Consider the following 288,358-nt stretch of genomic DNA (forward strand, 5'->3'; position numbering starts at 1 on the left):
TCATACTTTGCCTGGGTTGTGTTTAGGCATTCTATAGAATGACTAGTCATTCTATAGAATGCCTAGGCAAAGTATAGAATAAAACCGGTATTTCATACTTTGCCTGAAACGACCAGGCATTCTATACAATGCCTAGGCATTCTATAGAATGCCTGGATTTCATACTTTGCCGGTAACATATATATATATATATATCAAATAATTACCAATTATGTATATATATATATATATATATATACATAATTGGTAATTATTTGAAGAAAAAAGAATACAAGATAGAGTTTATGCAAGAGTGAAATAGAACCTATGCAGTGGGTTGTCATCAGGGGGAACCACATGCATGGTTCGAAAAGAGTAGGTGTTTCTGAAGGGTGGCTTTGCCTGATTGCATTAAAAATGCCAACCCTTGTTCCCCGACGCTTGCCTTCTCAAAAACAAATTGTACGAAAGAAATGGAATGAAAAGTGAGTAAAAAATATATTCACAAGAAATACAGTATTTGAAAAATACGCAGAGCTTCAGGTTATAAGCAAAATGAAGCATGAGAGAAATATATACAAAATTACAAAAACTACAGAAATTGCAGGGAATTTTTACAAAAATTACAAAATTTAGGGGGGTAGCAGTTTTAGGTAGGAACAAATGTATGTTACAAAATTATAGAATTTTAAAGTTGTGGGGGCGGCAAAATAATGTTTGCCCCGGAAGGCAAAAATCCTAGTTAGGGCCATGTACAGTGGATCCCGCTTATAATGCTTTTCAAAAAACCACCATGAAAAAGCGTTGTAAGCGGGAAAACGCTTTAAACGGGAAATAGTTATGAGAATTACTTAAAGTTGAGACCCCGAAAATACGTCGCACTAAGCGGGGGAACGTTATAACCGGGATCTACTGTATATACATTACAACTTGGTTAATTCGAACTTTTCTGAACTCCCTTTGAGTGTTCTAATTTAATGTTAAAATTTCTTGTGTAATTTGAATTTTTTCGAATTTTTTGGATAATTCGAGAAGTTCAAGGAAGAACATTATGATTTTTATATGAGCATTTCGAAACATTCTACAAATCAGACTTTGCTTTTCTCTCTCGACCAAGTTGTTAAAAAACAAATATTTAAAGGCAAATAAAATTTTCTGTAACATTCTGTTTTTCTCTACTGTTTCTTTAATAATTTAATGCCCACTTTTTTTTAACAGCTGAAGTACATCGAGAATGTGTATCACTTAATTTTGATTACGTTGTTCAACCTATGGACCATTCAAAAATCTGAATCTTTTTATGGTCATTAAGAGTATGGGAAGTATCGGGAAGTAAAACTTGTAAAATACGTTAATCAAAGTATATGTCCTTGATAGTATTAGAACGATGAACAAAATTTGGAAAACAGTTTCGTAACGGATGATCATATGAACTGTTTCCGTAAATCAGGCTTTGAGCATGGTCAAGAAGCTCTGCAGCGATGCTGGTATTAGAACACTGGAATGATGCAGCAGCTAAGATCAATTATTATAATTATAAAATACTAGCTGATACCCGGCGACGTTGCCCGCCCCGTAAAAAATGTATATATGTATAGCTTATTAATATTATTTCGTAATCAAAAAAATTCTGCATCAAGTAAGAAAAAATTACTTGTATTTTTAAATATTTTAATTAAAAACTTCAGTAAGTCGCTTGTTTTTGGATACACGATTTTTTTTTGCTTGTCCATCTGGTGTGTAGATGTACAAATTTTTTGGGATTACCAACACGCGAACAGGCGACGAAAAGCTGTCCGTGAGAAATACAGGGCTCAAGTAGGTTGATACCTGCCACTGCTAACGACTGGTCTTGCGCTTTGTTGATTGCCATGGCAAAAGCTAAATGAATCGGGAACTGTAATCGCTTGAAAGTGAACGGCATTTCTTCAGTGATAATTGGGATACGTGGAATGAAGACGTCTTCTCCTTTGGCACATCCAGTTAGAATCGTTGCTTCGATGATGTAATTGTGCAATTTCTTCACGCAGAATCTGTTGCCATTGCAGAGTCTCGGTGTCTCCAAATTTCTTAAAAGCGTTATAGGTGCTCCGACTTTGAGGGTCAAGTTGTGTGGTGGCACTCCCGGAATATCCAAAGAGCTCAGAAATTCTGCAGGATACAGAACTGTCTGCGCTGAGTCTGTGACAGTGTCAACCGATTTGTAAGATGTGGAGTCTCCTGGAATAATTTGGAGGATTTTATCGTTGATCTTGTTCACACTGTGATTTTTCTGTGCCAGAATCGCGCTCTCTCACAACGCCACGCACGGTTTCGGTGATTTTGTTGAATGTTTGGGAAGACTGTCTCCAAGTTCCTGAGTTTAACAACTTTCTAAATCCATTTGGGAACGTAATCAGTCCACTGTAAAATGACTCATCACTGCTATCATTTTCACATTGAACTCGCATGTTGGGGGATAATGATAATTTTTTTCGTGCCAGAGTGTTGATGATTTGAGGCAAGCATTGAGTTCATCAGCTGTCGTTGAACATTTTTTTTTCTCAGTTTTGTCGTCGTAGTTGTTAGCATTGGCGTACGCAAGGGAGGGGTTTTGGGGTTCTAATCCCCCCCCCCTCCGAGCCAAGATTATAGTGTTATTTTTGCAGGAAAAAACGTAAACCCCCTCCCCCTAGAAGGAAAAAAAAACTGAAACCCCCCCCCCTCGAGAAAATTCTGCGTACGCCTATGGTTGTTAGTGACGTCATATGTCCAGCTTGTGCAGCGAATATTATTCAAACGCCTTTTAAGAATTTTTTAAATTGAAACTATACCTCTCTACGATGGGCGGTTGATGAGATAAAGGCCACATTTGCACTTACAGGACACTGTTTATAGGCAAGCAAAAATACCCGACGCTTCCCGGGTTTTCTTCAATTACTGGGAGGATTGGAAAAGTGACAAACCATTATAAAGGAATAAACTGTTCTAATGGCAGCATTAAATATGTGACAAACCATTGAAAGACATATACACGTCTGAAACGCATTGTTGGGAACCACGGTAACCAAAGTAAACGTTCCGAAAGTGATTGCTGAGGCCCAAAAATCATTGTTGTCCGACAGTTTTTCGCCCATTTCGGGCATTTGCCCTGCTCTGACGAACTTTTAAAGTAGCCTACAGTTCAATCCCGGTCCTGTTTGGTATATATGTAAAATCTGGCGATGATCGGTCTAAAACTGTAGGTTTGTATAAAGAACATACATACATACAGACTTTCACATTTATATATAAGATTAAAATTTGGGAAACAGTTTCGTAACTGATGATAAATTTTTAATAATTGATAATTATTATCCCCTATATGAACGGTTATGATTAAGTTGTAATTTGTAGTCATTTTACAGATCCAGGATACATTAATTGGGTAATTTGAATTTTGGAACTTTTTTCCAGTGACTTTGGATTTCGAGAATTAACCAAGTTCCACACTATATATATATATATATATGTATCCGCTTTTATTTTTCTAATCACGCTCAATGATTTCGGACGCACAGGGCCCAAACATTTTTGGGAACTATTTGAGCTCCGCTTATTTATATTTGGGAAGGGGAAGATCAGAGCCACCCTTGGGTGTGTCCGACAGCTGCGGTCGCACTAGACCCAGCGCACTGAGCCCCCCCCCCCCACCCCACGAGAATAATAGAAATAAAAAATTCCTTTCTGTAATGATAAAACAAGATGGCCGCTCTCTAACAATAAATATGTAATAAAGGCGTACGATACAAAAAGTGATCTCGATAAAGTTAACTTATTGAATTGGGCGGTATTTCATCGAGAAAAAAACAAAATTGAGAGAGTACTAAAAATTGAGAGAGCCTCGTCAATGTTACCAAAAATGTTGCGAATTGATGGTAATTTATTGTTTAAAAAATGTCAACATGTGAAAATAGAGGGCTAGAGCAAGTCGCAATAAATTAAAATGTATTTAAAAAAATAACGTTGTGTGTAAGCCTAATATAATGCTGCCCCCGTCCATTATACTGTATATGAGATGAGTAGCAATATTCGTTATAATTGTATGATAATTACTGCAAATTATGAAAATTACCTTCATCCATGATTTCAATAAGTATTCGAATAATCTTTCTTCGATAAAACGAGACATTTCAATTAAAAACAGACGGGATGGCCAAAAATAAGAGAAAATATTCTCTCGTCATATGGTCGGTCACAGATACTTTTTTTCGCAAGGGGGGTGCGTGAGCTATCAGGAATTCTATCGTTTTTTGGCGCAATGTTTCTAATAGGCATGTCCCACGATAACTTGCTTGGCGACGCTGGGTAAGATAATTAAAGTTTTTAGAAGGAAGAAGAAGTTAGGAAGAAGTTAGGAAGGAAGGAACTTTAGAAAGTTTGGAAGAATTTAGTACGAAGCTGTCCTCTGTTTTGCACGACGTCATACCCTTTGTTCGAAAAAAGCGTGTTTGTACATCACACCCTCTATGGTTCACGGATAGCGTGCGGAACCTTTATCTTGAAAAGAAAAGAGCATTCAGAGAGTATAAAAGTGGACGAGGTGACCTATCATTGTTTACTGATAAAAGAAGACTGTTGAAGAAAGCGATAAGGGATAGTAAAAAGCAAGTTGAATCTAGGTTGGCAGATAACATTGGCTCTGACCCAAAATCATTTTTTCGATACGTCAATAATGGATGCAAGGGGACACTTGGCCCCCTCTCGATAGGAGGCTCAAAAGTAGAGGGCAATGTAGGCATGTGTAGTGCTTTCAATGACTTTTTCGCGTCGGTTTTTAATGGAGATAATGATATTCGATATACGGGTGTTGCATGGGGTAATAAAACCCTCAACGATATTCAAGTGGAAGACGTGGAGGTCCTAAATCTTCTAAGAAATGTATGTGCAAGCAAAGCACCAGGACCAGATGATATCTATCCCAGGGTTCTCAGGGAAGGTGCTAATGAATTGTTGGGGCCAGTCGCACAGATATACAGGAGTAGTGTTGCTGAGGGTATCGTCCCGAGAGATTGGAAACTGGCTAACGTTGTTCCGATATTTAAGAAGGGTAGTAGAGAAGCGGTGTCAAAGTATCGTCCAGTGAGTTTGACGTGCTCCCTCTCGAAAATTTTGGAAATTATCATCAAAAGGCAGTTTGTGAAGTGGATAGACGAGAATAATGTATTGTCGGATAATCAGCATGGGTTCAGGAAGGGGAAGTCATGTGTAACTAACCTCCTTTGCTTCTATGATCACGTGACTAAGGCTTTGGGTAAGAGCAAAAATGTAGACGTTGTTTACCTTGATTTCCAGAAGGCATTCGATCGGGTCCAACATGGCAAACTCTTGAAGCGTTTACACGAGATTGGAATAGGGGGCAACTTGCTGAATTGGATAGAATCGTGGTTAAGAGATAGGTCGCAACGAGTTATGGTGAACGGGGAATTCTCTGGTTGGACAGACGTCACAAGTGGAGTTCCTCAGGGAAGTGTCCTTGGCCCCATACTTTTTTCACTTTTTATCGATAAACTCGATCAGGGTATCGATGGAATTACTAGCAAATTCGCAGATGATGTGAAGCTAATGGGGGTAATCGGAAATGAAAGCGATAGGGAGTTGCTCCAGACCAACTTAAATAAGATTGCAGCATGGGCAAATGAATGGAGCATGACGTTTAGCGTAGATAAGTGCATGGTCGCTCATTTTGGTTCGAACAACCCACGGTTCTCTTACGAGTTGAATGGTGTCACTATCCCGGATGCAACTAGAGTCACCGATTTGGGAATTCTCATTGACGAGCGACTTAAGTTTTCTGAACATTGTTCAGCGGTTGTCAAGAAAGCGAATAGAATGCTTGGTCTCATTTTCAAAAAGGTCTCTTCGCGTTCTCCTAAAGTCATTCTTCCGCTTTTTCGAGGCTTAGTTCGTCCTGGAATGGAGTATGCTGTAAGGTTTTGGAGACCATACCTACAGAGGGACATAGACTTGGTTGAAGGGGTGCAGAGAAGAGCTACGCGTGTCCTTATTGGCACACAGGGCTTGAGTTATGAAGAAAGACTTCATTTTTTGAATATGTTTACATTGGATGAACGCAGGTGTCGAGGAGATATGATCGAAGTGTTCAAAATTTTCAATGGGATGGATAGGATGGACCATGAACTTTTAGTACACCGCCAATCGACTGCTTTTACAAGGGGACGCCAGTATCGATTGGTGAGGGACAATGCAAGGTTATGGTGTCGCAGGGAATTTTTCTCCAATAGGGTTGTTAATAAATGGAATAGCTTACCCCCGGAGGTAGTAAATTGTAACACAATTGACACGTTTAAAAAGAAATACGATAAACATGTTGGGGTAAATCGAGAAGCTATCCATTCTTAGAATAAGACAACCATAAGTATTCCTATGGGCATTGTATAATATTTTATCATGAATATATATTGTTTATAATTTTTGTGAATTGCATTTTTAATTGGGTTGCTGTATTTTTGAAACATATGACAACCATATTTTTATGGGCATCTTTTTATCAGCCACCTCGTTGGGCATTTTGCCTGTTGTGGCGTTGTATTTGTATTTGTATAAAGATAATAAAAGCCTTTGTCAGGATCCGAGGTTGCCTCGGGGAAGCAATAATTTTTATGGCTTTCAATACAAAGGCCAGGGAACGAGCGTCTTCCTTTGAAATGACCGAACAAGTACGGATTACTTCACGCCGGCTGTGGTTTTTGCGGTTTATGTTCAACAAAGACTTTTATTATCTTTTACTTTAATTATCTCACCCAGCGTTCCCAAGCAAGCTCTCGTGGGACATAGTTTTAAGTTGCGGGTATTGATGTGTTGCCTATTTATGATTTGAAGTGGTTCTTTTGTGAATGCACTATAACTATTATGGGGAGATGCATATAAACCAACCTAAACCGGTTGGGTGACAGATCCACACGGTACATTTCCGTACATGGGGAATTTGGTGACACTTCCGCAAAACATGGGGGACCTTCTTCCCTTTCCCTTTTTGTTTTTCTTCCTACCCTTCCTTCTTTTCTTCTCTAACATAAATGGCCTGAAGTTATGAGAGGGGGCTGTATCCACCTAAAATTGAACCAGTGAAATCGGCTTGCATATTCGTGATTGAAATTATGGTAAAGTGATAAAATATTTATGAAATTTTATTGTTATGATGTTGGGTTTTTTTTTTGTTTTGTTTGTGACTTCCCTGAAAAGAAAGTCGTGCGCTTTGAAACTTAAAATCAGCCCGCAATGTTACCTCAACTTTTTTCTTAGTCAGATTTGCAATATTTCACCAGCACCCTTGGTGAATCCAGAAATGATGTTTAGGTACCTCTGTAATAAGTTCGATAGGCAATTTTTCGATAAGTTCATTCGTTTTTACTCGAATTGGATTTGATATCGATCAGATTTACTCGGTGAATGACAATCCAAGTGTATAAATTATGACCCCGGCATTTCAACTAATTTTTCATAGTTTCAAATAAATATACTTTGACATTGTTATTCTGGAGTCACATTTTCGTCTTCGAGAAAGAAAAAATCCTTTCATAGGCATGGGTGGACATACGGGGGGCGTGGGGGGGCCCCCAGCGTCAAAAATGGAGTCGACTGATCTAATGTATATATGTATATATGAATAGACATCATCATCATCGTGCCGCCCCCCCCCCCAGACTTCCAAATATCTATCTCCGCCTATGTTCATAGGTGATGGATACATCATTATGTATGCCATATTCACTTCATTTCTTATCTTAGTAGAAAAATCCCAGATCGCAACGCTTCTTTCTGAGGCTTGCACAGTAGGTGTCGTAAAATTTGTTACATTTTTTTTCCTAGGCATTCCACTACATGAAATTAATCATTCATTAAAACAATCAATCGCAATGTTGGTAATATTTGAACATAATTATGTGTGTGAAGAAAATCTTTAAACACTTACTTTAATTTAATTTTCATATCAAAATGCCTGTCTCTCGTGAACGGATCGCAAACTAATATAAACTGAATTGATTAAATGAACAGAACAGAGGTGAGAATTTTCTTTTATATAAGTACAGTAAAACCTCGTTAAGTCGCCACCCTAATAAGTCGTCATTCCGGTTAAGTCGTCATTTTTCTTCAGGCTCTTCCAGCTATCATAGACAACAATGCTATTAAACCCTCGTTTACTCGTCACAAATTTCGGTTAACTCATCACTATGAAAAAGTTTGAGAAAGAGGAACAGTTTATTTTTATGGCTCCCATTAAAAAAAGAGCTTGTTAACAGCATTGCCATATATGCTTAAAAGTCACCATAAAATCCTCTATACCCAAACGGAACAGTTTAAGTAGCGAAAGTTACGTTGGGGAAGTTCATCTGCCGACTTAGGTTTTTGAAACGTTAGGGGCTGTTTGAGCTAGATCTCATTTCTGCATGGGCCCTTCTAATTTAGGGTTTCAGATTTAAACAAACTATCCTTGTTGAAAAAAATCAGACATTCTTTCTCAAGTTGAGGTCCTCTGTTTACTTTTCCCTGCCCAGGGCCCCCACCTCAAGTCAAAAGTGTTCGAGATTACCTTGTAGTTTTATCATGAACTACTGATGAAGAATTAAAACACTAAAAATTTTTAAATTTGATGCATATGTAAAACTGATGTGCAATAGAAAGTTCTGTTATGAAGAAAGGCTACCTAGTCGAACAGTTGCTCTGTTAGTCTAAATTAAAAAAAATTACTAGTATAAATCAAAGTGTACCAGTACATTTTACCACAATAAGTTAAGTAATAAGAGATCAGAAAAGGTAAAAAATTGCTATTATTTTTCTTTTGCTATCTATAAATTTTTCAAGTTTGATAAAATTTCTTTTATAAAATTTGACAAAAATCTTTTACAAATTTTATATTCAATTTTTTTTTTATAAAATTTATTTTGTAAAGGAAATGGACCGCATTACACTATAAAAGATTTATATTAAATTGTTTTTGCAAAAGTTTTCGTCAGTGTGTGATTCCGTCAGTCTTCGTTAGTGTTGTGCTGTTGCTGGTAGTTACGGATGAAGAAATGTTTTTTACCATTTGCTATAGGAAATTTATCATTTGCCACCTCTGTAATGGCTTCGGTTTTAAAATCATGAAGCTTCTGTGGATGCAGGGGCGTCGGAAGTGTTTCTAAACTGTGGGTGCTCGTCTTTAGTTTAATATCGGAAATTTTAATTTCTAAATCGATTCTGGGAGTGCTCGGATCCATGCTACAAATTACTGTGGATTCTTGGGCACCCACAGCACCCCCGGCTCCGACGCCACTGTGTGGATGATTGTATTGGATGAAATAATTTGTGGAAGAAGCTAATTATTTGGATGCATTACATCTAAATGGGAAAGCAACTTAATGAATAATGAATATGTCAGTTTATATGAAGTTGAGGAATACAATGCCCAGAGTGAAAGTTTAGGGACTAAATTGTCCATGTTTCGTCATATTACTTATTGCGGCTCGTATGTCACGGTAAAATCCCAGAGACTCGGGTTTTATCAAGGTGAGTCGGTGAAAGTCCAAAAAACGCTTGTAAATGTTTTCATTTCAGGTTTTTACCAAGTCAAAGTCCGTTTTAAGTGAATCAATTAATCACCATGAACTTATTAGTTTCTGATGCTTATTAGTTTATGAATAATAATTTAAAAATTATAAACAAATAATGAATTAACAAACGAAATAACCACCATGATGAGGTTTTGACGCTATTTAAGTAATTGATGCTCATAATTAATTATTCCTATCAGTTAAAGCCCGTTTTAAATGAATTAATTTAACATCATTAACTTAATAGTTCCCCACCCGTCTTGATTAATTAATTGTTCAGTAGTTATAATTACTAGTGTAAATGACACTTATTAATGAATTAATAGTTATAAGTATTTAAGAGAGAGAGTAAAACATTTCGTTATGATGGCTCGCGCTGACGCACGGGGGTGCTGAGTGCTCTTCGCCCACTGATCTGCCTCACCACGCATTGCATCATGACCCCGCACCCCTCTGCAGATGGCGGGACACTAACTAATGGCCTTGAGTATAAGTGAACCTAAACCTGGATACGTGGCAGCATTTAAGAAAACGAATAAGTTCATTATCGTTTTTTTATTCTTCAAAACGGGTTTCTACTGTTGAGAATAAATAAAATAAATAATTAATTAATATTAATTCTCTTAATTAATTTAATTTTAAATTGTTCAATTGCTATATTTTTTAAGTAATTAATAAGCGTCAAGAACTAATAAGTTAATGATGGTTTATTGACTGAATAAAAACGGGCATTGACTTGGTAATGAGTCCCAAATAAAAACGCTTGCATCATTTTTCGGACTTTTACCATCTCACCTTGTTTCCGAGGTTGAACCGTGGCATATACATCGGAGTGGATGCAGCAACTGAACATTACATTGGCCCTCGAATAGAAAGAAGTTGTCCACCCATGACATAATAGATTAATTTAATCTCCACTACCTGAGATGATAATTTAATAAATGTATCATTAATGTGAATCATCAAATCCACTGATGTGATATGATAGGGGTTTTCAAAGTTTGCGCCGTGGCTTCTAGGGGCGTCCCGGTGAGATGAAGATATTGATTTTTGTGCCTCTTTTTGCTTTGAATTGGTACTTTTATAATTGAAAGTACCACTAACTACTCTTAAGAGAATCAAGGGTCCCGGGCTAAAGGATTTTTCTGAGGCCCTACTAGGCAAATTTTCGAAAATCTCAACCAGATCCCATTTTTGCTTCGGCTTTTGTCGTCTTTCGCAACAACGTCATCATACACGAATGGAATGAGAATGAGAACAAACCTATTCAGATTATATCCGACAGTCTTTCTAGTATTCTTGCGCTTAGAAATAATTTTTCTCCCATCCAACTTGTACGACAAATCAGAGCAAATCTAATTGACAAGCCCAAAACTTTCATCTCATGGACCAGGGCCCATGTGATTAATCAAGGGAATGAATTAGCAGACGCACTTGCTAAAACATCTACTTCATCAGAAAATATGAACTCTGATGTTTTTCCTTCCTGGTCTCATGCCAAACACAAGATACTTTGTGTAGCGAAAGAAACTTGGCAGTCCAGATGGATTGATGGTGAACAACGGGGCAGAAAGGTCTTCCAAATCATAAATAAGACCAAAATCTTCAATCAACCATGGATTAGAGAAGGACAATCCTATATAGTGAGCATGGCCCTGTTCCGTATTACCTAAGGAGATTTAAAATATCTAAAAATAAATTATGTGCTTGTGGGGAAATCGGAACATTTCCTCACTATATTTGGTCGTCTCCTAGCACTGCATCCTACCATCAGCCCCCGATTAATCTAAAACATTTCCACGTCTGGAAACGTCAAGTAATAAAAACTAAAAACTGGGCTGACATCATTAAACTTATCAACTTTCTAGAGGAAAATCTGTCGTTACTGCACAGCAAAAATGAAGAAGATCTCTTTGAATCTGATGATTCACCATGGTGACTAGATCGATGACCAGATCAGCATCGACACCCCAAATCTAATGATTACGCTGAAAGTGTAAAAATGTGTTCACATTTTTTTCCTTCTCTCGGACTGTGACGTGCATTGTGCTTACCTCAGTGTAATATTTAATTTTTACTTTGTTTTGTGTTTCCCATAGTGATTTAACACAAATACAAATACAACACCACAACAGGCGAAATGCCCAACGAAGTGGCTGAGAAAAAGATATCCATGACAAATATGGATGTCATATATTTCAAAAATAAAGCAACCCAATTAAAAATGTAATTAGAAACATTATAAACAATATATACACATGATAAAATATTATACAATGCCCATAAAGAATGCTTATGGTTGTCCTATTCTAAGTATGAATAGCTTCTCGATTTATCCCAAAATGTTTATCATACTTCTTTTTAAACGTGTCAATTGTGTTACAATTTACTACCTCCGTGGGTAAGCTATTCCATTTATTGACAACCCTATTAGAGAAAAATCCCCCCCCCCCGCGACACTATAATCTTGCATTGTCCCTTACCAATCGATACTGGTGTCCCCTTGTAAAAACAGTCGATTGGCGGTGTACTAAAAGTTTATGGTCCATTCTATCCATCTCATTGAAAATTTTTAACACTTCGATCATGTCTTCTCGACATCTGCGTTCATCCAATGTAAACATATTCAAAAAATAAAGTCTCTCTTCATAACTCAAGCCCCGTGTTCCAATAAGGACACGCGTAGCTCTTCTCTGCACCCCTTCAACCAAGTCTATGTCCCTCTGTAGGTATGGTCTCCAAAACCTTACAGCATACTCCAGTCCAGGACGAACTAAGCCTCGAAAAAGCGGAAGAATGACTTTAGGAGAACGCAAAGAGACCTTTTTGAAAATGAGACCAAGCATTCTATTTGCTTTTTTGACGATTTAACTGATGTTTATTTGGTTTTTTTTTTATCTTCATACCTATGTACTTGGACGGACTGTGACGTGCATATACGGGGTTATCAGCGAATAAGCCTTTATTTCAAAATTAAATATCTCTACAACAAAGATCAATAGAATTATGCGGTAAACGGTACGTTTATCAGCAAAACCGTAAGAATGTTGTACAGAAATTTCGAAAATTTAGTTGTTTTTTTTAATTTTTTAAAATTAAAAAAAAAAAAAAAACTGGAGATTTTGGGGTTAAGAAAATCCTCATATGTGTGAAGAGAAACCACTGCATTCGCCTAAAGTTACTGCATGGGCTGCGGTATGCGCCATGTGTGCTGACAAATTGTTCCAAAATTGTAACGTAACGTTCAGTAGTAATCGTTTCTCGCACGAAGAAGGGGCCGATAATGCCTCTGGCGCATACCGCAGCCAAGGTGTTGTGCCTGATATTGCAGTGCTGGCATCAATATTTTAAATTGGGAATGAAGCGTAATGAGACTGAATGAATGAATGAATGAACGCCAGAACTTTGCCACTGGACTTATCCCGTTGCCGAGATCTCTTCCAGCGCAGCTTCGTGACAGAGTCTGGAACACTTTATTTAGTGTAAAAAAAAACAACAAAAAAAACATCCAAACTTTTTTACAACATATTTTCCCTGGACAATTGTCGCGATTAACAAATTTTGTGGTGATTACAGACGAGATGGGATTAGGAGTTGGAGAAGTCACGGGGTTTATTTAAGATGAATGTACACATATTAGGATGGAGGTATGTTTTAAAAGCAATTGAGCCCCCCCCCCCACATGCCATCTCATCTGTTATCTTACACTTACCATATTATATTATATACACAGTATACAAAAATCTTATTGTGAAATAAAAAATATATATATACATCGGAACGAGTCATCTCGCTTAACACCTTATTGGTGAGCAAATGGGTTTGATAACTTGCGACTAGAAGCCAGCATCAGTTTTATTGGGTTGAGTTCACTCGCTCCGGTGGATTTAATGAAAATATACAAAATAGAAGTATTGTGTGGGGGAATATATACAATTAGGGATCACCCGTGGCATCTCGCTTAACACCTTATTCAGTGAGCAACATGAATACGACAATATGAGTACGCACGCGTGTTGTGGACATGAAATGCAGGAAGAACTTGAATAGAGGAAAGAGAAATACACATATACACATATATATAACTGCCAGGTCGAGTCGTCTCGCCCTAAACCTATTTTGGTGAGCAATGTGGGCTTGGTTTAAATGGGGGATTGTCTGGAGAGAGCCTTAGCTAAGGATCAGCTTCGGTCTTGGTGTTTTGGTTGACTCGCTCTGGCTGGTTATATTTATATTTAAAAAAAAAATGAATATATATATAATATAAACTACATGTGTGATGGTTATTATGAAACCATTCGTGTCGTCCCGCCTAGCACCCTAGCTAGAATAGCGGCATGAAGGACACTTGTGGTTATCACATTTACATCATTGTAACGGGAATGTCATAAAAATTCTTGTTCGGGTCCCGTTAGTACAAGCTATATCTTGTACATGTAATGGTTATGTATTAGTAGTGGTAGTCATATGTGGATATGATTTTTGTTGTTGTTTTTATCCATTTCTGTTATTTTCCCCACTTATTTTTGTAATATTTAAACATTATTTTATAAATCTGGTGGACAGATTTCTTGTTTTTCGTTGGCGTGTATATATCTGACAAGGCTTGTAATCCTTGCTGTTGTGTTTTTGTTTTTGATTATTTGAGTGAACCATTGTTCTCTATTGTTTTCGGAATATTTGTACATGTGTAGATGTTTTGTAAATTTGCACTCTGTTGCATAGTGAACAGGAGTACCCACCATACCGCAGGCACATTTGTCTGTTCGGCGGCGTTTCCGTTCGTGTAGATATATAGGGAATGGGCCGTGTCCTGTTATGAAGATAGTCACCTCCCTATTCCAGTTTAGTGTGTTGTATGTGACTCGAGGGACAATTTCGTGCACTTTCCTAGCTGTTGTTCCTTGGTCCCAAATTTGCTGCCATTTCTGAAGGGTTGCTTGTTTAAGTTGTCGCTTCAGGAGCGTTAGTGAGAAAGGGTTATCAAGTTTATTGTCACAGTTGATTGCAGCTTTGGCTAGAGAGTCTGCTCTCTCGTTTCGAAGATTACCTACATGGGCCTTGGTCCAACCTAGGAAAATTTTTGGGCTATTTAATAGACGCCGCCTCAAGTTAGCCAATAGTGTTGCATGTACAGTGTTGTCCGTCTATCGAGTCGGCAATTGTGGGGATTTTCCCCGGAAAATCGTTCAAACTCTCATGTTCAAGCCGGAACATCCCAACCAACTTCATTGAGCGTAATGAGACTGAATATTTGAACCGTTGTAGGCCTGTGGCTCTCAGTGGCGACACTTTTAACGTGAGATCAACTCGCATTCACGGCTCGAAGTTGAAAACCAACTTCAGCCGATGACCACTGTGGTGCATGGTTTACAAAGACTGAGGACCTCTGACACAAACCTGTAGTTATGTCGATCCTTCTTCGAGTGGTTCTGGGAATGAATAGAACCAGCGTTATCTACAGCTGGAGATAGCCATCTAGCTATAACGTTGACAGAACACACCTGAAGCCGATTATATTAAGAACCCGAATCTCTGAAGTGTGTCTCAGAGATTCGGGCTTTTTTCTTGAAATACAACTTTTGATTTTATGGAACTTAATCCATTGAAAAAAAAATCGATCCACCAGCGTGGCTCCTCAAAGGAAAACTTAGAAACAACCCCCCCCCCCCTAAAATTTGCGGACTCCTAGATTGTCACCATGACCCTGCCCCGTCCTACACCGATCTTGGTATAACCCATGTCTGTAAAACTCAAGAGCATCATGAGGCCCCACTACCTGATTGCAAAAATATCAGAAGTATAAGCAGGACCGTCTTAAGAGCATCATGAGCTCCCGGGCCAAATGATTTTTCTGAGGCCCTACGTCGTGAATTCTCGGAAATTCCAACCACACCTTCTCTCTTGAAGCCCCCGGGCCATGCCCAACTGGACCCATGTGGTAAGACGGCACTGAGTATAAGGCCTTCCAATTTACATATATGATTTCCAATAGTACAGTATTTATCATTTCATATCTACCAACCAAATATATGTGATAATATAATACCAACATTTCATATATACCAGCCCAACATATAACCCAATTTCATATTTTCCTACCTCTATTGCTCACACACAATCATCATTTGAACACCCCCCCCCCGCTCTCCACCTTGTCATTAAAAGTCAGCAAATGCGAACCCCCCTCACGATTGGTGACGTATTACTTGAAGATAACCCCTTATATCCCATAGATATAAATATGCCCATTCGTTATAACGATATTTTCAACATTATTTTATTATTGTATTACAAGACAGAATTAAATTCATTATAACCGATAAGCATCCAAACGTTTGTTTCTGTTTTTTTTCATTCATCTAGAGAAATTCAAATCTCTGATATTCACATTGGGAATTAAGGTCTTTGTAGCTCCCGCTGACTTTAGTATGTGATGGAAGCAAAAATATATTTTTTTCTTTAGTTTATTCAAAATCATCTTTTAATTTTTTTGATACCGTTCAAATCGTTTGAACTAATTCAGTTCATCGAGACGAAAACTTGGATATCCAATTGATACCTACCACTCATTTTTTAATTAATTTATCAACTCGCAAAGTACATAGTATATAAACTTGAGCAATTGAAACTGCAGCATAGAAAGCAACAACATTAATCTCTTTTTCAAATATTGGATGAGGAGGCTGACTTTGGTAAGAGAAACTTTGATAAAGAGAGTTTTTTATCAAAGTTGCCCATTACACTATCAAATTTTTTTGTCAAACTTATTTTATAAATGATCTTTCACAAAGAACTTTTATACTGTAATCCCGGCCTTACTGAAAGCGTCCAATAATTTGTACGCGTCTGCATTTTTTCGGGACCCCGTTGGCCCAAGTAGTTCCAACCCTACGCCTTAATGAGTGTGGAAACATTCGTCACAGTAGTGCTGCCATCTATCAGCACTGAAATTATATGCAACATACGTCCGTGGTGAAAATTGTTACAGACTACTGTATTGTATTCAATTACTTATTTGCATGCATTACTCTTGAGTGACGAGTATATTTCTCTGAAAAGAGACCACATTTGTACCATACTTTTCTTTAAAAAGTACGAAATCCCTCAATCAGCTATGAAGGATCTGCAGAGCTATTAAAAAAACGAAGAGAAGAGAATGTAAATCTAACCACAATTCAAAAATCCATTGGAATCTTTTTTCTCCTAAATTTGATCCTCTTTCAAATTTAATCCCTCCCCCGTATACCGTTTTTGATGGATGCCACAGTAGTGCCATTAGTAATTTTCAACTGAATTGACCGGCAATTTCAAGCTTTAAGATGATATTTAAGATCCTATTTCATCATCGTTTGAAACACGGTTAAATTTGGATATTTTTGATCAGGAAAGCGTTTAATTAATAGCGTTTCCATTAATTTCTATGACCTCGTTTCCATAGTAAAATGAAATTTGAAAGCCTCACGTCTTCAATTACGCGACGACACGAAACGCGTTTAGTTCGTTTGTTATAAATATCGTTTTCATACAAATTATGGTTTTTTTTTATAATAATCATTAAAGTATGATAATGAGTTACTCTCCTTACACCGGTCCGGAGAATATAATTCGTCATCCCCACATCCAGGGGTTAGCGCACCAACCACTCGATGAGTATAAAAAAAAGCTGCCGTTCGGAATCGGCAATAAATTGTAGGTCCCAGTCTAATTGGCCCTCGTGTGCAGAAAATGACCGTGGTGCGGCAAAAATGACCAATGATAAAAAGTTAAGGGTCCCTGTCTCTTCTGATGCCAACAAAAAAAAATTACATGTTCCAAGTACATAAGTGCAATATTCATTGATATTTATTCGAATTCGAAAAACGGAGGAAATTCGGCTAACAACAGCATTAAATGCGGGTAAAACGGTTTTTCCGCATTTAAACATGTTTCCCCCAACTTTCCTCCGTTTTCCGAATTCGAATATCTCAGTGAATACTTAGAAACATGGATTTTCTTCTCTTTTTTGTTTGTTTGTTTGGTCATCAGAAGAGACAGGGCAACAACTTTCTAATTAGGTTTTGGGGTACACGGAACTGTATAAAAAGTTAATTTTCTATTTTAATAACTATACAACCCCTTGAAACATGAATGACATATCTGAGTGCTACACGTCATTGGGAAACTTTTTCTAATTGGACGTATGCCTCTAGGATCAACGGTTCGCCAGTAAAATGGCATACCCCGTTTGCTGTGCCCCCGTATATAAATCTTTAAACACATGTTTTACCACATCCATTATATCTTACACAATTATTTTACATATTCTCATATACTTGACATATACCATTTGCTTAAACAGTTCGCTGACTTAAACATACAGTCCTAAATTATAGTCGAGATTGTTGCTTTTAAAATTACATTACTGGCATTTATTATGTTTTATTACCGCATGTTACACATTATCATTTTACAACAAATATTCACATGGTAACATTTTCAAATCATCTTGTAGATGCCTATACGGATGGTTGGCAAACGCAGTTGTGCAAATTAGTCCACCTTTATATTGCTTTATGAAATTACTTCACCAGTTCCTATTAAAGTCCGATAGTAAAATCAGTGATGGGAGCTATTTGACGAATACGCACACATAGGCCTATATACCATCCATAATCTTGGTTCACCACAGGGCGATTCACCATCTTTTCACCTCTGATGAAATTAGTTATGTTAGTTAGAACATAGTTCCCCAAACTTGTTTCATCGCCACTTCAAAAAAATTTTTTTCTTCTCACCATGTCTCAACTCAAGCCAACCCCTAGGATCCCATGTTATATTCGTAGCTTCCACCACCCCCTGCTCCATTCCATAGTCCCCTGGGGGAGATATTGTTCACTTTGGGAAACACTGCGTTAGAATACTTTAGTAGTTACAGTCTAGATGTGGTTGATTTCGAAACAGTGTGCGATATTTGCGGTAGTACATGTAGTAGCGGTAGTACAATCACAAAATATCAAATAATATTTCATTGTAGAAATTTAATTTTTTACGATTTGTGTTGTTTTTAGCCATTTAAAATCATCATTTCATTATGATGAAAAAAAATGAAAATACTCAAGAATAAAATAAAAATTTCAATATATTACCTCCAGTTATATACTACATTTTGTTTACACCGAAAAATCAATGGACATGCATTTCTGTACAAACCATTCTTATACGGGAAGAATTTATGTTCACTTTGCTAGTCATTAAAACTTTTCTTTCAGTTTTATTGAGCAGCAACACAATATCTATTATCACAATATCTTTCGAGGACTGTTTGAATGTATCGATAAATGGATAAATTATCTGACTACACTTGATTTAACACAGCTCGAGTAAATATGCCAACACTGTGGAGATTTCTTGAAAATTCGAAATGTGTGTTATACAGTACTATGCGCATTTTCCTTCCTTTTTTTTTTTTTTTAGGCGATAGGGTGGAGGCTGGCATTCGCCCCCCGTTCACTAAACAGTATGCACACCCTCGGTGATTCACCTCTCTCCCGTATACATGGTGTTCTGTCAATGGACCGACAAACTCAGAGGGCTGTTGGTAGACATCAAGAACGACACTCGTGTAGCAGTTAGTTGTCTGTTTCAATGAGTATCGTCTTCATAAAAGCATACCTGGTATCTTGGAGCGCGTCCGGGAATCGTTTTTTCGTCGTGTAGACTGTGCAATGACGTCAGCGGCCGCCACTTTCAACAACTCCTGTAGTAATTAATCAAATAAATATTTTTGTAGTTATTATTGTACTGTTTGTCGTTCCAGCGTGACGTCGAAACCTGCATGCGTTTTTCGTGATTTTCACCCTCTCAACGTGGCTTCCGGCACCATGTTCCATTGCAATTTTTGTTCCTCTTGATATCTACCAACAGCCCTCTGAGTTCGTCGGTCCATTGACAGAACACCTTGTAGACGTCTGTATCTGCATCTGTTTTTGGCTCTCTCAATCAATCTATTCATCTTTTTAGCAGAATATTTCAAGGTACACTATACAGGCTGCTTCAAATTGTTTGCATACAGGACTCTTTCTGCAACCGTTGACATTAGAAGTACACTTCCGCTTAGAAAAAAATTTTAATTGACATAAAAAATTCAATAAAATGTTATTTTTTTAGGGTTGCATACATAAAAAGAATAAAGAAATTAGCTTTAAATACCATCCCTCGTGTGCTAAAACTTCCAAGTAGTGAAATGCGGAACCTGCTCCAGAAACCGATTTAGATAAAATTCCATATTTTTCAATGCGATATTTACCGAGATATTAGACCTTTAAGTTTTTAGAATTTATCGCCAATGATTGTGAGTTGGTGTCTAAAAAAGCGAGAACGTAAATTAAATTCAAACTGTAAATTTCTTTGAAAAATGTGATAGTTACTGTAACTCAAAAAATAGAAATAGTTTCATGGTTTAACAAATTTTAATCATATAAAGCATATCTATTTAAGTTTTTTTCACAACGTAACCACGTTTTCTTTTGCATTTCTCATGCGACCAGTGGCTTGAAGTTGGATCCATCAACGTTTTCTGTATTTCCTGCAACTTCTAAAGAGACGTTTTTTCACAACACATTTTTTTTAGTTTTTTATTTTATTTTTTGATTTCACTTCTTTATCTTCAAAAGATTGAACTTTTTTTTTTGTTCAAGAAAAATAAATTTGCCAAAGTTGTGCCTAATTACTAAAACATGGTAATTTTTCATCTTTTATATTTCGATACATATTGTATTTAAAAATGTGGAGTTTTTTGCAAATGATTTTTCAAAGCAAATTCTACATTACGTTAAGCCGAAGTTTTAGCACAAAGGCAACGAAATAAAAAATTAATATCTTAATTTTTGTATGTAGGCCTATATACTACCGTACTACCCCTCAAATTACGACATTTTACGAAGCCGCATATCATTTAAGAACTTTTTGTAATTGGAAGCATACTTCTAATGTTGCAGAAAGAGTCTGCGTATACATAGTGTTCTACTATATAGCGCATCTCGCTTATAACGTTTCTCAAAAAACTGTCACGAAATAGCATAGTAAGTGGGAAAATGCTTTAATGGTAAGTCGTAATGAGTATATGCAAGTCGGGGGTTTTCAAACTTTTTTCACCAGCATCTCCCTTGCTCAATTCATGGGTCATCTGCGGCTCCTCGGAGTAGTTTAGTAGATATTTTCCCTTATAAAAGAACCACTTCGAATCGTAAATTAGGCACACAAATTACGATCTCTAACCCGTCACGATGCCCCTAGGAGCCGCGACGCGCACTTTGAGAAACACTGGTATGAGTAAAAGATGGGACCACGAACATAAGTCGTACTAAGCGAGAAAACGTTCTAAGAGAGGAAGTTATAAGCAGGATCTACCGTATTTTCAAGAAATATGTTTTTCCTAGATTCAGATAATAGTGCCACACAAAATTATAGACTAAACGAATGAGACGTTTCTTGATGGAGAGACAGAATCGTTAATATGAGAGATTTAATTAAATGATTAAATTATATGATACATCAGAGACCCATCGGGAGCGCATTTTCTTGCATGCGTCCGGTCTCACACTTCAACATCGAATGATACTAAAATGATAGTACCGCTACATGGCAGGTGTCTTTCTGCTACGCACCTACATCTAAAGAGCAAGGTGGTATTCGCTAACATTCGGCCACCCTGCTACAAGAACGTCCTCGTTCACATGATACATTATTTTGCACAGCACAATTTTTCTGGAGTATATCAACAAATACACTAATTGCAAAAGTAATTATGGAAACTATAAAATACGATACACAATATAAATGTCAAAATATAACAAAGTACAAAAATTAGTAAACACACATAATATGAATTGAAGTCAGAAAATAATGACAGTTCTCTCATAGTTCATAGTCTTTCAAATACGACGGCAATTTTCTCGCCCTTTTAGTACGGTTCACTGTGTTTGAATCATTGTCAGGATCGCAATATTCCTCTCTCGGTGTACATGCATTTGATACATGATTATCGTTGATTTGTTTCACTTCACCATCATCATCGTCATTGAGCTCTGAGTCAATAACTTGATCTTCATCGTCAACAAGATGGAATAGTTTCATCTGAGATGCATGGGCTGTTGTTGTATAATTTTGTCGTCTTCCTCGCCCTTGACCACTTTGACGAAAATCAGTGATCTTATATGTGTCTGATGGCAGTATTCCAGCAACCACCATTGGACCTCGGTACTTTGCTTGTGTTTTGGTGCTTACTCCGGTCTGCTCTGGTAACCGTCGTACCACTATCACATCACCAATAGAATATTTAAAAGCAACGCTGTGATGAGCATCGTACATCTCTTTCATTTTCTCTTTTGAGTCCAGAATATTTTCTCGAGCTTGATCACGCAATTTGTTTGGTGACTCATATTCGGAAGAAGTTGGCAATAATTCCGGTGGGAAGTAACCAGGTCTTTCGGGTTTGTATCCATGTAGAAGTTCAAAAGGGGACTTGCCTGTGGACTTACTGGGTGCCCAATTTATTGATCTTTGCACTTCAGGCAATACTCGATCCCAATCCCTATGCGACTCAGTTTTAACAGACGAGGTTATCATAGGTATAAGAACTCTGTTTATACGCTCGACTTGACCATTTGCTTGTGGCCTTTGACTACAGATAAGTGTATGTCTGATTCCATGCAATTTACAGTAATCTTCAAATGCTTTTGACGTGAAGCAGGTTCCTCGATCAGTTATAACACGATGGGGAGTTCCATAATCATTGATGAATTCATCAAAGTACTTGAGTACACTTTTCGTGGAGCAATTAGGACACGGTCGTAAACGAACAAATTTCGTGAAGTTATCAATAATGACCAAAAGTTCTTTGTTGCGATGAGAACTGGATATCAATGGTCCTAGGAAATCCATGTGAATAATTTCAAACGGTCTTTTACCTGGGAGTATAGGGTTCAATTTCCCTTGTTTCTTTCCTGACGGTGCTTTTGTAAATGCACAGACCACACACTGTCTCACATGTTGTTTGACGTAGCTCACCATTTTTGGAAACCAAAAATGTTCTCTGATCATCTGTACTACTTTTTCTGCACCATAATGACCTGAAAAATCATGATATTTCACAGCAAGGTATTTTCTCATGGTTCGTGGCATCACAAACAACTTTCGTTGCTTGCAATTAATTTCTTCGATGCGATAAAGTATACCTTCATTCAACTCATAGTTATCAATAGTAGATTTATCATGATGAGTACGTTTAGATACTGGCTTCTTGAGAACGGAAATAATTTTCTGCAATTCTTTGTCCTGAGACTGAATAAGAGAAACTCTATCTCTTTCGTTGGAAATGTAAAATGCCTTGGGATTTACATTAAATTCGCTTGGACCGTTAGAACGAATCCCGTCATACGATGTATTTTCGCATTCTTCCACAGGTGAACGACTGAGAGCATCGACGTGCGTCATATTCTTTCCAGGACAATGTTTCACCTCATAATCAAATTCGCTAAGTTGTTCAGCCCATCTCGCAATTTGAGGCTTAATATTTCGTTGAGTGTTCAAGTATATGATAGCAGAACAGTCGGTAACAAGCGTAAATTTCAAGCCAAGTAGTAACGGTCGAAGTCGCGTCATTGACCATACAACAGCAATGAGTTCAAGACGACTGGAGTGGTACTTTTCTTCATTAGGATGAGTTCTACGACTCACACAGTACACCAGCCTTAGATTGTTGCTATTGTCCCGTTGAAGTAGCATACCTGCTAATCCAACCGCACTTGCATCAGTGTGCAATTCTGTTTTATCACGAGGATCGAATAACTTTAACACCGGTTGTGACACTAGTTTTTCTCGCAAGATCGCAAAAGCAGTTTTTTGTTCATCATTCCATTCAAATAACTGATTGTTCCTAAGTAAACGGTTAAGAGGAAATGCTATGATAGCATAACGTTCTATGAAGCGCCGAAAGAAACCAGTCAAACCCAAAAATCGTCGTAGTTCTTCTTTAGTCTTGGGAACTGGATACTCAGCTATAGCAATTAATTTCCTTGGCCCAGGCTTCAATCCCTCTCTGCTTACCACGAAACCAAGATATTCCACTTCAGGCATACAAAATTCACATTTGGATAGTTTCAATGTCACCCCAGCTGTTTGCAGTTTTTCCAGAACCTTTTTCAATTTTACCATCATGTCATCGAAATCATATGCGCCAAAAAATATATCATCAACAAAACATGTTACAGTGTTCCACAATAGATCACCCAAAGCAACAGACATCGCACGCTGAAAAACTGGAGGCCCATTTGCTAATCCAAAAAATAAACGAGTTGGCTCGAAATGCCCATCAGGTGTTGTAAACGCAGCTTTACGTGATGATTCATCATCCATTGGGATCTGGTTGAATCCTTGACATGCATCGAGAATGCAAAACATGCTAAATCCTGAAAGACGGTCAAGCAAATCATCAAGACATGGAAGGGGAAATTTATCTTTCACGGTTTGAGCATTTAACTGCCTGTAATCAATCACCATTCTGTATTCACCAGTCTTTTTGGGAACAAGTAGTACTGGACTACTGTACTCCGATATACTATCTCGTATAATTCCTTGATCTTTCATTTCAGTTGTAATTTTTCGCAGTATTTGTCTTTCATAATGTGAAGCACGGTATGGAGATCGTGCTACCGGTTTGCTTCCTGGAATTTCATTTATGTGCATCACAGCTGTATTGATGCATCCGATTTCGTCAGGTTCTTTCGCAAAACATGAACGATAATCATTAAGTAATTCGCACAGCCTATTTTTTTCTTGTTCCTTTATGACATCGCCGACTTTAATTTCTTCACAAATAATAGGTTGCCTATTGCTTGTGATTGCTTTTGCAACCATAACATCAGAAACATCAACACTGGAATCAGGCTCGCTATTCTCATCATGCCAGAATCCACGCAAAATACCTCTATTTTTCTCTATTGGTATTTGGCATACCTCCTCGACCTGAATTTTACACAATCTATCAAACTCATCGATATTAAGGAACTGTGACTTTCCTTCTTTCCGTATCAAGATTAATTCCGGTGAATCGATAACATTATTACCAATGAGTACATTTGGTCCCTCAAAAGTATCGTCTTTTACTATATAGAATGTAATACTTCTCATTACTACATTATCTATGGCGACATTCACTTCTGTAATTCCTAGAGGTTTACTAAGACCACCAATACCTCTAATAGGAGAAATAACCTCATTACGAACGTCGGCGTTTACCCTTTGAGCAAAATTTTGTTTCATCATAGATATGTCAGCACCTGTATCTACAACAGCTTCAGTTTCTACCTCATTGATTCGAACAGTTTTGTTGTGAGAAGGAATGTTTACTTTCGGCATGAACATAGCTGTGTTCACCAGAAGATTTTTTGGTTTTGTTGAACAATCTTTAGTACCATGACCCTCTTTTTTACAAGATGTACAGAACTTCACCCTTTTTGGTTTAGGACAATCTCTGGAAAAATGTCCCTTCTGGTAACAGTTATAACACGCATTATGGTCTGCAGGTTTACCAGTATCAATGTCCTTTCGCCAATGATAATCTTCTTTCTGTGGTTTGTTTTTGTTAAATTTTTCTCGGGTCAAGTTTTGAGTTGGCGGTCTAGAGCCTTTTGAATATTCATTATTATACACTTTTTTACAAGTGCTCATGACCACACTTTCATATTCATCAAGCATTTCTGTCAACTTTACCACGGTTGTGATTTTTGACCATTCATCAATGAAATGATTACGAACATCTGTATTCACACTACGTTTTAGTTGATCGGTCACGATAAGTTCTTTTAGCCCCTCGAAATCTTTTATTCCCAATCCGCTTATCCATTCCTCGAAATAATTTCTCAATTCGAAACCAAAGTCCTTCCACGTAATTTCCGAATTTTTCTTGTGGTTATTGAAAAGCTGGCGGAATTGTTCAGGACACAATTTGAATCGTCTCAACAGAAGTTTCTTAACATAGTCATATTCAGCAGCTTCCTGCTCAGGTTCTCTGGCAATGAGAGCAACAATTTCTGATGGTAATACACTAATGAGATGCGTAACCCAATGTTCTTTCGGGATGGACATGATCTTAGCCTGACGCTCAAAAGAGGTCATAAATAAGCTAATATCATTCTTCATATCAAATTTTGGGATCAATTTATGAAGATCTACTTTAAATGAACTATCATTTTCCCTCGCTAGACCCCCACCAATTGAACTTAGAGACAGTTCTAACCGTTTCTTTTCCAATTCCAATTCCATCCTTTTCATTTCCATTTCATCCTGACGCTTTCTCATCTCCATGTCATTTTGACGCTTCCTTTCCTCGCGCTCATCAATCTCTCGTTGTATTCTAGTTTCTATAACGGTATCGACAAGGACCCTAACAAATTCTTCCTCATAATTCTTCGAGTTTATAATTAATAGTTTTAAATCAGCAACTTTAAAATCGGGATCAACTGTTTCCCCAAGTTCCTCGGCGAGAATTTTCAAGTCACCTTTTCTCGCTTTCGCTAAGAATGACATCTTGCAATATTAAAAAAAAATAATAATAAAAGAAAAGAAAATGACCAATGCTATGGTATTATTGCTAAATAATGATACGGAAGATATATATAGCATTAAATTGACTCTGATCATGAAACGAAAATAGTTCAACTCACCACTTATATAGCCACAATAAAAAATAAATCACTTCACTGCATATACGCGAAAAGAAATGAATAAAAAAAATGAATTCACTGAAAATAAATCGAAATTCGCGCAAAATCTTGTACATCGCACTTGCGCGCTAATATAACCCTCGCATCGTCAAACGTGGAACCATATAATAATGTGTGAAATAAATTCACTGTGGATCAATCAAAGTTTGCGCAAAATTTTAAACATCACACTCGCGCACTCTCACCATCACAACACCTCGACACATCGGAAACGTCGCAGAATAATATACATCATACACGCACTAATATCTCGCACTGCATATACTAATATCGCGCACTAAATCATCACAACATCAGTCATCATCATATTTTCACCAGCAAGGATAGGAGAATCACTGGAACATCGGAAATATCGTTGAATCTTTAACCTCAACAGCCATTAGACTACTTCGGGAATCCTCGGGTGACATCGGCAATAGTCGGGAGACATCGATATCTTCGGTAACATCGGAGATCCACGGAATCTTTAACCTCAACAGCGATTAGTATACTTCGGCAATCCTCGGTAGACTTCGGATATCCTCGGTAGACTTCGGATATCCTCGGGTGACATCGGAAACAGCAACCAGCGGACGTCATCGGCAATCATCAGTAGAAAAGAAGATACTTTTTTTTTTTTGTTTCGTCGTCGAGAAGACAAACTTCGCAAGCTGCCGATTGTGGGCTCTAGTTCATAAACATCAACGCACGTGGGATATGCATAGCATCATCGTTATCACTATATATCTATGTCTATGTCATCCCACTTCTGAATTATAGACTAAACGAATGAGACGTTTCTTGATGGAGAGACAGAATCGTTAATATGAGAGATTTAATTAAATGATTAAATTATATGATACATCAGAGACCCATCGGGAGCGCATTTTCTTGCATGCGTCCGGTCTCACACTTCAACATCGAATGATACTAAAATGATAGTACCGCTACATGGCAGGTGTCTTTCTGCTACGCACCTACATCTAAAGAGCAAGGTGGTATTCGCTAACAAAATGTATCGAAAATTTCCGTCAATAAACTTTTTTGTTTAATGAACATAAAAAGATCGCATCCGTTACGATTTTCTACTCCGTCGACAAATTTCGACCACCACACCAACAAATCCATTTACAGTAGTTCCTGTCCACAAGTAGCCTTAGTGTTTTAAAAATGACGTGGTCGTTGATAACGTTGAAATGAACGAGAAACTTGAAAAGGCATCTATCTGATTGTGATAGTTGAGACCGAAGATTCGTTAGTCTTCGCATTTATTCAAATAGCGCTATCAACTTACTTTAAGTTCAAAACACCTTTTTCCGTTCGTGCTCAAAAATGTATAATAAAAAATGATAACTTAAATCAGTAGAGAGAGACAAAATCATTCACCCAGACATAGAAATTTATTCGGCAAAATAATCGTAATTATTAGGGCCCGGATTATATGCGATTGCTTATGTGCATATTCATTTACATATATTGTCCTTTTTTAACCTTAATGCATATAAATACACAAAATCAAAGAATATTCGGAATAAGTGCAATTGTAATTGGGAATCAATATTTTTGAAGATTTATTCAAGCTCAATAACTTTTTTTATAATTTTTCAAATATTGTTCACAATATTTTCATAGCATCGTTTTTTTCCGCAAGTGGGATTTAGTGAATCCATAGAAATATTTGTAATACTGTCAACTATTTTATTGTAACGCTGTATTCCTAGAGATATATCAAAAGTGTTCAATTTTTTTCAGAGATAGTGTCAAAATTCTTTTGTTACTGATATTTTGTTGCTTTGCAGCTACAAGAAACTAGAAATTAAAAAGGAAGTATATACATATGTGGGGATATTGTTTTTGTAAATGAAATATGCACTAATGGAAAATATGTATTTTAAAAACTCATATCTGCTTTCTTTTGCATGGTGATTTTTTAATGCTTTCGGAATTTTTTTTTAACTTTTCAGAGTTTTTTAGTACATGCTTAGGGTTCTTCGACGCGTATTTCGGCATTTTCAAGTGCCTATTTGCATGTTTTAGAGCATATTTTAGCGCATATAATCCGGGGTCTAGCCTGCAAATACATGTCTCAAAGTCTGCTAGGCGATAATCGTGGTGCATTAGCAACTCATTAAAATTATTGTATACTATCGACATTTGTCAGCGGTCATAGATCGAGAGAGACAAAAAGATTCGATTGCACGAAGAGTTTCAAATCTTTTATTCATTTGACTTGGCTGGAATGAAATATCGCCGCCACCCAAAGAGTGCTTCAAGAACGGTCAGGAAATGAAAGCGAAGGAACACATCACAGAACATAACGAAGCTAATTAAAGCTTCCGTTCGGTCAGGTGAATAGATATTACTATAGTAAGCAATCAGACGAACGAGAAAGCAAAAACGCCACAATCTCCCTTGCTTTTATTTTTATTTGATTTGATTTTTTCGTTTAGTCCGGAAGAGAAACCGCTGCCGGGTATTACCCTGTAATGTCAACGACCTCCAGCATGTCCCGAAGATGTTGATAATGATGGCTTTCGAAAAAAAAACAAGAAACCCGAATACAGATAACGAATAGTAGCAGCCGGTTTGTTGGTCGACTTTCATAGGTGTAGGCTGTTCTGTTATTGTTGAAGGCCAGGGCCGTTTGGAGGTCGCAAATTGAAGTAAAACAAAGCGTGGTAACTCCTTTGTGACCTTCGGGTGAGAGGTCATATATTTATAGGTGTTATTGAAATTTTTGCAGGGGATGTTGATTGCGCTATTGTTTAAAATCAAGTTCACGTGTTATGAAACACCTCAACACGAGACGTGCCGAAAGTTCAGCCATTTCCGCAATTGCAACCAAAACATACACACTAATGTTTCATTGTTACAATTCTCTTAAGAAAAAGAGGCTCAAGAAACAAAAAGAGCACAACTTACGGTTTTAGGCCGGGATTATACATTATAAAATTTTGATAAAAGGTCTTTACAAAACTTGAAAAATGCAACCAATAAGATTATCCGTTACATTCGAACGAATAAAACGGATAACGTTATTGGTTGCTTTTGTCACGTTTTATGAAATAACTTTTATCAAACTTTTATAGTGTAATTCGGGCCTTAGATTATTTCGCTTTTTACCAAGGCCGGTATTACACTATAAAAGTTTTATAAATGTTCTTCAACAAAAAATCTTTGTTAAAACGTTTGTTCAGATTTATTTTCAGTTCGTCTTTATCGAAGTTACCTTCGTCTTTTAACAAAGTTGACCATTAGGCCACTATAAAAGTTTGATAAAAGATTTTTTGCAAAACCTGGAAAAAAAATAAACAAAAATAAAACCAATAAACCTATTGGTTACATTTCAGCGAATGTAATCTATACGATTATTGGTTGTTTTTTTTTTCAACTTTTATATAGTGGCCTAATATAATTTCGGCCACTATAATTTCAACTATAATTCAACATTTCAACTATAATTTCGGCCTAACGGTCTTTGTAGGAACTTTACTGTTAAACTAAAACATGTGCGAAGCTGTAGGGATCTACTCATGATTGTTGATAAAACTTACATATTTTATACGGTATTTACATAAACATAACCTGTATGCTTGTGGTTTTTTGACACACTATATATATTCCTTTTTCTTTAAAAAAAAATTAGAAAATGTAGAATAAAATAATTTGGGTTAAAGCAACCACTGATGCTAATCATAGGATGGAACCCTCCCATAATGGACACTTTTTGAAAAATACAATGGGCTTCAATATATTGTACTACCACTACCTATTAACGAACAGATTTTTCGGTCGTATCCCATTATCAAGTGGTTCCATCCACTCTTCAATACAAATACAAGGCCGCAACAGGCAAAATGCCCAACGAGGTGGCTGAGAAGATATATTGTATCTTTGTTACTTTTTGCATGCTTTCGAATGGCTTTACATGCTTACGAAGTTCAAACATAAATATTTTAAAACGAGCAATTGATAGAAGATCCTCAAGTGTATCGTCACAAATCGATCAAAAAACATAGTAGGCCTACGCATTCTTCAAAAAACACACGTTATACCAACTTTACATCTAAATGCTGTATTTTCCAGCTACAACTGAATGTGAACAAGAAATATCTGAAAAGCACAGTTTGAGGTGAATATTTTCAATGAACGCAGATGTCAGCGCCACAAAAAAGTTCATAATTCAAAGGATAAAATCGGTATAACACGTTTTTAGCTTTGTTCTCCATTTTTAAACTTTTCTTTGAGCTAATAAAAGATTACACGAAGGTGTGACCGAAGCTAGATCTCTAATCTTTTTTAACAAGCGGAAGATTAAGACTACTCCTCAAAACTTCCACAGAAAATATTGTAAAAATTCATGCTCTGCTTGGAATTTCTTATTGAACGATAAAATTTCTCCAACCTCATTCTATCACAATTTAAAACTTATGATTGGAAAACGTTTACAATGGTTCGTTCAGTTTGTTTATTTAATTTATTGCTCAAAATTTTATTGGCAAAAAACCACTTAATTCAAAATGTGAATGATGTCACCTATTTAAAATAATTACCTCTCTCTCTGGCTCTCTTTCATCACACAGTACCAATTTACTATGCAAATTGCATAGCATTCAGTAAAATTACCGGAAAGATACATATCGAATATTAATAGCGGATAAATACTTCGAATTCAAAAGAACATTTGTAGAAATGTCCCCAACTGCGTGGTCAAATGGCATCTCAGGAAAAAACAGACTCGGAAAAGAATTACAATTTATTAATCGTACAGTTAATCGACCCACCAAACATAGCACAACGCACGTGAATGATGATTTTATTTTTTGGAATCTCTCTCTATTTATAAAATCCGATTTCAAAGAAAGCAATTTCGCAAAATATCTGAAAAGTTTATTTTGTTACAGTGCACCATGCACTTAGCATGTATTTATCAATTTTTTAATGGAATCCAACACGGATAGAAATCCATAAACAACATTCTTCCACACGATCGATTTTCAACCGATGTGCCGAATAATAATGAAAATGTATCGTATGATGATGTTATAAATCCATAACGAATTAAACAAAATATACTCTTGGCTGTGCCACTAAATTTTTGTTGTTAATTTCGGCGGGATGGAAAAGGATGAAAACCATCTAGATGATCGCGATATCGTTTCTGCCATGAAAAAAATTATTACCACGTACAATTTGAATAATGCGCAATCTTGTATGCAAAGTAAGTAGGCATATTTGTATTACCGGAATAATTAGTGATTATATTAAGGATAAGCTTAGATAACGGAACGGGAAAAGGTAGAGCTCTCTCACCGTTTGAAAAATTTTCCAATTCGTTATTGAACTAATAGAGTGAATATAGCGTTGTTTTCACACAAAAGGGCAAAAGAAAGGTAAAAGAAAAGGCCCTAGGGTGGAGATGCTTCTGGTTCGTCGAGGCGTGAACCTCAGTTCAATAGAAGCCAAAAGAAAAACCGTTTGCTCTCATCATCATCATATGCAACGACATCCACCAACGAGGAACGAGTCTGTTATTTTCCGCCTATGGTAGGTTGTACGAGCCAATGATTCAAACTCGTGCTTCATTATCGTGACCCGCCGGGGCAAACAAAAACTCTCTTCTCTGTGTGGTCTTTTTCAGCCTCAAGTTGATGTTCGTGCTGTAAAAACTATTCTTTGGATTATTTGTAATGAACATATTTGCATCGATGGATCAATTAATTTTTGCTCTCGAGTGATATTTGTATACGTCCCCTGATTCTATTATGAGAAAAACGGCAGATCAAGCACACTCGGGATTATAGCCTCTCCATATATCAGTGTTTATCTGTTATCGAGCCAAAAAAATAAATTAATATGATGTTGTTAAAGTGGTTGATTTTTACGATATGCCCGTTTATTCTATTCGAAAACGCAAACTCTGAGGACATTGGAAGCTTTCTAGCTGGTAAGTGGATATTTTCAATTCTATTTTAAAATGAATTCAATTTCACGGTCAATTAATGAAAGTATTTTTAATATTTCTCACTTTATTGAAAATCAATTAAAAATTTTCAAAACAATAAAATCTGTAAATATATATGAAATTCGTAGCCGTAACTGTATACAGGGTGCATAGGTACGGTGTTTTACTGGCGAACCGTCGATCTTACAGCATCGCCAAAGTTTGCCAGGGCCGTCGTGGTGAGCTGGAGATATTGATTTGTGTGCCTATTTATACTTTTAAGTGGTTCTTTTATATGAGAAAATGTCTACCAAACTCTTTTGGGGAGACGCAGGTGAATCATGAATTTGGCAAGGGATCCACGGGTGACAAAAGTTTGAGAACCACTGTCCTTCAGGCATACTTCCAATTATAAAAGATATCCAAATAACGTGTAGAACTCAGATGCGTTATTCATATTGCAAGGTGTTGAATAGTTATTAAAATGAAAACGACACCCTGTGCCAAAAAGCCAATCAAAAAGTTGGGGAAATGGGGGTCAAACGGCCGTTTTACCCGCATTTAATGCTGTTTTTCCCCGACTTTCTTTCGTTTTTTGAATTCAAATATCTCAGCAAATAGTACTTAGAATATAGTAGAATTTCTTTGTTGGCATCACGAGAGACAGGACAACGACTTTTTGATTGTGTTTTTGGGCACAGGGTATCCGTATAAAAAGTTCCCTTTTTTATTTTAATAGCTGTACAACCCCTTGCAACGTGAATGACGCATCCGAGGTCTAGAAGTTATTTGGATATTTTTCTTAATTGGAATTATGCCTTTTGGATCAGCGGCTCACCAGTAAAATGTCGTGCGAGTTGTTACCTATGCACCCTGTATAATCAAGCTGCAACAAAAAATTCGTGACTCAGTTTTAGAATCAATTTTTTCTCTCACAAATCCTTGAACATTTTTGAACTTTCAATATTTGAGCTACATTAATTTCTACAATTATGTTAATTGATATTTAGTCCTCATTTTCTTTCACTGAAAAATGTTCATTACAAAAGTACATAAAGAATATTTTTGCAATAAAAATAAATAAATAGATTTCTCATACATCGATTTATGGAACTAATTATAATCAACAGGACCCGCGATGTTCATGACATTTGCTTTTTATTTTTGCATTTTTGGAACTTTTTCACTTTGAGGGCACTTTTTTTTTCATTTTTAGGATATTTTTCACTTTTCTAAAACATTTTCAGAGTATAAAAGCTAAAAGAAATTAAATATGTGTGTGCTAATTATATAGAGCAGTAATCATTGAAAATATCATTTATAAAAGGCTTCAATCAAACCACTTGAAACAATTAAACTACGACTTCGATCGTGATGAAGGAATTCAGTTTAAACAAAAAGCAAAGTACACATTACATAAAAATATCTTCGTCCAAATGTGGGAACCAGACAGAGAGTATGTTTATAATTTGGCTGCAGTCCTGAGTGAAAAATACACCAACAGACTGCATTTGCCACATGGACTTCAAATGTCTTTCGCCGAAGATAAGAAGTCAGCCAAGCCGTTCATCGGTAAAATAAAGCGAAGGGGATTAGGGGGTATTAGATTCTATTAACGCATCGAAAGAAAATTAAAAATATAGCCCCACTACTACTTGGAAAGGGCTCTCGCCTCACGATAGGCAGCAGTATCTTAATTTCATAAAGATAAATTAGACGCAAGAGACGGTAACTTTTCTCAAACTTGCATACTGAAGTGTTGTGTGAAAAACAAGGATTGCTGAATTTTGAATAATGCCTGGAAGCAAACCATCTAAATTTTGTCACTTGCAAAAGTTGGTTAAAGGATTTGGGGAGAATGTTTTTGCTACTGAAATGGGATCTTTTTGTTTTGCTAAGTGCGTGAAACTAAAGTTGCAGCTGAAAGGAAATTTATTGTTACACAACACATTGGAGGGAAAAACATAAAAAGGGAATTGAAACAAACCAAGAAAAAGTCTCAATCATCCCAACTCCTCTTTGAATAGTGTAAGCAGTGTACACCATCCTCTTCAAAGAAAATACCATTCTTCAAGGAAATGTAGGACACGTTAATATCAGCTGGCATACCTTTTGAAAAAAACGCTGAACAATTCAAAGTTTAGGGAGTTCTTGGAGAAGTACACCGGACATTTCATAACCGATGAATAAACGCTGCGAAAAAATTACGTAGTGATTGTTTTATTGAAATGATGGACAAGGTAAGATCTTCCATAGCAGGTAAAAACTTTTGCTGCAATAGATGAAACAACCGATGCTGAAGCACGCCCTGTTGCTAATGCCATCATAGGAATTCTCGAGCCAGACCACCCAGGAAAATATTTTCTATTAAATTCTGAGATTCTAGAGAAAGTAAATCATTCCACTATCTGTCAACTTTTTGACAAAAGCATGAATATTTTGTGGCCAAATGGTGTGAAGCACAATAATATTTTACTTTTCTTGACTGATGCTGCTCCATATATGATAAAATCTGGGATCAGGAGCTTCTATCCAAAAACTGTACATGTAACTTGCCTTGCTCATGCGATGCATAGGATTTATGAAGAAATTTTAACATGCTATTCGAACGTTGACCATCTTGTTCCCAATGTGAAAAAGGTTTTTTTTTGAAATCTCCTTATGCTAGAAGCTATTAAACCCAAAGCTCCTGCAGTAGCTCTGCCTCCAAAACCTGTGATTACGCGATGGGGAACATGGTTAAATGCTTGCATATACTACAGTGGAAATTTTCAGATTGTCAAACCGATACCAAATGAATTCAATCCGGAAGATGCTGCACGCATTAAAATTTCACAACCTTTGTTTTGCCAAGGGAATATTGAAGGACAGTTGTTTCCACTATCCAGTCCTAACAGAAAGAAGGCGTGGCGCTTATTGATGCGAAGTTCTTAGGTATGCCAAAAGCGGGGTAGACCGAATGAACGCCAGGGGCTCCGCCACTGGGCTTGTCCCGTTGCCGAGATCTCTTCCAGCCCAGCTTTCGTGGCAGAGTCTGGAACAAATTGAGTGCACCTAACAGTCTGAGTGTGTAGCTGGTGTTGTGTCTGATATTTCAGTGCTGCCATCTATACTTCAAATTGTGAGTGAAGTGTAATGATTGAATATTTGTAATGCTGTAGGCCTGTTGCTCTCTGTGGCGAGACTTTTTAACGGGGAGATCGGACAAAATCGGCGACGACTTTTTGAAGAACCTATAGCTTCAGCGGTTGCTTACTACCATTCAATCTACTCTTTCTGCCTTCAGCGAGGAGTTGACGCAGCGTGCTGGCAGATACGATTCACGTTGACATAGAGCCACGAGCGACGTATTTACGCCCGCATCTTTAGTTTGAAATTCGTGCATAAAAACTATTTTTTCGCCATTTTTGTAATTATTTTTCTCCTTCAACCTTGATTCAGTGCCCATAGGCAGCCCAGAGCCATTCTTCGGTGGTTTAATCTAGAGCCCCATAGAATATGGGTATAAAGATGCCTTCATTCCGATCTTCACAAGTAGTCGATGGGAGAAAATATCTTAAAATATGTTCAAAAGATTTTGAAAAAAAAGAAATCTGTCTTTTCGGAAAAATATGAAAGAAAAATTCCAAAAACATCCAATGTTCGAAAAATCAAATCCAAAAACATCCAAAACATTCGATGTTCCAAAAAAAAAAAAAATTCAGGAGATATCAAAGAATTTGCAAGTAGAAAAAAAGGGGAGGGGTGGAGACTTTCAAAATGTCTGCGCTTAGAAATATTCACATCACAATTCTGTCTTAGGCCGGGATTACATATAAAAGTTTTGTAAAAGCTCTTTGATAAAACGTGAAAAATTAAACCAATAAGATCACTGATAGCATTTGCTTGAATGCAACCGATGCGCCTATTGGTTGAATTTTTCAACTTTCATAAAATATCTTTCATAAAACTTTATACTATAATCCCGGCCTTAAGCCCGGATTACACTATAAAAATTTTATAATAATTCTTTTAAAAATGCAACCAATAAGCTGATCGGTTTCGTTTGCTCGAATGTAACCGATAAATTTATTAGTTGCTTTTTTCATGTTTTATAAAATAACTTCCATAAACCTTTTATAGTGAAATCCCATCCTTAGATTAGTCACTTCTGAAATATAAAATTTCATTTTTTTTTTCAGTTTATAGACTGAATATCGAGTAAAATATACTTTTAGGTATCGGGGAACCACCAAAAATATTCAAGTGCTTTGGGCCTTCAAACGTCTTAGGCCAAGTGAACACCGTACGTGGATAACATTGTTTAATAAAAGTTTGTTTTTTTTTAAATTAAAAAAAAATTAAAAGATTGAAAATATTTAAAATAATTTTAAATATTTAAATTTTTTAAATAATTTCAAATATTTAAAAAAAAAATTAAATTTTTTTAATTAAATTTAAAAGTTATTAAAGTATGTAGTCAATTAAATATTCGTAATGAACAGAACGGCTTATAATTTTGGCCCTGTTAGTGGCCGTTGTTTTATTGTATAAAATTGTAAAATATGGACAAAAGGCAGTTAAAGTTGCAATATCTCAATCTCGGAAGGAAACAAAGGGATAGACGTATGTGAGTACATCATATTTGATGAACAGGGACCCTCATATGGTGTTTTTAAGGGTATTTATGGCAAATAATTAAAAAAATTCAGTGCAAAATAAGCTTTAAAAAGTAGCCAAAGATGCGGACGAATTCGCTCCGCATCCGCATCCGTGATTAAGAATTGGAAGGTGAGCTGTGATTGTCGGAATTTGCCCCGAGTCGGCAGACCAACGAAACTGGTAGATAGAGACCGACGGGTGCTGTCCAGAGAACCGCACTCAACCGATGGCCCTCATCCGCGAGGAGTTTCAACAGGCATCCGGGAGTATTGTTTCAATGAATACCATCCGTAAGGAAGCACATCTGATTGGTTTTCATGGTCGTGCTGCTGCCCATAAGCCTTTGATCACAAAGTCCAACCGCGTTGCTCGGTTAATGTGGTGCAAAGCACATCGAAATTGGACCGTAGATCAGTGGAAACGGGTTCTTTGGAGCGACGAATCAAGGTTCACCCTCTACCGTTCGGATGGCAGGGTCTGGGTCTGGCGTCTGCCTGGAGAACGTCTCCTGCCAGAATGCATTGTGCCAACAGTCAAGTTCGGCGGAGGGGGAAATTATGGTCTGGGGGTGTTTCTCCTGGTATGGACTGGGACCCTTGGTCCCCATTCATGGTAAGCTCAACGCCGATGCCTACTGCACTATTTTGGATGACAATGTGCTTCCTACGTTGTGGCAGTTTTACGGGGTGGACCCCTGTTACTTCCAGGACGACAATGCCAGCTGTCATACTGCGAGGTTAACCAAGGCTTGGTATGGTGCCAATGGGGTTCATCGAATGGACTGGCCTGCCCAGAGCCCAGACCTGAACCCTATCGAGAACCTGTGGGACGAGTTGGATCGCCGAATTAAGGGGTGCCCTACCCGTCCAAAATCGGTGAAGGAACTGACATGTCTTCTCCAAGCCGAGTGGAAGAAAATACCACTAGCCGTCACACAAGGACTTGTGGAAAGTATGCCCCGGAGGGTTCACCCTGTAATTGCCTCTCGTGGAGGCTCTACCAACTATTGATTTTGAATAAAGTTAGTTTATCTTTTCTATCACAGGTGTCCAAATACTTATTGGTAGATAGTGTAGACTGAATATCGAGTAAAATATACTTGTAGGTATCTCTCGGGGGAACCACCAAAAATATTCAAGTGCTTTGGGCCTTCAAACGTCTTAATCCGGCCCTGAGTGAACAATAACTGAGTGATAACATTGTTTGATAAAATTATTTTTTTTTAAGTTTAAAAAAATTAAAAATTTTAAAAAATAATAAATATTTAAAATATTTTTTTTAAATAATTTTTAATATTTAAAAAGAAAAAATTAAATTTTTTAAATTAAATTTAAAAATTATTAAAGTATTTAGTCAATTAAATATTCGTAATGAACAGAACGGCTTATAATTTTGGTCCCGTCAGTAGCCGTTGTTGGCAAGTTTTATTGTATAAAATTGTAATGTATGGACAAAAGGCAGTTAAAGTTGCTATATCTCAATCTCGGAAGGAAACAAAGGGATAGACGTATGTGGGTACATCATATTTGATGAACAGGGACCCTCATATGGTGTTTTTAAGCGTATTTATGGCAAATAATTAAAAAAATCCAGTGCAAAATAAGCTTTAAAAAGTAGCCAAAGATGCGGACGAATTCGCTGCGCATCCGCATCGTGTGAATAGCGCCGAATAAACTTATTGTCAAAACTTCTATGTGCGGATGCGGAGCCCGCACTTAGGTTTTGACACATGCGGACGACGGCCGGACCCGCATGAACATTTCCTAGGTTCGGCTCGTCTGAAAGGCTCAGTATATTCCAATTGTTAAAACTTCTTCTCCGGACCCGCATCCGCTCCGTGTGAAAGGCCTCTTAGACTTTTGAACATAAACGGTTTTTAAGAACTTTGTACTACAAATTGATGAATTTGTCATTTTTAGGGCATTTTTGCGAGTTTTCGATGCATTTTTTTTAAATTTTTAGGGAATTTTTTAGTCATTTTTTAGAATGTTTTAAGTTAACAACATCCAGGTCTTGATAACTAAACATGAAAGTTGAACAGTGTAAGAAAACACTTCGTTGTTTAGGGCCAAAGATATCTTGTTGCGTTTCTCCAAGGTTTCTTTCATCCATTTACATTCTCAGGGCTAAACTTTTAGACCCGGCCTTTCGATCATTAAGAGAGTCGAAGCACTCTCTTTTTGGTAATTTAAGCAAAAAACTAACTTTAATTTTATCGTTTATTTGTGTAATGTAATTTAACTTTAGAAAATACGCAAGTATAAACTTTTTGCAGATTATATAATTTTTACATTCACATTATAAGTACAAGATTACATTGCCACGTGACGAACTTTCTTCTCTGCAAAAGAACGGTTGTTGTAGAAAAACATTATCTATAGGCTACTATTATTTAGAAATTTCTAGAGCCTTTTATTATAAATAGTATGTGTAACATTCATTCATCTCCGAAACAACTATCATAGTATAAGAGCCTCATTGATCGTCATCATGGGAGTCCATCCGGGGGGTTGGGGCCCCTAGATAGAAGTATGGCCCGGTACTTTCTAATATATTGCTGTGCAGTGTCATTTCAAAACCTCTCCTAAAGGCCTCCAAATCCTGAAACCAGCCTCTGCCATAAGACAGAATTTTTGGAAGATCTCCTAGATCAAAATTTTTGGCCGGCCTCTTTCTATTTCATCAATTCTAGAAAATGATTATCATTATTCTAGAAAATTTATGATAAAAGAAGGTCGATCCTCGCTCGCAACCGAACCTGTCTTCCTCTTCATTGTGAGGCCATTGCTTTTCCCTCACCTTGCAACCTTTGACCTCTCAGATTTTTGTCTTAAATGATGAAAAACTGAAGTTGGATTCCAAATAAGTCTGTGTGAGTTCTAAACGTTTTTTTCTCATAAAGTGTTAGGTTTCCCACTATAAATCTATCGTTTGATTCAGATTTTGTTTTCCGTCTATAGCACACACTTTACACATTATTGTATCGAGTTGAATCTACTTTATCGCACTCATCTTTCAACACTTATTTTTCATTTGAGACAATAATATTGTAAAAACAAATCATTTTCCTAACATTTTCCCTAAAATTGCAGTCCGATCGCGACGAACTGTGAGAGACACGTAATCGATAACTCTGTAAAAGAAATATTGATTCATAATTATATATAACGGTAAGTTCCATACTTAAATTATCTCTATTCAGAGCTCTCTGGACAGAAAACGGTTGTAAAAACGGTTGTTACCAAGCTTGGTAAATATGCATTACAGATTCTAGGAAAACCATTTTTGGGGGAAAAAAATTTAAAGTGATCGACAGGAGGCAAATGTGATGCAGTGTATGGAAACTTATTGCGTTCATAGTGAAATTTCAAGAACGTGTTGAAAGTTTGTTACATAAAAAAGCATCAGAAATTGGTTGCTTAAAATACCAACGATAGTAATGGTACTGCCGTTGCCCGACCGTTTTCAACTAAATTTGTTTTACAGGAACGATGAAAACGTGTAATATTTCTAGATTGTTAGTTGCGAAATTCACATTCTATTGTTTATAACTACTATACCGTAGCCACACACACACATATTTTCAATACCTTTACGACCAATAATTTTTGGATAAAACGAGAAACAATATTGAATGCACAGAATCTAAACTAGGTGTGACGTCATAAGTTTTGTGTGTTTCACGTTTTTCTCACAAAAACTATGGGTCATAGACGTTTGGTTCTCTAAACACTATATACTTGCAACGATAGTTCGTTAATCAGAGAATATTAAAAATTCTGATACATTAAAAACCTTCAATTCCTCGACATTGACTTCCTGCTAACGCTTCTATTTTAGAAAAAATCTTTCTATAATTTTTATTTTAACCAAATATATTTTTTATACAACCATAATCGATTCGATAAAATGTAGCGGCAACAAGCATTTAGCGAAGGTTACCTCACCGTATCTGAGTTGCTTAAATCAATCTTGCAGCTAACAATAAGAAATTTTCTATTGGTAGCTGCAAGCCAGTCTGCTCATATTTTATTCACCATATATAAATACTCACCTTTATAAAACGGGTGTCTCTCGCTTTATACGATTAATTTATTCCTTATAATGATCACGTGAAATGATAAATTCAACATGAATTTGACATGGGTAAGATGAGGGTTTTGTTCAGAAAGATAAAAAGTAAAAGATCTGTGCATGTGTAAGTAATTTCCGCAAATGTAATCAATTACCAGACATAAATAAATCTCGTGAAATTACGCTATATAAATACAGTACATATAGGCCTATATTCAAATGATATTTCACTTCAAACTCTTTTCGATCGAATTTTTAATCGACTGGTTCTAGCGCGTGAGCAGATCTTTTTTCTCCTATAGGTCATAAATATTTTTCTCCTAAAGGTGATAACTTTTTCAATAAAACAGTTTTATTTGAAAAGAAGCACACACACATACATTCTCCTTCTCTTTATAAAGAGCAAAGCCACATCATTTTATAATATCCCTCGCTAATACGTCAATTATAGTTCCATTAGGATCGTTTGCTTCGATTAAAGTTTCGATGGCATTGTCAATACGTTAGGCCAGGATTACACTATAAAAGTTTGATAAAAATATTTTACAAAACTTGAAAACAGCCTACAAATATACCAAATGATTACATTTGCTCGAATGTAACCGAAACGCTTATTGATTGCATTTTTCAAGTTTTATAAATGAACTTTTGTAAAACATTTATAGTGGCCTTAGCAAAAAATCTTGTTAGGAGCTTCGGTTTCAAGAGTTTTATTCGCATTATTCTCACCTAAATTTTGAAATCCAACGGATTATCTCTTTGATTTTGATCTTAAAAATAAGCTTGAAAATTAAACTCGAGGCTAAATTTCGCATCCGAAGATGATGTCATTCTTCGCTGTTCATAGAAAGGTTTCAACAACTGGCTGATGCAAAGATGAATTCAGGAAAGAAAATTCAATTGCCTATGCGGGGCTCTCCGAGACCGTCCATTCCTTTGGGAAAGAGCGCAAACCATCCCAAGATGGTCTCTCTGGGCGGTCAGCGATCATGTCTGTCTGTCTGTCTGCCTTTGCGAGGAATCGAACCCATCTCCTCTCACTCTTGTTGGGGGGCATCTTCGGATATTCGCGATCTGTGGCAGTGTCTGGAACTGTGAACTTTAGCCTGAGTTAGATCTCACTATCCATGTACAGTCCCGTTCAGCACGCAGGAGCTCTAAGGAAAGTGGTTCGTTGCCTTTGCAGCGTAGTGGTCTAGTGTGTTCACCCGGAAAGTGGGGGACGTAAGTTTGATTCCCCGCAGAGGCAGTTGAATTTTCTTTCTTGAATTCATATTCACATGAGCAAATTGTTGAAACCTTCGTATAAATTTCGCATGTTTCGACTGCTACTTCTTTCAAACCGAGCACAACCCAGGTCTATCACCATAGGCAATTTACTACCAAGTGAGGTGTGCCGGAAGTGTAAGTAAGTGTGTGTACCTAACAGCCTGAGTGAGTATCTAGCGTTTTGTCTGATTTTTCAGTGCTGCCATCTATATTTCAGCATGTTGTGACTGTTTAAAATTACGTTATAAGGACAACAAGTCTTGTGAAGCGAGGATACCAGTACTCTGTGATTTCTTGAATTTTTTCCCCGGCCCACAAATGTTATCGTCAGTCACTAATAATGTACGTATAAGTGCTACAAAATAAATTCCGTATCCATCTGTTTCTATTATTGAAATGAAGCTACACAACTATTAATGTCGGGCCCGTGGCCGGTAAAATTGACGTGACCGAACTGATTCAAAACAACCCATTTTAAGGACTGGTGACGAGATTTTTTTGAAATTGGTAAAGCAACGAAGCAATATGTGTGGAATATGACAGCAAAATGTTAATTACTGAGTGTTATAGAGCATTGCAAATCTGACTTGTATCGATGCCAAAAAATAAAAACGTCACAGATAAAATGAAAAACAAAATTGGGGAAAATTTTTTAAATTTTTACAAAGAGTCTAGCATTGAAAAAGAATCTGATCGTTTCAGCAACTAATGATCTGCGACTTTTAAAATTCCATTTTACAGAAGAAAAATTCAAAACTAAATATTATTTTAATTTTTGGGAGAAAAAATTTTTGCATTTTTTCCCTTAGCGTTGACATTCAATTTCTTGACTGAAATATTTATATGACAATTATATACAATGTATTGTATAAAAAACTCATGGTATACCATGAGGTTTGACCCTATAAATTTTATATCGATTACATTATTGTCCAAAATAAAACTGTTTAGAAATTCATGAAATTCTGATTGACTAAGTGGATTTCACGTGGACTTTCCGTGTCTCGAACCATCTGCAAGACTGACCCTGGGCAATTTTATGTCATCTTACGATGACTCAACTGTTAATTAACAGTTATTTAATATTCATGACACACAAAAGAGAAAGAGACTGACAGCGCTCTAGTATGGAATTCTGATAGTCAATATATATTTTTTTAATTATTTACAGTTTAAATTTACTAGAAAATTAGTACAGAGTGTGATCACAGAAACTCCTGGCTTAGAGGCTTGCTATAGGGTGTGTGTACAGCAGAGTGTCGAAAGTTCGAGTTTCCCGATAATCTGAAGAGCTGGAATTTTTCAAAATTCCTCCTCAAACCGCTCTCTTCCTGTTTATTGCTAAAAACCACGCTTTATTTCATTGTTTTACTTTTCCGACGAATGCGAATGATTTCATTTTCAGGAGGTCTTGTTCTTTAGGCTTGAGTTTTTGGTGGGACCCCCACACCAGAAGTTTTTATAGGCCCCTTTATAGTAAACTTTGTGGGATAAAGTCCTGGATAGCGTTTTGGCGAATAGAATGGTACACTACATGGAAAAAGAAGAAATATTATGTGACAGACAATACGGATTCAGAAGAGGAAGAGGCACGGTCGACGCACTGTATAACATTACGGAGATAATAAGTGAAAACTGAGAGAGATGTACTGACTTGCATAATTAGCCTAGATATATCTAGTGCTTTCAACAGCCTAAGACTGTCTAGACTCACGAAACGAATATTAGAAAATTGTGGTTTCCTGAATACTTCAAAGACATTCTTATCAACTACCTGGACGAAAGATGGTGTACTGTAAAAATACCACTGAGCTTCATCATTATCATAGAGGTGTGCCCCAGGGCTCAGTACTAGGACCGTTATTGTAGCTGTTGGCTGCAGATGAAATACTGCGAACGGAGACTGAGCCACACGATACATCAGGCGTTTGCTGATGATTTTCTAATCTCGGTCGAGGCCACATCAGCCTCGCACTTCAACGAAAGAAGGAGGGATATATTAGAGAAATATACGCAGCATGGGCGGAGAAATATGGCTTGCAGTTCAGCTTCGGAAAATGCAGATATACAGTATGCAAAAGAGTGAAACACATAACAAAGAGACCACAATCACCAAACCAGAACATGGCTCCCGCTCTGTCCCAAGAGAGGGATATAAGCGGTTAACGAAGCCACGCTGGAGAAAAAGAGAAGGAGGGAAAAAAAATCTTTAAAAAACAAATAATAATAAAAAATGAATAAAAATAAAACATAACAAACAAACAAAAAATAAATAAAAACACATAACAAAGAGACCAACCATTAGACTTGAAAACTGGAACATAAAATACAGTGAAACAATTGAATACCTAAGGGTCACAATAGATAGAAAATTGTTTTGGACGGTCCACTTAAATAATCAAGGAAAATATAAAAAATATCACCTACAAGATCAGTGGATACGCAAAAGCTACTTGGGGACTGAGACCAGAAATCAGGAAAAAAATATACCTCGATGTTATGGAAAAATCAATTTCCGAAGTTTGGTATAGGGACTTGAAGACACAGAGTGACAAAATTACTGAAATACAACGAAAGCCGCTCATCAGTATAACACACGTATATGACACTGCATCTAACATGGCACTGTGGACGCTAGCTGGTACGGAGCCATTGTATATTAAATTTTAAATACAGCCAGAAATATTTTCGACTAATGAAGAAAGGGAAACGACCGATTTCGACGGCGTGACAATTGGACCAGATGAAGTGGTAAATGATAAATACGCACTGATCGAGCCTTGGAAATTGAGTTACCACAACTGGTATTTCCATGTTAGTAAAGAATATGAAAATATTATCTATATTGATGAATCCAAAATGGACGGAAGAACTGGTGCCGCTTTTGTCTACTTCCAGAATGGAATGGAGAGAGAAGCAGAAATATATAGATTGAATAATATATGCACGGTGTATAGAGCTAAAATTGAAATGTACGCAATTAAGGCCATTCAATTTATTAAAAGTAGAAAAATAGTGAATTCATACATCGCAAGTGATTCAAGGTCCTCGCTGGATGCAACAAAAAGAATAAAAAAAAAATACAGAAGTTCAGAATATACAGAATTTACTTAGAGACACAGATATCAAACTTAGATGGGTTCGTGCACATGCCGGAATAGAAGGAAATGAAAAGGCGGACTTCTACCGCCGGACTTCAAAGGAGGCCACGAAAAGGAACGATATAGACTACGACCATCCATTCGGTAGATGGTATATAAAGAAGCTGTGTAAGAGAAAGATTCTGCAGAGATGGCAGGAGGAACGGACATTGTCTTCAAAAGGAAGAAAAACCGACGATAGATGGTAAAAGAGTGGAAGGGAACTTCTTCCTGAACCAAATACTTACGGGACACGGATCACTTGCAGAGCATCAAACAAATATTTCGGGAAAACACTGATATGTGTTTTTTGTGGCTCAACCGAATGTGGCGTACACCATCTGATATATAGGTGCGAATACTGGATGAGTATGAGAAATGAAATAAATTTGAAGAACGAGACAGTAAAACTACCAGCATTACTGAAAAACAACGCCACAAGTCAGTTTATGATTAAAATAATGGAAGAGGCTACACCAAGATATATAGCCTGAAGCGAGGCAGAGGTGGAAATAATACAAGAAATGGAAGCGGCAAGTGACTCCGAATATGAAGCACAATAGATTAACTATCCAAAACCTCTTGCTATCTTAGCGCGACGATAACCCGAATTTTTCCAAATTTCTTGGTTTCGAAATAATGTTGATTTGACTATAGACATTGACGTAACTGTAGAATATGATCGACGAATATATTATTGGCCGTATGTCTTTGCGTATACGTCGAAAATGGGGCATATGCATGTTGTGTATGTTTCGGGATTCACAGCCTTCGAACCATCTCAATTTTATATTCTATATTTTATTTGCCATTTTTCTTTTTGTTCTTTTGACTTTAAATTCCATTCTAAGCCTTACATGTTTTTGTGTTTTAATCTGTCAATTTTTGTTGTTGTTAAAGTTTTGTATGTTTAGAAGGTTTTTATATATTTTAATTTCTAAGTTCTAATGTTTTTGTGTTTTAATTTGTATATTTTTATATATCCTTCATTTTTTACTTTTAATCTTATATGTTAAGCTTTTTATTTATTTCAACAATAATTTTAAGTCTTAATGTTTTTTGTTTCACACAATTATTTTTTTTTGTTTACTTTGAAGTTTTTTATGTTTTTGTTGTTAACTTCTTTTAAGCTCAGTATATTGTCGAGAGAGTTGTTTGCTTTTATCGCTGCGAAATTATGATCGCTGCGTCGAAACGGCACCTCCTACAGATAGAAGGCCCCTGCAGTGTTTGCCATAAACGTCATTCAGACTACCTAGCAAGTTTGCCACATTTTGAAACACAGCATCCTATTTCGTTTCTTCTTATTTTGGCGTAGAATCTTCCTGATTAGCTCACAAATACCGCATAGTGATTAGATGTGTGGCATAGAAATCGCCAATCCCGAGCCCGATCATTTCTTTTCCGCGTAACGGTGATACTGGCACGAGCGGGGATTTTTTTTCTCTTAATATTCTGAGGGAAAACGGACTACTTACTGACATCACAAGCAGACTGCAGAGGCCTTCTATCTCTAGGAGTTGCTGGTCGAACCCACCTTGCCGTATGACTGTAAAGGTGGGACGGCCGAACTTATTGATATATAGTACACTTATAGTGTAAAAAAATAACATATCGGTACTTGAGAGATATGAGAGCCCCTATCACAGCCTCACTTCTAAAGAGGCCATCAGTCTTGAACGCCGTAATTTTAATGAACTAAGCAGTAAAATTAAGTATAATATAGCTAAGAGTAAGTACGAGTACCCAGGTCTAAGGTCATTCCCCTCCAAAAGTGATTTCTATTGTTTTTTGGATAGTCAGTTTTCAGTAATCCGAGGTGGCTTCTGTTCCGTTCACCTTGAATTATTGAGACTCCACTGTACTGATATGAGAAAAAGTTCGGCTTTACACTCATTTTTATTCACCCTTTAAGCGACGCGGCATTAATCGCAAAACAACCTTAAAAATGTCATCTCCTTTCTTTATTGAAGAAGGCTTTCTTCTGATTTTCAGCAGATGCAAATTAAGGAGTATATGGAAAAGAGTGTCATTGAGAAATCGACTTTATAAAACATCTGGGCTTGTCAATGCGTAAAATAAGAGGCTATCGAGGAAGCGAGATATTTCCCTGCAATGCCGCTTAGAGTTAATTACCTACATAGGTTGGCACTGGTAGCTCTCGAGCTGTAAAGACGTGTTTCCGTAACGCTCCTTTGTTTACTTCGCGTTATGCCTATTTCAACAATTCAATATCGAATTACTATAGGATAGTTTACATATATGCAGGCTGGTAACTATCGACTGCCTAATAATACACACCTGATTCCTTGTGAAAAACTAATATGGAAAAGTATTTTCAGTTTTTTGATCTGACCCATAATTAATGAGTTATAACGCTTCAAAAATTAATGACGTCACTTCAAAATCCTACCAAATTCACCAAACGTATAACTTGGCGTTTTTGAAAATGTGAAATGACATAAAAAACCCATTAACCTGCCCACAGGAATTCAGAAAACGAAAGAGATATAAAAACCAGTTTTTTCCCTCAAACTTTTCAAAAAAGAGAAAAAACTGTTTTTACAAGTCAATCACAATATCTTCTTTGCATCTCACAACGCCAGCTTTACAGAGGTTATAGAAAGTTATTGTTATTATTATTATTATTATTATTATTATTATTATTATTAGTTATTTTGTTTTGTTCTCCAGAATATGTACTGCGTCTATTTTTGTGGTTTGTTACAATTTCTAATTTGATGGCATTCAGCGTACAAGAATAGTGTGACACGCGCCTTATATTAGGTGCACGTCACTCACACTTCCGGCACAACTCAGTCGATAGTAAATTGGCCATGGTGATAGATCGAAGTTGTGCTCGGCTTGAAATAAAGAAAAGTCTTTTTATATCAAACTACCCTTAAAAATGTTTAAGAGGAATGTGAAATTATTTTAAATTTTTTTTTTTCGAATACTGGCTCTTATAACTATTTCAATTTTCAATTTCAAATTTATTTTACAATTTGTGTGAATACATGTTGTATGATACTATTGAAAGATAGTGGTTACGAATAAAAATAGTATAATTAACAGAAAATAAATAAAATATGTTAAAGATAAATAATAAAGGATATTCTCATGCAACGGTGGAGGTGCTATAAAAATTACATATGAATAATATCAACATGAATTCTTAATAGACTTAATATTGACCCCAAATACACAAAAGAAAAATAATATGAATAACATGTTAATGATATACATAATAAATATGGAGCATGCACATGAATTTGTGCAGGATTATGGAAGGTGATTTAGAGATATGATTTAATTAAGCATAATGTTAGAGGATGTAATCAGAAATGGAACTCAATGTTAATGAGTTCGAGCAGGTAAAGTTTGAGGCATTTTTTAAAGGAAGTAAATGCAGTATCAGTGATTTCTCTGGGTAGATTTTTATAGAATTTCGGAATCAGAAAGCAAAAGTGCTTTGTAAGAATATTTTTATGAACAGGCAGTGAGTAGATGGCATTTAGATGAGCAGAAGTACGTGATACGTTAAGAGGTAAGGAACATTGGTGTTTTTTTATTATTAATAAGGATTTATAAAAGTATAGGTAACGCACTGGGAGAATTCTTAATCAATGAAATTGATCAAATACAGGGGTAACATAATCATTAGTGATGCATCTGATAGCTTTTTTTGGAGAGAAATAATAGGCTTAATATTAGTTAGATAATCTCCTCCCCAAACTGAGAGACCATACATTAAATATGAATGAAACATTGAATAATAGAATGTTATGAGAAAGTGGTCATTAATGTACGGTTTCAGATGATAGAGCTTATATAAAATGAAACGGAGCCGAGTTTGAAGGTACTTAATATGCGAATTCCATTTCAAATTTTGGTCAATATGAACGCCAAGGTATTTAATGGATGTTACTTGTTCAAGACATTATAGCACGTGCACGAGGTGAAATGCGAACAGACGTGGAAAGTTATATAATGGTTGATTTGAGGAATGGATTGAAGAGAAAAATTTATAAATTTACTTGTTGTTACATTTATTTGTAAATCATTACATTGAAACCATTTTCTAATTTTGATGAGGTCATTGTTAATAATGTCAGCGAGTGTCAAATACTCAGTTCCTGAATAAATTATGACTGTGTCATCAGCAAAGGTGATAATTTTACCTACTATGTCGTAGTAAATATAACTAACTTACTAAACGTTTATGATTAAGTTAGAATATCCGAATTTTAGGTCAGAAAAAACATTTTCATGTTCCCAAAGGAAACTTTAATGTTTTTATAGTACATTATATTGGGGCTGCTGATTTCAAAACTGGTGCTAGTTTTTCCGAATTCGCTCTAGTTTTTGAGATAATGCATAATATCAATATTTCAATATAGTCTGCAGCAACTAATTTTTGTGTGGAAATTTTTCTTTCAACTTTTTATTTACTTTCCTATTTTATTCAACACATCATATTACCAGACATCAGTGATCTTTATGTATTGATGATATTAAGTTTATTAAGGATTTACATTTCGCAGTTTCAATGTGATTTTTATGCTGCTTGTGGCATGAGTGGATCCAGAACTAGTTGTTGGGAAGGGTGATTAATTAAAAAATAATAACAATTATAAATAAATAAAATACCGTTATACACTGTTAATAGGGTGACCATACATCCTTCATTTCGTCCCGTATTTCCTGGAATAATCCCGTTATTTTCTGTTTTTTCTCCGTCTCGAATTTTTTGAAAAAATTTACTAATTTTTCTTACTTTTCAGTCGAAGTTTTCTTGAATTTATTATTTAATAAAAAACATTTATACAGGTAATTTTCAACCGATTGATTGAAAAAAAAGTGCTATTATCATATAGTTCTGAAAATTTCATGAATTATCGCGTCTTGCTTGGAGGGTGCTCGGTCACCCCCCCCCCCCTCCACAGGTCTGCACCAGCTTATGGTATTACCATTAAAATTCAACTTTCACTTCATCCCAAAAACTAGAGCCGATCTGATAAAACCAATGTGAGACTATGCCTCAGTGCTCCAAAAGCACGCAACGAAATCACTGAAATCTTTCATTAGAACAAAATCAGTATTGAGTAATGTAACCAATAGAAAAAATCCGAAACCAAAAACTATTTCAACCAGGTCAATTCATAGAATAATAAGTTTGATTAAAAGTTTCCGATTCAATCTTTGTTATTGTTTTACTATTTCCACCAGTCACACATTCTCAAGCTATAATTTTTATATCCTTCATTGAAGCCTTTTACGTGTATCAGTTTCGGTGAAAGTTCAAAAAAATCTAAAGAAATATTGCCGTTTTATTGATCAACGTGTAATCTGATTAAAACGACAACGCAAAATAACGATCGCAGTAAACACGTACACACTGAATGCACCTTCCCTCAAAAAATTTGACTTGATATTGAAGGTAAACAAATTGCCACATTTTGGAGAAAAGTGTGGTGGTTGATTTGGCTGAAAAAAATTTCAAACAGATCTCATTTGGCTAACACTTTACAAATCTGGTGATAAATTTGCTAACATAGGGGACGAAGCTAATACGTAACTTATACGCAATAACAAGCTTATGGAGAGAACGCCAATCGTGAAGGAAAAAGACAGAACTTGGCTTCTAATGGGATTGAATGTTTCAATTCGTTTTCAATAAGTGACAACCCGCTGCTGGTGGAGAAATTTACTTTCGTTCGGAGTTTGGCACATAACTGACCGTTAGAAAAATGACAAGTCACAAAATTTCAAAAGTTTATAACTCACTTAATATTCGTCCGATCCAAAAACGGAAAACAATTTTCAATATTAGTTTTTCACGACAAGCTGATGTGATATTTTCATTTTTATTTGTGTGTATGCTTTATTTTTGATTTTTAAATGACAATGAAATTGCTTGTATCTCAAAAGTGTGATTTTGGAGTTATCATGTTCTGACCAAACATCACAGAATTATGGGTCAGATAAAAAAAATGAAAACACTTTTCCATATTCGTTTTTCACAAGGAATCAGGTGTGTAATTATTGGGCGGTCGATAGTTACCACGCTGTATAGACTAGCAGTTACCCGCGATGATTCCCCCCTATAAAATTTTAACCCCTCACGACGCACTTGGGGGATGAATTTTATGAAATACTGCCTTAATGAGTGTTCTACATTATAACATATAATACTGAATCTCTCAGCGATTTTAGCTCAGTGATGATTGTCCCATATAACCTCTAAAGCCCCTCCTCCGAATAGGGGGTTGAATTTTGAAAAATTCCTTCTCAGTGAGTCTCTACATTACAAAAATACTGGCCAAATTTCATATTTAAAGCTTCAGCGGTTTCGGTTTGGCGTGAATTCGCCATATAATCCCTACCCCCATTGAACTCCCGTATGTTTTAGTCTAGAGAATCTAGATAAACCCTTTCTTAGTTAGTCTTTACGTCATGAAATAAAACTACTGACCAAATTTCATGAATGTTACTTCTGAAACCCCCTTAGGGGTCGAATTTTGGAAAACCCCTTCTTACATTCTACGTTATGAAATAAAGCCATATTTCATGAATATAGCTTTAGAGGTTTCGGCTCGGCGTTATTTCTACGTTTACCTTTCAATCCTCAACCCCCCCCCCCCATGAGACACCTTTAGGGGTCGAAATAAGACAACCATAAGTATTCTTTATGGGCATTGCATAATATTCTATCACCTGTATATATTGTTTATAATTTTTATTAATTGCATTTTTAATTGGGTTGCTGTATTTTTGAAATATATGACATCCATATTTTTATGGGCATCTTTTTCTCAGCCACCTCGTTGGGCATTTTGCCTGTTGTGACGTTGTATTTGTATTTGAATCCTTGGGGATCAAATTTCCAAAAACCCCTTCTTAGTCTTTACGGCATGGTATTAAACTTCTTACCAAATTACATGATAGCTTCAGCGGTTTCGGCTTGGCGTGATTTTTATGTTACGTTTGAACCCACCCCATTTCTGACCCCCTTATGTATGGAATTTCAAAAAATCCTTTATTTCTGAGTCTTTATTTACATCATAAAATAAAACTTCTGACCAAACTTCATGACTATAGATTCAGTGGTTTGGGCGTTACATGATTTCCATGTTACCTTTAACCCCCTTATTATCTCCTTGAGGTCGAATTTTGGGAAAAAAAAAAACCTTCTAGTTGGTCTTTACGTTATGAAATAAAAGTTCTGACCGAATTTCATGACTATGGCTTCAGCTCAGAGTGATTCTCTATATTGCCTTTAAACCCCTTTATGACTCCCTTAGAGGTCGGATTCCGAGAAACCCCTTCTTAGTTGGTCTTTACGTTGCGAAATAGAAGTTCTGACCACACATTTCATGACTATAGCTTCAGCTGTTTTGGATTTTTGTCTCGGCGTGATTTCTCTATGTTACCTTTGAACCCCATTTTGGGCCTTTTTAGGGGTCGAATTTCGAAAAATCCCTTCTTAGTGAGTCTTTACGTCATGAAACAAAACTTTTGACCAAATTTGATATTTATAGCTTTAGCAGTTTGGCGTCGGCGATGATGAATCAGTCAGGACATGTTATTTTATACATGTAGATTATTGGGGAATGGCGCAAGAGAAAATGTGAATCAAGACATGTTCCTGTGACTGGGGTCTGGTTATATCTTGAATCAAGGGTTTAAATCCCAAACTAAATAGTCTATATATTCAATACAAATAGTCGATTTGGTGTTCAAGAGATTACTATTGATATCACCAATGATCATCACATTTTTACATTTGAATTATTTAAAATAAATGATAATGAAATAAGTGGAATCTGTAAATAGATAAAATGGTCAAGTTTAAAGATGGTTCGAGTAGGGCTATCATTTCAGCAGTATGCATGGATATTGAAGATATGTATTCAATTGAAATTGAGGAATCCATTTATGTATACCAATATATCTCTGAACTATTACATTGGCAACATGAAAATAGTTTAAATCCAGAATTGTCACAAAATTTGTTTTCTTAATCCATACCTCAAACAAGACAATGATAATACAATTGAACGACCGACGTAGTTGAACCCAAAATTGCAAAAGAACCACGGCGTTTCGGAACTATATGAAGTTCCTTCATCAGTAGCAGAAACAAAAAAAAAAGAAAAATTTAATTGTTCAATTGTATTATCTAACCCAACAGGTAATTCATTTCTAAGACAATGATATTTATAGTTTCAATGTTATCGCCCAAAGTAGTTAATAATTGATCAAAATTTTCTCTAACACTACGAATGTTGCTGTGGAATATATTTAATGAAGAGTATGGAATATTATTATTTGGTGGGAGAGAGGAATTTATTTAATTCATCCGGGGTGCTCTCTCAGATCAGTGTAGTTGGAGTTGAAATTAATAGACATCATCCAAATCCTCAATATGAGCGATTCTGAATTTTTTTTTATTTTAATAACTACAGTATACAACCCCTTGCAACATGAATGACGTATCTGAGGTCCAAACATTATTTGGATACTTTTTCTAACTGGAAGTATGTCTGCGGTATTTCACCAAAAATATATACGATACGTGCTGGTAGCTATGGATCCTGTATTATACAGGATGTCCTGTAAGAATTAGCACGACCTTTATGTCATCAACCGTTCGTCATAGAGGTATAGTTTCAATTTAAAAAATGCTGAGAAGGCGTTCAAAAGTTACCCTGTACCAGTTTTGAGAGTGAAAATACAGTGTGCAACAAAATAAAACATCTAAATTTTTATACGGTCTAACTGTATACTCTGTGCTCTAACTTCCCTGTACTAACCCTGTGCTCTAACTTCCAATTAAAAAGTTGTTGCCCAGTCTTTCCTTATGCCAACAAAAAAATTACATGTTTCTAAGTGCAATGGTAAAACGGGTTTTCTGCATTTAACGCTGTTTTTTTCCAAAATTTCTTTCGTTTTTCGAATTCGAATATCTCTGTGAATATCACTTAGAAACATGGAATTCTTTTTGTTGGCATCAGGAGAGATAGGGCAACAAATTTCTAATTGGAAGTTAGAGTACGGGGGTGGACGATATAAAAATTTAGATTTCTTATTTTGTTACGCACTATATTTTCACTCTCAAAACTGGTACAGGGTAATTTTTGAACGCTTGTTGAGCATTTTTTAAACTGAAGTCATACCTCTATGACGGACGGTTGATGAGATAAAAGCCGTGCTTACACTTACAGGTCACCCTGTATGTTGGGATAAATGTGATAAATCTCTTATTATGCGCAACAACCTGCCGTTTTGGTCGGTTATCATGCATAATAACCGAATTTGTCACACACACACACATACCGTAACATATGTATTAGTTACCTACAAAAACTTAATGGTTCCGGATTTTTTTTTTCTTGATTATTCTCGGGAAATATAGTTTACCGTTATCGAAGGTCTAAAAATGTCGGGAATTCGAAACAACGTTAATATGTTGGATGTAACCTATTGCGAAGGCTATTTATATGCCATCAGATTTATTTTCCTCGAATAACGTGTTAAATACTCAAAAAAGAAGTGTATAAAAATATACTGCTCAATCTTCCAAACTAGGATCTCCAGAAATGATGAAAATAAAAGAAACAATGCCACAAAGATTTCGGTTGAAATTATATTTTTTATTCTATTTGTTGTTTTAAACTATTTGCTCAACGGTTCGTAACAAATGACGGCAACAAGTTTTAACTTGTGAAAGAAGAAAAGAAAACGGGTAATTATCTTTGCTCTATTTGAAATTCTTCACGGTGTCAAGCCCATTGTAGTGTCACTGGAGATCACACAACCTTGCGTTTTGTTTAATTTTTTTTTTAAACTGTCACAGTATCAACCAGGATTTTAACCTCCGCTTATTTAACTCTCCATCTTTGTTTTGATGTTTTAGCATACAGCGTGGGCAAAAAGTTCGTAGAAACTTTAAAAATTAATAAAAACCGAAAAAACGGTAAAAAACGGTTTTTTAACCGAATAAAAACAGGTTTGCAGGGTTAGCATCGCTAAGTCACAGGAATTTTTTTAAGACAGGGAGAAATACTCAAAAACAGCCGATAGGTGGAGCTGGTACGAGTGACTTCGGGGGAAATATGCAAATGAGATGGTTATAAGAACTTGCGCTCCTAATCAAACTCTTCAATAAGATTGATCACAATCTTAAATATGGAAGAGTCATGCCAAGTATTTGCAAAAAAGACTATGGCTAGCAATTCATAAATTTTACTATCTCAAACCTTACTTGAATCAGTCGTTTTTACTAACTCTTTATTACTCCTTGTTTCACTCACTCCTACTATATGGTCTAACTGTCTGGGGTTCTGACTACCTTTCAACCCTTTACCCTATAATCAGCCTCCATAAGAGAATAATTAGAATCATCACAAATAATTTTACTACACCATCAATACAACTTCATCAACATCTTGGAATACTTACATTACGTCAATTATATTTCTATAAATCTATTCTCCTCCTATTCAAAGGTCAATTGCCTTTAAATACATCTCGATCTTCAAATACATACATGGAAGTGAAGACTAAATAATATGTATTCACTTCGGTTACCTCATAAAATACACACACACTGTTGAAGAAACATTTTACTTATCTTATCCCAAAATTCCACAATACATTACCACCAGAAATCACTCACAATACTAATTTACCATCCTTTAAAAAATGTGTCAAAAAATACATGTTCTCACTTGATGGTATAGAAAATTTGTTTTAATGATTTTCTGTTGCTCATGTAATTTTTAACTAACGTAGCAGTCTAATGTAATTAAATGCTGCATCTAATTGTTTTTGCTTTGATTCCTGCGACATCGGAAAAATGTATATTTTTAGATGCAGCATGTAGAACTGTTTTTAAATTGCACTCCTCTGTTGCCATGGATTTTATTTTAATTTGAATAATTTGATTTTTTTTAGTTGTGAAAAAATATTCTGTTTCCCATACTAATTTTTACTAGCATCTACCATAATGGGTCATTTTTTGATTGACTCCTTGGTAAATTTTTCTCATATTTTTTTGTACTGTTATATGATAACAATAAATTTGATAATCCACAACCAGTTCACCGTTGTAAACCGTGTATGTGAACCCCGTGTAAAACCTGGTTCAAGACAGCAACATTCAGTGGTTTTTACACAGATACTAAATAAAAACTCCTTGAAGATGCACCTAAAGAAAAAGAATTAAGGCTCAAAATGAAAGAACTACAGGAAAAGATTAAGAACTACAGGAAAAGATTACACATTTTACAATTTGCAGATGATATAAAGCAATTCTCAACGACAAACAACACAATGGGCCTAGAGATTGCCTGCCTTCGTCTATTCCGTTGGAGTATCCAGAACAATCTTCCTATTTCTATCGTCAAGAGTGGCTCTATGCGTCTAGGCAGATCCACCGACCCTGTCTGCTACCAGATGGGCCCTGAAGTTTTGCAATACTTAACCATATGCTCCGATCTGGGTATTTCGTTACCCGGTTCTCCCGACTTCACTGGCCATTATTGTAATATGGTCTGCAGGGCCAATAGAGTCGCATATATGATACGTACGGCGTACAGTAGGTGTCCGATTGTACATATGTCCGACCGATTCTTGAATACTGCTCGCAAGTGTCCACACAAAATCAGACTACTCATTGAGAGCCCTCACAAAGGGCTTTTATTAAACGACTTCCAAGTATTTGTGGAAGATCATACCAACAGAGACTCGAGATACTAGGCGTGAAGGAGGGCTCAAGCTGACCTAATAATGTGCTATAAACTGGTACACAATATGGTATATTTGCCTTCTGATAACTCTTTTTTCGAAATCTTGGACAGACGACCTAACCTCCGCAGACAGTCTTCGATTGAAAATTCCATTGGCCAGAGGCGACAGCTATTTCTATGGCTCTGCCGTTCGGCTAGACCAGTGTTTCCCAAAGTGGGTGATGGAATGGTCCAGGGGGGCGATAGAAGCTACGGATATAGCATAGGATCCTATGGGTTTGCTTGAGTTGGGGGGCGATGAGAGAAAAAGTTTCAGAAGAAGGGGACGATGGAACAAAAAGTTTGGGAAACTATGGGCTAGACTGTGGAACAGCCTCCCACGTGACCTCGTTTCTGCCCCTTATGCTGGATGCGTTTCTTCCTCGGACGATTTTAACTTTACACCTTATATGAAGTGTTTTTCTATTTGATTTATGTTTTCTTATGTTTTTAGTTTTGAATCTTACCAGTGTAAGTGCAATCTTGCCTACTGGGTTGTGTGATAAATAAATAAATAAAATGAAATTACTAAAGAAACAAATGCAGAGAACAAAAACCACGAGAGAATTTCGGAATAAAAGGAAAAAGAAAATTAAGGAAGACTAATTCAAAGGTCAACCAGACCGAACCAGAAGAAAACAAAAACCCAAGAAAAATTGTATCCAAACTTAAACCTACAATACAAAAAAAAAAGTGCAGAAGAAACATATCTTTTGAATCATCATCGGAAAATTAAGATAATATTGATACGAAGGGCCGGTGTATCAAATAAATTTAGACATATCAATTAAAAATAATTATTCTTAACTCCAGGTTCATGTTGCTGTTTCTTGTCACTCTGTCTAGGCGTTTTTTCTTCTTCCTGAAGGTCTCATCCTATGTCGCCAAACACCTTCTAGTGCGCCAAACAGCGTAGTGTTCCCAGTTATCACTTGCAGTTACGGTTGAATTGAGCAGGGAAATTATATCACGAAATAAATTATCTTTATCAATATTGATTAAACATTATGTGATGACGACGTCGATCTAACGACCTTCATGGAACCTGCTGGCACTTCAAGAGAGGGGTCTAACGCAAATTGTCTTTTGTGAGGTGAATTCGGTAAGAACAAAGAACTCTGTTTCAGGTATCGTTTGCGTTATAGGTGGATGCACTCAGAGTGAAGTGACGCAGAGACTGCAGAAAATTTTATTTGGCATTTTTGGTAAGCAGTGTTAGGTTCTAAGCCAGTTTCAACTCTGCTGTTGATGTTATGTATACAATTTTTTAAGAACATTAGATACAAATGTCAATTAAATTTTTAGAAAATGAAAAGTATTCATATCGATTGAAATAATTACTAGCTTTATGTTCGCCTTAGTTGTATATTTTCACAGGAACAGTCAGTTGATTGTCATTTAAGTAATTAAAATAATTAACTTCATAAAAACTACGTAATTCCTTACTTAGTTGACCCCGTTCGGTATCGCCCCAAGGCCGTTCGGTAATGCCCCGACCCTCGGGGCCGAACAGTATAAGTTTTTACAAAAAAAATTATATGAAAATTTCAAGTGTAGTCTAACAAATAATTCAGTAATTAGAGATTTCCGAACTCTCACCCCGCTCTCACCACACACTTTTCAATAAAAAAAAATCGCATAAATGGTACATAAATATTCAGCCTTTGAAGGTAAATACCAACACATCAGGTCTTAATCACAAGTCCCTACTGCGCGCATTATTCTTGTCTTCGATTTATGCGTATCTACAAAAAAACTGACGTTTCATGCAACTTTCAAGCTCGGCAGAATACTATAAATTCACCAAATATTCACTCATAGACATCCCCTTCCCGTTTCCGCGTACGGTATACAGGGTGTTCTGTTAATGGACCGACAAACTCAACTTGTTAGTAGACATCAAGAGGAACAAAAATGGCAATGGTACATGGTGTCGCAAGCGGCGTTGAGAGGGTGCAAATCGCGTAAAACGCATGCAGGCTACGATTCCAGAGGAGACGAAAGGTGGATGTAAATTGATCGCTGAATGCGTTCGTGGGTTCGCTCACCACATCTGGCGTAAGCAGCATCACGAAACGTATACCCTGGGATAGGATCACGATCTGCGAACGACATAGCGCTATTGCGGTAGTAAGCACGTGTAGCAGTTAGTTGGCTGTTTCAATGAGTATCGTGAGGGCTGACTACACGAACGAGGAATACGCAGTGCAGCGAGGCATGTGGTTCATGCGTGTATCAAGAGTGACTGTTTCCAAAAGACTTCATGAGAGAGGGTTGTTTGCAAGAAGACCTGCTGTTTGCGTCCCGCTCACTTCTACGGACAGGAGAATCCGTTTATCATGGTGCAAGAGAACATAGAGTATTATGACTAATTTCTGTTCAGAGAAACCTGAAATGCATTTCGTTTAAAGAATTGGGAGGATTTATAACATTCGAGGGGTTAAAGGATTGTATAAGTTTTAAGTTGAAAATACGGTGAATGCGAACTTTTCGGGCTTTTATCAGAGAGCAGCACTTAAAGTTGAACTTTCGGGGTTTTTTATGATGGCTTCCATGACAAAGTGCCTCCAGGAAAATTGTGATTTACACAAATACAAAGGCCACAACAGGCAAAATACCCAACGAGGTGGCCATAAAAATATGGACATTAAATGTAACCAAAACAAAACAACTCAATATAAAAGCATATACGTATCACAAAAAAAAATAATTAATTTATTATACAAGATTCTTCGAATGACGATGATTACGAGGAAGAAAATTCATCTCTGCCTCCACGGGGACTCGAACCCCGGTCTCTCATTTGCCGGATGAGTGCTCTATCAACCAAGCTATGGAAACAGAATATTTCTCCCTTGGAGCGCATATATATATGTTGAAAGGCTCCATTCGTGGACGGTGGCAGCAATCAACTAATAGCTCGCGAACGACATAGGCCACCAGAAGGCGACATATATATAGAAATTTCTTCACTTGTTTAGATTAGATTCGATTTTGGGTTTATTGGTGCAAGGACCAATAAGGTCAAAATGCACCAAAACAAATGATTAATTAAAAACAAGATAAACCCCATACTTGTCAAGTCCAGAAAGTAAAACTATGGTAAAACAATGACATGGAATGTAAATTACTATAATTTGCTGCAAAAACCAATGGCTTTGATGAATTTCAAAATGCGAGATGCATCGCAATGGTCAGATAAAATGTCACGAAGCGAGAGATAATTCTGACCAAAAGTGGTCGTAAAATGATGGCGATGGTGCAAACAAGTAAAAGTATGAGCAATGGTCAATGGACTTTGACAATATGGGCACTCTGGTTGACTCTCTCGTAATAATAAATATGAATGTGTGAGGCGACTGTGTCCTATGTGTAACCGGGCAAACAGAACTTCCTCCTTTCGGTTAGTCCTGCAGCTCGAACGCCAATGGCCAATAATAGGCTTGATGGCATGTAATTTGTTATTAATTTGATTGTTCCAATGATCCTGCCAGCGGCAATGCATCACTTCCCGGAGGATTGAGAAGTGGTCACTGACTGGTACCAAAAGACTATTACCAATGTTGGTTTTTGTTCGAGCTGCGGTGTCTGCTTTTTCGTTGCCCGGTATTCCAATATGACCTGGTACCCAGTAAAATTTTACTGAGGTACCGTGATGGATGAGGTAATGTAATTCATGAAAAATGCCATGAATAAATGGATGAATGTGAAAAGTAAAAGAACACAGTGCTTGCAATGCGCTGAGAGAGTCGATGTAAATGATGCATCGTCGGTAGCGTTTGCGTCTTATATGACGTAGAGCCTGAAGGATTGCGTACAGTTCTGCCGAATAAATAGAAAATGTGTTGGGAAGTTTGAAAGATGTCTCCTCACAGCAGATGTAGACACAACCGACATGCCCAGTAGGGTGGAACGAAAAAAAAATTTTGAAATTGCCATTGTAATAGAATTTAAAATATGCCTTTATGAGAGGAAATGCCATTCCTAATTTTTTCCCCAAAATTCAAACTTCTTGAGGTTCCTCATCACCCCTGAAGTTTTACGCACGTGTAGAATTCTGTAACATGACACCTTGGAGGAGGCTTTCCTATTCCCCTGAACACGTGATTCATTCACTGACCTCAATGTTTTTCCCTTGTTTTCAGTATTCATTTAGTTTTCAATTCAGTTTTCAATCTTACCCCTTAACTGAGGGGGTGTATAGCAGTCACGATGATGACCAGAAGCTTTTATTGTTGTGACATTTTAGGAAATCCTAAAGAGTGGGATTCTCGGATCTCGCCCACCTATGGCGGTGTTATGCTTTGTTATTTGCTAACTTAACGCAATATGAAGGCACAAAAATCAAGAAAACATCCAGTTATTGCAGACATTCTTGAAATTATCGTGCCAAAGATAGAAAATATTTGGAAAATTACTTCAATTCCTACGGTTTCTCACCATTGGATTACAAAATTTTCAAAGACTTTTACTGTAAATACAAGAATCTTTAGAAAAATATGAAAGCAAGGAAAGATTCTCAAACTTTCAAGTTGAACTTGAAATCTTTTCAGTGCGAAGCACGGAAATTTTTTGACATTGCAGCATGCAAATGTGATTTTGAAGACTTTGTGTGACAAGTTGAGAAAGGTCCCAAATTTAAAGCGAGATTTCTTGCAAGATCAAAGAAGTACACGCAAGATGGCCATTGGTCGAGTAGATGTCCTAACAACGAAAAAATTTAAAAACAATGAACAAAGGAAAATGAAAATGGTATCCCGTTTGAAGTCATCTTAAGAAGAAGAAGAAAAGGGCGGAAACTAGTTCATCAACTACTGAAAACTCATCTATATCCAACGATTATGAGGAAAGTGATCTATATGAGCCAAAACACAGTTTAAAGTTGAAGTTAGCATTTCCATCTACTAGTACTGAAGCTGGTCCATCAATCGGTGCCGAAGCAAGTACTTCATTTGCTTTTGAACTCCAAGAAGCAGTAGAGCAAGGGATATAAAGTCATCAATCCTAGACTTTTTGAAGCAAGATTTTGATACGAAGGAATTGATGGCGATCGGATGCGACGGGACTGTTACCAATACTGGTTATAAAAATGGTGTTATCAAATTAATAGAGAAAAAAATAGGCCATCCCTTGCAATGGCTTATTTGTCTTTTTCACTTTAATGAGTTACCTCTAAGGCATCTTGTGAAGCATCTAGATCAGTGATTCCCAAAGTGGGCGTTAACGCCCCCTGGGGGCGATGGAATGTTCCAGGGGGGCGGTAGAAGCTACGGGTGTAACATGGGATCCTATGGGTTAGCTTGTGATGGGGGCGATGGGAGAAAAAAACTTCTACGTCCACACAGAGAATTTATTGCTCTCATTACTCTCAGATGAGAATCTCATTTACAAGAAACTGGGAATCAAGAGAATTCTGAAAGTTAGAAATGAGGGATTGCCAGAAGCAGAAATCCGTACATTCCATGTTCCGAAAATAAACTTTCCTGCTAAACACTATTCGGAACTATGTGCATGGGATCAAGTGCGAGTGACTGAACCACCTATTATAAAAAATCAGGAAATGGACCCACAAAAATGATCTGAACCTGCTTTTCCATCTATACCGAATTTTTCGTGTCACACACGAGCAGTTGAACGGTGCGTACGACTCGTAACTGAAGCATCTCTTGCTGTATCAACAACCGAGAGTCGTGAAGGCTTCATTCAAGCCAGAATAAAATAAAGGAGAACTCTTCCATCGTTTGAAAAAAAGTTGACTATTTTGCAAAAGTTAAAATGTAATAACAGTGGAAGCAATAGAGCCATTCTCCTGACACCTATATCGTCAAACTATGTTTTTTTGTTTTTATAATTTGGAACATGGCTATAGTTTTGTCCCCCCCCCCCCCCACCAAAAAAAAGGGTTTATTTTCATCTCCCTCTATCAATCCTTATATTCGGAGTGCTCGACAAAATTCTCCTTTCAACTGCTATGACAGCTGCAAATAAGCAAATATGCTTGTCGGTTATAACATATATGGAACTCTTTTATATGGATAACTTTTGTGAGTATTTATTTCTCTGGGAACCCAGAGAAATATAAATATATATATATATATATATATATATATTTTTTTTTTTTTTTTTTTTTTTTTTTCAGTTTTGCCCCATGTACTGAATAACTTTTAAATTAACTGTTTTTCTTTTGTTAGCGAATGCTTTTTAAAAATCACCAACTTCGTTTATGTTTAAAAAGATTTTTATAATGTGTACTTAGAAAAGTCTTTTTGCTCGACCTTTAGGGTCTGTGAGGCACCTCAAAATATTAAAATATATTCCTAGATTTTGGTATAACTTCTTAAAACATTGAAAGGCATCTTTTGAATACTAAAGCAACATCAATTTCTAAAAAAAGTGAAAAAAAACCCTTTTTCGTTCCACCCTAATGCCCAGGGCTCTTGGAGCCGTCGGTATATATGGGGAAGTACCTGTTGTACCTACCCCTGTGCCTAAAGAATATCTGTCGATATATGACATCTGCTGTGGTGGCTCTAGGGTATGATAACAATAAAAGAGAGACATCTGGCAGAGACTGCTCCCATGGTGCCAGTTGCCAAGCAACTGGGGCCACACGATTGATGTCTATATATTGTTTATAATGTTTCTAATTACATTTTTAATTGGGTTGCTTTATTTTTGAAATATATGACATCCATATTTGTTATGGGCATCTTTTTCTCAGCCACCTCGCTGGGCATTTTGCCTGTTGTGGTGTTGTATTTGTATTGTATTTGTATAATTGTATTTCTTCTACAAGTGCCCTCATACGAAGACCGTAAGATGGAACACATGAAGGGCGAGCAGCAAAAAGTCTATGAAAAGAAGGATTAAAAATGACACGATGAAATGGATGTTCTGGAAAAGACTTCATTTTGATATAATATTTCAAGGAAAATTGCTGGCGTCTTGATGTCAGTGATGGCTCGTTGCAATTCGACGTACAGGCTCTCCATTGGACACGTCCGGAAAGCTCCAGAGCAAATCCGGAGGGCGAGATGGTGGACTGGGTCAAGCACACTCAGATAGCTCCGAGGTGCTGACCCGTATACAATAGTCGCTGTTGGAGCTGTAGTCGAGCTTCGATCTTATTAGAGCTTTGTACAAGTGGAGGAGCGACTTACGGTCTGCTCCCCACAATGTAGAAGAGATTACCTTTAAGAGGTTCGTCGTCTTCATGCAACGAGCTCTTAGCTGGGCAATGTGAGGTTTCAAAGTGAGTTTCTTGTCGAACGTGATACCAAGGAATATTGTGTTCTCTACAATAGGTATTTGACTACTGTTTAGAAACAATTGTGGGTCATCATGAAGGTCTTGACGTCGACAAAAGTGCACAGCGAAAGTCTTGTCGGCGGAGAAAGAGAAGCCATTATCATGAGCCCACTTGCTGATCTTGTTAAGAGATATTTGTAATTGTCTCTCGGGTGTCCTCATATTCACTGATTGATATGATATCAACAGATTATCCACATAAAGTGCGCCAGTAACAGACAACGGGAGTTGATTCAACACCCCGTTGAGTCTTAAAATAAACAGTGTGTAACACTTAAAATACTATCTTGAGGTACACCTTGTTCTTGAATTTGGGGAGCTGATAAAATGTGCTTCCGATCCGTACCTGGAAGATGCGGCGAGCCAGAAAGTTCTTAATAAAAATGGGCAAGTTGCCCCGCAAGCCGCAGTTATAAAGGTCGGAAAGAATTCCATGCCTCCAAGTACGGTCGTAGCCCTTTTCTATGTCAAAAAATATGGCTATCAAAAATATGTCAAAAAATATGCTCCCTCTTTAAGAATGCTTGTCTGATTGAAGTCTCAAGGCGTAAAAGATTGCATGTTGTTGACCTGAACCATCTAAAGCCGCTTTGATGTTTCGATAAAATATTGTTAACCTCAAGGTAGTGCATAAGGCGATAGTTGACCATGCGTTCCATGAGCTTACATAAATAACTGGTCAAAGCAATAGGTCTGTAACTGTTTGGTTGTTGAGAATTTTCGCCAGGCTTCGGGAATGCAAGAACTATGACTGCTCGCCAGGTGTCAGGAAATGAATTACTACTTCACCAAACACCAACTCAGGCCATATCGCTATATTGCAGTTTACTGCCATTAATGAGATGGGTTGGGAATGAAGGCGCTGTCTGTCGGTGGTCGCCTCGAGTTCGTTATGGTAAATATCCTCCCTCGGGTTCGAACCCGGGACCGTTGCAGCAACCTTCACGGTGGTAGGCGAGCATCTTACCACCACGCCACTCGGGCGTCAGGAAATGAATTACTGTCCAAGATCCGATTAAACAATATGAGTAAATGCGACAGTGATTCAGATGAGAGATGCCGAATCATGGAATAATGAATGGCATCGGGCCCTACAGCTGAGTCAGGACTTCGCTGCAAGACCGTCGTCAGTTCATGAAAAGTCAACAGTGAATTGTATCCCTCCGATGTAAAAGGCCGGAAGGTGTACGATGTACGTTCGGCCGATGATTTAATGGGATGAAACGATGGGGGATAGTTCGCATCACTGGAGACAGCGGCGAAATGGGCGGCGATGGTGTCCGCAATATCCCTCACATCGCTGATGATAGTGCCATTAGTGTTTAAAATGGTGATCGGGTGAGACTGATAATGACCATTTATTTTTCGGATCCGGTCCCAAATGACTTTAGATGAAGTTGATGAATTTATTCCCGTGGTAAACTTTTGCCAGGAATCACGTTGAGCCTGGCGCCTGGTTCTTCTCGCTATAGCCTTTGCTTTTAAAAATGCCAACTGCCAACTTGTTTTCATGGGTAGAATACCGCCGGAACCTACTTCATGCTTTCTTTTGTGCTTTAATCGTGAGACTACATTCGTGATTCCACCAAGGTTTAGGAAATTTAGGAAGTTTCGAGGAGACTTTGGGTATTGTTTCATTGGCTGTTGAGATCATACAACTGGTCACAAGGTCGACATCGGGTTGTAAAACCATATCCTCCGTGATTTCTGCCTTGACCGTGAAGTCAGCCCATCGGGCGGCCACAAGCTTCCACCAAGGAGGTCCCTCAGGTACGCTATGGTGTCAATCAAGGCACTTAACCACTAGAGGGAAATGATTGCTCCCGTGGAGGTCCGGATCAAACGACCAGGACCAGTTGGGCAAGAGTGTAGGTGAACATAGCAATAGATCTATTGCATTGCAGTGAAACTATTGTTTGGGGCATGGAAATGAGTGAAACTGCCATCATTCATGATGGCGAGGTCCATGTCGTCTAACAGACGTTCAACCATTTCCCCACGAGAGGTGTTGCTGTTAGAACCCCATATCATGTTATGAGCATTGAAGTCTCCGAGAAGAAAAAATGGTGGAGGTCATTAATCAATCAGATCTTCTAGATCTCTCTGTAAGATGGTGTCATTTGGTGGCAAATAAATGGAACATATGGTAATTCTTAGGCCTGTAGAAATTTCCACCGCGATGGCTTGCAGGTTCGTGCGCAACGTTAGAACGCGCGACGACACGGAACCAGCAGAGCAACACCGCGGCAAGCTCTACTCCCGTCATCGTAGTTAATACGGAAAAGGGAGTGTCGCCTGATATTCCATGTCTCCGAGGGCTTCATAAAAGTTTCCTGGAGTGCCACGCAAACAGGATGATAGCGATTGATCAAATCCTTGAGATCTTCGTAATTGGATCTAAGACCACGAATGTTCCATTGAATAATGTTGGCCATAAATTTCAAATAGATCTAGACGGTTCAAGGTCTTTGAACTTATTTCGGTCTAATTTCTGGCGAGTACCACCGGATTCTGACGGATTATCGAGAACCATGTCACCAATTGATTTATCATCAAGCAGTGACATGTTTTGTAATGTAGGCTTCTTCTTTGCTCTCTGAATGGCTTTTCTTGAATATCCGGTCTTGAATAGTTTCATTTTAGATTTATTTCCAGTATTGATTTTTGGCTTAGTACCTGTAGTTACTTCGAATGTGTTCGCTGTTGCTTTTCCCGCTTCTTCGGAGGTGGTGGACTCCTTCTGTAATCCAGCAGAGCAACAGCAGCCACAACTATTACATGGTTGGTTGGATGTTTGAGTTGATGTATCAGCTATGGGTTCGGTCTGAGTTGTTACAGATGCTTTGGTGACATTGTTAGTCTTATTAGCTGTCGATGGATTTGTTACCATATTAGAGTATGATCTACTAGCTATTGGAGTTTGGTTAGAGATTATACGACGGCGTGCTTCAATATATGAGATGTTATTGAGAACCTTGATCTTCTGGATCTCTTTTTCTTCATTCCATTTGGACATTTCCTGTCAAATGCGGGTTGGTTGTCACCGCAATTGACGCACTTGAATGGTGAATTAGTGCAGCTGTCCGAAATGTGATCCCTCTCGCCGCACTTTGCGCAGATGGGTTGACTACGGCACGCCATTCGTGAGTGACCGAATTTTTGGCAGTTGAAACATCTTACAGGGTTAGGTATGTATGACCGGATATGGAGGTTATAGTAACCGACTTTGACATCTTTCGGCAATGTTGTGATGAAAATGTCAGGATTATATTACGTGATGGAGCTAGATTGCCATCTTTGCGACCCATGATATGTTTGGCAGATGTTACGTTTTGAGACGCTAGCTCCTGGGTTAGTTCATCTTCATCCATGTTAATTAAGTTAGGGTCTGAGATGACGCCACGTGAATAATTCAGCGTATTGTTGATTTTGACTGTTATTGGAATGTCCCCGAGAGATGTGAGCTTTTGAATGAGTTCGGCTTGTTTGGATGTGTTAGTTTCGACGAGAAGGTCTCCTAAACGAAGAGCCTTCACTGATTTCAAAGCTCCAACTGCGCCAGAGAGTTTTATCAATCAAGAATGGTGATACTTTTGACAGCTGTTTATTGGTATTAGAGCTATGCAAGAAGAATGAGACAGAAGACAGATTTGAAAAAGCGGTTTCTGTGACAATTGTTTCACTTAGAGTAGTTCTTTGACGTTTTGGTGCATTTTTTGTTTTTCCCATATTTAAATGGGTATTTTTCCACTCCCACCTACCATGGAGCCCTACAAGGGGACGTGCACACGTAACCAATGAAGGTTAGTAGCAACGCCACGTCAAGTGAGAGCTATACACCACCGAAACAGGTGAACAGACGCGTTCAAGATCCAAGATCGTCGTGAAGCAGCACCAACAAACCTCAGCGACGTTCGGCAGGCCCGGCCCCTCTACCTGCCCAGTAGTGTAACCCCTTCAGCTACCAAGGCGACCAGAGCCGATTGACCTGAACGGGGCTAATCCAAGCCTCCCGTTTCGGCTGAATCCGAGGCGAAAGCTAGCGCATCAGGCTAACCAAGATCCCCATCTCCAGTCTTACGGGTCACCACGCACGGCAAACACGCAGGTAGACAGCGTCCCGGATGGGGCATACACTAGAAGCAATGTCCCGTCTGGGAGGACCCCTCCCCGCCTGAGCGGGGCCCACAATGAGGGGTTGGACACAAAAGACAAAAACATGTACAGGACAAAACGAGACGCAAGATATGTAGAAATAAACATGTAATCTGTACTGCAAGATATGTAGAAATAAACATGTAATCTGTACTGCAAGATATGTAGAAATAAACATGTAATCTGTACTGCAAAATATGTAGAAATAAACATGTAATCTGTACTGCAAAATATGTAGAAATAAACATGTAATCTGTACTGCAACATATCTAGAAATAAACATGTAATCTGTACTGCAACATATGTAGAAATAAACATGTAATCTGTACTGCAACATATGTAGAAATAAACATGTAATCTGAGCTATTGAAGGTGAAATATATGAGCACAAATAAGCGAAGACAATGACGTGTGATAGATTTGTCGTTACACAGAGTGCATCACGAAGAGACCTATCACATTACACCCCGTCCTCACTTGTTAATACAAGAGTCCTCGAAAGACTGGTTATTTTTGGAGATGATGATTACAAGGAAGAAAATTCATCTCTGCCCCCACGGGGACTCTTAATACCATATATTACTGCCCATAAAAAAAGCTTATGGTTGTCATGATTCTAAATATGGATGTCTTCTCGATTTATCGTACTTCTCTTTAAACGTTTCAATTGTCTTAGAATGCACAATCCCGGAGGTAAACTATTCCATTTATTAACAAACCTGTTAGAGAAAAATTCCCTGCGACACCACAACCTGAATTTGTCCCTTGCTAAACGATACTGGTGTCCCCTTGTCGAAGCAGCTGATTGACGGTGTATTAATAACACATGTGGTCCATCCCGTTGAAAATTTTAAACACTGATCATATCCCGCCGACAACTGAGTTCCTCCAATATAAACATATTGATAAATCAAGTCCTTCTTCATAGCTCAAGCCTTATGCACCAACAAGAACACGCGTAGCTCTTTTCTGCACCCCCTCAACCAAATCAACGTCTCTGAGTAGATTATGGTCTCTAAAAATTTACGGCATACTCCAGTCCAGGACGAACTAAGCTTCAGAAATTGGAAGAATGACTTTAGAAGATTTATCACATAAAATTTAGGAATAAAATTCAGGAAAAAAATTGTATGACGAGATGAATATATCCTGCATCATCTTGGCTGAAAAAATTTGAACCAAGTGAATTACTTCGTCACACAAAAAAATTGAAAAAATAAAAATTTGATGACATTTATGTTTTTCGTGCATTTTTTTAAAGTATCAAAAATGCAAAAACATCTTGAAAATGCCAAAAAATGAATGCTCAGGTCTGAAAGGGCAAAACAATGAATAAATATTAATTGTTTAACCTCTTCGCTCCACCTCATTTTTAACTGTTTTAAATGGTATTTAACTATTCTTTTTTCAAGTTAAGACCTGAGGAACACATACGTGTACCTAAGTCAAATGGTCCTAGTAAAGACATTGACCTTAATTAATTAATCGATTTAAAAAACTCTTTTTTAAAGGGCATTTTAACATACAATAAACACAAATCAATCAATTATTGACTATTTTTTAAGTCGGTTTTGGCTCAGGTATTAAGAGGTTTTGTGATTAATCTTTATCAGATTGTTTGTGACTAAAAGGTTACATTATATTTAGAGACATAGATTGCTTTTTCTCAGCCCAAGATATCAAGGAAACATTTTATTTTCTGGATATGCTGAAGTAAACGCCACAGTGCGTGAAATAAGGAAGGCAGGGTCGTGTAGTGGTGTAGATGGTAGCATGCTTGTCCGGTATGCAAGAGGGCCTGGGTTCGTGTCCCGGCGGAGACCATATGACTTTTCTTTCCGAGTTCACCTCAGCATAATACCAAGAAAATAAAATGTTTCCGTTTCCATTACATTATATTGTTTGCACATGTATGTGTGCATATTATTGCTTGCAAATTAATCAATCTGATAAATCTTTATTTATATCATTATATTAGGTTTGCTAGGATCTTCAGAGGTTCCAGTAAATGAATCAGAAACGAAATATCCACCATGCCCTGGAGAATGTGTTCATGCCATCACTTCAGTTCTGTGCAGCAAAGTGATTGATGGACTTTATTGTGGAGCTTCATATTTACGTTGTTGTGTCGCTTCTGATTTCAGTTTTGGAACCATTGTAGAGACTTCTGCTCCTTTGAATGATGAGGAGGAAGACCATCCCACACACATTCATGAAACAGATTATGTTGACACACACACACACATTTTCATTGTTACACCCACACACACAACTGAATCTGATAATAAATTGACCACTGTTGCGGCAGAAAAACAAACTGAAGCCCCAGAAAACAATAGCACTATTGCACCTGTCGAAGGAAACTCAAAAAAAGAAAAACCTTGCTCTGGTATATGTGTCGAATCTGCATTTGTTCGTTATTGCGGAACTCTTATTAAAGAAGGCATTTGTGATGAAGGTTTTGGCTGTTGTGCGACAAATACAAAAAATCAACCACAGTCTTCAAGCGTTTTGCCTTCTACTTTAGCATTCAACAAAACCGCAGCATCAAATATATATGCCCAAGCTTCTCCATCAAACAAAGTGGGGACACACACATTGGTTCCACCAGAGAAAATTCATACAAGTACCACACACACTGCAGTTGCGACAGAGGTAACATTAAGCACAACACCATCTGGACCTCCATGTCCAGGGTCATGCGTTGCACCCTTGTTTAGTCTTCTTTGTGACATAGTGAAAGATGAATATCACTGTCCAAACGAAGGTCGCTGTTGTGTTCCCGAAGATGATCACACAACAACTACTGAGCCTCCTGTTGTTGAATGCCCTGGTGCATGTATTCCAGCATTTTTGAGTGGGATGTGTACCAAACCCGCAGAGCTTCTGATTCACACAGATTGTGATGAAAACTTCATTTGTTGCCATCAGCCTATTCATAACACCGGAACTCCTAGTCTAGTTTTTGAATTACAAAATTCTGCATCTGTCTCTGCAGAAAAAGAACATGCTTTACATAAAAGACCTCCAAACCTTCCTCACTTAACACGTCCTCTGCTGCAATCCCATCCATCCTTAATGACACCTCATGGACCACCATATAATCCCTCACACAATGGTCCAACACTCATTCCAATTCCACGCCCACCCTTAAAAGCAGGGGCAACAACTCACCATGCTAGTGTTCATCCTCCCCATTTGGCAAAGCCTGGTATGGGGATGATGCATAGTCACTATGAACACAAAAATGAGGTAGTCGCACACACAGGAAATCCATACATTCCAGTCATTGTACCCACAGATAAAATAATTAAAGTAGGAAGGCCCTCACTTACACAAGCAGGGGAGTCTGAAACACACACAGAATTCAACTTGAAAAGGCCTAACTTTTTCCCTTCATCAAACTTCAATCGGGAAACACAACACATGGTTTTACACCCATACACTCAGAGACCTACAAATGCAGAAAAAGAGTTTGCTGCACCGACTTCTGACTTGCCTGGCAAAGAAAACGAGAATATTATGCATCAAAGTAATCATTTGTTATTGCCGAACCGCGGAAATGAACATCCTACAAAACATTTGTCGCAGGTAAATACACACACTCAATTTTCCCAACCACATCAAAAAAAAAATATCCAAATTCCCATTTCTGCACCTGAAATTACTCCTGAAGAAACCGCACAAGGCGAAAAAACCAAATTGCATGGTTCAAAAGTAACACACACACCTACTCAAAATGTCGCATCAAACAGTCCATCCATTTTTCATGAGAATTCCCAAAAATCCGAAATCTCACCGCTGAAAATGAAAGAACAGTCACACACATTTATACCAGTGTTAACAAACGAACCTAGTGATAAGGATGCTTCAGATTCTGTTTCTTTTATATCAGAAGCAGTTACTCCAGAAAAAATGCCGGTCAGACCAATTGAGAGACCATCTTCAATTGATTCGCCGATTTGTCCAGGGCCTTGTATTGCATCATTTCTCCGATTCACGTGTTTCAGTAACCATGCTGTGTATAATGGCTTTACATGTACAAAGGCTGGGACAATGTGCTGTGCACCGGTTGAAGACATCGAAAGATATGAGAAGACGATAAAAACATCTCTCTCTGACCCAACATTTTCCATGAACAAGAAACCTGATGAAACCATAGTTCCACACACATCAAGTACTAAAAGTATACATTTTCCTTTTACATTATATATGCATATTAAATAACCTACTACAAAATCTTGATATAATGATACCTTGTGGAACATAAAAAGTTGTTGTATCGAGATGCAGTACTATCATCTCACGCCATCAAATTCATGCAGCTGACATCTCTCCTAAATTTACATCGTTAGTATCTTGTACTCTCGTTAGTATCATCATTTAATACTTGTACGTACAGAAAATGCACGTACAAGTATTTATTGAAAGAAAAATATTATAATTAATTGATAAAATTCAACAAGGTATCTCACTCCCTCAAAGAGGTTTACTGCGTCACGCTTTTGTATATTGCTTAGTAAGTAGCTTCAAACCCTTTCAGCGTGTGAAATACCGATGTTACTAGACGCCCTCAAAAAAACAAAAGCTATACGGAAGTGGTTTAAAAATAAATTGGAAGACAATTTTTTGAGTAAAATGTAATAAAATATCCGGGTTAGTTGGTTTCAAATTATTTTCAAAAAATATTGTTATTGAGGGATTTATCATAGTAAAGGATATTGTTGTATCTAGAGGAGTTCGAAACTAGATTAAAGGTAAATTCAAATGAGATTTTAAAAAAAATATCATCTGAATAATATCATTGAAAATGGCATATCAAAATCAAAACTTATATCGCCTAAAATTGAAGAAAGAATGTCAAACCCAAAAAAATATATTACAAGGTGGCTAATGGAAATATATGTATGCCCATAACGACTTAAGTCAATTATAAATATAGAAACACAAAATTAAAGAAATAACAATGAAGGAATAAACGAAATTCGAGAAACTAACAAAAAAAAAAAGATACATAGCCTCCATAACAAATATGGGTGTCATCAAAATTAGCCTTCTACGGTTCTACCCAATAAAAATGCATTTAAAAAAAGCAGACGCTAATTGGCACTATAGTTATGGGAGCTGACTTTGAGATATAACTAAAATGTACGCAACATTTGATTGAGTAACAATTATTTATTTACAATATTAACAAAAGTAAAATGAAACGGGGTTTATAGTAGCGGAGGGACATGTGCATAGATGCGACGGACAAATGTCTTGGTCTTATTATTCAGGGCTCTATGCTGCCAAGGCTAATCCCTGAAGACGGATACAGATACAGATAGATTAACGTCCTCTATGCCTGCTTAGGGCTCTAGGACAGCTTTAGTTCAAAACGTCAGAGTGCAATCTTGTATAAAAACATTTGCGAAGATGAAAAGGAACAACAGAACTGTGGGGAACAAAGTACAATGAAGAAACAGTCTTAGCAAAAAAAAAACAACAAAACAAACTGGTAGATGATGCAAAGAGAAAAAAAAAAAAAACCACAAAAATCTCAGCTCCTAGAAAAATGAAAGCAGCCAATGTTAAAAACGGTTACATTTCCCATGAAAATTTCAAATTCCTTGATCAAAGTGCTCGGAGTCACTTCAATGAGTGTGTGCCAGTCAGATATCTGATTATTACCAAGGCCTACATTCTGCAGAAAGCATTCCCTAAAAATTGACCATTTGGGACACGTAAATAAGAAATGATTGTTAGATTCACAATTGTTGCCACAGATACAGTTAGGTGAACTTATTTGATGAATTCTGTGAAGGTAACCATTGGTAGGTGCTCTGTTGGTCATGAGACGATAAAAGAGTGATTCAAACTTGCGGCTAGTAAAATAGGGCGAAAATTTTTTAACAGCATCGAAGAAACGATCTGCAACTGGATAAAGGGGTTGATTACAAAAATATTGATGAATTGATGATTGCCAATTTTTGTGTGAAAGATTAATCACATCCTCGAAGTAAGCATATGTAGGGAAAACTGGATTTTCGGAATCAACTGCTGTACGTGCTAGATGATCTGCAAGCTCATTGTAGAAGACACCCTTGTGGCCTGGACACCAAACTAATGAGATTCTTGTCGCCCGCAATGATGCTAAATATAAGGCATAAAAAGTTGCTAAAACCACGGAATGTGATTTTGGGTTGATGTCGGAGATTGCTTGAATAGCTGATTTGCTGTCGGATAAAATTATGTAGTTTTCATTACTGACAATGAATTTTAGTGCTGCGATCATTATTGCAACACATTCTCCAGTGAAGACAGATGAGCAATCATGGAGCGCTGCTTGAAATGAATTACGAGTTTTTGCACAGAAAATTCCAATAGAGGTATGAGCTCCTTTTGAGGCATCTGTAGCTATAATAGTAGAACAAGACCAGAATTTTTGTGCATGTTCATAAAATAGTTGCTTTGTGAGGAGATCATTTGATGATGTTTGAAATGGAAGAGAACTGGTTGTGAAATCAATATTGGTGATAAGCTAAGGAGGATTCGCAAAAAACAGAGGTTGAAGAGGAATAAGTAAATTGTTGTCCTTGATGAATTGAATAATAGAAGGATCCAAAATTTTAGTATGTGAGCCTTGACGGTCAAAACTGAAATTAGAACAGATATGTTTGACCACAGAGCTGTAATGGGAAGCTCTTGCTTTGATAATATGATTAGTAGCATTTTTTAACAAAAACAGTGAAAATGGAGGTTTTCCACAGATGCTGAGTAACAGAGGAATCGGTGTTGAGATTGGAAGACCAGTAGCAATGCGAAGAGATTGGTGATAGATAGCAGAACACTTTTGAATATTTTTCTTGGAGCTATTATGCCACAAGAATGAACTGTAATTCATGAAGCTTGAAGTAATGTTAGAACAGATAGCCAAAAGTTTATGCCCTTTAGCTCCACGAAGCCTGCCTGCAATCAACTTCATGATATTACAAATGTTAATGGCTTTTTTGGAAATGTGATTGATCTGGGGGCTCCAACTCAGCTTTTGATCCCAAATAACTCCAAGAATCTTGATATTTTCCTCGTAATTTATCTGAGTACCGTTGATTTGGATATTTGGGAGAAAAGGAATATTTTTTTTTGTAAAAATGCTGTAACTGCATTTCTCAGTAGACAGAACAAATCCCCACTGATCCATCCAGTTTGAAACAAGGTTTAAGGCAGAATTCAATTCATCTGTAACAACATTCAAGTCTGATTTACTGATCCAAAGAAAAATGTCATCAGCATAAATGAAGGGATGAATAGAGTTGGGAAGGTGAGAAAGAATGTCAGAAATATAAATATTAAATAGCCATGGAGAAGTAACACATCCTTGAGGCAATCCCCTTTTTAAGTCAATCCAATCTGACTGATGGTTTCTCCAACTATGATGCATCTTCTGTCCATCAAAAAATTCTCCATCCATTTAACGAAAGTACCATGAAACCCAAAAGATTTGAGCTTGTATAAAAGAGCAGAATAGATGACAGAGTCATAGGCGCCTTTAATATCAAGAGAAACAATGACGCCAAATTCTTTGAGCCTGAAAGTATTAGAAATAAAGCATTTTAAGTCATTAAGAAGGTTTTGAGATCCAGAACGTGGTTTAAAGGCATAAATGTTCGCTGGGAAGAGTTTGTATTTTAATGAGATCCAGTTGAGTCTGTACAGAATTATTCGTTCCAAAATCTTCAGTTTTACGTTTGTTAATGTCAGTGGACGATAAGACTTAGGACAACTTGGGTTTTTATTAGGTTTGAGTAAAAAAATTACTTTTCCATACTTCCAATCCACTGGAATAGTTCCAGAGAGCCAAATTTTGTTGTATTCAGCACACAAGAGATGAATTTGATAGTCAGGAATTAAAGAGTATGATTTAGCGTTGATACCATCAGGACCTGGCGATGTGTTTGGAGTACGACGAATTGCAGATTTGAGCTCTCCAATGGTAATCGGAACATTCATCAAACTAGAGAAGTCTTGATGGGGGCCACTGAAACAGTCAAAGACCTTGTGAGTGTAATTATTTATAAGAGATGACTGGAGAAGATTTAGCTGATCCATAGGGTCCACCACTTCTAAATTGTTGACCTGGAACACAAGATGACGATCCACTTGGAGTTTAGACTGGATGAGTTTGAGTTTTCTAAGAATTGTAAAAATCTTAGGATAAGTGGCATGAATAAAAATATTTTCTGACATAAATTCCCTTTTTCGGAGGTTGAGCTCCTTCTTGAATTTTGCATTATTTTTCTTAAAGATGATCCAACACGGAGGACAAGGGCATCTCAGATATTGTCTGAATGACCTTTTCTTGCAGATGAGCAATGATCTTAAGGATGAATCAAAATACTCATTATACTGGTGAGGATCTGATTGTACCTTTTTTGTAGTTGATATGCAGGATTTTTCTACATGATCAGAAAAAGAGCAAGTATTGTCAAATGATGTCAACTTTTCCTTGAAGAAATCCCAGTTTGTGATGGCTATTTTGCGAGAAAATTTATTTACCCGAAGATTGATGTCGAGACAAATAGGCAGATGATCACTGTCGTAAAGGGAGTCACTGCTGTACCAGTTAATTTTACCCATTAAGTTTGAAGAACAAAAACATAAATCTATTGTGTCAGACGAATTGCTTGAGAAATGAGTAGCACACTTGGGTTGGATCAGACAAACTGGGTTTTGATGAAGCCACAAAAAAAGATTTCTGCCAGCTGTGTCTGTCCGAGGACTGTTCCAAGAAGAATGGGACGAATTAAAATCACCAACAATGATGAATGGAGATGAGATTTTAGAAAGAATGGTATTCATGACTGTAGGGATTTCGGAAGCGTCAGCCAAATAGGTGTTTGCTATATGAATGTACTTGTTATGGAAATGAATCTTGATAATGATTACTTCAACGCCTTGAAGACAGAATTTATGTAGAGCGAACAGCAGTGAGAACACCACCTCTGCCTGAGCTGTTGTCTCGGTCACATCTGTATATTATAAAGTTTGGTAAGTGGAAACGGTCATTACATGTAAGGAATGTCTCCTGGAGACAAAGTACATCATAATCTTTTTGAAAACGAAGAAGGTGTAATCTCCTGTTATTGATGCTGCGCAAGTTCCATTGAAGCACCTTCAATGATGTAAACATACAGAAAATTGAATAATCTTGACTAAAGTAGAAAGAACAAAATTTTGAAAACCATGAATAGCTTATTCAATGAAGTAAAATTGAAAATGAACATATCTGCAAATCTAGCAGTTGAACACAAAAACAGTACTGACTTGTACTGAAATAAGAGAGGGGAAAAAGAAAAACAAAAAAAGTTATCATTGATTATGATGGTTTGAACAGTTTCGCTTTGGTGTGACTGTAGAGGACTCTAGCAATGGCTGCTGCGCAGGAGTATCCTTTGAAGGAGGAACTTGAAATTTATTTTTCTTATGAGGCAGTTCACTGGTGAATGCGGATGCGATCAGCTCACTGTTAAGTGCAGATGACAATAGTGGTACAGCTTCCTTGATGACTTGAGATATCAGATCTGGAACAATTGACTGAATAGCTTCAGTGATCAGTGCATGCATGGAGATTTTCACATCTTCAATTATTTTTTCATGCATTGATTCGATTTCTTTACGGACCAAATTTTGGATATCGATTTTTAAGTCTGTGATAGTTGATGGCACACAATTTATACTTGCTCTGTCAGCAAAAGTTGGCGATTTATCTTGGAAGAATTTGCGAGCTTGATGAATTGGAATCCGCTTGATTGTTTTGTACTTGATTATTTCTGCCTCTTTAATAAATGTTGGGCACTTCTTGTCCATGGGATCATGACCTTGAGCGCAGTTTATACATTTAGGAGCATTTGAACATGATTCTGTATCATGATGATCACCACAGGTCCTACAGATAGTGTTCGTAACTGGACAAAATTTAGTACGATGGGTAAATTTGAAGCAACGAGTGCATTGGCTTGGTTTTTCTATAAACTCTTGAGGATGGAAGATTTGGAACCATAATTTGAGATCAGCAGGAATGGAACTGCCCAAGATGGTAATTAACAAAGTATTTGTGGGTATTTTATTTTTCACAAAACGTCTAATGCACAATGGAACCAAACCATTGTCCATCAGCTCTAAAGCCACATCACTCAGCTTTTCGGAACATGGAATATCTCTCAGAAGCAGTTTTGAAGATAATGTATCAGTAAGTAGAGTCGCTCTGACCCGAATATTTCCAATAGAGGACAGCGATAGGGCCTCCAATACAACTTCAGGTGATGCTGAAGTGAGAAGTAGGTCATTTCTTGCGAATCGGATTTCATCGATGAGTTTTGCATTCAGGAATTTTTGTTCAAGGCACATACGTAATTCCTTGGGCTTTGATTTTGGGATGGTCGTATCTCCAACAATCTTGACGGTGAACTGTAAGTTTGATCCAGATAGATTTTGAATAATGTCCTTGGGGCCGATGTCCGAAACCCAGAGATTATTTTCCGCCGATGTAGAAGGTAAGTCATTCAATGTCTCCATGGGAGAAAACATATTAGAGGATAGAGAATTCAATGATTGATGGTATTCATTGGGAGAGAACAATGCAGTATTAGAAGTATCTACACCTACGTCACTGAAGAAACACCCCAGATACTAACTAGTTGACCAAAAAGAGCAAAATAAATATTATATATACGTTTGAACACTGAAAAAAAAACGACAAAAGCGAAGAATTAAGCGAAACAGAGAAAAAAAAAACCCTGAAAATTTAGCAAACAGGAAGAAAAAGCCGACCTCAAACGCGTGACGAATAAGCCGCCATTTTTTTCTGAAGACGGACAAATGTAAACAATCACAACAAACACTCTCGAGCCAGACGGTCTTGACTTTGGATTCTTGTGATGTTGCCCTCACAAGGAATTAAATTATATTTTTTAAGTGCTGGGAAAACACCACTCCCTCTAGTGAATAGACGAAAGCGATATGTAACGAGAAGGTAGTTTGATGGGTCTTCTAGAACGAGGCTGTCCTTGAAGTTTCGATTTATCAGTCTCATCCTAAGTCTTCACTGTCGGATGAAGAAGTTGTGAAGACCCCGGATGAGACGCTTGATTGTCGTTAGTATTTCTAGTGACTTGATGTTCTTGGTGAAGCAGGGTTTCAACCGGTTTGTGGAGATGCTTTTTCGTTGCCGTTTACTGAGAGAGTAATATTGCTCTGTCATTTTGATGACTTGGATGGTTGGCAGCATCCATCTATTGAGGTCTCCCCACACAACAATTGTCTTTCTCTGGTCTCCCGATTGAAGAGGGAAAAACAGCCATTTTTTCAGATGGATCAAAAACAAATACTGGCACTGCAGCAGTATTTGTAAGGGTATCAAACAACTCCATTAACCATACTTGGTGTCTCCGCTTACAAAATGATAACTCTGTGTTCCAGGTAGAACTGGTCGCCATTCTTCACACTTTAGACTTCTGTAAAGCCACAAAAAATAAAATTATTATATATACCAGGTCTTGCCAGTTTGAAAGCCATCCGAAATCCAGGCACTTCCTAGTAAGACACATTAGAAATCTACGAATAACCTTTCAACGTTGTCATGGATCAAAGCACATCAAGGTATTTTCGGCAATGAGGCCACGGACACAGCTGCAAAAGCAGCCACTCAACCAGATGAGATAACTGAACTCCTACTCCCAGCTTCGCACGCCAAGAAACTTCTTAGAACTTCATTACTTGCGGCTTGGCAACAAGCATAGGATGCCACAGAAACATCTAATGTCAACCTCATTGTTCCAGAAGTAAGTCTCCTCAATAATGTACGGACAAGAGAAAATACTATTTTTATCACCGAACATGGGCCCCTACCGACTTACTTGAAAAGATTCCGAATTTCTTCAAACAAATTTTGTAATTGCGACCAAATTGGAGACTTGGTGCATTATTTTACGTCATGCCATTGCACGAAGGATCTTCATTTTCCGCTTTTCGAACCGGCTAAGATCACTTGGAAAAAACGTATTATTCATTCGCAGATGCTATCAATTCAAGCAGCTTCCATCATCAGACAACTGGAGAGAGAACTACACGATTACCACGACAAAAGACGTATAGTAATACACACTGATTCGTCTGACACTTCAGATGTTGAGGACAGTTACTCCCCCCCCCCCCCCCAATAACACGCAGCAGGGCTAGAACTCTATGCACGGTGGTCGAGCATGAGCAATGATAGAAAAGGAAACCGTATATAGAAATTTGAATCATCAACTTTCTTACTGCACTTGGACGTTCCCTGATTTCCCAAGCCAAATATGTTCATAATACACATTTTGGCACTTGTTATTTGTATCAATATTACCCACATCATATAATTCTGTATAATTTGTGTGAATCGTGTCTTCAATATGCAAATTATATGTATTTGTACCTACAATATACTGCATTATACAATTGTATTGCATTATACATTGTACTTGCAATGGACTTGGAAGTTCCCCGATTTCCCAACCCAAATGTGTTGTTCATAATGTAATTTTAGGCATTTGTTGTTGTTCGTATTGTATTTACCAGCATCATATAATTGACAGCATTGCATCTACATAATTTTTTTGAATCGTATGTTTTTTTTTTCTTCTTCTCCCACACTATTTCCATATATAACATGCAACCTGTGTCGCTCACCACACTTCCGACATCACACGGCTACTACAACACCTAGTTGAACTTCCCAGTTACTACCCTCAGCGGGGATAGTGGCTGAGATGTTGTTTTAGGTTTGCTACCCCCGCCAGGACCGCAGGATGACGACCGGGATGTTTTAGACCAACATTTTAGCGACGCGATTGCAATGTTTTCCAGTGTTAACTATGCTTCGATAACGCGTGCGTGCGTGCGTGCGTGTGTATATATATGATCAGTGTAGAGTGTGAATTTTCTGCCTTCAAGGACGTAACGGAAACACTTTATTGTTGAATACGTAGCGAGAAGTTCTCGGGGTCGTACGTGGAGTCAGTCGTTGAGAGAAGAAGCTTAGCGGTTGCCAATCATTATTGATTTCTGCTGAACAACTTCTCCAACAACCATATCGGATGCGTCGACCATTATAGCAAGCTCTGCATCAGGAGAAGGATGAGCGAGAATGGTGACGTTGATGAGCTGTTGCTTGGTTGACTCGAATGCTGCAATAGCTTTTTCAGGCCACTCGATTAGAGATTTGTCGTTTTTCTTGTTGCCTTTGAGGTAGTCATTAAGAATAGCTTGATTTTTCGCCGCGTTGGGAATAAATCGGCGGTATTATTAAGAGATATTTTCTTAGATCATTTACTGTCTCTGGTCTCTTGTACTTTTGGATGGCATTGATTCGTTCGGATGTTGGACAGATACTTCTAGCAGTGATGTGATGACCAAGATAGGTGATTTCAGAATGTTCGAACGAGCATTTTTCGAGACTGATCACAAAACCTGCATCCTTGAGTCTATCGAAAACTTGTCGTAAATGGATGTGATGCTCGTCTACACCAGCGGTTCTCAACCTTTTTTTGCCCATGGCCCCCTTTCAACCATTTCTCATTCCTGTGGCCCCCTTGCGACCATGATTAATTTCCTACCCCCCCCCCCCGTTTTGCCGTTAAAAGCAATTTTTCAAATATTTTTTGAAGTATAAATATAAGTTTGAATTTAATTTATTTTTAATTTATGAAAATAACGAAAAAGCAAAATAAACATGATACAACAGAGTAAAAAAATATATGTAATAAATTTTTTTCAATCAAATGTGAACATTGCGCTTGAAGACGGCATAATGTCATCAAGTTACTGTACAAGATGAAGTTTGAATTTACAAATTAGTTTTTCTTGGGTAAATTTGTATTTGGGTGAATCAAAATTTCAAGCTAATCAGAAATCATAAATAATCAGATTTCAAATAAGAAAATTATGGGTTTATTGATTATAATTTTGATACGGTGAAATTTACATTCATCATGAAAATCTGTCTCGTTGAATTACAAGCTATCTCCCAGTGGCTGTTTGGTTCATAATGTGGCCTCTGTCTCGCAGGCGAACAAAGCAACGTGTGAGTTTGGCTTACACAATATTTCACACAACAGACACTATTACATATAATGTACAGGGTGCATAGGTAACAAGACGTATGGAATTTTACTGGAAAACCGCGTTCACACTACAGGAATAATTTCAATTAGAAAAATTATCCAAATAACGTGTATAGTACTCGCATATGTCGTTCATGTTGCGAGGGGTTGTACAGTTATTAAAATAAAAATGTTAACTTTTTATACAGACACAGTGTGCTCAAAAACCCAATTACAATGTTGTTGCTCCGTCTCTTCTGATACCAACAAAACCGTTTTATCCGCCTTTAACGTTGTTTTTTTGGTTGGTTGTCTTCAAATAAATGTTACTGTCAATCACTGTCAATAAAGTGACACTGTATGCATATATACATTCATCTCAAAGCCTTATAATTATTGATAACAAACTCATGACAAGGGCTCTGATTTTTATGACCTAAAGAAGAAACGTAGTTGCTAATAACTTATCAGCAGAGCAACGACGTTTCATCTTTAGGTCATAAAAATCAGAGCTCTACTTATGAGAAATTGGTTACACACATGCAAAAAAATCATTGTTCTCGTGAAACTCAAAAATTTTGATATTTCAAGTGCTAAATTTCATCTTTCACAACTACTCAGATCCTTATTTATGCTCGTGATTGAAATATCACGCCAATTGATTGCCAACCAATCAAATCTTTATGTTAATGTTACTTAAATAGGGGAAAAATAGCGAAAAAAATATTCTATGCATTTTGTTTGAAATTAAATTTTCTTTGTCACTCTTTTAATAAATTTCTTCATGGCCCCCTTATCAGCAGCCATGGCTCCCCTTTTGCGATATTTTCCTCCATGGCCCCCCCCCTGGAATATCCTAGGGCCCCCTTGGGGCCATATGGCCCCCGGTTGAGAACCACTGGTTTACACTTTTTGAAGCAATCAATAGGTGATCAATGTATACCAAACACAAGTCTAAGTCTTTGGGTACACAATGAAGAAAACTTTGGAAGGTCTGGGCGGCATTTCGTAGGCCGAATGTCATTCTGGTGAGCTCGAATAAGCCGAATGGTGTTGTGATGGTATTTTTTCAATGTCGTCTGGTGCAACTGGTTTGTGATGATATCGAACCAAGTCGATAGTGGAGAAGATCGTGCAATCGTGCAAGTTTGATGAAAAGTCTTGCAGGTTTGGTATCGGGTATCGATCTAATTGAGTGATGGCGTTGAGACCTCTGTAATCACCACATGGTCTCTAACCACCAGTCTTCTTTGGCATCAGAAGTAAAGGACTAGATCATGAGTTTCAGGAGGGTATGCATATGAATTGTTGCATCATATAGTCGAAATAGCCACATTGGCGTACGCAAGGCGGGAGTTTGGAGTTCTAACTCCCCCCTTGAGCCAATGTTAGTGTTATTTTGCAGGGAAAAAACGTAAACCCTTCCCCCCCCCCCTAGAAGGAAAATGAATCTGAAAACCCACCCTTGAGAAAATTCTTCGTACGCCTATGAATAGCCATGTCGGCTAATTTGGCTAACCTTGTTTGCCGCGAGGTTTTTCATCTCCTTGCGCAATTGTGATGGATAGTCGACAATCACCCAAATCTAAACCGGAAAGTAATTTCTTGATTTGGGTGTTCTCCGTTTCAGACATTCCAGATGTTAGAGCATCCTTCAGAGCAGCATATGGACGATCATCGGGATGAGACATGACGATGTCACTGACTACGTTGAGCAGCCGTTGGTTCATGGCACCAACCACGATGTTGTACTTGGTTTCTTCGATGGTCACTCTTGCCGTTTTGAACTGGGCCTCCAAGTGCACGAACAACAACGCTGGCATCTCACACCAGAAAGGAGGGTAGTTTGATTCTCATGCTGTCTGCTTGCAGGTCCTGAGTGAGGGAGACATTGGTTGCCGTATCATGCGCGTTTGAGAAAATAAGGGTCACCAATATACTTATGGGAGCTAACTTTGAGATATAACTATAATATACATTAGATGTTGCGTATAATATAAGAACGGCCGGTCTTAGACCTAGTGGCCCCCCCCCCCAGGTGCAAATCGAGAGTGATGTGTCGGAAGAGGCAATTTTTGCCAGTCATTATTGTCCGTAAAATACGGGACTCAAAATACGGATACCAAAACTCTTGGGTGATCGTCCCCTCTTGGTTGGACATCAAGGGACGAAGAAGTCGGAAAAAGCTTTCTTCCTAGAATGGGATTACTGCTATTCAGCTTGTAAACAAGAATAAAAACCTAACTTGTGTGATTTAATTAACAGATTTCAAAATAGTAAAAAAGCAAAAAGTCACATTTATGCAGGGTACTCATCAGAAAGGATCTATTTTCTTCATACTCATTTTCATTGAATTTTGTGGTAAAATTCGCGTGGTGCACGCATCACGTACGGGCTAAGCTGCTAATAAAAGTGGTTAAATTAAAGTGATATTTCCGTATGAGTTCTTTCATATTTATAAAACTCATGAACTTCAAAATTATCTCTTTGAACTTTGAAGTTATCTCTTTCAGACCCAGTACTAAGAAACAGAAGGGCCAGGCAAATACCAGCTAAAGCACCAGGCCCTACAACTTGGGCAGGCCCGTAACTATTTTGAAACAACTTGAGCGGTGCCCCGAGCCGAATGGGATAGGGGCGTGCTTGTGACTTCTCCTTTTTCTGAGCATAACTATTTCAAGGAGACTCCAAGAAAAGACTGCTCCGAGAAAGCACGCTACGGACCTGGGGAAGGGGAAGAGCCGTCTTAAAAGCATCATGGGCTCCCGGGCCAAGTGGTTTTTCTGAGGCCCTACCTAGTAAATTCTGGAAAGTTTTAACTAGATCTCATTTTTGTGAGGTTCCTCTACTCTTGAGGCTTCCGGCGCGTGCCCGGGTGGACCCATGCGTTAAGGCGGCACTAGGACGGGGTTGTTTTATTCTCTCTGTAGATTTTTTAACGGCTTTAATTTCAACGATAACGCACAATTCTTGAAGTTTTGGCTGAACATCCCTGAGGTTAAAAAAAGAATATCTAAAGTGAAAAGAAGCAACTCGCACATTTGTGCATACAAGGTCTAAAAGGATTATGCATAATCGCCAGTAAAAGTGATAAATGTCGCGAAATTTATCAAACTTACCGAGACAATTGGTGATTATGCATTACCGATTCAACGCATTTACTGTAACATACATTTAATTCTATATTTCAACTTCAAAAAACCTCATTTCAAATATACGAAGACATATATCCGAAATTTCTCTTATTCGAAATGGATTTGCCGCAGCCCCCCTCTTTGTTTTGGATACTAAAGTAATGTGAGGTACATTACTTTATTTCCATATTACCATTTACCCTATTCTGCTGCGTATAATCCGTAGATTATACGTTTGAAAAAAATTATGTTGAAATAAAAATAAAACTTCGGATCGATTGGTAAGGGACAATTCTAGGTTAAGGTGTGTCGCAGGGAATCTTTCTCTAATAGGGTTGTTAATAAATGAAATAGCTTACCCAGGAGGTAGTAATTGACACGTTTAAAAAGAAATACGACAAAAATGTTGGGGTAAATCGAGAAGCTATCCATACTTGGAATAAAAAAGACAACCACAAATATTTTTTATGGGTATTGTATAATATTTTGTCATATATATATATATATTGTTTATAATTTTTGTGATTGTGTGCATTTTTAATTGGGTTGCTGTATTTTAGTAATGTATGACATCCTTACATGTTATGGACATCTTTTTCTCAGCCACCTCGTTGGGTATTTTGCCTGTTGTGGCCTTGTATTTGTATATGAATTTCTTAGTGGATCATCATTATCATGACGAGTTTTAACTTCGAAGCGGCTTTAGTGTGGATAAACCACTGCATCTTATCTACAACTTTTTTTCCTGAGAGGTTTCATTAGTCATAATTACGTTAAAAATTTAATTAAAAAACATATATTTTTTAAATATTTATAAATGGGGTAGATGCCAGTACAAAAATTGACATTTTCTCTACAAAACAGTGTTGAACTTCCCCCCCCCCCTTCACTTCCTTGAAAGCGATTTTATATTGGTAAATGAAATTTTCTCATGTGGGTTATATACCGCTGTGGACTGTACGTGGTGCCTTTTGTCCTCAAACTAGCAAAGTTTGCATCTCGATAGGTTTTGTTTAATTCTAATTCAAGATTAACGTCGAGGACTGAGGAAAACAGAAAGAAATTACTTACCTTCAAAATGACTTTCTTTAAGATGATTAAAATTCTTACAACTCTTATAGAAAACTAATACAACAAAAATTAAAATCGAAAATTTCACTAGGATCACCACATTTTAATTTCGATCGATTTTATACTGAGGTTTTTGGCCCTTCTTGAAAGTCAGTTGGCATATCTTGTCACGCAATCTCGGCATTGATTTGTGATTACTACCTTATTGCATCCTTCATTGGCTGACCGACCAGTCGAAAGCAGGGCTGTTACCAAAATAATATCCCCTCAAAAGTGTTATCACCCCCACTCCCCATCCCTTATTTACGAATTTGAAGTGTCAACAGTCTCTCGCGATACGTATATATATACTATCATACGTATCTACACTATTGTTTTTTTTAGATTTGAAAAGCAATCAATGGCTTAACAAAGTGATTCCCAACGTGGGCATTGGAAAGTTCTAGGGGGGCGGTAGAAGCTACGGGTATAACATAGGATCCTATGGGTTAGATTGCGTTGGGGGCGATGGGAAAAAAAATTTCTGAAGAAGGGGGCGAAGGGGACAAAAAAGGTTGAGAAACTATGGCTTAACCCCACATGAAAAACCATAAAAAACGGAGAAATAACGATCGTTTTACATTCCTATCTTCTGACTCGACAGACATAGCTGTGTCCAGCTTCCTATAGTATTGTGTTTCTGATAATATTCTAATGATTTAATCGTTTTGATAATTATCAACCTGCTCCACTTTTGAAAGAAAGAAAACTCATTCACTGTCGACTTCTCTACTTGTACAGAGGGAACTGTTCTGAAAAAGGAGTTTGATCTATGGTTATGCAAAGCTCAGCTAATCATATTTTCCAATTGTTCTTTCTACATCTCCTTTTAATGGCAACAAAAGACCACTCAATCTGCTTCTGGAAAATCTCACATTTCTCTCTTTCAGATGTTTATCTTCCTATTTCCTAAAACATGGTCATAAAAATCCCTCTAGTTCCCGAACTTCTTTTTTTCTTGTTTCGCGGTGTGCCAATCCAAATATTTTCCAATACGTTTTCCAATTGTTTTCCACTGTGCCTCAAAGCTTACCTTACAGTTGCAGGCAGCTAGATTAAGTATTCCCCAGCTAGATCAAGTACACAATGATTTGTATTCCCAAATAATACGTAACATAGTATAAAAATTGCATGTTTTAATAAACTGGCACATTGTTTAATTAATAAATCTATTTGGTGACATAATTAATAAATCTATTTGGTGACATAATTAATAAATCTATTTGGTGACATAATTAATAAATCTATTTGGTGACATAATTAATAAATCTATTTGGTGACATAATTAATAAATCTATATGGACATATGATCGCTCTTCCACCTGGTACCTTACCAAGGTGCAAAACAATGCAGTGAAACATATTTTAGGGACAACGATGCTAATGTGGAACAACAATATTTTTTTTTTTTTCACCTCAAACTTTTTTCTTAGTTTCAAAAATAGAATTGGGGGGGGGGGGTCATGATTGTGGAATCTGGTTTGCAAAGCTGTTTAAAAAAAATCAAATTGAATTTCCAACATACGTTCCTCATTAGTTTCTTGAAAGGAAAAATATGTCTTTTAGAGCCCCGTTGGGGCCACACCTTACCAAGGCCTCCTAGACAAAGATACTATCTAGGAGCCTTATAGGAGGCTCACTGGGTATCTGGAACAAGATCCATGAAACTCCGAAAAGATGTTCAGTTGTGTAAGTACGGTTTGTTAAAATTTTCCACACACACATACGTTGCACTCAGTTGCAGGCTCGAGACAAAATGTCTACCCGAGCGGGACCTATTTTTGGGCCTCCTGACCTCCCCAATTAAAAGAAACTTTTGTTTCAATCGCTTCGTTTTGATGCGTTCAAGGGAATAGCGATATTTTATGTCATAACACATCACGTCGAATTTTTTTTGCCCTTTTAACTTGGATTTGGTGCTCCTCCTAGAGTGGGCAGAAATCATTTTCCCATTTTTTCTTACTTTTACCTCGAACTTAACCGCCCCTCCTAGAAAGGGCACAAATAAATTTTTCTTTTTTTTGCGTTTCCACTTCGGATATGACGCCCCTCCAAATGCGAGCAGAAATAATTTTCTGTAATTTCTTTCACCCTTTTACGTCGGATTTGGTGTTCCTCCTAGTGGGCACAAATAATTTTTCCTAATTTTTTTTTTGCCCTCTCTCACTTCGGATTTGGCGCCCTTCTAGAGCACACCCAGTGCCACCGAGCACCGAGCTGCCCCTGGTTTTCCTAATAGGAAGGTCTGGTGAGTCGGGAGACTGACCAGTGATCGGGGGCGCCAAAGTGCATGGGTTTTCTCGTGTGAGCACATTTTTGTTTCTCCTCGTGTAACAGATAGGAAAGAGACCCAAGTACAGGATCCCTATTTAAAATGGTCGGCAAATCATAGGTTTTAATTCATTCTTTTTAAATATTAATTCAATATATATATATTTTTTTTTGAAATACTGTACTGTGTTGACGATTCGATAAAAGTAATATGAGTAGGAGAAAAAGAGGCATGAAAGGCCTCTGGCTCAAAATCTTTCCCACATCACCTTCAATTCCTGTAATACTCCCCACAACACAGGAAAACACTTTTGCTCTCGTTAGTAGAAAAATTGGGTGACCGAGGGCGATTCCTCCATAAAGCCGGGTTTTCCTAGGAGCAGGTTTCTACAGCGCGCGCAGCGTAAAAATGCTGATTGATCAAAAAACCTGAATTTCTGGTTTTTAACCAATGAGCGTTTTCAGGCTGCACACAGCGCAAAATTTTTACTCCTAGGAAAACTCGGCTTTATTTTTATTTTTTACAACACAACTAAAGAGAAAGAAATTGCGTCTGCCCCACAAAATCTCCTGCAGGGATAAACGAAAAGAGCTCGAGAGAGAGAGAGTGTGTATTTTTATCTGACCAAAATCGCTATATAGTGTAGCGAGGTTGATTGTGACGGGTTTAGAACCCGGGTCGAGACCCAGATACCTTCACCTCCGTATATAGGTGCACCGCCCATCCATTCTTTTCGTTTCGAAAAATAACCGTAATATTATATACACTCAAACCTCCAAGTTTTTCTCATCTCGGTCATTTTTCATGTATATTATATAGTTATTTTTTTAAATATGTATCTTAAAGATATTTTTCTAGTAATGTATATCTAACGTGTTTCGACGCCCCTTCTCATTTGGCGCTCGGTGCAATTGCACTGGTCGAACTGCCCTAAGACCGCCCATGAATATACGCAACATTTGATTGGGTAACAATTATTTATTTACAATATTAGCAAAGGTAAAATGAAACAGGATTTAGAGGAGAGCAGGGACATGTGTATCGATGCGTAAACAACATGGCGAAAGAATAACAGGAGGTGACGTGACCAGCGCGTCCGTTGAGAAAGCATGGGGAATCAGGGTTGCCAGGTGAAGCCAGTGATCGCTCTATTAAAGGGACCAAGTAATCCCGAACAAACAGTGGCTTCCCATGCTTTCCTATGAGAAACATCCCCGTTTTTAAAAAAATCATTTTAAAATTTACTATTCCCTTTAGGAACTCGATTTTTTTCCCTCAAATTCTGTGGATATATTTATACAATTGAACGAAAGATTTTACAATTTTATTTGTTATTTGTTTTCGAATATCAACTTCAACAACATGGAACCTTTTGCAAAAATAACCAAAATTTACCCATATCTTATGGCACAAAATTTCTTCTCGGCATTTTAATTTTAAAAAAAATATGCCAAAGCATCTAACACCTCAGTGCTGAGAGAGAGACAATGTTTAAAGACACTTGAACTAGCGTGTTTGAAAAAAACTGAATTTTTTTTGCGATAAACATTATACACTGGTGAAATAAATTAAGAGAATTTGCATATTTTATCGAATTTCATGAAAAGAACTGAACTGAGTGTAAAACCACTGCTTCTAGACAAAAATGCAAATCTTGTACTTCAAATACGTAAGCGTAGACGTGTGTGTAGGCGGAGCCAGTAGAGAAACAGGCTTTAGAAACGCGTGTAAGTTAAGACGCATTTCGTTCGCTAGCACACCTCGGCGAATTTCTTGGTGTTATTTTGCAGCAATCGATTAATTTCAAATTGTAACAGTAAAAATGAGTAACCACCGACGTTTAGATGATGGAATGAGGGGGCGAATTGTGGGGAGGCTAGAAGCAGGCCAATCTCAAGTCCAGATTTGTAGAGAGTTCAATTTAACGCCCAGCGTCGTGTGTAACTTATGGAAACAGTTCCAGGATACGGTATCTATCGAGAGAAAGCCTGGGCAAAGTCGTCCAAGAGCCACGACGACCAGAGAAGATCGCCATTTGTCGATTATAGCGAGGCGTAACCGGAGTGCTATAGCTTCTCAGCTCTCTTGTGACTTGTATGCAGCCACAGGAACCAGTGTATCAAGGGTGACTGTTTCCAAAAGACTTCATGAGAGAGGGTTGTTTGCAAGAAGACCTGCTGTTTGCCTCCCGCTCACTTCTACGGACAGGAGAATCCGTTTATCATGGTGCAGAGAGCATAGATATTGGAGTATGGATCAATGGGCGACCGTTCTCTTCACTGATGAGTCCCGGTTCAGCCTAAGCACCGATTCTCACCGTACGTTCATATGGAGAGAACCAGGGACCCGCTACCTACCCTCCAATGTCCGCGAAATCGACCATTATGGCGGAGGAGGTTTAATGGTCTGGGCAGGCATCATGTTGGATGGCCACACACCTCTCCATGTCCATGAAAGAGGCACTGTGACTGGTGTGAGGTATAGGGATAAGGTCTTGGAGCCCTATGTTCGCCTTTTCAGGGGTGCAGTTGGCCCATTTCATTTAGTTCATTTTAATGGACGATAACGCGAGGCCACATAGAGCTCTTCTGCTCGACGATTTTCTAGAGAGTGAGGATATTCACCGGATGGATTGGCCAGCCAGATCTCCAGACCTTAACCCTATAGAGCATGTCTGGAACGCTCTGGGGAGGGCAATTGCAACTCGCAACCCCCCTCCGGGAACCATCCAGGGAATGAAAACAGCGTTGCTGAACGAGTGGGACCAATTGCCACAGGAAATGGTAAACTGCCTTATTTCAAGTATGAAATCACGCTGCGAGACCTGTATATCTGTAAGAGGAGACCATACCCTCTATTAACCCAATTTTTTGTTTATTCTGCAACCGCTGTTTCATACCTTCCGACTCCAACGAGTGTTACGCACGATCATGCGTGTGTATTACAATTATTGAATGGTTATTTGTTTTGTATTGTATCAATGTATGTACATATCAAATTTCATTAAAATCGGTACAGTAGTTCTAGAGATAATCGACCAAGTCTACAAATTCTCTTAATTTCTTACACCAGTGTAGGTATCTCTGTGTGAGTCAAATAATTCTTTTCTAAAAACATGTTCTATCCAAAGGTTCATATACTTCCATTGTCTACTACCAGGAAAAGCCTCTGAGAATTGAACATGTGGAATTTAGCACACGTAGTAAATCTAAAACAAATATACTGTCGATCCCGCTTATAACGTTCCCATTCAGAACGTTTTTCCACTTAGTACGACATATTATAGTTGTCCCAATCGAAATAATTCTCATTAAGATTTCCTGTTTAAAGTGTTTTCCTGCTTACATTTTTATGAGTTTTTTGAAAAACGTTACAAGCAGGATCTACTGTAATTAAAAGTTAGAGGCACACATATATTTACCAATAGATTGATTTTACATTTCTTTAAAAAAATGTTATAGCTCTTTTAATATTATCTTCTGATTTAAATTTAAAGCAAATGACACTCTCTCAGACACTTATCTTCTGATTCCCTATTCATATAAATCCTTGCGAAGCGATTTCTTGGTAGAATGACTTTATTTTCCCTCCCTGATGGTCCACCACTCTGATCTGTCGCTATTTAACTGCCACATATTTTAACACCTGAATATAGGCGCCGAAACCTATGGGCTGAGTCTTGAGCGCCCCCCAATACATTTTGTAAAGAGGTTGAGTCTCCTCCCCTAATAATTCAAAAACAATGCAATGCACCTTCCTCCTCCTGCGTACGCGCTTGACCAGCAACTTTCAGCCCCTCCAATGTTTTCTTCACGTCAGCGGCTCTGATGGGAGCTATGTCAGATTTTGTGTAGGTGAAACTCGTGTGTTTGTGTAGGCCCAGCATTCAGCGTGTTTTGTGTTGAGTAGGTGGTGCCATCTATTTAGGGCTGCAACTAAATAATTTCTCAAATGGGACAAGCACACATTTTCGCACTCCATGTAATGTAGTAGTTATAAAGGGTGAATTCGACATCCCCTCTAGTTCAGAGCCCGGGAGAGCACTAGACCCGCCTGCTCCCCCCCAGTTGCGGCCCTGAATCTATCCTCCAAATTGGGTTTTCATTTATTCGAAATTTAATGTAAATACAAATTTGTGTTGTAGGTCTGTGAAAAATGCTCTGGTCGCCTCGAAAATTACAAAATAGGAAAACCTTAGAAAATCGTATTTTTAGCCGATTACCAGTGCGCAATCACGGGTTCCAAACCCCGACTTTCACCAGAGGCAAAATCGGGAAGGGGGTATGGGGGTCCGAGCCTCCTCCCCCCCCCCCCCCTCCAAGGAAATGAAAAATATTTTTTTAGAAAATTAAAATATTGGAGAAAATAGTCTTATACTATGTTAATTTAAAATTATTTTTAAGCGTTAGTGGCCCGCAATTTCTGTGGAAGAAATCCTTCTGCCCCTCAAGAGCCGATTCTGCGTACACACCCGTGATTTTCGCGATGCGAAACGGTGACTACCACATAGCAGCAGCTAGATAGCAAAACTGGATATTCAATTTAGAGTTCTTACAGGTTCGTTTTTTCTTTTTTTTTTCTGAACGATCTCGGAAAATGTTTTACACTTTGAACAGGCATTCCAAATTCTTTACGATTTTTCAAAAAATGCGCATTCGCAATCTTGTAAGAACAAGGCCAATTACCGCCGTATAGATGAATGCCGGCAGATAGCCGTGAAAGTACCGTAATTTCCGGTATGTACCTGAAGGAGAGAAAATCCTCAAGGGAGTAGCACACAACTCCGAAAGTTGAAAATTCTGTACATGATCCCTCATTAAGGGAAGCAACTATAGTCCGTTTCAGGTTAACTTTGCAGTGAAGGGGAAGCTACGAGAGAACTGCATCACTCGTTGCTATGGGAACGAAAGCCTCTTAACCAATGTATCGATGCGCGGCCTCGGTAAGGTATGGCCGATTCTCGCCAATCTCACTGAGAAAAATATTTTTTACGTGTAACGTAATTGCACAGTTAAATTAGTAATAATTATAGAATTAAAAGAAAACCATTGCCGATACTTTCAGAAATTAAAGTGAGGTTTTTGAAATCATTTGTTTTGTTTTTTGATTAGAAAGTGTTTTAAAATTTAGAAAAAATAATTATCTTCTATCAGCTTGTCACTAACTCTTGTGTTTAACTCTGTTTCAAAAAACAGTCATATGTTTCTGCGATATTTCCCTTCCCTCAGCTGAAATTTATTAACAAAAAAAAAAAAAAAATCCAAACAATATTATGAAAGCAACGTATAATTTTAAAATACTGTATATTAACCATGGCTCTCAAAAACTTGGGGATTTTTAATTTTTAAAAAAATTTAAATAGAAAAAATTAACGTTAAATAAAATTGAGAAGAAGCAGATTAACTCTGTTTTCACGTGTAAATGCAGGAATAGCACCAAATGATAATAATGATACGGAAAAGTTGAAAATTTTTCTACTCACTTTTCTTGCCGAAATTTTCGTCGCTCGACCTCCCCCCTTTCATGAACGATATACGTCGATGCCACTTGTTTTCACGACAGCTTTAGTCTTTTGTTACGGTTGATGTGGTGCTCATGGTTATTACGGATGATTCTTATCGAGTTTTGTTTACAGCGAGTATTCAAAAACCAAAAATATAGTATTCAGGAATGGAAGAGCAGAGAACTTTAGCGTGGGTATCTCTGGTGAAAATAAAGACACAACTGTCACATAGAAGATGAAAGCCCAAACCACAGTGGACCCCCCCCCCCTCTCTCATTCATTTTATCTGAAGAGACATTAAAGGCAAGGGGCATCGAGAGAAACAGGTGGGGGAAAGATGGCGTCCGTTCGTGTGAATGGAAGTCGCGACCAAAGCGTATCAATAATACGTCTTTAATACGCTTTGGTCGCGACTCTGTCAGCACTCTCCGTGATCGGAAACTAAAACTATCCCATAAACATGGCAAAAAATAAATAATTAAAAAAAAAGGAAAACCTAACCAAAACTTCTGCACCCATAAACAGCCTCTCACAATAGTATCGGCAATCTCGTGGAAGAGAAACACTTCTTGTAATCTATGAGTGAATATCTGAACTCACTGAGCCTATTTTTGGGAGAAAATAAAACTGATTGAATATTCGTTTTTATGTAAGCCTATAACTCCATGTAAAACAATGAAAAATTGTATCGTTATGGAAAATTCAACCAAATAACGAAAAAGAATATATATATATATACAGTATACAATTGTGTAACAGAAAAAACACGACAGTGATATTGGCGGGGAAAATTTCTAGGATATCACGCCAGAGTGTCGTTGCCGTTGCTATGGATTTTTGATAATGGTAACCAATATTTTTTATAATTTAAAAATTTTAAACAAGTAAACATCGGTTCAAAACTATGTTTTTTCAGTATTTTTTTCAAAATCATAGAAAAAATCGAAATATTCTGTATAAAGGTTCATCTTAAACCTCCGATATATGAGAACTATATTTTGCGGCGAAGGAATACACTCTCTACCTTTCTCTTCACTGCAAAGTTAACCTGAAACACTGTATAAATATCTTCAACAACCCGCGTGTATATCAATGCAATACAGTACCGTAAACAAAGTAGTAAAACCACTCTTTCAAGGTCGGGCGATCGTGATGGACTGTGAAAAGAAAAAAAGTTGGAGTTTTCTCTCTACTTTTTTTCTTCTCAGAACTAGGAAAGAACACGTACCGCAGGACGGGGGAACCAAATTTTTATGTGTCCTTTTTCGAAATTCCGGGTGTATAGCGCGTCAATGGCATCTCTGCAGGGTTAGCATCGCTAAGTCACGGGAATTTTTTTAAAACAGGAAAAAAATAACAAAAAACAGAGGAGAGGCGCTGGTACGAGCGACTTCGGTGGAAATATGCAAATGAGACGGTTATAAGAACTTGCGCTCCTAATCCACAATCAGTTCACCGTCGTAAACCGTGTATGTGGACCTGCTGCAGTCTGCCGTTGCTGAATTTGTGACTCGCCTGCAATGTGTTATCCCCTGTGGTGTGGTAGTCACGTGGAACTCATACTGTTGTAATAAACGATTTCAAGGCATTCTATTCGTTATTTGCGTATCTTTTCTTTGACTAATGTAAGCCAGCGCTTAGTGATCTTTTTTCCTGTCTTAAAAAAATTCCCGTGACCTATGATGCTAACCCTGCAAATCGTTTTTAATTTTGGTTATTTTTTCCGGTGTTTATGTATCCACCCTGTGTGTATATATATATTATGTGTAAAATATTTCAATACATTGATTGTGTATTCCTTTCAAATGTCATTTCAGATCATCCGTATGTCTGTGGCAAATCTAATTTATACAAGCGAGCTGAAACACCTCGTGTTGTTGGCGGTCGAACAGCTATTGAAGGCGAGTTTTGCTGGCAGGTAAAAAAATGTTGTGATGCAATATATAAGGGTACGTCCACACTTATAGACAAAATCTCACACGTGTCTATAGACAGAGTTGCGTAACAAATCGGGTGTTCTGCAACTTCTCAAGACAAAATCGTGGATAACACGTGTCTGTAGGCATGTTCTGCGATTGTTTATCCCTTTCAGACCCGAGCATTCATTTTTTGGAATTGGTTTTTATATAATGCATTTTTGATACTCAAAAAATGTATTATAAAAACAAATCTCAGCACACCTTTATTTTTTAAAATTTTAAATTTTTTATATATTTTTGTAAAGAAATAATTCACTTCATTAAATCTTTTTTTAGCCAAGATGATGCAGAATATTTTCACATAAAATTTTTTTTTGAATTTCATTGCTAAATTTTATGTAATAAATCCCACTTTTCCAGTCACTTTCTCTTGGCAGCCATCTTAAACCCCCCCCCCCCCCGAAAGTTCAACTTTAAATGCTGCCCTCTGATTAAAAGCCAATAAAACGTTCATATTATCTATATTTCTGACTCAAAACTTACACAATCCTTTTAAGTTAGGGCTTAACTCCCTGAGATCAAAAGAAAAAATTCTACAGTGGCAAAAAGAAACCCACACAGTTGTGGCACCAGAGAGTGAAAGAGCTATAGTCATGGAACAATTCGGTTGTTCTGCAACTTTCCATACACAAAATCGCAAGTCTATTGGTATCCCATCTCGGATGGAAAACTTGCGACAAATTGCACAACATTTCGTAGCATTGACGTGTCATAGACTAGGATGAGGTGCCTGATAGGGCTTCAGATAAAGTCCAAGATGAATCCTATCATTTTTGCTGTTTTTGCGAAGTGAATACGTCTTTTAAATTATTTGACGATGCTGGGTGCATTCGCTAAAAGTTGCGTAACAAAATCATTCAAACTCTCATATCTCAGAAAGTATTCAGAATATATCAGTGTTTTTGATGTCTGCGGGTAGATTTCGTTGAGAAAAGTCCAACGATACCACTCTGAATTTAGTACCTCTTCTGGTCTGGGCACCAAACCCGCGGCCCGCTTTTGTAACGAAATTGTTTTACGTTATGGTGGCTGGTGGATGTCTCGTTATTTTGGAAACATCCTGAGTCATGACTCCTTTTCTTTTTTAGGTTATAGGCTGGGGTGATGATCCACATTTTTACCGCTTTTCTTTTTGAAGTACCAGTAAATTTTAAATTAAAATTCTCAAAAAAATAATTTATAATCTCCAACATCTTATAAATAATTTCTTGTATAAAATTTTGAAATTTGAACTGTTATAGGTGTATTTCTTTTAAATTAAAAATGATTCGTACCACCCCATACCTAGGGGATGATAATGATCACTCTAAAATTGCTATAACTCATTCTCGGCATCTTTCTGGAGTGATACTTTAAATCAAAAGCAAAATAACTTTAAAGATATATATATATCTTATATATATATATATATATATGTATACATAAATATAATATACATAATAAGTAAATATATATATATACATATATATATATTCAAGGTAATTAAAAACATAACAATTGATACACAGCAATTTTTATTAAAAACAAAAATAAATTTTTTTAATAGAAAGGGAATGGTTTAAAGACTTGCACACGAAATGTAACATCAAATAAACGTAGAAATATTCAAATTGAATATAAGAAAACAAGACTGGAAACGGAAAATCATTCAACACCATCAGGGTCGAAGTTGCTGAAAATAACCCTGCCTCTCCTAGTCTATCTCTAACAGATTGTCCATCGACTTCCTGTTCATCTGCAACAGCAGGAAAAACGTCATTTTTATACCAACATTTTTCCTTAGAAAGAGTTGATAGTTAATTCATTAGCTCCTACCTTTGTAATGCCCCCGGTGAACATCCTGGATATTTTAACCACCTAAAAATTTACGAACACAATCTCCAATGGCATCGTCCTCCTCGTCATTTTCCAAAGTTGGATCATCAATAGTTGAGGGTCCTACATTTCTTTCCCTATTCCTGGCTAAACAACTTTGCAACCAGTCTGCCCCAGGCATATTGTTCATGAAGCATTTCTGCCCCTATATCTATCGAGATATCCTTTCACTATTACTTGTACATCAAGTTTCCTCATTGGTACCCGCCAACAGGCACACGTTATGAGAGCATAAGCCAACTTTTTTTGTTCGTCGGGAGAAAACACAGTTTGCCCGCCTTAAGACGTGTGCAGGTTTTTCAATTTATTCCTTAGAGTGGTGAAAAGAATGCTGAATTTTTCGGCAGCCATCCTCATTGACATGCCCTTTCTGACCGCCACCACAGCTCTTTCAACTGCTGCAATTGAATAATTCACACAAGACCAACAAGTTTTTTGTAATTTTGCAGCATTTTGGCCTGATCAGTATCACCCCAGGAAAATACCAAATTTTCTGTGATTTGCAACAGCAAATTGTGATTTTCTGGGGGGGGGCATATTTCCGCCCATGCACTATAGTTATTTTCAGTTGTTAACTTTCAAGAATAGAATGAGAGTGGTTGATGACACCTTGGAGGGCAAAATCCGATTCCTCTATTGACACAATGAAAGATAAGCATCCATGAGCGAGCACCATGTTTCAGATGAGCCAAAAGCATTGGTAATAGCATATTTACAGGTTCTGAAAGCAGCAACAGTTTCCCCCTCACCAAGTGATAAACGATTTTTCTTTTTTCCATTGCACAAATTGATAAGGGAGCCTGGTCAAATGCTGCATTTTTCAAGAAAGGGTGATAAAAGTTGAGAATTGCTACAAATCCTTGAAGTTCGCCAATCGTTTTCGGTTGTGGATAATTACGAAGAATATCAACCTTTTCTGTCATTGAGGAAATGCCATTGCTATTAACTAAAAATCCTAAGAACTCTATCTCAGATTTCCCAAGTATGCATTTATCAGGATTAAGAATTATACCAAAACTATAAAAAAAAAATTTTAACTTTCAAAATATCTTTTGAAAGTTTAAAAAACTAATTCTAGGTCTATAAGATGTTCTTCCTGTTTTTAAAGCAACAAGTCAAAAATATAGATAATGTAAAATATACATAAAAGTTCAAGTCTTTTAATACAATATCTATAAACAGTTGAAATAATTGTGCCACATTAGACAATCCAAAACATATATATAAGTACTCGTAAAGTCCGAATGAAGTAATAATGACAGTTTCTTCAACAGACTCAAGATCTAAAGGTATCTGATGATAAGCCTTAACCAAATCCAATTTAGAAAAAATGCTTTTGCCCTGTAGACCATAACTGAAATCATGAACATGTGGTATAGGATATCTGTCTGGACACGTTATAGAATTAAGTTATCTGTAATCTCTCTCTCCGCATAAACGGTGTATTCTCCATTACATTTAAGAACAATATGTATCGTGCTTGCCCATGGACTTTTTAAAGGTCTCAGCATGCCCTGATTCATTAGCATTTGAACTTCATGATTTGCAATGGCGAGTTTCTCTGAAAAAAGCCTGCATGCTTTGGTAAAAACAGGAGAACCTTTAGTAGTAATGCAATGTGTAACACAGTGTTTTTTAGAAGTAGCCCCAAGCATAGAAGGATTTGTCAAATTAGGAAATTTAGATAATATTTTCAAGTGAGGCGAATGTCCACAAATGGTCTTTAAGCCTGGTGTAGTGCAACTAGCACAAGTAGCCAAAGCAAGAGGTGAATACTTGAATGAACGAATGAATGAATGCGATTAGTGAGATCGAGAGACGCGCTTTTATACATCGTAAGCCGGTTTTAACTTTAGGACCATTCATCCACCGGCGACACGCCGTCTCTCGCTAAATATTCAACATTTCACAAAAATAATTTGCATACGACCGCATGCCGGCAACATCACAATCGGCCTCGATCGCTGCCACACGACCACCGCCACTGATGAAAAACAAGTAAACATTTATGCGATGCTGACTTCAGACTTTTACGCCGGGGGGGGGGGGGCCCATGGATACGTTACAATACCTGTTTCTTCTACAGTGTTCGGCATATGGAAAAAAAGTTGAGCACAATCCACGAAGAGAATTGACAAACTCGTGGCTGTCAAACATCTGCTATAATATAGATTTTTTTTTATATCTAGGGGTCACCAGTCCTATGGTGACGCAAGTGCTGGTGGATGTCTCGTTATTTCGGAAACATACTGAAACATGACTCCTTTTGTTTTTTAGGTTGTTTATTACATAGAATGAAGAGAGAGATTTTTAGTACATGTTCGGTCGACGATCTAATCCAGACAGAAAGGCAAAGAGAAACACTAGATAATGCCTACCTTAAAAAACATGATAAAAATATAAAAAATTGCCTAACACCAGCAGCGACACAACATTATATCTCCAGAGGTTCACAACACAAACAGAAATCATGACGTCCTCTGATAGACATTTTTAAGACACATTCAATGATGCCACTCTGGTTTTAATACCTTTCTCGTCTGGGCACCAGACCCGCATCCCGCTTTCGTAATGAAATTGTTTCACACTATATCTCGAGAGGTTCACAATGTAAATAGAAGTAAACGATGTCATCTGATAGACACTTTTGAGACACATCCAATGTGTGTGTGATGTCATATTGGTTTTAATACCTCTTCTGGTGTTGGAACCAGGCCCGTGGCCCACATTCACGACGAAATTGTTTTACGCTGTATCTCAAAAGTTTTTCAACAAAAATGGATGACAGAGGTTTCGTCTGTTAGATATTTTAAAGACTAATCCGATGATACCCTACAGATATTAATACCTCTTCTGGTCTAGGCACCAGGCTCACTGCCTGCTTTCGTAACGAAAAATTGTTATGCTATATCTTGAGAAGTTCGCAACACAAATAGACAAAATTTATATCGTCTGTTAGGTATTTTAAAGAAAAATCTGTTGTTATTCGTTTCATTAAGTCAGTGCCTACCATGCGGCTCGAGGCACAAAGAACGTATTCACTTGTGACCATGTCTATGTTAGAGCCTACCCCAATTTTTTTTTCAATAAATCTAAAATATGCTACAGAACTGCGCATGGAAAGTCCTGATATAGGTGCCACCAAGGATCTCAGTCTATTGGTCAGACTTGAGGCAATGAGGTTACCAATATAAAGCTGGGAGAAAAATAAAATGAGAATTAATCTCTCATTATTTACTGGTTTATGAAAAGATTTGGTGGATTTATATTGGAACTATTATCGATTAACAGAGGCGCTGACATGAAGAAAACATTGGAGGGGGGGGGGCACTGAAAGTTGCTGGTCGTCCCATATAGACAGCACTCAAGCCTGTACGCAGAAGAGGAAGGGTGCATTGCATTGTTTTTCAGAATTTCAGAAATAATTGGGGGGCACAAATGGCCTCATTTCCTAGGTTCCGGCACCTATGTCGAGTGATGAATCTGATACATGCAAAACTGATTATCTTTATCAACATTCAGGATATAAATGGGGAAAATGATGAGTGGGGTAAGTTTTCCCTTTATTATCACTCACATTCAACACACTTCCCTTTATACCAGTGAAGAGAGGAACACTGGTGGGCTGCAGATTTTTTTCTTTCGTTTTTCTGAAGAAGCTTCAAATTCAATCCAAATCTATGATGGGAGTTAAAGATGAAGTGAAAAGCAAAAAAGTTTGATCCCCCATTTACACAGCCGATTTTTTATGACATTGTTTGAGGAAACGAAAAAACTGAGACAGATCAACTGAAAAGATCATTTTTCCATGGGCACAGAATTTCTTTGGATGGGTCTCTTCCCATCATAAAAAGGTAGGCAAAGATAGGTAAGAGGATTTCACTAAGACATAGAACATGACCATTGATTTATCTTCCTTTTCAATGCCCAAGTAAATTTTACAGAAGTGTCGAACTGGACCCTTTCCACTCCCACGTCGTATGTCGTTTTTGACTTTGAAGAGTAAAACAGTGTCAAACGTTGCGTGGGGCCCTGAGAAGAATGGACACAGAAATACTCTACTGTGGTTATGTAAATATTTATGTCACTACCCCCCCTCCCCCCAGTAGCACACCAATATAGAATGACGTCGAGATTCCGATACCGTTCGACTTACGAATATCGTTTGACATAGAGGGAAATTTGGATTATTTCAAAAGAGACTAATTATCGTGCAAGATATTCTTCGAAACAAAACGCTGTAAAAATGGGAGTAAAACTATTTTAGAGAAAAACAGCAGATATTTTGTCGTTTATTGAGTGAATACATTTTTACTAATCATTTGATATCAGAAACATAAAAATTTCAGACCTCTTTCAGACGTTCAATATTCTTTCGACGTTCTGACATCAGACCGATATCGCTGTGCTACTGGGGTAATGAATGCTCCTTTATGAAGAATATTGCTGCACAATCATGGAAGTGATTTCGTCACCACTGAACTTGATGTTTCAAATGCCTAGAATAAATAAGAGGCTTGGAGGGAGCAGAAACAACACCATCTGTCGTTGGTGACAGCCCCCGATTTGTGGAGAGCCAGCCAATAGTCATTAAAGCAAGGCCACAATTAAAACCAATTCAATAAAAATGATTACTCAAGACATGCAAAACATGTCAAAGCCTTTTAGGAAGAGCTGAGTGTAGAGTATGATGAAATGTGGCGAGATAATGAAAACAGGAATTTATTGAATATTTGCAAGTGTGACTCATCTGGAATTACTTCTCGGGATTGTTTGAGTTCTTATTGTGTATATGCTTTTCACCTTTTGCATGAATTGGAAGTAATGTAAAATTGTTTTCTTGTTATTATTGCAAAAAGAAAGAAAGGACCATCTCCTGCAACTAAACATCATAAAAAAAAGTAGAATGGTTTTTCTTTTATTCCTCTAATGTAAAGGTCAAGTGTTTGCTCTCAAACAGAAAAGTTTCTTCAGTGCCTGATTAAGCTAGAGTTGAATATTGGCTAAAATATGTGGAGGCCCTTAGCTCGTCAAGATTTTCAGAGTTGTGCAACCAGAGCTGCAACTAGTGGAGGACAAGAGGATCTAGAGCCCTGTTAGCTGGACCAGAAAGGCATATGGGGTTTCTACTCTTTTTCTGTTCAAAATAACAAGATAGCAGATGCCAAAACAGATACCAGCCCAGGGAAACAGAGTACATTTTTGTTTCTAATCGCAGTCCTGTGTGTGCAACCGCCATCTCGAAACAAACAATTTTTTTTTATTTACATTATTTTTGAAAAATCTGTTATTTCAAAAATTAGCATGTTTGTTTCGTTCATAAGAATGCTGAATATCTGAACACAACATTTCACTAAAAACAAGCAAAAATTAATGAACAACTAGAAATTAATAAAAGAAATAACTCCAGAACTAATGATAATATTTACTGACCCAAAGTGATAATTTGAAATTTCTTGAAAATAAAATAATTATGAAAAAATTACTTACGGGCGCTTACTTCTTTCTAAACCTCTTGATCTCAATGAATTCGGTCACGATAAGTGGCGGCAAATCCATGGTTAGGCCGGGATTACACTATAAAAGTTTGAAGAAAGCTCTTTTATAAAACTTGAAGAATGCATCAAAATTAAATATAAAACAATTAGCCAAACCTACTATTGAGTTGGATATTCATGAAATAACATTGATTTCAACTTTTCATTAGCCTTCAGATGGCGACATAGAACAAAACGATGAACCTCTCCACTAATTATACGAAGTACAAATGACTGGATACCAAACGAAGATAATTGGAAACAAAAAAGTCTTTGCTTGGTATCCAGTCATGTGTACTTTTTGGACCACGTGATATTTCCCTCTTTCTTATACACAAATTGTATCCAAGGCAACCAACATGGCGACTTTCTCGGCAGCTCATGAAAGATTTAACGAACAAATATAAATTAAAGAACATAGCAATGAAATAGATTTTTTTTTCATTGATGGGTGCTAAATATTCTAAATTTCTTTTTCTTTTGAAGTTCTAGTTATTTATCTGCCTGTCCAGTTATCTAAATTGCTGAAAAATTATTTATTTTATTTATTTATATATATATATATATATAGACAAGACAAAATCAAAAACATACAAGACAGAAAGACAACAAGAAAACTACAAAACAAACACTATTTTTGACCCTATTATGACATAGATTTTCTGTTTGCATAGTACATCTTTGTGTAATTGCTCTGTTGGGATACCAGTCAGGATTTTTATACATGAACAGCAATACTTTATATAAATAAAGTTGACGTATATTAAAATGAATTAGTGATACATCGCATTGCGAGAAATTATTGTTAATGTGTAGAATATCTCGTCGAAAAAATCATATACACTGCTGGCCACCCAAATTGCAACACCAAGAAAGACAAGAGATATCGCAACAATATTTATTTTGTAGATAACATGTTGACCAAGCATCAAATGATTAAATTTATAGACTTCTGTGAAGTGTGGTTCCTGCCAAAATCAGTAGCCAGAGTAGCCGCCATTGTTGGAGATCACCGCTGCCACACGCCTCGGCATTGATTCAAAGAGGCTTTGGATGTGTTCTTGGGGTACAGCAGACCAAGCAGCTTCCACGCGTTGCCAAAGTTGATCTGGTGTGGCAGCTGGGGATGTCATCTGGGTCAATCGTTCAGCAACCCTGGACCACATGTTTTCTATCGGCGAAAGATCCGGAGAGCGAGCTGGCCAGGGAAGCAATTCAATCTGGCGATTGACGAAGAACCTTTGGACAATGCGTGCCACGTGTGGTCGCGCATTATCCTGTTGAAATATGGCTGCGGGCAAGCCCTGAAGGTAAGGAAGGACAACTGGTTCCAGCACCTCGGAGATGTAGCGCTGGCTTTTTGAAGTACCGGCAATGCGTACTAGAGGAGTGCGAGAGTGATATCCAATACCGCCCCATACCATAATACCCGGTGCAGGACCAGTGTGGCGGTGCATAACGCAGCTTTTCAGCATCCTCTCTCCACGGTGTCTCCAGACTCGAATCCGACCATCGTGGTGTTGCAGACAGAAGCGTGACTCGTCAGTAAAGACAATTTCATTCCATTGTGCCGTCCACATCCTTCTTTCATCGCACCATTGGCGGCGGAGACGTCTGTGGTTCTGCGTCAAGGGTAGACGAAGCAATGGACGTCTTGCGGACAGACCACTCTGCTGTAAACGGCGTCGAATGGTACGCGCAGACACTGGATGATGCGGTACAGACTGAATGTGCTGTGCTATGGTTCGTGATGTGGCTGAGCGATCCGTCACTGCCATACGCCTGTCATCACGTGAAGTGGTGCACTGAGGTGGATGCGATCGAACACGTCGGTCCGTCGTACCCTCCTGCATCCAACGATCACATATCCGCATTACAGTTGTTTGGTTTCGTCCAACACGACTACCGATTTCCCTGAAAGATAATCCACAATCTCGGTAGGCCACCATCCTTCCTCTGTCGAACTCGGATACTTGATCAAAAGATGATCGCTGTTTTCTACGAGGCATAATTGATCGTTTTTTTGAAAAAACCACAAGAAGAACACAATTGCCGTACTTCAAATCGTCGAAATCTCCAGGCCTTAAATAGCGCTTTGAAGTGGCGCCACAGGCGCGCGTGATGTGCGTCTGCGCTGAAATTCTAATCATTTGCATATCTCACCTCCGCTAATGCATGTTGTAAATTTCATATTATTTGCATGCTTCCTTCAGGGTGTTGCATTTACGGTGGCCAGCAGTGTAAATGGCTTAAAGATAGAATAGAATTTTTGTATGTTCTTCCCCAGACAGTTAATCCATATAATACATGTGCGAATACCCATGCATAGAACACTTCTCTCAAACTGTTGTATGAAATAATAGATTTTAGTTTAAATATCAAACTCACAATTGCTCTTAGTTTATTGACAATTAAAGTAGTATGATCTTTCCATTTCAAGTTGGACGAGAAAACTAACCCAAGATATTTATAATTTATTACTCTTTCTATATATAAGCACAATTAAAAATAGCATCAGGATGGAAATCATCACATTCATGAAATTTAATTTCAGTTGTCTGTGGATTGCATTTAATGGATGCATTTTAATTTAATGAATTAAATTAAAATGCATCCATTTGGTTTTACTTGCTTTAAACTAGCAAACTTGTGTTTTACTAGCTGTAGTCCAAGGCTCTTAATTCTTTTATTTATGGTGTAAATGTCATTTTCTACATTTTTTATCAAATCTTCAGTTGTGTCAGCAGTACAAATTAAGACAGTATCATCTGCGAATGACACAAAATGACCAGAAATATTAACATTATGTATTTCATTTATATAAATTAAGAAAAGTATTGGTCCCAAAACCGATCCCTGGGGTACACCTGTATTTATTATTTTAAAATCACTTACACTGTTTCCTATTTGTAATAAAAGATCTAATCCAGTCAAGGGGAAGGCCTCTCTCTTATTCCAATATTTTTAAGTTTTTCTAATAAAATATCCCAATTGACTGAATCAAATGCTAATATCAATAAACATAGCTGCTACCTTTTTATGATTATTTATTTATATATATATATATATATGATTTGTTATGCAATCCATAAATTTAGTCGTAGCCATTTCATTATTCATTTTTTCTCTAAAACCAAATTGACAATGTAAGTAATAATTAATAGCTTTTAAATAAGAATTAAGTTGTTTGACCCATTTTCCTATTAATTTCGACATAACAGGTAATATTGAAATAGGTCTGTAGTTGTTCAAATCCTCTTTGTTAGTCGTTTTGTATATGGGTGTGACAATAGATTTTTTGAGTTCAGCAAAAGAAATTCCAGTACTTAGAGATTTGTTGATCAAATGAAATATACCGATGGGTGGTGACGATAATCTTGAGCATTCTGGGTGTTAAGCCATCAATTCCAGCAGGTTTTCCATTATTTAGTGATTTAATTAAATTATCAAGTTGTGTGAAATCAATTTCTCGAAGAACAAATGAAATAATATTCGAATTTTCAATATGAGTAAAATTGCTCTCTTGATTGTTTATATCATAATTTTTCACCCGATCAATAAAATTTGTATTAAAAGAGTTAGTTTGTCGGTGTGGATTATCATAATTTGGTAAAGTGACATTTTTCTTATTATTTATAAAGATATTTATGAATTTCCATTGTTCTCTTTTATTTGATCCTAAGATAGTGAATTTCTCTTTAAAAATAGTCATTCTTACATTTCTTTATTATTTTTTTTAAATTAGTTTCATATTGTTTCTACTCAATTTTATAGTCAAGTCTAAAAGGTTTTTCGCGGTGTTTAATATACAATTTTTCTTTAATATTAATCATTTTGATCAAGTCGTTTGTAATTCAATCATTGTGTCTTGTTTCATTTTTGGATTTAATATATATTTTTTGTAAATAAATTAGAATTTAAATTGATGTTCAAAAAATGTATACAGGCATTATCAGTATGAGCTTCATCAGACATGTATAAAGTTCACATTTCTAATGAAATTATCAAATAGTTCAAAGCAAATTATCAATAGTTCAAATGAGTGGAAAAATACATGGTCAACATCAGATGAATTTGTAATTCCAATTCTCGTGATAAATTTTTCAAATGAAGAAAAACCATTTAAATAAAATAGATTCAAATAATCATTAACACCATTATCATTAATATTGTATAGATTTATATTCATATCACCCATAATAACCATATCTGAGTTCTGATATTTATTCAAATTTGTTTGAAGTTCCCTATTGAATTGATCAATGGTGAAGTTATGAGATCTATAGATTGAGAAAATAATATTAAATTCACAAAATTTTAACGTCAATATTTCAGCCATTAGGAACTGATTTGACATCACTTCAACTTTTATACCATTTTTGATAAATATGTAAACACCTCCAGATTGATTATAATCATAACATTAATAATAACCATAATATCCTGGTCCCCAGTAGCACAACGATATAGTACAATATCTGGACCATATTGTTATATATCGAAATGTCGGAGGAATATCAGATGTCATAACTATGATATAGAACGACCTTGTCCCATATGGTGCAAATTATTTATGATATTAATTGATCAAGTCTTTAATTTTTCAGTCGAATATGCATTTGATTCCATGTGAATAATCTCTACTTTGAAGGACAACAACTTGGGACGATAAATTATTTTAATATAGTTTGAAAAACATAGATCTATACCGTGAACCTGACAAAGATCTTTATCAGATTCTCGATATAGACCGGATATAGATCTATCAAAGAAGACATAGCTCTATATCCTGAACATGACATACATCTATATCATGAACCTGACAAAGATATATATCAGATACACAATATGCTGATATATCAACATATCGTGTGTCTTTAAATAAAAATATTACCTTCAAATAAAAATTTGGAGAAAATTTAAAGTCGAGCGTACAATTTTTTGTTTGAATGGAAATTAAAAACGTTTGAGCGAAATTTTTCATATGAAATTTTGATTTTAATGGGATTAATTATGTTGATATAATTAGTTATAATTAAATCCTTACTGTGTATGTTTTGCATCATAGATGTTGGTATTTTAGGAGGAGCAAGAACTTATCCATCGTAACTTTAATTGCCTTTTTATAATTGCACATATTTTTTAATTTACAAAAATTTGCTTATATGTGTGTTTTTTTCTTAAAATTATTTATTCTTTTTTTCCTTTGATGTTTTCATTTTTTACCATACTTTGAGAATTTTAACTTTTTTGTTTTGCATATTTTTTGTTTTATTAGCATAAATTATTAATTTTAAATAAATAATTAATATACTACACAAAATACATTAATTTGTTTCTTGTGTTATATATAATTTCCTTAATTATAATATAATTTTCCCAATTATCTGCCTCAATATGTCTCACAATTTCTATTTTTTAATTTTTGTGCATACATGAAAATATGAATAAATTTGATTGAAAATACAAGTAAAAAAACCATTACTTGTAAATTAATCTTATAGTAACAACAGGTAGATATTCTGAAAGGACGCCATCTATCGTCCAAAATTTGAAGTATTTGAATAAATCACACACACAAATTCACGATATAGATCTATTTATCTCTGACTACGCCTTTTTTTAGCCAAAACGATATCGTGGTCCGATATAGATCTATATTCGAAACTGAAATTTTACGATATAGATCTATATCTTTGTGTTACTTGGGGTATCATATACATATTTACTTCACTCTTCTTAATCCAAATCTCAGTAAAACATATTATATCAATATTTTCATTAATGCATTTTAAGTAAACTGAAAAATTATCAAAATTTTTCCTCATACTTCTTATATTACAAAGAATATACATATATTGCAATGACAGATTAGATACCATATTACAAGTGTTTAGAAATCCAGAAACAGAAACAGGTGAATCCAAGACAGCCACTTCATCAACATCATAGTCTATATCAATATAATTTTCAGTTAACAAATCAACCATTGTTCACACATGCAGTTTTTCTAATTCACTAATATCTCTTACTCTAAGTATAGTGGATGTTTCAGACTGTCTCAGGAAGACCTTTCCATCTCTGGTTCAGACAAACCTATAGTTGTTTTCCTGCTTGAATTTTCTGACAGCAAAGAATAATTGCTTGAGATACTTGGTCAAATATTCATTGATGAAGACTCTGAGGTATGAAATTCTGGTTGATGACATTAGATTTCAAAGCTAGGCGTTTTTTCACAGCTTCAATCCAGATACGTTTAGATGACTACTTGAATTTTACAATGATAGGTTGGATTTTCACTTTTGAAAATGAAGGTACTCTGTGGGCTCTTTCTATCTCTGTTTCTTGGTTGATCTTAAGTTCGATTTTTATTTGATCCAGTATTTTCGGAAGGCATTCATCGACTTCCTCTGGTACACCATTAATTTCAATGTTATTGGCTTTGCTCCTATATTCAATTTCAGAGATTCTTGAATTTCCACAATATTTTTATGAAGTTGTACATTTTCACTCTTTAACTTCATGCTTTTATTTCTAAGATGAGATATCTCTTCACGTAAACATTTCACTGTACCATCAACTTCTTTTAATAATTCAATATGATAATTCAAACTTTTAGTGATGTCCATTATATCTCTCTTAAATCCTTCCATAATCATATGGATGCTAGCAACTGAATTCTGTATCAATGTTTTATCTCTTGCTTAAATTTCTTCAAAGCATTTGCCACGCTAGATGGTTTTTATTTTCAGATTCTTCATCATCTTCTTTGCAACTTTTACATATGTAATTATTTTTGGTTTCCTTTTTCATTTTACAGAAAGCTGCCTCGGAACTTCCAATGAAAATTGGATGTAACAAATCCAAACATTTCTAGCATTTCATTACTTCTTTAACATCACATACTTCAGCTGAACATTTGCTGCAATTCATCTTGAAGGAAAGTACTTTGATTATCAATTTAATTAACAGATTTTGGAGTTTAAGAGAGCTTTTTGATGCAAGTTCAATTTTTCAAATATAGATGGCGACGTAATCTATCAGGGTTGATTTTCAAAGGGTAACAAAGGAATTATTTTCAACAATTGATTATTTATGACATGAATGTCGCTCTCCACTTGCTAATACAAGATATACAGAAGACTGGATGTTGTGAAGATATTTATTATTTGAGATGTTAATTTTTTAAGGAAGGAAAAAACTCATCTTTGCCTCTACCGGGAGTCGAACCCGGAGTCGAACGCTCTAGCGAAGGAAAATCTCTATCTCCTCTGTAGCTTAGCGGTCAGAGCACTCGTCCGGCAATCGAGGGACCCGGGTTCGACTCCCGGTAGAGGCAGAGATGAGTTTTTTCCTTCCTTAAAAAATTAACATCTCAAATAATAAATATCTTCACAACATCCAGTCTTCTGTATATCTTGAATTGATTATTTATTCAACTGATCATACTAGAAATAATATTTTTAAGCTATCGGCATAGTTATACATACTTACTAATCATCCAACACCTTCTGTGTTTGAGAAAATATCACAAAACTAATTTTTTTTAAGACAGCATGAAGACAACATGTTTTAGTACACACCACTTCTGTTGCTAACAACAGAATTCAATTTTTAAAATTATTCATGTGGTAGAAATCTTGCCATTGCATATGCTGCAAAAAAAGGTAAAGATTTCGATATGTCCTACTTTATCGAATGGCTGCAAGTGAAATGGACGACTTCAGTGATGTCAAAGCTTTGAGCAAAGGCTTTATGCTATAGAAGGTGTTGGCTCTATTCGATGCCCAAACGCGCAAAATCCTGTTTTCCGTCAAAACAACCCCACGCTGTGAGATAAAAACAGATTTTTGAATGGTTCAGCATGGTGGGTCTGGATCCGGCTTCATTTGCATAGTGCATGATCGAGCTCGCAGAACTTGAGTCGGAAATAATATTTCATCACAGGTCCCATAGGAGCTCTGACATGAAGAAAACGGGGATGGGGGTCTAGGGTTGCTAGACGTCTGTATATACGACCAACAAGGGCGTATGCAGGTTGGGATTGCATTGAATATTCATGAATTATTAAGGGACTCCGGGACCTCTGTACGTTACCTCAAGAGGTGGGGCAGGGGCTCATGTGGTCTGAGCCATCTAGGTTCCAGTGTCACTGAAATGCTATATTTAATGAACTTTTAATTAAAATTTAAAAATTAAATTCTTGAGTTATTTTTTATTGTACTATGATTATGTTGTCCTGGGAGTACCCCCCCATGGCAAAAAGCTGAACAATCATTACTATTGACGAGCTTTAAGCCAGTGCTAGTATGTCTGAGTTTTATTTATATTATAGAATATAATTCAGTTTTCAGAAACATTTACAAGACACTTTTTGGCATAATCACCTCATAATGACATTTAGTTCGCGAATATTCTCGTGGTCATGAGAGGTTTTAAAAGTTTGGTTATGAAGATTTTAGAAATCTTAAGATTAAAACCTCTAAAAGTTAGATAAATTTTCAGATATCAGTTCAAAACAAAGAGCAAAATCAAAGTTAATTGATAAAAGGAAGCTATTATTATCACCTTCATTCTAAGATACGCAACTCCTATTTTCTTCAATGTACAGTAAAACCTCTCTTTTGCAAACCACAAAAATACTCATCTGTAAAAGAGGAGTTTTACTGTACATACTCTTAAATTTTGTATCACTCATATTTCTTCGCAAGTTATGCAATCCAGCCATAGGGGTTTCATTTTCTTGCTTTTAAAGTTATAAAAAACTTACAATATTCTGTCTTCATGACAGGGAGGGAGACAGGGACAGAGAATATTGTTGAGAATATTATCATCAAGGAGAATATTTGAGAATATTCTCTGGAAAGACTAATTTGAGAATTCTTATTTTTACCAGGGTTGGTAAAAAAACATTTTTTTTGGTTTAAACCGTTTTGTTTTTGGGTTTAAATAGCATTAACATTAAAAACAATAAAATGTCTGAAAAATCATTAAAACTAATAATTAATAAAAATAAAATGTTATTTTATTAGTGTTAATTAATGTAATTAACGCTATTTCCATATTAATTAATTAATTAATATTTCTTACATTTTAACAAAAACCAACTTTTGCAATTTAATTATTTTTTGCTTAACTCAATGGATTACCGTGTTTGAAAATTCTTTTAATGTTATTATTAATCATATATATATATATAGATAGATGTTTTCTCAAGTGACTTTGAGTATGCTTAATTAGAAAGATATTTTGCAAAAACTATATTAAAAATTAGGTGAATATAATGTATTTAATGAAGCATAAATAGTACAGATTAATTAACAATGATTTACAATATACAGGGTGATTGTAACTAAGGTTCTGATTTCAAAACACTGTAAAAAAAGAACGATTGTCAGAATGACTTGAAAATTGGCATGAATATTCCTGAAAAAATTCAATTTTATTTCGTAAAGGGGAAAAAATACTTTAAAAATGTAAAATTAATGACATCCAACATGTGGGAAATTTGCTCGCAGAATGGAAACATTAGTCAGTCATGGCAAAATGATAACTTAATTATAGCATTGCACGATTTCATAATTCATGGAAACATCACAAAAAACGAAGTAATTGAACAAATAACTACAACTTACTTAAGAAATGTTAAATATGTTGTCCACTGGGTTCTGGCTATGAGGTTGAAAGCACAAAAATTCTTGTTCAACAAAAGATCAGAGTATGCCATAGTTATGCCGTGGATGTGCTTGCAATTCAGCTTTATTAAATCAAACATGCCCCACATTAATATTCCTGAGGAACTTTTAAAATATAGGGAATGCGCTGGAGCTTGCAGTTCACCAAAGTTTGCAATTCGACTACTGTTCATAACATTTTGAGGTACCCCTACAGCCAGAAGTTGCAAGGGTTAAGGTTAGCTGAACTGGCTGCTGGCCAGGTGTCATGTAATCCTGTTATTGTCAAAATAGCAGCAGACAGCAGCTGTTTTGCTGGTATTACAATGTGCATCTTGATAAAAGTTGTTCTTTTCGACACACTGATGCTGTTGAAGTGCAGAAATGATGTGGTTGCACAAAATAGATTATACTGCTGGCTAAGTACATCATTACCTACTTGCACATTTTGCATTTCTTGCACTTTTTTTTTTCTTTTGCCAAAGAAATTTCCGTTGCTTCAGGAGTATCCATGGAAATTTTCAAGTTATTCTGACCAGTACTTATTGTATAGTTTTGGAATCAAAACTTTAATTATATAATCACCCTGCATATAGCTGATTATTTTTCATAAATCTGTTACTACTATACAGTAGAACCTTGATTAACTGGGCTTAACCATGAAAGTATAAAAAAAAATACTGAATATATTAAGACTGGGTGATATATAGTGTGAGTGTCCCATAAGAACTGCTGGGAAAGAAAATGAAAATATCTGTGAGGTAATGTAACTACTAGTGTACACTGGTCTTTGTCCTTTAGAGACAGCTGGTGTCTTTATTGATTATAAGACCACCTGCCCTTAGCATGATGGTGTCACTACTGTTGCTGCTACTTTGTGAAGGAAAAAAAGCAAAAACCCTGTGAGATAATACACCACTACATTTAGATGTGATGAAATTTTTATTAATGAATTTGCTAAAGATAGAGCATCAGAATTTAGCCAAAGGTTAGAAAATGTGGTAAGAATGAGACTGATGTGATTTTGGCTTCTGTATATAACTTTACATAACTAACATACTTCATATGAAAAATATATATATATTCAGGACACTTTTATGAGACTTTTTGGAAAAAAAACCACTTATATCATCTAAATATATACCATCTGAATGTATCCCAAGAATATAAAATGTAGTAAGAATGAAAAATTTTGGCTAGTAATGAACCAATATATTTTTCAAGGAAAAAAACTTATATTTAGGCCACTTTTACTTGATTTTTTTTTTAAAAACCAAACTGGTTTTTTTAAAAAACTACTTGGTTATCATTGTGGTTTAAACCAAACAACCCTGATTTACTAAAACTATTCTCCAGTAATTTATAATAGTATTCCTTCCAGAGTTATTCGCAAGTTATAGAGATTATTTATTACAATACATGTTATTACAAATATTCTTCAAAATATTATCTGGAAAAGCTATCATAAATGACTTCAGAATAATTATTATTTTTGATAAGAATATATGAGGCTTTTTGGATTACGTGATATTTCCCTCTTTTTTGAGGGACATGCAAACCATATCCAATGCAACAAACATGCCAACTTCCTCGCCAGCTCATGAGATTGAAAAAACAAATATAAATTAGAGAAATGTAAAAATGGAATAGATTTTTTTCATTGATAAGTGCTGAATATATATATTCAGACTTTTTTTTCTTTTTTTTTGAAGTTTAAGTTATCTATCTGCCTGTCCAATTATCTCAATTGCTGAGGAATTATTTCAATGTAATTTATGAACAATTATTAATTTTTTTTTAAAACCTATATGAATTGATGCAGTTGAATATTAAAAGGCAATAAGGGGATTTAAACTTCAATTTTCACATTCAAGCAGATATAAATAAAAAGTTGAAATCAATGTGTTATTGCATGGATATCCATCTCAAAAGTAGGTCCAGCTAATTATTTCATATTTTTCTGGGCTTCGTATCTCTAAGCAAACTCAATATTTCGAAAATAGAGAATTCAATTTTAAAAATTATTGATGTGGTGGAAAACCCAATTAAATTTCCGCATTTCAACAGTAAAATCAGTAATTTTAACATTGATTTCCATGGGGATCATCCTGTGCCTGTCCCTCAGAGTAATGCTGATTATGATGTCTATTCAAAAAGCCACATTAGTGGAGGGGTTCATTGTTTTGCTCTATGTTACCATCAGGAGGCTAATTTTGTTATGAGCTGCTGCTGAGTTAGGAGGCTGTCTATGGCGCAGTCCCATTCAGCCCAAAGAAAGAGTGTTCTTATGAAAGAAAATGTCTATCCTCTGTAGCTTAACGGTAGAACACGCGCCTGGAAAGTGTGAGGTTGTGGTTCGATTCCCCACAGAAGAGAATGTGACTTTTCTTACCAATTATCTTCACTCTGTATCGTCATCTGTACTTTATACGCTTACTAGCTATAATACCCCAGCGCTGCCTGGGTTTTCTTCAATTACTGAGAGGACTGAGAAAGTGACAAATCATTATAAAGGCGTATAAATTATTATACATATACTGACAGGATGAAAGACGTGACAAATGTAAAGGCATATGCACATCGGAAACACATGGCTAGGGAGCCACACGGTAACCAAAGTAAACATTCCAAAAGTGTGACTGTTGAGGCAACACCCCCTAAAAAAGAAAGCCTCTACACCAAGCTTTCCACTGAAGGATGAGTCATGCTCTGTTGGCTGGGAAAAACTAGTTCCGAAGATCGCCTTCTTCTTGTTGATGCTAAACACCACCGGCCTGCGTGAATGTTGAGTCCATCTTCTTCATTAAGGATAATTCTAATTTTTGTTTAAAAAAAATAATCATCATGTTTTTTCTCTGCACATAAAAACCTAAAGTAGAATATGGTTTTTAAATGTTCAATCGTTAACTGCCGTGGGAATTACGATGGAACGGAGAAAGTTTTAATGTTCCGCTTCCCCAAAGATGAAATTTTAAAACAATGGCTGGCAGTGATTCCTCAACAAAATTTGAAGATCACTAAAAACTCAAGGGTAAGTTTCACACAATTTATGTATTTAAATTTTTTATTTCAATTTCATGCTATTTTTCCCCATATTTTGAAACAATATTGTAAAATTTTTTTCTGTAAGTGAATGTATTAGAAATATTTCTTTTTAAAATTGAGGCAGACATATGTTCTAAAAAGTTTTTTAAATATTTTTTATTTGTTCTGTTCTTAAAATTTTGTGTAGTTCAAAAATGAGAATAATTTTTTCAATTCTAATTAGATTTTAAGCAACAGTGCAGCCTAAATAATTCCTAATTATTTTTGTCAACAATATTACATTTGATATACTGATAAACAAATAATTCATATATATAATTATGTTAATTACTAATTATACCTTAATAAATTGGAGTTTAATATAATATTTTGTTAGTCACTATAATCAAATACAAATAAATTTTCATAGTTTATTCAATAATTGTCACATTTAATAGCAGCCTAAAAGTAGAAACTGAACAAAGCATTAAAATTGAAGTTTTTGAATCCAAAAGATTTCTCCCTAACATTAAAGACTATCCAGTGATATATATAGGTTTCTCTTAATTCTCCCCATTTTTAACAGTTCTTTCACGACTAAAATTCTTGTAGGAATAGAGATTAACTTTACATGTGTTTTTAAAAATTTGTTTTCTTAGCAGTTAATTTTAAAAAAAGAAATGTCATGGTTGTCTCCTTTTTCATGTAATTTGTATTATTTTATTGATTTCTAGATCTGTGAAGCACATTTTCAAGAAAGTGACATTCAGCGACGGTCTGAATTGTTTGTGGAAAAAACCGGTGATAAATTAAGTGTCCCTCTGCCTCATCCACGTCTTTATGATTTTGCTATTCCTTCAAATTTTCCAAACTGCCCTAAATATTTTTCCACCAGAAAATGTTTCCAAGAAGGACCTGATATAAAACGACTTTGTTTGGAAAATGAAGCTCTCTTCAGTGCCATTCAGGACAGCATTAGATCAAAAGAACAATATGAGAATAAGTTTACGTTCAAGACATTTCAACAACTAAAAAACATTGTTTGAAGAACTTCAAAATGGACAAGTGGACTTTGATTATGGATGACAATTATGTCATGTTTGTGTTGCTAAAAGTTGAACTAGCACCTCAGTTGATAGCATCTTTGGTCATTGATGAATCCTTGACATTGGTAAGTGCTTACAAATCTGTAAAAATATCAAAGTTGGGAAAATTGAATTTTCCCATGACCGTTAATGACATAAATCTTATTTCTGAAATTTTGCACCAACTGGAAAACTTCAATGCTTCTTGCAATCAGAAAGATGTTCTAAATCTATGTAAAAGTGCTGTAGGAGAATTGAAAAATTGTATGGAGGAAAAAAAATATATGTGATTTTGTTGAAGAACAACTATTACTATCGATCCCCAAAAATCAGAGAAAATATTCCTTAGAATTTTTAATTCTTTGTTCCATGTTATTTATATATAAGACAACCATAAATACATTATGGGCATTGTATAGTATTTTATCATGCGTATATATTGTTTATAATTTTAGTTTTTAATTGGGTTGCTGTATTTTTGAAATATATGACAACCATATTTGTTATGGGCATCTTCTCAGTCACCTTGTTGGGCATTGTGCCTGTTGTGGCATTGTATTTGTATATTTGTATTTTCGATATTTCCCCATTGCTATAAATTTCTGCGTAAAAGTAATATTTTTATACTACCACGTCCTGCCACTTTACAGCAGTTGTTTGTAAATTACATTGCTGATCCATTAGATGAGCAAAATGTTAATTTCTTGTCATAAATCAAAGATAAAGTCTCTCATCTCAATGAAAATGACAAAACAGTGTCATTGTTAATGGATGAGATTCACATTAAAGCTGCTCTTAATTACAAAAGTGGAAATCTGATTGGCCTTTCAGTCAATTCAGAAGATATTGCCACCACGTTATGTATTCATGATACAAAGTGTGAAATCTATTTTCAAAGATGTAGTTCATATTTATCCAGTTAAAACTATTTCCGGTGATATTTTGCATGCATTTTTATTGAAATTAATTATTGGCTTAGAAAATCTTGGTTTTAAAGTAATTTGTGTCTGTAGTGACAATAATGCAATCAATCGAGAAGTAATGTCTCGATTCACCAATCCTCCTAAACTTCTTAGTAAGTATAATCATCCTGTTGATAACAACATGTTGTTATCAACAGGATTATCAAACGTCATTGTTTTTTGTTATTGACACTGTGAATTTACTGAAAAACATACGAAACAACTGGCTTAACCAGAAAAACGCAGAAGTTGCATTTTACTATCCTCCCTTCAATAGCAATGAAATGTCTCCAGGTGATAAATTGGAAACAGCTTCATTCAAAACCCTGAGACAATTACACAAAATTGAATCATTGAATGTTGTCAAATATTGTCACACATACCATCACTAACAAGTCACTTTGTCCTTCTAATTTAGAATGACAAAATGTCAAGTTAGTATTGCAAATATTTAATGCACATACTGTAGAAGGTTTGAAAATTACAGGCCCAGTTTACTATTTGTTAAACTTTGAGGAAACTTCTTCATTCATCAAACTTATTACCACTTGGTGGGATATTGTAAATGTTGAAACTCTTTTTTAAAGGCATTGCAAAAAGAAATGAATTTCAGCAACCACTCATGAACTTGCCAAGTGATACAAGATTAGAATTTTTGCAAAATTTTTCTTTGTGGTTGAATAAATGGAAAATATGCAACAGTGACCCTGAAAAATTAAGTAATGAAACTCATTTAGCTTTGTCACACTCAACAGAGGCTCTAATTGACATTGTCAAGTATTGCACAGAAGAATTGAATGTCTTACATTCTTACTGAAAATTTTCAAACTGACTCATTAGAAGAAAGATTTGGTTTATACAGACAGGTGCACAATATAATGTCTCTTTAACACAAATATTTGAAACTGAAACTAAACTGAGAGTACGAAGTCTTCTTCCCTTAACTTTAAATTCACATTCATATGGGGATTTTGTAGTTGACAATTTCAGTACTGAAGAAAATATAAGTGCACCACTTATAGATGATGATGACTCCAAAAACTTTTTGGTGAACTTGGATGATTTAGAATGAGCTGAGATGATTTAAATATCATCCTAACATATATTGCTGGGTACTGTGTCAATGTTTGTTTGAAAAAGCTCAAATGCAAAACTTGCCATGATATTCTAATTACAAATAGTTCAAATGACATAAAATACTAATTGATAGAAAACATGGATAAAGGGGGATTAAAATATCCATCTAATGAAATAATAACTGTTGTAAAATTTAATTATGTGATCATCACAAAACTGTTATCTTTACTTTAAAAGAAATTCACTAAATGTAAAAACCACCAAAATGTAGCTTTAACCTGCGTTTATCAGATATATTTGAATTCCGAATGTCATAAACATAATATGTATGATGCCATCAAAACTATTGTTTTTTCCTCAACAATTACTCTATTGAAAAATTATTGTAAAAAAGTCAGTGATGATTTGATTGAAAAAAAAATTGCCTGTAAGCAAAATAGGAAATTAGAAACATTAAAGAAATAATTTTGTGTGCATGTAAATATGTGTCTGATTATGTATATTGCATGTTGTTTAATAAACGTTTTTGATAAAAAAAATTTGTGGTTTTATTTTGGAACAAAAAAATTCAAAGTGTTGCATTTTCATAGATTATCAAAGGCTGCTTTAATTATTTTTTAAAGGAATATGGAAAAAAAATCAATTAATTTTAAATGAAAATAGGCTATTTTTTAATCTTTTCGCGATTACAGTTGCACTTTGAAGAAAAATAAAACACGAAAGAAGAGAAAACAGCATATAAGGAAATGCCCCTTTACCTTTGAAGGAAGAAACCTAGGTAACCCGAGCATGACTCATTCTTTGTGTGAGAGGGATTTCTTCTTTAGGGTGTGTTGGTTGAGGCCCAGAAATAACTGTTGCCCAACAGTTTTTCGGGCATTTGCCCAGGTCTGACACTTAAAGTAGCCTATCGTTCAAGTCGGGTCCGATTTGGAATATATGCAAAATTTGACGACGATCGATCTAAAATTGTAGATTTGTATAGAGAATATACACACACAGAAAATTAATTTTATATATATATAGATTAACCGTCTTCCAAGCTGTAGGAGAAATCTGTGGATCTATGAAACATTTTTATTACAGAAACTCAAAATCACTATAAACTGCATAACACAACACAGTGTGCTGTTAATACATCATTAACAGCACAGATCGGGGTATTACAACTAGGGTTACCAGATTCAAAAACTGAGAAAAGAGGATGCCTGCGTGAGCATCCTCAATGACGTCATTTTGCCCATTCTTCACAACAGATGGTGCTACTTCTCTTCCAAAAAAGAAACTCACCATCACAATAATTTTTCCCACTTAAAACAGAACCGATATATGTTATGGAAATTTGATAGCTACAAACCATTTTTGTAAGTTTAATAAATTCTCTTTACCACATCTACCGGTGATTATGTGTAATCCCCAGCTCTTATTAAATATGATAAATCAATAAATTTACTGGATATTTTGCTCAAATTTCAGTCCAAGATGAAGGATTTGATCAGTCATGTTGCTTATATTTAAAAACGTTGACGAATGTGCAGAAAGCTAACATTACACACAATGCTGATAATAATTTAAACATTTTTTATTCTCATAACACTTATTTTCATTCACCATATTTTAGCGTGTATAATGAACACTTTTAACCGAAAATTGGGGTCCCAAAAATATATATAGAAGGGGTTCCTTATATACATGGATATTATTATCCATGTATCCAAATTTCAAGCCGGAAAAATCAGGGGGGTTTCTCATATGCGTTAAAATATGGTAATGTAGTTTTATGGCAAAATATGTGTAGTGCACTCATCCCGTACGAGAGAAACTGATAAGTGGTTGAATTTAAGTGATATTTTCACATTTCTTCCATATTTATCAACTTCAATTGGGAATTATGCATAATTACCGGTAAGTGACAAATGTATCAAACTTACCAAAAAGATTGGTGGTTGTACATAATTGAGCATATTTAATGTTACTGTCCATTGGTAATTTTATTCCCTTCGGAATTTCAGACCAGATAGAAAGGGGGGGGGGGTAGAAGGATAAGGGCCAAAAAACTGTACAATAGTCTTGGACTGCAAACGTCTTGACATTTTGGCATATGTCTGACACAGACATTATAGGAGTTGAAGCATGAAAAAGAAAAAATTAACCATCCATCTCCCCTCACTTTTAATGAATTGTGCCCACTTTCTCTAATCAGTTTTATTACTTCACCTGGAGAGGGTTTTCTTTCTATACCCTCAGTTTTTTTTGTTTTTAGGAGTATTGTTTGCCAGAGGAATTAGCGTTGAGTGTTGTTTGTATCCCATGTTCTTTATTTCTGAATGGAATAGGTAACCCACCCCCCCCCCCCCATCCACTTCTCACTTCAGTACAAGGCATCTGCTGTTGGTGAACAAACAATGGATATTAGTTTTCTAGCTGTTTTTCTGAGTGTCTTTTTCATGTTATCTTGGGATAAGCTGGATTATGGTTAGAATAGCATCTGCCCTGCTTTGAGGCAACTTGAATTTGTCTGGGAATTTCGAGGGCATTGGTCAAAGCGTGTAAAAATGTGTGGGAAAAAACACTTACGCCAATGAAGAAATATGTTCCAGAGGAAAAAAATAATCCCCTAAAACAATGATTCCTGAAACCTCAAAAGGAGAAATTTTCTAAAACGTTGGAGGATGCTTGAAATGATACCACAAAGGAGAGAGAGTACAGATGATAACCTTATCTGTAACCCTACATTCACCAGTATGGATCAACAAAGATCCTTCTGATGGATTTTTTTGTATGTTTTTGTCAATTAAAAAAAAGGCTCCTATGTCCAAATTGATTTCTAAAACCTCTGGCAAAGTTCCATTTTAAGCTGTTTCCTCGGTTTCTACTTTTCGCATCTTAAAAATCAGCTCACCTTGGTAGCTGCCTGTGTTCTTTTTAATTGAATGGAGACAATATATATTTACTTATTATATCATAATTGAAATATTGTTTACGTATATGCTATAATATCATAAAACTTATGAAATGAATTCAAGGACCAGGAATTTTTCACAGAAAATCAGTAACTCAAAAATCACACAAATTGGGGAATCTTAACTCTGATTAAGTTTACTGCATATTGCTGTTTTGCACTGTGTGCTCAAAATACCAAATACATTAGTGTAAAAATTTACCGATTATTGTTTATTGATACTTTCCTGATAGATATCACCACTACAATTAGATCCAAAGAGACTAGTGTTATCCAATTATACAATAATTGGAAAACTCTTTAATTATATATGCTTTATTATATTACTTTTTAATCATAGTTTTCAAATTTTATTTTATTCAAATAACAGAAGTAATGTTTTGATTGCAGTCATGTAGCATTCATTTTGGCAGTATTAATTTTTTTATATCGTAATATGAATGTGCATAATTTTGAATTTTAGTTTTCTCAGCGCATTTCTTATTATTAACTATATGTCAGCTCAAGAACATTTTCCGCTTTTTTAACAGGTTGCAATCATAAATGAAAGAAACCAATATCTGTGTGGTGGATCAATCATTTCTGATCGTTATGTGCTGACTGCAGCTCATTGCATAACATCGTAAGATAAAAATCTGTATTCCTTGTTTTCTAAAAGTATTTGAAGTATAGTCCAAATTATACAAAAATAATTCAGTAAAAGTTAGAAAACAAATAAAATATTGCAAGTAAAAACACCATTAAAAAAAATTTATATTCTATAATATAGAATTTTTTTATTTATAACAGATGATTTGTTGTACTATACAGGGTTTTCGTGAACTGTTTAGAGAAAATTAGAAGGGCAATAGTATCCATCAACACAACCAATATTTGCAATGGAACCTATGGTTGCAATTCCCTCAAGAGTGTCAGAAAAGTGAAACTTAGATTGGACGTGGTGGATATGTGGCATGGGCTCCATGCTCACCAGACCTAAATTCACTGCACTTCTTGTGGGGACACCTGCAGACTATACGAAAGATCTTGTTATAAGAATCCTTGTTATACAGCAGACAAGATCAATATAATGCCAGGATCCTATGAAAGGGTGGGCCAGTCTTTCATCTACCAATGTGAACTGTGCAACATCACCCTTGGACGTCAGTTTTAGCATCTTCTTTCAGTCTTTTGCTCATCTGCACAGGATTGTGCAATTCAATTGAGCAACAGATTGTTATCTCATTGGGCATTTTGCCTGTTGTGGCCTTGTATTTGTATTTATGATTTTGTTTAAACTATGTTTCTATAGCAGAAACATTGATTTAATTATGAGAAATAGCACACACCAACTTTTTTCTCTGGTCATATCAGTAGGAGGTACACTGATGTTTAATTTTTATTTATATTGAATATTGACTGAAAAAGCTCTGTATTATACAAAAATGGTCATTGATATTAGTTAATGAAACACATAATTTTTCAAACATTTTTCAAGATTGGTATGGAATATATATATGCATGCTTGGTCTGAGTTTTCTTAGAATTCTGTCTGGAAGTGAACCTAAGCCATGGCATTGTTATCAGTAGTTTTGATTTGTTATTGTTGACTAATATATATATACACATACAGTAATATATAGGTAATATATATACAGTAATGTAATTAATGCAGCAAGCAAGCTAGCTGAATTAATTTGAAACTGTGACTGTTGAAACCATGGTCAAGGCTCAATCATGATAAGTGTACAACTTATTGATTCAATGCTACGATGCATAAGATCCATCATTAAAGCCAAAAGGTGGCCATACTACATTGTATTTCTTAAAACATCAGCATGTGTTTTCCCATGATGCTGATACACTAGTATACATAGTTTTACATTTGTTGAAATGTGTGGTATATAAAATGTCAAGATTGATGTATCCTAGGTTTACCAATATTAGGAAAGAAGTATAATTGTTCTGGTAAAAGTTCATTGCAATGAGGCCTCTAACTTTTTTCCTCTGCTGACCTGCTGTTTCTCTGTGCACAATATTTTGACATTGGCACAGAATGACAAAAATAAACATGCTTCTGCATAAAACAGTCAATTTCTTCTGCACTGCAAAAATTTTTGGTGTACTATTTATATTTTTGGTGTACTATTTATATTTACGATATATTTTCAGTTGAGCATGGCCATGTAGCCCAAAGAAAACAGAGTTGATCCCTATTTCCATAAGAAAAGTATTTATGTAATAAATTTTTTTTCCATATTTATGATTACACACACTTAATGCATTTTTTATCACGATACGCTCTAGAAAAAACTTTGAAAAGACTAAAAAGTGAAATTTGGTCGCATTGGAGAATTTGGCTTTATAACTTCAGCATTTCATCCACTGCACTTGCAAATTTCTAAGATGTACTTTTTATGAAAATAAAACTGCTTGAATGCATTTACAAAAATAATTCTTGCACAACAAATTTAATAGCATTCAAATTTAAAATCTGTTTTTCAGATTAGAAAAAAAGATAGAGAAAAATGTGAGATTTCTCAAGATGTTAAATACTTTACACATGGATATATAGATGTGGACATGTTCCCATGGTTTATAATGTTTTTCATTATATGTGAAAAAAATCTTTTGTTTCATAGATCAGTACAAAATGGTGAGCCTATATTTATTCGGCTTGGTGATTTCAATTTGGCAAGTCAATATGGAAGTGCTGGGGCACAAACTTTGAAAGTCTCTGCTTCTTATATTCATCACAATCATAACAGACAGACATTGGATAATGATATTGCATTATTACGTATGGAGCATCCAGCAACAAAAAATGATGTTGTTTGTTTAGTGTGCTTGCCTGCAAGAGGAGCTACTAGTGAACCTGGAAAACGATGCATTGTCACAGGATATGGATATGAATCCGAAAGTATGCACCATGTTTATTGTAGATTTCATCATTTCATTAGATGATCATTCCATAATACTTATATATTTCACAGCACACAGGATATTTGTACATTGCATTGTTTCTGATATACTTTACACAGAAAGTTTAGTTATATATATAAATACCCAATACTACTTCCACCAAATCTTTCCAATCTCACTATTTTTTGCTTTGATCAATTAAAATAATAAGTTTATTATCATTAAATTAGAGTTGATGCTCATTTTTATGAACTTGGGCAATTATTTCTTGAAATCAAAAGTTTTTTTATGGAAAAGATTTTGAACAAATTGTATATTGTTTGAGAATGGAGGAGTAGTTCATAAGAACATGTGGTTCGCAAACTCAAGGTGTGTAATGGCTATCAGAAAATATAAATCTGAAAATAAGAAAAAGCAGTACCTATAAGAGTTGTTTATATCACGTTTTCAAAAATTATGCTTTATTGAATGAGATAATAACATTTTAAGCATTTCATAAATGAAAATTACTTGAATTTCAATTTTAAATTTTCTTTCAGATGGTCCTATATCTCTCAAAATACGCAAAGCAGAACTTCCTATTGTCCCAGATAAGCTTTGTGTTGAGCAAGTCAACAACGTTACTGAAAAGTTGTTTATTTTGCCAACTGGAAGCTTTTGTGCTGGAGGGCAACCAGGCCATGATGCATGTTCGGTAAATAAATTTTCTTGATCATTTTTGTTGTACCATGGTCATTTTCTGCACACGAGGGCTAATTAGACCGGGACCTACAATTTATTGCCGATTCCGAACGGCAGGCTTGTTTTTCATACTCATTGAGAGGTTGGTGCGCTAACCCCTCGATGGGGGACTCCCTGCGGTAGCAATTTTTGCTGCGGTCAAATCGCCGTTTTTTGTTGTACCCCTGTGTCAGGAAAGTTTTCTGACAAGGACGAACTGGGTATCGAACTCGCGACACTTCTAAACATCCTTTGGTACTTTAGGCGAGCATCTTATCGACCGGGCTACCGCACCCCTTAAATTTTTTTTTTTGTCAAGAAAATATGTGTGTGCATATAAACAAAATTTAAACAAAAAATGGTGACTTGTCATTTTCTCTATCCAAAGTAATCTTACATAATGTCAGGGCCATAGCCAGAGAATTTTTTTGGAGTGGGACAACCAGGAAGAAAATAACATAAAGTATACATTGATGATGAGATATGTTTCACGGTGAAATTTTTTTGATCCAGAAAATAATTTCTGCAAAATAAAAAGAGGTCAAAAAGAAGAAATCTAAACATGTGTGAGGACACTCAAAATGACATCAAAAATGAAAATAACTAACCTTAATTGGAAACAGTGTTTTAGTCAAGTTTCAATAATTTTCAATTCATAAACTTGATCAAACTATTTATTACTCAGATTTATTTGAAATTCTTCAAACATGTTACACCTTTAACCACAAAAAATATTGTAAAAAAAATCCAGTATTCAAGAAAGCTCGTATTGTATTACAAATACAAATACAACACCACAACAGGCAAATTGCCCAACGAGGTGGCTGACTTAAGAACATCATGGATCCCCGAGCCCTTTTTTACCCTACCTACGAGCCCTACCTACTACTGCTACACCACACATGCACCCCGCCCACAACCCCCCGCGGAACCCCCAACGAATCGGTACATACGGGAATGTGCGTGTACATGTAGTGAAACCTGACGTGAAGATTTTTTTTTTTTTTGTTTCTCTGTAATGCTTGTTATGTGTAGCGCTGCCATCTGCCACCAGTTTTTCAAACTATGAGTGAAGTGTTATGATTGAATGATTTTTCGTTGTAGGACTGTTGCTCTCTGTGGCGAGACTTTTTAACGGGAAGATCGGCTCGCATTTGCGCCTTGAAGTTGGGAACCACAGAAAACCAACTTCAGCCGACCACCACTGTGGGGTTTGAACCCGGATCCTCGCATCGCGACCTCACATTCTACATTTTCTGAAATTATTTTTTCAAGGCAGAGTATATTACTTTAGAAGATGAACACTTTTGACCATGGCTTCTTAACTTTTGTTGCTACCACCTGTGGCAATAAAATGAAGGCTGCAGACTCCTTACAAAATAATATTCAGTACACAGCAATTTAGAAACAATGAGTTGTGTTTTCATCCAGGGCCGGATTAAGACACTTGAAGGCCCAGAGCACTGAAATAGTTTTGGTGCCCCCACATTTTCATGCCATCGGCTACATGTTCAGTAATTTTTTACATTTAAAGGCTAATAATTTTTATTTTCAGGCTTTTTTCATGTTCAGCTTTGTTTTGGCAAGAATTGTCAATAGCAATATTGCTAATTTTCTCCAGGGTACCCATACGCAACATATTTCCCATCAATCAATTATTGAATCTATCAATTAGAAAAAACAAACAAGAAACGTTAAAAATATTTTCTTTTCCTTTCAGAAGTAGGCAGATATGATGTAAATATTTCTAAGCACACATTTCATTTTTTTTTAAAGATCTTCTCCCACTTCCGCTTTTTCTAGTTTTTTAAAATCTTTGATGACATCTTTAAAACCAATGCTACATAACAAATCTGCTTCTACTTTTAGTAGAGATGATGAATCAAGTCTTTCTATTATTCTGAAAATTTTTGTTTCAATGCTTGACATAATTCTGGCTTCAAAATGATAAAAGTACATTTCTGTAGCTTTTTCATTAAAATTTTGCTTAATTTAATATTTTTCTCAATTAATAATTCTAATAAATTTTACATCTTATTTGCTAGAATTTAGCAAGGCAAAAAAGACAAATAAATGTTACTATCATTATTTTCAAATTTGCCAAAATGTATGTTTTGGAATTTTTCCTTTCATATTTTCCAAAAAAGATAACTTTATTTCTACTTTTAGTTCGTCTTTTAAAAACATTCGAAGATATTTTCTCTCATTGACCACTTTTTAAAATTCCCTGAACCACTGAACCTTGGCAGTCACAATATTATTCACATGCACAGTACCTTATTTTTGGTTACATCACCATCATGGGGTACTTTTTCTTTCCGATATATTTTTCCAGTTTGTTCGCAATCTAGAACCTTCCTCTTTAGCTTCTACAGTGGGTCAAACTGTCCTTATTCTGTATAACTTGGCTTATTCTGTGCCTTCTCAACGCATGGGCTCACCTGGCCAGCCTAGTGGAAGTGCCAAGAGGACCTTGTGACAATTATATCTGGTTACAATTTTCAAGAGTAAGTATGCAAATTGGAAGGCAAGTATATTTAGCTAGATAGAGCCTTGGAAAAATCACTTTGCCCAGGGACCCATCAAAAGCCTACCAGGATCGACTTTTTGAGGGCACAAGGAATCTTTCCAGAGAAATTCTGAGTTACTAACCTTGAAAAAAGAATTTTAAATTAACAGATATTGATTTGGTAACATATAAAAGTATTTTCTTTAATTCTTTTTAAGAAATACTTTTCATTTTTTAATCGTCATTTGGAGGGTACAGGTCTCCACTTGCGTAAGCATCTGGAGTCGATAATACTGTTAAGAATGCTCTGGACTTACTTAAGAAATTTTGTGACATTTCATTCCAAAAACTCAGCATTAATTGAACTCTAGTTTGCAATATTATTAATTTCTCTAGATTTGAGATTTTATTATTGTTGCTGTGGAAATAACATGTCTTATCTTGCGTCAGAGGCATTTCAAGATGCTTTCATTTCCAATATGATTTTTGAGGATTTTGTATCGAATATACTTTTCTATCGGTTGATACTGTGAAGAAAGAAAATTCTGCATTGATAAAAATATATATATAGATAATTTGTTAACTTTTTGTGGTGCCCCATTTCTCTTGATGCCCTAAGCATGTGCTTATTTTGCTTAATTCTGCCATTTTCATCTAAGCTCATGGATGATTGCATGGCCCCACAAGGGTGGGACTGACAAGGCTCCAGGCCAGGTGTACCCTAATGATTCTCACCATGTTTTGCTTTTTCACACTATAAATTCCCTATACAGGGTGATTCAGAAAAGATGGGGAAAACTTTAAGAGGTGGTAGTACAAACAAAAACAAGCAATTTTCATCAAAGAATGCATGGTCTAAAATGAAAGGCAAACGTGCTACAGGGCACACCATAGTAAAACTGAGGATACATGGAGAAAACATAAAAATAGTTATTCATTAAAAAGCAATTTTAATGAATAATTTACAATAATTGCTCAAAAGAGCGGCCGCCAAAGTGAAGGAGGGATTAGCGAATGCTCTAGAGTATTTGAGGCATATATCATGAATCTCCCAGTAGCAGCTAAAAGGCTTGTGATTAGGTCCTCTTCACAGTCAAGAGGAGTCTCATACACCAGACTCTTCCGCTGTCCCCACAAAAAGAAATCAAGACAACAGATCAGGCGATCGTCATGGACAAGCTTGAGGACCACCTCAACCGATCCATCGGTTTGGAAAAGTGACGTCTGTAATGGATCAGGATGGCATCCTGCTCCGTTACTCGAATTTACTTTTTTATATGCAAAATAGTCACATTTTTAGGCCCCAGGGACCGCTCAGCTACCGGAAACCATCCGGAAGTCCCACTGGTGTACCATCATGAGCCAAAAGTCTGCTTAGTCCTACAGCTGTAGGGTGGAGTCTTGCTGTCGTTTGATTAGGACAGACCAAGGTCGGGCAGCTAACGTCCCACCAAAATTTATTTCTCATGTAACATACAATTATTTACTTTTGGTGTGGGGGAGATATCACATTGGTCTTGTTGAGTTGTTATTGTATAATAATATTACTCACTTGCTTATGGCAGTTGGCTGCAGACTTCCGCTGGAGTAGTTTTGTCTTGCTTATTTTTCTTTTTTTTTCTTGTTTTAATATGTATAATTTTGTATAGCTTGGCCAGAGAGCCTGGCCAGCTAGCCCGATTACGTTTTTGTTGCCATTTAGAAATTTTGAAACTTGTTTTCATATGTAAATTGTTTTTGTTGTGATGTCAGAATTTTTATCGGGAGACAGAGTGTTGCCGGTGGACAATTGGTTCTAGATTAATACTGGTCTGAAATGCATAAATATGCCCCTCTCTTGTTTTCACTAATCGCAACTATTACTTCAACTACTTCTTACTTATGCTACTTGGGTAGCTTAAACTGATTGGCTGAGGTTGTTAAACAAAAAAAGCGATGTTGTAACTTAAATAATTTGTTCTCTAGTTCCCGGCTGGTACAATGAAAATGATTTCATAACGAAAGTGTTTTTATAATGAAAGTCTAATAGCTCTCTACGAGTTTCACAGTTTTGGTCTGGTGACTAGCTGCTGACTCTGGGTGACAAAACCTTGAATGGATTATTGGTGAAAAAGTTGACTTGTGCTTAGACATCCAGTTATTCTCCACTCTACGACGTTGATCTGGCTAATTTTCAAGGACTTTCCATCAGTGATCTCTGGGAGATCTTTGTTTGATGTTGGCTGCTAGTGACTCGCCTTAAACTCTGGGACTCTATTTTTCAATTGGTTACACTGATGTGGATGGATCTGCATCATATTCGCCCTGGTCTATGACTGGAAAGGAGATGTTCAGCAGAACATGAACCACCCACATCTACTGAAACCAATTTTTGAATTGATAAATGTAAAAATGTTCTTAACGAAAATTGAAAGTTAACTTGTTAATGTAATATCACAAAATCCACTAATCAATGTAAAAAACGTTTTCATTTCTTGCTTATTGACTGCTTTAACCGGATATTTCGAACTGGGCATGTAACTCTTAAGGGAGGCCACACGTCCAGATAGTGCTGTACCTCTCGCCCAAAATGGGCTGGATCTCCATCGTGCTGGAACCACATATGCCACCAGAGTTAACATTGCTCACTCTGGTGGTCTCACGTTCCACTGGCAACACCTCTTGTAGAAACGTTCGGTATTTGCCCTCATCAAGGCGTTCTGGCAGAAAATAGTCTTATTAGGTGGTCGCCGATGATACCTGCCCAAACACTAATGGAGAAGCGCCGCTGGTGCACATGTGGATATGCGGCATGTGAATTTACAGATGCCCAGACATGTTTATTGTGGGTATTAAATGCACCATCTCATGTGAAAATGCATTCATCAGAGAAAAGAACAGTTGCCTCAAAATCTGGGTGTGCTGCATTCTGCTGTAGGAGCCAGCGGACAAAATTTATGTGACGAGCATAATCATCCTCATTCGATGCTTGGACTCATTGAAAATGGTATGGGTGCATCCTCTCACCCTTCAGCACCCTCCATGTCGTGGATTGTAACACACCAAGGCTAAGGCCCACAGCTCATGTGCTTGTAGCTGGCTGATCTGCCACCATCTCCAAAATCCTGTCATCCATACCTGCTGTTCTGGCAGGCAGTCCTTGTATGACCTGCATCAGACCGGGAAACAAGAAAGGAGCCTTGTTTCCCACAGCTGCCAATGCAAGTGTGCAAATGTTTTCGGATTGGGCAACTGCTTGTGGGAAAATGCTCATTGTACATTTGCGCTGCCTCTTTGGTACTTGCATTTCATTTACAGAGCTGCAAACGGATGTCTACTTTTTCAGTATTACTAAAGTGCACCATTATCCTGTACGTTACAACTGTTAGAATGGTTGCACGCTTGAATGACTTCACAGGGCTGGCGTCTGCAGGTTTTATTCATTGTGATGCAGATTTGCAAACAGTTTCTTCTCCTTTTCCAGGTTACATTTGCATGCATGGTGTTCTTTTTATGGTGTTCATATAACAGATCAGGAGGGGTAATCATATAGAGGGTGATTCAGAAAAGATAGGGAAAACTTTAAGAGGCGATAGTACACACCAATACAAACAATTTTCATAAAAGAATGCATGGTCTAACATGAAACGCAAATGCGCTAGCTAGCGCGTTTCAAAACGGCCGCTCCGCAAAAGTTAAAATGTCATCCCTGTTGAAATTTATCAGGAGAAAAATAACATCATGCATGCAAATGTAACCCGGGGATGAAGAAGCAAATCTGCATCACAGTGAATAAAATGCACAGACGCCAGCCCTGTGAAGTTATTCCACTGAGAAGCAAGAAATGATCTCGTTTCACACAACTGCCAATGCAAGCGCACAAATGTTTTCCAATTGGGCAGGTAAAGAGCACATAAAGGGTATTTTCTTTCGATATTTAAATTTTTTTAACCAAAATATTGAACTTTTTTAAATTTTTGGTCGGCTTGGGAGGGGCACAGTTCCTCTATTCCCCCCATGCGTAATGGTCTCTGCTCTTAATATACATATTTAGTGTCATAAATCTTTGTGTCAGATCTTATCGTGGAACCTCTATTTAACTGAGGTCCCTGCATGTTCTCTACAAGGATTGGGGGTGGCAGAGCTCCCCCCAGCTCAGAATCTATGATTATTCCATCATTTTTGTTTTACACACCATAAGTTCATAATAAAGGAAGGCTTATCTGGGAGCTCACCAAAGACAGCTTAGGGGGGCCCTACTGCTGGATGTGAAAGGGAGATGGGTCTCTGAAACAGCCACTCCGCAAATGTTAATACAGCATTCCTATTGAAATTTATCGGGAGGAAAACCATGCATATGCTAATGTAACCTGGCAAAGAAGAAGAAACCATATGCAAATCTCTATCATAGTGAATAAAAGGTGCAAATGCCAGCACTGTGAAGTTATTCAGGCATGCAAAACCGTTCTAACAATTGTAACATACAGGATAATCATGCACTTCAGTAGGCAATGTCGCGCCTTTTATTCATTGTGGCACAGATGTGTGCATACGGTTTCTTTTTCTTCCCCAGGTTACATTTGCATGCATGGTGTTCTTTTTCTCCCATAAATTTCAACAGGAATGTCGTTTTAACGTTTGTGGAGAAGCCATTTCGAATTGTGCTGGCACGTTTGCATTGCATTTTAGACCATGCATTCTTTGATGACAATTGTTTGTATTGGTGTGTACTATCACCTCTTTTTAGTTTTTCCCATATTTTCTGAATCACCCTGTACAAAGGGGCCCATAAAAAGTCTGGTCTGGGGGGCTGCTAAAGATCATAGCCTGGGGCCCTACCGCAAGATGTGGGGGCCATACCCTCCCGAAATATCTCCAAAGGAGTCCATGGACCCTTTCCTTGAACCTTCCTCAATGGCTTCATTTAGACCCCTAATTGTTTTGTAATGTGTATAATACAATAAAATGTGTATTTTATTTAAATAATTAAATACAATACAAAAATTTCCATTGCAGGGAGATGGTGGAGGCCCCCTTGTTTGTAAAAATGATGGTTTCTACGATCTGATTGGAATTGTTTCATGGGGATTCGGCTGTGGAAAACCAGATGTCCCTGGCGTGTATGTAAAAGTGTCATCATACATTGGCTGGATAAACCAAATTATTAGTGTCAATAATTAGAAAAAAAAATTCTAGAAACTTGTCATTTTGTAGAATAAAGCATGTACTCACTTCCTTCATGAATAAAATCTCCCTCATATTAATTGCAGCTCTTTTCCTAATTTATTGATAAAAAAGGTGATTTGAATTATAAATATGACAATATTCTGTTGTTAAAAAAATTGTTATGTTGAGAGGCATCATATATCATTGCACACTCCCAAATTTATTTTGCTGTTGACATCATTCAAAATCCGCACTGTAGCCACCAGAAAATGCTTTTATAAGTATTCATGAGCGGAAACATTATTTTAACTCTATAATGCCCAGATCGCCCGAAGTCGGCCGAGTAGGTTAATGCCCATAACCGCCTCAAGTCGGCCCAGCTAGGGGGTATGGGTATGTTTTGGTGGGCTTTTGTCACCAACGGGAAAGAAGATGAAAGCTCTTGTCAGAGGCGGGAACGGAAAAGACAACTGCAACGACCTATCAATGGGATTTTAAAAGCTGATGTACTAGAATGTTCCTTGAGAATGGACTAAGGGTACTCAATGCATTTTACAAAGAGATAATACTGTGAGGAAAGGGGTGTTTTCTGTAGACAAATTACCCCCTTTAAAATCCATTGAAATGAAGGGGTGAACGTCAATGCAAAGGGTGGAAAAAATAGAAACTCATGGAGAAAGGGTGGGGAGAGGGAAAGTGGCCGAAATTTGGACGAGTCCACTTCGAACACAAAAAACTTGGTATTTTCACGACCCTCCCAGGTTTTCTATCTGGGCGTTAAAGAGTTAAAAACACTCAAAGAGATTTATTGTTACATCAAATATCATTTTAGCAAGGTTTCACTGTATTTGAAAAACTATGCTTCTCATAAATGTGACAATGGCAAGAGGAATGCAGTGTTTAAACTGTGTGAATAATCTGAGACACTTTCTTGGTTATGTCGAAGAAAAAAAAAATTTTTCTTCTCCCCTATATCAATCATTTATTAAAGGTAGGCAGCTTGGCAAGGAACAACTTGATAATCAATGGTACATTAACATTACATGAAACACATTTAGCAAATTATGAACATGTATGTTAAACAATGTGACAATTATAGCTAAGTCAGCAAAATGTTTTTTAACAGAACACACATATTCATACATGATTTAACTGTTACCCGCGACTTCGCTTGCGTGGATTTGCTAATCTGAAAATTACTCACAATGATTCCCTATATAACATTTGAACCTCTTATGAATTTCCAGAAATCCTGCCTTAGTGGGTATCTACATTATGAAATATAATGCTGCCTAAATTTCATATTTATGGCTTCAGCAATTTTGGCTCAGTGATAATTACTCCACGTAATGTTTGAACCCCCCCAAGAGAGCTGAATTTTGCAGAATCCCTTCTCAGTGAGTCTCTACATTACAGTACAAAAATACTGACCAAATCTCATATTTACAGCTTCAGCGGTTTCGGCTCAGCATCATTTCTTCATATGCCCCCCATTGAAATCCCTTAGGACCCCCTTAAGAGTCGAGTTTCGAAAAAAAAACCACCTTAGTTAATCTTTACATCAGGGAATAAAGATCATATTAGAATAAAAACCCAAAGAGCAAATTGTTAAAATTATCTGTTTTATGAGAAGTATTTCTTTCTTTTCTCCTTCAGCTACTATTTTGAAAATTCCTTTACAGTGGCCTATGAATCTTTATTTTTATAAACCCATTTTTGACTGATTTGGCTGTTTAGAAATTTTTCCAGGTAATTTTCATACAAATTTTTTGTAAGTCAGGGTCATCATTTCAACTTCTTCCGGGATGAGGGCAAAGGATATATACTTAATATATGTATATATTCCACCTTGTTTGTCCATTTCGATTGTACTTTAAATTTTTGTAAAAGCTGGGAGGGGGGTGAATTGCACCCCTCTATAAGAAATTACCATTTTAGGAAATAGACAGGTCTGATGAAGGTCATGGTATTTAAAAAAAATAGAAGTACAACGAAATTTAGTTTGTATTTCAAAAATAACAATTTATCCTAATTTTTGATAGGAAATTTAAAAAAAATAATAAAACTATCTAATTTTTCATTTTTTATCATACAATATGAGGTTTCTCATAATTTAGTTATAATTAGCTTTAGTTTAGTTAGTTAATAGTTATTAATTCTTTTAAGATAATTAATCACCTTATATAACTAAAAACTTAAGTAGTAAAAAAATTAAATTAATTGAAAGGAAAATTATTTTATTTGGCAATTTAGTTTTGGTGTCTAATTTTTCGAAACTGCTCAGGTATGTTAAGTAACCAGTAATCATATGCAAAATTTGTGTGCAATTTGGTTAAAAATTAGAAAAGCTGTCAAAAATGGGTTGAGAAAATGCATCTGAGCTACCGCAGTTGGCAGAAAATTTGGTCACCAAGAGGAACGTGAATATACTTGTGAAAAACATAGTGATAAATAGATCAAAATTTCATTAAATTTTTATTCAAAAGTGCAGAAATATTTATAACCCTTTATTTGAACTGAATTTCAATATTTATCTAAAAATTAGCAAGTATGTGCACCTTACTTAACAAAAAAAATTCAAGTTTTAATGAACATACTTTCACATGGCAAACTTTAATAACTAATATATATTTAAAACAAAAATAAAGAATGATTTTACATACCTGTGAAATGTTATTCATCCCCCTTCCCATTCTTTTCATTACAAGCATAGACACAGCATGTAAGAACCATTATTAACAAAAATAACACAAAAGAACAGACAGCGCTTCCGAGAGTCTATGGTAAACACATAGAAAATGGGCATGGGAGGGGAAACATCATTTATAAGTCATGTGACCTGCACCAGAAAAATAGGGGTTTCCCCTCTCTCTAGTCCTATACGTCCTCTATGGTATAGACACCGTCTTTGAATGCCAGTGGATAGTCGTGAAAGTACCATAATTTTCTGTATGTAACCCGTGGGGAAAGGGGAGGGGGACTCTCCGAAACTGGAAAACTCTGTATATAAAATCCCCTCACTCAGGGAAGCAATTAGATATCCTGTCATCTTAAGAGGTTGATAGACAGAGCATTCGATGCACACAAAGTGGGAAAGGTAGTAAAATATCTCACAATGGAAAATATCTAGCAATGAAATGTGCTTTTAGAAATTTACTGACGTACCCATGCTGGTTTTTCAAGAGTCTTGTGATTGCCAGAGATATTTTGTGGTTTGCGTCAAACAGACATTTTATTACCTTTTCCTGCTCCATGCACATTTAGAGAACCCCTGGTCAAACCCCATCCAAAAAAACATTGAAACCGAAAAAAAAAAAGAAATAAGTCAAGAAATTATTTAAAAAAAAAAATTTAACTCATAAAAGCATGGGGGAATTCTAAAAAGTTCTTTATAAGCTCATTCTCAAATTGCCCCACATTGGGAATCACTGCATTAGAGCTAACATAACCAATAGTCTCATTGGTTGTTTTTTTTCAAGTTTTGTAAAAGATATGTTATAAAAGTTCTTTATCAAAGATAATTTATAAAATAAGTTTGACAAAAAAATTAGATAGTGCAATGGACAACTTTGATAAAAACGCTCTTTATCAAAGTTTCTTTTACCAAAGTCAGCCTCCTCATAAAATATTTGAAAAAAGATTAATGTTGATGCTTTCTATGCTGCAGTTTCAACTGCTCAAGTTTGCATACTATATACTTCGCGATTTGATAAAGTAATTAAAAAATGAGTGGTAAGTATCAATTGGGTATCCAAGTTTTCGTCTCAATGAACTGAATTAGTTCATATGATTTGAACGGTATAAAAAAAATATAAAAATGGTTTTAAATAAACTAAAGAAAGAAATATTTTTTTGCTTCCATCACATACTGAAGTCAGTAGGAACTACAAAGACCTTAATTCCCTATGTGAATATCAGAGATTTGAATTTCTCTAGCTGAATGAAAAACCAGAAACAAATGTTTGGATGCTTATCGGCTATAACGAATTCAACTCTGCCCTAGTGAACCTGCAATACAATAATAAAATAATGAATGGACATATTTATATTTATGGGATATAAGGGGTCACATCTTCAAGTAATGGGTCACCAATCGTGTGGAGGGGGGGGGGTTCACAAAAATGAAATGCGGTTGGAATTTCCGAGAATTCATCCCGTAGGGCCTCAGAAAAATCATTTGACCCGGGGGCCCCATGATCCTCTTAAGATGGCCCTGTCTATACTTCTGGTACTTTTGCAATCAGGTAGTGGGGCTCCAGAACATCTCTCGGCCTGGGGGCCTCATGATGCTCTTAAGTTTTACAGACATGGGTTATAGCAAGATCGAGGGTAGGACGGACAGGGTCATGGTGACAATCTAGGAGTCCGCAAATTTTAGGGGGCGGGGGTTGTTTCCAAGTTTTCCTTTGGAAGGCCATACTGGTGGATGGATTTTTTTTTTCAATGATTAAGTTTCATAAAATCAAAAGTTGTATTTCAAGAAAAAACCTGAATCTCTGAAGTACTACAGTACTAACAATTTTATATAAATCTTTTATAGTGTAATGTGGTCATTTCCTTTATAAAATAAATTTTATAAAAAAATTTTTAATATAAAATTTGTAAAAAAAATTTAAATATAAAATTTATAAAAGAAATTTTATCAAACTTTTATAGTGTATTACCGGCCTAAGATCATATTTTTCCTAGAGATCTAAGAGAAATTCTCTTGGATTTGCATAATTTGCAAACATCACAGGGCTGCATGGAATTACTCAATTTTAAGAGACCTACACATAAGCTGAGGACCTATTTGGAAGGAAAGGAAAAAGTCCTGTAAGATGGCATAATTTTCATCAAACTATATGGATTTATTGGCGTACGGAAAGATTAGCACAGTTCAAAATCAAATTGCTTCCAAAATTTTTCATTGCCAATTACGCAAATACCCTTCTGGCTACAGTATGGAAAATATACCAAAAAACTTGTCCATTGCACTAGCTTTCGAAAGAAACTACCATAAACCATATTAATGTTGTCATTCAGGAGAAATTTAGCCTCTTGTTCATGCCTCTTGTTTTGAAATATATGACATCCATATTTTTATGGGCATCTTTTTCTCAGCCATCTCGTTCGGCATTTTGCCTGTTGTGGCGTTGTATTTGTATATATCTTTAAATGACATAGGATTTTATAAGTGGTTTTTTTCAAAAAGTCTTGTGACCAGAATATATATTTTTTTTTTCATATGAAGTTTCTTAGTTATTTAAAGTTATATACAAAAGCCAAAATTTCTCAATCTTACAATATTTTCTAACCTTTTGCTACATTCTGATGCTCTATCTTCGGCAAATTAATGAATAAGGATTGCATCATACATCTAAATGTAGTGGTGTGTTATCTCACAGGGTTTCTTTTACCCTTCACAAAGAAGCAGCAACAATAGTGACACCATTATGCTAGGGGCAGGTGGTCCTATAATCCAATAGACACCAGCTGTCCTTAAAGGACAAAGACTAGTGTACTAGTAGTTACATTATCTCACATACATTTTCATTTTCTTTCCTATAAGAAGTAGCACATGTCCTACTACATATCTAGTCTATCCTAAACTTAATATTCAATAGTTTTTTTTATACTTTCGTGGTAAGCCCAATTAATCAAGGTTCTACTGTATAATAACAACAGATTTATGAAAAATAATCAGCTATACACAGGGTGATTATAATTTAAAGTTTTGATTCCAAAACTATTCAATAAGAACTACTAGTCAGAATGACTTGAAAATTTGCAGATACTCCTGAAGCAATAAAAGTTTCTTTCGCAAAAGGGAAAAAGTGCAAGTAGTGCAAAATGTGCAATTAGATGGCCAGCAGTATAATCTATTTCGTGCAACCACATCATTTCGGCACTTCCACAGCATCAGTGTGTGGACAGAACTTCTATCAAGATGCACATTGCAATACCAGCAAAGCAGCTGCTGAAGACCCATTTTGACAGGATGCACCTTAACCCTTGGAACTTCCGGCTGTGGGGGGGGGGGGGGGGGGTACCTCAAAATGTCATAAACAGTGGTCAGATTGCAAACTTTGGTGAATTGCAATCTCCAGCACATCCGCTATATGTTAGAAGTTCCTCAGGAATATCACCCCACTGCGTCCCACCTCCAGGTGGGGCGCATTTCATTTAATAAAGCTGAATTGCAAGCACATCCACATCATAACTATGGCATACTCTGATCTGTTGTTGAACAAGAATTTTTGTGCTTTCAACACACGGTTTAAGCTGGATAAAAAAATCCTTTAGCAAAAAGGCGAAATGGAGGGAAAAGCTCTTGCAAAATGCTACAATGCTAATGTAATGATTGATGGATGGAAGTCTACTCGTTTCATTCATCCTGTACGCATTTTTGCGAAATTGGCTACTACTTCTTTCGCATTCTACGATTTTCTTTCCCATTTTGCGAAAAATGCGACTGTAGCTTAAACCCTGTTTCAACCTCATAGCCAGAACCAGTTGGACAACATATTTAACATTTCTTAAGTAAGTTGTAGTGTTTTGTCCAATTATTTCATTTTTTGTGATGTTTTCATGAATTATGAAATCATGCAATGCTATAATTAAGTTATTATTTTGCCATGGCTGGCTATTGTTTCCATTCTGCGAGCAAATTTCCCACATGTTGGATGTCATTAATTTTACAATTTTAAGTATTTTTCCCCCTTTACCAAATAAAATTGCATTTTTTCAGGAATATTCATGTCAATTTTCAAGTCATTCTGACAATCGTTCTTTTTTTACAGTGTTTTGTAATCAGAACGTTAGTTATAATCACCCAGTATATCGTAAATCATTGCTAATTAATCTGCACTGTTTATGCTTCATTAAATACATTATATTCACCTAATTTTTAATATAGTTTTTGCAAAATATCTTTCTAATTAAGCATACTCAAAGAAACTGGAGAAAACATCTATATATGATTAATAATAGCATTAAAAGAATTTTCAAACACAGTAGTCCATTGAGTTAAGCAAAAAATAATTAAATTGCAAAAGTTGGTTTTTGTTAAAATGTAAGATATATTTATTGATAAATTAATATGGGAATAGTGTTAATTACCATTAATAAACATTTCATTTTAATTAATTATTAGAAGTTTCAATGAATTTTCTGAAATTTTATTGTTTTTAATTTTAATACTATTTAAAACCAAAAAAAAAACCGTTTCTTTTGTAATAAACCCTGCCCATAACAAATATGGATGTCATATTTCAAAAATACAGCAACCCAATTAAAAACACAATCACAGAAATTATAAACAATAGATACACACAATAAAATATTATACAATGTCCATAAAGAATATTATGGTTGTTTTATCCTAAGTATGGATAGCTTCTTGATTTACCCCAACATGATCATATTTCTTTTTAAGCATGTCAATTGTGTTACAATTTACTCCCTCCGGGGGTAAGCTATTCCATTTATTAACAACCCTATTAGAGAAAAATTCCCTGCGACACCATAACCTCGCATTGTCCCTTACCAATCGATACTGGTGTTCCCTTGTAAAAGCAGTCAATTGGTGGTGTACTAAAAGTTCATGGTCCATCCTATCCATCCCTTTGAAAATTTTGAACATTTCGATCATATCTCCTCGACACCTGCGTTCATCCAATGTAAACATATTCAAAAAATAAAGTCTCTCTTCATAACTCAAGCCCTGTGTGCCAATAAGGACACGCGTAGCTCTTCTCTGCATCCCTTCAACAAAGTCTATGTCCCTCTGTAGGTATGGTCTCCAAAACCTTACAGCATACTCTAGTCCAGGACGAACTAAGCCTCAGAAAAGCAGAAGAATGACTTTAGAAGAACGCGAAGAGACCTTTTTGAAAATGAAACCGAGTATTATATTTGCTTTTTTGACCACCGCTGAACAATGTTCAGAAAACCTAAGCCGCTCGTCAATGAGAATTCTCAAATTGCTGACCCTACTTGTATCCGGGATAGTGTCACCATTCAACTCGTAAGAGAACCGTGGGTTGTACGAACCAAATGGAGCGACCATGCACTTGTCAACGCTAAACGTCATGCTCTATTCATTTGCCCATGCTGCAATTCTGTTCAAGTGGGTCTGGAGCAACTCCCTATCGCTTTGATTACCAACTGCTCCCATTAGCTTCACATCATCTGTGAATTTGCTAGCAATCCCATCAATACCCTGATCGAGTTTATAGATAAGAAATGATAAAGTATGGGGCCAAGGACACTTCCTTGAAAAACTCCACTAGTGACACCTGTCCAATAAGAGAATTCCCCATTCACCATAACCCATTGTGACCTATCTCTCAACAGGATTCTATCCAATTCAGCAAGTTACCTCCAATCCCAATCTCGTGTGAACGCTTCAAGACTTTACTGGATAGAATGCCTTTAGGAAATCAAGATAAACAACATCTACCTTTTAGCCCTTACTTAAAGCCCTGGTCACGCGATCATAGACGCAAAGGAGGTTGGTTACACATAACTCTCCTTTCCTGAACTTATGCTGATGTATTATCCGACAATACATTATATTCTCATCTATCCACTTCACTAATTGCCTTATGATAATAATTTCCAAAATTTTCAAGAGGAAGCTCATCACACTCACCGGATGATAATTGAACATGCATTCTATACTACCTTATTTTAAATATTGGAACCTTATTAGCAAGCTTCCAATCCCTTGGGACGATACCCTCAGCAACACTACTCCTGCAAATCTGTGCAACTGGCCCTAACAACTTGCTATGATGGATATCATCTGGTCCTGGTAGTCTGCTTACACATACACTTTTTTAAAGATTTAGGACCTCCACGTCCTCCACTTGAATATCATTGAGTATTTTATTACCCCATGCAACAACCGTATATACTTTAAATATCATTATCTGTATTAAAAACTGATGCGAAAAAGTCTATGAAAGCACTACACATACGTACATTGCTCTCTGCCCTGGACCCTCCTATCGAGAGGGAGCCAACTGTCCCTTACACCCATCATTGATGTACCTGAAAAATGATTTCTGCATCAGAGCCAATATTACCTGCCTACCTAGATTCAACATACTCATTGCTATCCCTTATCCCTTTCTTCAACGACCTTCTTTCATCAGTAAACAATGAAAGGTCTGTCAACCACTTTTGTACTCTCTGAATGCTCTTTTCTTTAAGATAAAGATTATGCACGCTATTTGTGAACCATAGGGGGAGCGATGTACAAACCTGCTTTTTACGACCAAAGGGTATAATGGCATTCATGACAGAGTTCTCATCTCCATACTATATTCTTCCCATTTACCATGTCTCAACTGATTCCACCATGTCCTTGAAAATTCCAGCTATCCTTTCTCTCAAAATATTGAAGTTGGTTCTCCGAAAACAAGGAACCATTCTTTTGTTATCAACCTTACCAGAAGTTAGAGAAAACTAATGACACGATCACTAGAAGAAAACTCATCTCACACCAAAACATGTTCAACAAGACAATAGGAACTAGTGAGAACTAAATTCAAAATAGCAGTACCTCTAGTGGCTTCTGATTCATGTTGATACAAAAAAATATCGAGCACCAACTTAAGAGTCTCTTTCACACTGATTTCTAGCAAAAGGTTCCCGATGAAGGTTCTCTAATCGATACCAGGGTAATTTAAATCTCCTGATATAACAACCCTCTTATGCTTACACATGCAGAAAATTTCATCATGAAGCTTGACAATGCAGATTGGATCCCCATTCGGTGGATTATAACAAACCCCCACGATAAGCTTATGAAGCCTTTTGTTTTCAAGCTGAACCCACTGCTTCCGCCTAACCCATACTCAACACCCCTGTTATTATCATTAACTAACCCCCATTTCTGTGTACATGGTCTGGGAGTAAAAACTCTGATCCTAAACCTCTTAGAACCTCCGCCTAATTAGGTGAATCCCATCCCACTGAAGCTGCCTATCGAGAATGTGGAAAGAGTCAAGATCATGACCCCAAGTGAGGAGCAAATGTTTTTCAGGCCTAAGTTAAAGCAGAGGATCCTACTCCTATATACCTCCTGGCAGTACTGGAATCACTGTCACATATGAACTTCCTCCTGAGCGGATAACAGCAGGTCCTGGTACTCTGACAGCGACTCACTAATATTCACTCCTACCTGATTTGTTCCCACCCACGTGATGACACCTCCCCCAGGGAGCTTTCGTCAAATATAAGAGGAAAAAATAATATAATAGAGAAAAAATAAGACCACTTAACTTTTTTTTTGTACACACAAGTGCTGGTACCAGATCCTTATCTCCCCGGAAGCACAGCAGCTAATTCCCAAACAATGGGATGAAGAGATCGTGCTCAGAGGACAAAAAAGTGTGTCTGATCCGTACCAAAGCACAAATAATATAATGTGATATGGATAGATATTAGTAATATATTTCTTATTTGTTTTATTCCCCCCCCCCTACACAGCTATTTTTTTTTTCCTTTTTTTAAAAATGTCAAAAATTGTCTATTCTAACATGTTAAATATTTTAACCCCTTTCTTCGGCAAAAATCATGGGGTGAACTAGATTATTCTCAATGTCTCAGAATACGCACATAAAAATGCTGAGCTTATACAATGAGCGAGTATTTCAGGATCCCTTGCTGATCTGTTTGTGGTAGCTACAATACTCAGTAGGATAATAACTTCATTCCTTCTTTTCAAGAAACTAATTTATTTTATACAAAACACTCACCTTTGACTTGATTGGTAATTGAACTTGGAGCTAGCAATTTTCAAATTCTTCCAACAGCAAGCAATTTTAAAACCTCATCAACAGATTGAACTGATATCTCTTTAGCATCTAGGAGAAAAGGAGAAGAAAATACCTTATTCATATAAATGTTTCAATATATCAATGGCAAAAAGGAGAAAAATGACAACCTGAAGTTGTCCAGCTGAAATTTAGATACGAAAAACAGACTTGTCACCAAAATGCTGTGTGTGAAAGACTGCATTTTACAAGCTTTGATAACTGAAAAAATCAAATACCACCATAAAATTTCATGACTACTTCACCACACACCAACTCCGGTCATATTGCCATACACCAATTTAGAATTTCCATGACTTTCTACTAAACCACAAATGCACCTTGTCCATATTCCTTGGCGCAACTTCTAATGAATTGGTACTTGTTGGAATGTGCATGTTCGTATTGTGAACCTAAAGTGAAGTTTGTTTCTGAGTAATGCTTGTTATAGTGTGCTGCCATTTGCCATTAATTATTCGAACAATAAGTGAAGTGCAATGATTGAATAATCATATCGTTGTAGAACTGTTGCTCTCTCTGACGAGACTTTTTAACAGGGAGAGCAGCTCGTATTCGCGTCTCGAAGTTGAGAACCACAGAAAACCAACTTCAGCCAACCACCCCTGTGGCAATGGAGAATTTTTATGAGTGCATGAGAAAAAAAAATTAAGAAATGACACAGCATGGAGAGATCTGCTTACAGAGTGTTACCACCAAATGTTAATTATGGCTCTAGCAGCAACTTCAAAAAATACACATTTATAGCACATAAGTCACTGAGAACATGACCTTGGCAGGGAGGTTGACTTTCTAGTGATGCATGCTGCTAGGTTTGGTGGACCACAACTACTGCTACAGATATTATTGTATGCATGGAAACTGTCCCCTTTGACTGCTTGCTTTGGACATATGGGTCTGTCGCCACATCATTTAAAAGTGTCTGATATTGATGTTACTTGGTTTTGTTATTGTGCTGATGCATTTAAGGATTCTTAATATAAAAAAAAGTTGCAATTTTGTTTTAGTTCCTGCTCTTTTACAATGTGGACTTATGCTAATCAGCTGAATAAATTTATGATAAATTTGTCAATTGTGAAACAAAACTTTTCATACATATAAATTATGGAGATTTTGTTCACAAAACTATAGATTTAACTTTTTTTACAAAATTATGTAGATTGTTTCAAATTTCACAAAAAATTTGTTTTTTTCCCAAAATAAGGAAAATTTCTACAAAAAGACATTTAGTACCATAAGACACACAGAAATATTTTTAATACTAGCTGTTACCCACGGCTTCACTCATGTGGATTTGGGAATCTGAAAATGACTCGCAATGATTCCTCCATATAACATTTGAACCTCCTCATGACCCCCTTGGGAGATGAATTTTATGAAATACTGCCTTAGTGGGTATTTTACATTATAACATATAATACTGAATTTCAGCGATTTCAACACAGTGATGATTGCCTCACATAACCTCTCAAACTACCCCCATTAGGGATTCGAATTTTAAAAAATCCCTTCACAGCGTGTCTCTACATTTCAAAAATACTGACCAAATTTCATATTTATAGCTTCAGCAGTTTCAGTTTGGCGTTGTTTCCCCATATGACCCCCACCCCTATTAAGCCCCCTTATGTTAGTCTAGTATCTAGATAAACCTCTTCTTAGTTAGTCTTTACGTCATGAAATAAAACTTCTGACCAAATTTCATGGCTATAGATTAAGTGGTTTGGGCTTGACGTGATTTGCCTGTTACATTTGAACCCTCTTATGATGAAGACCCTTCAATTGCTCCATCATGAGAACTTGAAGGAATCGACTAGAAGTAGAGGCTTATAGTCCAATCCACACCTTCTTGTGGTGCAGCCTATAAATAGCTATGTTTAACATGTGAACAGATGTGGATGGGCTTTCTCCAACCCGCACTGACCAGCGTGGATGATTACAGCCAAAAAACCCCTAAAACGAAATATGAACTCTGTATATAAACTAAGGCCCTCCGTCCCCAGCAGTCTGAATGTCCTTGAGTCCCTGATTATGGCAGCGACCAGCAAGACATGAAGACAGAGAGGGTGCTAAGAATCTCTGGGTTGGACCAGGCTGCCATAAGATGACCACCTTAGCCACGTATAATGGACGATCTCTTTCTTCAGAAAATTGTTTGCAGGAATTGAAAGAACTAGAAAGAATAAATTCGGACATCTTAGGCATCTGGGAAGTAAGAAGGAGAGGAAAAAATAGAACTTTCCAGTGGACTTGTATTTTACTACAAAGGAACAGATAATGGAAGAACTAGTGGAGTAGGATTTCTAATTCATAGAAAGTGGAAAAATAACATCGTTGAGTTAGATAGTACATCTGATAGAATTGTAAAGTTGGTTATGCAAATATCAAGCAGATATCGGATACAGATATCTTTACATCATGAAATAAAACTACTGACCAAATTTCATGAATGTTACCTCTGAACCTCCTTATAACCACCTTAGGGGTCGAATTTAAGAAAAACTTAATTTCTATGTTATGAAATAAAATTTCAGCTAAATTTCATGAATAATGAATCCGCTTTAGCGGTTTGGGCTTGGCATGATTTCTATGTTAACTTGGAATCTCCCCATGATACCTTGGGGGTCAAATTTCCAAAAACCCCTTCTTAGTCTTTAAAACATGGTACTAAACTTCTGACCAAATTACATGATGATAGCTTCAGCGGTTTTGGCTCTGCGTGATTTATCTGTTATATATGAACAATAGACTGAGATAGACTCGAACGTTTGGGAACGTTCATGATGTCAATTCATATATACACATACATTAGATCAGATGATTCCACCTTTGATGCTGGGGACCCCCAGTATGACCCTCTTAGGGTTTAAATTTCAAAAACTCCTTAGTTAATGTTCACGTCATGAAACAAAGCTTCAGCACAATTTTCAGGAATTTCAGTGGTTTTGGCTTGGCATGATTTTTATGTAAAGTTTGAGCCCACCCCTTTTTATTACCCCCTTATGTATCAAATTTCAAAAATCCTTTATTTCTTAGTCTTTACGTCATGAAAAAATTCAATACAAGTCTATGCACCAGCAACAAGCTATTCTGAGGAAAAGGTAGAAGACTTTTATGAAGAATCGGATGAGATGAATTGTAAAGGAAACCACCATATCAAAATAGTAATGGGCGACTTCAATGCTAGAATTGGAGGGAGAACAAATAGTGAAAGCTCAGTTGGAAGTCATAGTTTTGCGGTATGAAACAAGAGAGGAAACAGACTCATCAAACTTGCAGAGAGCAAACAGTTATGCATCATGAATTTGTTTTCTAAGAAACCCAAAGAAAGTGGACCTGGAGAAACCAAACTAGAACAACAAGGGCGATAGACTACATCCTATTTAATAAAAAGCATATGATCAAAGACTGCAGTGTTCTCAACAAATTCAATACAGGAAGTGATCATTGACTGGTGAGATGCAGAATAATGCTTAACGCTAGAATGGGAAGAGCGAAACTTATCAAAAATGGAAAAACTGTCATCAAATATGGTAAAGCTTCAAGAACATCAATATAAATTCCAGTTAGAGCTGAAAAACCGATTTGATTTGCTATATAGCACCACCAAATCTGGACAAGATGTCACCACAATGAACAGAGCTTTAACCACTACCCTAAAAGAAGTAGCAAAAGTCGCAGAAGATGTCAGGAAGTTTAATTGCGATATTGTAAAAAACGCATTGGGAGATAATAGGAGCTTAAAATCAGCAAAACAAAAACCATGGTTGGAGATGCGTCAAAGGTGGAGTTGACTGATCTAATGTATATACGTATATATGAATCGACACCATCATCATCATGCCCCCTCCCCAGCAATAATGGCAGTGCACCCCCCAGACTTCCAAGTCTATCTCCGCCTATGCTCTATTCAAACATGAACAGGGTCGGGACTGAGGAAAGGTAGCAGGAAGAAAAGAAAATGAAGCAGAATTTGTACAAGTAACACCTGTGCTGAAAAAAGAAGTCTACAAGGCTATAAGATATAGGCATAAACTTGTATCTGGCCCATGGGCCCGAGCTCCCCCAACATTTTTGAAGAGCCGGCTCGGCCCCCCCAAAAATTTGAGTTCATATGTTTCACACACTTGGCTTAGAAAAAACTTTTTGACAAAAAATTTCTCTAAATAGTAGAAATCATCTGCTCGAAATTTCATTTTTCTTATTTTTCTTTAGAACCTCAATGCACTTGTTCTGTGACAATAGTAGTCTTATCTCGCAATCACCCCGGCATCCATCCATCCTAAATTGCATCTTCCCAGAGTGCTGCCTGAAGGCACCTCCTGGAGATAACTTGGGGGGGGGGGGAATCCCTTCTCTTGCTTGTACTGTCGGTAAGCTCAACAGCATCTCTTCTTTTGTTGAGTGTGACCTTGGAGATGGGGACATGAGACAACAGAAAAAAAGTGGGAGGTGGTAAAGTGAACAACTATTAAGCTTATTAACAAGATGGAAGGCCTGAAACATTTTTCCAGCCTTCACAACAGAGGCGCTGACATGAAGAAATTAACAATGGGTGGGGAGAGAGCGCTGAAATTGGTGGCTGCAGTGCCGTTTTAAGGCATGGGCCCCACCTGGGCACGGCCCGTGGACCTCAAGCGAAGAGGGGCCTCACAAAAATGAGATCTGGTTGAAATTTTCGAGAATTTGTTTGGTAGGGTCTCAGAAAAATCAATTGGCCCAGGGGCCCATGATACTCTTAAGACGGCCCTGGCTGGCCATCCCGTATATACGAGGCTGAAGTGCATACGCAAGAAACAGGATGCACTGCATGCATTGTTTTTCTAAAAATTATTGGGGAGAGGCTCAGCCAACACCCACTGAAAATTCTCTACTAGGTGTTGGCTCAGCCCCCTTACAAAATTTATTGGGGTTGGGGAGGGGGCTCAAATAACCTCCGTTCCTAGATTCCGGTGCCTTTGATGAGGAATCAAATAAATAATAGTAAAATAAAATTAACATAAAAAAAAAGAAAATAAGAAATGAATGGAAAATTTCAAAGCCCCTGAGCCGGGTACCATTGCATTCTAATACTAGGAATATGAAATTTTCTCCTTAAAAATCAGGGATTCCCAAACTATTTATGTTAGCATTGCTCTTATATATATATATATTTTTTAATATTTCAAGTAATGTTGAAAGGAGGTTAAAGGATGAAATTTTTGACCCCCCCCCCCCCGGTCCGGCACTTTGGACATTTGACCCCCTCCCCAGTTGCAGCCCTGTTTCCAGTACCCCGACACTGAGATAGCCAGGGCCGGAACTAGGGATGAAGGCAGTTTTCACAGGCGGAAATCTTGAGGAGCTGCTAATTCTGGGGAGGGGGGGGGGGGACGAAAAATACCGTTTCGATCATACATATTCTTCCCTCCACGACAAAAATGATCTTGTCTCTATTGAACTGAGATCTTTCGCGAGGATCCCAATTTTTCACAGGGAAGTGCTTGGAACCTGTCATAGGCGTAAATTTGTATTGGGCCAATGGGATCGAGGGCCCCCCTATTAATTTTGAAGAGCTGGCTCAACCCCCTCCCCCCCCCAAAAAAATCGCATGGATACGTTTTCCACACCTAGACTCGGAATAATCACGTCACGTCAGTACAGTGAGTTTCGGCCTTAATACGAAGCTGTGACATGTAAAAAAAAAAAGTGGCGATTTTTCAGCAAAAACTTTTTTTCCCGGCCATTTTTCAGGATGCGACTTATTTATCAGAAATTACTGTAATTTTTTCTATGTTCCATTGTAAATTAAATCGGGGAATTTCTAAAAAGTATGTAGTATTTCTTACTTATGTTATTCAAAATTGGGTTTATTTCAAAATGAAGAATTATTCTCAAGGTTTTAATAGGGTTCCTCCTCTCATGGTCACTTCTTTTTTACGGGCAAATTTATTTTTGTCCCACCGATGACCGCAAAGAGGGGGGGAGGGGTTTACATACCCTGTTTGCGTTCGCAGCACTCAGAAATTTCAAATATCTTGCGGCATCTCAGTCGATCTCGAGGAGTCATTTTGATGCTTTCCCCCCAACAATAAAATGATCTTCACTCCTAGTTATAGCTCGTCCGTGGCATCTAGTGACGTGTTTACCGGAAGGGGGAAGGGCACTCAGCGGGCTATAAGCAGGGCCATGGACTCCCACATACTGGAGAAGGGATTCTAGCCTGGAATCTTTGGCGAGCCCCTGAAGCCAAACTCTTCACAGGTAATGTATTCATAGCATGAAAAACTATGGTAATTGTCTTAGGCTCCTAACCAGGCTACGGCAATCGGGATAATGCTCCGGGAACCTGAGCCAAATGGGTGGCCCCCCCAAAAAAAAACACTTATTTTGCACATTTCTTGAAATCTGACAGTTTCTTATTCTGCAAAATGAGAAGAGAAGGGGTGACAAACCCCCCTTCCTTTTTTGAGTATAACCCTTTCGAGGGAGTTCCCTCCCCCTCCCGAAAAACTCTGCACCGTGGCCCCAGGGCCTAAATTTTTGTGAGAAAGACGACGGGAAGAGAAAAGAAAAAAAATCAGTTTCCGAAATTGTTCCAAACATTTGAAAATGTTTTTATTCCATGTATTTGAGTTGTTTTTTTTCATGATAAAGGGGGCCGCACTTTCTGCAGCTGACAAAGAGCATTTCAATAGCGTTCAGTTTCGGCTGCTACAATGTAGGTTTTCTGAATACAAGCACTATTTCCTAATTAGAAAGACAGGGACAGGGAGTGTATAGCGTGTCGCCTACGTGGGGAATGTGTCACCTGGAGGCATCCGTCCATATGGGGACTCCTCTCTGAAAATGAAAACTACATTCTTTTTGACGCCGCCAGCACCGGTCAGAGCTTTGGTAAAAGCTTTTTTTTATATTTTTTCTCTTCTGTTTCATTATTTGCGCTTCATGGATGGCCATCAGTGAAACAGGGACGCCCACAGAAGCGGTTCCATAGATGATCCTAATTGGAATATAAAGAAATTACGGTGGTGAAAAAATTGGCTATAGACGGGGTTTGTGGTTCTGCAGAATAAGAATAGCTTTGTTTGGAGCCCCCCTGAAGTAAACTCTTTGTTTTTCCCTGAAAAAACCCCACAAATGTTGAGAAAGGCAGTTCCACAGTATTTTATGGTTTGTGTGGACCACATTCGGTTGTGCATGTACAGTATAACCTTCTGTAAGTAGAACATGTTGTATTACAAGAAAACTGAAAAGTTCCTCGTGATTCCCCACAGTTTCCTGACAGAAAAAGTAAGCAATATTAAATATAGCTACACATTTTTGATAAATTCATGCATTTTAAGCATTTCCTTCAATGATAATTTATTCAGAATCTTCAAAAACAATCTAGATACAGTATTTTTCAGCCCACTCTAATACTTATAATCAATAAAGTGTAGTAAAAGAATTTTGTGTTTCCTGTTAGACATATCAATAAATTAATAAAACTTACCGCATGTTTTATGTTTTTCAAACATATTTAAAATTTATCTAAGAAAAACTTAAACTCCATTTGGCTTGCGTACTTGGGACAGTAACAATATTTAAATCGAGTTTTTATTAAGAAATTTATGCAAATAATTTTTTTTTTCTAATTTAAAACCCGATATATAACTCAATATATGAGTAAAATAAATCTTAAATAAGTGACATGTAATTTGATTGTGAGGGAAATATACACTGTATCATAAAATATAAATAAATACAGGGCTTGACAAATGAGAAAAAAATGTAATCGCCAGCCAAATTCCGTACGAGCCAAGCATGGTTTTTTCATGAGAAAAGTGTCTTAAATAATCTTTTTTGGACCTTTCTGGGAATGACCTCTTCCCAGGGCTGCAACTAGATACTTTGTTACCTGGGGCAAGCCGGAGTTTTGGCTCCCCTTAGTAGAAGAAACAGTTAAAGGGTGAATTCGACTCCCATTCTGGTCCAGCGTCTCGAGCACCAGACCGGGGCCTTCGTGATTTTTCCCTTCTTACCCATTCTTACGTAAGAAGGGAAAAATCATGAAGGCCCTGACCAGACCCGCCTGCTCTCTAGTTGCGTCTCTGCTCCTTTCCATATTGAAAGACAGTTAATTATGGAATCAGAAAATTTTGAGCCATCCCTAGATTCTGATTTAGCAATCACATACAGATTTTAGGCACCAATACAGATTTTCCAGTCACCATGGTGACCTGGCGCCTGGGATTTGGTCAACCCTGGAATAAATAAAGATGTATATACTGTATGTATTTTTTGGATTTACTTGCATTCTTTGTATATACTCGTTTTCGTAACCCCGCCCAGGGATTTCGGGATTCATGAGATCTGGGGGAGGGGGAACTTCCCCCGGGGTTCCTGGGTTCGTTATAACGAACTTTTATTGTATTATGAGCAATATTAATTTGAAAAGTTATAAAAAATTAATTAATCTTTTGCACAACTTGAAAATAGCACTTATTCTGAAAATTTTTCAATTACATACATTTACACACACATTAATGCTAAAAAGAGGTTAAAATTGCAAGGGCGTAGCCAGAAATTTCATTCGGGGATCAGTGATAGAATGATAGATCTGGGCATCTTATTCCCTCTTTTCAGTCATTTTCTCACATTTCGGGGGGGGGGGGGGGCCAGACCCCTCAAGTACCCCCCCCCCCCCGCTACACCCTTGAAAATATGTAAATGCTAAAAACAGCACTATTCACAACAAATTTATAAATAGTGCAAAAGAAATCAAAAATAAAAAGGTTCCTTCTCCACTGGTTTTTTTCATTTTTTCAAATTTCCCTTCTCCCACTGGGTGACCTTTCATTAAATCAAGTTGTATAATAACCAAGAATGGTCACTAAAGCAGTGTTTTCCAAAGTGTAAAATATCGCCCCCCCCCCCCGGGGGAAGGGGCAGATGAGGGTCCTGAGGGTCGGTAGAAGCTGTGGGTTTAGTATAGGATCCTATGGGTGGGGCTTGAGTTGGGAGAGATGAAAAAGAAATTTTTTCTAAAAGAAGAGCTATGGAACACACACAAAAAGTTTGGGAAACTTTTCACTGAAGCAGCGGTTCTTCTCTGTGTGCACTTCCCGGGGGCTCTGCCGCCACTCTAAGAAAATAAAATAAATCAATAAATTTGATAAATGAATAAAAGAGGAGCCTTCGGGGCTCCGCCATAGAAATTTTACACCAAATAGAGGCGACCATTGATGCATATTTGTGTTTCAGTACAGGTGATCATTTGTGGAGATTTTACTGTATTTAGGAAAATATAATGGAACCCTTCCTATACGTCTCCCTATTACGTTTCTGACCTTACTCATTTGCATGACGTTTGACTTCAGTTGCTATATATTCCTATACATTATCATTGTATACAGGGCCTAATTTCTGCAAGGGCAAATGAAGCCTTTATAACTTTGAGCCCCCAAAATTCAAACAACATACATTCACTGACGAATTAACAACTTTGACTCTTGCCGCAAGAGCCTCTTAATTCCTGATTTACCCAGGGCCCTGCCTGTATACACTTCAATTAATCAACGTTTTCACTTTGATTCGAACTCCCAAGTCTTTGGAAAATACCATTTCTATCAATCGAATATCAAATAATTTTTCAATTGGTAAAACCGTATCATTGAAATACAGTGTTTCCCAGTTTTCAAAAACACATCATGAAAAAACGTTATAAATAAATAAATAAATAAATTATGAGCGGAAAAACTAAGCGGGATCGACTGTAGTTTCTCATTCATATTTTTTACTGAAAAAGCCATAAAATTTAAGATAATTGACTGGTTCAATGGATTTTGACAGGTACTGAAATAATTATTGAACGGATTATGGTATGCTGATAGCCAGGGCCATAACTAGGATTTTTGCAGACCGGGGCAAATATGATTTTTCCGCCCCCACATTCGATAATTTTGTAACAGTGTTCTCTGTTCCCACCTAAAACTGCCGCCCCCTAAATTTTGCCACCCGGGGCAGTTGCCTCCTCTGCCCTCCTCTCTAGTTCCGGCCCTCTGCTGATAGCAAACATGTACACTATTAGTTCTTTCTTTAAGAGAAAAATCTTTCAACAACGGAACTCAATACATCTACTTTTTGCTTAGATATAGAAATCAAAAGCAAAACGGAAAGTATAGGACGTTTTACAAAAGGTTTAAATAACCCGTTTTTTTCTGTTAAATCTTGAAATGAATACCGTAAAAATGCGGAGAGACTTTAGCAACAGTAATGTTATGATAGAGTAATATTTCTCCTCAAGCATAAGATTTTGGATCAAAACAACAGATTTTTTACAAAATTTTTTTTTGGGAAACGTCTGTAAAAAAAAAGTGGGGGGGGAAGTAATTTTCGAAAACAATTCCAGTTATACGGTTTTTGCATTTATACGACGTGTCGTATAAACGAGGTTCCATTATTTGAGCCTGAGCCCCCCCCCCAACATTTTTAATAAGTTTACGCCTATGTTATAAGATGTATGAAAAAAGGGAAATGCCCAGGTGGAGATCAGATTTCAATAGATATTGTTAAAGCAGCATGAGAAAAATTTACCAGTATGCTAGCTGCTTTGTTCACAAATTGTCTCACAAAATCGGATGTGTCAGAAGATTGGAATAACGCAATGATGGTTTGTCTTTACAAAAGGGCGAAAAAAATTATATAAAAAATTATCGAAAAATCAATCTCTTATCAGTAATTTATAAAATCTTCACCAAAGTGCTGACATAGAAACTTGAATCTACATTGGACGAAGCCCAACCAAAAGAATAATTAGGTTTTCGAAGTGGATTTAGTACAATGGATCACGTCCAAACAATCAGGGAACTCATAGAGAGGCACAAGGAATATGAATTAACATTGTGTATGGCCTTCATTGATTTTAAGAAAGCATTTGACTCTGTCTTCATATCTACTGTTGTTAAAGCTCTAGATATAATTGGGGTAGAGAACACTTGCATCACATTATCATCAAGAACATATATGACAAAGCAACTGCAACGATTCGTTTGGATAAAGGAAAAGCAGAGATTAAACTTGGAAAAGGAGTCAAACATATTCAGAAAACTGGATTGGGATGAGAAAGGAACTGAAATAAATGGAGAATTTCTCAACCATTTGCGTTCTGCCAATGACATTGTTGTTATCAGCAGTAATCCAGACACACTAGAAGAAATGATACAAGAACTGGCAAAGGCAAGTATCAAGGGGGCCTACCATCCCCCCCCCCATGCTTGTAAAGAATAATCCGAGAGATGCGGATACAAGGAGAAGAGGGAAATTTTGGTACCAGCCAGAAGCTTGAACAAGCATCATTTTCGTTCCGTGTGATAAGGAGTGGGGAGAACCACTCACTGAGATTTGGATTATGGTATTTTACACTCTCGATGGCGATATGCACTTGCGAAAAATTAATTTTTTTATATTCATTTTTGAGAAACAATCACGATATATGATAACAAAAACATGAAATACTTTCATTTTATTATCTGAAAAGTAATTTTTCTTGTGAAATAAAGGGCAGAGTGCAGTTTTTGCTCGGCAAAGGAGGAACACACTCAGCATTTCACAGCAAATCCAATCGATTGATCAAACTCAATTTTAAATTCACATATTAAAATGTACTCATATGAAAAAAACTAAATCTGCTGCAGATGGTCGTATGGAATAAAGATGTTACTTCAGAAGAAAAATATGAATGAGATGAGGTATGATTTGTTAAATTCTCGAAACTATTCACCTTGATCAATCATAATTGGTGATTGAGTAATATCACGTTCTAGAAAACTGAATAATTTTAACAGACCACTGCCAAAATGATTTATACACTGCAATAATCAAAGGTGGGGGAGGCATACATAATTTAAATTATTTCTTGGTTTTTCAGGAATCAAGGCACAAATTTTCATTTTGCATATTCAAGTTTTGATCATATTATAGAGTTGAAAAGAACAATCGTTGTATCCAAATTGGTGAAATCGTTAGTTATTCTTTTAAGCCAACCGAGTCTGCGATACAAATTACTACAAATGTCATTAATATGATCACGAAAGTTAAAATCAGAGGTGTCAATTACACCCAGGTCTGTAGCAGAATATCTTCTCTGTAAAATATCAGTTCCAATATAATAAGAGTAGGTGATAGGATTTTTCCTATGGGTGTAAGACATAACAAAGCATTTGTTAATATTCAAGTGTAGATGATGCTTGATACACCAGTGGTAAATGTGGGTTAATTTATCTTGAACAATAGAACAAGATTCAAAATTTACAATAATGTCAAATATTTTAAAATCATAAGCAAATAATAAGCAATTATGAACAGCAGCTGCAAGGTCATTAATAAAAATAAGAAACAATAGAGGTCCAAGTACACACCCCTGAGGGACTTCAGATGTTGCACAAAATCCATCGCTAAGAGACGAGCCAAAAGATACAATTCATCTGTTTTTTAGATATGAAGCAAATAAATTACAAGTATCATCGCAGAAAGCAAATTTTTTTAGTTTCTACATTAATATAGAGTGGCTAAAACAATCAAATGCTTTAGCGAAATCTGTGTAAATTACATCGAGCTGACTTTTATTAGCTATGGCTTCAACAATATGGGTATTGAGGGAAAAAAGATTGGTAACCGTAGATCTATATCTAACGGAACCATACTGATTTGGGGAGATACAGGTCTTAATTTGAACATACATTTTATCATATAAAATAGACTCAAAAATTTCAGCAAAAGGTGACTGGCCACACCTCTATAATTTTCAATTTTATGTTTATCACCTTTTTAAGAATTGGAATGATTCTTGCTTTCTTCCATTCATCCGGAAAAAACCTAATTTTTAACAGACATATTAAAAATTAATAAAAGTGGATACAGCAAATGCTCAGCACACGCCTTGATAAAATATGGAGGTATACCATCAATACTTCTGGAGCTACTCCCCCTTCAATCTTTTTGTACAAGATTATACAATATTTGATGTCATTTAAGGAGATATAAGGAATATTGACATCATCAGAAGAAACAGGAAAGTCATTATTTGAAGCAGAAGAACAACTGTGATCATCCTCAGAAGTTGTGAAATTTGATACAAAAACTTGGCGAAACCATCAGCAATCAAGGTATCTGTTGGTAAAAGATTGTTTTCAAAATACATATACTTAGGTGCATTCTTATTTTTTTGTTACAATAAGGCCAAAATTGTTTTGGGTTAAATCTAAGAGCTGCTTCAATATTATCAATATATTTTTATGAGCTTGTGTTATATAGAGTTTAACCTTAGCTCTATAACATTTGTATTGTACTAGGTCAGAGATATTGAGTGCAATTTAGGCAATTTAATGCCTAATTATGCTGAGTAGCCACCTCATGGAGATAGTCACTAACAATGATGAAAAAACATTATAATTAAAAATGTTTCTAAGCATTTCAATTGGCTGTTATATGGTCACCCAGCAGGTTTGGTCCTATTGCATAGGGAACACCTGTCGATCATACACAAGTTCCTATGATATAATTCCTAAAACTCTTTTACATTTTTGTTAAACATGACATATTACACCTTATAGTTACATATTGCCAAGTAATTAGATAAATATGTTGAAAATATGAAACTAATTATTTTCTACAAACATTTATTAATTATATTTTAAATTGTATAATATTTTTTATACTCAGATTAACATTTTGAGCGGTAATTGAAATAATTTGTTTTAAAATGTGTGCTTTATTGGAAAATTAAATATTGCACATCTTAGTGAGATATTTATAATTAAATGGTAAAAAATATTGTTCATAAAACATATTTGATATTATTTCACAACCAATGAGGTGAAATAAGAAACATTAATTATGAGCACTTTAATTAAATGATAATTAATACATATTTCTTTCAGTTTCTTCTACTGTCCCAGAAGAAATAGGTTTCTTCCGGAAGAAGAGCTAACCCTGACACCGAAAATCATAATTTTTATGAACATATGGGTTAATGAGAGTTTCTTGCAAAAGATTTATTTGCTCATCAGGATCAGTCACTAAAGAATTATTATGGTGAAAAATGAGGTTGTTATCTTCGTAAACTTATGATTGAATGAATTTGAGTCTTCTTAATATTGTGAAGATTTTAGGATAAGATGCATGTGTAAACAACTGATTAGTCATGAAGTCATTTTTATGTTGCTTAAGAGATCTCTTAAAAATGGCAGATCTTTTTTGTATAAAATCCAACAGAGTTGGCATGGACAACTTATGTACTTACGGAATGGTATTTTCTTAGATGCCAGAAGTAAACGAATTGATGTATCAAAATATTTGTTATATTGATAGCTTTTATGGGTTACTGTGATTTGTGAATTTACATAGGAGGTCTAGAGATGTAAAATTCTCAAAAATAATCTTTCAGTGAATATTCTTGAGAATATTCTCTGGTAGGACTATTATTATAAATAACTTGAGATTATTCTTATAAGTTCTTGATGAAAATATTCTCCTGTTATTTATAATATAGTTACATATAATGTCTTTGAGAATATTCTCTGGAAGGACTACTTTCATAAATTACTAGGGAATGTTCTTATAGAAAATAATAATTATTCTGAAGTTATTAATAATAGTCCTACCAGAGAATATTCTCAAATATTCTCCTCAATAAGAATATTCTTCAGTTACCAAAATCTTTCCAGAGAGTATTATCAAGAATATATGTAATAACATGTATTATAATGAATAATCTTGATAAATAACTTGAGAATAATAATTATTTTCGATAAGAATATTCCCTAGTAATTTATAATAGTAGTCTTTTGAGAGAATTATTCTCAAGAATATTCTCTGTTCCCGTCAAGAAGATGGGAATATTGAAGTCTGTAGACCACAATATTAAAGTTTCAAAGCAAGAAAATCAAACCAACAGGGCTGAATTGCACAACTCTTAAAGAAATGTGAGTGATACAGAATTTAAGTGCATGTGCATTGAAGAAAACAACAGTTCTGTATCTTAGAATGAAGGCGATTATATAAGAATAGCTTCCTTTATCAATCAACTTTAGTTTAATTTCTTTTGTTGTGAACCTATTTCTGAAAATTTATTTAATTTTAAAATATTTTTTTAAGGTTTTAATCTAAATTTTTCTAAAATCTTTATAACCAAACTTTTAAAACCTCTCATCATGACCTGGAGAATATTCTGAGAATATTTTCGAACTAAAAGTTGTCATTGGGGGTGATTATACAAAAAATTGTTTTGTTGCAAATGTTTCAGGCAATGAAAACTGATTTATATTGCACAATATGAACAAAATTATTTAAAAAATTTAAATTATTTAAAAGAAAAATATTCTCGATTATTCTCCAATTTTTACATCCAGGAGAATATTCTCACCTCACATCTCTAAGGAGGTCTTTATGAATTCTGAGTAAGTGCTATTGTCATGATTCATCAAATTATTGCTATATTTTTTCCAACAGATTACAATACGTCTTTCAGGAGCACAATGAGTTGGGATTTTAATTGAAAAAGTTATAGGGATATGATCACTTCCATAAAGTGAATCTCCGCAAGACCATGTGATATTTCCAAGATCAGTACTGGAAAAACTGAGGTATTGGAAGAAACCGCTGAAAAATATGTAGGAGAAAGAGATTGTATAATGCAGACAGGATTTAGAATGAACCAGTTATACAAACCACGACCTGTTGTATCTGTGCGAGATGAAGACCAAGCAAAATGTGAGCTGTTAAAATTGCCAACAATGATGAATGGAAGTGAAATCTTCTGGAACAGGCTGGACATTATGGAGATAATATATGTATCTGCAAAATATAAATTCAAGACGTAACAGGATTGTTTTGTAAGTAGATTTTTATTATAAGAGCTTCCACACTCCTGTGGAATTATAATGGAAAGAGGTTGTATGATGCAGACAGGATTTAGAATGAACCAGTTATACAAACCACGACCTGTTGTATCTGTGCGAGATGAAGACCAAGCAAAATGTGAGCTGTTAAAATTGCCAACAATGATGAATGGAAGTGAAATCTTCTGGAACAGGCTGGACATTATGGAGATAATATATGTATCTGCAAAATATAAATTCAAGATGTAACAGGATTGTTTTGTAAGTAGATTTTTATTATAAGAGCTTCCACTCCTGTGGAGTTATAGTGGAAAGTCTCTTGGGAAGGAATATTGTTTCTCACAGCTGTCACCACACCGCCCCTTTCACCATCACTATGGTCACATCCATGAATTTAGAAGTTTGGTGAATAAAAGTGATCATTCACAGTTAAGATTCTTCAATACAAAGAATGTCAAAATCTTTGATGAATCTTAAAATATGTTGTTTTTAATGTTTTAATACTTCTGACGTTCCACTGTAGAAGTTTATGATGTGAAGACATTAAAATAGAAAGTAGTTGTGATATTAAAATCAGTTGTGCCTTAGCTTGGCGCATTCTGATATTGATTGAGCAAACTGATCCACAATGGATGAAACAGGTAGGGGATCTATTAGTTGTTGTTGAGAAGATGAGTCGACTGGAGAACCAGGTTTCTTACGATGAGGCAAATTTAAGTGATTCCCCAAGGTACATAATTCTGTGACAAAAGTTGATTGATAGATTTTGATAGATTTAGATCGTTGATAGATTTCATGTTGTTAACAAACTCATTTCTGAGGTCATCAATTATCTTAATAAAGTCAGTCTTTGTGATGAAATCTTGATAATGATGGGTGATTTTATTGTCCTTGATTACATCCAAGTCCTTATTTAATTTATCAAACATGGATTTAATTTCTGATTTTGTGATCCATTCTGGGTTCTTAGGAATGTTGAGCTGATTTGATTGTGAAATCTTTTTACCCAGAGAATTTTTTCTGTCTTTAAATATTTTCCTGGTGTGTGACAGATAGAGGAATATGGTTTTGACATTTGAATTCCAGTATTTTTTGTTCCAATTTATATATTTCACAGTTATGGTCAGATGCCATATGATGAACATTGCAATTCGAGCAATCAAGATTTTAAGATTTACAATGATGTGAAGAATGGCAATCAGAACCACATTTGATGCAAATGGGTGCTGTATGGGCCTGTCTATGAATAATTGGATATTTCTTCTGATCAACATACTATAATTTTTTCTGGCATATAATGACCCAAGATGGTAACAAGGACATTGGTAGTTGATTTGCCTTTAAAGGTGAATTTTCTCACTTCTAATACACATAGATTATTCCTTTCTTTGATTTCTGTAAATTCTTTCAAATCCTCATGCTTCAATATTCCTTAGTAAAAATGAAGAATCTCCAAAGCTGTATTTATGTTTGATGTTTCCACCACCAGATGGTTTTTTGAGGTGAAGTGTACTGAAGAGATGCCATTGGGTGAACGAACATTTTCTTTCAAAAAATTTTTGAAGATTTTTTGGGCTCAATTTCGCAAAACAACCTCCATTTCCTCCCATTAACAGAATATTAAATTTTTCAATACCAGAATTCGAGGCCTGGTTAAGAATATAAAAATTTGCTTTGTTTGACACCACATGGGTAACAGGGTCTACTTCCATGTTAGATAAATTAACCATTACTGAAATTTTTCCATTTGACGACATCTATAAGACAGCAAGGAAAAAAGAAAAAGTGAAGACTCACTTCCAAGCCTCCACAAACGACCGATTACGCGGCACCCTAAGAATAAATTTACCAATAGTTACTCACTAATTAGACCTGTGAAAAACACCAGTTAACAAAGAATTGAGTTGAGGCACTGTGCTCAAAAAAAGAAGGAAAAAAAAAAGTACTCTATAAATACGACACACAAGCCAAAAAGACACCCGACCGCTCTTTACGACCAAAGCACCTCTTCAAGCGCTTTGTTTACGACGGTCTCCCCTCAATCCTGGCAATGACCAGGCATTGACTTTGACTTGTTTTACGTCCTTTTGTACCAACCTAGGGTTTTAGGACGGGTAGAAAAAAGAAATATACAAGGTTAATGTGTTAGTTTGTTAGTTTTTTAGGGTAGGAAAAAAAATTTTGTTACATCAACATATATGGAAAGAAAACCTATCCACCACCTATACAAAACCCATACCGGTACACAGCCTTATCACAAATTGTACAAATATTAAATCAGGGCAATATTTCAACAATATATGCGGCACAAGACATTTTCTCGCATCAAACCAAATAGCTACATACATGAAAAACAATCATACTTGTATGATCCAACATAATTATTCATAACAAAAATCACAATACATTTAGCAAAAAAAAAAAATCCAAAAAATAAACAAATGTATTATAAAAAAATATATACAAGAATTATAACGATATTTGCAAGACATGAGTAGATGGAAAAACAAATCAGTGATATTTACATCAGATTAATCAGGGACTTGAGGAAAAAAAAAAAAACTTGACCATTCAAAAAAGGATGTATATCAAAATTTAAAAAAAAAAAAATCAGAATCTATTACATTTAGATAAATACACTTCCAATCCTTTGACAAATAATTTTGGAGGAGCAATAAACATAGCTCTCCAATTACAATTCTGATTATTTCTTATACCAATACTTTGGAAAAAGGTATTGTGATATTTATTCCAATGTTTGCATATAAAAAAGAAGTGATCATTTGATTCTTGATCATCACAATAGTCACATTTCGCAGTCTCTTTCTGATTAATTCTGCTCAGATAACCATTAGTTGGGGCTCTGTTTCACAATAATCTGTAAAATAATGTTTAATATTTTCTCTTCGTAAAGTAAGGTGAATATTTATTAATAGTATTAAAAAAACGTGATGCAAGTGGATAAAGAAACTGATATCTGAAATATCGTTCAATGTGGATGTTCCAAGACTTCTCAAGCAAATTCAGCACATCTTCAACATAAGAAAAATCTGGAAAAGTAGGGTTTGCATTATTAGCAGCAGTTCGAGCCAGTTTATCTGCAATTTCATTGTAGGAGATATTCTTGTGACCTGGTGACCAGACAATTGAAATGAATTCTGCCCGGCTAGAAGCATCTATGAAAGAAAGATGTGTAGTAAAGATGGCTGAATGTGACTTTGGATTTACGGAGGCTAATGCAGAAATTGCTGATTTGCTGTCTGATAATATAACATAGTGACGTTTTTCAGATATAAATTTTGAAGCAGCAACAGTAATGGCAAGACACTCAGCTGTAAAAACAGAAGAAGAGTCATGAACTGTAGCCTGGAAAGATCTCATATTTTTATTACAAAAGACTCCTATTGTCGTATGAACTGATTTGGATGCATCACTAGCAATTATAATTGAGTTAGACCAATGTAATTGTTCGTATTGTTGAAATAAAGGGTTGACCAAGTTTGGATCTGTCATAATCTGGAATGGCAGTTCATCAGTAGTATATGATATATTAGAGATGATCCAGGGTGGATTAGCAAAAACTATAGGTTGAACTGGTACGAGTAGATGATTGTCCTGGATGAAATTTATGACTGAAGAACTAAACATGGGTAGAGAAGAAGTCACAGCTGTATTATTTAAGTTGGCACTAATGAATTTGAAGCTGGTGTTGTACGTTGATGCTCTGGCTTTAATAATTTGTCTTGATACAGACTTCATAATCATTAGTTCAAAAGGAGGTTTGCCACAAATACTTAATAATAATGGTATTGGAGTTGAAATGAGTAATCCAGCTGCAATTCTGAGAACTTGACGATATAATACTGCACATCTGTTTAAATTTCGTTGTGAACAGTTGTGCCAGAGTAAAGAACTATAATTGAAAAAACTGCAAATGATATTTGATGCAATAGCAAGGAGTTTGCTACCAGGGGCTCCTCTAAGACGACCAGCAATGATCCGAATTATGTTTAATGTTTTTATTCCTTTTTTTAGGATGTGATCAACCTGAGGATTCTAAGTTAGTTTCTGGTCAAAGATGACACCCAAAATCTTGATGTTTTGTACTAATGACAGAGGGTTCCTATTAATGGCCAGATTACAAGCACCAATAACATTTTTCTTTGTAAATATACTATATGAACACTTTTCAACTGACAGAGTAAAACCCCATTTTCCTAACCAATCAGTAATCTTCAACAATGTATTGTTTATATTATTTTCTAAGATTTTAATGTCTTTATTACTACACCATAACAGTATGTCATCTGCATAAAGAAATTGATGGATAGAACTTGGTAATTGAGCAAACATATCATTCATATATAAATTGAAGAGCCATGGTGATATAACTGATCCTTGAGGAAGGCCTCTATCAAAATTGATTAGATTTGACTTGTGATTTCTCCAACTAATATAACATTTTCTTTCAGATAAGAAATTTTTCAACCAAGCAATAAATTCACTACAAAAACCTGTGGATTGAAGTTTATATATAAGAGCAGAATGTATTATAGAGTTGTATGCACCCTTTATGTCTAGAGAAACTAAAATTCCAATCTCTTTAGATTTGAAAGTATTCACAATATTGCACTTTAAATCATTTAACAAATTCTGTGTCCCAGATTTAGATTTAAAAGCATATGTGTTTGAAGGGAACAGTTTATATTTCAATGATATCCAGTTCAATCGACATAAAACAATGCGTTCAAAAATCTTCATAATTGTGTTTGTGAGAGTAAGTGGTCGATATGATGAAGGGAAAGTAGGTGTCTTGTTGGGTTTGAGAAGAAATATTATCTTTCCCTGCTTCCAATCTGAAGGAATGGTGCCTGATGACCAAATCTCATTAAGTTCAGAATTGAGGAATTTTAGATGATCATCTGGAATTAATGAATAGGCCTTGCTGTTAATTGAATCAGGACCTGGAGTTGTATGTAGTGATTTAATAATTGCTGTCTTCAATTCCGAAATTTGTATTGGAGAATTCATATCTGTGGCAAAGTTTTGACAAGGGCCACAAAAAAAATCGAAGTCTTTATGGATATAAGGTTTGATGAGGGTTTGCTGTAAGAGTTCAATTTGTTTATAAGGATCACTGATGACTGTATTGTTATGACAGAATAACAAATTATCATCTTCATATACTTTGGAGTGAATAACATTGTCTTCTTAAAATAGTAAAAATTTTTGGATAGGCTGCATGTTTATACAGTTGATCTTCAAATGATTTATTTCTTTGATTTTTCAGAGTTCTTTTAAAAATAGCTGAGTTTTTCTTATAATTAATCCAGCATACCTGACATGGACATCCCCTGTATTTTCGAAATGATCATTTCTTTGCTATTAGTAGCATACGTAGATTAGCATCAAAGTAGTCATTGTATTTGAAATGATGACGATTTGAAGATCTTTGAGCCTCCATGTGTTTATTTTTCACAAAATTAAAGTAAGTAATATTTTCATCATAGTTATTCAGACTGTCATTAAATGTTCTCCAACTAGTGTATTTATGAATAATGGATGTAGATCTTGTTTGAGTTTTCAATTCTAATGTTATTGGAATATGGTCACTGTCATACAAAGAGTTACCACATGATCAAGTAATATTTCCAATTAAATCGGTACTACAAAAACTCAAATCAATTGAGTTGGAAGATTGTGAAGAGTAATGAGTTGGAGCAAGCGGTTGAATTAGCCCAATAGAATTCTGAAGATACCAATTATAAAGCTGATGACCAGCATTATCAGTTCTGGATGAGCCCCATGCAGGATGTGAGCTATTAAAATCACCCAAAATAACAAAAGGTGGAGATATTTGATCAAAAATCACATTCATGACGTTAATAATATTTGAAGAATCTGATATATATAAGTTTACAATGGTGAAATGAAAATTCTGCAAATAAATTTTGATAATAAGAGCTTCAACACCAGATTAGTTATATTTGAAAAGAATGTTTGATGGAAACTTATTTCTGATAGCCATTAATACACCTCCTCTCCCACTGTTAAGTCTATCACATCTGTATATTTGGAAATTAGGTAAATAATATAATTCATCAGATAAAAATGTTTCTTGGAAGCACATGATATCAAAATCATTCATGAAACGAAGAATATGATATTTCTTATTTTTAACCGGTTGAGCGGTGAAAGGTTTTTCGATTTCTATTTGAAAAACGGTGTGAGGTTATACGGAAAAATACTTGTAAAGTGGCGAAGCTTCTTTATCTCAAGTAGTGCTATCCCCCCCAACAAACATGCAGGACAACAGAGAAGGCGTGGTTGGTGGGGTCCATCCAAGTGACAGGTTGGCTACACCTATTCCTAAGTGATCCTATTCTTTACTAATACACACTCAACTTCAGTACCTGTTCTTTTGTTACAGTATTGGCCATTTTTTTTCTCCCTGTCGTGGTTTAGAAGTTCATTTTTCCTATTGCTGTGGAACCTCGCTATAATGACACTTGATACAACGATATTTTTCAAGTATTATTTGGAAATGCCTATACTCTAATGTTAATCGGCTGCCTCTCGATATAGCGATAATCCCACTACAGCGATATTTTTTCTTAGTCCGCAGACTATCGTTATATCGATGTTTCACTGTATATATATTGTACTTATCTCACTAATTTATTGGCGAAAAGAAGCGTTGTATTTTCTAAATGCACAGCAACACTATAAAGGGGTATCAGGGATTACGCAACAAAGTTTTTCTTTTCATTTTTTATTTAAAAAAATATTTAAGCCCGTTCTGAGTCTACGTAGAGTTTCACGGCGTTACAATACTTTATAATCGCACATCCTTGCAATTTTTTCGTCCCTCTTTCGCTGACGTTGCATGCGACTTATCATTTTGTGGTATCACTAAAGTGTCTTAGCACATTTTATCCGAGAAGTGTGATGCACTTTTGCAATGTATACTTTTCAGTTTAATCGAATAGCTTTTTCGCAAGAGAAAAGGCTGCACAGTTTTGAACAGTATAGAAAATTTATGAAAGCAACACACATTATGTGTGATAAGGCACAAAAATATACATATATGGTGTACCTTGAATTTCCTAGAAAGTTGAAAATAACAGTAGTCGATGATTTTAATTACACAAATATCGATATTATACCTTATGAGTAAATTTGAAATATGCAATGAATTGGAAAATACTTCCGTTTTTATTTAATCTATTTATACAACACGAAATGATTTATACTTCACGTAAAAAAACTAACTGATTATAAAATATATCGATTTTATGTATATATGGAAGGAAGCAATTATTATGATGTATTTAATACATGCCATTAATAATGTAAGATACGTTATAAACGCAAACGTTTTAAAAGCCTATTTGAGCCTCGTTTCGATAGGTGGCATGTTCAGCATCGCGATGTATCTTACAGAATTTTTTTTTCTTTTGATGAAATTTACTTTCTTTGATGATATACAGACCAAAAAAAAATAAAAGGTAACAAAAGAAATGGAATATTTGTCAAAATTTTAATTGAATCAACGATAACAACTGCTTTTCAGGGTTTATCTCAATGTAATGTCACATTCAGTTGGTCACATATAATTGAATTTTTACGCTTCGCATAAATTACATGTGTTATCATAGAATTCTAAAAACACATTCAAAAAAAACCCCCGCATACATACACACAGTTGTACCCGCTTATAACGAAGTTAGAAAAAACAGCGAATATATTCAATATACGCGAATTCCAGCTTGGAAAATAATACGATTAAGCGAATAACACATTTTGCACGAGCGATACGCATTTTTCAGTAATCTGAACATTCTTAAAATGAATAGATTAAAATAAAGATTAAAAACTTAATTGATGATATAATAACATTCCATATGAATGTTGTTATATCATCAATATGTGATTATATAGAAAATAATATGTACCGATTATTATTTTTCTTGATATGATTGAAATGTCAACCGTATTGCATTTAAATCATTTTTGCCAAATGATGCATGCACAAAACATGTCTTTTATTTTAGTAAGTGCATAAACACCAAACAATTTTTGGTCTCTTTTTTGAATCATTCAAAGAGAATGAAAGAATTATACAAAAGGAATTATATTATCAAATCCGGACCACAATCATCCCATTCTTTTTTGCATGCATGGTATGTATTACGAAAACTACTATATATATATCGAGTAGCTTTGTGTATCAAAACTATACTAAATACAACATAGGCGTTCTCAGGATTTTCTCAAGAATGGGGGGGGAGGAGGGGTCAAATTTTTTTTCTTCTGAAGGAGGGGGAGGAGTGAAGTTTTTACTGAAAAATAACGCTGTAATCTCGGCCAAAGCTTGAACCCCTTCTCCCCTTTTCATACGCCAACGAAACATTCTGTATTTGGGGGGGGGGGAAATCGTTTCATGCCTTGACGCTGCTCAGAAAACATGTCAATTTCAATATTATTTTTGACAAACCGACATCTCTCTGATTTTTTTTCTTTCAAATTTCACATAAAAAAGAAAAAAATTGAGTAAATTAAGATGTCGGATAATACAGTAGATTTTGCTTTCGAAGACAAATTAAACATGCAGCACAATGTTTCAAAAAGGCCACATCACATACGTTTTCAAATAAAGAAAGTCTTGGTTTTGACGTATACCGCGTACGAGCTATTTCTTTATAAAATTTAGTTCCCTTGGTAGGGTGCAATTCACATAAACTATTATTGCTTTCAAAAAAGAAAAAATGCCTTTCTGATCGGTATATCGATCTCTAAGATATCGATATACCGATTTCTTTGATCGTTAGAGTTGCTGTCGCTAGCCGTAATTATAAATGGTCACAATTATCACCAAACACTATGCCAACGTGGTGATGACCCTAAATCATAGGAATCGATACATGGGGCCGGTCAAAGCACAAAATTTGGACATTGGCTGGGCAAACTGCCCAATTTCGGGCTTCGCCACTGTTATGCAGGGTCGCAACTAGATGCTTGGTCACCCGGGGCAAGTGCGCATTTTGCCCCCCCCCCCTGTAATGTTGAAGGTAAGGTTTGAGAATGAAATTTGCTCCCCCCTCTGGTCCAGCACCCAGGGCACGAGGCCCGCCTGCTCCCAGGGCTCGGTCGATTGTGCCGAAATGTATTCCCCTAACAGGTCGATTGCGCCGAGTCTGGAAATCGGGTTGTTTGGATATCGGGGTGAGCGCAATCGACCTATAAACGGTTTATCTTCTGCGCAATCGACTTACACCCCTGCTCCCTAGTTGCGGCCCTGCCCATTTATATATATTTATTTATGCAGACCAAGAAAGAAATATCGTTGTATATTGGTTATCGTTATATCGAGAGGCATCAATTTAACATTAGAGTAGTGACATTTCCGCACAAAACTCGAAAAAATATCATTGTTGAAGGATTTATCGCTTATCGTTGTAGCGGGGTTCCACTGTATTTAAAAAATTTGTAAAATATAATTAAAACATTTATAATTAAAACAGCAATTGTGTATTAACAAATAGCACGAAATATTATGCAAGTCTCAAGTCAAATCTATATACATATAACTTAGAATAAACTCTAAAAAAAAAATAATAAATTCTGGAAAAAATTTAATTTTAATTTCATCTTCCAGTCAATAAACTTTTTGTTGGATTTTAGTGGATTGCATACATTTATTTATGTGTTTATATGCAGTGAAATCTCGTTACAATGTCACTGATACAACGATAAATCCATGGCCCCCACATCCTGGAATAGGGTCCCTAGGCTGGAATCTTTTGTGGGCCCCCCCCCCCGACCAGACTTTCGCGGGCCCTTTTACGATGGATTTATAGCGTTAAAAAACAAAAATAATGAAAATCGTCCCGGGCCCCAGGGCTGCAGCCTTGCCACCCCACCCCTTGTAGGGGCTATGGATAAATCCTACTACAACGATATTTTTTCGTCTTATTTAGCAATGCTTATAGCCTAATATTAAAGTGCTGCCTCTCGATATAGCAATAACCCTTCTACAACGATATTTTTCATGGTCTCGAGAATATCGTTATATCGAGATTTCACTGAAAAATTAAAATAAAATAAAAAAATATTTTTGAGAAAAATTTTGACGTACAGCTTCACATGTTGTGAATATAAGTGTGGAAAAAACAGTTCCCCTCCTTAGAAAGATAAACAGTTTCTCTCCCTCTTTCTCTGTACCACCCCTCCCTAATTCCATTTTAACAATCTAGCATTCTTACTTTCAAGATACCAGTAAAAAAGCCACACCTTATTCTGTACAGACGGTATTTATTGTGACGGTCTATAACCAATTCATTGTACTGTTCAACCGAGCGCTTCATTCATTTGAAGGATTAGGAGGCGTTGAAGGTGTCAGTCAATGTACAATAGGTCAAGGGGGAAGGAACAGGTCTTCCATGACCCATATATTCGTCACCACCGCTCAAGGATTGGAAAAAGTTTGACCCATATAGTCGTCATCACCACTCAAGGATTGGAAACATTATGACCCATATATTCGTCATTGCCACTTGACTGGTTAATACTTCTACAATTCCATTGAAGAATTCTATGGATGTTAGTCATGTGTGATTCAAACCAAATCTTTAAGTAAATTTTTAATAAAATAGTATTTATAAATTAGTTTGGCGATGAGTAAATGTGGCATAAAATCAAATATAAAAACAGGTTAAGACTTTCTCTTTGAACCATGTCTGTCTTTAACAGTTTCAGAAATGGTGCTATTGAAACTAATTGCATCTCTCAATTGATCATCAGAAGAAGCCGATCTTTTTCTTGAAGAATTAACAAGATCTTTTAACATAGGCTGAAGCTGGTTAGATATACAGGAGATGATTTCTGGTACAATTTCTTTCAATGATTGTGTAATTATTTCAGCTACAGACTGTTTGATTTCCAAGCATTATTGATTCTTTTATTTCTGCCAGTTCTTTTGCAACAAGAGATTGGATATCTTTTTTGATATTAGATAAATCTATGTGTTGAGACGAAGCTTGCACTCTAGTGGCATATGACATCTCATTTGGCTTACAGAATCTCCTCGCTACATGAATAGGCACATTATGTTCAGACTTGTAATTGAGAATTTTTTGTTCATGGATATATTTTGGACAATTTCTGTCAGTAGGAAGATGATCTGGTGATGAACAATTAATGCATTTCTTTTCACTATCACAATCTTTGGCAATATGGTTACCACCAGAATATAAACAGATTTGAGACTTAACTGGGCAGAATTTTTATTTGTGAAAGAAACTGAAACATTTGTTACACATGGAAGGTCGTTCTATAAATCTTTGTGGCTTAAAGATCTGATACCATAATTTAAGTTCAATGGGCACAGAAGTCCCTAGTGCAATAATAATAATAGTTGGCGTCTGAATTTGGTTTCGTAGAATATGGCGGATATTCAAAGGGTAAAAACCATTTAGAATTAACTCATTAGCAATTTCATCTAATGGAACTTCAACTGGAATATTCCTCACAATATATTTTGAAGATAGTGTATCGGTTAGAAGTGAGTTAACAACTGGAATGTCAAGGATAGTTTTGATGTTAAGTAGCTCCTTCGCCACCAATGCAGAATTAGTAGTAACAAAAAGATCACCGCTCTTGGCTACCCTTATTTCAGTAATTTGATCTGAATTGCTGATCATATTAATAAAATTCCTTCTGAGATCATTAAGTCTGGACGTTGGAATTCTGGTATTTCCGTGATATTTCACGGTGAAGCTAGTGATGTCTGTTGAAAAATCTATTATTTCATTATCAGAATAATTAGATGACCATACAGGGAAATTAATACCCTGACCTTGGTTTGCATTACTATTCCCTTCTTGAGTCTCCATTAAACTTGCCGCCATTATCGCCAGAGCTATGGTGGCTTCAATTTACGCCGCCATATAAATAACTGAAGACAACTTGAAATTAAGTATTCAATACGGGTATGAAGTTAGAAAACGTCTTCCGACGTTGTTCGATGACAACTAACCCAACGCTGGTACCACTAATGTTAGACACAATAGGCCTGTCTTTCAATCTATATTCCTTAACTTGATAATTGTTAGAAAAAAAAAATACAAATTCACAAAACAAAAAGAATTCAATCACGAAGAGCAAACACAACACGTCCGTTCATGAACTCACGTCGAGTCCTACCGCCATGACCAGGCATTGAAATTGATACAGGACGTAAATACATAAACTGGACGGTCTTGACTACTGTTTTTATTGTTGCCAAACACAACACATAGATTCATTAAGATCGATCGCTCCTCTATAATATAGCTACTTTAGCTTAAAATCCTTATCAAAGCACCTTACTCTATAGCCAGGGCCGGTCTTAGACTTAGTGGCGCCCCCCACCTCCCTCAGGCGAAAATCCAGAGTGATGTGTCTGAGGCAATTTTTGCTAGTCATTACTGTCCCGTAAAATACGGGACAGATTCATTCTACATTATTATCAGACTTTTGGTGTGGTGATCGTCCACATCCCCCCCCCCCACCTCTTGGTTAGATATTAAGGCACGAAGAAGTCGGAAAAGCTTCTAGAATGGGATTACTGCTATTTAACTTGTAAACAAGCAAAAAACCCCAACTTGTGTGGTTTAATAAAGAGATTTAAAAACATTAAAAAAGCAAAACGTTACACATTTAGGCAGGATATTCATCACAAAGAATCTATCTTCTTCATACTTATTTTAATTGAGTTTTATGGTAAAACTCGTGTATAATGCACGCAGCTCTCCGAGACCGTCCATCCCTTTGGGAAAGAGCGCAAACCATCCCAAGATGGTCTCTCTGGGCGGTCAGCGGTCATGTCTGTCTGTCTGTAATGCACGCATCACGTACGGGCTATGATAATAAAAGTGGTTAAATTAAAGTGATATTTCCGTGTGATTTCTCTCATATTTATAAAACTCACGAACTTCATTTCAAATCATCCCTTTCAGACCCAGTACTAAGAAACAGAAGGGGCGGGCAAACACCAGCTAAAGCACCAGGCCCGTAACTATTCTGAGGCAACTTGGGAGGCGCAACGAGCCGAATGGGGGGGGGGGGGAGCGCTTGTAACACCTCCTTTTTCTGAGCATAATCACTTCAAGAGGACTCCAAGGAAAGACTGCCCGTGCAGGGGCGTAGCCAGAAATTTCGTTCGGGGAGGGGAGGGGGGATCAAAGTGATAGAACAATAGATTTGGCCATCTTTTTCCCTTTTTTTGGTAATTTTCTCACATTTCGGGGGGGGGGGTGACCAGACCCCCAAGTCCCCCCCCCTCGCTACGCCCTTGTGCCCCTGAAAAAGCACGCTACGGCCCTTGTGAAGGGGCAGAGCCGTCTTAAGAGCATCATGGGCCCCCGGGCCGAGTGTTTTTTTTTTTGCGGTCCTACCTAGTAAATTCTAGAAAATTTTCTCATTTAGTGATTAGATCTCATTTTAGTGAGGCCCCTCTACTCTTGAGGCTCCCGGGTAGGCCCATGTGTTAAGACGGCACAGGGAAGGGGTTGTTTTTCTCTCTGTAGATTTTTTTTTAACCTCAGGGACTTCGACTTTAATTTCACAATGATAATACACAATTCTTGAAGTTTGGGCGGAACCTCCCTGAGGTTAAAAAAGGAATATCTAAAGTGAAAAGAAGCAACCCGCACGTTTGTGCATACAGGGTCTAAAAGAGTTATGCATAATTCCCGGTAAGAGTTATAAATGTTGCGAAATTTATCAAACTTACCGAGACGATTGGTGATTATGCATTACCGTTTCAACGCATTTACCGTAAGATACATTTAATTCTACATTTCATCAGCTTCCAGAAACCTCATTTCAAATATACATATGCACATCAGAAATATATACGATAAGATACATATCAGAAATTTCTCTTATACGAAATGGATTTGCCACTGCTCCCCCCCCCCCCCACGTTGTTTTGGATATGTAAGGTACACTACTTTATTTCCATATTTCCATGGAAGTCCCAATTAACCTACCTATTCTACTGCGTATTGTCCGTAGATTATACGTCAAAAAAATAAATTACGTTGAAATAAAACCAAAACGTCGGAAATGAATTTCTTATTGTGGATCGAAGTTGCATGAGAAGAGTCTTTGAAGTGGCTTTAGTGCGGATAAATCACTGTGTCTTATCTACGGCTTTATTTTTTTTCCGAGAGAGATTTCAATTAGTTATAATTACGTTAAAAATTTATTAAAAAAAACATATTTTTTAAATATTTATAGATTGGGTAGATGCCCGTACAAAAATTGACATTTTCTCTACAAAACCGTGTTAAACAACACCCCCCCCTCCTCCTTGAGAGCGATTTTATTCGTCGACTTACCTACAAAATGACTTTCTTCGAGATGATTGAAATTCTTACAAATGTTATAGAAAACTAATATGACAAAAATTAAAATCGAGAATTTCACTAGGATCACCAGATTTGTTTCGATTGAATTTATATTGAGGTATTCGGCCCTTCTTGAAAGTCGGTTGGAAAAAAAATCAAATTGAATTTCCAATGTATGTTCCTCATTAGTTTCTTGAAAGGAAATTGTCTTTTTAGAGTGGCGTTGTGGCCACACCTTGCCAAGGACTCCTAGAAAGAGATGTTGTCTAGAAGCCTCATAGGAGCCTTCACCGGGTGTCTGGAACAAGATCCATGAAACTCCGAAAAGATGTTCAGTTGTGTATATGAGCGGTTTGTTAAAATTTTCCTCACACCCACATACGTTGCACTCAGGGGCGGCACGAGACAAAATCTCTATCCGAGTGAGACCTATATTTGGGCCCCCTGACCTCCCCAACTAAAAAAAAACTTTTGTTTCAATCGCTTCGTTTTGATGCGTTCAAAGGAACAGCGATATTAATGTCATAACATATCAAGTCGAATTTTTTTTGGCCTTTTACCTTGGATTTGACGCTCCTCCTAGAGCGGACAGAAATCACACATTTCCCCTAATTTTTTTTCACCCTGTCTTATACTCAGACTTGGCGCCCCCTTCTACAGCGGGCACAAATAATTTTCCAAATTTTTTTTTTTTTGCCCTTTCACTTCGGATTTGACGCCCTTCTAGAGCACACACAGTGTCACTAATTGGTTGAACTAACTAATTGGCGCCCCTGGTTGAACTAATTAGGAAAGTCTGGCTAGTGATCGGGTGCGCTAAAGTGCATGGGTTTTCTCGTGTGAGCACATTTTTGTTTCTCCTCGTGTGACAGGTAGGAACGAAGCCCAAGTGCAAATCCCTATTTAAAATGATCAGCTAATCATAGGTTTTAATTCATTCGTTTTTTTAAATTTTTTTTGCCGAAATACTGTACTGTATTGTCGATTCGATTCTGCGTTTTTAATAAAAGTAATCCAAGTCGGGAAAAAAGAGGCATGAAAGGCCTCTGGCTCAAAATCTTTCCCACATCAGAAGACACCTTCAATTCCTATAATACTCCCACAACACAGGAAAATACTTTTGCTCTCGTTAGTAGAAAAATTGGGTTGGGTGACCGAGGGTGATTCATTTCGTTATTTTTATTTTTTACTGCACAACAAAAGAGAAAAAAATTGCGCCCCCCCCCCAAAATCCCGCGCAGGGATAAACGAGAAGAGCTCGAGAGAGAGAGAGTGTGTATTTTTATCTGACCAAAATCGCTGTGTATATAGGTGCACTACCCATCGATTATTTTCTATACGAAAAATAACCGTGATACAGCCACACTTTTTTTTTTTTTTTTGAAAAAAAAAAAAATTCTCATCTCGGTCATTTTTCATGTATGTTTTATAGTTTTTTTATAAATACGTATCTTAAAGGTATTTTTCTAGTAATGTATATTTAACGCGTTTCGGCGCCCCTTCTCATTTGGCGCATGGTGCAATTGCACCGGTCGCACTGCCCTAAGACCGCTCCTGTCTATAGTAAAGTTTTTTAATCAGTCTTGCTTTATAACTATCATTTGCTATATCATACATCTGGTATCCGTCTTTCTCTTGCATAACCAATCATTGTCCCAACGAGGCTTTTTGGATCACGTGATATTTCCCTTTTTTTGAGGGACATACAAGGTAAGACGACTTCATATACTGAATGTGTATTGAGTAGTTTGACCATACGTCCCGTATTTTCCGGGACAGTCCCGATATTTTCTGTATTTTTGGCCATCCCGACTTTTTCGCAAAAGTGTCCCGGTTTTCCCGTATTTTACATGAAGCCTACTTGAATTTTTATTCTTTATTGAAGTCAAAGATTGAAATTATTTTTCAACTAATAAACTATATTATGATAATTACCACTATAAATGAGAATATTAATCTCCCACATTTGTCTTGGTGAACGTTTTTTTCGTGAAATTCATTTTAATCCACTGCAATTTGTAGTAACTCTTCATTTCCCCGCCATTGTGATTTTTCCCTAATTTTAACAATATTTGGCATCTTTGCTCGGGTTTGGCGTCATTTTTTGGCGATAATTGGTGATGTCCCGTATTTACCCGTATTTGGAATCTCAATATCCCGTATTTCTCTCGAGTAAATATGGTCAGCCTAGTATTAAGGGGTTCTAATACAAGGTAACCAATATGGCGACTTCCTGTACGATTCATGAGAGAGAAATATAAATTAAAGAAACATAGAAATGAATCGTTTTTCTTCTTTTTAATGGGAGCTGGAAATTTCGATTTTTTTTTTAACTTCAAGTTATCGATCTGCCTGTTTTTCCTTCAAAAAATGCTTGATCGAAGCTGCATATATATACACTGAAGAGCCAAACAAACTGGTACACCTGCCTAATATGGTGTAGGGCCCCCGCGACCACGCAGAAGTGCCGCAACACGACGTGGCATGGACTCGACTAATATCTGAAGTAGTGCTGGAGGTAATTGACACCATGAATCCTGCAGGGCTGTCCATAAATCCGTAGGAGTAAGAGGAGATCTCTTCTGAACAGCACGTTGCAAGGCATCCCAGATATGTTCAATAATGTTCATGTTTGGGGATTTAGGTGGCCAGCGGAAGTGTCTAAAGTCAGAAGAGTGTTCCTGGAGCCACTTTGTAGCAATTCTGGACGTGTGGGGTGTCGCATTGCTGAAATTGTCCGTCGGAATGCACAATGGACATGAATGGGTGCAGGTGATCAGACAGGCTGCTTACGTACCTGTCAGAGTCGTATCTAGACGTATCAGGGTCCCATATCACGCCAACTGCACACGCCCCATACCATCACAGAGCCTCAGCTTGAACATTCCCCTGTTGACATGTGGGTCCATGGATTCATGAGGTTGTCTCCATACCCATACACATCCATCAGCTCGAAGCAATTGGAACCGAGACTCGTCAGACCAGGCAAAGTGTTTCCAGTCCTCAACAGTCCAATGTCGGTGTTGTCGGGCCCAGGCGAGGCGTAAAGCTTTGTGTCGTGCAGTCATCAAGGGTACACGAGTGGGCCTTCGGCTCCGAAAGCTCATATAATAATAATAATAATAATAATAACGTGATCTTCACGTATTCCCAAGGGATCAGCATGATCCGTCCAGGGAATTTGTTAGTGTTAGTAGACATCCATGCCCGAACCGGGATTCGAACCCAGACCTGCACAGTGAGAAGCTAGTTCCCTAACCACTCGACTGCCAGGCGGCGAGTGGTGTTTCGATGGTTACACTTGTTGATGGCCCAGCATTGAAATCTGCAGCAATTTGCGGAAGGATTGTTCGTCTGTCACGTTTAATGATTCTCGTCAGTCGTCGTTGGTCCCGTTCTTGCATGATCTTTTTCCGGCCGCAGCGATGTCGTAGATTTAATTTTTTACCGGATTCCCTATATTCACGGTGCACTCGTGAAACGGGCGTACGTGAAAATCCAAATTTCATCACTACCTCGGAGATGTTATGTCCCATCTCTCGTGCGCCGACTATAACACCACGTTCAAACTCACTTAAATCTCGGTAACCTGCCATTGTAGCAGCAGTAACCGATCTAACAATTATTCCAGACACTTGTTGTGTTATATAGGCGTTGCCGACCGCAGCGCCGTACTCTAATTGGTTCCATATCTCTTTATTTGCATACGCATGCCTGTACCAGTTTTTTTGGCTCTTCAGTTTATATGGGGATCATCCAGTGTATGACCCTTAGGAATAAGGTGACCATGCGTCCCGTATTTCCCGGGACAGTCCCGGTTTTTCTTCCTTTTTCTGGCTGTCCCGACTTTTTGGCAAAAGTGTCCCGGTTTTTCCCGTATTTTACACGAAACCTATTTGGTTTTTTATGCTTCATTGACGTCAAAGATTGAAATTATTTTTCAACTCATCAATTATATTATGGTAATTACAACTATAAATAACCACATTTTTCTCCCACATTTGTTATGTTGAACGTTTTATTTCGTATAATGCATTTTAATCCACTGCAATTTGCAGTAACGCTTTGTTTCCCGCCATTGCGATTTTTCCGTAATTTCAGCAATATTTGGCAACTTTGTACATGGATATGTTCTTAGCGACAATTGGCGATGTCCCGTATTTTCCTGTATTTCAAATCCCAATGTCCCGTATTTGGAATCCCAATTTCCCGTATTTCTCTCGAGGAAATATGGTCAGCCTATTTAGGAGTGATGCTGTTGATGATTATGACGTCTATTCGAAAAGCTCGGGGCTAAGACGCCTTCATATACGAGCGGAACCATCAGGCATTCTGGTCCTCGCCGAAGGGTTGCTGCACGAAATCGTCGCTTCGGAAATGACCGCCAAACAGAGAGGAAAAAAAATCGCGTCGGTAAATCTGGCATAGCAACCTAACAGAATTCCCCGCGCGCTAAAAATGCTTGGCAAAAGCGTATGGAAAATTCAATTTGTGGGAGAAACGAGGAATTTCCAGGAACGGATTTACTATGGGAAATAAACCACGTTTCACGAAATTATGATTAATCACGAAATTATTGGTAAACAACAGGTTGAATTCGTAACAGTTCGTGTGATGACGATCAAGTAATTAATCTTAAACACAAAAGTATATAGCAAAAAAAAAAATTCTTGACTTTTTTTCAGGTTTTTAGTGAAAATAAAATATTCCTATATATCCCTTACCCCGATCCTTAATTTCAGGGTAAAAGTGGCATACAAAAATATATATAGTCAATTTAGATTACATTAAGAAAATTTCTTCTGGATATTAAATGATTGTATGAAGTTAAGGATTTGATAAACTACTGCCTCTAGATATTGGAAATTTAGTAAAAAAATTCTTAAATATTTTAGGAGCATTTATTTTATCAGAATTTTCTTCAGTAAATTACAAATTCTGAATAGCACACACAGGTTCAATAATGTAAATTGACGAGCTCAATGAGTGAATAAATTTATTTATTAAAAAAATATTGAAACATAATGTACATAACTGATGAAAGAAAGATTTTACAAATATCATTCACAATTTCACATATTTTTCTACACCATGTAATCAATTATTACGCTGCTTTAGAGTACCAGTAAACTTTGGGAATTACAAAAAAAATATGCTTAAATAACAGAAATATAGTTTTTCTTGAAACTGCGTGACCCAACAGCAATTAATCTGGAAATATATATATATTCAAAAGCAATACTTTAAGAGAGCCAAGATAAAAACTCTACTGAAAATTGAAAATTACAATTATGGCAAAAAAATAGTCTACGCGTACATGGTAAATACCCATATTTCGTTATCTTTGACCCTAGTAATAGGTCAATACAGGGGCGCAACAAAATACTTTGTCCCCCGGGCAAGCCAGAATTTTGGTACCCCCTTGCATGTAGAAACAGTTAAAGGGTGAATTCTGCACCCCTTCTGGTCCAGCGCCTGGGTCACCAGACCCACATGCCCCCCCCCCCCAGTTGCAGCCATGGGCCAATAATAAGCTAATCTTAAAATCCTAATAAATGTATAAAAACATCACCACATTAGGATAGATAATCACCAATAAAATACACACATTGATTCCTTTTAATAAATATATTTGTCTGTAGCTAGTATCCTCCGAACCAAGCTTTCTCTCCTCATCTAAAAAGTAAACAAATAAGCAATGACGATTTTCTGGCTTTCAGTATTTTCTGGCTTTATAATGACAATTGAGAAAATAAGGTTATTTGAGAATATCACATACATAATCATCACTCAGAACTTTTGGAAGGCCTATATTCTTCTTCCGTTGAGGAGTAAGAAGTTTCGGTGGATTAGGAACCTGGAACAAGGTCGGCACAGCAGTTTGCTTTAACTTCTTGTAGCCATCTTGCCTTTTCAACTCATACTGGTTTTCTTCAAAATGTACCTAATTTAAAAAGGGACAATAACGAAAAATTACCACACAGCCTTTTTTTATACCTTAATTCAAAGTAATGTCAGGTAAGTGCATCACACATAAGAATGATAAAACAGCATAACATACATATTTTTAAGTGATTAATATGGTACAAATATTAACGTCCAAAACAGTCAAAATTCCTTTTAAGGGATACACATCTGTTTTTCAAAGATGAAAAATTCTGCCCCAATTTCTCAGAATAGGAATTAAAATCTTCATTAACCATCATAATTAATCTCTAAATACTGGACACTCATGGAATTCTTAATACCTATCCTTAAAGTATTTTCTTCAATTACAGTAATGGGGATGTCTGAATCTGCTCTAAAATAACGCATCTGAATTTCCAGTAAACATAGTAAATAGCCTATTGATATCCTAACAGGATCTAAGAAGAAACCTAATCTAAAAGGATGTAAGCACCTTTACTTTATCACTAACAAACGTTGCATAGATTTGGACCTTCGCAGTCTTCCGTACTCTGCCACGAAGCTGGGCTAGAAGAGATCTCATCAAAAGGATAAGTCCAGTGGCAAATTTCTGGTGCTCATTCACTAACAAAACAGTGTAGATTTGAACCTTCCGCTTACGAAATTGCCTAGATGTGTATTGAGTGAGCTGTGTAATATAGAGCTTTTCTATGAATTTGTGAAAAAGAGCTTGAGATGGACGATCTGACTGAAATCTGTAATCCCTATAAAACACTCCCTACTAATCCCTGCCATTCACAATACTTGCTCACGAGTCTTTTTCTTCATTTAGTTAAAGGAAAAAACAGTTACTTGTAGCAGGACTTGACAAATCCCACCAGGGCGCCATGGCGATGAAATGCCATTACAGATTTTATAAAGTAAATCATGTCATAAGTAAATTTGAGTCTTTTAATTTCAAGGCAGCGTGTGTCTCCTAAAGTAGGAAAAAGATATAGAAAGTTGAAAATAAAAAACATTATTCATTACCATTTTATTTGAGATTAAGATCACCCTTGGCTCCTAAGAAGTTTGACTGGCATTAATTTTTTTCCCTCTTGATTTGTCAAACCCTGACTTACATTTTTTTTGTTTGTTTACATTTTATATTTCGTATATCATTGAATCTATTGTGTACTTTTGTTTTACACATTACCAGTTTATTATTACTTCCATAATTTTTTTCATGCATGGTTATTTGTTTCTTGTTCAACGAAATTATCCTTTAATTAATCAAATTAGCAGTACATCTAAATGGTATGAACAGAGTTTTTGGAACATAACCAAGGTTGTGTGATAAAGGAAAAATATCAATGGAGATGTATTCCACATACTAGAAAGATAGGATGCAACAGTTCATATCTTTATCTTTAGTATATACAAGTATTATCAGTGTGCTTGCAATCTGGTCAATGAACTTAAAACCATTTTCATGAAATGGGGAAAATTCCACAGATGAATAAATAATTATAATAATACCACTTAAAACAATGGAGGCAGCACAAAATTTATATTGACGTGCAGTGTTTTGTGTGATTTGTTGTGAATTTGTGTATTGTGATAACGGACATCAGAAATAAGTGTATAGGTAGTGAATGAAAAAAAAAACTGATTTTCAAAAAGGTTTTTCTTGCTATCATTATAACGTGTTTCGCAATTGCATATCTATGCAATGAGATATGGTGGTGACAGTTGACGAAACTTCTTCTACTGAAAATTATGCACACATTGTTGAGCTTAATACTCATTTAAAAAAGTAATTGTTACGCACGCATCTTTTATATCACACTTACCAGAAAATGTGTTCATGCCAATGTCAATGTAAAAAAATATTAACATTTATAATGGGTTTTGACGGTTATAATGTCAATTTCTATTTTTTTATCTTTCTCATAGTAATTGCTAATTTGCCTCAAATATTACTCTCAGAACATATTAAATAGATAACAGACTGCAAAATAAATTCAATTGAATTTTTACCTCATCAGTTTTTTAATCTATGGCTTTTTTTAATTTGCTGAGCATCAAGTGTTTGAAGCGGCAGGCTTTTCAAAGCATTAAAGGGATAAATAAAAGTAAGATAGCAATATAAAAAAACAGTACGTTATTGAACATTGAAGTTATTTTCATGTGTCTGTATGGTGTTGGGTCTGAGAAAAAAATTTAAACATTTCTGCTTCACAATACTTAAATGCGTTTTTCTCAAAGTGATTACTGGCGAATGATTTGACATTGTTATGCAATTTTTCACACTTACTAAGCTATTATAGGGAGGGATATAGATAGAATTTTTGAGATTCATTGAAAATTTTAAAAATGTTTAAATTTAAGAAAAATTATAAAAATGTCTAAAATTTAAAAAAAATAGAAATTTTAAATTCCGAATTTGAAAAAATTACTTTCCATCATACTTTCTTGAAACCCCAAAGAAATTGGAATGTATTATTCTTGAGAAAGAAGAAAAAACCAGTTTTTGTATGGGCAAAATTTAATCCATGAGGTATTTGTTTCAAAACTCATGCATGTAGTGCGAGTGAAAAAATTTAAAAACCTTTTTCCAAGCAAGATAATGATTTAAGCTGAACATGCAATTAATTTTAAAATAGTAAGATTAAATTAATTCTTTGTAATTAATTTGGAAAGTAGTCACTGCATGTGCCTTGCAGGAAAGAGAGAGTGCTCACCAGTCCAGTAACACAAACTAATACAAATACAAATACAAATACAACGCCACAACAGGCAAAATGCCCAACGAGGTGGCTGATAAAAAGATGCCCATAAAAATATGGTTGTCATAAAGAATTTATTAACAAGATATCTACCATCCACAAAGATGCCACAGATGATACCAATCACAATTTTGTAGTCTGTTAAAAGAATTATGGGGGACAGAAAATGAAATCAATAGAAATACGACGTCTATCACATTAATTTTTAATCCCATTAAATTTGATTTTCAGTGAAGATACAATTTTAGCTAATTACTCCCAATCTGCAAGCGATAAGTCGCCAAACCAGCAGAGCTCACTACAGCAAGCAAGGATGATTGAAGAACCGATTTCCAACTGATTTGAAATTACCTTGTTCTCTTAGTTGAAAATGCCATAATTAAAACATTTCTATTTTCCACAGAAATATCACATGAAATTTTGCCTCAAAACATAACAAAATAAGTTAAAATTCACTATAACAGTAATTCGTCGTAGTAGCGATAAATCGCCAAACTGAGAGTTGAGAAAGTGAGCATTCCACGATAAATTCATAAATAATTTGAATTTAAATTAGTTCTCTTGGTCAAAATTATGTACCTATGCATCTTTTCTCTTAAATCAAACGGAACAAAAAACCGGGAAAATGATTGAAAATCACCATAACTTTTATATCTAAACACAACACGTGAGCAATGGCGCCAAATATCGTCTACTACCTCCAAACGATTTATTTTTTCATATAGTTCTCATTTAAAATCATTATCACAAATACGATTTTGAAAAAATAAAATTCACACAGAATAATTAAATTTAACTCACTTCACACAGGCGAGCTCCGTTTCCTGGTATGAAATCGTCTCTCCTGGAGTTCACGATCCACTTCTCGCGTCGTTCTTTTTCCGCCGGAAATCTAAACATTCTATAAAACCTTTTTTGTCGGAATTGGAACACTTTGGAGCCGAACAACAAGGCATTTCTGAAGTTATTTCACGAAAAAAATCGATAAAAACAACTACAAACACAATAAATTTAACTAATATATAGGAGCATTGAAGGGACCCTACAATGCGATGATAGTAAGCAGTGCTACAAAAAGGACCAGAATGCCGCATGCGCCAGCCTGTGTATTAAGGAGTTCTACTCGGGGCTAACGAGTAGAACCGGAAAAGCCTCATAGGTGAGGTGACCATACATAACGTATTTCCCGGGATAGTTCAGGTTTTTTTCTGTTTTTCGGCCGTCCCGACTTTTTAGCGAAAGTGTCCCGGTTTTTCCCGTTTTTTACACGAACCTTACTTGAATTTTTATTCTTCATTGAAGTCAAAGAATGAAATTATTTTCCCACTCAGAAATTATATTATGATAATTACAATTATAAATAAGAATATTAATCTCTCACATTTGTCTTGGTGAACGTTTTATTTCGTGGAATTCATTTAAATCCACTACAATTTGCAGTAATACTTTATTTCTCGCCATTTTGATTTTTACGAAATTTCTCCAATATTTGGCACTTGTGTTTACTTTTGGGGATGATTGGCGATGTCCCGTATTTGGAATCCCAATTTCCCGTATTCCTTTCTAGGAAATATGGTCAGCCTACTCATAGGGCGCATTAGTGTGACGTCACGACCGGCAGCGCTGATTCCAAACAAACATGAGTTGAGCGAGATTATAAATGAAAACGATGTAGAACGTAAGCAAGTCTCTGTTTAAATTATTTTTCTAAAAATATATGATCTCCTGACTTGCGAGCTCTTGAAATAACTTCAAACTCTCGTGAACATGCAATGTTAAAAAAACAATAATAGTTCGTCTCTAATTAGCTATGAAAGGTTTTTATTTCTCGCATGCTATCCGTTCACGTGCGTTTGGCCTAGTAGCCAGGCTTTTGATTTCTGCATTGATTCATGGATTCAGTCATGGAATGAATGATTAAATGAAATTGAAGAAATAATTTTAGAATTATTGAAAAACTTTTTTAGGATAAATGAAAATTTACAATTAATGAAAAAATAGTCACAGAATTACTGAAAGAGTAATAATTGAAACTACTGATAGAATTCAGAATTATTGAGAATAACTTAGGAATTGTCAAGAGTAATTCAGAATTGTTAAAAGTAATAATAATTTATGAAAAAAATTAAGTGCTTGAAAGAAATAATTTCATAATTGATGAAAATTCAAAATTAATGGAAATAATAATTTCCGAATTATCGGAACAAATTTCAGATTTAATAAAAGAAATTGATAAAAAATAATTAATTAATTAATGAAAGAGAAAGTTATTTGAAAATAAATAAAAATTCAAATTTAATGAAAGATGTACACATAGGCGGGGGGCACGTTCTTTTTTGCTGTGGGGGGGGCACGATGATGATGATGTCAATTCATATATACATTAGACTCCACCTTTGACGCTGGGGGGGGGGGGGCGCAATGCTCCCCACGCGCCCCCCCATCTCTGCCCATGCAGTGGAACCTTCCCTAACGGACACGCCCCGTAACCGGCCACCTCCCGTTAATGGACACTTTCCTGATTCCCGGTTCTGTTGAATAGCGCTTTAAAGTATTTCACTCCCCGATAGCGGACAGTAAAATCAGGAAAACTCCAATTAATCAACTTTTATTCATAAAGCGTGAATTTATCATATTCAACAAGATTATTTACCAAGCTCGTGTTGGTAAATATGATGAATCATCATAATTAATTAATTACTTAATTAACTGAATACTGCGAGATGGTGAATTAGAATGGTAATGTGTTGATTTTGTTTGTTGATACCTTGTGACATTATAAGACAATGTATCATTAGACTAATAAAGTTGTTATGATTGTTTTTATCTTGTTCACACCTATTTTAGTTTAATTTTTAATACAAAATATGGCTGGTGCACATATCATGCTCGGGATAAAATAATTAGTTGGTTTAATGAAGAGATGAAAGTTTATGGATTGGATTGGATTTTGGATTTATTGGCGCAAGGACCAATTCGGTCAAAATGGGCCAAAACATATGACTAAATAAAATTGAGAGAAATTTGTTCTTTTGTCAGGCAAGAAAGTAAAACCATGCATAATGAAAGTTTACAACAGCATACAAAGGCTATACAAGTGCTTATATAAATTTATTTAGTTTTTAATATTTTAAGAGAATTCGATCCGGCAAAACACATGTTAACTATAGGGAAAAGAGCGGTTTGTTTGGGTTTACTTGTTAGCCCATAGGGTTGCCACAACGGCTTCAATTTTCGTGTGTGATGTCACCTCCTTGTATTATAACCTCCTTGACTAAAAATAGTTTTTTTCCAAATAAATAAAATTGGTCGGTACCAACCGCCACCGATTTTCGCTCCCCCACTGACCAAAACCTGGCTACGCCACTAATTACACCGACCTATGTTCCGGCATTCATGGGTGCCGTTATCAAGGTGGCAAAACAAAGACGTTCCATCCCAAAGAAAAACGTGGTAAGAATGAGGGAGCGTCTGTGGTGGTCATAGTTGTTTCCTTTTTTAATTTTTTTTTTTCTGTTTTGACGTCATAGTTGTTTCTATCTGTTGTTAGTGACGCGCTCCCTCATTCTAACCACGTTTTTCTTTGGGATGGAACCTCTTTGCTTTTATACACCTTGACAATGGCATCCATGAGTCGTCGAAACATGTTTGTGTATTCTAAATGGTTATTTGTCCTTATCACGTTGTTAATATTTTTGGTCCCTATAATGTCTCATATTTAGTCACAAATATGCCTCGTGAGGTGCTGAAAATTAACAAAAACATTCAAATTATATATATTCTAAAAAAATAGAATTCTATAGTAGTATTTCGCAGTTGTGATAATTGAAAACCATAACATTTGCGTAAGCTACTGTGGGTAATTTGAGCTGAAAAACTAACCAAGAAAAAAAAGTAGTTCACTTGTAACCTTTTAGGTCTGGTTCACAACGGACCGATACGATAAGTGATACGGGTCTACGTCAAAACATCGCGAACAAAAACATCGCGGTCAAAAACATCGCCAAATACGTCAAAACATCGCCTCAACATGGCCCTGGAAAAAAGATAGCATTATGAAAAATTTAATGGATTAAAAATTGTAATGAAAATCACCTCATCCCTTTTTTTTGTTCAACTGATAACCAAAGCTGCACTAAAAGTGCATTAAACTTTCAAGCAGCTTTGGTTGTGACAAAGCCAAACTGTCATGTGTATGTCTGTGTTCGACTGTTTCCACACCTATTAGTTTTCTCTCAATCCTTCTAATTCGGCCTTTTTTTGAGTAATGGACAATGAACAGAGAGAGAGAGAGAGTTCTTATAAATTCTGTATTATACAAAAAGGTTTTTTTTAACAGCTGGCTGATGCGAAGATATATTTTGGAAAGAGAGAAAATTTAACTTCTCCTGCGGGGAATCAAACCCACTTCAAATACAAATACAAATACAAATACAACGCCACAACAGGCAAAATGCCCAACGAGGTGGCTGATAAAAAGATGCCCATAAAAATATGGATGTCATATGTTTCAAAAATACAGCAACCCAATTAAAAATGCAATTAACACAAATTACAAACAATATATACACATGATAAAATATTATACAATGCCCATAAAGAATACTTATGGTTGTCTTATTCTAAGAATGGATAGCTTCTCGATTTACCCCAACATGTTTATCGTATTTCTTTTTAAACGTGTCAATTGTGTTACAATTTACTACCTCCGGGGGTAAGCTATTCCATTTATTAACAACCCTATTGGAGAAAAATTCCCTGCGACACCATAACCTTGCATTGTCCCTCACCAATCGATACTGGTGTCCCCTTGTAAAAGCAGTCAATTGGTGGTGTACTAAAAGTTCATGGTCCATCCTATCCATCCCTTTGAAAATTTTGAACATTTCGATCATATCTCCTCGACACCTGCGTTCATCCAATGTAAACATATTCAAAAAATAAAGTCTCTCTTCATAACTCAAGCCCTGTGTGCCAATAAGGACACGCGTAGCTCTTCTCTGCATCCCTTCAACCAAGTCTATGTCCCTCTGTAGGTATGGTCTCCAAAACCTTACAGCATACTCCAGTCCAGGACGAACTAAGCCTCGAAAAAGCGGAAGAATGACTTTAGGAGAACGCGAAGAGACCTTTTTGAAAATGAGACCAAGCATTCTATTCGCTTTCTTGACAACCGCTGAACAATGTTCAGAAAACTTAAGTCGCTCGTCAATGAGAATTCCCAAATCGGTGACTCTAGTTGCATCCGGGATAGTGACACCATTCAACTCGTAAGAGAACCGTGGGTTGTTCGAACCAAAATGAGCGACCATGCACTTATCTACGCTAAACGTCATGCTCCATTCATTTGCCCATGCTGCAATCTTGTTTAAGTTGGTCTGGAGCAACTCCCTATCGCTTTCATTTCCGATTACCCCCATTAGCTTCACATCATCTGCGAATTTGCTAGTAATTCCATCGATACCCTGATCGAGTTTGTCGATAAAAAGTGAAAAAAGTATGGGGCCAAGGACACTTCCCTGAGGAACTCCACTTGTGACGTCTGTCCAACCAGAGAATTCCCCGTTCACCATAACTCGTTGCGACCTATCTCTTAACCACGATTCTATCCAATTCAGCAAGTTGCCCCCTATTCCAATCTCGTGTAAACGCTTCAAGAGTTTGCCATGTTGGACCCGATCGAATGCCTTCTGGAAATCAAGGTAAACAACGTCGACATTTTTGCTCTTAAAGAACTTCCTTTCACTTATCAAGTGAACTCCCTAGACCAGCGGTTCTCAACTTTTTTTTTGCTCATGGCCCCCTTTCAACCATTTCTCATTCCTGTGGCCCCCTTACGACCATAATCAATTTCCTACCCCCCCCCCCCTCCTCCCGTTAAATGACAATTGTTCAAATATTGTTTGCAGTATAAATATGTGTTTGAATTTAATTTATTTTTAATTTATGAAAATTAAAACACAGTAAAAAAATGTATAATAAGTTATTTTCAATCAATGTGTAAACATTGCGCTTGAAGACGGCATAATGTCATCACGTTACTGTTCAGAATGAAGTTTGAATTATTTACAAATTAGTTTTTCTTGGGTAAATTTGAATTTGGGTGAATCAAAATTTCAAACAAATCAGGAAGAATAAATAATCAGATTTCAAAAAAGAAAATTATCGGTTTATTGATAATAACTTCGATACGGTGAGATTTTTACATTCGTCGTGAAAATCTGATGTCTCGCTGAATGACAAGCTATCTCCAAGTGGCTTTTTGGTTCATAATGTGACCTCTCTCCCACAGGCGAACGAAGCAACGTGTGAGTCTGTTATGTGAAATAACACAATATTTCACATAACAGACACTACTATATGTAATGTACAGAGGGCATAGGTAACAAGACGTATGGTATTTTACTTTACTGGGGCAAACCGCGTTCACCCTACAGGAATACTTTCAATTAGAAAAATTATCCAAATAACGTGTAGTACTCAGATATGCCATTCATGTTGCAAGGGGGTGTATAATTATTAAAATGAAAATGTTAACTTTTTATGCGGACACGTGTGCTCAAAAACCCAATTACAGTGTTGTTGCTCCGTCTCTTTTGAAGCCAACAAAACCGTTTTATCCGCATTTAACGTCGTTTTTTGGTTGATTGTCTTCAAATAAATGTTACTGTCAATCACTGTCAGTAAAGTGACACTGTATGCATATATATGTACATTCATCTCAAAACCTTATAATTATTGATAACACAAGCTTTTATGACAAGGGCTTTGATTTTTATGACCTAAAGATGAAACGTCGTTGCTGATAAATTATTAGCTACTACGTTTCTTCTTTAGGTAAAAATCAGAGCCCTACTTATGAGAAATTGGTTACAACACGCAAAAAAACTCAACTTTGCAAGAAACTCAAAGGGAATTCCTGATATTCGAATTAACCAAGTTCACCTGTACCTTTATTATTTCTGTAATAAAATCTCAGAAACATATGAAATAGTGTATAATCTTAAGGAATAAAGCAATAATAAAATATAATGAAGCGCAATTAAAAATATCCGATGTCTTTTTGACAATCAAAGCCTTGATTATATGCAGGTAAATACGATATATATATATATTAATTTTCGGCGATGTTTTTGTGACGGCGATATTTTTGACGTGCGATGTTTTTGTCACGGCGATGTTTTGACGTGCGATGTTTTTGTGACTGCGATGTTTCGACGTGCGATGTTTTTGTCACGGCGATGTTTTGACGGGCGATGTTTTTGTTGGCGATGATTTGACGCGATACCAAGTGATACAATTCATACGGATTGGTTAGAAACCTCAATTTCAGGGTTTTCTAATCAATCCGTGTCGATATCGTTGTAGTATCAATCCAGTGTTAACCCGGGCTTACAAGTGCGCCCGATGGAATGTTTCAAACAAATTAATTCTGCACAGAAGAAACCCATGAAAAAGACAAATGCGTAAAGCCTCAAGGGAAACCTCGGAATTCCTTACCCGTTTCGACAAACAATGGGTGAGGTCATCAGAGGATAAATATAACCACAATCACGCTTACCGGGAATCTCATTCGGGTTGATTACCAAATCTTAACGGTTGTTTAGTGGAAAAAATGCGTCTTTTCAAGTTAAACGTTGTGATCAGAATGGATGTCATTATGACCATGTTGTAGAGAAAAGTACGTGACTTCCAATAAACGTTCCGACTCCTGCGCATGATCATGCATGCCCGAAGGTACTTCTTAATATTTTTTGAGCAGATAGCTCAAAAGGAGAAAGTAGTGTTTCGGATTTCAATTTTATTTTAAAATTCTCTACTCCTATTAAGAAGAAACATATTTAGAACAATGTTGTGGACGATCAAGGCATGAGCGGAGATACATGGGCGGAGGGCATTGCCCCCCCCCCACCCCCAGCGTCAAAGGTGGAGTCGACTGATCTAATGTATATATGAGCTGACATCATCATCATCGTGCCCCCCCCCCCAGACTTCCAAGTCAATCTCCCCCTATGGATCAAGGAAAAAAAAATGGATGGATCTCATTATAAACATACCACATGATTTTTACACTATTATTTTACACAACGGAAATATGATTTTCCATATGGAAATAATGACAATTACGCCTCGATCTACTGAGCTATATTAAAAATGTTACATTACCATTAAGCTATAATAATAATAATCAGTATCTGTAATAAATATATACGTATACAACACTGATTTATCCTAGAAGTTTCATTTTATACTTTAAAGTTGAATAAGATCGAGAAGAATCTTAATGTTACTGGCAAAATGAAGATTTTGAAAAAACTTGGCGAAAAAGATCAATATGCAGTTTGAAAAAATATCTAAGAGAGGTTTGTAAGAAACCACGGGATAGTAAAAATGAGAAAAATCATCCTATATTTTCAGAGTTATGAAAGACACCAACAGATGGCGTGACCAGTTCTTCAATCCATTTGTACATGTTAAAAGTTGGAAAAATAACGGAATATTTAATTATGCAGTGAAATTTGTCTTTCTTGTTTTTAGAGAAAATTTATGAACAAATTTTATAACATTGAACAATATTTAGTAATTGAATGCCAAATCCAAACGTATTTTTTTTCGCAACCTTTCTATTACACATGAATAATTTTTTACGTGTATTTAGAACAATTTAAAAAATAATTTCACTTGATAGAAATGTTTGAAATGACTTGGGAAATGAAACTGTGTGGGGTACAGGGCCGTCCTGCCTGAGGCAAATAATATTTTTCAGCCCTTAAGATACGATTATCTCTGAAAAAAGAGTTTCCTTTCTTCACTATTACTTTAATACAGTGATTCATAAAGTGTTGTTCACGAACCCCTTCGCGAAGGGGGGGGGGAGGGGGGTTACGTTGATGGTGAAAGATGTTTCCCCTGATAATGATTAAAGATGATTCCCCATATAACCTCTGAAGCCCCCTTCCCCCGAATATGGGGTTGAATTTTTGAAAATTCCTTCTCAGCGAGTTTCTACATTACAAAAATGATGACCAAATTTCATATTTGCAGCTTCAGCGGTTTTCGTTCGATGTGATTTCTCCATATGACTCCCTTCCCCCATTGAACTCCCTTATGTTAGTCTAGAATCTAGATTTACCCCTTCTTACCTAGTCGTTACGTCGTGAAATAAAACTACTGACCAAATTTCATGGATGTTACCTCTGAATCCCCTTATTTAACCCCCTTACGGTTCAAATTTTATAAAACTCCTTCTTACATTCTACATTATGAAATAAAATTTTAGATAAATTTCATGAATGTAGCTTTCGCGGTTTCGGCTCGGCGTGATTTCTACATTACTGTTGACCCCCCCCCCCCATGACACCTTTGGGGGGTCGATTCCTTGGGATCAAATTTCCAAACTCCCCTTCTTAGTTAGTCTTTACGGCATGGTACTAAACTTCTGGACCAAATTACATGATAATAGCTTCAGCGACTTCGACTCGGCGTGAGATATATCTCTATGTTACCTATAAACACCCCCTTTAGGGATCGAATTTTGAAAACCCTTATTAGTTTCTACGTCATGGAATACAACCTTCTGAGACCGAATTTCATGAATGTCTGTGGTTTTGGCTCGGCAAAATTTCTCTATGTTACATTTGAACCTCCCGTATGACGCCATGACGCCCCCCCCCCCCCCATAGAGTTTAAATTTTGAAAACTCCTTCTTAGTTAATGTTCACGTCATGAAACAAAGCTTCAGCCCAAATTTCAGGAGTTTCGGCTTGGCGTGATTTTTATGTTGCGTTTGCACCCACCCCCTATTACGACCCTATAATGTATGGAATTTCAGAAAACCCCTTTATTTCTGAGTCTTTACGTCATAAAATAAAACTTCTGACAAAATTTCATGACTAGATTCAATGGTTTGGGCTTGACGTGATTTCCCTGTTACATTTGAAACGCCTTACGACTCCCTTAGGGTTCGAATTTCGAAAAACCCCTTCTTAGTTGGTCTTAATCTTATGAAATAAATTTCTGACCAAATTTTATGACTATAGCTTCAGCGGTTTTGGCTCGGCGTGATTTCTCTGTTACCTTTGAACCCCCCTCTTGGCGCTCTTGGGGGTCGAATTTTGAAAAATCCTTACTTAGTGAGTCCTTACGTCATGAAACAAAACTTTTGAGCAAATTTGATATTTATATCTTTAGCGGTTTCGGCTCGGAGATGATGAATCAGTCAGGACATGTTATTTTATATACAGGGTGGTAACTATCTACCACCCAATAATTACACACGTGATTCCTTGAGAAAAACTGATATGGAAAAGTATTTTCCGTTTTTGGATCGGACAAATATTAAGTGAGTTATAAGGTTTTGAAATTTTGTGACGTGTCATTTTTCTAACGGTCACTTATGTGCCGAACGAAAGTACATTTCTTCGCCGGTAGCGATGTGTCACTTCTTGAAAACTAACTGAAATATTCAATCCCATTAGAAGCCAAGTTCGGCCTTCTTCTTTCACGATTGGACCTTTTTCTCTCCATATAGTGTGATATTATAACCTTTTATTGCGTACAGCTTACGTGTTAGCTTCGTCCACTATTTTTGGCAAATTTATCACCAGATTTGTAAGTGTTAGCCAAATGAGATGTCTGACATTTCTTTTAGCCAAATCAACACTTTTTGGTCAAAATGTGGCAATTTGTTTACCTTCACTATCAAGTCAAATTTTTTGATGGAAGTTGCATACAGTGCGTACGTGTGTACTGTGCCAACGTAAAAAATATATATTGCCATTTTATTGCTCAACGTGCAATCTGATTAAAACAACAACGGAAAATAACGATGGCACAGTAAACACGTAGGCATTATATGCACCTTCCATCAAAAAAAAAAAAAAAAAAAAAAAAAATATATATATATATATATATATACAGGGTGATTATAAAAAAACTATCCCGACATATGGGCCCCTAACTATCATACCATTCACAGGAACTGAATGAAATTTTGGCATAAGGTATTTTGAAGTATGCGCTCAAGAATGATATGGAAAACAACAGTGTCACTCTAACAGTTACGGTTACAGTGAGAAAATTTCGAAAATATCAAATGGCAACACCAAGTTTTTTGTATTGGAATGTGATCTCCATTGTGAAAAACCCTAAATAGCGTTCGAACGTCAACTGTAGCATGAAAATCACCGGCGGTAGATAGGCTAAAAGTGAGGACAACCAATAAGGACAGAGAAGCAGCATAAAATAAAGCATTTTATTGTGTTTCACAAACTTTCCACATGACTTTGTGGAGGACTAATCAGGCTGGGATCTCAGCCGAAGAAACGGTGTGACGAATGAAACGAACATTAATGCTCTGGTGCACGGCAAAGTCCTTTTTACTTTTTCCTTGCCTAGCTCCGGGGATTTTCGTGCTACAGGTGCCATTCCAACGCTACTTAGTGTTTTTCAGCATGGAGATCGCATTCCAATACAAAAAACTTGGTGTTGCCATTTGATATTTTCGAAATTTTCTCACTGTAACCGTAACTGTTAGAGTGACACTGTTGTTTTCCATATCATTCTTGAGCGCATACATCAAAATACCTTATGCCAAAATTTCATTAAGTTTCTGTGAATGGTATGATAGTTAGGGGCCCATATGTCGGGATAGTTTTTTTATAATCACCCCGTATATATATACAACCTCTGACAATAAAGTTCGGTGAATAGTCCTGTAACATTAACGTAGATGAAATGTTAACGAAAGTTACCTTACTGTCCTTCGAAATAGTCACCTCCCATTACTATGCACCGCTGAGATCTATACATGTCCTGGAAACTTTGCAAGAAGTCTTCTTTTGGGATGGAGTTCAAAAGCCTCGTTACGTTTCGTTGGATGTCAGGAATATCATCAAATCTCTTTCCTTTCAAAGCGAGTTTGAGTCGAGGAAATAGGAAGAAGTCTGGATTGAGTATGGTGGATGTTCAATTTGCACCACCCCTTTTTTTGCCAGGAACTGTTTGACGATATTGGCAGTGTGAGGGCGAGCATTGTCGTGAACAAAAAACCATGAACCTTGTTGTGCGTACTGAGGTCGTACCCTGCGTAGACGTTTCATGAAACGGGTCAAAATTTCAATGTACCTTGCAGCATTCATCGTTGTTTCCTCAGGTAGAAATTCCTTGTTGATACACTTTCAGAAACACTTTCCCGGCCTTCTCTAAAACGGGCCAACCACTCGTACACACACTTCATGGACACGCGAAGGTTACCTTGTCGCTTCCGAGCTTTCTTCACAGCGAAGCATAATCGTAATAGAACTAACACAAGAAGGTTGCTGCCGGCATTTTACCTGCAAAAATGTGTTTAAATTTAAAATTAAATTTAAACTGAACCAAAGACCATTTAAATCCCAAATTTGACAAACTTTCTAAATACACATGCACTTTTAACATACACATACTCTCTTGTCTTTCCCTTCATACGCCTCCGTGGCCACAGTTTGTAAGCCCGCAGATGGTCCGAAAGAGCCAGGCCCGGGAAAAGAAATTTCATTCTGGTCTGGTCTGGTGGCACGAGCAGGGAATTTTTTTCTCTGAATATTCTGAGGGAAAATGGACTACTTGCTGGCGTCACAAGCAGACCGCGGAGGCCTTTTATCTCTAGGAGGTGCTGGTTTGTTCCACAGGAATGTTGGATATCTAAACACAGCATTTCACTTCAACAAGGAAAACTGGAAATTAATGAAAAAATCATAATTTTGACAATTTAAAATTTATTAAAAATTCAATATTTATGAAAAAATTACGCCCCCCCCCCTCCCTATTTGATTCACGGCACTGAGCTAGACACAGTGATAAACAGTGGCATTAAAGACGGGGATGCAGTGGGTGCTCAAGCACCCGTGATATTTTGCAACACTGTTCTCAGGAACCCCCCAGAATTTACTCAGAAAGGAATAAATTTTATTGTAACTGATTAGGCCGAAGCCCGTGAGCAAATAAACACAAGATCAAATTAGACAGCAAAAAATTTTTTTATTTGCTGTTATAATTAAATTTATTTATATTTACTCAGAAATCAAAATCCCTAAATTAAACTCCAGCCAAGTGTTTCACTTATGCAAAACACTTCCGAAATTTCTTGATGTCTTGAATCAAAAGTTTTTGTGTGCCCAATTTTAACTAGCACAAACCATCTAATTTATTAGTTAGACTTATATGCTTCTACACCTTGTGAAAGGTAGATGTGAGGCGAGGTGAATCTGCTCTCGTGTCAAATCAACTTAACAACCTAGAAGTTTTACTTCTATCGCGCGAGATTCTCGCGCGTATTTTTTTTTAACTTAACACATCTCTTTTGTGTTTTACAACTAATTTTTTTTATATAGAAGTGAAAAAGCACTCCAAATATGTCAGAGACCCAGAGACACGAATTCGTTTAGACAGATGATTTTTGGATGACAAATCATTAGCTAAAGTTGGGCATAACGATAGCTATAATTTTAAAGAGCAGCTTCGCAAGAACTTCGTTTCGTGACTTGTCTTCTATCTTCGTTACTCATAGTGACCACTAATGAAATCACTGCATGCTAATCTCTTCCATGCTCGAATGTAATAGTGAAAAATTATAGTAAATATAGGAGTAAACAGTGTAAAAAGATGCAGCCGGGAAGGGGTTAAACTCGTAAGTCAAGTTACCACTGAATTTGTTTTAAGGAATCAATTTGATCACATTCCATTCCGTATAGAATTCAATTCTTCGGTGCATTTTAATTTCAAATATAACTATCGTCTCTCATATATATAACGCTTCCATTAGCGTTCTATTTAAAGTGAGATTGTGTGTGTGTGAAATTCTCGTTATAAAATCGTTTTATTAAAACTGTGGGAATGTCTCATAATAAGTATTTTGTTATATTTTCGACTTGTAATAAAGTGTTAAATGAAATTCGTTAATCTCTGCGCGTCTCACAGTCGCTCCATTCCTTTAATAATACGTACGGTGTTAACTTTGGTCGAGGTTTATGAGCCGCGACGATGTCGGCAACATAGAACGAACGGTTATTGACTCGGGCCAGAACATCTCCCTAGAGGCAGTAAATCAAAAAGAAGCGAATGTAAAAGCTCCGTAAAATGAACAAATGAATCTGAGGAATCCTTTCCTATACGGAGAGATGGTGGCGGCAATCTCCAGGGAGGTCGAAATGATGACTTTCTAATTACATGATAACGTAAGCTGATGTACAGCAATAAATTCGTCACCAAATGATTTCCATGTATCAGACCTAGAGAAATGGAACTGTTCCCTGCCACTACCTCATTTACAGGTTTTAGAAAATTAATGGATATCAACTATTCCAAATATCCTCAGGACAGTTTTCGATTTTCAGTTTGCCTTGAAATGCTCTCCTGAACTCGGCCTCGCCCTGCGATCAAATAAGAGATGTTTGCTTTGGCAAAGTTGGTGAATCAACAAGGAATTACTGAATGCCAACTTCGAAGCTTTGGTAATGAATTTTAGCAGTCGATTCTTACTAAAATATCTAATATGGTGCGTTGTAAAGTGGATTGGTATACGTTATCTACAGCCAGGAAATATCTCTTCCTGAAATACAGAGTTATACAGGGAAAAATACCAAGGTTTTGAACGTTGTTCTATTGACTTCCCAAGAAACAGCTGCCCCCTTTGTCAGAGTATATTTACATGCTCTAACAATTCGAGCCGGTCCGATTAAAAGATTAATCGATCAATTGCTAATCGTTGTCAGAAATTTTAATTTTATTTTATAATTTTAATACATTTTTAATAATGAATAAAATAAATAATGAAATTTTAATAAATTTTAGTAAGGAGCTGTGAGGTCGTTCTACCATTCGTAAACTGTGTATCATAAGTAGAAGTAGTACCTCAATATGAGCGGGTTCGGAACTCATCAAACCTCTGAACGTCGTTTGGTACAGTAGGTGAGCTTCTTATTGGCCTGGCTTATCGAGTGCACTACTGTCATGGTCCATAAATCTGGCAGCAGGGCCCCTAGCCCGAGATTTTTGGTGGGCAATGCAGGCTTCGGACTGGAGAGCCCTGTTAGACTTATAATTATTAAGACTTATTTGGACCATGAATTTGACAATTAGTGCTCTAAACCACTCGGTATGCGAATAGTCAGGTTGCATTATCCTGAAGGTAGAACTCCCAGTTTTGGATTTGTTAATTGCATTTTTAATTGGGAATTGCTATATTTTTGAAATATATGACATCCATATTTTTATGGGCATCTTTTTCTCAGCCACCTCGTTGGGCATTTTGCCTGTTGTGACGTTGTATTTGTATTTGGATATTGTTAAGTCACCTGTGAGAAGTTTAGTTTGGTCATTGGGTATATGTAAAGGATTACTCTTCAATGCTCAGATAGGTCTTGCATATAAGCTGCTACATTTAGTAACATATATTAACGCCCAATAAAGTTCAAAATAAAATTTGTGAATAAAATTTAGTAACCGATGTTACATAAGTAGGCGTAATATTCAGTGAATGCATAAAAACATTGATTCTATTTATTGAATTTGAATTTTCTGATTGAATGCTTTCTTATATAAGGGTAGAAGAGTTTTTTACTTTTTTATAATGACGTTTTGAAATGGGTTTTGCAAGGGTGTGATTGAAAATCCGTCAGTCAAGTGAGAGTAGGTACCAAAAAGAACAAAAAACAAAAGAAAATCTAAACACCTTCTTTGTTTGGTATGCCTTACACACCCCCCCCCCCTTCCTATAGCACTTTCTTTAAGCTAGTCAGATTTAGTTGATGGGTGACCTGTCAAGCATTCCGTTACCTCGCCTATTTGGTGATATAAAGTGTCCGCCTTTTTCGACGGAAATAAGACGTCAAAGTCTTTTTTGAAGAATGACTTTGCCTTTTTTCACTTTTCCATTTTCAAGAGTTTCGTATGATTTGCTTCCGCCGGCTGCGCATACACATACACACATTCATACGAACCATCAAAAAAAAGAGTTAACAGTTCACATCGATTAAGCTATATTGCTATCGCTTCCACCATAAAAATTTTTGTGAATTCCTATTCTGTCGTGCGAGTCGAGCTCATCGCGAAACAATTGCTGCAAAGTTTGGCTCACTGGAAGAAGACTTTCAAAGAACCATATTTCTTTTTTTACTGATCTTATAAAGTGCTCTTCTTTTTTGCACATCCGCAATTTTTTTTTCTTCGAAGATGAAAATATCTAAGAAGGAAAAATATTTTTGAAGGTACAGCACGGGACAAAATAATAAAAATTTTCAAATAACGCGAGTTTTCTTGTGAAACTTTAAACATAGTTTTACTATAATTATTTTTTTTATACACTGATGTATAAACAAAATTCTCGAAACCACCAGAAAAAATATAGAATTATAGTGTAGGTTGAATCTGAGAATATTGGGACTAATGGAGAAACAGGTTTTTCCCACACACATATACAGCTACAAGCAGCAACATTTTAACTTATTCTTACATTGTGAAAACTAATTGTGGTTTTATCCAATAATTGTTCACACATCACCCATTCTGAATGCGCTACTGTAACCTTTGAAGGTATGGGTTGTGTTGGGAAGTCTTCAATGTATTTTTGGCACCCTTCTGTCTTTCCTAAGGCGAGTTAGGAATGTTTCCTGCCTTCGGATAGAAACCTTAACCAAATTCTCAAGCTGATTAAGAATTTCGAAACCCCTAGACAGTCTCTCAGCTTTAGACGGTTGTTGCAACACAGAAGTGTTCGGCTTTTTTCGAATTACGAGCTCCATGTCTGACCCATCATCATAAGCCCACACATATGGCAACTCTGACGCATGCTTAAACTCAAACTAGGAGTGAATTTCATTTAAATAAGAACATTTAATTAGAGTGTCTATCGTGAGTATAAAATTGATCTCAAGCATCTAGCACTCTCGGGGTTAAAAGGGAGGGGGAGGAGTTAGCAACTCGATGCTTTCGAGCAGTAGGTTGAAAATGCTCATTCTGACTTAATTATTTGTTTGATAAAATTTATCCTATCTTTAAATCAGAGCAAAACTTTAAAATGAATAATTTAAGATTTAGGAGAGAATGAAAGAAAATTTAAAATGTAATCATCTTTTCAGAAAATGAAAGAAAACATCATTCTGAAAAAAATTAAGTACTGCATGCGTCTCATTCACATCGATTATAAAACCAGAAAGTCTTATGTGAATCGTAAGTTCATAATTTAAAGGAAGAAAATATCTAAATCTGAGAAACTCCTGGGGTAAATTACTTGTATACACAACCACAAAACTAAACATAGGTACAAAAATGCCACCAGTATATTACATATTTAATGTGGTTTCCACAAAAATATATATCGGTCCCATTACTTCGAGCAGCCCCGTCAGGTAGACAATCAAAAACTATTAATTACACAGGCATTTCGTTTTTTAAATTTTTTTCAACTTATTGGTGAAGCCTTTGATAAATTGAAGCGTTTTAAAATCATTACTCTGGCCGTCGCCATAATACATACATACACTATACAAGGAAGAAAGGATAGGAAAAAAATTGTGAAAAGAGAATATATAACATCAGATTTTTTTTCCCATACTACTTTATCATTACTAGTTTAGAGAAAAGTCATTACTTGAAAATCTTCCATCGTAAAGACGAATTCATTTCTCACGATAATTCTTTCAATCTTAAGAAAATTCTCTTTTCTTCGAGTCGGTTTTGAGCTTCTAAGAAAATCTCTCAGAAAGAATTTTCTTTAAAGGATTCCATCTAATTGATACCTATTCGTCTTGCTTTGAAGGGTTTTCTTCCCTTGAAGCTTTGAAAAATGGCTATTCTTACATTCATTTTACTTTTCCCGCCTTCTTATTTTTTGTTCATGAGGACTTGGGAAATTATTCTCACCACTCTCGTCAAGCACGAAATGATTGAAGATCTTATCTCTCTCTCCTAATGCAATCATTCACACATTTCGTTTGGAGGTTATGCATGAAAAATTGAATCATTGCTCTTGAAAATGGTATAAGAGACTGTCCTATCGTATAAACAAAAACATCAGTGATCACCACAACTCTTCAGACTAATAAAAAAGCATTGTTGACAAGATTCAGGTTATTGGTGCGTACTCGATTCATGATTTATGCACTTGATATGTTGTTGACTTTTAGTGTTATGGAATGAAAGTATCCGTCACCAAAAAATGCCGGTTCGGTTCCTTAACCCCTTTACGTATGAGATTTTGGCAAAAAAAATTTGGACGATGTATAGTTGAAGTATGCATCGATCTCCGATCTATTACTAGTACTTCAACTAGTTTTATAATCAGGAAATAAAGACGAGTGGAGAAGGTAATATATATATATATATATATTCTCTCCTTTATATCAATGACATTCGCCACCCTTCTCCTATATAGGTAATACTAAAGCACCTTCACCCCCCCCCCGTTCCTTTAAAAATTTATATCATTAGCAGAGGTGGGAGGGTGTATGTGGAAAATCCGTCCCCCTCGTTCGCGTTCGAAGAGCCTGTATCCGCTTATGATTAAGGTTGCCACTCCAAATGATGTCTTGGAAATCGTTATAAACAAATGGGGTAGACTGTGTCACACAGACACGGCAGCAAGTTATGACGTGAATACATTCTTTGTGTCTTGAATCGCGTGATAGGTACTAACTTAATGAAATGTATATAATTAGATATTTTTTTTTTTTGGAATATCTATCGGACGATACCATTGACTTTCATTGTCATTTTGAACCTCTCGAGATATTGCGGAAAACTATTTCATTTCGAATGCGACAAGCAAGCCTGGTGCCCATTCCGAAAGGGGTATTGAAACCAGAGTAGTACCACCGGATTTGTCTAAGGCCAGTATTACACTATAAAAGTTTGATAAAATCCCTTCTGTAAAACCTGAAAAATTTAACCAATAAGGTTATTGGTTACATTCTAGAAAATGCAAGCGTTGACCTTATTGGCTGCGTTTTTCAAGTTTTATAATAGGACTTTTATCAAACTTTTATAGTGTAATACCGGCCTTAACGAGGTCTGTCGGCAGACATAAAACATACGGATATATTTCGTATAGCTCTTGAGAAATACGAGTATTTAAAGCATTTTGTTACGCAATATTTTGAAAATACATTAAAAGTATTGTAAGATGATTCAAAAGAGTACAGGGTGTCCATAATTAAAAGACCCTATTTTAAAGTAGCCTAAAAGCGAAACCAGTCATCAGAAAAGTGTGAAATTTTGTAGTGATGGGAATTTGTGAAATGGGGGGAAAAATTAGTTGCACATTGTGTGTGTGTGTGTCGCCATCAGAGGGTGTTTCACTTTGTACCTGTAGTACGCAATGCCTGTAGTAAACATGTAAATTTATGTGATGTCACGCAGCAGCTGTTATAAAACCAAGAAACATTCGCGGAGATCTTTCTCAATGTGTTTGCTGCTCACAATGACGATAAGTTTACGGGATCGCGCTTTCTTGGTTAAATTGTTTTACCAAAACGGCAATTCCTCAGTAACTGCTCTACGGAAATATCGGACTTGGAAGAGGATTCGAAAAGTTCCAATGAATGTCAAAAACCTTCGGAGTATGATAACGAAATTTGAAATCACAGGATGGCAACAATTTGGTTACATGTAAACGATAAAAAAAAGTACTGTTTAGACATGATGCATGAGATTTAATAGGGCGTGTGGTCTCCTCGAACAGTTAAGACTGCTGCACACCTGTTTGCGATGATGTTATCGATCAGACTTTGGGGAATACTGTTCCACTCCTCAAGAAGTGCAATCTGCAAGTCTCGGACAGTAACAGGCGGCCTTGGTCGCGCAGCAATGCGTCGTCCGAGCATGTCCCAAACATGCTCGATTGGATTCAGGTCAGGAGAGCACGCTGGCCATTCCATACGCTGTATTGTTTCAGCTTCAAGCATGTTCTCCACCAGACGAGATCTATGCGGTCGGGCATTATCATCCTGGAAAACAAAGGAATCTCCAATGGCTCCAGCGTAAGGGATGACATGAGGTCGCAGTATCTCGTCTGCATACCTTCGGGCCGTCAAAGTGCCATTCCGAATGATATGCAGGTCCGTACGTCCGCCTATGCTGATTCCACCCCATACCATCCAACCAGCTCGTCTGTATTGTGACCTTTCACGAACGAATGCGGGGTTATTTCGAGAGCCCCTGTCCCTCCATACCAGAACACGTCGGGTGTCACACTCCAGACTGAATCGGGACTCGTCTGTAAACAGCAGTTATAGAGATTTTTTTGAAGAGGATTTTTAAGAATTTTTTGAAAGTTGATAGTAGGAAGGAAATAAGTTACAATTATTAGGTAGAATTCTAAGATCGGCTTAGGTCGGAAGTCCATTTGGATACCAAGTCTCCGATAATTTCTCTGCACAGCTAGTAAAGTCCCGGAAAAGGTTGAGTGAGACACCGTCCATTATGGAATCTTCAGCCATGAGTGAGACTATGGAACGGAGATCAGCAACTGCCTTTCTGGTAATTTCACCAAAGTTCTTCGGGCGGCTCGGCGTCCTAGATGGAGGGACGGAGATTGGCTCTGCCGGTGACGGAGTCTCGACCCGAGGTGGTTCCGCTGGCTGTGTTGCGGAGGGTACCGTGGGTCTGGCCGCATGGTGACTTTTGATTTCATCGATCCATCTTCTGAATTTTAGAGACACTGATCTTGGGAGAAAAGAAATTGCTGTGGTCTGTTTGCTGAGAGTAAAGGTTTGCGTGAAGATGTTGGTGGACGTGAATTTATTCCGAGTCGACTTGGTTTTTTTGCCATGAAGTACTTTGAGATACTCCGGGCACTTCTTGTAATTTGCTGGGTACGGGCCCAGACAGAGAACGCAAGTCGAGGCGTCTCTTCCTCACAACTTGCCGCATCTTCCGGGCTCGTGATTGCCCGTACATTTGATGCATCTATAGGCGTTGACGCAGGATTTGGCAAAATGCGAGAAAAGAAGACATCGACGGCATTGAAATGCGCGGAAATTTCTGACGTATTTTTCGACAGAATTTTCTTGATGGTGAAGGCGTTCTAGATGAAGATAACCAAAGTTGTGATCTGATTTTGGGAGAGTGATTCTCCAGGCTTTGGTCTTGGTTTCCCTGAAAACCTCGATTTTTTTGGATGTCGTAGCCCAGATTTTCCAGGGCAAGCTGAATGTCTGGGATCGAGTTACTGTTCTCTAGGCCTCACAGAAGAACCGAGAAAAAAATCTGACCTCTTCTCTTTGGGCTCAGAGAGAAGTTGAGCGTTGCTTAGCCATTTCTCCGCTATATTGAAGTCTGTAGAAGATTGAAAAGACAGTTCAATGTTCTTGCCTTGAAGCCTTGCAGTGAACTGGTCGTGGCGAATTTTTGAGAGCTGGGCATCAGTGTTGAATCATTTTCCATCGCTAGCAACGACAAGTGTGAGATTCTCTGTCGGGACCTCTGATTGGTCAGTGAGGTTGAATTGGCCAATGGGAGACAAGATTTAATTTCCCGATGTTGTTGGGATTTCTTCTGTGGTTCCCGATGCATTATGGGTCTCTTCTCTCTGGCTCGAGTCCTCCGGAATGGAATCAGTGATTTCCACTAGTTGATTCTGGTCAGCGATTACCTCTGTCATGAAGACAGGAGAGATTCAAACTACTAATGCCTCGGAAAAAGATTTTTCCGGATTTTGTGATCTGGAAAGAGAAGAATGAGAGGGAGGGGGAAAGAAATCTCCTCTGCGGCTGTGGTGATTTTTTTTCGGGAATCAAAGTGCACCATGAGTCTTTTAGACTTCGGAGAGAGACAGCTAGTGGTGATCTCTTGCCATCAGCGTGATTTTTCAGAATGTTAATCAGCTTTAGACCGTAAGGGCAGGCTCCCGTTGATGAGTCCTGTATCTTTTGGTCTGTTATGATGGCATCCAGAAAAGTTGATGTCGCTTTCAAATTCTGACAAAGTGCTTCTTGATGGGAGATGAAGCCGGCATCAACGCTCTGCAATACCGCTTCGGTGTTGGCGATTAGCAGGTCCCAGTCGAAAGCGTGAGAAGCCAGAGAGTGATGATGCAAAAAGCAGAAACTGCTGTTATCTATTTCATTAATATAGATGGCAGCATCTAATATACCTTATTCTGTGCTTTGTTTATAATGTTCAAGTGATTTAAGATTGCTGTCTGTTCTGCTGCTGTGTCTCGTTCTCTCGAGCATTCGCAATCATGTAGCCAACGCATTAACATCTATTTCTATTCGTGCTTCATCCTTTTTCATGTGTATGTGTATTAAATGTAATAAGTCAAAAAGTTCACTTCGTCTTCTATCGTCTTCCACTCGGACGAATGTTTTCAACGAGTAATGAAACATGAAAGAAACCTTCCTTAGGAGGCGTCTTTTCCTGGGCGCGGGATCCTTTGGTTGGAGCTTTCTTCGACCTTGCCATGTCGGTAGCGGCTCGGGAAATCTGGATCGGCACCTGAAAACAGAAAATACCGCCGAAGTGCGTAGCTCAAAAAAGCATGACAGTCCCCTACAGTGACTGGGGCCTTTGTCGAATCTGTTGACTGTTTAAAAATAATCTTCTGCAAACAAAGATTCTTTTATTTGCACTGCTCGGGGCTTTGGTGAAAGTCTTTTGGCTATGGTTGATCATCTGGAGAAGTAGCCTAGACGTAAACCAGTGTTAAGTGGCTATAAATCGAATGTATGAATGCGATTACAATGTGATTTTATTAAACCTGTTTGGGAACCGAAATGGGATGAAGCTGGCCAATCTAGAACAGCATTCGTTTTTAGTCCCTAATTAGAATATAAAGAAACCATGGTACAGAATGGTAGGCAGGGTCACGCCATTCCGTTTACTGGTCCTATAAGGACAGCCCTCCTCGTGTGACGTTTTCCTGAACATTTAAATACATTTTGTATCAGAAATATGCAGCGGATGCGGGCCTTATGTTAAGTAACCTGTAGAATTGACATTTTGTTCATAAACAAAATGTCATATATTGATGATACTTTTTTTCCCGATACAGCGAGGTATACGTTCATGTGGTTCTTACTCCAAGAAATACGGTACTGCATTAAACTGCATGACTGCAATGAAAAAATACAGGCTACTCAATGAAATATCTAGAGTCTAGAAACAAAAGACCACAATGAAATATATATTAGTTATTGCTCATTTCGTTTTTAATTCTAATATGAAGAATTAATTACAACTCGGTAAATCCCATGTTAATTCGCATTTAGAATCAATTTAATATAATAAATTTGATTATTCAGACCTGAAGAAGTGAAGTTTTGGAAAATTGTCTGGAAACTGATGAACATACAAAGTTTTGGAAACTATGAAGTTTCGTGATGCATTTTTGGTCACTGATTTTAAATGGCTTGGCTCATTTTTGACTATCATGTAAAGATTTTGCACAAAAATTCTTTCTGTATCAGAGGTGAAAATCTATAAAATATATATTATTCTAACCTTTTAAATACTAAATTAGCTTTGCAAAGAATTTTTACATAATGTTTGTATTATTATATTTTTTACTATGTAGCTTTCAATATAAAAGTAGCAAAGGGAAAAGAACAAAAATTAAATTAACAGAAGCAGTTTAATTAATAAGAATTTCCATGTTTGTAAGTATTCACTGAAATATTTGAATTCTAAAACCGGAGGAAAGTTGGGAAAATAGCAGCAAAAAAACTAACGGACAACGCTTCTTTCCCAACTATTCTCCGATTTTTGAATTCAGATATCTCGGAGAATATTGCGCTTAGAAACGTAGCAATTTCTTTGTTGGCATCAGAAGAGTCAGTGTAACAACTTTTTAATTCGGGTTTTGGGCACAGGGTGTCCATATAAAGAGTTAATTTTTTTAAATGACTATACAATCCCTTGAATCATGAATGACGTAGCTGAAATTCCTGACTGCGTACATTTACATTCCGCCAGAATGACTTTAATATCGGTCACCGTTTTCTCGCTATTCCTATTTTGAAAACCATCAGGCGATTGTTGGACACTATATATTCAAGCATTTAAATCACACTAGTGCACAAACAACTGGCGGGCCCCTTCGAGAATTTTAATCGGTCCACGAAACAATTTTGAAAAAGTATTTCATTATTTCAAAATACACTGTAAGACGTGCGGTTAATGATATGTTTAGAAATTTGGTAATGTGCATTATTGATTTTGTTGCTAGACTGTAACCAAGTACACAAAAAGTTTGCATCATCAATTCGAATTAAATTCATCAGTGTTTTTCATCGATGTGTAGACGCCTGCGGGCCGGAGGTTGAGCAACCACCCCCCAGTTATATGGCAATCATTATGGATCGGAATAGGATACGCATACAGGACAGAAAAGTAAAATTTAGGCGCAACTATATGTACAGTACCACTTTTTGTCTTTTGTTTGTTTATGGTAGGTAAATGACATATTAGTAATGGTGTTAAAGTTGGACTGAAGTGGGAGGGAGAGGCAAAATTTGTATAGCCCACAGGCAGCAAAAACGTGAATATAGCCCTGTGCACGCTATCTTAGAGGTTCCGTTTCATTCACCAAAAGTGACGGTATGGTGTGGATTTACTGCATCATTTATTATCGGTCCCCACTTCTACAAGGAGTTACGTTCTACAGGTCCAGTGACATGTTCGATCACTGAGAAACGATATGCATTGCTGTTATAGAACGAACTTGTTACGGCTCTGCAAGCACGTCACTGCCTTGCAGACACAATCTTTATGCAAGACGGAGCTCCTCCACACATTGCAGTGTGTGTGTTAAGAATGTTCTTAAAACACAATTTTACAGAAGAACGTGTCATCAGCTGGCACTTCCCTAATCTATGGCCTCCCCGATCCCCGGACCTTAATCCATGCGATTTTTGGCTTTGGGGGCATTTGAAACGTCTGGTTAGTCGTGACAATCCAAGAACTTTACCTGACCTTAAAGGCAGCATTTCACGCCACGTGTTGAACATTTCCCCGCACACACTTCGGTCAGTTCTGGAACATTGCGATTTTGCGATTTCACATGGTATCTGAAAATGATGGCCATCATGTGGAACATGTTTTGTTGCAGTAACAATTGTAAAAGTGTTTAAGAATTGTTAAAATTGTAAACGTTTGCCTAAATGTGTCATTTATTAATAAAATGCCCTCTGGTGGCGACATGTGCAACTAATTTTTTTCCCCGAAACAAATTACAATCACTTCATGAAGTCCTCCAAAAATTTCACAATTTTCTGATGACTGGTTTCGCGTGTAGGCTACTTTAAAATAGGGGCTTTTAATTATGGACGCCCTGTATTCAGCAGGATAGTGAAGGGCAATTGGCTAAGGCTAAAGCCCCTGGAAAGGCGAGCGGCCTCATCATATTCCACCTTGGGGTGGCAAAAAGCCAGTTTTTTTTCCAGAGATGGAGAACGATGTATTCGTCCTCCGTTCATTAAGTAAACGATAATATTTGAACAAAATTGCGAAGATTAGGGAATACAAACATTTGTTTCCAACTTTTCGTTAGCGTGAAAATGGACTAAATATTTTCTAGTGTAATCTTTACATAACAGTTTGTTAATATGAACAAACTTCATATTATGATTGCCATTATGACAGATGAAACTCATGATGGTATTGATGTGTTTATATACCTTGAAAAGCTCGAATTTGAAATTTACAAAATTGTAATACATTGTATATTGTCAGGAAACTGCGTAAAAACAGTAAGCTGCACAACGTGGAACTTGATTAACGATTGGTGCGTAACCGTATGGGCAAAATGACATTCACGTGTAATGCTATTCACAAATTGCAATGACTGGAAAAGCTCAGTGAATATGCCCCCGTTTCCACGAATTCTCTCTGCATTTCTCTGTCCCAATGATTCACAAATGACAAGCACTGCTTGTTGGAATGGATTTCGCGAGCTTTCAGTAAACACCGACCAAAATTATCAAGTCGCATCAAGTTACGGTCAGATGGTGACAATGACTGTAGTTAAACATGCATAACTCTCAGTGAGAGACTGTTTATTTCTCTAACGGACGATTCTCTATCCCAAATGTAATCACAGATCAGCTTCAACAGATTACAAAACACCCCATCGGGAAATCCCCGATGCCCTCGAGTGAAATATGGTTTCGACAGGATATATATATATATATATGCCCGGCCGTTAATAAAATCACAGCCAACACATAATTGTAATGCTTTTAACGTTGTGTTAAAAGTATCTTTTTAACAAAAAAAGGTTGCAGGATGGATTGCGAAGATTTTATAAGAAAGAGTTATCACTGATCCACGAATATTCTTCGGTGCTGCTGGCATTGATGTTCGTTTCTATTCGTTTGCCTTAATGAAAACAAAACACGCAGCATTTCCTCGTTAAACTTGGAATTGTGTCATCAAAACATAGGATGCGTCGTATATGCTATCATGTTATTGTTGAAAATCAATAATGACATTCACGTGTAAAAATATTTTAGCTTTCGGTTATCTTGATGGCCGTAACAACAGAGTCCAATCTCTATCAACTCAAGGTTTGAAAATCATAATAGCGATTAACATGGATGGGTTCTTTGATACCTCACTTATGACATTTACCCGAAAAACGAAATTTTTGGATAGTTTGCAGTGGTGGCCTGTAAAATGACTCTAACGAGGCCTTTAAAATGACGATTACGATTGACAACGAGTGACTTTTAGAAACCCTCAGAAAGTGAGACGCACGGCCCTCTTTACGCCGCTCTTGTTTGTTTAGGGTAGTTCCTAATGGTTTATGGATGAAGTTAAATTTTTTTAAGTGGCTTGTAGTTCAAGTCGTGTCTTTCTTTTCATACGCAAAATTTAGCAAAGATTGACTAAAGCATGAAGAATTGTATAGAAAATTTACAAAATAACGATGTCAATTAATTAACAAGTTAAAGTCAATTAACATACGAAGTATGGATAACTGGAAGTGAAGCGTAGATCAATTTTTAGAAGGAATACTCTACAGGCCTTTGCGGGTAATCGAACCACCTGTCTCTTGCAATCCGGGCGAGTGCGTTAGACCACCATACTTCAGAGACATTGATATTTTCCTTCCTTTGAGGATATATGCAAACTTAATGTGACCGTGACTCAGCTAGCAGTGCATGACGATAATATCAGGGCTTCTGTAGTCAAGTGCTCAGCGTACTCAGACTGCGAAAGGACGAAGGTTAGGTGGTTCGATTTCTCACAGAGGCCTATATAAACTTCTTTCCAGAAAGTCATCTCAGCATCACATCCGATTAGCTATATTTAGTATGAATAACAGAGAGTAATATCACCTCTCTCAATTGAAATACTCATTTATTCAATGTCAGATTTCGCCATTCTTGCATTATGCCTAATTACGTGACCGTAGTGATTAATGTACTGATATGGAATATCTTCATTATATAAGCATGTAACTCCGGCTTCAATAAGTTAAAAATGTCAAGTAAAAATCATATGAAGGTAGAGACTCGTTTTTTTCGCCTACGGTCCTTTCACACGCTACAGATTCGTCCCTACCGAGGATTTCCCGTACGGGGACATTCCATTGATGGCGTGAGCAATTGGGTGGTAGCTTTCACATGATACGGACGAGTCGCCGTACGGTGAAGCTGTCGTCGTACTGCCGTCCACTTTCACAACAGACTGCTGCCGTGCCGTTTCCAAGAACACAGTAGCCTACGTCAGTGGTTCTCAACCTTTTTTTGTCCATGGCCCCCTTTCACCCATTTCTCATTCCTGTGGCCCCCCCTTGCGAACATGAATAATTTTCTACTCCCCCTTTCTTCTCCCCCCCCGTTTTCCCATTAGAAGATAGTTATTCAAAAATTGTCTGAAGTATAAATATGTTTCAATTTAATTTTATTAATTTTTAATTTATGAAAATAATGAAAAAGCAAAACAAATATAATAGAATACAGTAAAAAATAGAGTAAATTATTTTCAATCAATGTAACAATTCAACTCTGCGCTTGAAGACGGCACAATGTCATCAAGTTACTGTACTGGATGAAATTTGTATTATTTCCAAAATAGTTTTTTTTGTGTGTAAATGGTTATGGTTTCATTGAGAAATGTCAGTTGTAGCTTCCAAAATAGAATAAATTAGCAATAGCATTCATAGAAAAATAGCATTCTCATAATGATAAACATGACAAAAAGTGGTAGCATACAGTTTTATTAATTTTATTCTCTTCATGCGGATAAAAGTAGTAATGAGGGAGTAGCCACACAAATGAATCACAATTGAAAAGTTCAACCTTCCACATCGTTTTCAACAATAATACATGTATCAAGGATATAGGTTTATGTTGTAGCCCTACTATGAATTTAAAAAAATGAACTAAAATACGTGTGAAATTTTTTTGAATATTTGTTTGAGCCATTCATTCCGGAGAAACCATGTACGCAGTGACAAAGCTGTTCATGTGAATATAATAATGACTCATCATCAGGATTTCAAGTCCATCGGAAAATATAAATAATCAGATTTTCAAGTAAGAAAATTATCAGTTTATTGATTTCAATTTCGATACGGTGAAAATCTGATATTTCGTTGGATTACAAGCTACCTTCAAGTGGCTTTTTGGTTCATAATATGGCCGCTCTCTCGCAGGCGGACGAAGCAACGTGCGAGTTGGCTTAAACACAGAACAATATTTCACATAAGAGTCCGTACTATATTTAATATACAGGGCGCATAGGTAACGGGGCATATGACATTTTACTGGCGAACCTTGGTCCTAGATACATACTTCCAGTTGGAAAAAGTACCCAAATAATGTGTAGTACTCAGATATTTGATTCATGTTGCCAGGGGTTACATAGTTATTAAAATAAAAATGTTAACTCTTTATGCGGACAACCTGTACCCCAAAACCCAATGAGAAAGTTGTTTCCCGGTCTCCAACAAAAAAATTCAATGTTTCTAAGTGCAATATTTACTGAGATATTCGAAGAAAGTTGGAAAAAAAACCAGCATTAAATGCCGGGAAACCATTTTATCCGTTGCTGTTTTTTTCCCAAATTTCCTCAGTTTTTCGAATTTGCATATCTCGGTGAATATTGCACTTAAAAACGTGAAATTATTTTAGTTGGCATCGGAAAGACAGAGCAACAACGTCTTAATTGGGTTGTTTGGCACACGGGGACGGTATAAAAAGTTTTTTTTACTTTATAACTGTACAATCCCTTACAACATGAATGACATATCTTTTTGATATGTTATGATATGATATGATAAATGAAATATCGTTTTAACGAAAACTTTTCTAATCCCCGGACAAGTTTACATAGGAACAATATAAAAATCTGGAATTCCTTTGTAACGAAATTTCGTTATTACGAAGTGATTTCTCCGGTATCTTGGAGTTCATTATAATGAGGTTTAACTGTATCCTTCCCCCCCCCCCCCAAAGAAAAATCTGACATTTTTGCACTGAAGTAATTGAACTTCGGCAATTTGATCTGAAAACAGTCCTTTTTACATTTATGAATTTTGGAAGGAAACAAAAGGAAGAAAGGGTGGGGAGAAAAAAAGAAAAATGACCAAGAGGGGCTCGGTTGTGCGTAAATGTCTCGAAATTCTACTTGTGCGCAAGGGGATTCGCGACTCACTCTCAGTTTTATGACAAAATTTGACATTTATGAGACGTTTGACTACGGTCACGATTAATCTCTATATATAGCTTTCAATATTAAAATATTTCATTTATACGAAGAACAATTTCAATTATTTGACATTTTCATTTCAATTCGAACTCTCCAAATCTTTGGCATTTAGACATCATTTCAAACTATCAAATCCACGCAGTTTTTGCAGATTGTGAAAACGCGTCGCTGAATTGGTTTTGCATGCGTATTATCAACACTAAAAACCATAAATTTTAGGTTGACAGATACAAAGAGATGAATTCAGCCGGTTACGGACATTTCAAAGTGAAGACTTACGTGAGAACTTATTGCACTTTTCTGAGAAATCAGCAGACGCAGTGAGTCTCAAACGGATTTAAATTGCTTTAAATGTGGTCATACGCCCTTTAAGATTTTTTTTTTCTAATGTCCACAACGTTGTTCTTGAAGGATAGGAAAATTGCACTGAAATTATTTGGGATGTTGCAGTCCAGTAGTAGGCGCCCATCGACATTTCGTATTGATGAATGTCTGATCAACTCCTAAAAATTGAGATTATATATATTATATCTTAACAAGGCTATGACCACAGTGTCAAGGGACGCTGTTTAGAGCGCATGGACGCTAGTGTTCATCTTCGGATGGAATCAAGAACTTTCGGAAGATTATGATGTAGATTTTATAGTTGATTTTTTTTCCTCCGTATATTATGATCCGTCCATTGACGAACATTGATTATGTGTGAATTTATATGTGCAATCTATATGTAATATTTTTATTTATTATCCTGAAGATATCTAATAAAACTTCCATATATACCCATCCTCCGGGAACGCTTCGATATCTCAATGAGATGGGAAGCTGGGTGTGTTTGGTCTTCAAAGGTCAAAGGCCAGTACTAGGCCAGCAGCAGGCTTAAGTAGTGGGTCAGTTAATTAATAGGAAGCATTGCAGTATCGATTAAAAAACTTTAAAAATGTAGTGTCAATCTTAGAGGAAGTCCCAATAGATTATCTTCTTGGATTGCATATAGACACCAATCAGCAAACCAAATGACGTTAAGACCGTCTTAAATATGTTTAAAATTACGTTTTTCCTGTTAAATTGAAAGGAATGGCATATGAACACTTGCGATTGAAACAACAGTAATTTTATGCAATTACAGTTTCTTGAGTTATACAGCAATGTAGTTTTAAAAAATTAAATTTCGCGGGTATTTTTTCTCATGTATGATTTGGTCTCTTGGAGTTCGTTATAACTGAATTCGACTTTATTTGTTTTCAGCAGAGACAATGAATTGGCACCCCTCCCCCCTCAAAATTCATAAAAAAATACCCCAGAGCAATCATTCTTTATTCGATTTTTATAAATATATTCCCCATCAGACCACTGCTGAAGATAGCTTTGTGCGAAACAAGATGGCTATTCATCTGTAATTGCATGAAAACGATGGGTTTTTATATTTACTACCAGCACTCAAAAGAATGTCAATGAATGGTCATCAAATCTTTGTCTGCTTTCTTTATTTCAGCCCTCTTTGAATGAAAAGTCTTCGAACACACAATTTTCTGTCTTTACAGTCATTCCATTTTGCTTAAACCTCTTCTATAGTTTGTGTCAGGGCCTACTATCACCCCCAAGTCGTAAAAAAACCACCGAGATTACATGAACAACGTATTTTATTTTCTTCCTCATCTTAATGTTACTTGAATAGGGGAAAATTTGCGAAAAAGATATGCTATATATGCTATTCTATGCATTTTGTTTGCAATTAAATTTTTTTAGTTAGAGTGACTAAAAAAATTTAATTTCACAAACTTCTTCGTGGACCTCGTATCAGTAGCCGTGGCTCCCCTTTTGTGAGATTTTCATCCGTGGCCCCCCTGGAATATCCTAGGGCCCACCTGGGGCCATATGGCCCCCGGTTGAGAACCACTGGCCTACGTGACTAAATGCATACTTCCACACGCTACGGACTATCACTTCACAGTCGTACTGAGCTACTTAGTAATAAAGCAGTAATTTGATTTCGCTCCGTATTTCACACACAAAACAGCCGACTGCAGACTGGGACCGTTTTCATCGACATGGTTTAAACCATAGGTTCCCAACCTTTTTTTGGAATTAGCGCCCCCATCCTCTGCAGGTAAACTATATTGTACACAGTATATATTGAAAGCAAGGACAAACTTTTAAATTAATTTATTAATTTATGAGAAGGTAATAATGTATTTTTCTTACAGTATTTAATTGAAAATATATATGCTATTTGAAATATGAATATAATATTAGTGAGATATCTGAGCTTGATGTGATGAAACTAATTTCTCGATGTTGAGTGTCATCTTTGTCATCAATAATCTTAAATCTCCACGTTCCACTATTGACAATCTGTTACTTTTCTTCGTTAATAGACTGATGACTATGCTAAATCCTCTCTCGGCTAAATATGATGATGGGAATGCAATGAAAAACTTTTTTGCTGCAGCCCATAAGGCCGGATATAATGTTTGAATTTGACTTTGTAGCCAAAATTCCTGATACCCTTTTCTTAATTTTAATATTTCAGCTCTTCATTTGTTGACAATTCTATCAACTCTTCCTGCAGCGATAATTCTGTTGTTTGTATGTTTGAGGAAGGTTCTAGGACCCATTATATATGGAATAGTCATATTGAGTATGTCCCGAAATCTATTCGTAAAATCTTCTGTCAGTGCTTCCAAATGCTGGGAATAAACCAAAATGTCGTCGTCAGTTGTTTCCATTGAAGAAAGCATTGGAAACTGATAAAATTGTCGTCTACCAAAGTTTTGTTTGTACAAAGTAAGTTTTGACACGATCGCTGAAATAATTCCTTTTGCTTTGATGAAATTCAAATCATTACCTTGGAGTTGTACATTCATTTTATTAAATATATTATATAAATCGGCCAAATAGGCAATATATCACTCTTAAATTTCAATAAATTCTCTCTTAATGAATCATCCTTGTCTTCAAAAAACTTTGTGACTGATTCAAAGAGTTCGCAAAATCTTTACAGACAGTTACCTTTTGACAACCAACGAACTTCTGTGTGAAATGATAAACGATTGAACTCTTCATCGTTTTCATCACAAAGATTTCTAAATATTCTGCCATGGAGAGCATTGCTTCTGATCTTGTTAATCGCTGTAATTACATATTGTAGCGAGTGATGAAGGTGATCACTAAGTTCTTTTGCGACCAAATGTTGTCGGTGAATCACAAAATGCACGGCCACTAAATTTGGTACGACTTTTTTTAGGAATGAAATGAATCCACGGTAGCATCCAACCATTGCCGGAGCACCATCAGTTGCAACGGACAAAATATTAGTCAGAGAAATTCCTTTTTCTTCAAAATAGTGTTCTAAAACGTCAAATATAGATTTTCGTTTAGTGTCCGTTTCTAATGTTCTGGCGAATAATAGTTTTTGACAAATGTTTTAATCTTTTATGAAGCGAACGTATGCAGAAGTAAAGACTCATTTGTTGGTAAAGTAGATTCATCGAGTTTTAAAGAAAATTCAGTAGTCGCCAAAAAATCAGAGAATTCTCCACATCCTCGGACATTTCGTCGATTCGTCTCTGCACTGTATTATTACTTAATGGAATTGTTTTAATAATATCAGCCGGTGGCTTATGCAGCACAGTACGCATGACTCGTTCACAGCTGGCAGTATCAATTCTTCGCCAATAGTGTGCGGTTTACCCGCTTTAGCAATGAGTAAGGAAATGTTGTATGACGCTCGTAATCCATCATTTTCTTGTTTCGATGTGTTATCTAAAACATATTAGTCAAAGTTGGGCGTCTTGAATGTTGATCTCTTAGCATTTGAAAGTGAGATAAATCTTTATCTTTTCTGTCAGGATGTATTTTGGTCAAATGTTCTGCTAATCGCGAAGGTTTCATAGCTTCGTTTGAAAACACCTTGTGGCAAATCAGGCACATAGGCAATGTCTTGCTTGTGGGCGATTGAATAAACTCATATTTTAAATATTCGAGATTGTATTGTCTGCATTTTTTCTTTGGCTTCATCATGAATCTGTCTGTAGGAATTAAACAATAATATGAGTATTAAGAAAGAGATCCATATGTACGGAAATTTTGTAATAAATACGATATATTTTGGAGATTAACCCTTAACAATCCGGGGTGCCACATGAGAAACAAATGTCATAATTTTAGTAAATCCAAAAATATTTGTTTCGAAATTACTTGCTCTATTCGGGTGAAAAAATTTGCGGAATGCATCGCTTCTTTTTCTTTTTTAATAGTGCCAATTATTAATAGCAACAAAGCAATCTCTATGCTTGTAAAATAGTTATCAAATGTTATATTTCGATTTATTCTGTAATAATTGGTTCACACAATTTTGCCTGTAGTTTGTATTTAAATAAATAAATAAATATGGTTCACACACACAATTTATCGACCAACAATAATTTAACTGGAAGTTGGCTTTCTCGAATATTGGTAGTCGATATAAGAAAAAATTCCAAACAGATTTCTCAAAGTGCATTACCGAATTATTTATATATTTCTTGCATTTGCAGAGAAACAATGTCTCGTCGCATAATCATGAGACATACAAAGGTACCGACCGGGTAGTTCTAATGTTCAGCAGAGCAGCAACTAGCTTATTTTAAACATTCCCCGCGTACTGTTTAAATCAGAAGATTCTGTCTCGAATTTGACTGCAAATACTAATACAACGCCACAACAGGCAAATGTCCAACGAGGTGATTTCTGACCACGAGGTCCTGATGATGGTTCTCCATTGTAGAGCCGAAACGCGTCGACCAACAAAAATATTATTTGTCTTAAAAGCGCGTCAATTTTTTGCATAAATTAAAACCAGGCAAAGTTCTAATTTTTGTGATAAGAAAGTAACAATCTGCTATGGTGAACCTCATAAATATTAATTCTAATGTTTGCAGAATTGTTTAGTCCACGAACTACTAATTAATTCCCAATCTGTCCAAGCAAGACACACATCTGTGTTATTGCGTTGCTTTTTTTTCGTTACGTTTGAATTAGTAAATAAAAACTACGTTTTTTTTTTCTTTTTCAAAACGTAAACAACTCTTAATTTTACGAGTAAATTAATTTGGAAATGTGCCGGTGAGACACTCATGGGTTGTTAAGGGATGATCCCATCATCAGGTATGCAAACATGGAAATTAAATTACTAGTTATTTGATTATGTGACCGGTACACTTTTGATTTATTAATATTTAATTTTTAATTCACCTTCGGCTTTACATACCTCATCATGGAGAGTAATATCACCGGAACATATTGTGTTTATTACAATGAAATACCTTTAAGATTTTACCAGGGTTATTAAAATCAAAACAATAAAAGTAATAAACGCATTCTTACCTTTGGTGATAACAATTATTGCGTTAATTCACCCTTGCTATGAAGAAATTCCGAAATAATTTGGTTGGTATTTATAATAATCTTCAACCTCTGACACTACATGCATAGATAGACTTGGTCCACTACACTGTTGTACCGCCAGATCATATAGGATCCGCGTGCAGATTTTGAATTTTCTGCACGTGATCAAAAGGGCGGCACCTTCAACGCCAACTCAATAGTCCCGTTTACATGGAAAATGAAAAAATGAGAAGAAACCGCCACCATCAAAGCCAAAAAATTTTTGCTGAACCGGGAAAACTGACAACTCTATTTCCTTCACTCCGCAATAGCGAAAAATCGCAAAGGATTATGTGAAATAGGTATGCACCGCGAAAATCCCCAAGAGGATTTTATTTGTAAATACAATATTTCTTCCTCTTTCTTTACTCTTCTTTCCCTACGAGGGAAAAAAAGTCATCAAGCCAGTGCCGGAACTCTTAGTGATGCCGCAATATTGAACATGCAAACCGGGCTAATATGACTTGAACACGAAACGCCCCCTCAGACTTCTCAGCGCCCACGTTGGGAATCACTGGTTTAAACTATAGTCACAATTTTTTGATAAGAGATCGACACGGATATTGGCTAAATTCAGGTTTTTAACCAATCTATGTTGATCTCTTATTAAAAAATTGTGATATATAGTTTAAACCATGCCGGTGAATACCACTCTGAGTGCGGTGACCGTCACGTTTCGTGTGAAGGAGAAAGCAATTATCTCCGTGCGTAGGATCTTCCGTACGGCAGATAGTCCGTACGTACGAATCCGTAGCGTGTGAAAGGGGCATATCGGTATAATCATGGAATTAAGTTGGTCCAGCGATTCAGCATACACCCACGATTCCATAAATTACACTTAAACATTGAGTGGAACGCTGAAATTGTGTTTATCTCACTCGCTTCAAGAATTTTTCCAATAGAAATACAAATACAAACACAAAGGGTACAACAGAAAAATTGCCCAATGGGGTATTGGGCATATAAAAACATATTACTGGCCATAAAATATATTATGGTTGTCTCATCTAAGTTTTTTTTAAATTCATCAAAGCCATTGGTTTATATGATAAATTATAGTTTTCTACAATTCATGTCATTTTTTTACGTTTCACGCAAAATTGTTTTTTATCATGCATAGTTTTATTTTCTGGACTAGACAAGAATAAGTTTCATCTTATTTTTAATTAATCATTTGCTTTGGCGCATTTTGGCCCTTGCGCCTATAAACCCAAAATCCAATCCAATCCTCATCTAAGTATGGATAGTTTTCGATTTATCCCCCTATACGTTTATCATGCTTCTTTCTAAAAGTGCCAATTGTGCTAGAATTCATGACCCCCAGAGGAAAGCTATTCTATTTATTAACAACCCTATTAGAGGAAAAACTCCCTGCGACACCCCAACCTAGAACTATCCCCTTGTCAGGGTATGAAAAAAAATCGGAATTTATTTTAATTAACTGACTGCTTATTAATTAAAACAAATCTTGTTAATCATTAAGGATGCCCATCTTCCTATCCCCTACCTGCTTTTTTCACCTAATATCTCAAGCTTAATCCAGAATTAATAAATAAACTAACAAATGAACTGCAATCAAGAAATATGAATACCAAAAAATCTGTGTTTATGTAACATAAAAGTTCGTTGAGCCAAATTAACTTCATGGATTAACATTTTTCTTTTAGAGAAAAGTGCTTTGAGGGCCCCCCCCCCCCATTAAAGTAAATGGCTGGTGGCAATTCAGTATCACTACATATATAGTGCAGGTTTATCGATTCACTCGATGTAAAACCAAAGGGCCATTCAGCATCAACTAAATAAACAAATTCTATTGACAAGATTATTTCTTATACAAATACAACGCCACAACAGGCAAAATGCCCAACAAGGTGGCTGAGAAAAAGATTCCCATAAAAATATTCTTGTGAATTCAAATTTCTTGTGAAATTGATAGATGCATTTATTATGATATGATTCCAACTTGCGTAATGTTGCTCAATAATTTACACACAATTTTGCAAACTCGGAATTTTAATACGAAAAGTAAAGAAATCTAAAACTTAACAATATTTATGTTGCAATAGGTGCAATATCTATCATGATAGATATTGTACCAACATAAACATAATATTCAAAATAATAATTATCATTTTAAATTATTAACTATTATTTTTAATTATTAATTATTATTATTTTTAATTACAAATTATTATTTTTAATTACAAATTATTATTATTTTTAATTACAAATTATTATTATTTTTAATTACAAATTATTATTATTTTTAATTACAAATTATTATTATTTTTAATTACAAATTATTATTATTTTTAATTATCTTGAATCAGCATTTAGGGCACAGAATTCAAGGCATTATATAAAAAATAATTTCACTGTTTTTTTGTGATCGGGGGAACCCTAGTCTCACATTGCAATGCATTGAAAATACTTGGTGCACTTATCGATGGTGTTCTGTAAATGGACCGACAAACTCAAAGGGTTGTAAGTAGTCATCTCAAGAAGAACAAACTCGTCGCAAACACCGTTGAGAGTGTGAAAATCGCGAAGCGGTTCCGTCGTAACGTTAGAAGGACAAAAAGTATAATAATAAAACGATTTTCCCGGAAAAATCGATTTCCGGACGCACTCGGAGATACCAGGTATGATTTTAATGTTTGCCGCAGCGACGACAATCCGCGATATGAGATCCTCCAGTGTCCACAGGCGTCGTATAAACGAGTGATTTAAGGTGACCCCATAGGAAAAAGTGACACGGATTGAGATCCGGCGAAGGTGGAGCAAAGCAACGGGTCCCGTGCTTCCAATCCATCTCCTTGTGTATATAACATCGACACGTGCTTACTACCGCAATAGCGCTAACTTACGTCGTCCGCAGCGCGTGATTCTACACCAGCGCATACGTTTCGCGATGCTGATTACGTCAGATATGGCTAGCGAACCCACGAACGCTTTCAACGAGCAACTGACATCCACCTTTCGTCTCCTCTGGACTCAGAGCCTGCTTGCGTTCTTCGCGATTTTCACCCTCTCAACGTGTTTTGCGACACCATGTTCCATCGCAAATTTTGTTCCTCTTGATGCCTACTAGAAACCCTCTGAGTTTGTTAGTCCATTAACAGAACACCCTGTATATATAAAGTAACATGTCCTGACTAATTCATCATCGCCGACTCGGAACCGTTAAAGCTATAAATATCAAATTTGGTCAAAAGTTTTGTTTCATGACATAAAGAAGGGATTTTTTGAAATTCGACTCCTAAAAGAAACAAAATGGGGTTCAAAGGTAACATAGAGAAACCACGCCGAGCCACAACAGCTGAAGCTATATTCATGAAATTTGGTCCCAACTTTTATTTCATAACGTAAAGACCAACTAAGAAGGATTTTTCCGAAATCCGACCCCTAAGGGGGTCATGAGGATTTTTATAGGCAACATAGAGAAATCACGCCGAGCTGAAGCCAGTCATGAAATTTGGTCAGAATTTTTGTTTCAAATACGTAAAGACCAACTAAGAAGGGTTTTTTGGAAATTCGACCTCAAGGAGGGCATAAGGGGTGTTCAAACGCAACGCGCCGAACCAAAACTGTTGAAGCTAGTAATAAAATTTGGTCATAAATTTATTTCATTAAGTCAAGACCAGCTAAGAAGTGGTTTTACGAAATTCGACCCCTAAAGGGAGTCATAAGGGGTTCAAATATGACATACGGAAATTACGTCAAGCCCAAACCACTGAATCTATAGTCATGAAATTTTTTCAGAAGTTTTATTTTATGACGTAAAGACTCAGAAATAAAGGGTTTTTTTCAAAATTCTCATTTGGCTAACACTTACAAATCTGGTGATAAATTTGCCAACATAGTGGACGAAGCTAACACGTAAGCTGTACACAATAAAAGGTTATACTATCACATTATATGGAGAGAAAAAGGTCCAATAGTGAAAGAAGAAGGCCGAACTTGGCTTTTAATGGGATTGAATACTTCAGTTCGTTTTCAAGAAGTGACACATCGCTACCAGCGGAGAAATGTACTTTCGTTCGGAGTTTGGCACATAAGTGACCGTTAGAATAATGACACGTCACAAAATTTCAAAACTCACTTAACATTTGTCCGATCCAAAAACGGAAAATACTTTTCCATATCAGTTTTTCTCAAGGAATCACGTGTGTAATCATTGGGTGATAGATAGTTACCACCCTGTATATAAAATAACATATCCTGACTGATTCATCATCGCCGAGCCGAAACCACTAAAGATATAAAGATCAAATTTGCTCGAAAGTTTTGTTTCATGACGTAAAGACTCACTAAGTAGGGATTTTTCAAAATTCGACCCCCAAGAGTGCCAAGAGGGGATTCAAAGGTAACAGAGAAATCACGCCGAGTCAAAACCGCTGAAGCTATAGTCATAAAATTTGGTCAGAAATTTATTTCATAAGGTTAAGACCAACTAAGAATGGGTTTTTCGAAATTCGAACCCTAAGGGAGTCGTAAGGCGTTTCAAATGTAACAGGGAAATCACGTCAAGCCCAAACCATTGAATCTAGTCGTGAAATTTTATCAGAAGTTTTATTTTATGACGTAAAGACTCAGAAATAAAAGGGTTTTCTGAAATTCCATACATTATAGGGTCGTAAAAGGGCAGGGTTCATATGTAACATAAAAATCAAGCCAAAACCACTGAAATTTTTGAAATTTGGGCTGAAGTTTTGTTTCATGACGTAAACATTAACTAAGGAGGAGTTTTCGAAATTTAAACCCTAAGAGGGTCATACGGGGATGTCATGCCATACAACATGAATATAGTTTTAATTTGTGCTCCACCCCTGAACAGGCACATAGTGTAGAAAAACATCGTCCCCTAAATGCTTCAGTTCCGAGAAGTCCTAAATAGGACTGAGCTATTTTTAGATCGAAGCCTTTCAACTACTGGCAAAACTATTATATTTTACAACGTCACCAGAAAGAATGTACGACTACGCTCTACCAGAATCGGCATAATATCGCTACACGTACACGCCAAAACCATGGTGTAAATTGGTTCTCTGGATAGAAGTTCACTTTGCCTTGTTTCCGAGTGCGACGTGGCGATAGCCCTTCTGAAAATCGCCAACAGAAAAACGCGTTCAACGTTGTATTTTTCCAGGGAAACCATCACGCAACGATGTTGCTTTCGGCGGGAGAGGTCCGCTTGGGGCTTCGTCCTCTTCGGGCAAGATTTCAGCCATTTCTTTTATCTACGCGAAAAATAGTTAATCCTACAAAAAAAAGTGAATCATTAATTGTAAAATTTCATCTAAAGAATAAATTTAGTATCACCAACAGAGTGACAAAATCTCAGGTGATGTCGGCGATGCGCTGTGAAATTTCTAAAACGGACGCTGCTCAATCACGTTTTACGAACTCTGATCAAGGGCAAGATGAACGACAGTGATGAACACATTCTGCATATCTCCGTGGATTCTTACATCGTGTCAGCGTTACTGTGTGTCGGAAAGCGATGGTGAAACCGATCTCAATAGCTGAACTTTACGTTGAAACTCCTCAGTCCCAGGAACCGAAACTCCCAAGGTGACTACAATGGACACTCGGGTACCGATACAAATTATCTCCATGATGCGCATCAAATTCCACCCCCCCCTTTTTTTAGTTATATTCTTGTATTTGTGCACAAATGTTTTTTATTTAACGTTAATGAGTAATACAGCAGAGCCTAAATATATCTCGCGTTAATTCTTTAATATTTCTTGCATTTAATATTGCACCTATACCTTCATGCTTTGAGTTTTATTTTGTGTCATAGCATGGCGAATGTATAGGGTGATCAGCGAATAAGCCCTTATTTCAAAATTAAATATCTCTACAACAAAGATCAATAGAATTATGCGGTAAACGGTACGTTTATTAGCAAAACTGTAAGAATGTTGTACAGAAATTTCTAAAATTTAGTTTTTTTTTTTAATTTTTTAAAATTAAAAAAAAAAAAAAAAACTGGAGATTTTGGGGTTCCGAAAATCCTCATTTGTGTGAAGAGAAACCACTGCATTCGCCTAAAGTTACTATATGCGGCTGCGGTATGCGCCAGAGGCATTATCGGCCCCTTCTTCGTGTGAGAAACGATTACTACTGAACGTTACGTTACAATTTTGGAACAATTTGTCAGCACACATGGCGCATACCGCAGCCCATGCAGTAAATTTAGGCGAATGCAGTGGTTTCTCTTCACACAAATGAGGATTTTCGAAACCCCAAAGTCTCCAGTTTTTTTTTTTTAATTTTAAAAAATTAAAAAAATAACTAAATTTTCGAAATTTCTGTACTACATTCTTACAGTTTTGCTAATAAACGTACCGTTTACCGCATAATTCTATTGTTCTTTGTAGAGATATTTAATTTTGAAATAAGGGCTTATTCGCTGATCACCCTGTAATATCAATGTGCATCCAAGCATTTGTTCATCTATCAACTTTTGTTTAATAAAGGTAACGTTTAAAATGTACTTCTCCCTATCGACTCGGCCAAAAATTCATTCTTGCATTGTTTTTTTTTTAGACATCTTTCCTTTTCCCCTTTTATTTCAGCTTTCCTCATCGAGCTAACACCACCATAATTCATCCATCATTCCATTTCATTTTACTTTCATGACAGGGGGGTTCATATGTAACATAGATAAATCACGCCGAGCCAAAACTGAAATCACCAAGCTGAAATTCATGTAGTTTGGTCAGAAGGTTGTATTCAATGACGTAGAAACTAACTAAGAAGGGGCTTTTCGAAATTCGATCCCTAAAGGAGGGTCATAAAGGGGTTCATAGGTAACATATCACGCATTATATGAGATATCACTCCGAGTTGAAACCGCTGAAGCATCATGTAATTTGGTCAGAAATTCAGTACCATGCCGTAAAGACTAAGAAGGGTTTTTGGAAATTTGACCCCCAAGGATTCGACCCCTAAAAGTGCCATGGGGAGGGGGATTCAAAGTTAACGTAGAAATCTCGCCGAGCCGAAACAACTAAAGCTATATTCATGAAATTTATCAGAAATTTTATTTCATAACGTAGAAAGTAAGGCGTTTTCCAAAATTCGACACCTTAGAGGATTATGAGGGAGTTCAGAGGTAACATTCATAGAATTTAGTCGTAAAGACTAACTAAGAAGAGGTTGTTTATCTAGATTCTAGACTAAGGGAGTTTAATGGGAGTTTAAAATGTGAATCGTCGTGGTTCGTCAACTGACCTTCGTTCAGTGCTTGAGATGGAAGACATCGTCGTCACGCTTAGGCTTGCAATGGACAATCCTAATTTCGTTACGCGTGATCTTCGCAATCTTCTCGCAGTTCGTGTACTCAACAGCATCTCCAGAATGGAAGAACAGCTGCTTGCTATGAGAAAGGCGATCGAAGATACAAATCAGAGGAAATCGCATGACAATCCCCGTAGGTTTTCTGCATGGGAGTCAATTCCTCCATCGGTTAGTAGGGGTAATGCCGTTCCCCCACCAAGAAGCAAAGTGGCTAAGAATATTGTCCCATTTAACTGCGACAATGAAAACAAAAGAGAAGGGACCACAATGGTGCTCCTTCCACCTCTGCACCTACTCCAAGAGTGGAATCTGACCCTACTGCACCTCAGCTGGTCAACGTCAGTCCCCTCTGGAGGTTGAACTTCCGAATGAGGAGGAACACGATAAAGCAAGGGTCCCACGAGAGTGGGCTGGAGCACTCTTGGTAAGATAATTAAAGTTAATGAAAGTCTAAAGATAATAAAAGTCTTTGTTGAACATGAACCGCAAAAACCACAGCCGGCGTGAACCCCGGCGTGAATGCATCGCTACTTGTTCGGTTTCTAACAAAGGAAGACGCTTGGTGGGGAGAAAAAATTCGGGGAATGTGCAATAGGTTCAGTATGTAAAGCTGTAGGACAATCTCTTTTATCTTCGCCCTCTATCTTTTTTTGACACCTTATTTCTTGTTTGGAAATTTTTACCCATATTTGTAGTTGCAGTTATACTTTTGTCAGGCGACCGTGCGGAGCAGTTTGCTGAAGATCAGAGGAAATCCAGATGTTTTTCTTGTTTCAGAAGAGGATTCATGTCCGAAGAAGGGAAGGGGCAATTGCGGTGTTTGAAGATCCTCACTCATTTTTATTCCTCTGATAACAGGCGGTAACATACATTCACTAACGAATACCATGTTATTTGTTAAGTTGATTTTTTTTTACCATTTGCATCCCAAGGGAGTTTGCACTACTTTTTTCCCTTAAAGCAGGTAGGAAATGAAGCATATGCAATAACGCAGTGTCTGCCTCGCATTTGACAAAGACCTCCCCATTATCTCTTGGGTTGCGTAGGTACCGTGTATACAAATACTTCTCCCGACTTGAGCCCCGGGTAGTCCAGCAACACCCTTATTTCTCAGCTAGTGCATTCTAATAGTTTGCCGTCCACCTGTCTGTTCAACAGTCGAGTTTAACAAAAAACAAAAAAAAAAAAGAGACATTCAACCCTCTACTGTCTCATTATACCGAACTCATAACTGCTGATGTGCTCTGCTGATGGCATGAGAACTGGACTAGATAACACTATTGCAATACCGGGAAGTAGAAGGGAGTGTTCGGTTGAAGCTTTTCTTTCTCACGGTTATGGTAACAGCAGTTGAGCCATGTGAATTCAAAAAATTAACCTAAGTTGGAGGTGCCCTTCGTGCACATTATTTCTTAGAAAACGCTTTTCCCACAAAGTATTGTCTTACCATGAAAGTTATGAATTAAATTTTCGATTGTATTTGGCCACTGCAGTGTGTGTGTAAAACATTGACAAGAGTAATGTAATAATGTGTACATAAATACTGTGTATATAGGTACGCAAAGGGTTCATAGGTAACAGGGCGTGTGACATACTGGTGAACCGTTGTGCCTAGAGGCCTTCCAATTAGCAGAAGTATCGAAAAAAAAAATCCACGTTTCTAAGTGCATTATTCATTGCGATATTTTAATTCGAAACATGGAAAAAAATTGGGGAAAAATGGCGCTTTATGCAGGTAAACCGTTTCACCCGCATTTAACGGGTTCTAATTCTTCGCTGCATACTAGGGCATAATACGCAGCAGCGCAAACGAGCAGTCTTCTTTCTCTATCCATTTCGAAATGTCTGAACGTTCCCTGTTATTTCCTCCCGTTCCGTGTCCTTTGTATTGAAAGCCATAAAAATTATTGCTTCCCCGAGACGACCGCGGATCCTGACAAAGACTTTTATTATCTTTAACTTTAATTATCTTACCAAGAGTGCTCCAGCCCACTCTCGTCGGACTGCTCCATTCCATTTTAGACCATGCATTCTTTGATGGAAATTGTTTGTTTTTGTGTGTACTATCACCTCTTAAAGTTTTTACCATCTTTTCTGAATCACGCTGTATACAGAAAAATATAAAAATATTAATATTTTGAACGCCAATACAGGCCAAGAATGAAATTAAAAAAACGTGAAATCCCACATCCTTAGAGTCTTAGAGTGACGTAATTCAAACATATACAATGTGTTTGAAATATATAATAATATATAAAACAAATACAATATGTTTTAAAACATATACAAATGTAAATGATATTAATTTCTTTACATTTCATGATTAGGTACAGCACAGATAGAGAGAGAGAAAGAAAAAAAGAGAAATACTGTGGAACCTCGTTTATACCTCGCTCAATATACGGTTATAAGATTTTCTCGTTTTTAAATGACGTTTGGCTTCTGACCCAATATGTTCCTATTCATTTTAATGTTAAAAATTATTTATTCGTCACAAAACCTCAATTACTCGACGTTTTCACTTCGACTCGCACACCGAATCTTTTGAAAAAACATCCATCGAACGTGCACAATTTTTATATGCAGTGAAAACACGTTGCTGCAACAGTTTTTCTTGCATATTATCACCGCAGTAGCCATACATTTTAGGATGATTGCTGACAAATGCGAAAATAGCCAGTGAGCTAGCTGATAGTCATTTAGAGTGATTTGTCTATTGCTTGTTTCTGAGAATACGCAGACGGGATGAGTCCAAAAGAAACGGGTTTCAATTGTTTTGACGGCCATGTGTCCTTTCAGAATTTTTCTTGTCCTAATATTTTGAGCGTTATCCTCGAAGGGTAAGAAAGTCCACAGATTATAAGCATTTGGAGGGTACAGTTCTCCCGATAAGAGACATAACAATAAGTTCTTTCGATCGTTTCCATTGGAATTTTCTTTCGTTGTGGTGCTTTCCTTGTTGGCTGTGTCAAATCCGCCGTTCATAATGTCAACAAAACGAAAAGTGCTTTCTGAACTGGAAATTTTGGAAGAATTCAACAAGAATTTTAAATTCATGACGAAAGTCGATCTTGCAAAACAGTTGAATATCTCTGTGGCAACTTTGAAAACGATTATAAAGCAGAGAAACAAAATCAAGGACTAAAAGTTGTTGGTTGTAAATCATCTACTGCCAAAAAAAAGAGAGTCCAAGATGGGAAATTTTCACAAGTCGAGAGGATTTTGTTGCAGTTTTTTAGCCAATTTCGTACCGCAAAGGTAATATTCCACTAAATTTTATTTCTTTAAGTGATTTGAAATGCGGCATTTAATTATTTTTCCCTCAAGTGTTAATGAAATATTTTTTTTATAAGAGTTGGAGATGCAATTAAACACATTGAATTTTATAATATTTTGTAAAAGTGTGTGTGTGTGGCGATGGGGAAGTAATTTTCTTTGAAAAGTCTGTTTGAAAGATTTACATATTAATAAGACATTTTGGCTCGGCCTCTTGAACGTCGTATAAATGTGGTCCCAACAGTTGTAATTTTTAATAATATTTTGTGGCTTTAATAATTGAACTCCGCCGCTAATTTTTTTGTTTTTATGTATTTCTGGGTGAGATGAATGTACTTCAATTTTTTCATATTTTTTTGAAGATGACATCTTCCGACCCTTTCATTGTTAGCCAACCTCGGAAAAGTGGAAGAAGGACTTTAGGCGAACGCGAAGAGACCTTTTTAAGAAAGAAATCCCCTAAGCATTATTCTATTCGCTTTTCTGACCACCGCTGAATAATGTTGAGAAAAACTAAGCCGCTCGTCAGTGAGAATTTCCAAATTGGTGACCCTAGTTGCATCCGGTATAGTAATACCATTCAACTCGTTAGTGAAACGTGGGTTGTTCGAACCAAAACGAGCGACTTTATATGAACTTATAAAAAAAATATGTATACGCGTATCATATGTAATATATTAAAATTCTACATATTAAATTTTTACATTTTAAAGTTATGTACAGGTTGTCTCATGTATAGAGTCAAATTGACAGTGTCTCGTAAAAGTTGATTAAGAAGTAGAAGTAATAAAAATTTCTTAACATAAGTCATATAAACAATAGTATCATACCACTTAGAAGTGCATTGGTCAAAAAGCTGTATGGTGATACTTTGACGTACGGGATTATTCTGATCTTGCGAGTGATTCAAGTTATAATATAGGAAAAAAATTCTCATTAAAAATAACAAATTCAACTAACAAATAAGATTTAACAGCAGATGAACCCATACGGATTCACTGATCAGTCCTACCACCTATACTATCAAATTCGGTGAGCTTACTGTGACGTCTTCTGGTCCGACAAAATGAACCATGCTGGTCTGTTTTCTTATAGCAGAGGTTCCCAAACTGCGGGTCGGAACCACCTAAGGGGACCAAGTTAATAAAATAGGGGGTCGTGAGTGAATTTACAAAATAAAAAGAATCGATAAAAAAATCAATTTTAATTGTTTGCAATGTAAATAAAAATATATCAAATAAATATAATGCCCTAACTCTTAATTCAGCTATTTAGCATATACAAATAGAAACACATAAGCCGGTCGTAATAGGCAAGATGCACAACGTCTTAATTTATTCTACTATGTCTACCGTACTTTTTTTAAACGTGCCAATTGTGGTAGAATTCATAACTACCGGAGGTAAGCTATTCCATTTATTAACAAACCAATTAGAGAAAAACTCCTTCGACACCACAACCTAGAATTGTCCCTTACTAAACGAGACTGGTGTTCCCTCAGAGAAGCAGTTGATTGACGGTGTATTAATAACTCACGGTTCATTCTATTCATACCGTTGAAAATTTTAAACACTTCGATCGTATAACCCCTGGAACCTGCGTCCTTCCAGTGTAAATATATTCAAGAAATCATGTCTCTTTTCATAGCTGACTGACTATGTACACATGCTCTTGTTGGCACACAAGACATCATATCTTGTGTACCAACAAGAGCATGTGTAGCTCTGCACCCCCTAAACCAAATCTATGTCCCTCCAATGTTTCATAATTGTACGTACTAACATAACTCATCACTCTTGTAATAAGATAACGAAGGTTTTTAACAGCTGACTAATGCGAAGATATATTTAGGAAAGAGAGGAAATTCAACTTTCCTTGCGGGGAATTGTGAGCTTTGGCCTGAGTTAGGTCCGACCGTCCGTTCAGTGCACACCAGTTCCAAGGAAAGATTGAGATATTCGTTGCCATTGTAGTCTAGTGCGTTCACTCTGAAAGTGAATGGACATGGGTCCGGTTCCCCGCAAGGGCAGTTGGATTTTCTCTCTTTCCTAAATATATCTTTGCATCAGCCAGCTATTAAAAACCTTCGCATGGATAGTGGAGAGTGACACCATCCTCGAATAAGATAACGTTCTGAATCTTTCACATGGATCATGTCATTAACCAGTTTTGACGCATCACGTTAGTAATTTGCAAACGGGGCAAATTAGTCAATTTGAAGATGACTTGAACAATTCATTTAAGATTCCAACCCACATCCAGGCTTTTCTAACCAGAATTTGGTACACGTTACAAGTTGCTATGTGGTATTCACTTGGAGTTGGCAAGAAACGACTTTTACGAAAAACAGCTAGAGCGTATACTAACTACCCACCGATAAATATCATTTTCTGAATTTCTTTGGAGAAAAAAAATGCTAGTAAGACTGTAAATAGCGTCGAAAAATATCGTAAGTGTGGATATGTCCATAGTAAATAAAGAAAGAAAAAACTTTTCGTGATATAACAGCTCTTCTAGAGGATGCCTCCACTAACTGCATCGTATAGAAAGTATTTTCTTCTCCCGCCTTCATATCCATTTATTTGCCAGTTTTTTCTGTCACCAACTTCTCTCATAAGGTGTTTTTTGGATGGCCTCTTACTGAATCTCAATGACTCAACGCTGCTGCAAATTTTTAGGGGAAAAAAAAAGAAAAAAATGGTTTTTCATGACTAAACTTTCAGAGTTATGAAATATTCCGTATCTTGAAGCTCTCTCTCAAGTGCATCTTTTATACCCCGCGAACAGTTTTAAAGTCGTCCAAGTTTAAATCAAAGTCGAAACAAACAAAATTTTCAACAGAACGAGAGCCGTGGAGGAGTTGAATGTCGTCGATCGTGACTTGTGTTTGAAAACACAAACGAGTGAAAAACCATTTTTTTCCCATAGGCAGGAAATAAAGGCGAAGTTTTATTGAGTAAATCTGCCATCTCTTGCTTGCAGAAGTTTTGATACTGGAAATCGCATTTGCTGCGAGGAAAACTGAATGTCCTCCTTCACGTTCAATACTTTATTTTTCTTTTTTTGGAGAGAGAGAGAGTCCATTATTTTTCAACCCGAGCACGATTCCCACACGTTTCGGAAACTCCTGACAGAAGGATTTGTGGACATTGAGAAGAGAATTTTCAAGCATTATAAATGTGTTTGATATATTTTTTTCAATATCTTTCCCCTCACGTTACAACACATCGCTATTAATAATCACGTATAACTAACGTGTTGATAAATCAAGACCTGAAATCGATATGTGTGTGGGGAATCCAATTTTTTTTCACTTAAACACCATAGGATGTGCACGCATACTATAAATGTGCACAAAGCTGCTGTATTTGGACACTTTTAATCTGTGCAATGGATTCACTACCCCTTTTTGTTCCTGTTTTTGTTTCAATGGGTTGAAAGGCATTTATTTGATGTCTTTATCCACACACACGAACAAAATTTTTTGGAACAAAAGATTTATGGAAAATATTTCCTGTACCATCAGCAAATATTACAGCGCTTTAAGCCCCCCATTTCTCTAAAAGTTGTACTGAAGTATTTACAGTATTATATTCGTATTAACCTCTTAACGGCTAATGTTCCCAATTAGGAGCATCGGTTGTATTAACTAGGAAAAAATATTTTTTGTACATGAAAGCAATAGATTTTTTTTTCTGAAGGAGTGAGATTCCAAACTGAATTGAAAAACAAATTTCATTCATTTGGAGTACTTATGCCATAAATTTAATTTTTTTAATCACCAATTTTAAGGAAGAATAAAATTTAAAATTTTTTTGCTCTTAATTTTATTGTTGTTCCTATGGACATGGGCAATTCCGGGGGAGGAGGGAAACAAACTAAGAAATTTTTTTTCATGAATTTTTTGATTGATATCTCTAAAGTAAAAGATCAGAAGGGGAAATAAAAGAAAAAAAAATTAAGAAAATCAACCTCTCTCTTAATTCAGCCGGCAAAAAGTTTTAAACACGCCAACTATATCAGGAATAATCACAAATATATTTATTAAATGTCGAGTCGTTTCAAAATCATGACTAACAAATAATAATGATAATTATGCGATCAAGTCTTTCATGAGTATTTATGAAATTACTGTTATTACAGGTTCTTCAGATCAGATTTAAAGATAATAGCTGTGGCGTATTTACGGGGGTGGGGTCTTAGCAGGCTATAGTTGAGGGTGGCAAGATCAGAGGAGTGGCCCATTTGAGGAACGAGTGACCAGGAAAATTAGTAGAATGAGAGAAGGGCGGAGAAATTTGCATAAACTTTTTAATAAATCCGCCTCTGCCCAGAAACGGCGCCTAGACCGCAGCAAAAAATTGCTACCGCAGGGAGTCCACCATCGAGGGGTTAGCGCACCAACCTCTCGATGAGTATAAAAAACAAGCCTGCCGTTCGAAATCGGCAATTAATTTTAGGTCCCGGTCTAATTAGCCCTCGTGTGCAGAAAATGACCGTGGTGCGACTAAAATGATTAAATAAATGATTAACCTCTGCCCAGAAAGCTAGGGACAAGGTGAGTGAGTGAGCAACAGAGTGACTTAGAGCGCGTGCAAGCATGTGAATGATCAAAAGAATGATTTAGAACATGTGTAAATGATAAAAGGAGTGACCCACAAAGCAAGAAGACATGTCAGTGAGCAACGAAAAGTGTGACCTAGAGCAGGTTTAAGCATGTGAGTGACCAAAACAGTGTGAAACAGGTGAGTGACTAAAAGAGTGACTTGGAATGCGTGTGAGAAAGTGGGGGTGACCAAAATAGTGATACAGGTGTACTTGCAGGAGTGTGGGGGGGGGGCAAGCGATTTATAGCAGAGGATGGTAAATTCGAGGAAATAGTCAAGAAAATTAGACTAGAATGGAGAATCAAAACCATAAATGCACCTTTGGATATTAGGTACAACCTCCTGCAACGTCTCATCTATTTGACAATCCTCCAAGATCTTTTCAAATATAACGATTACGAGTATGTACTGTTCAAATCAAGTACGTTGTCATAATCAAATAACGATGAGTAAAAATAATGGGGGGGGGGGGGTTGTGATTGTAAAGCTTGCGCGTTTTTAAAAGCTCTAAAATCACAAATACATAAACTGAGTTTAGTACTACAGACAAAATCAATATGATATGCTGTTAATTATATATACAGGGTGATTCAGAAAAGATGGGAAAACTTTAAGAGGTAATAGTACACACCAATACAAACAATTGTCATCTCAGAATGCATGGTCTAATGCGCTAGCGCGATTCGAAACGGCCGCTCCGCAAACGTTAAAACAGCATTAATGTTGAAATCTATCGGGAGAAAAAGAACACCATGCATGCGAACGTAACCTGGAAAAGAAGAAACCGTATGCAAATTTGCATCACAGTGAATAAAAGGCGCGAACGCCAGCCCTGTGAAGTTATTCCAGAGTGCAACCGTTCTAACAGTTGCAACGTACGGGGTAATGTGCGCACTTAAGTAATACCGAGTCCGCGCCTTTTATTCACTGTGACGCAGATTTGCATACGGTTTCTTTTTCTTCCCCAGGTTACATTTGCATGCATGGTGTTCTTTTTCTCCCGATAAACTTCAACAGGAATGCTGTTTTAACGTTTGGAGAGCGGCCATTTCGAATCGCGCTGGCGCGTTTGCATTTCATGTTAGACCATGTATTCTTTGATGACAATTGTTTGTATTGGTGTGTACTATCACCTCTTAAAGAGTTTTTCCCATATTTTCTGAATCACCCTGTATATTACTGTTAAAGTCCGAAATTGGCAAATCTTGTTAGCACAAGTCCGGAAAAAGGTATGATTCGGGGTCATCGCCAGTTGCCGTATTTTTTCAAGATAATTATGTCCATATTAAAGCTATGGGGTAATCCTAACGATCAAAGAAATCGGGATACCCGCGATGTCTCAAATAATTAATAAAAATAATACTTACAAAAACTTTTTTTCCTACCTTTTATATCATTTATTATCATGTTTCCATCGTAAACTATCACGTTTGATATCTTCTATGTATATATCACGTTTTAATACCTAATTCTTTTTTGTTGTTCTTTAAGAATTGTACAATCGGGCTATTAGTAAGAGGGTTCGTCAATCACGAACGTGGTAAGACGGGGCATACGGGGCGCCGTAGGGCCACTACCGAAGGGAGCGGTCACAACTCTCAATTAGTGATTATCTTTATATTGATTCACATGACAGGCAAATCATATCGTAGTCACGATGCGGTAATCATTATTTTTTTAAAAATTTGACAGAAAAAATTGTCTATATTATTATAAAAAGTTTTTTCTCTCGAATTTTGCTTTTTGTTCTCTCGTTACATGCTTCTAATCCAATTCCATGCCATGTATCACACGTTGGGGATGAAAAAAAATGGATGTGGTGCCTACAGGACCGTCTCACATCAGGACATCGAACACTGGCCAGGGGTTTCCAATCTCCAACCACTTCACGAACTGGCCGGTCAAACCCCGAATAATTTTTGAAAATCGGACTTTGACCAAACCTCTCGGCATTTTGCGAATAAGCCGCACTTCGGGATTTGGCAGTAACATATACATAGTATATATACAGGGTAGTAAGAAAGTCCCTATACGCCAAATTTCACTGGTGAACGGTTGATTCTAGAGAGGCATACTTCCAATTAGAAAAAGTATCCAAATAAAGTGTAGACGTTAGATACGCCTTTCATCAGACGTCACAAGTGGAGTTCCTCAGGGAAGTGTCCTTGGCCCCATACTTTTTTCACTTTTTATCGACAAACTCGATCAGGGTATCGATGGAGTTACTAGCAAATTCGCAGATGATGTGAAGCTAATGGGGGTAATCGGAAATGAAAGCGATAGGGAGTTGCTCCAGACCAACTTAAACAAGATTGCAGCATGGGCAAATGAATGGAGCATGACGTTTAGCGTAGATAAATGCATGGTCGCTCATTTTGGTTCGAACAACCCACGGTTCTCTTATGAGTTGAATGGTGTCACTATCCCGGATGCAACTAGAGTCACCGATTTGGGAATTCTCATTGACGAGCGACTTAAGTTTTCTGAACATTGTTCAGCGGTTGTAAAAAAAGCGAATAGAATGCTTGTGGTCTCATTTTCAAAAAGGTCTCTTCGCGTTCTCCTAAAGTCATTCTTCCGCTTTTTCGAGGCTTTGTTCGTCCTGGACTGGAGTATGCTGTAAGGTTTTGGAGACCATACCTACAGAGGGACATAGACTTGGTTGAAGGGGTGCAGAGAAGAGCTACGCGTGTCCTTATTGGCACACAGGGCTTGAGTTATGAAGAAAGACTTCATTTTTTGAATATGTTTACATTGGATGAACGCAGGTGTCGAGGAGATATGATCGAAGTGTTCAAAATTTTCAATGGGATGGATAGGATGGACCATGAACTTTTAGTACACCGCCAATCGACTGCTTTTACAAGGGGACACCAGTATCGATTGGTGAGGGACAATGCAAGGTTATGGTGTCGCAGGGAATTTTTCTCCAATAGGGTTGTTAATAAATGGAATAGCTTACCCCCGGAGGTAGTAAATTGTAACACAATTGACACGTTTAAAAAGAAATATAAGTGCAATATTCACTGAGATATTCGAATTCGAAAAACGGTTCAAAAATTGATATAATACGGTTTTCCCGCATTTAATGATGTTTTTCTCCCAACTTTCTTTCGTTTTTCGAATTCGAATGTCTCAGTGAATATTGCACTTAAAAACGTGGAATTTTTCTTATCAAGAGATAGGGTAACAACTTTCTAATTGGGTTTTTTGGCACACGGGGACGGTATAAAAAGTAAATTTTTTTATTTTGATAACTATAGAATCCCTTGCAACGTGAATGACATATCCGAGCACTACACGTTATTCGAACACTTTTTCTACTTGGAAGTATTCCTCTAGGACCAACAGTTCGCCAGTATGATGCCATACGTCCTGTTACCTATGCACCTTGTGCATAGTTATACAGTTATTACAAAAACCTGTGGCGTATGCAAATTGCCGTGCTGTGACGTGGGGTGTTCTTTCAAGCAGACAAAAATTGACGCTCCCTTCCCTTCTCTCTCTTTTACTTTTGTATAATACCAAATATCTGCTGCTATTCCCTATAGTTGTTCAATTCCCCTTATTCTACACACACACCTAAAAATTCTTTCTCTTGTTTTCTGAGGGGCAACGTGACATGGCTTGAACTTCGTGACGCGGACCATCATTTCTTGCTCGATAATTTCGCAAATGCACCGCTATTCCGCGATTTCAGCCAATCACGTCTCTTCTTGGTTTACGATAATTCCCACTACCTTTAATATCGTACGATCTGTTATGCTTTTGGTGACAAGGTGGCTATGTTATGTAATTACTGGAATGTATTTTGAAATATTAACACGCTGTATGCCAAACAAAATTGTTTATTTTAATTCGCATAAGGGATTAAAATTCCGTGGTTAATGGTAGCGAGTGATGAAGGTGGTAATTTTACATTTCGAAAAAAAAACATACTATGTAGATGATAGTGCATCAGACTGTGAACCTGAGTACCAAGGTTCGAATGCAGCTCGTGGAAGTTATCCATTTTTTTTCGACTCCTCGCCAGAAAATGATTTAAATATTTTAACTTTCTTTGCTGATGAAATACAATATACAATATATTTTGCTGACTCTTAAAATACAAGTACACTCAAACCTGTTTTTGTGCGGTGGATAGGGAGCGCATAAAAAAAAACGCATAAAAAAAGTTGCACAAAACTTCACGAGTAGCTATAGAAAATATTTTTCGAAACACATTTAAAAAGTATTTTTTTTTATGCGGTGGATAGGGACCGCATAAAAAACGTAGAAAATAACTCAAAACCTTACGACATAACTAGGAATTGCTTTTTTAAACGAAATCAAGATACGAGGATTGGCAGCAGGGCCGCAACTAAAATCATACTCTTAGTTTCTAAGGAAATTGCCTTTATCTTCGCTTTTGCCCTTATTCATTTTCAGGGATTATGTCTAAAAATAAAATATAAAAATCCTAAAAATTTATATCTAAATAGAAAAATAATAAATTTACCTTCAATTTACGCTTTGAAATGAATCTTATCTTAATAGTCCAGGAATATGAAAGCACTTTGAAGGACGTCAATTAAATAATGCGATTATGTAATTCAATACATGAGTATTGCGTCAGCCAATTACATTGCATATGTAATGTCGTGAAATATCAAAAATCGAAAAAAACGAAATGGCCGATCAAACTTACTAATTTTTTTTATTGATAATTTCGTCAATTATGTTCTAATTTGATTGCAATTTTCATAAACCGCACAAAAAAAAAAAAAAAAAAAAATCGCACAAAAAAAAACCGCACAAAAACAGGTTTGAGTGTAGTGCATATAGTAAATCAGGCAAACGCATGCAGAAGAAATTAAGAACAATAATGTTATAAAAAAACGTAGTTGTCTTTTACAGTACACATCATACATCAGTACACATTCATACACACGAATATATGCAAAGAGAAAAATGCATAAAAGATGACGCCAATAAAAAAAAAAAAATCTCCGAACACAAAACAACAATAAAATAAACATGTTTACACAATAAAATTCAATATATAAATCAGAAAAAAAAAAAAATATATAAATGTCTTTTTAGTTACCCACGAAATTATTATTCAAATGATGGTTCGTGATAAATTTCTACAGCGGAAGAGCGGAATGACCACCAAAACCTTGGTTTGTGGAAAGAGATTTCCGTGCAAAGAGATTAGGTGGGGGGGGGGGGGTGCCCCTCGTCACCTCCGAACAGAAGTTAATTGTCCGTAAGGACTCTAATATAATAGGGTATGTAACCGATATCCTTAACAATTAGTCATTAAGCAGCTGGAGTCCTAATTATCAATCCGACCTCGATGGTGGAGATATCCAGGAGGCCTGCAACCAGGGTCCTAGGTCACCTACGCTGGGCAGTGGAGATCCCGAGGGTCCCGAGAGCATCTAGAAGAAATCACGTATAAAGAATAAAAATAGCGTAGACTGCGATGACAGAAACGTTCAATGATGCGACATTGGAAAGAATAGGTGATTTGGATGAAAAACAATTTTTTTTGTGAAGATCAAACTCAAACATTTATGGCAAAATGAAAAGGTTGAGCTCAATACAGCAAATATTTGAATGGTATAAAAGTTATAATTTAACCCTTTATTCGACCGTGTTGCTCTCAAGCAACATGGATTTGCGAATTACAAGCATGAGACATATTTCATATTGAAATGATGAAGCCGTCGTCAGATCCCGTGACGATCTCCTCGTCGACTTCTTAATCCCATCGCTGTTCCGGACTCTACAATTAACCGAATGCCTAAGTATTTCATTAGGAAGAGTATTCAGAAATATGCTATGAATAGGACTGCTGTGAACTCAGGAGAACCTCTTAAGTATTTCAAAAGAAGTGATTAAAATGCATTTATTATGATTTCAAAGAAAACAATGTTTCTTTTGTGTTCTCGCTGTCTCAAAAACCTGGTTCAAAACCTTTCCTTCATATTTTTCTGTTTTCATTTAACTTGGGTAATTTCGATGGTACTCCTCTCCCCTTAACTTTAACTTTTCAATTAATTAGAAGATGGTAATTTTAATCTAAATAACCGTAGAACACATAACCGACGTCATGTTTCATGTCTGAAAAATATAGTTGCGGATGCATTATCTCGCATCAAAAATATTGAGTGTCTTCATTCCATCGATTATTGTCAATTGGCTGTAGCTCAGCTGGATGACCAAGAGTTATCTCACTTGATCGCGTCTAATACTACTGGACGTTCGCTCAAAATTGTGTCTTCCCGATACTGTGTGTATTTACAGGAAAAACAGGACCATATATACCACCTGCATTTCGCAAGAATGTGTTTCTATTAATACAGGGATTATCCCATCCAGGAATTCGGTTAACAGTACATCTGATCAAGGATAGATTTATATGGCCTTTCCTTGCTCGAGATTGTGTTCAGCGGTGTAAAAAAGTTATCTTTTCCTGTCAAAAGTCTAAGATACGCCGTCATTCGTCCAGTGCATTAGGTGATTTTTCTGTTCCCAGTGAGCATTATTCCCATGCAGCATGCATTGGTCCGTTACCTTCCCCCACAGGAATACCGATACTGCCTGACTCTTATCGACAGATTCTCCCGATGGCCAGAGGCTATCCCGTTGCCTGAGCTTCGACTCTGGCGAAATTATTCATCACCGGATGGATATCCAGGTTCGGTGTGACGTCTCGCATAATTACCGATCAAGGTGCGCAGTTTTTAAGCCGTCTCTTCCGATCTCTTGCCCATTTCCCCGGCGTCGAGTCGATTCATACAACAGCATATCATCCTCAGTCAAATGGGATGGTCGAGCGGTATCACTGACAACCAAAATCTGCAGTGCGATGCCATTCCTCGTCGTCTTGGACACGATGCTTGCTGTTTGTCCTCCTAGGCATTCGAGCTGCCGTAAAAGAGGATGTCGGACTTAGTTCGGTGAAAATGCTGTATGGAACCACTTTGAAGCTGCCCGGCGATCCTTCACAAGCCACTTGCAGTTCCGGAGCCGCTTTCACCAAGAACTTTAGGGGGTTCATGAGTAAACTCCGTCCTGCTCCTGTGGCCCGTCATGGTTCCCATAGTGTTTGTGAACACAGATGTCGCTACTTGTAGTCATGGCTTCTTGAGGCGTGACTGTTCGACCGACGCTGCAGTGTCTTTATGATGGCCCATATGCTGTTCTCAAACGCCACCCAAAATTCTTCACGATCCTCATTAGTACTAGGAAGTCTATAGTATCGCTGGACCGGGGTTGGAGCCTGCATATTTGGAGCACTCGTCCGAAGGTCCAGAACAATCCAAATAAAGTGTTCAGCACGAACCGTTTGGAATGACTCTACGTTCTTGCAAAACGGTGACATTCAAATTCTAGGACTACAGTTCCTTGTCCATCGGTGGGAGTATCCTGTGGCGTATGCAAATTGCCGTGCTGTGACGTGTACATCTGGCGCCTCAGTCCGCCTGCATCAAAACTACAATCCACCTGAAAGGCTGCTACTCTTTACCTCACTCTGCCTCTAGTCACCATATCAGCGCTAGTCGTGCTGATGATATAAATTCATAATTTTATGTAATTAATTACGGCTTAGTATTCAATCGTTGAACATTTAATTATTAATAGTTTAATAAGTAGTTAACCCTTCAAGCTCGTACTTTCAATATGGAGTCATACACCCCACCACCAGAAACTAACTTAATATATGGAAACCCTGTTCTCAAAAATCCAATAAGAAAGTTGTTGCCTTCTGTCTCTTTTGAGGTCAACAAAAAATTCCACGTTTCTAAGTGGAATATTCAGATATTGAATTTAAAAATTGGTAAAATAACAGCAGAAAAAACTAACGAACGATGTTTCTTTCCCTTATTTATTTTTCCATAATTTTTCTCTAAGTTTTGAATTCAAATATATCGGTGAATATTGCACTCAAAAACGCGGAATATTTTTTTGTTAGCCTCAGAAGCAGGGTTGGTCCGATTTCGCCCAACCCGAAAAAAATCAGGTGAAAAAACTCTTGAAAAAACCCAACAAAAACTACACCTTAAAACTGCATTTACTCGCAAACAGTATACTTTCTAATCATGTTATTGCATTGTTATACTCTGTCTCAAAAGAAATGCATAAATAAATCTGTGTATTCAATGCTATGTAAATTATATTTCTTTCCATTATATTTTAAATGTCTTTTTTTTACAAGAAAATAAACATTTTCTCATTAATGTTTTCTAACTCACACAATTACCAATCCTTTTCAATAACACCTTTTGATTTGAGTGATCTTTCACTATTTCATTCACTTATTTCTTTGCTTTTTCACATCCATGTTTATTTTTCAGTTTTGACAATACCAGTCCAAAAGTAGAAAAAATACGCTCAATTGATGCAGATGTAATTGAATGCAGGTCTTCCAAAAATTTGCAGAAGTCTGCATTTAAAATTTTATTTTTTTTTCTGACTTACAATGCATGATTTTCCGCCACTTTTTTGCTTCAACTGACTCCATCATGTTTTGTGAAAACATTGTTCCTGGATAGAACTCTGCGTCTTCTATTTGAAACATCTGTGTAGTGCAATAACAAATTCTGTATTCAATTTTTCGATCCATTGTTCAGCGGAAGCTTCTTGTTCCTTAGTTAATCTTTTTCCTCTCAAAACAGGATCAGTCATATTTGCAAGGAAATGAAATGGAGTTAGTGCTTTTCTCAAAGTGATGTACAACATACTCCTTATACAAAGATAATTATTTACTTTCCAATACATCTCTAGCTATATTTCTACTGTCTGTTCAAGAGTAGAGCTATCTCTTTGTAAATTATCTCTAAGGCTTTACCAATACTTGATAACTGCGTTTGCAAGTTGACACATTCTTTATATCCTTATATAATCCTTTGTCATCTAAAAACACCGCAATACTTTTTTCAATTTCTTTATGTTCAATGGATATTTCTATGTATTTTTGATAATTATGGATGAATGGGCTGAACAGTCAAAAGCCTAGGACGTGGAATGGTTTTAGACAATTATGTCATGAAATTTTTTCATTTTGTTCTCGTTATTGCAAAATACAAATACAAATACAACGCCACAACAGGCAAATTGCCCAACGAGGTGGCTGACTTAAGAACATCATGGATCCCCGAGCCATTTTTTGGAGGCCCTACCTACTACTGCGACACCACACATGCACCCCGCCCACACAACCCCCCCCCCCGCGGAACCCCCAACGAATCGGTACATGCGAGAATGTGCGTGTACGTGTAGTGAAACCTGACGTGAAGTTTTTGTTTCTCTGCAATGCTTGTTATGTGTAGTGTTGCCATCTGCCACCAGTTTTTCTAACTATGAGTGAAGTGTAATGATTGAATAATTTATCGTTGCAGGCCTCACAAGGATCCGGGTTCGAACCCCACCGTCACCACAGTGGTGGTCGGCTGAAGTTGGTTTCCTGTGGTTCCTAACTTCGAGGTGCAAATGCGAGCCGATCTCCCCATTAAAAAGTCACGCCACAGAGAGCAACAGACCTACAACGATAAATTATTCAATCATTACACTTCACTCATAGTTAGAAAAACTGGTGGCAGATAGCAGCACTACACACACACACATATATATATATATATAACAAGCATTACACAGAAACCAACTTCACGTGCATTCCAATATGTACAAAATTCGTTAGAGGAGTCAGAGGAATATGGACGAGGTGCATGTCTGGTTTAGTAGTAGTAATGGGGAGATCGGCTGACATTTGCACCTCGAAGTTGGGAACCACAGGAAACCAACTTCAGCCGACCACCACTATGGCAACTGAGGGATTCGAACCCGAATCCTCGCCATGCAAGTCCGTCACTATGACCACTTGACCACCACAGTGGCTTATCTATTACTTCTAAAAAACAAATGGTTTCAACATGCTTAGTTTTTTTGATCGGGGTTGCTAAACATGTAAAGATGTCTTTTTCTTGGTATTAGGCACAGGCGGAGATGGACTTGAAAGTCTGGGGAGGGGCACGATGTCAATTCATACACTCATTGCCATAAAAATTTGCGCACCAAGAAATAATTGTGAGATCGAAACGAAAAACGGCCTGAAGGTACATGTCGGGCATATATGCAAATGATTAGAAATACAGCGTGATTGTGCATTGCGTAATGCCACTAGAGGGCGTTGAACTTCGTTCTCCTTGAAGTATAAAACAGGTAAGCAGAGCTTGCTGGAGTGTATTTAATTGTTTGCAAAGGAAATGCTGAGGTAGACATGCCGTTACGCCGCCGTCGAAGACCATATGAGCAGTTGTCAGAGTTCGATAGGGGAAGAATCATCGCGATGATGGAAGCTGGGTGGTCAGCTCGGCGAGTAGCTCGTCAACTAGGCCGTTCTGATTTTACTGTGAGGAGGTGTTGGGACCAGTGGACAGAAGAGACGTCATTTACACGGCGACCAGTTTCAGGACGCCCTCGACAGACCAGTCGTCGAGAAGACCGTCACATCATCCGAAACGCACGCGTAGAGCCAACTGCCTCATTGGCCGCTATCCAGACACAGGCAGCAGCTTCACTACGGGCCCCTGTGTCTTCCCGAACCATCGCAAGGCGCCTGGCTGAAGGACATCTGGTATCGCGGCGCCCATTACGTGTGCTGCCAATGACACCCACCCACCAACGCCTCCGTTTGGAGTGGTGTCGAGCACGACGGGATTGGACTGCAACGGAATGGAACCAGGTCGTCTTCAGCGAGGAATCGAGATTCAACTTGAGCAGTGATGACAATCGTGTTCGTGTGTGGAGGCCGCGTGGTGAACGCTTCAATCCTGCCTTCGCTTTACAGCGACACACCGCTCCCACAGCTGGTGTCATGGTATGGGGTGCCATTGCTTACGATACAAGGTCACCCCTAATTTGATCCATGACACAATGACAGCCCAGCGGTACGTTCATAACATCCTTCAGCCACATGTGTTGCCACTCATGGCAGGGCTCCCAGGAGCCATTTTTCAACAAGACAATGCTAGGCCACACACAGCAAGAATGTCACAAGACTGCCTCCACCACATTACCACCCTTCCCTGGCCTGCTCTATCCCGAGATTTGTCACCAATCGAGCATATCTGGGATCATTTGGGACGGCAAGCTGGTCGAACTAGAGGCGCATTTACAGCAACTGTGGAACGAGATGTCTCAGGACATCATACGGAACTTGTATGCCTCAATGCCCGCTCGTATCGCATCGTACATTCGCGCTAGAGGGGGTCCAACAGAGTACTAAAACTTCTGTTCATCTGTACTTTTTTCTGCAATAAATGATCCTTTTTCTTGGATTTTCTAATCACTTACTTATATCAACGTAGTACTTACATGTGTAAAATTTCGTTTCATTTTAAAGACTTCTTCTGGGTGCGCAAATTTTTATGGCAATGAGTGTATAAATATCAGTTGAAAACCTGAAAAAAAACCTTCATGTACAGAAGTAACACTTTGTATATAGAAGATCTCGGAAGGCAACGTTTAATTGCAATAAGAGTGATTAACAAACGAAGCTAAACACGACGCTTCATTCGTTGACTAAGCAGCTAAATTTTTAATTAAATTTAAAAGTTTAATTAAAACTCTTGCATATAGTCTCTTGCATTCGTAGTGTTTTGTAGAGTGAATGCCCGTTTTGGGTCGCTCAGCACACTTTTCCTACTTTAATTTCCTCGTTGAAATGAAATATTTGTGGTTTTCTCATGTTTCAAGCTTCAATACACACATCCTAAAGATTTCTCATTTCATTTTGTTGGCGCACTTAATTACAATTTCACTACGAAAGAAAACATCTACTTATTTGAGAAAAAAAAATCCACGCGTTGTATATACTTCGAAATATATTTACCGTCGATAGCAATAAGAGGTTCGCCTTTTCGGGAAACTGCTCCCGTGACCTCTGTTTATATTTAATAAAAATAAGCTCCCGCCGATTCTCTCACGTTTCATTTGCTCTAAAATTACATAAAAATATTATGGATTATTTCAAATTATTTACCAAATTATTAAATTATCATTGGTAAATTGATTATTATTTCACGTATATTTTTACAAAATATACGCATATATACGCAAAATATACGCAAAATATGCAAAATATAGCATATTTTTAAAAATATTAAATTAGCACTCGCACTGCTTATTATTCAGTTCGAGAGTGAATGACCTTTATGGAATATGTTTGGTGAAAAACCACTAGCTCGTCATCAAGAGTGTTGCGTTTACCAGACCTAAAATAAAGCCTCGACTATCATTGACATTCTTGAACTAAGACTATAAGTTTGATAGTATCCAGGATGTAGCTTGGCGATCGGAGAATAAGGCTTGTTTGAAGGATCTTATCTAGAATGTTAATTGGACAACTGTTAAACCTTCTAAAGCGAACTTTAGAATAAGCTGACTAAATTTAATTTGATAATCGCACCACGGTCATTTTCTGCACACGAGGGCTAATTAGACCGGGACCTACAATTTATTGCCGAATCCGAACGGCAGGCTTCTTTTTTTATACTCATCGAGAGGTTGGTGCGCTAACCCCTCGATTGGGACTCCCTGCGGTAGCAATTTTTTCTGCGGTCATGTCGCCGTCTTTGTTGTACCCCTGCGTCAGGAAAGTTTTCTGACAAGGACGAACCGGGTATCGAACTCGCGACACATCCTTTGGTACTTTAGGCGAGTATTTTATAGACATGGGATACCGCGCCCAACTAAATTTTTGATCAAGATTAGGATGTTGACTGAGCAATTTATCATAATTCGGACCGAAACTAGTTGAGCTATTATTTATACCCTTTGAATCACAAACTATTTGCTTACTAGGTGGTGACTTTATAGTCGGTCGTTTATATTGCTTGACTAAAATGTTGGGCGAAAAAATTGTTTGAACAATCGAGATTTGCGATGACAAAGATTTTAGCTGATGAACCAACGTTCTATATAAATCGGTAATTCAGATTCAACTGCATACAAAACCTCTAAGTAATAATCCACAACACTCTGAACCAAAGTTCAATAAAATTGCGAAAAAAGTATCTGGAAGAAATCACGTATAAAGAATAAAAATAGCGCAGACTGCGATGACAGAAACGTTCAATGATGCGACATTGGAAAGAATAGGTGATTTGGATGAAAAACAATTTTTTTTGTGAAGATCGAACTCAAAAATTTATGGCGAAATGAAAAGGTTGAGCTCAATACAGCAAATATTTGAATGGTATAAAAGTTATAATTTAACCCTGTATTCGACCGTGTTGCTCTCAAGCAACATGGATTTGCGAATTACAAGCATGAGACATATTTCATATTGAAATGATGAAGCAATGCAACTTTCACAATACGTTGTACAATACAACTTTCACAATACGTTGTACAATACAACTTTCACAATACGTTGTACAATACAACTTTCACAATATGTTGTACAATACAACTTTCACAATACGTTGTACAATACAACTTTCACAATACGTTGTACAATACAACTTTCACAATACGTTGTACAATACAACTTTCACAATACGTTGTACAATACAACTTTCACAATACGTTGTACAATACAACTTTCACAATACGTTGTACAATACAACTTTCACAATACGTTGTACAATACAACTTCCACAACTTTGTACAATATTTTCTGTAACTTTTACGTGTAAATATAAATCAAAGTTTTATAAATTTAATAATAATAGTAATTGAACATGCTTCTATTGCAGACTTTTAAGACACTTCAAAAGAAAAAGTTTGTCCAAGTTTTGGACAGAAAAATATGTCTTTTAAGGAAAACAAAATTGACCCACAAGTGCTTTTATACCATTACTATTTAACCGTACTATAACTTGTGATATATACCTTGTGAACATTCCTCAGAGGAATTTCTAATGAATTCGTGTATGCCGGAAGGTGTTGAGTTGTGCTTTTGCACTACGTGGGAGGAGAACTACCGACTATACACTTGAGAATTTTTCATCAGAAAGCTACTAAACACTTTTACAGTTCGGAAAGCAATGAACTCCCAGGAACCAGTTCCTTAGCTACATGTGCATTGACAAAGAGCACAATAGCAAAGCAAGAACCAAAGAACGCCAGAATATTCGATTGAGTGAGGCAAGACATTTTTGCATCGAATCTTGCCAACTCATCTCAAATTCTTCGTACCAGTGAAGATAAAACTGCTCTGCAATACTTCAGATGATATTTTGACGTAAATCTTGTAAATGAAAACAATAATATATCAGATTTACCCGTATTCTGTGCAGTAGAAAGAGTTAGGCATTGTAAATGCATAGCTTGGCTATCGACAAGAGTGCAAAAAAAACGAACTGAGTCAAAAAGTTCCTGGGAGTAATTTCAGATTATCTTATGAATGCGTTGGATTTGGAATGACAACCTAAGGAGAAGTTATCATTCCCTACGGACGATTCATATGACCAATAGCCTGAACATGGAAAGAAAGGACGATGCAGATTCTGTAAAAATGGGTACTCAACTGTGTTTTGTTCAAAATGTAAAATGGTTTTGTGGTTTGTGCCATACACGAACTGTATCAAAGTTTTCCACGTCAAACAGTTCAAGTGCTCAAAAACTCTGTACCTTATTATATTAAAATTATCTAGAAGTACAAATACACAAGGCCACAACAGGCAAATTGCACAACGAGATTTCTGAGAAGATGCCCATAATAAATATGGATGCCCCATATTTTTAAAATACAGCAACCCAATTAATAATGCAATTATAAAAACTATACATGCATAAAATATAATACAATGCCCACACATAAAAAATATTAATGCTGTCTTATCTAAGCATGGATAGCTTCTCGATTTATATCAATATGTTTATCGTATTTCTTTTTAAACATGTCAATTGTGTTAGAATATACTACCCCCGGGGTATAAGCTATTCCATTTATTAATAACCCTATTAGAGAAAAATTCCCTGCAGCACACCACAACCAAGAATTGTCCCTTACCAAACGATACTGGTGTCCCTTGTAGAAGCAGTCGATTGACAGCGTATTAATAACACTGGGTAACAAAATTTTTGCTGCATTTATACAAGCACTTGATCTTATGTAATTCGAGTATGTTGAATTCAAATCTGCATATTTAGTTTTTCCCTGTAAGCTATAGATTGTTTTCAAAATAGCATTTTTAGTTTTTTCTGAATTTATTTTTTTTGGCGCTTTGCAGGTAAAAATTTGCGCTTATAATTCTTGTGTGTCCGCCATCATATTTTTGTCCCCAGTGGCATTGGTAGCGCTCTTCCATCGTTTTGAAATCTTGATGAAAGCACTTTCCCTGTTCATCACTTACAGCTCCAAGATTCTTGAGGAATTGATCAAGGTGACTAAACAGGAAATGCAACTTTACATTCATGTTGCACTCGAGCTCACAAAACCCAACAACATTCTAATAACCAGAATCTCAGTTATCTGCCTTTCTGTCACCAAGAAAATTTTGTATAAATGTCTTAAAAGACACGCACACATGCACACACACGAGATGACAATTGGATCACTCACAATGTTTGGCATGTTTGCTTCTAAAATTTTACGGATAGCCCACTCCTTCTGGGTCCAGTGTTTGTCCCGAGCTCGGCTGTCTCACGTGGAAAAGGCAGGAAGCATGGAAATTTTTCGAATCCTTTCTGTTGGCCAAGTAGGATGTTACCATTTTCAATGATCCAATCATTTTAATAATCCAGTTATGTAAAGTAAGTCAATGACCATTTTAAAGTCGTCACGCGCTTCTCGTAAATACACTGAATGGACTACTGATACTGCTCCATACACATTAACGTTATGCAATAGTACACATTTTAGACTGCACTTACTGCTATCCAAAAATAATAGCCACTCTGCTGCACTATAGGAGGTGACACCCAATTTTCCGAGAAGACCTGGGATATCATGGCAGTGAACAAACTGCTTATCTTCTGAAAAGAAGGCCAGAAAGAGTCCTGATCCCTTTTCGGAAAAAAAAAAATTTGTAGAGGAATCAAGTAGATTTTTTTTCCTGTAGCTCTTGGAGGCTAATACCTCAACCGTTTTGTTTTTTTCGCAGAGGGCCAAATCACGCACTCGGTTATTCACTTCTTGTTTGACTAAACTACCCAGGGACTGATGAATTCTCACTATCAGAAGATGGGGAGTCTTGAGATTTTGAAACCATTTCTGGAAGATGGATATCACGAACACACCACACACATTTGCTGATCTTGCTTAGCGTCTTCATCTTCAGATGAGCCAAAAAAAACCCATTAAACACAGGAATTGGGAGTTGCTCAGAGTGTGAAATATCGGTCGAATAGCGGATGCAATATCAGGGAAGGAGATCCTGTGCTGATTTTTCTTGCCGACACCCTTTGTGTTGACCAGACAAAACTAGCAGTTAGATATGTGATCTGTGGGTTCCCGCCAAACCACAGGAATTTCAAAAGGCAAACCCTTTCATTTTCCTTTTGTCCAGTCACGAAGCATGTCCTCGCAATATACCACACAATATGAGGATTCCATTTCTTGCCTTCGTTCCCCAAGTTGAATTTCATGATAGAATATACACTGCTGGCCACCCAAATTGCAACACCAAGAAAGACAAGAGATATCGCAACGACATTTATTTTGTAGATAACATGTTGACCAAGCATCAAATGATTAAATTTATAGACTTCTGTGAAGTGTGGTTCCTGCCAAAATCAGTAGCCAGAGTAGCCGCCATTGTTGGAGATCACCGCTGCCACACGCCTCGGCATTGATTCAAAGAAACTTTTGATGTGTTCTTGGGGTACAGCAGACCAAGCAGCTTCCACGCGTTACCAAAGTTGATCTGGTGTGGCAGCTGGGGATGCAATCTGGGTCAATCGTTGAGCAACCATGGACCACATTTTTTCTATCGGCGAAAGATCCGGAGAGCAAGCTGGCCAGGGAAGCAATTCAATCTGGCGATTGACGAAGAACCTTTGGACAATGCGTGCCACGTGTGGTCGCGCATTATCCTGTTGAAATATGGCTGTGGGCAAGCCCTGAAGGTAAGGAAGGACAACTGTCTCCAACACCTCGGACATGTAGCGCTGGCTTTTTAAAGTACCGGCAATGCGTACTAGAGGAGTGCGAGAGTGATATCCAATACCGCCCCATACCATAATACCCGGTGCAGGACCAGTGTGGCGGTGCATAACGCAGCTGTTCAGCATCCTCTCTCCACGGTGTCTCCAGACTCGAATCCGACCATCGTGGTGTTGCAGACAGAAGCGTGACTCGTCAGTAAAGACAATTTCATTCCATTGTGCCGTCCACATCCTTCTTTCATCGCACCATTGGCGGCGGAGACGTCTGTGGTTCTGCGTCAAGGGTAGACGAAGCAATGGACGTCTTGCGGACAGACCACTCTGCTGTAAACGGCGTCGAATAATACGCGCAGACACTGGATGATGCGGTACAGATTGAATGTGCTGTGCTATGGTTCGTGATGTGGCTGAGCGATCCGTCACTGCCATACGCACAATACGCCTGTCATCACGTGAAGTGGTGCACTGAGGTGGATGCGATCGAACACGTCGGTCCGTCGTATCGTCCTGCATCCAACGATCACATATCCGCATTACAGTTGTTTGGTTTCGTCCAACACGACTACCGATTTCCCTGAAAGATAATCCACAATCTCGGTAGGCCACTATCCTTCCTCTGTCGAACTCGGATACTTGATCAAAAGATGATCGCTGTTTTCTACGAGGCATAATTGATCGTCTTTTTGAAAAAACCACAAGAAAAACACAATTGCCGTACTTCAAATCGTCGAAATCTCCAAGCCTTAAATAGCGCTTTGAAGTGGCGCCACAGGCGCGCGTGATGTGCGTCTGCGCTGAAATTCTAATCATTTGCATATCTCACCTCCGCTAATGCATGTTGTAAATTTCATATTATTTGCATGCTTCCTTCAGGGTGTTGCATTTACGGTGGCCAGCAGTGTATAAGCAAGCTTCTCCAACAATGAAATATTGCGCCCTATTGCCAAACAATAAATATTGCAAGTGTGCATTTGGACTATTTGAACATCTACATCTACTTGAAGAAGCCATCAGATCTGAAACGAACTCCACAAAATGCACTTGTTTACTCAGTTTAAAAAAAAACACCGAAAATAACACTAAAGAAAAAGAATATAACATTTCCTTATCGCATCTGCAACTGAAATGTATTGTGGCCGTCTTCCTGACGTCACGCCCTACATGCTGAAAAGTGTTCTCAAGTAGCCACTGGAGTAAATTTATAAAACTGATGCTATAGTCTGATAATTTGACACACTAGTGAATCTATACAGTAGAACAAATAAACTGCAACCACTAAGCTAGCCGCTGTGGTGGTCGAGTGGTCATAGTGACGGACTCGCATCGCGAGGATCCGGGTTCGAGCCCCACCGTCGCCACAGTGGTGGTCGGCTGAAGTTGGTTTTCTGTGGTTCCTAACTTCGAGGCGCAAATGCGAGCCGATCTCCCCATTAAAAAGTCTCGCCACAGAGAGCAAGGCCTACAAACAGTACAAATATTCAGTCACTACACATCACTCACTTCACTTCTGAGATATAGATGGCAGCACTGAAAAATCATACACAACACTAGATACGCACTCAGACTGTTAGGTACACCTACACTTCCGGCACAACTCACTAGGTAGTAAATTGCCTATAGCGATAGACCTGAGTTGTGCTTGGTTTGGGAAAAAAAAAAAACCCCACTAAGCTAGTGCAAGTCGTTAGTCGAAAGCCCTTTGGCCATGCATCAGTATATAATGTCAAGCTGCATGAAAACTAGAGCTTTTGCAGCTTAGCTTTTGCAGAGAGAAATCGATTTCAGATTTGAAATCAGCGATAAAAAATAACTTCACTCGGAAAACTCATGCAACAAAAAAATTCCCCTGTGTAACTCGTAACCCTACCCATTCCGTTAAAAATTTTAAACACTTCGATCACATCCCCCAACCCCGACACCTGCGTCCTTCCGAAGTAAACATAATCAAGTATTCAAGTCTCTCTTCATAGCCAAGCTTTGTGTACCAACCAGAGCACGCGTAGCTCTTCTCTTCAACAAAGTCTATGTCCCTCTGCAGGTATGGTCTCCAAAACCTTGCTGCACACTCCATACCTGTAATATATTATCTTCAAGTTGAAAAAAACTCTTATTTTATGCTTATGCTTTTTTTTCTTAAATTGCTAATTTTGCGTATACGCAGCGCTTGTTTCGTTTTTATATATTAGCAATGGGTTGATAATGTTGCCTACAGACAACATTAGTTTCGTTTTCGTATATTGCTTATGAGTTGACAATGTTGCTTAAAGGCAACATCCCGTATTTTTTCAAATATTAACAATATATTTTTTACCATATAATGGCATTCAAGACATCTTATTTGCTACGAAAGTCATTTGATAAGTAAGATAAAAAATGGTGTTCACATTTTTTTTGGAAAAATTCTATTTTACTTTTCAACATTTCCATCTTTTAAGATAAACCTTTTTTTAATGATGTTCAAATTTTCCTTTATCCTCTTTTTTAAACTACACGGTGTTTTTCTCAACTCATAGTGCGTGAAGTGTAATAAATGAATAATTATACCGTTGTAGGCCTGTTTGTGATGTCGTCAGTGTGCACTTGAACCAACTACCAACTGAAGAGATAACTGAATCGAAGATAACTTTAAATAGCTTTTTCTCAGTTTTGAGAGAGAGAGAGAGATTTAATGGCGCTTGGTTCCTTTTATATAAAAGCCGCCCAATTCAGATTTAATCTGGGCAGCTAGCAACTATTTTAGATTAAAATGTTTTCTTTCACTACACTCACATACAACACTTACCATTATACTTTTCAAACTACTACTAAAACCCGAACTTTACAACCACAAAGCTCTTTGTGCTCCAATTTGTTGGAATAGGTTTTGAAGAGGGATATACTACAGTTGTAAGAATCTGAAAGAGTGTGATCGTGCTGCAACATTGTCAAGATTTATCTTATTTATCAATCGACCTGAAAAGAAAATTTTCCTTTGCAAATTTCAATGCTTGCAAATTTACGAACGAAAGACTGGAACCAAGCGGAGATGAAGGTTTAATGTAATGAACTCACTTTATCTCCACTTGGAGCCAGTCTTTTGTATTTTCTATGAGTAGTAGAGAGTGCTGTGGGTTCATTTGGATTAAATTAAGCTTTACCAATTAATTTTAACCTTTAAGTTTAGGGGGGGGGGTGGCCGTGAGAGAGGGGGAAAGGGTTAAAAAATAATATTCACACCCAGGTTCGCTATAATCTCAGATATTAACAATTACAAAAAAAACATGAAATCAACACACTCGACACAATGCAATAATACCAGTCAAATGTAACCAGTCAAAACCTTCTTTGCTTCTATGATCACGTGCGCGAAGGCTTTGGGTAAGAGCAAAAATGTAGAGGTTGTTTACCTTGATTTACAGAATTCATTCGATCGGGTTCAACATGGTAAACTCTTGAAGCGTTTACACGAGAATAGGATTGGGGACAACTTGCTGAATTGGATAGAATCGTGGTTAAGAGATAGGTCACAACGAGTTATGGTGAACGGGGAATTCTCTGGTTCGACAGGCGTCACAAGTGGGATTCCTCAAAAAAAAAAAAGTGTCCTTGGCCCCATACTTTTTCCACTTTTTATCGGTAAACTCGACCAGGGTATCAATGGAATTGCTAGAAAATTCGCAGATGACGTGAAGCTATTGGGGAATCAAAGCGATAGGGAGTTGCTCCAGACCAACTTAAACTGGATTGCAGCATGGCGAAATGAATGGAGCATGACGTTTTGCGTTGACAAGTGCATGATCGCTCATTATGGTTCGAGAAACCCAGTTCTCTTACGAGTTGAATGGTGTCACTTTCCCGGATGCAACTAGGGTCACCGATTTGGGAATTCTCATTGACCAGCAGTTTAGGTTTTCTGAACATTGTTCAGCGGTGGTCAAAAAAGTGAACACAATGCTTGTGGTCTCATTTTCAAAAAGGTCTCTTCGCGTTCTCCTAAAGTCATTCTTTCGCTTTTCCGAGGCTTAGTTCGTCCTGGACTTGAGTATGCTGTACGGTTTTGGAGACCACACGTACAGAGGAACATAGACTTGGTTGAAGGGGTGCAGAGAAGAGCTACGCGTGTCCTTATTGGCACACGGGGCTTGAGTTATGAAGAGAGACTTCATTTTTTGAATATATTTACATTGGATGAACGCAGGTGTCGAGGAGGTATGATCGAAGTGCTCAAAATTTTCAAAGGGATGGATAGGATGGACCATGAACTTTTAGTACAACGCCGATCGACTGCTTTTACAAGGGGGCACCAGTATCGATTGGTGAGGGACAATGCAAGGTTATGGTGTCGCAGGGAATTTTTCTCTAATAGGGATGTTAATAAATAGAATAGCTTACACAATTGACTCGTTTAAAAAGAAATACGATAAACATGTTGGGGTAAATCGAGAAGCTATCTATACTTAGAATAAGACAACCATAAGTATTCTTTATGGGCATTGTATAATATTTTATCACGTGTATATATTGTTTATAATTTTTGTTAATTGCATTTTTAATTGGGTTGCTGTATTTTTGAAATATATGACATCCATATTTTTATGGGCATCTTTTTCTCAGTCACCTCGTTGGGCATTTTGCCTGTTGTGGCGTTGTATTTGTATTTGAGTCTCTGTCAGAGTACCGGGATTTACAATTATCCGCTAGGGAGGGGGTTCAGATGTGGCAGTGATTCCAGGGCTGGCAAGGAGTAGTAGGGGGTATAGGAGTAGGATCCACTAATTCAATATAGTCCTGAAGGACATTTGCTCCTCACTTGGGGTCACGTTCTTGGAGCTTCCCACATTTACCGATAGGTGGCTTCGTCGGGATGGAATGCATCTAAATAGGAGGGGTGTCTTTACGGGTGTGGTTTACGATAGGCTTAGGCCAGGTTTTTTACTCCCACACCACGTTGTCGGGAATGCGGGTTAGTTCATGATAATCACAACAGTACTGACGGGGCATTGCCCATCTCTGACTTGGATGGATTCTCGATTGACAAATATCACCGGGAAAATTTGAGGTTATGGTGTCGCAGGGAATATTTCTCTAATAGGGTTCTTAATAAATGGAAGGTGTTATCCCCCGGAGGTAGTAAATTGTAACACAATTGACTCGTTTAAAAAGAAATACGATGAACATGTTGGGGTAAATCGAGAAGTTATCCATACTTAGAATAAGACAACCATAAGTTTTCTTATAGGCATTGTATAATATTTCATCATATATATATGTTGTTTGTAATTGCATTTTTAATTGGGTTGCTGTATTTTTGAAATATATGACATCTATATTTATTATGGGATCTTTTTCTCTGCCACTTCGTTGGGCATTTTGCCTGTTGTGGCGGTGTATTTGTAAGTGATTAAAAAAATTAGCACATACAATTTTTAATGACAATAGTTATATATGTTAAGAAAATGGGATCCCCAGTTGACAATAAAGACATCTAAAATTAAATCATGGAATTAAAAACACGTGAAGTTAGATTAAGTGGGAAATACCTCACGAAGGGAATAATCGGAAAGGGGGGGGGGTGGACGTGGTATGAGATGTGGTGAGGGGTTAAATTGAATACCTCGAAGGGAATAAGTATAATCTGGGGGGGGGGCAAAATATTGAACGGAAAGTCAATTTAACATGGTTTGCTAAAGTGCCCTACACACGTTCGGTACATCCACACCACTCAGTTACATTTGTGCAGGCGAAGTCTCTGGAAGCGGTTCTAGGTAATCTGTGGGGATATTTTCATTCTTCGATCTCTTTCTTCGCGTCTGTCAATCAGTTCGAATTTTTTCTGCGAGCGCTCTAAAGTTAAAAATTTTCTAACATGATTTCCACGAATGACACTTTGGATGTAGTTCAGAGTTGAAACTAGGCTGGGGCAATCGGGGCCTCTAATTGAATGGGTTAATCACAAAAATTAAACACTTATTTTGTATAATTTTTTTCTTTTTAAGGACGGGAGGGGGGGGGGGCAAGTAAATATCCGCCCAGGGGCCCCGAGAAGGTGTGCTACGGCCCTGGTGTAGTTGGATTGGTTACGGCAGTAAAAGTTATTAATTCCAAAAAAAGACGGGTAATGTGGTGTAACGGTTCGTTAAAGAAAACGCAACAATTTTCGCTCGTTGAATTATTAGAGGAATTGGAATTTGCACCGAAAAATTGACATAATTTTCTCAGAATGAATGAAGATACCTATTCAAGGCTCTCTCGATTGCTCTTCTACTCGTCTTTTTTTATGTGTATTGTTGAAAGTACATTCCGGATTCCGAGAATAATCCGGATAATTGATTTCTTTTAAAATGAAAAAAAGCTTTGTGAATTCGTATCTGTGATTATCCGAATACTGAGAGAGAGAGGGAGAAAGAAAAGGTCAAATAAGTTCGTATCCCTATAGTTAATAAACCATTTCTGAAATCTTCGCACACGTTGTAAATAACACTCCCCAGTACCGCCAATAATATACTAACTAGTACTAAAACTCCCCAGTTAAATAAATACTGGATTCTTTTATTCATTTACTTACCCGTTAAGCCTATATGAAAAAATAAATGAAAATTTCTCATCAGTTGATCTGAGAGTTTTTTTTTGTTTCAGCAGAGAAGGCGGCTTAAAAGCATTATATTATAAAAGCACTTATTATTATCAGAATATTTTGCTTCATATTTTAGTGAGCTGGTTCTGTCTTTTTTTTTAGCCCGGAAATTAAAATTAATAAAATAAATCAGGGGTTCTTAACCCTTTTGTGTTTCATGGACCATTTGTGCCAACAAAATAAAGGTAACGGTATAACACCGTTATTAACGGTCCGTTAATATAAGACGACCACCAATAATATTCAGTATATAGGCTATGCAAAAACAATGAGTTAATCAGGGACGAAACTAGTGGGGGCAACTGCCCCGGGTGACAAAATTTAGGGGGCGGCAATTTTAGGTGGGAACAAAGAACACCGTGTTATAAAATTATCGAACTTTATAATTTGAAGGGAAGACAAAAATCCTAGTCACGGCCCTAGAGTTAATTGTTTTTCACATTCTAGGTCATGGGGCCCTTGGTTAAGAAATCCTTCTACAAATAATCAATAAACAATTAATTGTCATAGTATATTATTTGACTATAAAGTTTATATGTGTTTCGGTGTTATAATTTGGGGAAAATTTATTGGAAAGAGACTGATTTCAGAAAAAAAATTGCGATTTGAACAATGGTCGAAGTATTTCTAAAATTTTATTTCGATTTCTTTATTCGATATGAAATTGTAAAACAATATATATCGTCATTATATTAGAAAATTACGCCATTAGAAAAATTTATTCTAATTTAAAGGCAATCCGTCTCCAAAAAACAAATTACTCAGTTACCATTGTTCTGCACAGTTGGCCTGTAGAGGCATAACTGCGCAGGTATAACTGAGCGTGTGTAGGGACCTTTACGGATTATATCTGGTTCGGTCTCTTGGGCGGTCCAGCGAAGACCAGAGCATCATCAGGAATGATCGATAAGGTGTTCAGGTGTGGGGGAATTCGGAGGGGGAACTGAAGAATCATGTAGAAGAGTCCGCTGGTTGTAGTCGGAGAAACATTCAGCCCATAGAACGATCTGGACGATAAGCTGAAGAGCCGTCTGGCAGGAGCAGAGAAGGGTCGGAGACGCATTCAGCCCGTGGAACGATAAGCTGGAGAGGCAGAGAAGGATCGAAGATGTGTACCGTCCATACAGGCCTGGGAGCTTACAACACAGCCGTCATAGTATGATCAGGACTATCAGGTAGGTACCATAGGGGAAACTCGTAGACTGAGAACCCTTTAATTTTATTGAAATCACTCAGGTAAGACCTCCGACGCATGACAATAAGTCTTTAGTCGTCCGCTTAAAAAAAAAAAAAAACCGCGAATTTTGGAATTTTCATGACTCTCGACTTTTTTGGTCTTCTCATAGGTCGCGGTGTGTAATGTGGCTACCCACGTTGGCCCATTGACGTCATTTGGATTCCGTCCCTCATCTTCGCCGCCAAGAAGACTCTCACTTCAAGATGGCGATGTTGAAAATGGCCTTTGTAGGAATCTCACTTTAATATACGAAAAATACAAAATCTTTGATTTACACTCACGATTATGGGTGTGCTGACTAGAAATTTATGCTTTATGTTCTAACAATATCTCCACATCGTTTGAAACAAATGTTGGGAACAGAATTGAGAATGTTGGGTTAAAGGGTAGAAAATATAAGGATTTAACTTGTACGTGGGCATATAATAATAATATAAATGTGTGTTCCAATTCATTATAAAATACAAGTGTCTGACACAAATTTAAATTTTTCAGCTCTAATTAGCACATTCCCGGAGGATCCTGGACCAGATGATATCTGTCTTTAATAGAAATAATGATATTCAAAGTACATGGGTACCATGTTGCATGGGATAATAAAATCCTCAACGATATTCAAGTGGAAGACGTGGAGCTCCTAAATCTTCTAAAAAATGTATGTGCAAGCAGAGCACCAGGAACAGATGATATATATCCCAGGTTCTATGGCGTCGATAGCCATCGCTAAGAAGCGGGAGAGTTCCAGTTTCCTGTCCAATATATATAAGAATAATAAGAGAAAAGGGAAAGGTGCCTTTAGCCATTTAAATGTACAAAACATGCTCTTTCGCCTCCATCATCAACACTCCTTGATTTTATGGTCACTTACTTGAAGTGCCCCTTCAAAGATTGCGTAATAGCCGCTCGTATTCTTCTTTTCTCTCTCTCCCCCTATAATACTGAAACCTATCTCTTGACCATTGTATTGGCACCTGCAGGCAATTGACTTTATGGTTTTATTTCATCTATTTAAGCATTCCTTCCATGGGAATGTGTTGCTCCGTCTCTTCTTTTCTTTCTCCTATTTTTGTACAAACCCCCCACAGAGAAAAACGTCTTCCTCCCATATGTTTCGAAAGATCGTAGAGGGTGAACCTGACCAACAATGTTAATTTTAATACTAATTTGTACCTACGTAATCCTCTTCACCCAATAGATGGATCTTTCTTTGAAACCGGACTACCAATAGGAGAAAGGGGGTTGGTACCCCTCAAACTTTACTTTTTGGAATTTTTGAAAATTGAAGGCAGATTGATTAGTGGAAGTTGGAAATGAAATTAAGAAAAAGATGTAGCACTTAGAATTTGTTTTTAGACAGAGTAGTTTTCCATCAGACGCTGGGATCATCCATAACAAAGAGGATGGAGGAAAGGTAGGAAATAAATTCTTACCACATTTTAAGTAAATTATGGAGGTTTAATTAACGCCCAAACTATGCGAAATTAACAGGGGGGGGGGGAGATGGCGAAATTAAATATAATCAGTGTTTAAAAGAAAAGAGTTATTCCAACATCAAGTTAAAAATATTATAATTGAACATATAGTATTCTGTCTGTATAATATGTAGAATTTGGTATGGTGATGTTTGGTTTTTCAATTGACTTTTTTGTTATTGAAATATAAATCGTTCTTTTCATGATTCTTTGATTAAATATTAAATGCTATTGAAATTGAACTGTTACATGATTCTTTCTTTTCATGAGTCATTGTTTTTATTCTAAATGTGCATTGGACCACTAGAAAAACCTGGGTTAATCTAGATAATTATATATATATATACACAAATGTTCTTCTTCCAGTGGTCCGATATAACACAGGGTCCTAAGGGAATTTTCTAATGAATTGTTGGGGACAGTTGCACAGATTTGCAGTGGTGTTGCTGAGGTTATCGTCCCAAGGGGAAGCTTGGAAGCTTGCTAAAGTTGTTCCAATATTTAAAAAGGGTAGCAGAGAAGCTGTGTCCAATTATCGTCCAGTGAGTTTGACGAGCGCCTCCTCTCGAAAATTTTGGAAATTATTATCAAAATTCAATTGATGAAGTGGATAGACGAGAATATATATAATATATTGCCGGATAATCAGTATGGCTTCAGGAAGGGGAAGTCATGTGTAACTAACCTCGTTTGCTTATATGCTCATGGGACTAAGGCTTTGGGTAAGGGCAAAAATTTAGAGGTTGTTTACCTTGATTTCCAGAAGGCATTCGATCGGGTCCAACATGGTAAACTCTTGAAGCGTTTACACGAGATTGGGATTGGGGGCAACTTGCTGCATTGAATAGAATCCTTGTTGAGGGATAGGTCACAACGGGTCATGGTGAACGGGGAATTCTCTGATTGGACATGTAAATATACAACTGTAAATAGATAAGATGAGATTCCGGTGAGATATATCTTTTTAATAATTTTTTTTACCATTAGCAGGTTTAGGATTAGAAAAAAAAACTTTTACTTACAAGAGATTGGATAGTGATCAGTTAGAGTATAGTGTGAATATAGCTGGGTTGATTCAATAATTTAATTTTAGAATTGACTATTTCTAATTTTCTGGTCACAATGTAAGGACCTTTGTTGGGGTGAGCTTATTTCCTGTGAACCCCTCTGTTAAGGTTTTGGCTGATTACAGTATATTGTATCACCGATCTTCAGGTTCTTGGATTTCGCATTCTTCTCTTTAGTCTTTTCTTGTCTTTCCGCTGCTTTTACAAGGTTGAACTTGACTACTTTGTATGCTTGTGCCATTCGGTGAGTAAGGTCCTTAGCATAATCTACTGTGGTGGCGTAAGACCTTTGGATTTGAGAGGTCATCAGCTGTTAGGGCAAGTTGAGATCTCGACCATACATCAAGTGAGCTGGGTCTCACCAGTAGTTGCAAGTACACTAGTTCTATGAGCCAATAAGGCAAAATCCACATAACGACACCAGTCGTTAGGTGAATCTGCTGCCAAATGGCTCAGAGAACTAATGATAGTGCCATTGACTCTTTCTGTCACATCGTCGGTGGCCGGAAGGTAGGCCGAGGTGTTTAGTTATTTTGATCCCCAGTTTCCGATATACCTGTTGCATGGGTCTCAGACAAGAAGCTAGTCCGCCATATACTCCATGAATGCAAATAAACTTCTCTTAGACCGATGGAACCGTGTCAGACTGTCAGGGACAGCGTATGCCTCGGGTTACTTCGTGAAACAATCTGTGATAACCAATAAGTATTTATTGCCAGCAGAGGAAGTGGGAAAAGACACTACAGCATCAATGGCAACCAGTTGTATAGGTCTATCTGTAGTGGAGCCAATTTTTTCTTGAGAAAAATTGTTTTATTTAGACAAGAATGACAATTTTCTACGTACCTGTTAATTTGGACATACATTCCTGGACATTAAAAGGTCTTTATTCTGGCTAAGGTACGAGTTAGACCTAGACGGGCTGTACAAAGAGTCGAGCGATTTAAAGCTATCTCCTCCTTTGTTAAAAAAAAGCTGGGACTACTATATATATATATATAACTTGTCGATCTTCTGTACTCTTTCCTTGGTTTTCCGCAGAGTAGCGTATAGGCAGTCATCACGTGTGAAGAATATACGGTGGGGGGGATTTATATATTAAAAACTAGAGGGGGGGGGGGTTCCGAATGTTTCTCTCGTCCAGAACGAATTTGCTGTCATCTGTTGTAGAAATACATGATCAAATATTTAACATAAAGATATCATCTCTATAGATTAAATTAAAAAATAATAATTTCGAAAATTTGGAAATAATTTTTATGTTTAATCAATTTTTATTATTTAATTTTTAACCTTTAGAATTTCCTACGAATGCCAAGAATCTTCTCCCATATTTTCGGCTTACATAATTCATAATTTATTTCTTCGATTAATATATCATATAATCGATATTTACAACTTAGAGGAGAAATAGAGAAATCTTATATTTCTTCTCGATGACTTACATAAGTTTATAATATGTTGTGTATTCTTTTTTCCCCTCTTGGGTAAGTGAAAGCGAATAAATTTATGTTCTTTAAAAAAAATATCATATAATGTGGCTGTGATCACAGTATTCGTAAGTTCTACCTGATCATCTTCATCCATCGTTACGAAAGCTATGAGCTTTAAAAAAAGCACCTCTCTCAATGCCAGATAAATAAAAAATTATTACTATTATTCTCCCGCGCGTTGCGTCTCTCTCTCTCTCCGAGGATTTGAGTAGACTGAAGCGCGCATGCGCTAACTGCGCTCACCTCTGTAAAAATAATCCAATGAGCATCTACTTGCCGCTTACGTGTGGACACTTTCAAGAAGAATCGGTTAGTTAAAATTAAGTTGCCAACTAAAGCACTTGCCTCGTGTAAACGGGCCTTCAGCTTAAGCTTAAGCACTTTGGAAAGTGACGCCTGATCACAGTAAATAGTGAAAGGACACCCTAATAAATAATACTTGAAATATGTGGTGGCCTAAACCACTGTCAAAGCTTTTTTTTCCACTGCGGCATAAATTGTTTGAGCACAAGTTTCTTACTGACATAAGCCACAGGGTGGATATGACCATTCTATTTTGATGCATCTATAAAGAGGAAAATTTTTTGCGAAATCTGGGAGCTTAAGAACAGGCTCTTCAAGCAAAGTGTGCTTAAGGGTCTCGAACGATGCTTGGGTTGAGTCACAAAGATTGAGAATTGAGATTTAAACACAAGGACTGATTCTTTGGTCAATTGAGTTAGGGGAAAGGCAATTTTTTTTTTTTAGCATAGACCTGGATAAATCTGCTATAGAAAAGCTTTAGCCGAGAATTTGGCGGACATGTTTTCTGTTGGTTGGGTTTGAAACGATTGGATCACCTTCAAATTACTGTGATCAGAAGCCACGTTCCCTGATGAGATTTTGAAACCGAAATATGTAATCTAGTTAAATATGTGATGTAGTTTCTTGCTATAATTGGAAGGTATCTCGATGCCTTTTTGTATCTTGTGGTCACTGGAGTGAGCCACCTTTTTTTCCTCACCTTCCTTATTCTGCATCCGGTCTCTGTATAATTCTCTTAACAAGAGAAATTCAACTGAAGACAATGGAATGAGAATTTTTCTGGATGGAATTTTTGTCTTCCATTTTCCAGAATTCTATTATTATGGAATTTATAAACTAATCAATCATTAGAAAATAGTAAAAACGTTCAATGGTAAATATCTGGATGATGGAGAAAGGAATTTGTAAACCCTGCACACCTGCTTGCTTTTGTGTGAGTATTTCCATTTATTCATTTATGAACCTCCAATAGTTGGTCAACAATATCTTGGAATGAATTTTAATTCAACAGCAGAAACGAAAAATGGATGATTGTTACCAAGCAGCAGTGTGACTAGTGAACCAACTTCAAGTTTGAAAGGTCTGGGGTTGGATTTGAATTCGGAAAAAGGTTCAAAAAAGTCTTGAGACACTTTTAGGAAAATGAAGCGTTGAATTGTGAAACACCACGTACATCCTGAAAAAGTCATGGCAGTAAACACAACCATGGCCAATAACTCTTCTGCAGTAGCGTAGCAATAATTGGAAGTGCATAGTTGGAAAAACCACATATCATCCATTATACTAGAGTGTTTTGTTCCAGGAGTGATTTTAATTCAAAAATATTTTTACAATGCCAACAAAGAGTTTTTAAACAAACTGATACGTTATAAAAGAATAATTCACTCTGATCTGTTTATTTGTTCATTCTATCGTATCATGGCCATTATATGAACACGAGGAGCCGGGACCTACATTTTGAAGTTGATTCCATACGGCATTTCTTTCCGAGAGGTTTGGATGCATCTTGCGAGCCATACTTGCGATATCGTCTTGGCTTCATCTTTCTTCCATAGCCGAAAGCAATATCCCACGCCAAAGACGAGTTTTAAAAATACCGAGCCGGTTTTTAGCTTCAGAACATCTTCTGAAGCATATGGTAAAGTGTTTTATGTACTTGATCAATCACGTGCTTAATCTGTGTGTGTGTGTACACTATTCCATTCTACACTGCATACATTATTATCAATTTAGATTCAATCGTTATTACATGAGAATCTTTCAGGTTTGACTTTACATCAAAAACGAATATCCACCCACTTCTTCGTTCATATTCTCTGTATGTTTTCTTCATGATGGAAGAGAACATGAAGTCAAATAAAAAGCATATAAAATAATAGAAAGAATTCTTGATTTCATCATGAATTTTTTATTTTCAAAGGTAAATACGCGAGTTTTTTGAAGGCCTATGAGAGAAGATAAAACCCAAAATCTCTGCAGAAGCAAAGTTTTACAAACTCACACACACACAAGAACCTCATTCTTTTTGTTACATTTTATATACATTTTTAATAACTTCCAGAGAAGAAAGTATGTTTTGTGTTACTTTGCTATTTCATTTTTTACAGAATTTCCGCTAAACTTTTAAGCAATTCTTTGCAGTGATCAGTTCTGTACCGCTGGGTATCCTATCCCTTAGTAGATGTAATAAAAGAGAATATATTTATATACAGAATGTGTTTCAAACAAAACAGTTTTGGTAAAGTTGTAAAAAAAAATAAAAATTTGGCACATAAAATAGTGATCAATATGTTGAGATTTTCGAGTTTTTCTGTCTGTTTAACCGAGATGAGTTTAAGCATGAAATGAAACAACGCGTACGAACACTTTTAATTTGACAGATAATACTGTATCCACGTATCTACGCTATTTGGAAAAAAAGTACTTTTCATTCTTTTCAAGTGGTGCGAAGTCTTGTAAGTCTTTGCAGACGTAAGTGCGAATGAGAACGTGGATTACTTTCTTGAGAAAAACAGATTACGCTTGTACTCCAGTTAAGTCACTGAAAGTCTTAAGATAAAAATTTTCGGCCGACCTATTTATATGTGAGAGCCACAGTGAGAATACATAACCTTTTCTAGTACTTAAGATTACTTATCTTTGAAAGAAAAAGCATTCTACGTGTTCGAAAGCCATTTAATAGTACTTTCCTCGGCTTATACAATATTTGCATTGCGTTTTTACGTGTGTATTTTCATCTGTGTATATCTGCATGATTTGCTGCGAGATCTAGTACGGGAATGGTCCGGTTTAAGAAAAAGTGATAGCATATTAATTGTGATATTTGTTGCGCAAATGTTGAAATGTTATTCATAAGGACGTTAATTGACACATATTCACTATCGACACCAGTGTTTGGATCTTGGAGTCTCTTATTCGATGTTCAATCGATCGTTGCAGCCAACTTGGGTACATTATCGTCACTCACTAACAACACATTCAGAATAGGATCCGGTAATGTTTTAAGCCATAAAGCTTTGATTGGATTATCCGACATTTTGACCGTTGGCATGGACTAAATTTTTGCAAAAGCTGGGATAGGATTTCGATATATTTTGGTGCTAAACTGTTGAATTTTGTTTCTTCGTAAACTATACCGTTGATCTTGAGCTGGGCTTAAACTTTAATTAAATAATTATTTCGAGTTTGTCTGTCGAAAATGAAGGAAATTCAACACCCGGTTTATACAGTTCTGTTATTGCATGCAGGCTCCGTTATTCCATTATTATGTATGCACGCTGGTTTTATTTGTTCAGTTTCTTCTTTCATTTATTTATGGAACGGGTCATTACGTTCGCAGAGTATCCTTACCGGTACAGCTCATCGACCAACATATAAATGATAACGAGAAAAATAATTAAAACATTTTTTACTTCGATTTCTTCAGATCAACGTTTAGCGACAGAGAGAGCGTTTTATTTTACTCCTTTTTTTCCAAATTCCAAATTGTACAGGCCTTTCAGCTATCGGGGTATTACCTTTCTTCTCCTCGCATTTACAAAGTAAATATTTGCAATGCTGACATCGCGAAAAATATTAACTATTCAACTTCGCCATTATACAGGGCTTTAATCACTCGGGAATATTATGTGACAAACTATCCATACACATTTCAGTGATGCCTCTAAACACTCATGTCCTAAACTGCCATTGTCAAGTTTGATGAGCTCTGGACATTACACGAATTTTGAAAAATTAGTATAAAAACATACCATTCTGATTTATCCTCCATGGGACTTCAACTTCATTCGAGTCACAAACACCATCGATGCCCATCATCAGAAGAGCACCCAGATGTGAACTCTGACATACACTCATACTCAATTCAGGATAATTCATATTCCTCAATGCAATTTGAATAGTGATTTTTGCTCGACAGTATAAAATCAGCCCAAGCATAGAGAACTCATGGAACTACTTTATATCGTTGAGAATAGCAGTGCTCACGAGCAACAGGTCGAAGATGTCTAGACGACGATAGGCACTGTTTTGTTTTGAAAATTGTTTTAAACAAACAAAATTTGTTTGTGGAAGAAAACAAATTTTGAGAAAAAATGAGAAAATGCGAAAAAACGCTTGTTCCTCTAGAGTGACTTGCAAAGTCGACATTTTGTTTCAACATTAGTATATTTTGAGAATTGTGCTCTCCGAACAGTGCTAACAAAAGACTCAAATTACTGCAATAATAACCAAAATGTGGTTGTGTGTGCTCCCGAATATGTTCTTGAAAACGGTAAGCTCAGCATAAAAGGTAAGAGGAAAAAAGTAATTTTCATTTTGGGAAATGAAATGCAATTCGTACAATTATTTGAGCTTTGCATACCGCGACGCATTTTAAAAACGAAAAGAAATTTAAGAGAAATAAGAAAAACTACGAACATTTTATACACTTGCAGAACTCTAATTACACTTACGAAAATGAGAAAAAAACGAAACATTTTTCTGCATAATGTTTTATTCAGGCGACAAAAATGAAGAGCTCAAGCCGTATTTCTCTTCCTTATGGTTCTTCAAATATATTTCTTAATTAACGTTTGAATTAAAAATATGCCTTATGAGGTAGGAGCATTCTACTTTAACCGTACGAGTGCTTTTGAAAAGTAAATGAAACAAGTGGAAAAAACTCATTTTACGTAGAATGTTGATTTTTGTTTCTTTGGAATATGATGATGAAATTGTCCTATTATTTCCTACGATGTGTTTCAAATCCGTTCAATCCTCGTCATAATCGTTCTTGAAAAAGCGATACTAATTCTACTTGCGGGAGAGAGAAATGTCGTCAAGACTGCCGTACTGCAAATGGCTACCTCAAGAAACCCCCCACTTCAATGACGAATCTTGACGGATGTTTAAACGCTTCCATGCCCGAGCTGGAATTGGCTCAATGTCTTTCTATCTGGACCGTGCACAGCCATGATCCCTATCACGATGGGAAATTCAATATAGTAATTTAAGCCACGAAGAATGACATGTGTGAAAATTTCTTTCACATTTCTTTTGCGGTCGTTATTCTCTCGACGTCATTTATTTTCCTAAAAGAGAAGTCTAGAACATTCCTTGTTAACGGAAAAAAATTTTTGCAAACCGTCGTCGATGTTACTAAACCCATGTGTGAAATCGCTAGATATCTGAGAGACCTTCAATCTTCGAACTCAGGCCTGGAGAAACTGGAGAGACCGCGAGATACACAGGCTGGCAGCATGTGACGTAGTGCAGTAGCGCGCCAGGATTTATCGCTGAGCATTGTTGCAAGAACATTTATCGCTGAGCATTGTTGCAAGAGCATTTATCGCTGAGCATTGTTGCAAGAACATTTATCGCTGAGCATTGTTGCAAGAACATTTATCGCTGAGCATTGTTGCAAGAACATTTATCGCTGAGCATTGTTACAAGAGCATTTATCGCTGGTAATCGCTTTAAAGTGATAAAGTGATATAAGGTTGCCGGCAAAAGAACCACGACCGGTGACAAGCAAGATGAGATCGTGCGACCAGCCCCTGCTCCTAGCATATAACTTCTTTATAAGTTCATGAGTTGATCTTCCTGACGCCTCCGGCATGTCCCAATCCAGTTGCCAATTTGCTATCATGTCCCTCCAGAGGAGTGATTTGGCGTAAAAAGCTAGATGTAAGAGTCTATCGCGAAAGACTCCAGTATTGGCCGCTACTTTGGAAACTGCATCCGCTAGCTCGTTTCCCCACTGGCCGTTGTGGGCTTTTACCCAGGAAATGCGTACTGATGGGTGAGATAGAAGTATACTCCTGATCCTTCTGGCCATTGTGTTTTCATAAAACGGGTGTGGAATGGGCTGGATACTCGAACGGCTATCCGATTTTATTACACTCTGCGTCATTTTTGTGGCTGCGTCCAGAGCTGCTGTAAATATAGTGAGCATCTCAGCTTGATATACTGAATTAGAATTTTTTAGTTTAGCAGCCCATTTATCTATGACCTTCGTTCTCACTGTTTTTATACAGGCAGTTCCTGTACCTGATTCCAGTTTAGAGCCATCAATACGACTGCTTTTTCATCAGATGTATCATCCTCCAGAGAGTCTAGAAGTACTTGTTTGACCTGTAGAGATTCTGCACGTACTCAAGGCTGATACACCACTGAAGGTTGGTATCCCAACTACATGGCAGCTTAGTGATAGTGCTAAAAAGTCACAGATACCGTTAGTAGTGAATCAATGCTTTCTCGAGAGATTGTAATGGTCCTATAACAGTTGTCACTTCTATCATTTCATGATTTGGTTTCAGTACAATTGTCTCATCTTATGATTCATATTATCTTTGCACATTATCTCACTATGCCAGACGAGGAATGCCAGAACACTTCCACGGGACTTATCCCGTTGCCGAAATATCTTTCAGCCTAGCTTCGTGGCAGAGTTCGGAACACTTTATTGAGTCAAGAAAAAAAAATTACAAACACACAAAAAAAAATTATGACAATATATACAATATATATTTTCCCATGTATTAATTCTCCATAGTTGGGTACTGTAACGATTAACAGATTCTGTGGGGATAACAGATTGGGTTGGGAGGCGTTGGAGATAAGTTCTGGGGTTACGTTGAGAAGAATGAATATGCTCTTACATTAAAAGCAATTAGAGGGGCCCCATGCCATTTCATCTGCTATCTTACAAACGTATATACTATATACATGGAATGCAAAAGAAAATGATAGTAATAATAATCATCATTTATGAAATATAAAATATCCACTTTAGCGAGTCATTTCGCTTAAAACCTTGTAGGTGAGCAAATGCGGTTTGATTGGTATTGCTAATTTCTGGGTTAAGAAGCCAGCATCAGTTTTAATGGGTCAGAGTTTTATTAACATTGTTCCTCACTAGCACTGGTGGATCAGGTGAAAATGTAAAAAAATATACATTTTGTGTGGGGGAATATAAAAAATTAGGGACCACCCATGTCATCTCGCTTGTCACCATTCCAGACAGCATATGGGACTTTTTAACTTAGACATTTCCACTAAACTGCCATATGGTTGGCAACCGATCTTCTGTTCATCGCCCAGTCGGTAGAAAAACCAGGTGAAGATAATAGAAACCGTCTGGCTGTTTCGTAAGTTTGGACACACCCCATCAGCTTCAGAAGAGTTCCTTTCGTTGAAAATTTTACTTAGAAACAAGTAAAAGACAGTGTCAAATTTAATATATTTTGCGACAAAAAGAATTATAAGAGCGTTTTTCAAAATATTCATTTCTTAGAGGTAAAAACGGTAATAAATTTTCCTTTCACTATGGATCAAGCTTGTGCATAAAGAAAACTCAAAGAAAAATCTGTTGGAATTCCAGCTGGGGCATCGAAACAACGTTCGTTCGGAATTTGCCCTGCGCCCTAGGCCTAAGGCTCTAGCTTCCGTGTGTATGAATCGCCAGTGATCCTCTACCAATAAGATGAATTCATCCGAACTCACACACACACACAGACATCATATATATAATCTTTCTATTTTTTAATAATTGTGAGCACCTTACGGCACACTTTATCTTTATCTGAAACCGGCACACTACACGTCACAGGGCCAATGCATCAATAACGTCGAAATCCCCTTTTTTGTGTACAGACCGGCAAAAGTCCAGGCCACTAAATAGCAGTCTTGACCTATGACCACAATGACTAGACTCAAAAGAGGGTACGAAAGCCCCGTTCACATGATAGAAAAAGCGGGTTTAAAACTCGCTTCAAGAATTTTCACCAATTAATACTCTAAATTTCTTTCTTCAAGAAGGAAAAAAGTCATGCGCGTGCTAGAACTCTCAATGCTACCGCATTATTTGCACATGTGAACGGGGCTAAAAATATCTGGAAAAGTTATCCGAAAAAAAGGGTTTATTCATCTATTAGCATTTTCACAAACATTTCACTACTAACATGTGTGTGTCAGTTCAGAAATACAGTTAAAAATTTTGCATGTGATCAAAAGATTATATAAAAACTAGCTGTTACCCGCGGCTTCACTCGCGTGGATTTGGTAATCTAAAAATGACTCGGCTATAATTCCCCATATAACATTTGAACCGCCTCACGACCCCCTCGGATGATGAATTTTTATAAATACCGTCTTAGTGGGTATTCTATATTATAAAATATAATACTGAATTTCAGCGATATCAGCTCAGTGATGATTGCTCCATATAACCTCTGAATACCCCCCCCCCCCCATGATGAGGAAGTGGAATTTTGAAAGATCCCTTCTCAGTGAGTCTCTACATTACAAAAATACTGACCAAATTTCATATTTATAGCTTCAGCGGTTTCGGTTCGGCGTGATTTCCCCATTCCTCCTACTGAACCCCCTTATGAATAGGGGTCTAGAATCTAGATAAACTCCTTCTTAGTTAGTTTTACGGCATGAAATAAAACTACTGACCGAATTTCATGAATGTTACCTCCGAATCCCCTTATCACCCCCTTAGGGATCGAATTTTGGAAATCCCCTTCTTACATTCTACGTTATGAAATAAAACTTCAGATAAATTTCATTAATATATCTTTAGCGGTTTCGGCTCGGCGTGATTTCTACGGTTACCTTTGAATCCCCCCCCCCCCCTCCATGAAACCTTTAGGGTCGAATCAGGGGTGGGTCAAATTTCCAAAACCCCATTCTTAGTTAGTCTTTACGGCATGGTACTACTGATCAAATTACATGATAGCTTCAGCGGTTTCGACTCGGCGTGATATCTTAATGGTATCTATATCTATGAACTCCATCATGACCCCCTCCCCCCAGGGATCGAATTAAAAAAAAAAAACCTTCTTAGTTTCTACGTCATGGAATACAACCTTCTGACCGAATTTCATGAATTCCAGCGGTTTCGGCTCGGCATGATTTATCTATGTTACCTTTCTATATATATAAGATTTTTCATTTCCTTTTGACTGCAATTGACTTTTATCGCGCTGAAATACTAATAAATTTTTACTTTACCTTTTTACAAGAAAGATTAGTTCTACTTTGAAATTTTAATTCCAGCCTAGGTGATTCGCGCAGAACTTATTCATTTTTTCAGATGAAGGTTTATTTTGGAGCATATTTATATTAACGCCCCGATGACCCTTTTACGGTGTTAATATCAAAAACTCTTCCTTAGTTAATGTTCGTCATGAAACAAAGCTTCAGCCCGAATTTCAGGAACTTCAGCGGTTTCAGCTTGGCGTGATTTTTATGTTACGTGTGAACTCGCCCCCTTTTATAACCTCCTTATGTATCAAATTTCAAAAACCCTTTATTTCTTAGTCCTTACGTCATGAAATAAAACTTCTGACCAAATTTCATGACTATAGATTGCGGTTTGGGCTTGACGTGATTTCCCTGTGTTACATTTGAACCACCTTATGATCCCCTTGGGGTGGAATTTTGAAAAACTTCTCCTTAGTTGGTTTTTACGTTATGAAATAAAAACAGCTTTTTCGGCTCGGCGTGATTTCTCTATGTCATCTTTGAACCTCCTTTTGTCCCCTTAGGGGTCAAATTCCGAAAAATCCCTTCTTAGTGAGTCTTTACGTCATGAAACAAAACTTTTGACCATATTCGATATTCATAGCTTTAGCGGTTTCGGCTGATGACGAATCCGTCAGGACATGTTATTTTATATATATTGATAGATAATAAAACTCCAAAAATATTCTTATTGAATCAACTCAATAGACCATCAAAGGGAGGGAGGCATGCAAATCGTAGAACCCAACTAATACGGCTGAAGTGGTCGGCTGAAGTTGGTTTTCTGTGGTTCCCAACTTCAAGGCGCAAATGCGAGCCGATCTCCCCGTTAAAAAGTCTCGCCACAGAGAGCAACAGTCCTACAACGGTAAATCATTCAATCATAACACTTCGCTCATAGTTAGAAAAACTGGGGGCAGATGGCAGCACTACACATAACAAGCATTACACACAAAAAAAACTTTACGTCAGGTTGCACTACACGTACACGCACATTCCCGCATGTACCGATTCGTTGGGGGGTTCCGCGGGGGGGGGGTTGTGCATGTGTGGTGTAGCAGTAGTAGGTAGGGCCTCCAAAAAAATGGCTCGGGGATCCATGATGTTCTTAAGTCAGCCACCTCGTTGGGCAATTTGCCTGTTGTGGCATTGTATTTGTATTTGTATTGAATTCACCCAGAGCCCGCTATACTACGACATAAAGAATATTAATGTCCACTCACCACCAGTTGATCCGTGTTCTATCAGCACCTCCTAGAGATAGAAGGCCTCTGCAGTCTGCTTGTTACGTCAGTAATTAGTCCATTTTCAATCAGAATATTCAAGGAAAAAAAATTCCCTGCTCGTGCCAGTTTCATCGTTGTGAGAAAAGAAATTATCGGGCTTAGAATTGTAATTTCTATGCCCCCCCCCCATCCAATCACTATGCGGTATTTGTGAGCCAATCAGGAAGATTCTACGACAAAATAAGAAGAAACCAAATAGGATGTGCTTCAAAATGTGGCAAACTTGCTAGGTAGTCTGAATGACGTTTATGGCAAACACTGCAGAGGCCTTCTATTTCTAGGAGGTGCTGGTTCTATCCGTGCCTATTTGGTATACACTCAATAGGTACCACCTATAAGCACTTCCTGTCGTTCCGGACACTGATCGTCAGCCACCTCGGCAAGCTTTATCTTTGCGCGATAGGGGACTCGCCACCACGGTCTCGCATATATTCGACGGACCATAACGGTAACTTAGAACTCTCCCGAAAAAAAACTGGAGATCAGCATTTCGTAAATATCAACTCTCGAGTACGCAACTTGGCCACCACTGTCATTCAGGGGGGGGGGAAGAAACACTTCGGCGAGAAGGAAAAAAAACTGGGCGTCGGCCACAACTATGTTGGCACTTTTTATTCCCAAAGCATGAAACAAACGGACCAATGGAGAGTAATGCCGGATGCTAATTCACATACTCAAACGGTTTTATCCCATTTGCTTCCATTTTTTTCGTTTCTATCTTTAGACTAAATCGAGCGTAACACTAAGCAGTATACCACATGTACATATTACGATCGTTCGTCCATTTTGAAACAATCCAAACATTTCTTAGACAATATATTGATACTTTATATTTACATATTATAAAACATACTCCTCGTTAACCCCATAGTGTACAAACTGCTGCTGCTGGCGATAAATTTGAATGATCTGTATTAGACGAATAGGCGAAAAATTTGGTAGCCTCTTGTTCCATGTTAAAAAAAGGACGAAAGGGGAAGAAAGAAAAAAATGAAATAAGTGTGGGTAGAAACAGTAGAGAGAATTGAATAAGAGAATATATATTAGTACTATGTTCCTTGCTTTTTCGCCCTCGCTTACAAACTTGTTTTGTAGTGTTTTGTTTGCGTGTTTTCTTTCTCACTTATATAATAGAAAGATTATATATAGTTCTGAAAAAGGTACAGTATATATGTATGGGGGTGATGCCATGAACAACGAGTGAGGAGAAAAACTAAGGAGAACCAATCCCTATCGTTATCTCAGTTGCTCGTTATCAGTTGATCGTGATTTGTTGAGATATCACTATGATGGTGGGAGAACAGGGGCGTGGGGGGCACTCACAACTTTGTTTCATAAGGTTACAATAAACCTTCGCTGTCGGGGAAAAAGAGGTTGAAGAAACAGTCAGCTAGACTGAATTTATTTCACTGGTGTTTGGACGCAATATTGCGTCCCTGATCGTAAAGGGGTTAATAATCTTCAGTAAATTCAAGACAGAAACAAAAAAACAACAACATGAAGACTATTTAAATTGGGTAAGTCTAAGTGAATTTTCTTGTTCGTTAATAATAATAAGTTTTTTGAGGGACAGTGCGTACATGTTCACTGCAACAAATTCAAGAAAACTTCAACTGAAAAATAGGAAAAATCAGTACATTTTTTCAAAAAATTCGGGACGGAGAACAAACAGTAAAAATCGGAACTATTCCGTGAATGTATGGTCATCCTATTCACACACAGTGTGTAGCTCATTTTACTTATTTATTACTATTATTTTGTAAAATCACCCCTCCCAACAACGAACTCTGGATCCGCTCATGCCACAAGCAGCATATAAATCACATTGAAACTGTGCGAAATGTAAATCATTAATAAACTTAATATCAATACATAAAGATCACCGATGTCTGGTAATGATGTGTTGAATAAAATATGAAAGTAAATAAAAAGCTGAAAGAAACATTTCCATGCAAAAATTAGTGGCTGTATATTGAAATATTGATATTATATGCATATCTCAAAAACTAGAGCCGATTCGGCAAACCAACACCAGTTTTGAAATCAGAAGCACCAATATCTACCCTAAAACCATTAAAATTTCTTTTGGAAACATGAAAATTTTTTTCCCCGGATTAAAATTTGGCTATTTTAATCTACCTAGAAACGTTTAGTTTTATGGTAGTTATTAGAACCAGTAAAGATGGCGTTAAGATGCAATGAACATTCTGATTGACACTTGTAAAAAATGTTTTTTCTCTTTCCTGAAAAGTGTGAGGAAAATAAAACTTGTTTTTATATCTTTTTTCGTTTGCTCAAATGTGTTTGAGCAAAATTTCTCACCATGAACCTCAGATTTAGTAGTTAACCAAAGTATTTTTTGAAACAAATGTTGAATTTGTTCTCATATTTTTGAAAATTTAAACATTTTTTTAAACTTTAAAATTCATAGAATTCTAACGGATGATCAGACACAGAAGTTCAAGGTTCATCTTACTAAAACATACCCTATAAATATTTCTACAAAATTTCAGAATTTTTATTGTAGTAGGTTTTATTCCAAATCTTAAACGGATGAGCTCAAAAACTGCAATTTGTGAAAATCGCGTTTAAAGCGTTTTTTCTTGTTCACATTTACACTATAATTAATTTTTTATTTTATTAAAAACAAATTAACCCGATTGACAAGAATTCCTTTGCATTTGATTTTCACGGTTGAATGAAATATTTTTTAACATAATATTTGAAAAATCGACTTTTCAGGGTTCATGAATGAACCCTAAATGTTCTCCTTAAATGAATAAATTATCTCTAACAATTTTATACATATAAGGTGAGATTTTTTTCCAATTTCAATTCAGAAGTTCTGGAAGATTTACACGTTGCATCACAGCTTTTGATTGTAATTCTGCAACGAATTAACTGAGTAACACAACAAGCATAATGAATGAAATCGATCAGTTACGAATTGTCACGATTAGTCTAACAATTACAGTTCAAAATTTTTACGGTATCTCATTTATGTCATGAATGCGCGTATGAAACAGTAGAGGATCCTACTCAAAACCATATTTGGAACATGAAACATAGTAAAAACATGACTTTCATTTCGAAAACTGAGAACCGGGAGGGTTAGCATGATTTTTCGGGAAAAAATTAAGAAATGAAATACACTTATATAAGAGCAAAGGTCCGGTAAAATTAATAGTGAATAGGACGGCGACATCCATCAAAGGAAATGAAAAATCTTCATTGCAACATGCAGAAATCGGTATGAAAATGTGACTCGATGAATTATTCAATAGAAAATATCCGAGAAACAAGTAATTAATTTTAATATGTCGATTCATAAAATGACTAGTTTGATTAAAGTCTCTGATCGAATCGTTGTTATTATTTTACTGTTTTTACAAGTCACCTTCGTCAAGTTATCGTTTTTGAGAATCTTGATTGAAGTTTTTCCCACGTATCACTCAAGTGATCAGTAATTATGCCACGGATCACTTAAGTAATCCGGGAATGTTCCGCATGTAACTTGTGTGATGTAGAACTGCACTGGGGGCCGTTTAAGTGCTCTAAAACCATGCCACATGTCACTCAAGGCATCTGCAAATGTGCCACGGATCGTGTGTTCTGGAACTGTGTAGCGGGTTACTTAAGTGATTTTTGAATGTGAAAATGATCTTTGAGGTCTACTTCAGTGATCTGAAAATATGCCATGGATCACTTAAATGCTCTGGAATTGCACCACGGGTCATTTAAGCGATTTGTAAATGTGCCACTTGGTTTATTTTTACATAATTAGGTTTGAGGGGATAACCTTCAGGGCCACATTTGGTCTGCGGGACAAGGATTTACCATATATAGCTTAAAGAATGGGTCGCAATGAATTTCTTAAACAGACATTTTGAGTTCTTAGCCATCAAATAGCTTTAAAATTAACATAAATTCATTATAATAACACACATATATATATAAAGGTATTTTCTTTCGGAATTTTTATTTAAAAAAAAATTCATTAAAAAACGTTTTTTTTCGTCTGGGGCAGCGGTTCTCAACCGGTGCTCTGCGCAGCCCTAAGGGCTCCGTGTGATCTCCTAGGGGCTCCACGGCTGCTCGAGGAAATGAAAAAAAAAAACAGTAAATTTGAAAAAAAAATAATTATTAATATTTTTTAATAATAAAAATAAGCCAGTAACTTTCATGAATAAATAAAAAATAGGCCTACGGGGCTCCGCTATAGAAATTATATACTGGAAAGGGCTCCTTGTGCCAAAAATTGTTGAGAACCCTGGTCTAAGGGGCGGAGGTGCACGAACCCCTTATGCCCCTCCCTCCCGCGTGCGTTTCTGATCCCACCAATATGCGTTAGAAGGTAGGGGGCAGTGCTGACGAAATTTTGATGACTGGGGGAGGAGGAGGTCAGAGTTTTGCTGAAAAGGGGGAGGGGGTCAAAAATGGCTAAAGATTTCCTTACATAATACTTGAACGGCCCCTTACAGCATACTCCTGTCCTGGACGAACTTAACCTCGGAAAAGCGAAAGAATGACTTTATGAGAACGCGAAGAGACCTTTTTGAAAATGAGACCACAAGCATTCTATTCGCTTTTTTGACCACCGCTGAACAATGTTCAGAAAACCTAAGTCGCTCGTCAATGAGAATTCCTAAATCGGTGACCCTAGTTGCATCCAGCATAGTGACACCATTCATCTCGTAAGAGAACCGTGGGTTGTTAGAACCAAATTGAGCGACCATGCATTTGTAAAAGCTAAACGTCATGCTAAATTGATTTGCCCAAAGGAAAAGCGAAAGAATGACTTTATGAGAACGCGAAGAGACCGTTTTGAAAATGAGACCACAAGCATTCTATTCGCTTTTTTGACCACCGCTGAACAATGTTCAGAAAACCTAAGTCGCTCGTCAATGAGAATTCCTAAATCGGTGACCCTAGTTGCATCCAGCATAGTGACACCATTCATCTCGTAAGAGAACCGTGGGTTGTTAGAACCAAATTGAGCGACCATGCATTTGTAAAAGCTAAACGTCATGCTAAATTGATTTGCCCATGCTGCAATCCTGTTTAAGTTCGTCTGGAGCAACTTCCTATCGCTTTGATTCCCGATTACCCCCATTAGCTTCACGTGATCTGCGGATATGCTAGCAATCCCATCGATACCCTGATCGAGTTTATCGATAAAAACTGAAGCAAATAGGGTTCCAAGGACACTTCCTTGAGAAACTCCACTTGCGATGCCTGTCCAATCAGAGAATTCCCCGTTCACCATAAACAGTTGTGACCTATCTCTCAACCACGATTCTATCCAATTCAGCAAGTTGTCCCAAATCCTATTCTCGTGTAAACACTTCAAGAGTTTACCATGTTGGACCCGATCGAATGAATTCTGGAAATCAAGGTAAACAACATCTACATTTTTGCCCTCTTTCAAAGCCTTAGTCTCATGACCATGTAAGCAAACGAGATCAGTTACACATGACTTCCCCTTCCTGAACCCATGCTGATTATTCGACAATACATTATTCTCGTCTGTCCACTTCACAAACTGCTTTTTGATAACAACTTCCAAAATTTTCGAGAGGGAGCTCGTCAAACTCACTGGACGAAAATTGGGCAGATTCTCTACTACCCTTCTGAAATATTGGAACAACATTAGCAAGCTTCCAATCCTTTGGGACGATACCTTCAGCACCACTGCTCCTGTATATCTGTGCGACTGGCCCAACAATTGATTAGCACATTCCCTGATGACTCTGGGACAGATATCATCTGGTCCTGGTGCTTTGCTTGCAAATACATTTTTTAGAAGATTTACGACCTGCACGTCTTCCACTTGAATATCGTTGAAGATTTTATTACCCCATGTACACCCGTATTCTATATACACCCGTATATAGAATATCATTTTCTCCATTAAAAACTGACGCGAAAAAGTCATTGAAAGCACTACGCATGCCTACATTGCTCTCTAACCTAAACCCTCCTATCGACAAGGGGCCAACTGTTCCTTTTCATCCGTTATTGACGTATCTAAAATGATTTTGGGCCAGAGCCAATGTTATGTGCCAACCTAGATTCTTCGCTTTCTTCAACGCTCTTCTTTTATCAGTAAACAATGCTATGTCACCTCGTCCACTTTTCTACTCTCTGAATGCTCTTTTCTTTTCAAGATAAAGGTTCACGCTATCCGTGAACCATAGGATTGGATTGGATTTTGGAATTATTGGCGCAAGGACCAATATGGCCAAACTGCGCCAAAACAAATGATTACATAAAAATCATCCTTTTTTCATGTCGAATTACTAAAACTATGTATGATAAAAAGCAATGAAATGAATTGTAAAAATCTATAATTTGTTATAAAAACCAATGGCTTTAATGAATTTAAAAATGCGAGATGCATCGCTATGGTAATTTAAAATGTCATGAAGTGAAAGGTGACTTTGACCAAAAGCGGTCGTAAAATGATGCCGATGATATGAACAAGTGAAAGCATGAGCAATGGTCAATGGAATTTGACATTGTGGGCACTGTGGCCGACTCTCTCGTAATAAAAGATATGATTGTGTGATACGACTGTGTCCTATGCGCAACCGGGCAAGCAGAACTTCCTCCTTTCGGTTAGTTCTGCAGCTCGAACGCGAATGGCCAAGTGTGGGCTTGATGGCATGCAATTTATTATTAACTTGATGATTACAGTGCTCTTGCCAGCGGCGATGCATCACTTCCCGGAGGATTGAGAAGTGGTCACTGGCAGGTACCAAAAGGCTATTATCAATGTTGGTTGTTGTTCGAACTGCGGTGTCTGCTTTTTCGCTGCCCGGTATTCCTACATGACCTGGTACCCAGTAAAATTTTACTGTGGTACCATGATGAGTGAGGTAATGTAGTTCATGAAAAATGGCATGGATGAATGGATGAGTGTGAAAAGTGAAGGAACACAGTGCTTGCAATGCGCTGAGAGAGTCGCTATAAATGATGCATCGTCGGTGGCGTTTGCGTCGTATATGACGTAGAGCCTGAAGGATTGCGTACAGTTCTGCCGAATAAATAGAGAATTTGTTGGGAAGTTTGAAAGATGTCTCACAGCAGATGTAGGCACAACCGACATGCCCAGGGCTCTTAGTACCTATTGTACCTACCCCTGTGCCTGAAGAATATCTGTCGATATATGACATCTGCTGTGGTGGCTCTAGGGTATAATGATAATGAAAGAGGGACATCTGGCAGAGACTGCTCCCATGGTGCCAGTTGCTTGGCAACTGGGGCCACACGACTGATGTCTAATTCTAGTGCTTCCACAAGTGCCCTCATACGAAGACCGTAAGACGGAACATATGAAGGGCTAGCAGCAAAAAGTCTATGAAATGACGGATTGAAAATGACATTATGAAGTGGATGACCTGGTAAAGACTTCATTTTAATATAATATTTCAAAGAAAGCTGTTGGCGTCTTGTTGTAATAGATGGCTCGTTGCATTCAACATACAGACTCTCCATAGGGGACGTCCGGAAAGCTCCAGAACAAATGCGGAGAGCAAGATGATGAACTGGGTCGAGCACACTCAGATAGCTCCGAGGTGCTGACCCGTATACAATGGAACCGTAGTCGAGCTTTGATCTTATTAGAGCTTTATACAAGTGAATGAGTGACTTACGGTCAGCTCCCCACGATGTAGAAGAGATGACCTTCAAGAGGTTCATCGTCTTCATGCAACGAGCTCTTAATTGCGCAATTTGAGGTTTGAAAGTGAGTTTATTGTCAAATGTGATGCCGAGGAATTTAGTATTTTCTACTATTGGTATTTGATTATTGTTTAGGACCAATTGTGGGTAATCATGAAGGTCTCGACGCCGACAAAAGTGCCCAGCGACAGTCTTGTCGGCGGAGAAAGAGAAGCCATTATCATGAGCCCACTTGCTGATCTTGTTGAGAGCGGTTTGCAATTGTCTCTCGGCTGACCTCATGTTCACTGATTGATACGATATCAACAAGAGTTCGCCAGTGACAGACAACGGGAGTTGGTTCAACACCCCGTTGAGTCTTAAAATAAAAAGTGTTATACTTAAAATGCTACCTTGAGGTACACCTTGTTCTTGAATTTGGGGAGATGATAATGTGCTTCCGATCCGTACCTGGAAGATGCGGCGAGCCAGAAAGTTCTTAATGAAAATGGGCAAGTTGCCCGCAAGCCGCAATTATAGAGGTCGGAAAGAATTCCGTGCCTCCAAGTACGGTCGTAGGCCTTTTCTGTGTCGAAAAATATGGCTAGCATGTGCTCCCTCTTCACAAATGCTTGTCGTATTGATGTCTCAAGGCGTAATAGATTGCATGTTGTAGACCTGAACCGTCTAAAGCCGCTTTGATGTTTCGATAAAATATTGTTAACCTCAAGGTAGTGCATAAGGCGATAGTTGACCATGCGTTCCATGAGCTTACATAGACAACTGGTCAAAGCAATAGGTCTGTAACTGTTCGGTTGTTGAGGATTTTTGCCAGGCTTCGGGAATGCAAGAACTATGGCTGCTCGCCAGGTGTCAGGAAATGAATGACTGACCCAGATCCGATTAAATAAAATGAGTAAATGTGACAGTGATTCTGGTGAGAGATGCCGAATCATGGAATAATGAATAGCATCGGGCCCTACAGCTGAGTCAGGACTTCGCTGCAAGGCCGTCGTCAGTTGATGAAGGGTGAACAATGAGTTGTACCCCTCCGGTGTAGAAGGCCGGAAGGCATACGATGTGCGTTCAGCTGATGATTTAATGCGATGAAACGATGGGGGATAGTTTGCATCGCTGGAAACAGCGGCGAAATGTGCGGCGATGGTGTCAGCAATATCCCTCACATCGCTGATGATAGTGCCATTGGTGTTTAAAATGGTGATGGGATGAGACTGATAATGACCATTGATTTTTCGGATCCGGTCCCAAATGATTTTGGATGAAGTTGATGAATTGATTCCCGTGGTAAATCTTTGCCAGGACTCACGTTGAGCCTGGCGCTTGGTTCTTCTCGCTATCACCTTTGATTTAAAAATGCCAACTTATTATCATGGGTAGGATACCGCCGGAACCTACTCCATGCTTTCTTTTGTGCTTTAATCGTGAGACTACATTCGCGGTTCCACCAAGGTTTAGGAAATTTAGGAAGTTTCGAGGAGACTTTGGGTATTGTTTCATTGGCTGCTGAGATCATACAACTGGTCACAAGGTCGACACAATGGTCGACGTCAGGTTGCGAAACCATATCCTCCGTGATTTCTGCCTTGACCGTGAAGTCAGCCCATCGGGCGGCCACAAGCTTCCACCGAGGAGGTCCCTCAGGTATGCTATGGCGTCGGTCAAGGCACTTGGCCACTAGAGGAAAATGATTGCTCCCGTGGAGGTCTGGATCAACCGACCAGGACCAGTTGGGCAAGAGTGTGGGTGAACATAACGATAGATCTATTGCAGTGAAACTATTGTTTGGGACATGGAAATGAGTGAAACTGCCATCATTCATGATGGCGAGGTCCATGTCGTCTAACAGCCGTTCAACCATTTCCCCACGAGGGGTGTTGCTGTTAGAACCCCATATCATGTTATGTGCATTGAAGTCTCCAAGAAGAAAAAATGGTGGTGGTAATTGATCAATCAGATCTTCTAGATCTCTCTGTAAGGTGGTGTCATTTGGTGGCAAATAAATGGAACAGATGGTAACTCTTAGGCCTGTAGAGATTTCCACCGCGATGGCTTGCAGGTTCGTGCGCAGCGTTAAAACGCGCGACGACACATGATATGGAACCAGCAGAGCAACACCGCGGCAAGCTCTACTCCCGTCATCGTAATCAATACGGAACAGGGAATGTCGCCTGATGTTCCATGTCTCCGAGGGCTTCGTGAAAGTTTCCTGGAGTGCCACGCAAACAGGATGATAGCGATTGATCAGCTGTTTATTGGTATCAGAGCTATGCAAGAAGAAGAATGAGACAGATGACAGATTTGAAGAAGCGGTTTCTGTGACAATTGTTTCACTTAGAGTAGTTCTTTGACGCTTTGGTGCATTTTTTGTTTTTCCCATATTTAAATGGTTATTGTTCCACTCTTACCCACCATGCCCACCATGGAGCCCTACGAGGGGACGCGCCCACGTAACCGGTGAAGGTTAGTAGCAACGTCAGGTTAGGTGAGAGCTATACACCACCGAAACAGGCGAGCAGACGCGTTCAAGATCCAAGATCGTCGTGAAGCAGCACCAACAAACCTCAACGACGTCCGGCCCCTCTACCTGCCCAGTAGTGTAACCCCTTCAGCCACCGAGGCGACCACAGCCGATTGACCTGGACGGGGCTAATCCAAGCTTCCCGTTTCGGCTGAATCCGAGGCCAAAGCTAGCGCATCAGGCTAACCAGGATCCCCATCTCCAGCCTTACGTGTCTCCACGCACGGCAAACACGCAGGTAGACAGCGTCCCGGGTGGAGCATACGCTAGAAGCAATGCCCCATCCGGGAGGACCCCTCCTCGCCTGAACGGGGCCCACAATGAGGAGTTGGACACAAAAGACATAAACAAGTACAGGACAAAACGAGACGCAAGACATGTACTGCAAGATGTGTAGAAATAAACATGTAATTTGGGCTATTGAAGGTGAAGTATATGAGCACAAAAAGGGATGACAATGACGTGTGATAGATTTGGCGTTACCCAGAGTGCACCACGAGGAGGCCTATCACATTACACCCCTCCGTGAACCATAGAGGGTGTGATGTACAAACACGCTTTTTTGAACAAAGGGTATGACGTCGTGCAGAACGAAGGAGAGCTTCGTACTGAATTCTTCTCATTGACTTACCGCCCGACTGATTCCAACCGGTCTTTGACAACTTCCTCTGAAAACATCAAAGTTAGTTCTCCGAAAACAAGGAACGAGAGTTTTGTTATCAACCTTACCCGATGAAAAGTTAGTGAAAAGTGACGACACGATGATCACTGGAAGAAAACTCGTCCCCCACCGAAACACGTTCAACAAGATCCTTAGAACTAGTAAGAACCAAATCCAAAATAGCAGTACCCCTAGTGGATTCTGATACATGCTGATACAAAATATTGTCGAGTACCAACTTAAGAAAGTCTCTTTCATATTCATTTCGAGCTGAAAGGTTCTCCCAATCGATACCCGGGCGAATTGAAATCCCATAGTATGACAACTCTCTTACGCTTGCACATATAGGAAATTTCATCATGAAATTTTCCCATGTAGTTTGGATCCCTATTCGGTGGATTGTAACAAACCCCAACAGTAAGTTTATGACGTCTTTTGTTTTCAAGCTCAACCCATATATAGTTTCAATATCACTTCTCTACACGTTACACTCTCTAGCTTTCAAACATGATTTCACGTATATCAACACTCCACCCACTTTCCTATCAGATCTTTTTTCCAAAATATATCGTATGCTGAGATGTATAATAACGATTCATCCCCATTTTTTGCCCAAGATGCTGTAATGACTATAACATCCAGGTCTTCCACAACTATCATAGTTAAAATAAGCTAATAATAATATAATAATAAATAATAATAGCTAAAAAAAATGTTCTTACTACCTAAGTTCCTGGCATTAATCAGCACAAATTTTAATTTTCCCGGTGATATTTGTGAATCGAGAATCCATCCAAGTCAGAGGTGGGTAATGCCCGGTCAGTACTGTTGTGATTATCATGAACTAACCCGCATTCCCGACAACGTGGTGTGGGAGTAAAAAACCTGACCTAAGCCTATCGTAAACCACACCCCTCCTATTTAGATGCATTCCATCCCAACGAAGCCACCTGGGAAGCTCCACATTTACCGGATATACACATGATAAAATATTATACAATGCCCATAAAGAATACTTATGGTTGTCTTAATCTAAGTATGGATAGCTTCTCGATTTACCGCAACATGTTTATCGTACTTCTTTTTAAACGTGTCAATTGTGTTACAATTTACTACCTCCGGGGGTAAGCTATTCCATTTATTAACAACCCTATTAGAGAAAAATTCCCTGCGACACCATAACCTTGCATTGTCCCTCACCAATCGATACTGGTGTCCCCTTGTCAAAGCAGCCGATTGGCGGTGTACTAAAAGTTCATGATCCATCCTCTTCATCCCATTGAAAATTTTAAACACTTCGATCATAGCTCCTCAACACCTGCGTTCATCCAATGTAAACATATTTAAAAAATGAGATCTCTCTTCATAAATCAAGCCCCGTGTGCCAATAAGGGCACGCGTAGCTCTTCTCTGCACCCCTTCAACCAAGTCTATGTCCCTCTGTAGGTATGGTCTCCAAAACCTTACAGCATACTCCAGTCCAGGACGAACTAAGCCTCGAAAAAGCGGAAGAATGACTTTAGGAGAACGCGAAGAGACCTTTTTGAAAATGAGACCAAGCATTCTATTCGATTTTTTGACCACCGCTGAAGAATGTTCAGAAAACCTAAGTCGCTCGTCAATGAGAATTCCCAAATCGGTGACCCTAGTTGAATCCGGGATAGTGACACCATTCAACTCGTAAGAGAACCGTGGGTTGTTAGAACCAAAATGAGCGACCATGCACTTATCTACGCTAAACGTCATGCTCCATTGATTCGCCCATGCTGCAATCCTGTTTAGACTGGTCTAAACAGGATTGCAGCATGGTGAGTCCATGTGAGATGGACTCACTAATATTCGCTCGTACCGGAATCGTTCCCTTGCACAGAATCACCCGCACGGCATTTCGGCGATAGAAAACGTCTCAAACTTTGTCAATCTTCCCCCCAGGAAGACAACACCACTCGAAACCTCGAAAACCCCTACACACTCTGTTCCCAAGTTCCCTAACCATAGAATCACCGACGATTAAACCCCTATCACTATCCCTTTCTAACACATCCACGTCCACCCATTCGCCCTCTAAACTGTCGTTGTTCGTGAAGATTGCTTCTTCATCAAGAGGTGGCTCTACGACAAGGAGCTCCGTTATAACCGGGCCCTATAGAACCCTAACTTTTCCCCGTAACGCTTTGACCTCGAGTTCCAATCTTGCCCTATCCAAATACACCTTTACAATTGAAACTATCAGCTACTATACCCCTAGGTCAGGGAAACCTCCCGTCGCAAGCTCTACGCAACACTAGTTGAGGTCGAGGGATACTAACACTATTGCTGAAACTAGATAACAATACTAAAAAATAGGAAAATGAGAAACGTTCACAGGAAATTAAAATAACATAAAATACATTACAATGCGAAATATACGTTAGAGATTGTACGAATAAATTAAGCAAAACAGAATGCTTAACACAAAATCACGAAGAAGAAAATATATATGTATATAAAGAATACAACACTCTAAAAAAAGTATTAAGGTATAAAGTACACTTTATACTTATTAGAATTAGCTAACTATATCTATTCACTAACACTAAAACAATAGAGCCAAATGGAAAAAACAAAAATTATTGAGAGTACCCAGGAAAAAGTATACATTGTTTGGTAACACTGACGTCCAAAAAACCCACGAATTTATATCAAAGAAGCGGGAATACACGAATCTGGCGAAAGTACAATGAAAAATGAAATGAGAGCGAGAAAAAAAAATTAAATCCCCATCGAAAATACACAACAAAAATTTAAAAAATTGAGAGCAATAAAAAAACACTTATCTCGCAAATCCAACGATGTGCAATCCAAAACATCCGGTGACAGAATCAAAGTATAGAGTAAATTAAACACACAATCTAGAAGAATAAAGAAAACACCGCAGAATATGACCCAAAAATAAAAAACACGCTAAGTAAAACTCACGAGAACGAAGAATATTGGCACATAACTGACCGTTAGAAAAATGACGTGTCACAAAATTTCAAACCCTTATAACTTACTTAATATTCGTCCGATCCAAAAAACGGAAAACACTTTTCTATATTAGTTTTTCACAAGGAATCATGTGTATAATTATTCGGCGGTCAATAGTTACCACCCTGTATAATCACAGCATATTCCCTCTTTATACATTGTACTATTGTTTTATAATAGTCATGTATTTTTCTTTTTTTTTGAAGGAAGGAGAAATTGTTCATTTCTTTTTGAATGGTTGTCCTGGTACATGAGCGAGCTTTGTAATTTGCATTTGTAACAGCTTTGTTAAGAATTAATTTTTGTTTATTTTTTAATCTCTATTCTATTCATATACATTGCTGTTGTTACGTATGTAAATTTCTTCGATGGATAATACATTGTTGAAAAAAATCTGTCACCCGAAGGGATTTTATTAAATGCCAATTCAAAAACATAACTCTTTACCATTTATTGTTTGGTTTATCTTTCCATTATTATTTCTTTTAAACACGCAGATACGAAAACGTTTTCAAGCCATTTCTCTGACACGGTTCAGGAATTGTTAGTGCAGACATATTTTGTATGATTTGACAAAGATCGATTGCCTGTATAAAGGGCGAGAATGCCGTGTCTCTTGTCAAATACCTGAAGATAAAT

General features: G+C 37.0%; 3 protein-coding genes and 1 long non-coding RNA gene across 9 annotated transcripts; 1 reads left to right on the forward strand and 3 right to left on the reverse strand.

The window, feature by feature from the left end:
* The first annotated feature begins 31,762 nt into the window (after positions 1-31,762).
* LOC149072115 (uncharacterized) lies at positions 31,763-134,306 on the forward strand. Of its 2 annotated transcripts, none has more exons than XM_089246986.1 (7): positions 31,763-32,246; positions 70,601-72,808; positions 96,576-96,676; positions 123,464-123,555; positions 125,555-125,832; positions 126,374-126,528; positions 134,059-134,306. In XM_089246986.1, exons 1-7 carry the CDS (start codon positions 32,156-32,158, stop codon positions 134,221-134,223), a joined length of 3,090 nt encoding a protein of 1,029 aa, XP_089103112.1. In that variant the 5' UTR covers positions 31,763-32,155; the 3' UTR covers positions 134,224-134,306. The 2 variants fall into 2 exon arrangements, with proteins under 2 accessions (XP_089103112.1, XP_089103113.1); XM_089246987.1 differs by having other exon boundaries at positions 70,601-72,799.
* LOC149072116 (uncharacterized) lies at positions 77,974-79,390 on the reverse strand. Its single transcript, XM_089246681.1, has one exon. The coding sequence runs from the start codon at positions 79,189-79,191 to the stop codon at positions 77,974-77,976; it is 1,218 nt and encodes a 405-aa protein (XP_089102807.1). The 5' UTR covers positions 79,192-79,390.
* On the reverse strand, positions 98,311-173,110 carry LOC149072117 (uncharacterized). Of its 3 annotated transcripts, none has more exons than XR_016194483.1 (5): positions 171,182-173,110; positions 144,957-145,064; positions 134,275-134,320; positions 104,103-104,189; positions 98,311-98,472 (listed from the first exon to the last, which is right to left on the reverse strand). It is a non-coding gene; the product is annotated as an uncharacterized LOC149072117 (long non-coding RNA). The 3 variants fall into 3 exon arrangements; XR_016194484.1 differs by lacking the exon at positions 171,182-173,110 and adding an exon at positions 160,719-161,374; XR_016194485.1 differs by lacking the exon at positions 98,311-98,472 and adding an exon at positions 99,776-103,111.
* A 7,239-nt stretch (positions 173,111-180,349) lies between these two features.
* Positions 180,350-184,955, reverse strand: LOC149072118 (THAP domain-containing protein 5-like). 3 transcript variants are annotated; one of them, XM_089246897.1, is made up of 4 exons: positions 184,758-184,955; positions 181,061-181,225; positions 180,890-180,957; positions 180,350-180,492 (listed from the first exon to the last, which is right to left on the reverse strand). In XM_089246897.1, the coding sequence occupies exons 1-3, from the start codon at positions 184,854-184,856 to the stop codon at positions 180,901-180,903; spliced, it is 321 nt and encodes a 106-aa protein (XP_089103023.1). In that variant the 5' UTR covers positions 184,857-184,955; the 3' UTR covers positions 180,350-180,492; positions 180,890-180,900. The 3 variants fall into 3 exon arrangements, with proteins under 3 accessions (XP_089103023.1, XP_089103021.1, XP_089103022.1); XM_089246895.1 differs by lacking the exon at positions 180,890-180,957; XM_089246896.1 differs by lacking the exon at positions 180,350-180,492 and having other exon boundaries at positions 180,789-180,957.
* Positions 184,956-288,358: the final 103,403 nt, after the last annotated feature.

Source organism: Pholcus phalangioides, unplaced genomic scaffold, assembly GCF_987345545.1.
Source record: "Pholcus phalangioides strain wild (caught in Gottingen) unplaced genomic scaffold, Ppha-v1.0 ptg000017l_1, whole genome shotgun sequence".
Classification (NCBI taxonomy): domain Eukaryota; kingdom Metazoa; phylum Arthropoda; class Arachnida; order Araneae; family Pholcidae; genus Pholcus; species Pholcus phalangioides.

What these genes read in the sequence shown, in the direction of transcription:
- LOC149072115 (XM_089246986.1), top strand. Translation starts at nt 32,156, where the DNA reads ATGATGTTGTTAAAGTGGTTGATTTTTACGATATGCCCGTTTATTCTA. An exon ending in CATTGGAAGCTTTCTAGCTG is followed by an intron (nt 32,247 to 70,600) that starts GTAAGTGGATAT and finishes TCATTATATTAG; the next exon opens with GTTTGCTAGGATCTTCAGAG. An exon ending in GCAGCTCATTGCATAACATC is followed by an intron (nt 123,556 to 125,554) that starts GTAAGATAAAAA and finishes TTTGTTTCATAG; the next exon opens with ATCAGTACAAAATGGTGAGC.
- LOC149072116 (XM_089246681.1), bottom strand. Translation starts at nt 79,191, where the DNA reads ATGTTTTCTCCCATGGAGACATTGAATGACTTACCTTCTACATCGGCG.
- LOC149072118 (XM_089246895.1), bottom strand. Translation starts at nt 184,856, where the DNA reads ATGTTTAGATTTCCGGCGGAAAAAGAACGACGCGAGAAGTGGATCGTG. An exon ending in ACGGAGCTCGCCTGTGTGAA is followed by an intron (nt 181,226 to 184,757) that starts GTGAGTTAAATT and finishes TTTTTAAATTAG; the next exon opens with GTACATTTTGAAGAAAACCA. An exon ending in AAGTTCTGAGTGATGATTAT is followed by an intron (nt 180,493 to 181,060) that starts GTATGTGATATT and finishes ATATATTTCCAG; the next exon opens with ATTAATTGCTGTTGGGTCAC.